We start from the raw sequence: 288358 nt of genomic DNA, 5'->3' as shown, positions 1-288358 counted from the left end.
CAAGGCCCAAAAGGATTTTCTGGACAAGATGCGGTAAAAAATAATTAGAAACACACGGTGTAGCTCCTTGACAGGTGTACTACACCGCTTCCTACCACACACAGCTACTATGCCATGAAACAGTCTATTAACATTGAAAACCATTATTAATGTGAAAATGAAGTTACGCTTTTGGTGAACGAACTGTTCTTGAACGGAACCTCGAACAGCCGAATTTTAAGCAAAGTGTTCGAGTTCGACGAACGGCTCGAACACCGCCCAAAACAGCTGGAATTTTAACTTGGCGAACAGGTCGACTCGAACACCGCTCATCTCTAATCAGGAGGAAGACGTTCTCAGGCCCAGTATGGATTCGACAAGATTGTAGAAAGTTGAGAAAGGGTACAGTATAACCAGATAACAGGTATATACGAGAGTTTAAACATTAAAAACCTATGTCCATATATCAGGAGGCAGACTCAGAGGGTCTCAGGCCCAGTATGGATTTGACGTGATTGTACAAAGTTGAGAAAGGGTACAGTATCACTGGATAGCAGGCATATATAGCATAGTTTAAACATTAAAAATCTGCGTGTATATTTCCGGAGTCCGACAAAGACACTCATAGCCTCAGTATGGATTAGACAAGAATCTAAAAAGTAGAAAAAGGGTAATGTATTCGAAGCGTACACCAGTATACACTGTTGGGGTATTTTTCAATCTTCATATATATTTCTGTCTCAGTAAGACAGTAAGGACTCTCCGCAAGAGGAAATGAGTACAGACGGAAAGTCAAGTGATTGCAGAAATTTTGGAATTATTAATCACGGTAAAAACTCCCGGTAGAAATCTCAGAGGTGATGCTGACCCTCAATTACTTTGTCTGTGGAGACAGCGAAAACAGTTCTTGTGAAGAAATGTTTGCTGTATCGCAGTACCATGGATCCCATCACCGTTACTCATCTCCATCAAATTGTGATCACAGGGACCGATGTAGACATTGTCCTCACTGCCTATCATGATCTGTCAGGTAACTTTGGAGTGCAAAAGACACAAGCCACAGGCCGTAGGTGATTCTATTGGATTGGCATGAGAGGACACATTTAAAAATGTGGGAAGTAATGTCACACGTCTGTGAGTCGGAAAACCGTGAAAGCTGATGATAAACCACCACTGCATCTCATTGTGAGTCGACGTCCATAACAAATGGAAGCCATTGATCATCTAAAGATAGAGCCCAGCAGGACAGGGCATAGCTACGTCTTAACCATCATCTATCATTTCACTAAAGTTGTACTGGCAGTCCCAGTGAAGTATTTAACAGGCCAGACTACACAGTGGTGGAGCAGGGAGAGGTAAGTATTGCAAGTGCTGGTGCCCTGAGCAAGCAGGGGGGGCCCACTCGTGGGCGGCGGTACTGGCACAGAGTCTCTCATAGTACGCCTGTGTGTCTGACGGCGGGTGTGCACCCCCACCGTCAGAGACACTTGATTCTACTATGAGGGACCTTGTGCCAGTGCCGTTGCCAAAGAGTGTGCCCACCCACCTGTCCAGGGCAATGGCACTCGCACGGGTGCATGCGCCAGGTGGTGACCCCGGTCCTGTGGGGGGAGGCAGCCTAGTTAGGGAGGTGGAGAAATTGGCATATGTTGATGTTGGACATTCAGCAGCTGCAAATGGAGTAATTGGAGAAGTCCGCGGAAGAGGAGGACAAAAGCAAGCCATTTTTCTGGCAACCTACGTGTCAGCAAGGGAGGGTGGGACAAAATCCTTTGAAACCCATGCATGGTTCATTTTAATGAAGGTTAGATCATCAACATTTTGGGTCAACAGACGGGTCCTTTTTTCTGTCAGGATTGATCCAGCAGCACTGAAGACTCGTTCAGATAACACACTAGCAGCAGGGCAAGCGAGCTCCTGTAAGGCATATTGTGCCAATTCAGGCCAGGTGTCAAATTTACAGGCCCAATAGTCGAAGGGGAATGACGGGTGAGGGAGAACATCGATATGGGATGAGAAGTAGCTTGTTACCATAGTTGACAACTGCTGTCTCCTGTCACTTTCGATCGATGCAGTATTACCGTATGAGCAGTACTTGAAAAATCAGTCCACAACATGGTCATGAAACCCCTGTATCCAACGCCACTTCGGCTGTGTGCACCACGAACACCTCTTCCATGTTGCCCCCAACGGCTCGTTGGAAAAACATCACCGCCGCTGTGTGCTGGGAATGCCTCAAACAAACAATTTACCAGAGATGCTTGTTTGTTAGCCAATATTAGCTCTAGGTTCTCCTGTGGCATGATGTTTTGGAATTTGCCTTTATAGCGTGGATCCAGGATGCTGGCCAACCAGTAGTCGTCATCGTTCATCATTTTGGAAATGCGGGGGTCCCTTTTTAGGATCTGCAAGGCATAATCTGACATGTGGGCCAATGTTCCCGGTGTCAATGATGCACTGCGAGTGCTGGGTGGAGGAGCACTTTCTGGCAAATCAACATTCCTCCAGTCACGCACAAACCCTGTACCTGACCTTGCCATGCCATGCCAACATTTTTTCTTGCCCCCTGAGAAGCATCCTCCTCCCCAAAATAATCATCCCCATCATCCTCCTCCTCCTCCTCTTCCTCGTCTTCCTCCACCTCGTCCACGAGACTTCCTTGAGCAGACAATGGCTGACTGTCATCAAGGCTTCCCTCCTCCTCTTCCTCCTCGGCTGCAGACGCCTGCTCCTTAATGTGCGTCAAAGTTTGCATGAGCAGACGCATAAGTGGGATGCTCATGCTTATGATGGCGTTGTCTGCGCTTACCATCCGTGTGCATTCCTCAAAACACTGAAGGACTTTACAGAGGTCTTTCAGCTTCGACCACTGCACACCAGACAACTCCATGTCTGCCTGCAAACTGCCTGCCCGTGTATCCTCCCACAAATGAATTACAGCCTGCCTCTGTTCGCATAGCCTCTGAACCATGTGCAGGGTGGAGTTCCACCTTGCTGCAACGTCGATAATTAGGCGGTGCTTGGGAAGGTGGAGCAATCACTGCAGCTTCTGCATACGACTGGAGTGTACGAGCGACCGGCGGATGTGCGAGCACAGTCTTCGCACCTTATGGAGCAGGGGTGTTAACTCTGGATAATTATTGAGGAAGCACTACACCACCAGGTTCAAGATGTGAGCCAGGCAAGGTATGTGTCTGAGTTTTGAAAGGGCTGTGGCTGCCACAAAATTCCAGCCGTTATCACTAACTACCTTGCCTGCCTCAAGATGTAGACTGCCCAGCCATGACTCAGTTTGTCGCTGCAAGTAGTTGGCCAGTACCTCTGCGGTGTTTCTGTTGTCGCCCAAACACATCATCTTCAACACAGCCTGCTGACACTTACCACTAGCTGTTCGATAGTGGGACACCTCGTGTGCAACACTGGCAGCTGCGGATGGAGTGCTCGTGCGACTGCGCTGTGTGGACGAGCTTTCGCTTCTGGAGGAGGAGGGTCGAAAGCCTACAGCCAACTGTTTCCTATACCGTGGGCTAGGCAGCACTGTCCCACCGCCGCTGTGCCCTGTGGACCCTGCATCCACCACATTAACCCAGTGCGCAGTGATGGACACGTAACAGCCCTGGCCATGCCTACTGGACCATGCATCTGTTGTGAGGTGCACCTTTCCACTCACTGATTGCTTGAGTGCATGGACAATGCGGTCTTTCACATGCACGTGGAGGGCTGGGATGGCTTTTCGCGAAAAGAAGTGCTGACTGGATAGGTCATAGCGTGGTACTCCGTAGGCCATGAGCTCGCGGAAAGCTTTGCTTTCAACCAACCGGTGAGGCATCATCTCTAACGAGATTAGTTTGGCAATGTGGGCGTTCAAAGCCAGTGTACGCGGATGAGAGGATGAGTACTTTCTTGTCCTACTCAGTGTCTCTGGTAGGGTGAGCTGGACTTGAGAGCTGCATATGGTGGAACTAGCGGTGGACATGGCGGACTGAGAGAGGGTTGGTGATGGTGATGGTGGTGTTGCTGATGGCCTAGATACAGTCTTTCATAGCAATAACATTGTGATTCCATGACTGCTTTGCCCTTGCGACGACACCTCGACATTTGCTGCTGGTGGTGTGCTAACCGGTGGGCTTACAGTGGGGGAAGCGATGTAGCGTTGCTGACTACCTTCATTCGGAGCAGGTGCACATGTGGTACGTGAGGTTTGGTAGTCCGTCGACGCTTGCAAGTGCATGATGGTTAAATGTCTAAGCATGCAACTGGTATTTCTCAGATTTTTCCCTTGGCTAAAGGTCTTTGCTTGATGGATGTCAAGTGGATCTTGATGGATGTCAAGTGGATCAGCCACGACCAGAACAGCAGGTTATGCTGGATGGAAGACAGTCAATTGGAACAGGAAACACCAGATAAAACAGAGCCAGGTGTGCAGATGGACACAAGAGCTGTAGACAAATATTTACACAATCTGGAATTTGCAGCAAAGTTATGGTTAATAGCAGAGATGTATGCAATCAGGGACCTGTAGCAGGAAAATGGTTAACTGCAGGTTAGCATTGAACTATTGACAAACTTGTTTGTGGGGATAGGGTGACAGAGTTTACACATAAGAAGCATAAATGTATTTGCTACTTGTATATTGCTTGCAGGGATGCATTACCTTGATAGGAGAAGTATAAAGTGTGGACAGCACAAGAACTGTTGCAAGAAGTTGGTAATTTGGAATTTTGATTGCAGAAGGATAGATGTGGACTACGCATAGGATGGACCAAGCAAAAATTGGTAACAGAATAAGGCCAGGGTCATACTTGCGAGAAACTCGCATGAGTGCCGGTTATTGAGATGTGAGACTCGTGTGAGTTTCTCGCAAGCCTAAAGGTCCCGTTACACATAACGATGTCCCAGTGATCCCACCAATGATCTGACATGATGGGATCGCTGGGACATCGTTAGGCTGATCGCTGGTAAGCTGTCACAAGACAGCCCCTCCAGCGATCAGGACCAGCGACGCTGGACGCTGGTTTCTAATGTAAACATCGGGTATCCAGGAGCCACGGCTCCCGGATACCCGCTGTTTACCTTGGAAACCGGCATACACGCTGATTTCCAAAGTAAACATCGGGTATCTAAGAGCCTCGCGACTCCTGGATACCCGCTGTTTACCTTGGAAACCAGCGTGTATTGTTATGAATGAGTCACCGAAGGAGGAAAAAACAAAAATACAAGCTAAGTCCAGAAAACCGCAGAGGTTGGTAGCTATCGGATTGCAGACCCCTGATCCTATTCACCACAACTAACAGTAGCCGTGGGGGGTTCCTAGGGTGCCCTAGACCCCTCGTTCACAGACGGAGAACTAAATAAGCCTAAAGAAAGAAAGGGGAAATCTAAACTGCCCCAGAGCAGACCCCAAAGCAATAGACAGCCCCCAACATGTATTGTTGGTGAAAAGCAGATGAAAACACAAACACAGACAGAAAGACAGTTTGAGCAAACGATGGGGCCCAACTAACTAGATAGGACAGGACAGAAAAGATGCTGGCTGCAATCCGCAAAAAACCCTACCAAAAATGTCCCAACCGTCTGATAGGGAAAAAGGCCCTGAAGTCGCTAGACTTCAAAATCACTATATCAGCACTCAGGTATATTCTGAAAACAGAGCAAAGAGATAAACTGATCAGAGACAAAAATGGAGCTCAGCCCATCCCAACAAAGGCAGGCTGAGCACAAAACACGAAGCAAACAGACAAAATCTCATGGAAAAATAAGAGAGCAAAAACTTAGCTTTCAGTAGACAGGACTAACTGGTTGCAAGAGCTCAGAGCAGAAAGCATCACCAGCACCCCTGTAGGGCGTCGGCTGCCTTATATCCACTCAGTGATTCCAGGTGTCCAATCGGGCTCCACCTGTTCAGATGACAGGTTCTTCTCAACCCAATCAATTTCACTACCTCTCTTCACCAGCAGAGGGAGTTCATCAGACATCAACGGTGAAGGGGAAAATGAACTCACAACAGTGAATGCCAGTTTCCAGCTGGTATCCAGGAGCATTAGAAACCAGCGTCCAGCGTCGCTGATTGCTGGTCTCTCGCTGCCACAAGCAGCGATTCGTGCTGGCCAGCGGGAGACCAGCGATCGAAAAACGGGCCAGGCCGATCGAGCACAATCAGCGATAACCGTCATGGGGGCTGGTCGCTGATCCCCGTCACACACACCGATCTCGCTGGCAAGATCGCTGTGGTGTCACAAAATCAGTGATCTCGCAACTACTACTCGCAACTACTCTGCAACTACTGTTACATTCTGTGGCCAGTTCAACTTGAAAATCTTCATGAAAGGTCCTCTAACCCCTTACAGCCATTGGACGCAATAGTACGTCCAATGGCAGTACCCCCGCTTTGATGAGGGCTCCGGCGGTAAGCCCGCATCAAAGCCAGGACATGTCAGCTGTTTTCAACAGCTGACATGTGCCCACAATAGGCGCAGGTGGAATTGCGATCCACCCGTGCATATTAACTAGTTAAATCCCACTGTCAAATGCTGACAGCAGGATTTAACCAGAGCTTCCGGCCACCGGGCCGGAAATACGCGCATCGCCGACCCCTGTCACGTGATTAGGGGTCAGCGATGTATTGCCATTACAACCTGAGGTCTCATAGAGACCTCTATGGTTGTTGATGATGCATTGCTATGAGCGCCACCCGGAGGTCGGCACTCATAGCAATGCTGTAATACTACTACATATAGGCGATCTGCTCATCGCCTGTATGTAGCAGAGCCGATTGAGTTGTGGATGCTTCTAGCCTCCCATGGAGGCTATTGAAGCATGCCAAAATTTAAAAAAAGTTTTAAAAATATGAAAAAAATATAAAAGTTTAAATCACCCCCCTTTCGCCCCATTCAAAATAAAACAAAAAAAGAAAATCACACATATAAAGTTGAGCGAAACGGGTCGAAAAATTTCAAAAGTCGCCGACTTTTGGCAAAGTCGGGTTTCATGAAACGAAACCCGACACTAGGATGAGGTCGGCCACGAGGTCGGCGACTTACGCGCCAAAGTCGCGTTTCAAAAGTTTGTTTTGCGCTCTTTTTCAGCCAATCAGGATCCACGGACACTGTGGGAAACGTGATGACATAGGCACGGGTCACCACCATCTTTCAGAAGGGCATGCAAGTGATTGGCTTGCTTTGGTGGGCGTCACAGGGGGTATAAAAGGGCGTGCACGCCGACCGCCATCTTACTTCTGCCGATCTCAGTATAGGGAGAGGTTGCTGCTGATTCTGTAGGGAGAGCGTTAGGCAGGAAAGAAGACAAAAAAACTGCTTCTGCTGCTAGCGATTTGGCCTGCACAACACACCAGTCACTGTGTGTGCAGTGCAAGGGGAGGCTATATTGTGGTGTATCAGTGGTGTTGGTTGTTGGGCTGCCTTTTAAGGCTTCCTGACAGGCTGGCATTGCTGTTTACCCACTGCTCTGCAAACTGCTTTTTTAAAAGCAATCCAATCTCCCTTATCCTCTAGTCACTTTTGTCACACCTGTGCCATCGAGCCTGTGACATAGCGCTCAGATATCAGTGGGCCTCACACAATCCAAAAGTGTCCAGTGTCCACAAGTGTCTGCAGAAATTCAAAATCTCCCTTATCCTCTAGTCACTTTGGTCACAGCTGTGCCATCGAGCCTTTCACATAGCGCTCAGATATTCATTGGGCCTCACACAATCCAAAAGTGTCCAGTGTCCACTAGTGTGAGAAGAAATTCAAAATCTCACTTATCCTCTAGTCACTTTGGTCACAGCAGTGCCATCGAGCCTGTCACATAGCGCTCAGATATTCATTGGGCCTCACACAATCCAAAAGTGTCCAGTGTCCACTAGTGTGAGAAGAAATTCAAAATCTCACTTATCCTCTAGTCACTTTGGTCACAGCAGTGCCATCGAGCCTGTCACATAGCGCTCAGATATTCATTGGGCCTCACACAATCCAAAAGTGTCCAGTGTCCACTAGTGTGAGAAGAAATTCAAAATCTCACTTATCCTCTAGTCACTTTGCTCACAGCAGTGCCATCGAGCCTGTCACATAGCGCTCAGATATTCATTGGGCCTCACACAATCCAAAAGTGTCCAGTGTCCACAAGTGTGAGAAGAAATTCAAAATCTCACTTATCCTCTAGTCACTTTGGTCACAGCAGTGCCATCGAGCCTGTCACATAGCGCTCAGCTATTCATTGGGCCTCACACAATCCAAAAGTGTCCAGTGTCCACTAGTGTGAGAAGAAATTCAAAATCTCACTTATCCTCTAGTCACTTTGGTCACAGCAGTGCCATCGAGCCTGTCACATAGCGCTCAGATATTCATTGGGCCTCACACAATCCAAAAGTGTCCAGTGTCCACTAGTGTGAGAAGAAATTCAAAATCTCACTTATCCTCTAGTCACTTTGGTCACAGCAGTGCCATCGAGCCTGTCACATAGCGCTCAGATATTCATTGGGCCTCACACAATCCAAAAGTGTCCAGTGTCCACTAGTGTGAGAAGAAATTCAAAATCTCACTTATCCTCTAGTCACTTTGCTCACAGCAGTGCCATCGAGCCTGTCACATAGCGCTCAGATATTCATTGGGCCTCACACAATCCAAAAGTGTCCAGTGTCCACTAGTGTGAGAAGAAATTCAAAATCTCACTTATCCTCTAGTCACTTTGGTCACAGCAGTGCCATCGAGCCTGTCACATAGCGCTCAAATATTCATTGGGCCTCACACAATCCAAAAGTGTCCAGTGTCCACAAGTGTGAGAAGAAATTCAAAATCTCACTTATCCTCTAGTCACTTTGCTCACAGCAGTGTCATCGAGCCTGTCACATAGCGCTCAGATATTCATTGGGCCTCACACAATCCAAAAGTGTCCAGTGTCCACTAGTGTGAGAAGAAATTCAAAATCTCACTTATCCTCTAGTCACTTTGGTCACAGCAGTGCCATCGAGCCTGTCACATAGCGCTCAAATATTCATTGGGCCTCACACAATCCAAAAGTGTCCAGTGTCCACAAGTGTGAGAAGAAATTCAAAATCTCACTTATCCTCTAGTCACTTTGCTCACAGCAGTGTCATCGAGCCTGTCACATAGCGCTCAGATATTCATTGGGCCTCACACAATCCAAAAGTGTCCAGTGTCCACTAGTGTGAGAAGAAATTCAAAATCTCACTTATCCTCTAGTCACTTTGGTCACAGCAGTGCCATCGAGCCTGTCACATAGCGCTCAGATATTCATTGGGCCTCACACAATCCAAAAGTGTCCAGTGTCCACTAGTGTGAGAAGAAATTCAAAATCTCACTTATCCTCTAGTCACTTTGCTCACAGCAGTGCCATCGAGCCTGTCACATAGCGCTCAGATATTCATTGGGCCTCACACAATCCAAAAGTGTCCAGTGTCCACTAGTGTGAGAAGAAATTCAAAATCTCCCCTGTCCTATAGGCAGCTTGTACCTTGTTTTACATTACTATATAGTTTGTTGGATTTTGTCTACATTTTTGCCAAAAATGAGGAAGGCTGGTGGAAGAGGCCGTGGAATTGGGCGGGGGTTGCCAGCTGGTAATGATGGTGTTGGTGGTGGATCTGATGGTAGTGGCAAGAGCAAAATAGGACTGAATGCAGGAGGTGTTGAGCCTGCGTCATCGTCTGGCTCCATAAGGCTTCGAAGGCTTAGTTTTCTAGGAGTTGGCAAACCGCTTTTAAAGCCAGAGCATCAGGAAAAAGTTTTGTCTTACATTGCTGACTCAGCCTCCAGCTCTATCGCCTCCTCTTCTTCAGTTGTAAAAAGTAAAAGCACTGAGTCGTCATTGGAGGCTCATGTTCATGAACCACACCTTTCCTTGTGTCCTTCACCCCAACCAAGATTGAAGGATGACGCAGGCCATACTACTGATTACTCCATGGAGCTGTTTTCACATACCATGCCTGGATTATCAAGTGAAATGGTGAATTACCCAGGCCAAGATGAATCTGACATGGAGTGCACTGATGCTCAGCCGCTGATGGATGATTCTGCTGGTACATTCACTCAGAGCACTACATTGTCCTCGTAGTGTACAGAGCCATATTCTGACCCTGATGAGACTCAGGTGCCCCTTCCCGCACACTATACCACCATACACGGTGACACAGAGGAAGGTGCACATGACATTGAAGAGGAGGTGATGGATGACCCAGTTGTTGACCCAGATTGGCATCCTTTGGGGCAAGAGGGTGCTGCTTCCAATAGCTCAGATGAGGAGCATCCACAGCAGACATCGACATCGCAACAGCTGTTATCCGGCAGGCCCGGAGCACTCCAAAGACAGGTTCCAAAAATCAAAAGAGTTGCTGGACAGCTTGTCCAGAGGGTCAAAACATCACAGCGTGCTAGGCCACAAAATGTCTGCCAAAGTAGGAAGAGTGCAGTGTGGCACTTTTTTGAACAAAATCCTCATGATCAGGCCAAGGTTATCTGTAAGAAGTGTGCAAAGACCTTTAGCCGAGGGAAAAATCTGAAAAATTTGAATACCAGTTGCATGCTTAGACATTTAACCAGCATGCACTTGCAAGCGTGGACACAACACCAAACCTCAAGTGCCACATGTGCAACTGATCACAACGAAGGTAGTCAGCAACGCTACATTGTTTCCCCCACTGTAAGCCCACCGGTTAGCACAGCAGCAAATGTTGAGGTGTCGTTGCAAGGCCACAGCAGTCAGGGAATCCCACTGTTATATCAACGAAAGACTGATTCTAGGCCATCAGAAAGAACACCAACTCCATCACCATCATCAACCCTCTCTCAGTCCGCCCTGTCCACCGCTACTTGCACCATATGCAGCTCTCAAGTCCAGCTCACCCTCCCAGACACTATGAGTAGGTCAAGAAAGTACTCAGTCTCTCATCCGCGTACACTGGGTTTGAACGCCCACATTGCCAAACTAATCTCGTTTGAGATGATGCCCTTTCGGTTGGTGGAAAGCGCAGCTTTCCGCGAACTCATGGCCTATGCAGTACCACGCTATGACCTACCCAGTCGCCACTTCTTCTCTCGCAAAGCCATCCCAGCCCTCCACCATCATGTGAAAGACCGCATTGTCCATGCACTCAAGCAGTGAGTGAGCGGAAAGGTGCACCTCACAACTGATGCATGGTCCAGTCGCCATGGCCAGGGCCGTTACATGTCCATCACTGCGCACTGGGTTAATGTGGTGGATGCAGGGTCCACAGGGGACAGCGGTGGTGGGACAGTGCTGCCTAGCCCACGGTATAGTAAACAGTTGGCTGTAGGCGTTCGACCCTCCTCCTCCTCCTCCAGAAGCGAAAGCTCGTCCACAGAGCGCAGTCGTACGAGCACTCCATCTGCAGCTGCCACTGTTGCACATGAGGTGTCCCCCTATCGAGCAGCTAGTGGAAAGCGTCAGCAGGCTGTGTTGCAGATGATGTGACACACCGCCGAGGTGCTGGCCGAGTACTTTCAGCGACAAACTGAGTCATGGCTGGGCAGTGTACATCTTGAGGCAGGCAAGGTAGTTAGTGATAACGGCCGTAATTTTGTGGCAGCCATAGCCCTTTCAAAACTCAGACACATACCTTGCTTGGCTCATACCTTGAACCTGGTGGTGCAGTGCTTCCTCAAAAATTATCCGGAGTTAACAGCCCTGCTCCAGAAGGTGCGAAGACTGTGCGCGCACATCCGCCGGTCGCCTGTACACTCCGTTCGTATGCAGAAGCTGCAGCGATTGCTCCACTTTCCCAACCACCGCCTCATTATCGACATTGCAACAAGGTGGAACTCCACCCTGCACATGGTGGAGCGGCTGTGCGAGCAGAGGCAGGCCATAATGCATTTGTGGGAGGATACACGGCCAGGCACTTTGAGAGCAGACATGGAGTTGACCGGTGTGCAGTGGTCGAAGCTGAAAGACCTCTGTAAAGTCCTTCAGTGTTTTGAGGAATGCACACGGCTGGTAAGTGCAGACGACGCCATCCTAAGCATGAGCATCCCACTTATGCGTCTGCTCATGCAAACTTTGACGTACCTTAAGGAGCAGGCTTCTGCAGCCAATGTTGATGAGGAGGAAGAGGAGGAGGGAATCCTTGATGACATTCAGCCATTATCTGCTCAGGGACCTCTCCTGGACGAGCTGGAGGAAGAAGAGGAGGAGGAGGAGGAGGATGATGGGGATGATTACTTAGGGGAGGAGGATGCATCTCGTGGGGCAAGTGAAAATGTTGGCATGGCAAGGTCTGGTACAGGGTTTGTGCGTGACTGGAGGGATGTGGATTTGCCAGAAAGTGCTCCTCCAACCAGCACTCGCAGTGCATCATTGACATGGGGAACATTGGCCCACATGTCAGATTATGCCTTGCAGATCCTAAAAAGGGACCCCCGCATTGCCAAAATGATGAACGATGACGACTACTGGTTGGCCAGCATCCTGGATCCACGCTATAAAGGCAAATTACAAAACATCATGCCACAGGAGAACCATGACCTAATATTGGCTAATAAACAAGCAACTCTGGTAAATCGGTTGCTTGAGGCATTCCCAGCACACAGCAGCGGTGATGGTTCTCACACGAGCCGTACGGGCCGGGGTCAGCTTGGCAGAGGTGTTCGTGGTGCACACAGCAGAAGTGGCGTTGGAGACAGGGGTTTCATGACAATGTTGTGGACTGATTTTTCAAGTACCGCTCACACAACTGGTAATACTGCATCGATGGAAAGTGACAGGAGACAGCAGTTGTCAACTATGGTTACAAACTACTTTTCCTCCCATATCGATGTTCTCCCACACAGGTCATTCCCCTTTGACTATTGGGCCGCTAAACTGGACACCTGGCCTGAATTGGCACAATATGCCTTACAGGATCTCGCTTGCCCAGCTGCAAGTGTGCTATCGGAAAGAGTCTTCAGTGCAGCTGGATCAATCCTGACAGAAAAAAGGACCCATCTGTCAACCCAAAATGTGGATGATCTAACCTTCATTAAAATGAACCACGCATGGGTTTCCAAGGATTTTGTCCCACCTTCCCCTGATGACACATAGGGTGACAGAAAAATGGCTTGCTTTGGTCCACCTCTTCCTGGGACTTGACCTATTTCACCTTTTGCATCAGCTGAATGTCCAACATCAACATATGCCACTTTCTAAAACTCCCTAACTGTGCTGCCTCCCCCCCCATGGCTGGGGTCACCACCTAGCGCACGACACCGTGCGAGTGCCGTTGCCCTGGACAGGTGGGTAGGCCGACTCTTGGGCGCGGGCACTGGCACAGGGTCCCTCATAGTGCAATCAAGTGTCTCTGACGGTGGTGGTGCACACCCGCCGTCAGACACACCGCCGTACTATGAGGGGCCCAGTGCCAGTACCGACACCCACGAGTGGGCCCCCCTTGCTTGGACAGGGCCCCAGCATTTGCAATCTTTACCTCTCCCTGCTCCTCCGCTGTGTAGTCTGGGCCGTCAAATCCATACTGGGCATGACACCGTTTGAGCCTGCCTCCTGATGTATAGACATATATTTTGAATGTGTACGCTATCCATACATGTTATCTGGGGATACGGAACCCTTTCTCACCTTTGTGCAATCACGTGCAATCCATACTGGGCCTGACACCGTCTGAGCCTGCCTCCTGATGTATAGACATATATTTTGAATGTGTACGTTATCCATACATGTTATCTGGGGATACGGAACCCTTTCTCACCTTTGTGCAATCACGTGCAATCCATACTGGGCCTGACACCGTCTGAGCCTGCCTACTGATGTATAGACATATATTTTGAATGTGTACGCTATCCATACATGTTATCTGGGGATACGGAACCCTTTCTCACCTTTGTGCAATCACGTGCAATCCATACTGGGCCTGACACCGTCTGAGCCTGCCTCCTGATGTATAGACATATATTTTGAATGTGTACGCTATCCATACATGTTATCTGGGGATACGGAACCCTTTCTCACCTTTGTGCAATCACGTGCAATCCATACTGGGCCTGACACCGTCTGAGCCTGCCTCCTGATGTATAGACATATATTTTGAATGTGTACGCTATCCATACATGTTATCTGGGGATACTGAACCCTTTCTCACCTTTGTGCAATCACGTGCAATCCATACTGGGCCTGACACCGTCTGAGCCTGCCTCCTGATGTATAGACATATATTTTGAATGTGTACGCTATCCATACATGTTATCTGGGGATACGGAACCCTTTCTCACCTTTGTGCAATCACGTGCAATCCATACTGGGCCTGACACCGTCTGAGCCTGCCTCCTGATGTATAGACATATATTTTGAATGTGTACACTATGCTATCCATACATGTTATCCGGGGATACGGTACCCTTTCTCACCTTTGTGCAATCACGTGTAATCCATACTGGGCCTGAGAACACATGGCGAGCTGTTAAGCAAGCTACAGCACCTGTGGTTTGCACACGTAAGTTTTTCATTTTTTCAGGAATGACGGTTAGGCCTAATTCCGGAACTGCGGTTGACCTGCACTTACTGGGAAATCATCGTTCGCGGGTAATAATTGTAATCACAGATCCCCATCACTAACGTTGTTCAGCGGGTTATCTGCACCTGTAAGCGACAAACGCTGGCCTTTTCAGTGTAGCGCACATGCAGCCACGGACATGTAAGGGCATGACACACCAGTTATTGGCCAATCTCATGTGCCAGAGCCTCACGTGTCCCTCTAGTAAGCCAGACTCGGACCGCGGGGCATGACGGAGTCTCGTTCGTTAACGGAATTAAGCTTGCAATGTGTGCATCTGTTCTGTAGCTTGCATGGTTGAGGTTTTCCAGGTGGAATCGAATTAAACCGTAGGCTCCACTCCTGGTGGTGCCCTTCTGGACATTCCTTTAAAGTTCAGCTTTGCAACCATACTGCCCACATAAAACAAACACTTTGCATTCATGAATGCTGTTTGGAGGGTCATGACTCATGGGAATAACGCCGCCCAATCAGTTAACCTGCTAGAGAGATCCTTCGTTGCTCCCAAGCATGACATCACACTCCCTAGGAGGAAGGTAATGCCACTGTGGCGACCGTACTCCTGGGGGCGACACAAGTGCACTGATGCCCAGCCACTGCTCGATGAATCTGCTGGTACATTGACCCAGACCACTACATTCCCCTCGCACGCTACACGGCCTGAATCTGACCCTGATGAAACTCAGGTTACCCTTCCCATATACAGTTCCATCTTACACGGTGACAAAAAGGAAGCTGCAGATGAAAGTGCAGGTTCGGCCCACCCGCCATCAGACACACCACCGTACTATCAGGGGCCCTGTGCCAGTGCCGTCGCCAACGAGTGGGCCCCCCCTGCTTGCCCAGGATCACAGCACTTGCAAGGTTGAAATACTGTGCAGTGAGATGGAAGATGGGAACGACGAGGAGTCCAGACTAGTACAGGGATTCCCTAGCAAGGAGACTTATTTGATTGTTTTCAATGTTGGGACAGCAATTTTTGGGGAGCACTATACTCTGGAGAATGATAGATGGGGCCCACCATACACTGGAACATTCCAAAGGTGGACATCAGACACTGGAGCAGCATTTACAGGGCCCATTATACACTAGAGCATTAGAAATGGGGCCCATTATGTTTGGAGCATTATTTGGGCCCATAAGACAGTGGAGCTTCATCCATGGGGACCAACATATACTGTAGCATTATGTGGAGCTCATCATATACTGTTTCAAACATTATATGGGACCAATGATTCTGTATGGAGAAATAGATGGGCCTTGTCATGAGATGTAAAAAGTGAAGTATTTTTCATTGTACTATACCGCTATTTCTCTGCCGTATCGGAGCATGATGAGTTGTGGTATGTGTTAAAGGGGCGCTCTTTCGCCCAGGGCACATGAAAACCTGGAGCCAGCCCTCCCCCCCCACAACTTTAGACAAATAACCCCCATTTTTCAGTGCGTAACTTGTATTATGAAGTTAATTAAGGTTGACAAGCTTAAGTAAGAAGAATTGATGCTTTTGGCATTCAAATGGGCACTGTTGGTGTGTTTCCTGTCCTCTCACTGCCGACTTTTATTCCCCATTGACTTACATTGGGTTTCGTGTTTCGGGACGACCCCGACTTTTCCCTATAATCGGACGATCTTGCTCGACCCGACTTTTGGAAAAGTCGGGTTTCATGAAACGAAACGCGACCCTAAAAAACCAAAAGTCGCTCAACTCTACACACATACACATATTAGGTATCGCCATGTTCAGAATCGTCCGATCTATCAATAAAAAAAAGGATTAACCTGATGGTTAAATGGCGTAGCAGGAAAAAAATCGAAACGCCAGAATTATGTTTTTTTGGTCACTGCGATATTTTATCAAAATGCACAAGATCGTATCTGCACATAAATGGTATCCTTAAAAACATCAGCTCAGCATGCAAAAAATAAGCCCTCACCCAACCCCAGATCACGAAAAATGGAGACTCTACGGATATCAGGAAATGGTGCAATTTTTTTTTTTTTAGCAAATTTTGGAATTTTTTTCACCACATATATAAAAAAACAACCTAGACATGTTTGGTGTCTATGAGCTCATAATGACCTGGAGAATCATAATGGCAGGTCAATTTTAGCATTTAATGAACCTAGCAAACAAGACAAACAAAAAAACAAGTGAGGGATTGCACTTTTTTTGCAATTTCACCGCACTTGGAATTTTTTTCCTGTTTTCGAGTACACGACATGCTAAAACCAATGATGTTGTTCAAAAGTACAACTCGTCCTGCAAAAAACAAGCCCTCACATGGTCATATTGACAGAAAAATAAAAAAGTTATGGCTCTGAGAAGATGTGGAGCAAAAAACGAAAACGCAAAACCGAAAAAAAGCTTCGGTCATTAAGGGGTTAAGGGAAGAATTTTTTAGCGTATATCAAAGAGTATTTCTATGTTAGTTTTTTTTAATCTTTTGGTGTTTTTCTACCAATGATTGATAGACACTCATATATAAGTACAGAGTGGAGCGGGGCGATAGCCGCGGACAAGGCACTCATCTCCCTTTATGCACTGGTGCTCTACATGAAAGTGTCAGTCCTCGCTGGGTGTTTGTACTTGTGCTGATAACGGTGTTAAGCTCGTGCGGAGATGGTGTTATGCCCGTGCGCTAACGTTAACTTGGTAAGGGTTATGTACAAGGGATAGTAAGTGCAAAGTCTTATGGATATTTCCTTTACAGTACAAAGCATTTTCTTTCACGCAGTATCCTTCCTCTGTTGTCTACTCCAGAGCTAGTGAGGCCCACTGTTTCTCCCTACTTCATCACAATCCAGCTTTTATGCCACAGTCCTGATTAGCTAGTCTCTCTACTCGCTCAGTGGTTCAAAGTTCTATTTATTCCATTACTGGCACTCTGGGCCCCACACTAGTCTCACGAACTCAGTCCTGTTTAGGCACATTACGCTTGTAAGCTCACTGTTTTTGTGACTCTGCATCCTATCCCAAGGACCCTTTTCCAGTAGGCCACTCTGTCTCATTGGATACTTAAGTATATCACTATCCCTAGCCTTAAGTCTCCTCTTCCTTTGTGGATCACACTAACAGTAGCACTGTTCTCTTCACTTTCCAAACCCTATATCACTAACTACAGGATGCAGTCACTTTACCTAACACTAAGCCCCATCTTACTATGGGCTAGTCCCAAACATTTAATTCATCTTATCCTAATGTCACTGCCTAAATTACAGTGAACTGTCTATCCCTATACAGTACACTATAAATTACATTATCACATCCTACATGGTATATTACTAGCATTACTTATCACACTACACATTATATACAAAAGACACATGACACAGCACACATTACAACACAACATGATTGGTGTCTTCAGAGGTAGGCATGTGACAGCACAGACCACCATCCTTATGTAACAAGGGGGCACAGGGTGGTAGTCAGTGAGCACCCTGGCCCCTTGCACACAAACAGACAAGTGAAGTCCCAGTTCTGCGGTACAGTCAGTTACCTCCATCATACGTGTACTTCAGCTGCTGGGGATGAGCACTCAGGAAAACACCACAGTCCACAGTTCGGTTCCAACGGGAAAACTTTACTGTAACAATACAATGCTTCCTACTCTGTCCATGCAACCTCTTGAGACTGTACAGATTCAACAGCCTCCATCCAGGTTTGGGAGCTATCAAAATCCTTATGGGAATGGTCCCACAACACCAGGAGCCATCCACACTGCCTGACAGTCTATGACAGCTTGTATTCCCCCGACCAGGGTACTGGTTCCGGGCTGTGAAAAGCGTCCTACCTTGGGCAAGCTTGCCCGGGCTCTGCTGCAGGAACAGGAAATCCCTTCACTGTCAGCCCTTTTTTAACTCCATCTATCCCTGAACTCATAGAATCATAGAATCGTAGAGTTGGAAGGGACCTCCTGGGCCATCTGGTCCAACCCCCTGCTCAAAGCAGGATTCGCTAAATCATCCCAGTTAGATGTCTGTCCAGCCTCTGTTTGAAGACTTCCATTGAAGGAGAACTCACCACTTCTCGTGGCAGCCTGTTCCACTCATTGATCACTCTAACTGTCAAAAAGTTTTTTCTAATATCTAATCTGTGTCTCCTCCCATTCAGCTTCATCCCATTGCTTCTAGTCTTTCCTTGTGCAAATGAGAATAAAGTTGATCCTTCTACAATGTGACAGCCCTTTAGATATTTGTAGACAGCTATTAAGTCTCCTCTCAGTCTTCTCTTTTGCAAACTAAACATTCCCAAATCCTGCAACCTTTCCTCATAAGACAGGGTTTGCAGACCGGTCACCATTCTGGTCGCTCTTTTCTGAACTTGCTCCAGTTTGTTGATGTCTTTTTTAAAATGTGGTGCCCAAAATTGGACACAATATTCCAGATGAGGTCTGACCAAAGAGGAGTAGAGGGAAATAATGACTTCACGTGATCTAGACTGTATGCTTCTGTTAATACATCCTAGAATTGCATTTGCCTTTTTTGCTGCTGCATCACACTGTTGACTCATATTCAGTCTGTGATCTATTAGTATACCCAAGTCTTTTTCACATGTGCTGTCACTTAGCCCTATTCCTCCCATTCTATATATGCTTTTTTCATTTTTATTGCCCAGATGTAGTACTTTGCATTTCTCCCTGTTAAAAACCATTCTGTTAGTTGCTGCCCACTTCTCCAGTTTATTTAAATCTTTTTGAATCCTCTCTCTCTCTTCTCTAGTATTAGCTATCCCTCCTAGCTTTGTGTCATCAGCAAATTTAATCAGTTTACCCTCAATTCCTTCATCTAAATCGTTGATAAAGATGTTGAACAATACAGGGCCCAGGACAGAGCCCTGTGGTACCCCACTTGAGACATTCTTCCAACTGGATGTGCAGCCATTTACGACCACTCTTTGGGTCCGATCACTAAGCCAGTTATGAATCCACCTAACAACCTAACTAATTATGTATAGCACATTACACATAAAACATTACACATAAAACTTGAGGGAACCATTAGGGTGCTGCATGGGCTCAGTGTGTAGGAGAGAGGCGGCAACTGAGGTTACCCACCACCCTCCTTTCACTTATATAAAGGCAAATACACAAATGGTTATTGGTAATTGGTAAGTGGAACATAAGGAAACAGCATGAGCACCAAGATAATTAATACAGAAGAATTATACCAAGTAATCTGTATACTATTTTCTATGCTAAAAGCATAGTATTTTTGCTTTAATAACTCATTGAACTTGATATTTGTCACAACATTATGTGAAACCTAAATAGGACATCATATCTGTGTGACAGATCCCTTTAAAAGTATTTGTGAATTTCCATTTTCTTTTGTTATGGTAGTTCTGAAAATTCTATAACTCATTTGAGAAACTAAGAAAAGTTTGCTAGTAAATGACACGGCATAAACATTTAATTTAGGCAATTGTTAGTTTAGAAAGAACACAGCTTAAGTCGTAATGGGTTTGTCGTTAACTACTTATTAGTATTATCCTTCTCATGCCCCATTAAGAAGTTGGATTCAGTACATTCCTCACTGAAAATAGATTGTAAATCCAGTAGTCCTTGTATTAAGGAGAATGTCTGCTATACAGTAGTTTATTTTAAATGTCAATTGTGGCTTCATTTCAAAGTACTCTGCTCGCAGGAAGAACATAAGTATTATGCAACTTCTTAAAACTGAATGGACATATGGTGAAATTAAGTGCAGAAAACTCAGTGAGCACTGCATTAATTCTAATGAAGGCTTTATAATTTTATTTAAAAGCTTAACTACCTCTTTGGTGAGATACATTTAGCTGGCTGCTTTTTTGAAGCATCAGCAAAAAAGCATTTTTAATCTCTTTTCTTTGGAATTAAATTAAAAAATACAACAAAATAAAAATGCTCATGTGCATAACTTTAGCAGAGAAAAGATAGGACCTGGACGCACTGTAAGAAAAGCCAAACCAGCGGAGATAGCGTGACAGTCTGGTCAACGTCCTGTTGAAAACATTGGGCTCTGGCTTTCATTTGAACATTAATTTGACACGTAACACACACATTGCTGATGCAAGAGCACCCCTTCACATCAACATTATTCCCTAATGGGAAAATTGGTCGAGAATTGTTTAACCCCTTCACTCCTGAACAATTCTTCATTTTTGCCCCTTATTTTTTTCCCCCCATCTTGCAAGAGCTATATCTTTTTTTACGTTTCCACTAAACTAAAAAGAGCATGATTTTTAAAGGACAAGCTGCAGTTTTCAATGACACCATTCACTTTACTATGTAAAGTACAGAAAAGCATGAAGAAAAATTCCAAGTGGAATGAAATAGTGAACAAAAATGCAATTTCACAATAGTTATTGGGGTTTAATTCACTGTGATATAAAAATGACCTGACAATATGATTCTTCAGGTCAGTACCAATATGATGATACCAAAGTTAATTGGTTTTTATTTTTAATTTTAGTGGTTAAAAAATTCGGAATTTTGTTAAAAAAATGTTTATGTTGCCATTTTCCGAGAGACAGACTTGGCAAAAACAGGTATTTTTTTATTTTTAAACTGGAAAAAGGGATGATCTGAATGTTTGTATTTTTTTAGATTTTTAGAAACTTTTTTTAGTTCAGTTAGGGGATTTGAACTTGCAATCCTTTGATCACTTGTTCGAAATTCCTGCAATAGTGCAGTGTAGCATTATATAGTGTAATTTATGGTTTTCTAGGTAGCCCAACATGTGATTCGGCTTCACAGGAGTGCCAAGATAGCAGCCATGGGACCTACAGTAGGCCCTTGTTTGCCGTGTTAACCCATCGGCATCCTGCCATCATGTCTCAGTGGACTGATGGAAGTCAGTGATTAGTCAATCAACCATTGACAGCAGCATGTAAATGGTTAAGATGCAGCAATCAGAGGTAGCGCTGGTCGGTGCTGTGACTATCAGATGCCAACTGTGTAACACTGCTGGCATCTGCCGTGTGTGGCGTCTGCTAAGCTCCTAAGCCTGATTCACACATATGGACCCTGGCGCAAATGTACAGTTAGGTCTAAATGCGCCAAAAGGTTAAGAAAAATAACAAAGAGGTCAAAGTGTTGACTTGACCTCCAAATTCTCCAGGTCTGAATATTTTGGAACATCTGATCAATGTCCCAGAAGAACTACTCTAACCCATAGAGACCGCAACTCACAACTTACAGGACTTAATGACGTTTTTACCCCACGTCACAATTTTTTTTATTTTAAATGCTTTTCTAGAGCAGTTTTTCCAATAACCTTTTTAATTTAAAGGAGAAAAATAAGGGGTATCTTGGTGGGAGATAAATTGCCACTTTATTAAATACACCCACCTAGAATCATGTTAGACCACTTTTGATCTTCAGTACTGCAGCAATTTGTCCTGACATAGATTCAATTAAATGTTGAAAGTGTTGCTACTGTGGACAATATAACTTACCATAATTGCAGCTAATTAGATGATGTACTGATACTGAGCAATACCTTGTTCTAGAGAGGTTCTACAGGATTAAGATCTGAGGATTGTGAATAGGTGCTTAGTTTTCTGGAACCAATCTCTGACAATATACTTGTAGCACACTGCATTATCCTGCTGAAAGTATCCTTCTGCCATAGAATTAATAGCTGCCATGAAAAGATTAACTTTGTTGGCCACCATGCTTAGTAAATTCCGCTGTCCACATGTTCTTCCTTAGATTTGAAGAGGACCCTAGAGAGTGTTAAAAGATATTTTCCATACCATTACGCTGCCAGCCTGAACTCTTGACACCTTATAGGATGGGTTAATTGATTCATGCTGCTTGCTCCAAATTTTGACCCTTCCATCAGCATGGCGCTACAAAAATCTGAACTTATTTTAAGAGGCAATGTTTTTCTCACTGCTCAGCAATACAAATATACAATTATGCTCTGTAGAGTTGCGTATCAGATTCCTTTAGACAGTTAAGGCACTCAAACTGTTCGTCCGCAGGGATGATGAGATGAATGTTTGGCTATGCTATTTTAAAGGAATAAAAAAGGTTTTGGTACCTAGTTAGCTAGTTGAAAAAAGATTGATCTCAGTGGGATAAACAAAATAATAGTCATGTAGTTATGATACTTTTTAATTGTTAACAAAAATAAAATAAGTGATGTTACAAAGCAAGCTTTCGAGACTACTTAGGTCCCCCATCAGGCATGACATAACAAAGTATCTGAAGGAACACAAATATATGGAGAAAAAGAGGAGAACATTGCCATGAACCCCAAAAATTAGTAGATTAAAACATCACATTTATTATAGTATGTAAAAATCTAAAGGGGAGATTAAAAATACTTACAAAAGATGAAAAAACGGGTCTACATGTTTTTAGATGACTATCGCTTAGTCTTGTTTTTTCATGTGCACAAAAAGAGCAGAGACATGACATTATAAATGTACATTTAAAAAAACAAACGAACTGAACTCAGAGAGTGAATCCCTTCATTAGCTTAGATAAGTGGTGTGAACCTTTTATTTTCCCAATATCCATGTAAGATCAGAGACATGATGTCCTCACTGTCTCTGGAACAGATTCCTCAGATTTTGGACAGGAACGAAGTATATCTTTGTACCGTGTTAGCCAGTAGACAGAAGAATATTTAGAATGGAGAGTCCTCAGCAGGGCCAGACTGGCCATCTGGCAATTCTGTCAAATGCCAGAAGGGCCTGCCTGGTCATGGGCAGCCTTGTCTGCTACGTTGTTAACAGAATCGGTATTCTCAAGATACCCATACTGTTAAGAGTTGTGATGGAGCACAAAGTCGCTGACTCCATAGCTTACCCCAGCAGACCACGGGTATCATTAGAAATATTGGTCTTGTAGAAAATCTTCCTTTCCTCCATCCAGGGTAATATTAGTAATATATCCCGAGTTGGTGCATGGGAACATGGACAACATGGGCCTGTGTGATTTCAAATGCCGGGACTGAATTTCAGCCCCAGTCCATACCTGGTCCTCAGTGTTTACCATCTTTTCAGTTAGCCATTAAAAGGTATCAACCACTGAGGACTCTCAATTCTAAATATTCTTCAGATTTTGTAGTAAGTTTTAAATCCTCGAGACAGATTTAGTCCTGTGTAGAGGGTATCAAAGACTCATGAAATGTTGTTTGCAGACCCTTCAGTGTCATTTGGAATGTTATTTGAAGCACTAGCATTGTATTCCCATGCCATTTGCTTCACTCTGTGCCTACTTTTTAACAAAATGATCTTTGATAGCATCCTCTGAGTCTTTTCATCAACAAATTGGTTATATCCAGAGGATACCTTTTTGCTGGATTTTTTTTTCAATCATATCATTGTCCATAAGCTCTTGATGAAGTTACATGAGAAAACACTGGCAGGTTGGCAGTTTTTGATTTTCTTGTGCAATGAGACTAGCATCAAAGATCATGCATCCATCGAAGTCGCTGAAATAGAGCAGTTTTGCCATCCAAATTAAGCAGCGAACTGAAAGTGATCCACTAAAAATTTGCCGACTTTATATTAATTCTCGGGTAACATGTCTAATTTCTATACAACAAAACAACCAACCAACTGTGAAACGACAGGTATATTTAGTTTGTCTAATATAACCCAAAATGTATAAATTAAAAGATGTTTGATTGTTATAATTACTATAATAATACATCAAAGTATAATCCATTTACATTGATATTTTTAGTGTATGTGAATTGCTTTAAAACAGACAGCCAAAACTAATTTCTAAGTTCAGCAGGTGCCTCAAATTTTTATTTGTAATTGCTTTAGCCCCTTAGGCCATGTGCACACATTGAATATTTGTTGAGTTTTTTTTACTTCAGTATTTGTAAGGCTGTGTGCCCACGTTGCGTTTTTTATGCATTTCCGCCACGTTTTTGCCGCAGCGGAGACGCTTAAAAACGCTAACAAAACGCAACCTATGCAATCATATTGGATTCCGCAGTTGCTGTGCCCATGCTGCGGATTTTACCGCTGTGGAATCGCATAGCCGTAAAATCCGCAGCATGTTCATTATTTCTGTGGAATCACGGTGATTCTGCCATCATAGGATTGCATTGAAACGCTCACTTTACGCATGTGGATATGCCCGCCATGCGTGAAGTGAGCACTTCATGTGCGGATGGTACCCAGGGTCTGGAGGAGATGAGACTCTCCTCCAGGCCCTGGGTACCATACTCCTGAGAAAAATAGAATAAAAATAAAAAATAGGGATATACTCACCTTCTGATGGTTCCCGGAGTCCTCCCGCCTCTCAGCCATGCTGCCAGCATCTTCCGTTCGCAGGGATGCTTTGCACGAATGACCTCTGCTGACGTATCGGTCTCGCATGATGCTACATCATCAGAGGTAATTGTCGTAATGCATCCCTGGGAACGGAAGTTGCTGGCAGCGCCAATGAGGGGCGGGACGACTCTGGGGGCCATCAGTGGGTAAGTATATCTCTGTTTTTTATTTTTTTATTATTTTTAACATTCTATCTTTTACTACTGATGCCGCATAGGCAGCATCAATAGTAAAAAGTTGGTCACACTTGTCAAGCATTATGCTTGACAAGTGTGATCAACCTGTCAATCACTTTTCCAAGCGATGCTTCAAATTGTTTGGAAAAGCACAAGCATTCTGCAAGCTAAAAACACTTGCAAAATGCTTGCTTTTTGTGGGAAAAAGCATGCGAATTGCGCATGTGTTTTACCCGCAGCAGGGAGTTGCGGAAATGCTGCGGACATTTCCGCAGTATTTCTGCAACGTGGTGTGATGCAGTGACCCCTGTGACAGCCAGGGGGCACTGTATGGGCTTCCCAGGACATGCATGCAGGCGTTTCCATTATTGTGATAGGGAAATGGTGAGCGGCAGGATTGTGAATGGCCGATATGTATCACAAGGGTGGGTGCCTTGTGATGGAAGCTGGAACATGTGTTGATCAGCAGAGGTACTTCTGAGGGTTTGCTGCAGTGTAATAGGGAGAGCTTCCAGGTGGCTGGTTAGTGGGTGGGACCAGTCATCTACAAACCCACCCAGGGGCATGTGTCTGAATGCCCAATGTAAAGCCTGTATGTGTAATGTCACGTGTGACTGGATACACCGCCTCCAGCAGGGTGAATTTAAACAGAGTTAAGGGAAACACCGGGGAAATCGTTACAATGGCAGGCACTGCAATAGGGAACGGGGACATGGAGACCTTCTGCACTCCCCTGAGTCAGGGTCCCTACACTCCTGATGATCCCTAGGCAGGTTCCGCACCTGGTGACGAGCTGGATACCTCAAATCCCTAGCTCGCCCTGCACCTATCCCTTTCTAGTGAATTGGACGGTGCAGAAACTAATCCCACCACTGCACTAATATACACACAAGGAAAGTCACAAACAGGGAAAAACACCACTTAGCTTTGCTCTGTTGCTATTGCTCCCAGCAACAGAGTACAACACCAAAGTTCAGCTTCAACCCTGAAGCTCGACACCTGAATTCAGCTTCCGCCTGAAGCTTTTACACCAGCGCTCCCCTGAGCTGCAAGGAACTCCTCTCTGTAGTTCCTTCCTTCACCAGACTTTACACCAGAGCTCCCCTGAGCTTCAAGGAACTCCTCTCTGAAGTTCCTTCCTTCACTAGACTTTATTGGAAATGAGCAATATCACCAACAGTGAGTGAGACCACCTGCTACTCCTATATAGGTAGCAGCCAGAGAATCGCACCTGCTTCTTTATCACGTGCAATAAAACTAGCGGCCACCGGGGGCAACTAAACTAAAGTAACCAGAGTGTAATGACCCTAACGGCCACCGAGGGCAAAACTAGAACTAAAACAATCACAGTGTAATGACCCTAATGGCCACCGGGGGCAAAACTAACTTTAAGCAAACAGCTTAAAGGAAAAAAAGGTTACTTGTGCAAAATCTGTCATAATCCAACCTGGATCATGACAGTGTGTGTGTGGCTGTGTGTGGAATAGGACCTGTAGTGAGGTCATGACCATGTGATCCTTACTTCACATGTGGGTGTGGTTATGTACCATATAATGTGCCTGAGGTCTGGTCACATGGGGAGAGAGTGTGTACCTGAATGGTTCAGGGTGGAAGGTCCTGGAGGGTCTAGTTGTTGGAAGGTGTACTGCCTTTCTGAATAACACCTGCTGCGACCTTGGACCTGGTGAGGCCGATGTGTTGGGAGTCCCTGGGAGTAGGGACGGATCCCTGAATAGCACCCGGTGAAGCGTGAGTGCTGGACGGTCTCAGGAGCGGATGGATGTCCTGAATAGCACCCGCTGAGGCACTGGACCTGGTGAGGCCGGTGTGTTGGTAGACCCAAGGAGTAGGGTCGGATCCCTGAATAGCACCCGGTGAGGCATGTGTGTTTGCAGAGTCAGTGACGGTACTGCATTGGGGAAGCTACTGTCCATCTGTGGATCTGGACTGTCAGGTGGCCTGGTGAGCAAGACGTTATCAGGGACGGTGATCCCAGTTCGGCAGCTTCCGTGGGAAAGAGAGGACTGACAAAGAGTCGGCATCTGGAGCCGGAGCTCCTGCGAGGTAACCCCGGACATGGGTACATGACTGTTGGTGCCTGTTGTGTTCTATGAACATTAATGAACTGTACGGCGTGCGGTCGCCCATGGTAATTGGACAGTGAGGAGGTCCAGCGTGTTTGGGGACTGCAAGGAAAAGCCATATGTTGAAATATTATGATTATGAACTATGTGTAAGCCTGTGACATGTAACATGGCTTACGGTGCAGTTTATGATGGCACAATAAACTGCATTGGAATGTTTTAAGTGAAAGTGTTCCTGTGTGCATCAATATCGCAGCCAAGTGAGTGTCCCCCAACACTAACAATAAGCGCTCCCTTACAGTGGGCACATAGCCTTAGTTAAAACCAGGAGTGGGTGAAAAATACAGAAGTGGTGATGTGTTTCTGTTATACTTTTCCTCTGATTGTTCCACTCCTAGTTTTGACTTGCAAATACTGAAGTAAAAAAATCACAGAAATATTCAATGTTTACACCATGACTCTTTTTTCTGTTCTGATTTGTCTCATTTTATGTGGTAATAACAATGAAACAATGAAATAAGTCTACATATCCAAGTGATTGTGAAATTGTATTTTAAATATTTAGCTTTTATTTATGAAAATACTGAAATCTTATTACAATATAGAACAATTAATATTTTTCACACTTAAATTTGATATGTCCTTAAAAAGATAGTCATAGCACACAAAAAACTTAATAAATAACACTTACCATATTTTCTTTACAATCAGTATCATTTTTCAAATGTCCTTTTTTTTAGGATAGTAGGATTAAAAATGTAGCAGAAGATTTTCATATTTTTTTTTGGGGGGGGGGGGAGTTGATTAGGCATATATTAGAAAAAACCTGTACCCCTCATAGTATTCCAAACTGTTCTTAGGAGGTTAGTTAACCCTGGTGACAAACCTCCACATCCTCGATGGTCCCATCTGCCCAAGCCTAGGTGAGCATATTCGGGAGGGTCTCCGCTTCTCCCTCCTCTGGCAGGTTGCATATAAGGAGGGCACAGGCATCCCGCTCATGATGTGCCTTCATCATGTTCACATGGAAGGCATTCCACTTTCACCAGGCGTAGTCCATGGTGACCGAGTACGTTATGGCATTGAGGTGCTGGTGCACGAGGTACAAGCCTTCCCAGGCCGCGTCACATTATTGTGCACCAGCGGCAACAAGGCCTGCATCTTATCACGGAAGCACATAACATACTCGATGACCGACACTTCAGGGGTGACTAAGTCTCCTTCCCAGACCTTTCACCAGAGCCAGCGGCCCCTGCATACATCGCCTGTACAGGAGCTAGAAGGGGGAGATTACTGTTGAGGCCAGTGGAACCTCCCAATAGACAAATAGCAGGTGTGGAAGGTACCGCTCCCAGTCGCGCCTGTTGTGAGTTCATTTTCCCCTTCACCGTTGAAGTCTGATGAACTCCCTCTGCTAGTGAAGAGAGGTAGTGAAATTGATTGGGATGGGAAAAATCTGTCATCTGAACAGGCGGAGCGTGATTGGACACCCGGAATCACTGAGTGGATATAAGGCAGCTGATGCCCTGCAGGGGTGCTGGTGATCCTTTCTGCTCTGAGCTCTTGCAAACCAGTTCAGTACCTGTCTTCTGAAAGCTAAGTTTTTGCTCTCTTATTTTTCCATGAGATTGTGTGTTTACTTAGTGTTTGTGTTCTGCCTGCCCTTGGTGGTTCAGGCTGAGCTCCTTTTTTGTCTCTGGTCAAGTTGATCTTTTGCTCAGTCTTCAGAATATACCTGAGTGCTGATATAGTGTTTTTGAAGTCTAGCGACTTCAGGGCCTTTTTTCCTATCAGACGGTTGGGACATTTTTGTAGGGTTTTTTGCGGATTGCAGCCAGCATCTTTTCTATCCTGTCCTGTCTAGTTAGTTGGGCCCCATCGTTTACTCAACCTGTCTTTCTGTCTGTGTTTGTGTTTTCATCTGCTTTTCAACGACAATACATGTTGGGGGCTGTCTATTGCTTTGGGGTCTGCTCTGGGGCAGTTTAGATTTACCTTTTCTTTCTTTCGGCTTATTTAGTTCTCCGGCTGTGAACGAGGGGTCTAGGGCACCGTAGGAACCCCCCACGGCTACTGTTAGTTGTGTGAATAGGATCAGGGGTCTGCAATCCGATAGCTACCAACCTCTCCGGTTTTCTGGACTTAGCTTGTATTTTTGTTTTTTCTTCCTTCGGTGACTCATTCATGACAGAATCACCAGCCATACCGCAGATTCTAGGGTACTCAATAGCAGGAAAGAATTGTAAAAAAAAAAAAAAAAAAGAAGTGTCAGAATTTTTTTTTTTGTGTGTATATTTTTTCCTCTATGTCTTTGAGGCCGTAGGGGGAATTTTTTTTTCTTCTCAATGGAGATGAAGCAATTGTCTGATCGTGTGGAGGAATTTCAGCCTATCTTGCTCATTGACATGTTGCTGAACCAAAGATCCCTACTCCTGATGTGTTTTTTGGGGATCGGTCTAAATTTTTGAACTTTAAGAATAATTGTAAATTATTTTTTGCCTTGAAGCCTAACTCATCAGGGAGCTCCGCGCAGCAGGTTAAAATTGTCATCTCTTTGCTGTGCGGCGATCCTCAGGATGGGCGTTTTCTTTGAAACCTGATGATCCTATTCTAGCTAATGTGAACTCATTTTTTCAAGCCTTAGGGCTGTTGTATGATGAACCTAATGCTATTGATCAGGCTGAAAAGGCCCTGTTGGCATTGAGCCAGGGTCAGGATTCTGCAGAGTTGTACTGTCAAAAATTTCTCTTTGCTGCGCGGCGATCCTCATGATTGGGTGTTTTCTTTGAAACCTGATGATCCTATTCTAGCTAATGTGAATGCATTTTTTCAAGCCTTAGGGCTGTTGTATGATGAACCTAATGCTATTGATCAGGCTGAAAAGGCCCTGTTGGCATTGAGCCAGGGTCAGGATTCTGCAGAGTTGTACTGTCAAAAATTCCGAAAGTGGGCGGTCCTTACTACTTGGAATGATGGTGCCTTGGCAGCTCTCTTTCGGAAGGGTTTGTCAGAAACCGTAAAAGATACTATGGTGGGATTTCCTGTTTCCTCTGGTCTTGATGATTCTATGTCATTAGCCATTCAGGTTGATCGGCGTTTGCGCGAACGCAAAACTGCACGAGAGGTGTTGCCACCTGTTGAACAAATGTCTGAACCTATGCAATGTGATAGAGTTTTGTCTAGGGTGCAACGTCAGGAGTTCAGAAGGCGTAATAAGCTGTGTTTTTTCTGTGGAGATGCCTCGCATATTATTTCTGTCTGCCCTAAACGAGAGAAACGTTTTGCACACACATTTGCTGTGGGTGGTGTTCAACCTAAGTTTCTTCTGGCAATTACTCTGATCTGCTCCCTGTCCACATTTTCCGCTAAGGCTTTCGTGGATTCGGGAGCAGCTCTGAACCTGATGGACTTGGATTTTGCTAAACGTTGTGGATTTCCTATGATACCTCTGCGGACACCTAACCCTTTGAGGGGTATTGATGCTACTCCTTTGGCGAAGAATAAACCTCAGTTTTGGACCCAGGTGGTAATGCGGGTCGCCCCAGATCATCAAGAAAATTGCAGATTTTTGGTGTTGCATAATTTGCATGATACCATTGTTCTGGGGTTTCCCTGGTTGCAAATCCATAATCCAGTTTTGGATTGGAAATCTGTGTCTGTGGTGAGTTGGGGTTGTCGGTGTGCCCTTAGTGACACCCCTGTTTTCTCCACCTCTCCCCAGTCGCATGATGTTCATGACTATTTGGCTGATTTTTATGATGTATTTAGTGAGAATGAGTCTGCATCTTTGCCTCCTCATAGGAGTTATGACTGTGCAATTGAGCTGAGCCCTGGGTGTAAGTTTTCCAAGGGTCGACTTTTCAATTTACCTGTACCCGAGCACGAGGCTATGCGATCCTATATTAAGGAGTCATTGGAGAAGGGTCATATTAGACCATCTTCTTCACCCTTAGGTGCTGGGTTTTTTTTCGTGGCAGAGAAGGATGGTTCATTAAGGCCTTGTATTGACTATCGTTCCCTCAACAAAATAACTGTTAAATATCAGTATCCGTTACCCCTGATTTCTGATCTATTCTCTAGTGTTAAGGGTGCTTGCTGGTTTATCAAGCTTGACCTCAGGGGGGCGTATAATCTTATTCGCATTAAGCATGGGGATGAATGGAAGACGGCGTTTAATACTCCGGAGGGACATTTTGAGTACCTGGTGATGCCTTTTGGGCTCACTAATGCCCCTTCTGTCTTCCAGTGCTTCATGAATGATATTTTCCGAGACTTTGTGGATAAATTTTTGATCATCTATCTGGATGATATTTTGATCTTTTCCAAGGATTGGGACTCTCATGTGGAACATGTTCTGACTGTGTTCCGGATTTTGAGGGAGAATTCCCTGTATGTCAAGGGATCGAAATGCCTTTTTGGGGTACAGAGGATTTCATTTTTGGTATTTATTTTGTCTCCGTCAACTATTGAAATGGACCCGGCCAAGGTACAGACCATTTATGATTGGGTTCAGCCCACTTCTTTGAAGGCCCTCCAGAAGTTTTTGGGTTTTGCTAATTTTTATCGTAAATTTATAGCTAATTTCTCTGGTATTGCCAAACCATTGACTGATTTGACTAAGAAAGGTGCTGATGTGCTGAATTGGTCTCCGGAGGCTGTTTCTTCCTTTCAGGAGCTGAAGCGAAGTTTCACTTCTGCTCCGGTTTTGCGGCAACCTGATGTCTCACTCCCGTTTCAGGTAGAGGTGGACGCTTCTGAGATTGGTGCAGGAGCTGTTTTGTCCCAAAAAGATCCGGTAACATCTAAAATGAATCCCTGTGCTTTCTTTTCCCGAAAGTTCTCCCCATCTGAACGTAACTATGATGTGGGGAATTGGGAACTGTTAGCCATGAAATGGGCATTTGAGGAGTGGAGACATTGGTTGGAGGGAGCTAAACATCAAGACGTGGTCCTTACTGACCACAAGAATTTGATTTACCTGGAGTCGGCCAAACGCTTGAATCTTAGACAGGCTAAGTGGGCCTTGTTTTTCACACGTTTTGATTTTGTGGTCTCTTTTCTTCCGGGCACTAAGAATGTCAAGGCAGACGCCCTCTCTAGGAGTTTCTTTGCTGATTCTCCTGTTGTAACAAAGCCTGCTACCATCTTAAGTGAGGGGGTAGTTCTTTCTGCCATCTCGCCCGATTTGAGACGTGCTCTGGAAGAGTTTCAGGAGGACAAACCTGAGCGTTGTCCCATTGGAAAATTGTATGTTCCTGACCAGTGGAGGAAGAGAGTGATGTCTGAAGTTCATTGCTCTGCATTGGCTCGTCATCCAGGTATTTTTGGTACTAGAGATTTGGTGAGTCGGTCTTTTTGGTGGCCCGCCTTGTCTCGTGATGTCAGGAGTTTTGTGCAGTCCTGTGGGACTTGCTCCCGGTCTAAACCTTGTTCTCGCTCTAGTGGGTTGTTGATGCCTTTGCCGGTGCCCAGGAGGCCATGGACCCATATTTCAATGGATTTTATCTCTGATATGCCTGTCTCTCAGAGAATGACTGTTATTTGGGTGATTTGTGATAGATTCTCTAAGATGGTCCATCTTGTACCACTCCCTAAGTTGCCATCTTCCTCAGAGTTGGTGCCCTTGTTTTTGCAACAAGTGGTTCGCTTGCACGGGATTCCTGAAAACATTGTATCTGACAGAGGAGTTCAGTTTATTTCTAGATTTTGGAGGACTTTCTGTTCCAAGCTGGGAATTCAGTTGTCCTTCTCCTCTGCGTTTCACCCTCAGACCAATGGGCAAACGGAGAGAACAAACCAGACTTTGGAGTCGTATTTGAGATGTTTTATTTCTGATGATCAGGATGATTGGGTTTCATTTTTGCCCTTGGCCGAATTTGCTTTAAATAATAGAGCTAGTTCTGCCACTTTGATGTCACCTTTTTTTTGTAACTTTGGGTTTCATCCTCGATTCTCTTCAGGGCAGGTGGAGTCTTCTGCCTGCCCAGGTGTTGACACTGTGGTGGAGAGAATGCACCAGATCTGGGACCAAGTGGTGGATAGGTTGTCTCTCTCCCAGGAAAAGGCCCAGCGGTTTTCCAACCGTCATAGGACCATTGGTCCCCAGTTTAAGGTGGGTGATATGGTTTGGTTGTCATCAAAGAATATCTCTATGAAGGTGGCTTCTCCAAAGTTTAAACCTAGATTTATTGGACCTTACAAAATTTTGGAGATTCTTAATCCTGTTTCTTTTCGATTGGCTGTTCCTGTTACATTTAAGATCCATAACGTGTTTCATAAGTCTCTCTTAAAGAGGTTTGTTGAGCCAGTAGTTCCTGTGGTGGCACCTCCTGACCCTGTATTGGTGGAAGGTAATGTGGAATATGAGGTTGAGAAGATACTGTATTCTCGCCTGGCTAGACGTAGACTCCAGTATTTGGTTAAATGGAAGGGTTATGGCCAGGAGGATAATTCTTGGGTCCCTGCATCCGATATTCATGCCGAAAGATTGGTTCGTGCTTTTCATCGGGCCCATCCTGATCGCCCTAGTGGCGTGGATGAGGGTTCGGTGACCCCTCCTCAAGGGGGAGGTACTGTTGTGAGTTCATTTTCCCCTTCACCGTTGATGTCTGATGAACTCCCTCTGCTGGTGAACAGAGGTAGTGAAATTGATTGGGATGGGAAAAACCTGTCATCTGAACAGGCGGAGCGTGATTGGACACCCGGAATCACTGAGTCGATATAATGCAGCTGATGCCCTGCAGGGGTGCTGGTGATCCTTTCTGCTCTGAGCTCTTGCAAACCAGTTCAGTACCTGTCTTCTGAAAGCTAAGTTTTTGCTCTCTTATTTTTCCATGAGATTGTGTGTTTACTTAGTGTTTGTGTTCTGCCTGCCCTTGTTGGTTCAGGCTGAGCTCCTTTTTTGTCTCTGGTCAAGTTGATCTTTTGCTCAGTCTTCAGAATATACCTGAGTGCTGATATAGCGTTTTTGAAGTCTAGTGACTTCAGGGCCTTTTTTCCTATCAGACGGTTGGGACATTTTTGTAGGGTTTTTTGCGGATTGCAGCCAGCATCTTTTCTGTCCTGTCCTGTCTAGTTAGTTGGGCCCCATCATTTGCTCAACCTGTCTTTCTGTCTGTGTTTGTGTTTTCATCTGCTTTTCACCGACAATACATGTTGGGGGCTGTCTATTGCTTTGGGGTCTGCTCTGTGGCAGTTTAGATTTCCCCTTTCTTTCTTTAGGCTTATTTAGTTCTCCGGCTGTGAAAGAGGGGTCTAGGGCACTGTAGGAACCCCCCACGGCTACTGTTAGTTGTGTGAATAGGATCAGGGGTCTGCAATCCGATAGCTACCAGCCTCTCCGGTTTTCTGGACTTAGCTTGTATTTTTGTTTTTTCCTCCTTCGGTGACTCATTCATAACACGCGCCCGTGGGAGTCAACTAACATCTTAAGCATCTCCTTCAGGGTGCCATTGAAGCGTTCGCACAGGCCGTTGGTCTACGGGTGATACGGGCTGGTTACCAGATGTTGCATCTGTATCTGCATACAGAGAGACTCCATCAACTGCGATATAAACTGGATCCCCCAGTCGGTGAGCATTTTCCTGAGGAAAACCCACCTTGTCAGCCCGAATGGACAAGAACACTGTCATGATCCTGTGTTGGATCTGGCGGTATTAAATGCATTAAGTGAACTTTTTTTCCTTTGGTTCCAAAGTGTGTCATGATAGCCCCCGGTGGCCATTAGAATTATCACACGTGGTGTCGTTCATTCTAAGTTGCCCGGTGGTGGGGAATGGTATCGCACCTTAGGTTTAGGTTAATGTTCACTTAATTATGGATTGGGTGTGACACCCTATAAAGGTGTGCTCAGGGTGTTCACTCACTGCCTGTGATATTGTGAGATTGCTTTCACTTTGAAGTGGAGAGCCTGGAGGAAGGATGGAGCTGGTGAGGAGTCCTGCGCAGCTTAGCCAGGGGGGACGTGTTGCAGCTATGGTGTCTGGACGAAGGGCTGGCATGGCGTGGTGGGGTCACAGTGATGGAGTCAGCGGGAAGTGTCTGCATGGTCTGGTGGAGTGGCTACTATGGAGAGTGGCACTCACCATGTGGGACTTGGCCGCTGAGCTGGACTCAAGCATGCTTGACTTCGTGGCAGAAGCTGAACACTTCCTTGGGACTCTGGTACTAAGCAGCTGCAACTGGTGTTGGACTCTGCTCCAAGGCTGCACTAAGGTGAAGGATCCTGTTATGGTGATGGATCCGGGTGGAGGAGAAGACGCACGCAGGTGGTGGGCTCTGTTGCTGGGAGCGCACGCAACAGAGCAAAGCTAAGTGGTGTTTCCACTGTATTGTCTCTTTCCTCATGTGTGTTATTAGTGCAGTGGTGGGATTAGTCTCCGCACCGACCCATTCCCTAGTGAGGGTTTAGGGTCAGGGTGAGCAAGGGCGTTAAGGTACGCGTGCGGCGACAGGTGCGGAGCCTGTTTAGGGAATGTAAGGAGTGCAGGGACACTGGCTCAGGGGAGCTTAGGAGGTCTCCATGTCCCCATTCCCTATCGCAGGGCCCACCATTGTTAAAGTTTCCCAGGTTCCCCCTTTATTATTTGATTATTGTATGTATAACGTGTAATACCTAAATTCGCCAGGTGGAGGCGGCGTATCCACCTGCACGTGTTATTATTTAAATTCGCCCCACTGGAGGCGACCATGACAAACGCTACTGTTTCTGGGTGGCATAGTCTACTATCATCAGTACAAAGCATTTCCTGGAGCTGCTGGGAGTGGCCATCGGGCCAACCAAATCCACAGCCACCCTCCTGAAAGGTGCTTCAATAACTACTAGTGGGGCTTTGTGCCACCACCCCGCCTTCCCCACCCTCTGACAGGTGTCGAATGAACGTGAGTAGGCAACCACATCGTCCCCATCCTGGGAAGTAAATGCTGGGCTAGCTTGGCCTTCGTCTTAGTGATCCCTAGATATCTGGCCATCGGAATTTCATGTGCAATTAGAAACAACTCCGCCCTGAACGGATAGGGCATCACCAATTGTCGGTCACTAGGCCACACCTCTGGTGAACCTTGCTGGACCGTTACCCGGTACAGCCATCCTTGGTCCCTGACCAGCTAGTGACTGCTTACTACTTGACTTCTTTCAGGCTGTTGTCAGTTTCCAACACTGTTATGAATGGGTCACCGAGGAGGAAAACTAAACAAGCTAAGTCACAGAAAACCAGAGAGGTTGGTAACTATGCAGATTGCAGACCCCTGATCCTAACCACACAACTAGCAGCAGCTGTGGAGCATTCCTACAATGAATCTAGACGCCTCATCACAGCCGGAGATCTAAATAAGCCTAAAGCAAGAAAAGGGGAAAACTAACTGCCCCAGAGCAGACCCCAAAGGAATAGACAGCCCCCACACATGTATTGATGGTGAGACAAGATGAAAACACAAACACAGGCAGGAAAATAGGCTGAGCAAATGATGGGGCCCAAACTAACTAGAAAGGACAGGAAAGGAAAGACACTGTCTGCAATCTGCTCAAAAAACTCTACAAAAATAATGTCCAACACTTCTGATAACAAAATTAACCCTGAAATCACTAGACTTCTCCCACTATATCAGCACTCTGAAATATTCTGAGACAGAGCAAAAAAGAGGCCAATCTAATAAGGGACAAAAAGCAAATTGGCAAATACAGATAAATAAGAGTGGAAATTCAGCACAGCCCCAGCCAGGGCTGGCTGACCACACAAAAAACTGAATAGACCAACAAAATCAAGTGTGAACATTAGCAGAAACACTTAGCTTGAGATGACTGGAACAGGGCTGAAAACCAAGACCTGTAAAGCCAGAAGGAATCACCAGCACCAGATTAGGACGTCGGCTGTCTTAAATCCAGTCTGAGATTCCAGAGATCCAATCGTTATCCTCATCATCAGGTGGCAGATCTCTACTAATTAAATCAACCTCACTACCTCCTGTTACCACCAGAGGGAGCCCGGAAGGAGAACTCACAACTGGTAGACCAGAAAATGAGCTCACAACACAACACCACCTAAAACCCCTGACTGGGCGTGGCCAGAATAGATGAGACTGCCACGTCTTCTGTTAGTTCCCCTGTCTCCTAACTTCCCTTGGACCCGGCAGCCACTTGGTAGGAAGGGAGAAAGCCATCGGACCCCTTAGAGGCCCAAGCACTACCACTGCGTGTGATGACAGCGACCACAGCCGCTGCAACTGTGGGTAGTGCGTGCTTCTCCTCTGCTTCTGCCTAAGTCGCTGGTCCAGACTCAGTAGGGCCCACATGTGATCCGCCCAGCTGTCTGCAGGAGCCCGTCGAAATAACCCGGAATTTATTCCGGTACTTCTCAGGGGTCAAGTTGTACTGCCAGACCAGAGCCTGCTTGATGCCCTCATAGCTCAGGGTGGTCTCGCAGTGCAGGTACCCAAAGAATACCAGTGCCTTACCCCTCATAAGAGGGGTTAAGAACCAGACCCACTGGTCCTCAGGCAGATGGTACTGATGGCAAATTTTTTCAAATGCCAACAAGAAAGTGTCCAAGCCCCCTCGTTTGTCCAGCAGGGGGTAGTCCTCTACCCATAGCTTCAGAACGCGAATCTCAGGGGATTCGCAGCTGGCTGGGTTCTGCTGCTGAAGCTTGAGTTGGAACTGAAGCATTTGCTGCTGGCGCTCGTGCGCTTGCTGACGTTCTGCAGCTTCCTCCTGACGTTCTAACGCTGCTGCCTTGTGATATTTTGCTGCTGTCATGAGGTTCTAGTAGGAGGCTTTGTCTCCTTCCTTGAGTCTGGCCAGGGCAGCTTGCAGGAATCTGAAGGTGTCTTGCTAGGGGTACGGGCAGGTGGTGAGTGGCCCACTGCGGGACTAACCGCCAGTGACTGGCTCCCCCTCTGCTTGAGCAACATCGTCTTCTACCTCCTCTGTAGCATTGGCCATCTCCCTGACTCTTCCCCTGGTGTCAGTGGCCATCCTTGAAATCTTTTGGTCACTGATACAGAGCTGCAACCTGATGCACCACACACCTTACAATATTTGCACTCGGATGTTGTAACGAATGGAAGCGGAGGCAGAGATGGTGAAGTTCACATTCGTTTTTTATTTTTAAAGTGGAACCTCGGGACCACGGTCCGGGGGGCTCCGAAGGGGGCGTAACTAGTGAGCCCCGGGTACCCGTAGTAAAGCCCCTCAGACAGGACCAGAATGGAATACCCGGAGGACACAGGTGCTACCTCTAGTTAGACCCCGGACACGTGGCAGCTGTCCCAGCAGGACCAAAAGGGATAACAGAAATGACAGCAGAGTTTGTAATGAGACGGGTCCTGGATCCGGGTAGATGGTGTGTAGCTGGCTCCTGTAACCTTGACTCAGTTCTCGGACTCGGATGGCTGTTGGCGGAACGGGATGTCTTTCGCCCAGATGATTGCAGGTATAACCAGGGTTATCAGGATTCAGATATTTCTGTGGAGACAGACAGCATAAGAAACTGCACAGAGACTGCTACGCAGCGCAGACAGGTTAGCAACAGAACCGGATGTAGCAATGATTGATACTCGTTGCTCCGGCGCTCTCCCTATGGAGGAGAGGCCAGAAATAGCAGCCAGTGCGCTGCCATTGGATAATTGCTTATTTTGAAAAATGCATGCTGTCCCTTTAAGAAGCCAGGGGGGCATGCACGCGTGCCCTAATAGCTCTGGCTGAAGACCTGCCGACAGGACGCCAGGAGGTGGGGGAAGGGGAGAGAACTGAAGGCTGAGAAGCAGGATGGGACACACAGGGAGCCGGCTGCTGCATAGGCACAGAGTGCAAGGCACAATGTGAGTGCCCTAAATGGGGAGCAGTGGCAGACCGAGGCACAGAGCGAGGACAGGGACTGGGTGTAACAGATGTCTAGTGCTGAGCCGATATTAAGACCTCAGTGGCAAAAGTTAATGCTGGTAGCTTTTAGCTTCTGGGAATATGGTTCCCACACTCACACACAATATTATCTCGATCCCACCACACTGCCAACACATGTGATGAACCCACACCTCACCACCCCACCTGACGTCACTATTACATCAGAAAGATCACATAGTGCAGTCTCCCCACTTGCACCAACATTACGTTCTGCACCCCCTGGGGACACGTAAGGTCAGCTTGGTACCAGTGGCGTAACTACAAAGTTATGGGCCCCGGTGCGAACTTTCAAACGGGGCCCCTTCCATGCCAAAATAGACGCACATCTCCGCTCCGTACACCTCGTGCACGCGCGGCTCCGCACACCTCGTACACACGTGACTCCATACACCTTGTACACGCGCAGCTCTGCTCCGTACACCTCGTACACACGCGTCTCCAAAGTGCTCAACACCACATTCAAGATGTTTTTAACCCTTCTGGTGCTTCACAGGAATTAAAGCAACATCAAAAGAAAAATTAACATTTTACTTTTTTTTCACAAAAATGTTACTTTAACCCAAAAAGCGTAACATAAGAAAATGGATTCCAAAATTTGTTGTGAAATTTCTCCTGAGTACGCCAATACGCCATATGTGGGGGAATTCTATTCTTGCACACGGCAGGTCTCAGAAGGGAGGGAGCACCATTTGACTTTTTGAATGTAAAAATGGCTGGAATCAAGAGTGGACGCCATGTCATGTTTTGCTGATGTGCCTAGATAGTAGAAACCCCCCACAAATGACCCCATTTTGGAAACTACACCACTCAAGGAATTTATCTAGAGGCATAGTGTCAGGCTGGGTGACGGAGAAGCAAGGTGCACAACAATGGGGAGAGGCAGGGCAAGTCCAAACACCAGGGAAGGGGAGAGTGGAGACCATTAGGCAGATCTAACAACACCCTGTCTTGCCTGATGTCCTTAAATAGGTTCCGCACCTATCACCGAGTAGGAACCTAATCCCTGCCTGACCCTAGCGATAGCCCTTGGATAAGAAGGGGACGGGGTAAGCATTAGTCAGCCCCCACTACAGACAGAGAGGGTGGACAAACAAAGGGATACACTTAGCTTGAGAAGACCATCGAGATATCTTGCCAGCAATTCTCCAAGAGTACTCCAAGAGGACACTAGCCGACTGCTAGTACTTCCAACCATATGTAGAGTCGGTGGGCCGGGCTGGGGGGGGTGGTCCCTCTACTTACCGCGCAGAGACGAAACAGAGACAAAATGAAGGCAGGTTCTGGATGCAACAAGTCCAAGTTTATTTCTCACTTGCCGTCCGCCTGACGGCCTCAGAAGCACACCGCACTTCCTTCACCTCACGGCCCTCCGTTTCCAGGGCCGCTTTCCACACACCGTACGTACACTGGGGACGTGTATGCGTACACCGTCCCCTCCTCACTCATCGACGCTCCTGACAGGTCAGTCACTGTGGCAGCCTTAGGCCCGTAAACCAACAACGCTTCCACTGATCAGTCGTCATGTCAAATACGGTGTCTCACACCCAATGCCTCGTCTCTTCTGCGGTTCTTCCTGTCAGGACCACCCCCCTGACATTCTCTCTCCTCAGTCCCCCTGGTTTAGATTCTCCTCACAGCGCACAGACTGTCGCAGTCCTCATGTCACTGGAGCTCCCCCTTGGGACTGGAACCTTCTGGAACCCTCCCTCAGTATTTATAGCTCTCCCGGTCCCCTGTCACTGTAACCCCGCCCCCCATGACCAACGGTTTCTAAAACCCTAAGCTGATGTCAAGTCCTTTGCTCACACTCCTCCCTGCCATCTAATGGTCAACCCAAGGTACTACACGTCCACTACACTTTCCTAGCTGTTTCCCCACTGTAATAACTGACACCTACCTACACTGTGCAAACCTTTCCTTCTTCACTCTGACTAGTCCGTCCGTCCGTCAGGTCACCTTCCCTACACATACAGAGGGAAATTGAGCTAACACCAGCACCATGCTATGGACACTGAATGTATTTAAACCTTCAGCAAAGATGTGTTAATTAGCAGCAGAAGGTGGAGGTAACTGTTGGGTCCTAGAGGGAGAAGGATATCACTCCATAACAGTGATTCAAAAATCCAAAAAGTGTTTGTAAAGCTACCTTCTACAGTCGGATCCAAGATGGCTGTCTGTCACACCTGACACACCCGTGACACATAGTTATAGTAATGATAAGAATACATTTGGTTTAACTGGTGTATGAATTTATAATGTGGTGCTGTGTGTAAGTTGAGCGGAGTACAACAGCTTATAAAACTGTGTTGTATCAACAGGGTAAAAATACAATTTATTAATTTATGAATGTGTGGTATTGCTTAAAAGCAGTCCTTAATTCTAAGGCCAGGTTTTTCAGGGCAGGTTTCAAAATGGTAAATTGTGTCCTTTCATATTCCCCTCTTAGAGCATACTCTGCACTTTTTTGTGTTCTTCCCTTCTTCGTTGTTTGGGGAATCTCACTGGCAATATGTTGACTTGGGACAACACGGGAACCATCAGTTTCAGAAGTGCTGGGACCCTCACCTTCTTGAGTGCCAAACATTAGGGTCTTGATGACTTCCTCCTGAAACTGAAGGAAGATCTCCATATTGCCTGCATGTCGAAACAGCACAAAAGCATTGTACAGTGCCATCTGTATAATGTGCATGGCCAATTTTTTGTACCATACTTTAGCTTTTCGCATGGCATTGTATGGTTTGAGGACCTGATCTGGGAGATCTACACCCCCATGATCCCATGAACTTAAGGAGGTTTTACACACAGCGATATCACTAGCAATATCGCTATAACGTCACCGATTTGGTGACATTATAGCGATATCGCTAGTGATATCGATATGTGTGATACTTACCTCCGACTGGCTCCCCCGCTGTCCATCGCTGATCGCGCGAGATCGTGTAGGTCCATTTCTCGTCCGGCGCTTCCTGCTGGGCTTCCTGTGGCGCCGACGAGCGACGCGTGGATGCGGACGGAGGACGTCAGGATTGCCGCGTCTGAAAGGTAAGTATCATCCGCTGTATCGCTGCTGCATCGCTGTGAGATCTGCCTGTGTGGCAGCTCACTAGCGATCATTTAGCGATGCACCAGCGATCCTGACCGCATCATATCGCTGGTCGGGATCGCTGGTGCATCGCTAAATGTAAAAGGGCCTTTACTATATTCCAGCTTTGGGACTGCTGTTGTGGTACCTTGGACAGTGACAAGGGAGCTAATGTCACGGTGTATGGTGGTCTAGATAAGGACATCCTTCTTGTCCTTATACTAGACCACCTAATTAGCAGTTTATGGAGGTGACTCTGATATCTTCCCATGGTGCCACATGCAGCTGTACCTCTGGCAGAGAAAGTCTTGAAGAGTAGGATGCTGTGGTATAACCTTTATCCAGCAGTGGGTGCTGCAATTCCCATACAATTTTCCCACTCACCCCCAGGGCAGGGGGGGCATTCAGGGTGGTTATTCTGGGTGTCCTTTCATTCCTAGACCTTAAATATGTGAGTGTACCTTGAGGTATTCTCACGGAGCTTGTACAGTTTATTTCCATGTCTATCCCTCTTACTGGGCAAGTGTTGTTGGAATTTTAGCCTCCCTTTGAAATAAACCAGAAATTCATCTATACAGATTCCCTTTTGGGGCCTGTAAGCCTCAGCAAATTTTTGGGTTGTAATTTTCTGCTGTAGTAGTCAGCTACCGGCCCAGTATTATATAGACAATCGTCTTGGGGAAGACACTGCGCACTATCACTATAATGCAAACATTTTTGGATTGCTTTAAATCATGTCCTTGTCATGGCCATATGGAATATCATTGTGCTGTATAGTATATCAGTACTCTAGTATTGCCGAAGCTCTATTTTTTTGATTATGCCCACATGCATCTCAATGCCCTGAAATGTCATAATTTCTGCTGCATTTACAGGGGTCCATATGGTGTATGATGACGTGGGATTTGGGGTGAAAAATTGATGGTCATATAAATGTGTCTGAGCCACCATAAGAGTTATTATATCTTTGTTGAAAAAGAATTTTAAAAAGTCAATTTCGATGAAGCCTGAAGCGTCAAATTGGATACCTGAACTGCCCATGAAATCCAGACTAACAGGCTGTTAATTTTGAGGGGCTGGAGTCCATATGGGATCGATTGCTGTTGGGGTTGTCTTGGTCCTAGGGCACCTTGCTGGGGGTCCCTCCTCACTAGATGAGGAAGAGGAAGAAAAATGGAAGCATGTGGATTCTTCTTTACTGGCTGAACCCTTATCAGAGGCAAGGGAATCGTATGCGTCCTCTGGTGATCAGCTTATTGACGAACGGGCAATTTTTATTATATTCTTCAAAACACTGAGGAAGTGTGTGTAAGTGGTGCTTTTACACGTGTATTATGTGGAGCTTGTGTAAAGGGTGCTATTTATTTATCATAAAATTATCGAGAAAAAAAAGTAGAGAAAAACGAAGTGGAGAAAAAAGTTAAAGATAAAAATTTAGAACACAGTAGAAAAAAATTAAAAGAAAAATCAGTAGAAGCAAAAAAAGTTTACAGTGACATTCACTACACTAATGCCCCACCTTTTTTGCAAAAGAAAAACAGACATCACTAACACTGCAAAGTTCGCTCCCCTAATGCACCAGCTAAGAAGTTACCCGATGCTAACTATTCTTTTTTTGGGAAAATAAAACAAGGCGTCCCTAATACTGCGATGGGTTATAAAATTACATAGTTACATAATTTATAGCTATAAACTTACTTGGTGCTAACAATTTTTTTTTTATACAAAAGATAAATGGACGTCACTAAAGCCCCCGTTACACACTGCGATATCGCTAGCAATATCACTGTAAAGTCACCGATTTTGTGACGTAGCAGCGATATTGCTAGCGATATCGCTACATGTGATATTTACCTCTGACCGGCTCCCCCGCTGATTATCGCTGGTCGCGCGAGCAGGTCCTGGATCATTTCTCATCGTCAGCTTCCTGCTGGGCTTCCTGTGGCGCCGACGAGCGACTCGTGGACGCGGGCGGGAGGACGCAGGATCGCCGCGTCTGACAGGTAAGTAGCGACCGCCGACCCCTGCTATGTCGCTGGTGAGATCTGCCTGTGTGGCAGCTCACTAGCGACCACTTAGCGATGCACCAGCGATCCATATCGTTGTCGGGATCGCTGGTGCATCGCTAAGTGTAACGGTACCCTAACACTGTGACGTTTGCTCTCCTAATGTGCTACCTCCCTACCTATAAAGCTACTCGGTGCTAACTACTATTATTTTTTTATTTTTTTTAAATGAAAATCAGACATCACTTACACTGTGACAAAGAATGAAATAGTCCCTTGGCTGGAAATAGCAGCGCCATACATGTACTGCAGTTTGTGGGAACGTACTTCCCGTAGCGGTGCATGTCGTGAAGGGGTTTAAAGCGCAACCGTAATGTTAATTTTCATTTCATAAATCAAAAGTACACATGAAATTAGGCAACTTTGTAATATTATCAGAGGGATTTGTTTCTTTCTTTGCCAAAATTGATCATTCATTATAAATATTCTGAATTTTGAGGTGAAATCTGGATTCAGTGAAGACACATTCCCATTACTGAGATATGAGATGGCAGCTGCTACTAATGAGATTCTATACTATCAAATAATTCATATGGCAACAATTATATAACCAGATTGTTAACATAACCAAAATTTTAAGGTGTTCCCTTTAAGTAAAATAGAAGAAGAATAAAGGGGTGCTGTACTCCCATATATTACAGAAACTTGTGCAAGCACCAAAGAATGGAGCAACCATAAACCACCAAATGCCAATTAAAACATAAATATTTATTAATACAATTAAAAATACCAAACAAACAAAATATTGTGATCGAGTAAGGCCTGTTTCACACTTCAGTTGTTTGACATCAGTTGCAAACCGCCAAAGTGTGAAAAAACGGATCCGTTTCCGTTTTGCAGCAAAGGGATGCAACCGGATCCGTTTCTTGGACGGATCCTCTGCAGCCGCTAAGTGCCTGAAATTTAAAGGAACCGATCTCTGGTAAAAGAGAGAGAGAGAGAGACTTTTTTCAGGTGCTTCCAGAATGCCGTTTAGGATTAAATTGCATGACAGGGAAAATCTTCCGGGCGTGCGCAGTTTAAAATAGCGGTCCGCCGCTGGAAAAAAACGTTACATTGTCCGTCTACTCCAGCCGGCGGACGCTAACATTCTAACGGATTCATCAAAAAACGGATGCAACGGACGAGCATCAGTCAAAATCCACCGCTAATGCAAGTCTATGGGGAAAAAAAAGGATCCGCCCAAAAAAATGGCTGATCCATTTTTTTCTACAAACGGCGGATTTTGACTGACGTCAAATAACTGAAGTGTGAAACATGCATAAGGAAGAGAACGGAAAAATAGGAGTCAGCATAATCCAGCATATATTATGGAGAAAGTGCTTATTGTATCTACAAGCTGTATCTCATAGCTCCATAGCTGTATCTCGTATATATGTTTGCAACAGAAACTGGATGGCCATATGCATAGAATGAAAAAAATAGTTTGCAAGGAGCCCCAACATACACAAAAAGATTTTCAATTAAGATAGAAGCCACGTGCAAACGATCTACAGTAATCATATAGTGCTTGTAGAGACCCCCTAAGCATCCATGTTGCCTGAGTAAGTACACCTATAAGTATAAGTAAATATACTTCCAGGCTTGGACTGGCCCACAGGAGAACAGGAGAATCCTCCGGTGGGCCACTGTACAAGAGTGGGCCACCATCCTCTTATATGAGCAGTACTGCACAATATACTTGAATCACTTTTTAAGCTTTGAAATATTGGATAATATTATTCAGTATTATATATTTGATAAATATGTACACTTTCTATGTATACTATTTTTTATAGAATTTTATAGTAGACCAAAATTATTCATCATATTGTGTATACCTTGATCTAATTTAACGGATATATAGTTTTTACACATAATTCTTATACATTGCTTTTTTTCTACTTACCTGTACTTACGTATGGGCCTAATCTATTTTTACATTATTTTTGTCACTTTGCAGTTTATGCACATCAGCACCTTCCATATCTTCTTTTTATATCATATTTTTTATCTAGTCTCCCTTAGCTTCTATATTGAGGATACAACTTACATATCATCTACATTCTCTATATTTGGGTTTATAGACATTTTCCTTCACTGATGATAATTTAGCAAAACTGTCATCTGCATAGAATGGTAAAGTTGGAAGGGACCTCCTGGGTCATCCATCAAGTTATATGGTGGTGCAGCTGCCCATGGCAACAGATTTCATATGGACTGTTATGGACCAACCGGCTGCGAACTGGAGGATAAAGTTTGAGTTATTTTTGTAAGTTGCCAAAATAAAGATGTTTTAAGTTTGATTATCCTGGGTCCCTGCCTCATTACTGCACTGTCATGAAAGCCGCTGCATTACATCAGTGCAAACCACGGCAAACTGTTCTTTCAGGAAAAAAATAAATACAATGCCAGAAATTTGATTTTTCTGAAATCCATGGCATCACGTGAGAGAGAGAGAGATCTCCCCTATTACTGGACAGGGAGCCAATGTAAAAAAAAAATAAAAAGGCAACTCCCACTTCTTTCAATGTCATTTCCAGTGCAGAAACCGGCAAATCCTGGTGCATGTGCTGGGAGGATTCACACGTCTGCAGTTATACAGAGTGACTACAGACTTGTAGATTGGACAACCCCTTTCAGCTCATTCTTCGCTCAGAGGAGATAAAGACCTAAAACGTCAACCACCACAAGCCAGAAGGAAGGAATAAATAGAAGTTCTGTCATTGGTTTTGGGAAAATCAAGTAAGAAGTTATTATTTTTCCCATTACCCATGACAGCGCCTGAGAGTCAACAACAAAAGTAGTCCCCGGATGGGGAGGGAGCGCCCCTTGTAAGATCTTACACATGAAAGAAAGAGCTCAAGAATATCCTTATTCAACAGATAGTGTGTAAGAAGAATAGATATTATTCAATGAAGCCAATAACTTTTTCAGTTTGGAGTGCCAGCAAAAAATGTACCCACAAACTCACTGAAGACACCTTACCTGACAAGGAAGAGTTTGAACAGGTTACAACCAGAACATATTTTTATAGTGGGTCTATATGTAAAGGATATCTTCATAAAGGCTTCTATATGTAAAACCAAGAGAGAGCACCCAAAGGGGTGCAAACTATTTACAGGCAAAGTTTTGGACCAATCAGCGTCTATGGTCTCCACAGTTCAATTTCAAAAATAATGCTGCCAATCAAAAACTAGGCAACATGATGCAAAAATAGAAAAAGGCGCAACTGGTGCAAATGACCCTCCTGGGTAACAAGATTTGGAAATTTTCTTTTTAATGCTGGTGATCCCCTCCTGGGTTTCTGGAACTGGTACTGGAACCAGATTCAGCATCTTCACCCTGAATGTATGGTAGCGGGAACCCGTGATGCATGTCTATTCTCAGCGACGGTTCCTCCGGAATGAACGGTTCTACTGTTGTGGTGCGCGGCCTAGCACCGAGGGCTGCTGTATCTTGTTGGCGTTGATAAGCAACTACTGGAGGACTCGGCAGCACAAGGATCCCATAAGCACCGTCCCAAAACGACCCAGGACCCTCTCTCCCCCATAGGTGTCGGGGCCGGCGCGCCTGCTCCAGCCGCACTCTGAGCAACAAAAACCTCTTCCACCTCCCCATCTCAGAATCGGAGGGTAACCCATTCGGGGGCCCAGGGTAGATACCTGGAATTTCCTGGCGATGTGGACCCTGCTCCGGTGCTGGCGCAGTGGTAGTAGGCGCCGTCCGGTTGGACACCGGGGACGAAGGTGGAGCTACCAGGGACTCCAGTTCCGCAGGGGTCTCTGGAGGAACCTGCACAGTCGCGTCAGGTCCCAGCGGGGGTTCTCCCTCCTCCACTTCATCTTCTCTCACCACGTACAACTCCTCCGATAGTGGTGGTAAGGATGGGGCTAGGTACGCTGCCCATGCTCCGGCAGCGGCGGTACGTCTTTTTAGGTCTGCCCAGAAAAGGTCTGGTACCACAGCGGCGGGTACCGGTGAGGAGGGTACCGCAGGTGTAGGCCCTGCCAGGGCGCGTTGCAGTCTCAGCTTCTCCAAAACTTCCTCCTTCAGCTGCAGACAGGTGGTCAGTTCTGTGATCTCATCTTCTAATTGTTGGCATATTGTTCCGGAATCAGGGTTGGAGCCTTCAGCCATGGCGCCGGGGGTTTGCACTTCCCCACGCTCCGCAGGCCTCCTTCCCTTGCTCTCCAAGATGGCGTTCTTCTTCTTGCTTCGCCCTTCTGCTCGCCTCTGGCTTCCTCTGCCCCTCCTTACGGGGGCGGCATCTCCTTCCAGCGCCTCCATACCAAGCCAGTATACGAACCCCTCGGTGGGTGGGCCATGCATCTGTCACGTAGTAATTCAGGCGGGGAAGGCCCAATACTCTTCACGGTCTTTTCTCAGGACCTCCCATCTCTTCACGCCCTTCTTCTCCGCGCCAGCGGCCATTTTTAGGATTCATGTCACAGTCTATTAAATTTGGTCTTCTACACATTTTCAAAAAGTCAAAATTCAGCAAATCATAGGCGCACAGAACCCGATAGTGTCGGGTCTCGTCATCCTGTTCGTGACACCAAAAATTGGGTCGCCCTCGCGTCCCAGGGCTGTGGGGTACTCGGTACCGGGCCGGTGTCAGGGGGATGAGTCACAGCGGCAGTGACCCGGCCCGTGGCCCTGGGCTCCCAATTATCAATGGTGGTTTAGTTAATAGGGAAAGTTCGTGACGCCACCTGTTGTGCTCGGCAAGTGTGGAGTTAGGCCGACGCTGCGGGCAGATCCACTGGGACTGATGGTGTGTGCAGCATAGATGGTGAAGCTCCCCACAGGCGGAGCTGTGGTCCCAGGGCAGTGTAGATGGAATAATGGCGGGGAGGTGTAGATGGTGTAGGTACAGGTACTCAGGTGTAGCGGTGCGGAATAACTGGAGGACACCAGGGTGTGCGGTTCCAAGGCTTTACTCACTGTTTGCAGTTCACACACACGCCTGCCTCCGCACTGTGTTCTCCAGGTCCGGACTCCAGCCAACCTCTATGCAAGATAGGCTCTCCTCTCCAACACTCCGCCAACATGTACCTGACTGAACGACTCCTCCAATGCGCCTTTAAGTGCGAAGCACTCCAGTACTTAGTTACCCTGGAATGCCTCTCTCTAGGTGTTCCTAGTCTCTACTTGAATGACAGACAGCTGTAGCCTGCTTCGGGGAACTCCAGCTCCAGAGTCCCGGCTCACTAATACGGTGCTGTTGTGTCCCAAGTCTGTGATGGGAGCAAGGCGTTAGCGGCTCACTACTCCACCGGTGTCTGTTGCTGGACATAAAGATGTGATCAACCCCGGGGATCGGGCCCCGGCCTTTGCGCTCTGGACTGGAAGGGTTCTGTTAGGAATCTGGGTTCAATGCTGCCTATGCGGGAATCCATGTTCTCACATTTGTCTCCAGAGGCTAAGTCCTTCTTTCCAACTTCTGAGCATGCCCATGGGACGAGCTCCCATTGGAGTTCAGGAGTCAGGTGCTCAGGTCCTGCTCCTGATTCCATTGGCTTAGCTCAGGGCTCTGGAGATTTCTGGCAGGTCCCGTACGCTATAAAAAGTGCGCATGGCCGCTATGCCATGCGCTAGTATTTTCATACTGTTGCTGTATGTATGGTGACGGATGCTTGGACTGGTGACTGACTTATTATGAAACCCCTTCCCTCTGATAATACGATTGTGTGAGTGATTGGGCAGCCGCCAGTAGCAGCGCCAGCGCGCTCCAGCTATTCCTGTCTCAGCAGCTAGCGTCTTGCATCGCGCCAGCGATATCGCGATGTCTCCGCTGAGGCTCCGTTCACACCGCGCTGTGATTGCAGTTCCTCGAGCGTTCGCAGTTGCAACGTCTCGCACCTCTTTTTCACGGTAGGTCTTGTCTCAGTAGTTCTGACATTTAAGGCTGCTCCTGTGACCCTTTATTACCGTGTCGCTGTTGTTCTGTGGCTTAAACAGACACAGCGTTCTTGTGTACTTTAAGGTTGCGGCTCTGTGTCTTTAACAGAGCTTACTTCAGTGCACTCCGGGTGCAGTTAACCTCGTGCACATTAATACCTTAGTGCTCTGCCTCTCTAGCAGCGGTCATATCACCTGCCGCACGGTGGACCCCGAGTGGCGAAGGCACTTTAATTATTTATTTTTTTTAGTGCCTTCCGCCACTCCTAACATAATACTAGTGCCAGGGTCTGGCTGGAGATGGCAGATCAGCAGCAACTGTTGCAGTGCGTGCGACAGCTCGAGACTCGCTTGGCTACCCTTGAGCGAGCTCTCGCAGCTTCACAGGCCACAGATGCCGCTGTCCAAGCACTCACGGACGCGGTAGGGCGTATGTCCATGTCCGCCTTTACGCCGACAGTTACCCGCCTCCCGTTACCCGAAAAATATTCTGGGGATGGCGCCTCCTGTAGAGGTTTTATCAGCCAGTGCTCGATCCACCTGGAGCTGCTGGCTGCGCAATTCCCTACAGAGCGGGCCAAGGTGGCCTTTATTATATCCCTACTGTCGGGTAAGGCGCTGGAATGGGCCATGCCACTATGGGAGCGTGGTGACCCGGATATCCGGACTGCAGCTAATCTGCTAACTGCTATCAAGGAGGTGTTTCTTGGTCCGCGGGTTACACACGATACCTCTCTCCAACTGTTCTCCTTGTCTCAAGGATCACTCTCGGTCAGTCAATACGCCGTCCATTTTCGGACACTGGTGTCCAAGTTGGAGTGGTCCGACAAGGCTCTGATTCCTGTCTTCTGGAAGGGATTAGTGGAGCATGTAAAGGATGCTCTCTCCACGAGAGAAATTCCTACCAGTCTCGAGGAGTTAATATCAATCTCCTCGCGGATTGACCTCCAATTTTCGGAGCGTGGTTTGGAGCGAGTTCACTCCAAACGATTGTGTGAGTGATTGGGCAGCCACCAGTAGCAACGCCAGCGCGCTCCAGCTATTCCTGTCTCAGCAGCTAGCGTCCTGCATTGCGCCAGTGATATCGCGGTGTCTCCGCTGAGGCTCCGTTCACACCGCGCTGCGATTGCAGGTCCTCGAGCGTTCGCAGTTGCGACGTCTCGCATCTCTTTTTCACGGTAGGTCTTGTCTGAGTAGTTCTGACATTTAAGGCTGCTCCTGTGACCCTTTATTACCGTGTCGCTGTTGTTCTGTGGCTTAAACAGACACACCGTTTTTGTGTACTTTAAGGTTGCGGCTCTGTGTCTTTAACAGAGCTTGCTTCAGTGCACTCCGGGTGCAGTTAACCCCGTGCACATTAATACCTTAGTGCTCTGCCTCTCTAGCAGCGGTCATATCACCTGCCGCACGGTGGACCTCGAGTGGCGAAGGCACTTTAATTATTTATTTTTTTTTACTGCCTTCCGCCACTCCAAACAGGTTCTTTCTCTTTCTCAACCTGCTTCCCACAGTCCTTCTATTCTCCTTCGTTCCGAACTGTTCTTTCTCTCTTCTGGAAGGTTAGGCTATCAATCTTATCAATCTCATTCTCTGTCTTTCTCGTGCCAGCAGCCCAGATCACTGGGACCTGCTGCAGCACGTCCTTCAGACGTCCATCTTCTCTCCTCTCACCAACTCCCTTCTCCCTCTGACCTCACTCTTCCCACTCTTTTGTATCATCTTACTCCACCCGCCTCCCAGCAAATCTCGTGTTACGAAGCAGGGTTCCACGAGGGGTGCTCTGCTAACCCCCAGCCTAAAGCTGTTAAGTGGCCCCTCTGAACTATCCTGTGTGTGGGGTGCAGGTGTGGAGCATGGAAAGGAGTTCCCACCTTACCTGGAAGGTGGGGCATTACACCTTAGGAGAAGGTGCAGTACCTCTGTGGCGACTGAAGCCTCAGGGGCGCCACAATAGACTCTATATTTATAGACTTTCCTTATATGTATGCTTCATTATCTTCTTGGATTTAATTACACATTCTGTACTTGTTAAACCAGTTAACCAACAATTTAAGTATTTAGGAACCAGTAATAACCGGTGATAATGGAATCAGAACTTAAGTGATCCAAGGAACCTAATAAGCCAAACAAGGCCCAGAGTAGGGTTCCAAGTGTAGTAAGAAGCCCAACAACGACACCTGGTAAAATTATTTAATATTAATGCAAATAATGTTGACATTTACACATTAAAATGAGGTTTCCTAAACCCAACAAATTGAACCTTAAAGAAATCCTTCTAGTGTTTATGACAGAACAACCTAATTCAAATTGTTAGCAATCTGCAAATTAATTTTTAGAAGAACTCATATGGGTTCAAAATATTGCAGTACTATGCTATCAAGTGTAGATTGAGCACTTAAAAAGGTTGTGCCACAATGTAACATGTAAAAACACCCTAAAACACCAAAACATACTGACATACTTGATAGCCAAACGCGGGTTGGGTCGAGATGAGGTCAAGGCTCCACTACGGGTATAATTTATACTGTATATTATTGCATTATTAGTTTTAATTTGCTTCTTTGCACGTTATATTATTATTATCATTATCCTCTTCCTCTGATTGGATGCCTCAGGCATGATCAGCTCTATTAGTACTGGGTGTGTCTTACAATATTCCATGTTTGTCTATACTGTAGAAGCATTAGGGTTAGTTATACTATTATGATATAGGGAAGATGTATATCTTTGTACCGTGTTAGCCAGTAGATAGAAAAATATTCAGGATTGAGAGTCCTCAGTAGTTGATACCTTTTAATGGCTAACTGAAAAGATGGTAACACATTGCAAGCTTTCGAGACTACTCAGGTCTCTTCATCAGGCTAGACTAATACAAAATCTGAAGAGTCACATATTTATGCACAATACAGCCTAGAAAAAATGCAATAGATAAGACAAGTGACGTGAAGCAGAACTATCAATATGGGAGAGGGAGAAACATAAATATAAACATTGGACCAGTTCATAGATAAGGAGTCCGGATGTTTTATGGTCCTCTGATTGGGGTCTAGTTCTGTGTTGTGATGCCCCCACACGGTTTTAAAAGGAAATTCCTTAATTGTACATCAATTAAGGAATTTCCTTTTAAAACCGTGTGGGGGCATCACAACACAGAACTAGACCCCAATCAGAGGACCATAAAACATCCGGACTCCTTATCTATGAACTGGTCCAATGTTTATATTTATGTTTCTCCCTCTCCCATATTGATAGTTCTGCTTCACGTCACTTGTCTTATCTATTGCATTTTTTCTAGGCTGTATTGTGCATAAATATGTGACTCTTCAGATTTTGTATTAGTCTAGCCTGATGAAGAGCCCTGAGTAGTCTCGAAAGCTTGCAATGTGTTACCATCTTTTCAGTTAGCCATTAAAAGGTATCAACTACTGAGGACTCTCAATCCTGAATATTTTTTTATACTATTATGAACATTGTATTTTGGTTTAGACACTTTTCAAGTCTTTTGCAGTAATACAGTATATAACATATATCGACAATCCATTAGAGAAAAAAAAAAGCTTTTTGTTCATATTAACTCTCTTTGCATATTATATTTAGTCCTGTGTATTCAGAACTTACGTGCTTTTTCCTTACATTTTTCCTTCCATTATTTACTATAATATTTACTTACCCATCACATATTGTAGTCGTATAATAAATTTGTAAAATAATTATTTTTTTTTGTACTGCATATTTATTGAGTTGTCTAGATTTTGGGACTATTCTGTCCTTCTTTGTCTGTTATTATATGTTGTTTTTTTGTGTGTGTTTTTAATTGTTTTTAACCTGTCTTGGCACTCAGTCATTCATGTGTGGGTGTGCACCATGGTTCTATATAGCTTTTTCTTTGTATAAATACTAACTCTTCTTGCGCAGCTAGATGTAGCACCCCGACCTGTTTCATATCTTAAGGCCCCATCACACATAGCGATCTTGCTAGCGAGATCGCTGCTGAGTCACAAGTTTTGTGACACAACAGCGAACTCACCAGCGAGATCGCTGTGTGTGACAGTGATCAGCGACCGGCCCCCCTGCCGGTATCGCTGATTGCTCTTGGAAACCTCTGGACATTTCTTCCATCGTTGGTCTCCCGCTGGCCAGCACGCATCGCTGCAAGTGACAGGCGGGAGACCAGCGATCAGCTAGTAACTAACGTACACATCGGGTATCCAAGGGACGTGCGTCCCTTAGATACCCGATGTGTACGTTAGTTACCAGCTCCCTGCGTCAGCACGCTGGTAACTAACGTACACAGCGACGCCGCTCGCTCGGCATCGCTGTGCTGATCGCTGGTGAAGCTGTCTGTTTGACAGCTCACCAGCGATCATGTAGCGACTCACCAGCGATCCTGACACGTTGATATCATTGTCGGGATCGCTGGTGAGTCGCTATGTGTGACTCCAGCTTTAGTGGTGTCCACTAGTTCTAATTTTTTACCATGTAACATGTATTTAAAGCTACAGATATCTTAGAAGTAAAACCTTTTTCAATTTAAATGTATTAACAATTATGCTCTACTCAAAAGCTATGTCCCCTTGATGTTTGCCTTAGCCCCTCTAGTGCTAATATTGCTGGCTGTTATGTCCGTCCTGCCTCCTTCGAGCCGAGCATGCGCAGTTCTCTCTCACTATGAACCAAGCTGCTGCTTCAGCTGTCCTGTAAAGTAGGATCCATCTGCCTCAGCCGGACAGATCTTTTCTGCCTGGCTGTCAGCTAGTCTGTGCAGGAAGCTCGAGCTTCTGAGGTGACTACGCACAGACCGTTCCGGACTGGAGCCAACCAGAGAAATAATTCTTGGGGCCCACTAGCTACATAGAAATAAATACAAGACCACCAATTCTGCGGTAAAACACGCTAATATCAGGGTATAATATAAAGTAGTACACATCTTAATGATATAGCAGGGGCTGGGGTAGCCCCCCTCATAGACTATAATGTAGCCCCCTGATAGAATATAATGCAGCCCGCATATAGTATAATACAGCCCCTACATAGAATATAATGCAGCTTTCATACTGTATAGTATAATGCAGCATCCCTCATTGAATATAATGCAGTCCTACAGTATTATGGCCACCACATACTGACTTGCTCACTGATATATGCCGTATTTTTCGGACCATAAGATGCACCTAGGCTTTAGAAGAGGGAAATAGAATAAAAAATGAAGTAAAAAAATGTGGTCAAGCCTGTACTAATATTCCCAATCCTGGTATATTTATATATACAGTATATATATATATCCCCAATCCAGGTGTACATAGCCCTCTCATCACCATCCTGGCATGCATGGCCCTCATCCCCTTCCTGGTATGCATGGCCCTCATCCCCATCCTGTTATGCATGGCACCCTCATCCCCTGGGCCGGCTCCAGGTTTTCATTGGCCCCGGGCGAAAGAGTCTCAGTAGGCCCCCTTAACACATACCACAATTCATGATGCACACATACAGCAGAGAAATATAGGTATAGTACAATGCCAAAGATTTCACTTCTTACATCACATGAGTGATAACTATTGTACTATATATACAGTATATATATATATATCAGACACACTCTCAGGACAGACGTCAGACGATGGCAAGAGTCATCACGGGTTGATGCAGTCCAGGGTCATTTGGCATGGGCATACTAGGACGGACTCTCCCTCAGGCGTAGCACAGGCTCAGCAGGAGAACATCAGACACTGATCCCAGAAGGACGTCGTCACTGGGTGGACCTCAGGGAATTGGCGGATCATTGGGACACAGGCAGGACATCAGGAGCACAGACTGGACATCAGGGACACAGACTGGACATCAGGGCACCAGGCGGACATCAGGACACCAGGCAGGACATCAGGACATCGGGTCTCGGGCAGGACATCAGGACTCGGATCTCAGATAGAGCATCAGCACCCTGGCATCAGACTCCGGACATCTGACCACGATCGACAGGCTCCGGACATCAGGCTCCGGACATCAGCTCCGGACATCAGGCAGCAGTCATCAGGCTCCGGACCTCTGGCAGCGATCGGCAGGCTCTGGACATCGGGCAGGAAAGCATTGGATCCGGACATCTGGCTGAGGACATCAGGCACAGCACATCTGGAAGAGGTCGTCAGACACAGTACTACAGGCCACGGTCATCAGGCTCCGGACGAGAGGCCACGGTCATGAGGCTCCGGGTATCTGGCAGCGACTTAAAAAGGAAAATGTTATGAATGAGTCACCGGAGGAGGAAAAAACAAAAATGTAAGCTAAGTCCAGAAAACCGGAGAGGTTGGTAGCTAGCGGATTGCAGACCCCTGATCCTATTCACAACAACTAACAGTAGCCGTGGAGCGTGCCTACGGTGGTCCTAGACGCTTCGTCACGGCCGGAGAACTAAATAAGCCTAAAGAAAGAAAAGGGAAATCTAAACTGCCCCAGAGCAGACCCCAAAGCAATAGACAGCCCCCAACATGTATTGTGGGTGAAAACAGATGAAAACACATACACAGACAGAAAGACAGGCAGAGCAAACGATGGGGCCCAACTAACTAGATAGGAAAGGACAGAAAAGATGCTGGCTGCAATCCGCAAAAACCCTACCAAAAATGTCCCAACACGTCTGATAGGAAAAACGGCCCTGAAGTCATTAGACTTCAAAATCCCTATATCAGCACTCCGATATATTCTGAAGACAGAGCAAAAGAGATTTAACTGATCAGGGACAAAAATGGAAATTCAGCAAAGCCCCAGCCGGGGCTGGCTGAACACAAAACTAAGCAAATCAGACAAAATCTCATGGAACAATAACAGAGCAAAACTTAGCTTTAGAAGACAGGAACTGAACTGGAGGCCAGAGCTCAGAGCAGAGAAGTCACCAGCAACCCTACAGGGCGTCGGCTGCCTTATATCCACTCAGAGATTCCGGATGTCCAATCGCAATCCACCTGTTCAGGTGACAGGTCTCTCCCATCCAAATCAGTTTCACGACCTCCCTTCACCAGCAGAGGGAGTTCATCGGACATCAAAGGTGAACAAGAAAATGAGCTCACAACAGGAACCCAAGCGGTCTGGTGCAAACCCCGCCGGGTTGGACTGGAACCAGCAGGGAATTGCACCGAATAACCAGCTGAGCACAGAGTAGCAGAAACTCAGTGGATACCCCGAACTCCTATTTCCAAGACGAACCCAGGTTAAATCACAGCAAGTCAGGTAGCAAAGAGTCACAGTCACTGAGCACAGGGTTCAAGACACAGAAGGACCTCAGGAACAACACACAGAGGACAAAGTTCAGACAGGGTCAGGTAAAGGAGCAGATCCAGGATCCAGGAAACAAGACACAACATGGATGGGCCTGGATATGCAGCCTCCAGGAAGGGCGATCTGGGTATTCTGCCCCCAGAGTAGGTGGAGAAACAAGACACAATTCAGACAGGGTCAGGTGCAGGAATAGATCCAGGATCAAGGATTCAGGAAACAAGGCACAACATGGACAGGCCTGGATATGCAGCCTCCAGGAAAGGCGATCTGGGTATTCTGCACCCAGAGCAGGCAGAGATACAAGACACAGATCACACAAGGACAAAGAGCATCAGCTCCGCCAGAACTAATCAGAATTAGAGCAGGAGCTGAACACACAGCTAGGTTCAGAAACTCAATGCAAAGCTCTGGCAATGCCCCTCAGGGCAGGGAACTTTTATATAGGAGCTGCCTCACAGCGGTAGGCTGGAGCAGCAATTGTAGCACACACCCATTCCTCATAAAAGCAGGAGAGGTGTGGCCACGCGCACCCTAAGCACAGTCAAAACACAAATCAGCATTTCAAAGGCCAATGGTGAGCTTCAAGCCTGAACACACGTGGTAAGCCATACACAGTGCAGAGGACCTTTAAATCCACGGATAGCTTTCCACAGCAGCAGCCAGGGACCGCACCAGCGGGTGGTCATGCAGAGCAGCGGAGCCACACATGCATGTACGGCAACGCAGCGGAGCAGGAAAGTGAGCAGCATTTATAAAGGTAACAGACAACAGTATCCCTGCTAGTTAGGGGGAAATGTTATGAATGGGTCACTGAGGAGGATAGCAGGACCAGGCTAAGCCACCAGAAAACCAGAGAGGTTGGTAACTAAGCGGATTGCAGACCCCTGATCCTATCTACACAACTAGCAGTAGCCATGGAGCGTACCTACGATGCCCTAGATGCCTCGGCACAGCCGGAGAGCTAACTCAGCCTAAAGCAAGAAAGGTGAAATCTAAACTGCCCCGGAGCAGACCCCAAAGGAATAGATAGCCCCCAAACATATACATATGAGACAAGATGAAAACACAAATGCAGGCAAAAAATAGACTGAGCAAATGATGGGGCCCAAACTGACTAGACAGGACAGGAAAGGAAAGACACTGTCTGCAATCTCGCAAAAAACCTGAAAAATCCAACACGTCTGATTCACAAAAAAAACGCTGAAGTCACATGACTTCGCCCCCACTATATCAGCACTCTAGTATATACTGAAAGCAAAGCAAAAAGAGACCAATATAACAGGGGACAGAACAAACTGACACAAGCAGTAACATATGGGTGGTGATCCAGCACAGCCCCAGCAGGAGCAAGCTGACCCACACAAAGCAGAGATAGACAAAACCAGATCAAATGCAAAAAGATTAGCAAATGAACCACTTACAGTTGTGGCCAAAAGTATTGACACCCCTGCAATTCTGTCAGATAATACTCAGTTTCGTCCTGAAAATGATTGCAAACACAAATTCTTTGGTATTATTATCTTCATTTAATTTGTCTTAAATGAAAAAACACAAAAAGAATTGTCCTAAAGCCAAATTGGATATAATTCCACACCAAACATAAAAAAGAGGGTGGACAAAAGTATTGGCACTGTTCGAAAAATCATGTGATGCTTCTCTAATTTGTGTAATTAACAGCACCTGTAACTTACCTGTGGCACCTAACAGGTGTTGGCAATAACTAAATCACACTTGCAGCAAGGCTGACATGGATTAAAGTTGACTCAACCTCTGTCCTGTGTCCTTGTGTGTACCACATTGAGCATGGAGAAAAGAAAGAAGACCAAAGAACTGTCTGAGGACTTGAGAAACCAAATTGTGAGGAAGCATGAGCAATCTCAAGGCTACAAGTCCATCTCCAAAGACCTGAATGTTCCTGTGTCTACCATGCGCAGTGTCATCAAGAAGTTTAAAGCCCATGGCACTGTGGCTAACCTCCCTAGATGTGGACGGAAAAGAAAAATTGACAAGAGATTTCAACTCAAGATTGTGCGGATGTTGGATAAAGAACCTCGACTAACATCCAAACAAGTTCAAGCTGCCCTGCAGTCCGAGGGTACAACAGTGTCAACCCGTACTATCCGTCGGTGTCTGAATGAAAAGGGACTGTATGGTAGGAGACCCAGGAAGACCCCACTTCTTACCCCGAGACATAAAAAAGCCAGGCTGGAGTTTGCCAAAACTTACCTGAAAAAGCCTAAAACGCATTGGAAGAATGTTCTCTGGTCAGATGAGACAAAAGTAAAGCTTTTTGGGTAAAGGCATCAACATAGAGTTTACAGGAGTAAAAAAGAGGCATTCAAAGAAAAGAACACGGTCCCTACAGTCAAACATTGCGGAGGTTCCCTGATGTTTTGGGGTTGCTTTGCTGCCTCTAGCACTGGACTGCTTGACCGTGTGCATGGCATTATGAAGTCTGAAGACTACCAACAAATTTTGCAGCATAATGTAGGGCCCAGTGTGAGAAAGCTGGGTCTCCCTCAGAGTTCATGGGTCTTCCAGCAGGACAATGACCCAAAACACACTTCAAAAAGCACTAGAAAATGGTTTGAGAGAAAGCACTGGAGACTTCTAAGGTGGCCAGCAATGAGTCCAGACCTGAATCCCATAGAACACTTGTGGAGAAATCTAAAAATGGCAGTTTGGAGAAGGCACCCTTCAAATATCAGGGACCTGGAGCAGTTTGCCAAAGAAGAATGGTCTAAAATTCCAGCAGAGCATTGTAAGAAACTCATTGATGGTTACCGGAAGCGGTTGGTCGCAGTTATATTGGCTAAAGGTTGTGCAACCAAGTATTAGGCTGAGGGTGCCAATACTTTTGTCTGCCCAATTTTTGGAGTTTTGTGTGAAATGATCAATGTTTTACTTTTTGCTTCATTCTCTTTTGTGTTTTTTCCTTTAAGACAAATTAAATGAAGATAATAATACCAAAGAATTTGTGTTTGCAATCATTTTCAGGAAGAAACTGAGTATTATCTGACAGAATTGCAGGGGTGTCAATACTTTTGGCCACAACTTTAGCAGGACCATGCAGGAACAGAGCAGGAGACCTCAGACCTCAGAAGGCACAGGAAGAAAATCTCAAGCAGGGATTGAAGGAAGTCAGTTGTCTTAAATACACCAGTCAGAAACCCCAGATCTCCAATCGTCATCATGATTATCAGGTGGCAAGCCTCTGTCAATCTGACCAGCTCCACTACCTCCAGTAACCACCAGAGGGAGCCCAGAAAGAGAATTCACAACAGGGAAAGGAGCAAAGGGTTAATGCAGAGACATGCAGAGTAACGCAGGGGAAGCAAAGTACAACCACACCGACGCTACACCAGTGTCTTGCCCAGGCTAATGCTAGGCGTCTGGTTGCTACTCCAGGCTCAGCTATTGTACCGTGCATGAGTCAGCGTCGAGCAGACGCTCCTGGGACTAAGTCCTGCTTTTCTCCTACTGAGCATGCCCGTGGGACGACCTCTCATTGGAGGTTGGAGGTCACATGCTCAGGTCCTATTGCAGCTCGAATTAGGCCATCAGGAGGGTCCCGAAAGACTGCCTCTATAAAAGGATCGCACAACAGCACGGCCGTGTGCTAATATAGAAAAAGATATAGACCATGTGGAGTGAGTGTTGCATGCATGTATGAATGTCTCTGGTGAATGACTCATTAAGAAACCCTACCCTTTGTACGCATGTGTTGTGCAGCCTAGCCTGTTAAGCGCCCAGGCCTAGGTGTAGGTAGATGCAGAGTCAGAGACTGGCATCAGTGTCCACCGGAGGCTCTACACGCCACGGTGCACTTGCTCGACACTCCACCATAGTCAGCGTCTATAGTGGCGTCCGCAGGTGTGATGCCGCGTGCTCAGAAGGTCTAGAGGGACTCTGACCCCGTGTCCTTGGGGCAGAGTTCTGTGACCGCATTCTGTGTGCTTTCTTGCCGAGCTCTGTGAGTTCTAGCAGACTCCGGCATTTATGATCCGCGGTAGTGTGGCTCTGTGACGTAACAGAGTCCGCTCCAGTACACATCGGGTGACTATTAACCTGCGTGTGGTCTTTTTTACCACCATATAGCACCCGCCATTACCAAGCAGCAGTTTACCACCTCTGCATGGTGGACCCCGGGCTGCAAACTATCATCTTTATTATTTGGTGCATTCCGCCAGCCCTAACAATGTGTACCATATAATGCTCCATACAGAATAATGAGCCCCATATATTGCTCCATACACTATATAATAGGCGCCATATATTGCTCCATACAGAATAATGAGCCTCATGTAATGCTGCATTCAGATTATATTAGTCATCATATATTGCTCCATACTGTATAATGGGTCCCATATAATGCTTCATAAAGAATAATAAGCCCCATATATTGCTCCATACAGTGTAATGAGCCCCATATAATGCTCAAAACAGTATAATGAGCCCCATATAATGCTTCATACAGTATAAAAAGCCCCATACATAACAGGTCCCATATAATGTTCCATACAGTATATGATGGGCCCCATATGTTACTCCATACAGAATAGGCCCCATATAATGCTCTATATATAATGGGCCCCATATAATGCTCCATAAATAATGGGCCCCATATGATGTTCCATATATAATGGACCCGATATAATGCCCCATATATAATGGGCCTCATATAATGCTCCATACATAATGGGTCCCATATATGATGCTTCAGTGTATGATGAGCCCCATATATGACCCTCCAGTGTATGATGATTCCCTTATAAAATGCTCCAAACATCAACTGGCCGCTGCTCTGCTCTGGACTCCACAGCATCACGGTCTTTTGGCTCTCTGCACTGTGACTGCTAAGGCAGAGAGCGCAACAGATGTGACATCATTGTGCCCTCTGACCTGAGCGTCACATTCTGAAGACGCAGAGGACGCTGCAGTGGTGGAGCGCAGGAGAGGTAAGTATTGCAAGTTCACCAGGCCCCCCCCATAGCATGCTGGTGTCCCCAACGGATAGTGGGCCTCCTGCCTGCTCAGGGCTCCGGCACTGGGCCGAGTGCTGACACCGGCCCTGCTGCTCGCTATTAAAGTGAAATGAATATTCACTGTATTCCACACCCATGGGTGTGGAATGCAGTGAATATTCATATCTCTTTATCAGCGGGCACAGGCTTTAGATGCATCAGCCGGCTTCTGCCTCCTGTCACCCGCTGCTGCTCCGCTGGTGTCGGCTGCTCACAAGCCCCATAGCAGCTGCATGGTGTCCCGCTATTAGCGATACGCCACTGGCTGGGGGCCCCTGTATGCTAGCAGATGTTCGTGCCTGGGCCCACCGGAGAATCCTCCAGTTCTCTGGTGGGCCAGTCCGACCTTGGCTGTGGTTGAATTTTTGTTAATTAGAATTTTGGGGTATTTCACCCGGTCTGGGGCTTCATTCCTCCTTGGTAAGAACCTGCCCAATATGGGCTTTATAACTACTTCCCCACTGTTGGGCATTATTCTCTTTGGTGGTTTTCTTGCCTGGTATTACTAATCAGCACGGCAGCACTTTATTTGCATCATATGACATGGATGCGTGGGGCTCGTGCAGTTATGTTACAGTTATGAGTGTTAACCCTGGTGCCTTTGTTTATATAATTTTTATTAAATTTTCATAATAATATTACAGGGAAAGAAGGAAGGAAGGGTAAACATGGGAAAAAAATAAAAAGTAGAGAACTCTACTCTACAGAGTTACATCACACATAAAATAAATTAAAATTAGATAAGACAAATAGTGAGTTAGGACAAATGGTGAAGACTTTGTTACCTTTCTGCAATACTTTTAAGGTAAACAGACAATCAGAGAAGCAGTAAATACCATAACTCAAATAGTAAGTAACTTTAGACTAGGAAAATTTTTGGTTCCATAGGTCCCACTTAGAGAGATAATCGGGTAAAGCATTGTTAATAAAAGCAAACCTTTTCTCCATAGAACTATGGATCCGAACCTTATCTAAAATATCTGAAAAAGAAGGCGAAGCGGTTTTTAGCCACCAAAACGCTATTGTGTTTTTGGTTACCAGGAAAATATGTAGCATAACAAATCTAATAGAAGGGTTGATATTCTCAGTACCCAGAGAAAGCAGGGCCATTTGCGGAGTGACCTTAACCTTTTGGTCCGAAAAGGTTCCTACATGGTCCAAGACCTCTTTCCACAATTTTTTTAGTTTGGGACAGCTCCAGAATATGTGTTATAAGTTGCCCGGCAGGCCACAATTTCTCCAGCATAAAGGAGAGTATTTGGAATCTATATGGGAAAGTCTAATCGGGGTGTAGTGCCACCTAGTCAATGTTTTAAAGAAGGACTCCCGCAGAGTCATAGAGATTGTTGAGAAGTTTGAAAATTTTATAGCCTTTTCCCATTCCTCTATTTCAAATGTAGTATTAAAATCTTTTTCCCATTTCTGGATATATGTGTTTTTTGTAAACTCCATATCTTCATTAAAATGGGAATAGATAGTCTTTAGGCACCAAGTCGATTTACTATTAGGCTTAGTAAACATAGAGGCAATAATATTAAAGTTTAGAGCTCTACTACTTAAAAATTTCTGCAGAATATCTTTCAAAATAAGATAGAATGAGAATTGTGCAAAGGGGGCTGGTGCCTTTGTCTACTCCTGAAAGTCTCTATGTCACAGTTATATTTTACATTTTATATTGTATCCCAATAAAGCTTGAATCTTTTATTCACCGGTGTACTCCTTAGGCTGGAGTCACACACAACGAATAAAAAATTGGTCCCAATTTAACGGTCCGAAATCGCACAAAAGTATCTTAACCAGTGATGCGTTTTTGATGCGATTTATCTTCATTGATGCGATTTTAATCGCATGTAAGGATCCTTTTGACATCCTTCTGGCGAGATTTTCTCGCAGGAAAGCAAAATGGACATATAATGGAGCCCAATGACAGGTTTCCGCACACAAACGAATTAATAGATATAGACACATTAAATAAATATATATATATATTTTTATATATATATATATATTTTATACATGTCATAGAGACACATTAATATATATATTTCTAGTTCATACATTTCTTAATTGCAGAATAGCCACTGACACATTAGCCGGCTTTTGTATAACATTCTCCTGCCCGACATGAAATGACACATGGTTTACATATAGTCAACCATTTCATTTCATGTTTTTTTTTTTATGTCTATCACTATTAATTATATGAGGGCTTGTGGGTTAAATTTTGGGCTTGTAGGGGTTCATTTAAGGGGTTAATTCGTTGTATTAATTTGCGGAGACTCCCGCTGACGTCACTGAGGCTGCAGGGAGTCCCCGTAATTTAATACAACGAATTAACCCCTTAAATGAACCCCTACAACCCCCCAAAAAAAACATGAAATGAAATGGTTAACTATATGTAAACCATGTGTCATTTCATGTTGGGCAGGAGAATGTTATACAAAAGCCGGCTAATGTGTCAGCGGCTATTCTGCAATTAAGAAATGTATGAACTAGAAATATATATATTAATGTGACTTTATAACATGTATAAAATATATATATATATATAAAAATATATATATATATTTATTTAATGTGTCTATATCTATTAATTCGTTGCTTTATTTAACCGGTCACTGTGATTTTACTGTCTTTAGGAAAAAAAATTACGGGCTTTTGGTGCGATTTTTATCGCAACTCACACATCGGGTCCGTTTTTACTCCCATTTTTTCTCGCCCCCATAGACATGCATTGTCGAATCCGATCCGAAAATCGGTGACAATCGCAGCATGCTGCGATTGTCTCGGTCAGAGGATCAGATGCGATAAAAAATCGCATGATGGGAGCTGCCCCATAGAATAACATGGGTTCGAATGCAATGCGATTTTTTATCGCATTGCATTCGTCCGTTTTATTCGCCAGTGTGACCCCGGCCTTACTGTCCTAAACTCTCTAGTTTCTTGGAATTGGTGTTTAGTCTGAACTTTGGTGGGCCACCGCTGTGTGGTGCCCCTGCATATAATCTGCACCTGAGGTTTTTGTTTGCATTAATTAGAATTTGTTCTTGTAAACCTTAGTTTTGCTCCTAAGACTTTCATTGAGGTGTACTCATTTTTGCAACATGGTTTTGACTGTTGGGAAAATTATTTTTTGGGCGTGAAAAATAAACAATGTTTGCAAGTAATGGATCACACTTGTGGGAGCGTTTTGATATGGTATCTCACAGATGCTGAGTGCTGTGTGTGTACATGTATGTACAGTGGCTGAAATAAGTATTGAACACGTCACTAATTTTGAACAATGTCAATAGCAAATTTAGAACTATATTTACTTAGAAAACTGATGACATGTTCAGTCCTTACTTCACCTGCTATATATTCAGGATGTCTCAGTGGGCGTGGTCTCCATTAAGGGCGTGGTCTCTAATAAGGGGCGTGGTCTCCATTAAGGGCGTTGTCTATAATAAGGGGCGTGGTCTCAATTGAGGGCGTGGTCTCCAATAAGGGCGTGTATTCTCCTTTAAGGCTGGTGGCTGATGGACCAGTCCTGCATTTTGCTCGTTGCTCAGGAAAATTGAATAGTAATTTCTCATCCTCGGTCTGCTGTGTCACGCCGGTGCTCTAAACTAATGTGACTTTTTTTACCATCCTTCCATGCCCATTTTGTGCAAGTTTTAAAGTTTAAGTGTATTCACTCAGGGTTCCTATCTGCATTGGAATGTATTATTGTGATCATTTCTGTTATTAACCATATAAAATAAAAAAAACAACATTTTGAGAAAAAGAATCCAACAGTGTCCCTAGGAGAGAAAAGCAAGGAGAGCTCTGCGTGTCCTGGTGCCCACAGAAAACATGGCTCCACCTCTACTGTCATGTGACTGGACATCGTCCTAATGCGCATGCGTGTTGCTGCTCAGTTCGGTTGGCCTCTAGCTCTCGCCTATACTCGCGTTCTCCTGCCGGGCTCTCTGATTGGTCAGCTCACGGTTGCTAGGCGGAAGTGGCTGGTAGTCAGGAGGAGGGGACTCGCTATGTTTGTATGTTGGGAGAAGCGGTAAAGAGAGCCATAGCGGCGGGTGATACGGTGTCATTACCGGGCAGTGACCCCTGGACCGCGGCGTGTGCTACTGTGCGTGCACTGATACTCGCACAGACATGGGGTACAAGACGGAGCAGCTGCTCATCGTTGTGTCCATCCTAGAAGGTAAAGAGAGGTTTCTGCATGAGACTGTGTGCAGTGCATACCGGCATAGTGCGGTACCGCAAGCCCAGCATGTCACTGCGGACTCCTGCGGTGATGTGTGGCACAGGCCGGCGGTGCACTGTACAGCAATGTCTGCTGTGGTGGATGGATGCAACCAAGTATCTGATCTGTCCTGCTGGTGTCACCTGTGTCTGATCATATCATACCATACCATAGTGCCCTATGTTATACCAGGTATCTGTCCTGCTGGTGTCACCTGTGTCTGATCATACCATAGTGCCCTATGTTATACCAGGTATCTGTCCTGCTGGTGTCACCTGTGTCTGATCATACCATAGTGCCCTATGTTATACCAGGTATCTGTCCTGCTGATGTCACCTGTGTCTGATCATCATCATACCATACCATAGTGCCCTATGTTATACCAGGTATCTGTCCTGCTGGTGTCACCTGTGTCTGATCATACCATAGTGCCCTATGTTATACCAGGTATCTGTCCTGCTGATGTCACCTGTGTCTGATCATCATCATACCATACCATAGTGCCCTATGTTATACCAGGTATCTGTCCTGCTGGTGTCACCTGTGTCTGATCATACCATAGTGCCCTATGTTATACCAGGTATCTGTCCTGCTGATGTCACCTGTGTCTGATCATCATCATACCATACCATAGTGCCCTATGTTATACCAGGTATCTGTCCTGCTGGTGTCACCTGTGTCTGATCATACCATAGTGCCCTATGTTATACCAGGTATCTGTCCTGCTGATGTCACCTGTGTCTGATCATACCATAGAGCCTTATGTTATACCAGGTATTTGTCCTGCTGATGTCACCTGTGTCTGATCATACCATAGAGCCCTATGTTATACTGGGTATCTGTCCTGCTGGTGTCACCTGTGTCTGATCATACCATAGAGCCTTATGTTATACCAGGTATTTGTCCTGCTGGTGTCACCTGTGTCTGATCATACCATAGAGCCCTATGTTATACTGGGTATCTGTCCTGCTGGTGTCACCTGTGTCTGATCATACCATAGAGCCTTATGTTATACCAGGTATTTGTCCTGCTGATGTCACCTGTGTCTGATCATACCATAGAGCCCTATGTTATACCATGTATCTGTCCTGCTGGTGTCACCTTTGTCTGATCATCATCATACCATACCATAGTGCCCTATGTTATACCAGGTATCTGTCCTGCTGATGTCACCTGTGTCTGATCATACCATAGAGCCCTATGTTATACTATGTATCTGTCCTGCTGGTGTCACCTGTGTCTGATCATACCATAGTGCCCTATATTATACCAGGTATCTGTCCTGCTGATGTCACCTGTGTCTGATCATACCATAGAGCCCTATGTTATACTATGTATCTGTCCTGCTGGTGTCACCTGTGTCTGATCATACCATAGTGCCCTATGTTATACTGGGTATCTGTCCTGCTGATGTCACCTGTGTCTGATCATACCATAGTGCCCTATATTATACCAGGTATCTGTCCTGCTAGTGTCACCTGTGTCTGATCATACCATGGTGCCCTATATTATACCAGCTATCTCTCCTGCTGGTGTCACCTGTGTCTGATCATACCATAGATCCCTATGTTATACTATGTATCTGTCCTGCTGGTGTCACCTGTGTCTGATCATCATCATACCATACCATAGTGCCCTATGTTATACCAGGTATCTGTCCTGCTGGTGTCACCTGTGTCTGATCATACCATAGTGCCCTATGTTATACCAGCTATCTGTCCTGCTGATGTCACCTGTGTCTGATCATACCATAGTGCCCTATATTATACCAGGTATCTGTCCTGCTGATGTCACCTGTGTCTGATCATACCATAGTGCCCTATGTTATACCAGCTATCTGTCCTGCTGATGTCACCTGTGTCTGATCATACCATAGTGCCCTATATTATACCAGCTATCTCTCCTGCTGGTGTCACCTGTGTCTGATCATACCATAGATCCCTATGTTATACTATGTATCTGTCCTGCTGGTGTCACCTGTGTCTGATCATCATCATACCATACCATAGTGCCCTATGTTATACCAGGTATCTGTCCTGCTGGTGTCACCTGTGTCTGATCATACCATAGTGCCCTATGTTATACCAGCTATCTGTCCTGCTGATGTCACCTGTGTCTGATCATACCATAGTGCCCTATATTATACCAGGTATCTGTCCTGCTGATGTCACCTGTGTCTGATCATACCATAGTGCCCTATGTTATACCAGCTATCTGTCCTGCTGATGTCACCTGTGTCTGATCATACCATAGTGCCCTATATTATACCAGCTATCTGTCCTGCTGATGTCACCTGTGTCTGATCATACCATAGAGCCCTATGTTATACTATGTATCTGTCCTGCTGGTGTCACCTGTGTCTCATCATCATACCATACCGCCCTATGTTCAAGATTCAAAGAAGCTTTATTGGCAGGACTAAATATACATTAGTTTTGCCAAAGCAGGTGTACAGAAGGGAATTGGGATAGGGACTGTAGGGATGTTGGGAAGGGGCTGTAGGAAAGGTGGATGGGGCAGATCCAGGATGGGGCTATAAAAGTCCATGGCATAGGGAAGGTGGATGGGGGCATGGGGGCAGATCCAGGATGAGGCTATAGAAGTCCATGGCATATCATAGTTCTCTTTCTTGCAGTCTATGGCATTCGCTCACATATTGCGCTGCTATCTCCACTGCTCTCTCTTCTTCCCCCAGCAGGATGTATGTTTTCTCTTCCTCCTTCATGGTGGTGAAATCCGGGAAGAGATGTGAGAGTCTCCTGAAGTGAGTGTCCCTCACTGCTGAGTACTTGGAGCAGTGTAGCAGGAAGTGGGTCTCATCCTCCAGGGCCTCCTGGTCACAGTGTTGGCACAGTCTTTCCTCCCTGGGCTTGTAGCTCTGCCTGTGTCGTCCGGATTCGATGGCCAGACTGTTATACCAGGTATCTGTCCTCAGGGCTGTGGAGTCGGTAAGCCAAACCTGCGACTCCGACTCCGACTCAATTTCCCTTACACCGACTCCGACTCCACGACTCCGACTCCCACACATATTGCTTATATTTAAGTGAAAAATTTATTGTAGTACAATGTGAACCTCAGACATTTAATCATTTTTATGATCCAATAATCAAGATATTTAGATAGAACAGAATATATATTGGTGTACTACCCGGTTTTCATTCTTTTTGGTACAGATACGATATGGATAGGCAGATATGGATAAATGGATAGATAGAGCAGATTTCTAATCTGCTTTTGCTATTGAAAACATTATCTATGAGCTCAAAAACCTTTCAGGTGATGCAGTTTTTTAAAAAGATGATCAGCTTTTGCAGCTGAAAAACGTATCCTCAAAAAACACAGGAAAAACGCTGTGTGTGAATGTAGCCTTAGATCAGGAATAGAACAGCCATTTATAGGACATTTCATAACTTTCCCAAACTCCTATGAAAAAATATTCAGCATATTCTGCATTGAATTACTGTACCCAATTTATTTTATATTTTAGGAGTCGGTCCATTTTATACCGACTCCAACTCCGACTCCACCAAAATGAGCACCGACTCCGACTCCACAGCCCTGTCTGTCCTGCTGGTGTCACCTGTGTCTGATCATACCATAGTGCCCTATGATATACCGGGTATCTGTCCTGCTGATGTCACCTGTGTCTGATCATACCATAGTGCCCTATGTTATACTGGGTATCTGTCCTGCTGATGTCACCTGTGTCTGATCATCATCATACCATAGAGCCCTATGTTATACCGGGTGTCTGTCCTGCTGATGTCACCTGTGTCTGATCATAGCATAGTGCCCTATATTATACCAGGTATCTGTCCTGCTGATGTCACCTGTGTCTGATCATACCATAGAGCCCTATGTTATACTGGGTATCTGTCCTGCTGATGTCACCTGTGTCTGATCATACCATAGAGCCCTATGATATACCGGGTATCTGTCCTGCTGATGTCACCTGTGTCTGATCATACCATAGAGCCCTATGTTATACCAGGTATCTGTCCTGCTGATGTCACCTGTGTGTGATCATACCATAGTGCCCTATGATATACCGGGTATCTGTCCTGCTGATGTCACCTGTGTCTGATCATAGCATAGTGCCCTATATTATACCAGGTATCTGTCCTGCTGATGTCACCTGTGTCTGATCATAGCATAGTGCCCTATGATATACCGGGTATCTGTCCTGCTGATGTCACCTGTGTCTGATCATAGCATAGTGCCCTATATTATACCAGGTATCTGTCCTGCTGATGTCACCTGTGTGTGATCATACCATAGTGCCCTATGATATACCGGGTATCTGTCCTGCTGATGTCACCTGTGTCTGATCATAGCATAGTGCCCTATATTATACCAGGTATCTGTCCTGCTGATGTCACCTGTGTCTGATCATAGCATAGTGCCCTATATTATACCAGGTATCTGTCCTGCTGATGTCACCTGTGTCTGATCATAGCATAGTGCCCTATATTATACCAGGTATCTGTCCTGCTGATGTCACCTGTGTCTGATTAAACCATAGTGCCCTATGTTATACCGGGTTTCTGTCCTGCTGATGTCTGATACTATGGTGCCCTATGTTATACCATGTATCTGTCCTGCTGTTGTCACCTGTGTCTGATCATAGCATAGTGCCCTATGTTATACCGGGTATCTGTCCTGCTGGTGTCACCTGTGTCTCATCATACCATAGAGCCCTATGTTATACCGGGTATCTGTCCTGCTGATGTCTGATACTATGGTGCCCTATGTTATACCATGTATCTGTCCTGCTGGTGTCACCTGTGTCTGATCATCATCATACCATAGAGCCCTATGTTATACCGGGTGTCTGTCCTGCTGATGTCACCTGTGTCTGATCATACCATAGAGCCCTATGTTATACCATGTATCTGTCCTGCTGATGTCACCTGTATCTGATCATCATCATACCATACCATAGTGCCCTATATTATACCAGGTATTTTTCCTGCTGATGTCACCTGTATCTGATCATACCATAGTGCCCTATGTTATACCGGGTATCTGTCCTGCTGGTGTCACCTGTGTCTGATCATCATCATACCATACCATAGTGCCCTATATTATACCAGGTATTTGTCCTGCTGATGTCACCTGTATCTGATCATACCATAGTGCACTATGTTATACCGGGTATCTGTCCTGCTGGTGTCACCTGTGTCTGATCATACCATAGAGCCCTATGTTATACCGGGTATCTGTCCTGCTGATGTCTGATACTATGGTGCCCTATGTTATACCATGTATCTGTCCTGCTGGTGTCACCTGTGTCTGATCATCATCATACCATAGAGCCCTATGTTATACCGGGTGTCTGTCCTGCTGATGTCACCTGTGTCTGATCATACCATAGAGCCCTATGTTATACCATGTATCTGTCCTGCTGATGTCACCTGTATCTGATCATCATCATACCATACCATAGTGCCCTATATTATACCAGGTATTTGTCCTGCTGATGTCACCTGTGTCTGATCATACCATAGTGCCCTATGTTATACCGGGTATCTGTCCTGCTGGTGTCACCTGTGTCTGATCATCATCATACCATAGTGCCCTATGTTATACCATGTATCTGTCCTACTGATGTCACCTGTGTCTGATCATAGCATAGTGCCCTATGTTATACCGGGTATCTGTCCTGCTGGTGTCACCTGTGTCTGATCATACCATAGAGCCCTATGTTATACCGGGTATCTGTCCTGCTGATGTCTGATACTATGGTGCCCTATGTTATACCATGTATCTGTCCTGCTGGTGTCACCTGTGTCTGATCATCATCATACCATAGAGCCCTATGTTATACCGGGTGTCTGTCCTGCTGATGTCACCTGTGTCTGATCATACCATAGAGCCCTATGTTATACCATGTATCTGTCCTGCTGATGTCACCTGTGTCTGATCATTACCATACCATACCATAGTGCCCTATATTATACCAGGTATTTGTCCTGCTGATGTCACCTGTATCTGATCATACCATAGTGCCCTATGTTATACCGGGTATCTGTCCTGCTGGTGTCACCTGTGTCTGATCATCATCATACCATACCATAGTGCCCTATATTATACCAGGTATTTGTCCTGCTGATGTCACCTGTGTCTGATCATACCATAGTGCCCTATGTTATACCGGGTATCTGTCCTGCTGGTGTCACCTGTGTCTCATCATCATCATACCATACCATAGTGCCCTATATTATACCAGGTATTTGTCCTGCTGATGTCACCTGTGTCTGATCATACCATAGTGCCCTATGTTATACCATATATCTGTACTGCTGATGTCACCTGTGTCTGATCACACCATAGTGCCCTATATTATACAAGGTATCTGTCCTGCTGGTGTCTTATTTCTGTCACCTGGTTAGCTTTAAACTGACCATTACTCCCCAGCAACACGCCCTGTGTCTTGGTGTCATATTTGATTGAGATCTTTCCTTCACTCCCCACATCCGATCACTCGCCTCCTCCTGTCACCTACGCCTCAAAAACATCTCTAGAATTCAACCCTTTCTTACCTTTGACTCAACAAAAACTTACTGTCACTCTTATTCATCCTCGTCTGGACTATTGCCACTCTTTACTAATCAGTCTCCCTCTTACCAAACTCTCCCCTATCCATTCTGTCCTGAATGCAGCAGACAGGATCATATGCTTTTCCAACCACTACCTCTACCCTGTACCAGTCATTGCACTGGTTACCTATCCAATACAGAGTTCAGTATAAACTTATGCCTCTCATCCACAAAACACTCCACAGTTCAGCACCACTCCAAATCTCCTCCCTCGTCTCAGTCTACCACCCCTACTCTTGCACTTTGTTCTACTAATCACTTAAAACTAAAATCCTCAATAATCCGAACCTCCCACTTCCGTCTCCAAGACTTCTCACATGCTGCACCAATTCTCTGGAATGCACTATCCAGGACATTGCGATTAATAATTCCCAAGCGTGGCCTAAAACTGCCGGTGCCATCTTTGAGGAGGCAATTTTTTTTTTTTTTTTTTTTACTCTAGCAAGATGGTGCCGCCTGCGCAGTAGCATTTATAGATGTTCGCCCATAGTTGCTACTGCGCAAGCGCCGGCAACGCCATCTTGGAGGATGCTTTTTTTTAATTTCCTTATATCATCAAAACAATTTTTAATACATAATACACATGGTATCTAGTATATTATGGCTGTATTGTACAATATAAGCACATTTTACCATTCGTGTTGCCCCTATTTCTTCATAGACTGTAAGCTTGTGAGCAGGTCCCTCACTCCTTTAGGTATTTGAGTTGTGTTTATTCTGTAATGTCTTTATTGTCTGTGCAAGTCCCCTCTAAAAAAGTGCTGTGTAATATGTTTGCGCTATAAAAATTATTTATTAATGTTTTTATTATATAGCGCCATGGTATTCTGCAGCACTTTACAGATATCGTCACAGTCCCCACTGGGGTCACAATCTGAATCCCCTATCAGGATGTCCTTGGAGTGTGGTGGGAAAGAGGAGAATCGGGAGGAAACCACACAAACATGAGGGGAACAAACAAACTCCTTGCAGATGTTGTTTTTTAGTGGGATTTGAACCCATGACCACAACTATGCAAAGCAAAAGTGCTAACCAATGAGCGACCGTGCTGCCCTTACAGGTATCGGTCAAACCTGCCAACCATCTATTGTGCTTGGGGTTACTAATTTTTTGTTTAAAGAATGGTGCTTGTTAATATTTTTCTATTATTACCATGGGAGGAATATTATATATACAGTTGTGCTCAAAAGTTTACATACCCCTGCAGAATTTTTGTGTTCGTTGCCTTTTTTCAGAGAATATGAATGATAACACCAAAACTTTCTCCCCACTCATGGTTAGTGGTCGGGTGAAGCCATTTATTGTCAGACTACTGTGTTTTCTCTTTTTAAATCAAAATGACAACCCAAAACATCCAAATGACTCTGATCAAAAGTTCACATACCCTGGTGATTTTGGCCTGATAACATGCACAGAAGTTGACACAAATGGGTTTGAATAGCTACTAATGGTAACATCCTCACCTGTGACCTGTTTGCTTGTAATCAGTGTGTGTTCATAAACGCTGAGTGAGATTCTGGGATCCAGATGGACTCTTGTATTTTTCATCCAGCCACTGATGTTTCTGGATTGTGAGTCATGGGGAAATCAAAAGAATTGTCAACAGATCTACGGGAAAAGGTAATTGAACTGTTTAAAACAGAAAAGGGATACAAAAAGAAGGAATTGATAATGCCATTGTGCAGCGTTCAAACTGTGATTAACAAATGGAAAATCAGGGGCACTGTAAAAGAAAACCACACGGTCAGGTAGACCAACAAGAATTTCGTCCACGACTGCCAGTAAAATTGTTCAAGGTGGAAAGAAAAACCCACAAATAACAGCTGAAATACTGGACTCTGAAAAATAGTTGTGTGGCAGTTTCAAGATGCAAAATAATGAGGCACTTCATGAAAAATGGGCTGCACGGTCTAGTCGTCAGAAGAAAGCATTACTACGCAAATGCCACAAAGTATCTCGCCTACAATACAGAGAATAGCACAGAGACAAGACTCAAAACTTCTGGAACAAGGTAATTTGGAGTGATGAGACCAAAAGTTAACTTTTTGGCCACAACCATAAACGTTACATTTGGAGAGTGGTCAACAAGGCCTATGATGAAAGGAACACTATTCCTACTGGAAAGCACGGAGGTGGATCGCTGGTGTTTTGGGGATGTGTGAGCTACAAAGACACAGGAAACTTGGTCAAAGATTAAGGAAACATGAATGCAGCACTTTATCAGCAAATGCTGGAGGCAAATTTGCAATCACCAGCCTGGAAGCTGCACATGGGACGTACTAGGATGTTCCAACATGACAACGATCCAAAACATAAGGCCAAGTTGACCTGTCATTGGCTACAGCAGAACAAAGTGAAGGTTCTGGAGCTGCCATCTCAGTCTCCTGACCTCAATATCATTGAGCCACTCTGGGCAATTCATGCTAGACAGCCCAGAAATTTACAGGAACTGGAGGCTTTTTGCCAAGAAAACTGGGCAGCTTTACCATCAGAGAAAATAAAGAACCTCATCCACAACTACCACAAAAGATTTCAAGCTGTCATTGATGTTAGATGGGGCAATACACGGTATTAAGAAATGGGGTATGTAAACTTTTGATCAGGGTCATTTGGATGTTTTGGGTTGTCATTATGATTTAAAAAGAGAAAACACAGTAGTTTTACAATAAGGCCGGGATCACTCTACCGTGTGTGATGCGAGAAACTCGCACTAGTCTCTTGCATCAACACCCGGCATTCAGGACCCAAGCTGCGGCTGCATGTATTTCTATGCAGCGGCAGCTCCGGACTTGAGTACCGGCGATAGCACCGGGTGTTGATGCGAGAGACTCGTGCGAGTTTCTCGCATCACACACGGAACTGTGATCCCGGCTAGAATGGCTTCACACAACCGCTATCCATGAGTGGAGAAAAAGTTTTGGTGTTATCATTCATATTCTCTGAAAAAAGGCAAAAAAATTCTGCTAGGGTATGTAAACTTTTGAGCACAACTGTATATTTATTTATTGATGTAGCGCATCCTCGACATAAATTTGAGCAGGTGGTAAATCACTTTTGGATTCGGTGGGTTATTGTTTCAGTGCTACTGGATTAATCCTCCTGAGGAATCATTTTGTCATCTGAGAAGCATTTTGGGAAATTGCAGCATCTGTTAAAACAGAAAAGTTCATTGTAAATATTTCTGTTTTCTGCAAAATGGGCAATTTTACTTCTTTGTAAGGGGGAGCAATGATGGTAATTGCTTACCTTAACTAAACTTTAGCTGGTGAATGAAGTTATTTCTGATAGCGGTGCCGTCCTAATGCACTTACTAAATAGATTAAAAATAATGAAAAGAGTTAATGTTGCTTGGTGAAAGGAATGATCTCAGAATTGCCATTGGTGGTGGCAGAACACTAGGAGACGCCAATATCCAGCTGGGAGTGGTCTGATTTCTGTTACCCCATTTATCCCATTTCACCATGACAGCTGATCTCTGCGGGTTAGGGAAGCCTACAAACAGTGATTAACCGGTCATTAGTTGCATACAATATCGTGCTGTCGTCACACGTGAACAAGTTTTATCTGTCCCCAGGGATGTCATAATAAGTATTACAATCAAAGATGTGAGAAAATACGGATGACAAAGCTGTAAAAATAAGGATAGAAAAAGCAGGAGTCAGATCGGCCAGTAAATGCCTGTGGTTGTCGAAAAGTTGCTACATTTTTGTCAAATTTCTGCCAGAAAGGGTGGGAAGAACAATAAAAACAGCATCAGACAACGTGTTGGACTTGTAGTCCCTTGGTCTATTTTAACATTAACCTTCTTGTTTTTTGCATACATGTTGTACGGATCTTACTTTTCTCTTCTCTCTCTGTAGGGCGTCATTTTCCAAAGCGTTCTCGGCATATGCTTGTGGTGGAGGCCAAGTTTGATGGTGAACAGTTGTCCACAGATCCAGTACCACACTTAGAGCAGCCACAATTTGCTACAGAACTAGCCTGGGAACTTGACAAGAAGGCCCTCCACCAACACCGGTAATTATCTTCTGTCTCCTACGTGGTGTCTGGCAGAAATGTTTAACTCCTTCATGACCTTGCGATTTTACGTTTTTGCGCTTTTGTTTTTTTTTCCTCCCCTTTTTCCAAGTGCCATAACTTTTTTTTTGTGTGCAATTTTTCCATCCATATAGCATTATGAGGGCTTGTTTTTGTGGGAAAAGTTGTACTTTTGAGTGCCACCATTGATTTTTACCATATAGTGTACTATAAAGCATACACGGCCCAACTTCGTCAGCGCGCTGCACATGCCAAGTTAGGTATTAGTGTCGCTGATTCCGCTTTTCAGCAAGCCGCAGTGAAGCCGGTTCAGTGTTACTAATGCTCTTCTGGTCGTGAATAGTCTACCGATGAAGCTTGAGGAGCATACACCTGCCTTCTCTTCGCCTGGCCAGTAAGGCAGAACATCACATTCATGTGTGTTGCTGAGTTGTGATGGTGATGTTGCCTCTTAATCACATCCTCCTGGGCGTGATTACAAGATTGTCTCGGGGAATCGGCGACATTAATGGAAAGTCTTGTTGGTAATGTGCATCCCACAATCCAGATTTATAACTTGATTTTTCAGACTTAGAAAACAACGTATGGCATATAAAGGACCTTATTATCCAGGCATAGACTTATATAAAGTTTTCGTGTCTGCTTAGGAGTTGAAAGCTGACCGGTTCCCTTTAAATAAGACAAAAAAAAACTTTTAGTGATGCTTGCAATGTCCAACAGTAACACAGAAAATGTTTTCATCTCAGGATATCAGGAGCCAAGAGAAAGTTTATGAAAGATCACATCTGTAAGGACAGGAGCGAGTACTTATGTCCCACCATCTGCTTAAATTCCCCCCCCCCCCCAAATCTCCTATCTTTGGCATGGTCTGTCATCAGAGGGCCTCTTATCCAAGAGTTTCCCATAAACAACTAACGATTCATGAGTAGGTGGTAGTCTTCACCTGAAGGCCTCCATTGTTCTGGATTGTTTAAGGAGTATTAAAGATGAGCACTTTGATTTAGGGCCCCGTCACATATAGTGATCTCGATAGTGAGATCGCGGCTGAGTCACAAGTTTTGTGACACAACAGCGATCCCACCAGCGAGATTGCTGTGTGTGACAGCGATCAGCGACCGGCCCCCCCTGCCGGTATCGCTGATCGCTGTAGGAAGCCGCTGGACATTTCTTTTGTCGCTGGTCTCCGGCTGGCCTGCACGCATCGCTGCGTGTGACAGGCGGGAGACCAGCGATCTACTGGTAACAAACGTACACATCGTACACATACGTTAGTTACCAGCTCCCTGCATCAGCGCTCTGGTAACTAACGAAAACAGCGCCGCCGCCGCTCGGCGTCGCTGTGCTGATTGCTGGTGAAGCTGTCTGTTTGACAGCTCACCAGCGATCACATAGCGACTCACCAGCGATCCTGACACGTTGATATCGTTGTCGGGATCGCTGGTGAGTCGCTATGTGTGACTCCAGCTTTAGACTGCGCTGGTACTGCATCCAATTCTGTCTATATGACAAGCAATCTTCATTTCTATGCTTGGACACCAGGGCATCTCTGCCGTTTACAAGCCCCCAATATCTTGACATGAGTCGCACTGCAATATAAATATCAAAAGACTGACCGTCCCTTCCAAACAGAAAACTGGTGTGTATAGGTGCATACTATGAGTAGCCATCTCTATACATACCAATAATAACAAAGTTGCGTTCTGCCTGTCATGACATTGCACAGCTCGGTAATCTTCAGTGGTGGCCAGAACATTGGGCTGAGATTACCAGACGCAGAAGTGAAGACTGGATGTCATGGCACTGATCTCATTGTCAGCATCTGCTGTGATTCCAGGTGGGGGAGGGGAGTACGGCAGAGCGGTGTGTCCTTACAAATACCTCTAAAAGCTCTCATGGCATTAAAGGGAACCTGTCACCAGTGTTGCATATATCTACTAAAACTGTCACCTTATTCAGCTCTGTGCTGCATTCCAGGAATGGTTATATAACCCCCTTACTCCCCCATATATACTCCCCAAAACTTTTTGAAGTTCTCCTTCGCTGTATGTTAATCCTGTTGGTCTGGTCCAATAGGCGTCCTTTCTGTGCTCTCCATCCCTCCTTCCGGCTGCTGCTCGCCGTCTTCCTGCATTGATTGACGTTGATGACTCCTTCTGCGTCATCCACATTGCCGGGCGAAATCTTGCTCCTGCGCAGAGAAGTCGTGGCTTGCTCCAATGCATCATGTTTAAAGTAATGCATAAGAGATTGGTGATAATGATCGATCATCTTGTCGATTCGTGTGAAAAGGTGCGCCTAATCTCCCGCAGAGTGGTTCCCAATATTATATTTATGAAATACAATCCATTTTATTTATTTGTGCGTATGTAATATATATAATAATGCAAGTTAGTCACATATACCCATATTAGCTCAGATTACTACTCCTAGGTGCGTAAATCCTTAACAAAGTGTGGCAAACCATGGTTTAATTCCCTAACATCACATTCATAGTGTCTTGTAAGAGAGGTGACTGATACAGCACCTAACACTATTGGGTCATACTAAAAAAACAAAAACTACATGTTCCTGTACGGAATAGTATTAGATAGATGGCTCAGCAGACAGTATCACACAGGATAGGATTAGATACACGGATCAGCAGACAGTATCACACAGTATAGGATTAGATACACGGATCAGCAGACAGTATCACACAGGATAGGATTAGATACACGGCTCAGCAGACGGTATCACACAGGATAGGATTAGATACACTGCTCAGCAGTCAGTATCACACAGGAGAAGGTTAGGTACGCAGCTCAGCAGACATTATCACACAGGATAGGATTAGACACACAGCTCAGAAACAGGATGTGCCAAAGGAGAGGACATTTTCATTCCAAGAATTCCACTCATTCCATCTGATTTGTTTTTTGATTTTAAACGCCTCCAGTTTCCAGTTCAACTGCTATTTGCAATGTCCATTAACAATGCTCAGGGACAGTCCTTGAAAGTAGTAGGGATCGATTTGCAATCTCCATGCTTTTCTCATGGTCAACTTTACGTGGTCTGTTCAAGAGTTGGAACTGCCAAAAATCTGTTCATCTTTGTACCGAAAGGAAAAACCAAAAATGTTGTTTATTAAAAGGCTCTTGAATGAGTTGAAAATAAAATACTATCAATACTTGGGTAATCGTTTAGTTAATTTGTGTTGCAAATCTGTAGTGTTGAGTATATGATGTGAAATATTTTTATGTGCAATATAATCATTATAATTTGTTATAACTAACCACAGTTGGTTACTATGCCCAGGCAACGCCGGGCTCTTCAGCTAGTATTTAAAATAGAAAACAGAAAATCACATTGTATGCTTCTTACATCCTTAAATTGCATATATATTCTATTTACTTATTTTAGCAATGTTGCTGCATGTGGGCTCCTTTTTAATTACGTTGGAGGAGCCCTTTAAGGCATTTGATGCTGAGTTTACTGTCTTGGTATTGTTGAGCTCACCATTCCATTTTTCTGTCTCGCGTTTCTTTAAGAGGAGACCGCCTCATATTTTGCAGCCTTGTCTCTGAGCACAGTGCCATGTGTGTGGGATTATAATGCCGCTTGGATATGTAAAAATGTCCCTGTAACAATATCTCTCTGTTCTTGTTGTAGGCTGCAGCGAACGCCGATCAAGCTCCAGTGTTTCGCCTTGGACACGCTAACATCAGCCAGAGAGGCTGTGGGATATGTTGTGTTAGATTTGAGAGCGGCTCAGGAAAAGAAACAAGTAATTCTATCACCTTTGTATAAAGAAACATTTCAGCAGGGCTCCTGCTGGAGCTCGAGCCTTGTAGTAGTATTATTATTATAGCGCCATTTATTCCATGGCGCTTTACATGCGAGGACGGGTATACATAATAAAAAAACAAGTACTGTAATCTTAACCAATACAAGTCATGACTGAGAGGACTCTCACAATCTACAAGGGACATTGTATAATGTCTTCCTTTATTTCTTACCTAATCATCCACATTGTGGTGTCAGAGAGTGGAAGCCATCTTTCCTCGTGTGATGCAGGAGGCTTATGGGACTTTTGGGAGACTACAACCTGTATGTGAATGGCTGGCCTAAGTAGCCAGTGGTTGTAGAGGTCGCTCTTTTTTGCCTGATCTGATATGGGGTGTGGCGGGTCAGATACCAAGTTAACCATCTGATGGCCAACAAACATCGTGCCTATCTTCTAAACTTATTTCCCATAATGTGTGACCGATCCTTTCTGGGTGGGAGACGGATATATAGTGATCTTCTGTTCCAGTTCAGCTTTACATATTGCATATACATTTATCAGTTATTTTATTCACTTGTACTTTTTTATTTCACAGGCACCAAAATGGTATTCTCTATTGAGTAGTAAGTACACAAAATTTAAACCTGAAGTGCAGCTTAATATTGCTCTGGAAACGGACACCAAACCTGCTGTAGATGCTTTCAAAGCCAAAGATGCGCCTCCACGGGCCAGTAAAGGTGAGTGCAGTATTACACAAGTGTACACCAGCCTAGACACTTTACTTCACTCCAAGACTTAACTCTTTAGGGCACAGGAAAATGCAGATATAGAGAGGTGACGGCAAATGTGGTGGCCAGGTACAGGTCCACCCTTGAAATAGTAACCGTAATTGGGTAATTGTGCTGCATATAGTTATTTCTGTCTGCCTAGACTTCTTAACTATTGAGCTGGCTTTTTTTACTTACTAATAGCTATTAATAACGAGTCCACTCTATTACAGGTATATATGGTATGTCTTGCAGTACCCTGATTTTCTGTGCAGAGACTGAAAGGCGTATGTCTCTGCACAAACCTTATAACTACAGATCCATCTGGTCTATTCTCCTTTTTATTATATATGTATTATTGTAAAATGTCTAAAACCTTTTTATCATCTTTGAATTTCTAATTTTCCATTTTTGCTAAAGATCAATTTGGTTCACTTGTTCCACTACATGTACAAGGAGTGTTATCTAAAGCCCCCGTTACACACTGCGATATCGCTAGCAATATCGCTGTAAAGTCACCGATTTTGTGACGTTGCAGCAATATTGCTAGCGATATCGCTGTGTCTGATACTTACCTCCGACCGGCTCCCCCGCTGCTCATCGCTGATTGCGCGAGAAGCTGCTGGACCATTCCTCGTCGGTCACTTCCTGCGGCACTTCCTGCTGTGACGACAAGCGACGCGTGGAGCCGGGCGGGAGGACGCAGGATCGCCTGGTGTGACAGGTAAGTAGCGATCCCCGTCCCCAGCGATGTCGCTGGTGAGATCTGCCTGTGTGGCAGCTCACTAGCGACCACCTAGCGATGCACCAGCGATCCTGACTGCGTCATATCGCTAGTCGGGATCGCTGGTGCATCGCTAGGTGTAACGGTACCCTAAGAATCCACATGTCTCTATAATCTACTAGTTAATGCTCCTGATAGTGCCTTGGCAGAGTAGGAGGACAAGCCTTAGCTTACAAAGATCAGTTCTGGTAGTCAAGCACTTGTTGGATTTAGTTCCTGACGTTCATGTATTATCTGATAAGTGTTAATGAAAAAGGCATCCTCTAGCCAAGTTTTGCCCCTATAAATTCTTACCATCATTCTTTTTGGCTTATGTCTTCAGAGTGCAGCCATAGAGCTTAGAAAAGCAAATGATAAAGTCGGTAATTAGTGCTGTCCACAAAGCCTATGCCTGAATCCCTAGTGGCCATGGAATTGGTGGTAGCCCAGGTTATCTTTGGTGCCTTAGTGTGGTTGATGTTTTTTGTTTTCCTTTTTCAAGGTCCTCCTGGTGTCAATTCTTTACTAATATCCCCCATCCTGGAATATATATTCGCTCATCACCATCTTGGTATGCAAGATCCCCTCATTATCATCCTGTTATGCATGGTCCCCTCATCCGTATCCTGTCATGTATGATTCCCCCCCCCCCCCATCCCTAGCCTGGCATACATGGCCCCCTCATCCCTATACTGGCATGCATGGACCCCCTCATCTCTATCCTGGTATGCATCAGAAAAATATAAAAAATAAACATAAACCATTCTACTTGCCTTCCCTATGCTCCTTCATAGTGTCCTGTTCTGATGCCAGCAGCTGATTTATGCTTGTATGCAGTGCATGACAGTAATGTCATGTGCTACTTACAAGCAGAGGACAGCTGCCGGAATACTCCCTGCTCTCCACGCCCAGGACTATAGGAATGGAGAGCAGTGAGCATTAATTTCAATTTAATAGCAGGCACAGTAGCAGCTGTCGCCATCTTCCTGCTGCTGGGCGATCATGTGTGCCTGCTACTAAAGGGAATGAATATTCACCGCTCTCAACTCCCATGGGCGTGGGGAGCAGTGAATATTCTTTCTCTTTAATAGTGGGCACACGTGATCGCCCGGCGGCTGCAGCTACTGTGCCCGCTATTATTATTTACTGCTCCCCATGCCCATGATCCCTCCCACCTCTTGACGCCGGCTTCAGTGCATAGAGGTGGGAGAGACTGTGAGCGTGGGGAGCAGTGAATATTTCTCATTAGCAGCGGCAAAAGTGTTAGCAGGAGCTGTCTTCTGTCTCTGTGACCCGCTGCTCCGCCACCTCCCCATCAAAAGCAGGTACATTCTGCTATAAGACGCACAAATTTTGGGAGGAAAAAAGTGCGTCTTATAGTTCGAAAAATACGGTAACCATAGAAAAGTTGCGTTACTGCAAATTTAGCTCAACTCTTGAGTGTTTAATAATTCTAGGTGACACATACTGGTAAAATACAGGAAGTATCAATTCAGAAAAACTCATACCACAAGATATGGCCTTCCCAAAACCCTGTCTGATGACAAATGCACATACAGCAGGATGCAGCAGGCCTCCATTAATAAAGGCAAGGGGCAGCTCAGGTGCAAACTACTGCTAAAAACAGCCACCCCACACCTACCAAACCATGGAGGGGTTGACTCCCTAGTAGAAAAAATGCACATAGATAAGGCTTGCATAGGATGCCAGTCACACATGTAAGTGTGATGCAAAGTGTCTGGGTTGCAACCTATCAGTGACGCCCATAGTAATATGCAACACACAGTGACAGATGCCCCAATAGACCAAGCAAACAAAAAGAGGCCCGGCTGCATCCTGCAAAACATGCCATAAGTGCAAAAAATTAATGCATACAATGAGTACATTAAATGAGGTATTGGTTAATATTTTGGCCAAAATAAAGAGCCTGCAAGCCACATCAAGGCTCCTCGTAATTTGCAGGTCCCTAACACTAATATCAAAACAGCTAACATAGAAAAAATTCAAAAATCTCACACCACAAGATATGGCCTTCCCAAAACCCTGTCTGATGACAAATGCACATACAGCAGGATGCAGCAGGCCTCCATTAATAAAGGCAAGGGGCAGCTCAGGTGCAAACTACTGATAAAAATCACCCCACACCTACCAAACCATGAAGGGGTTGGCTGCCTAGTAGAAAAAATGCACATAGATAAGGCTTGCATAGGACGCCAGTCACACAGGTAAGTGTGATGCAAAGTGTCTGGCTTGCAACCTATTAGTGACGCCCATAGTATTCTCAGGCGAGCTGCTCCAGCACTATAATATGCAACACACAGTGACAGACGCCCCAATAGACCAAGCCAACAAAAAGAGGCCCAGCTGCATCCTGCAAAAAATATAAGTGCAAAAAATTAATGCATACAATGAAGGAGCAGTGAATATTTCTCATTAGCAGCGGCACAAGTGTTAGCAGCAGCAGCAGCTGTCTTCTGTCTGTGACCCGCTGCTCCGCCACCTCCCCATCCACAGCAGGTACATTCTGCTATAAGACGCACAAATTTTAGGAGGAAAAAAGTACGTCTTATAGTTCGAAAAATACGGTAACCATAGAAAAGTTGCGTTACTGCAAATTTAGCTCCACTCTTGAGTGTCGTCTAATAATTCTAAGTGACACATACTTGTAAAATACAGGAAGTATCAATTCAGCTCACCACTCCTGTGTTAGTTATAAGTATTCCAGGAAACTTTCAGGATAGATGTTCTGTGATTTGGGTGTGATGCACAGACTATGCACTTGTCTGGCTTCCAGGTCAGATAGCTCTCAATGATCCAAATATTTATATTTGTACGTGCCCCTTTTCATGCACAACACCATGGAATTAATAGTGCTCTAAAAATCTGTATATATAAAAATGAATATGTGTATCACCAACCAATCACAAAGCATCTTTCATTTCACCAGAGCTGTTCAAAAGAAGCTTAGCTGTGACTGGTTGCTATGAGCAACAGTTGTCCTTGTAAACAATCACTAAGCATCTTTCATTTCACCAGAGCTGGTTAAAAGAAGCTGAGCTGTGATTGGTTGCTGTTTTCCCACTTGACAACACCTCCGCACACACTGACATAGTGGGAGAAATCTAGCATCCCTGGGAACATAAGCTCCAGCCATCGTCTGTCCCCCAGAAAGGAGCAGAGAGCACATGACAGAAATGAATCCCCCCCCCCTCCCGTGCCTATATACACATCACACATCCTCCATCCCATAGGCACATCTTCCCTCTTAAAGGGATCATTTGTATGGAAGTCAGAGCAAATCCATCCAGCGATTTGGTTTTGATCCCAGGCCTCTCTTAAAGAGATCCCCGGTGTGGAAGTTAGTACCGTTCCACTCAGCTCTGTGGTTCTGACCCCAGGGTTTCTTAAAGGGATCGATCATTGGTATGGAATTTAGGGAAAATCCACTCTGCGCTTTGGTACTGACCCCAGGCCTTTCTTAAAGGTGCTCTGATTCTCACCCCAGGCTTCTATTAAAGGGAATCTGTCACCCTTTTTTTCGGCTTGCAGCTGCCGGCATAGACATCGGGGGCTTATCTACAGCATTCTGTAATGCTGTAGATAAGCCTCTGATGTAACCTGAAAGATAAGAAAAACATGTTATATTATACTCACCGGGGTGGGTGGTCCGGTCCGGTGGGCGTTGCGGTCCGGTCTGACGCCTCCCTTCTGGCGATGACGTCCTCTTCTCCCGTCCGGTAATGGCTGCGGCGCAAGCGCACTGCTCTGCCCTGTTGAGGGCAGAGCAGAGTCCTGCAGTGCACAGGCGTCTGGAGGGGTCCGGCGCCTGCGCACTGCAGAATTCTGCTCTGCCCTCAACAGGGCAGAGCAGTGCGCTTGCGCCGCAGCCATTACAGGACGGGAGAAGAGGACGTCATCACATGAAGAAGGGAGGCGTCGGACCGCAACGCCCACCGGACCGCCCACCCCGGTGAGTATAATATAATGTGTTTTTCTTATCTTTCAGGTTATATCGGGGGGCTTATCTACAGCATTACAGAATGCTGTAGATAAGCTCCTGATGTCTATGCCGGCAGCTGCAAGCCAAAAAAAGGGTGACAGATTCCCTTTAAAGGGATCATTGGTATGGAAGTCAGGGCAAATCCACTCAGCGCTCTGGTTCTGATTCCAGGCTGACGGGATGATGTGGGATATTAGTGGTAGATGTCCGGGTGGCTCTGGATGACTGGATGATGTGGGATATTAATGGTAGTTGTCCGGTGGCTCTGGCTGATGGGGTGATGTGGGATATTAGGGGTAGTATTCCAGTAGCTCTGGATGACGGGATGATGTGGGATGATATGGGTAGTAGTCTGGTGGCTCTGGCTGACGGGATGATGTGTGATGATATAGTGAATGTGGCTATGAGGAATGGGCGGGGCACTGTGTTCCAAATTATTAAGCAAATGATATTTTTCTCTGATTTTCCTAAATAGTCGGTACAAATGACAGTCAGTCTAATAAAGGTCATCACCGGTTAGAGTATACATCAAATTTTATTGAAGAAACCTCCCAATGATAACAGCATAATCTCCAAAATGAATAAAAACTCAAAATGCACTGTTCCAAATTATTAAGCACAGTAGAATTTCTAAACATTTGATATGTTTTAAAGAACTGAAAGTGCTCATTTGTGGAATTTGCAGCATTAGGAGGTCACATTCACTGAACAAAATAGCTATTTAACTTTAAAACATTCCTAACAGGCCAAGTTACATATTAACATAGGAACCCTTCTTTGATATCACCTTCATAATTCTTGCATCCATTGAAATTGTGAGTTTTTGGAGAGTTTCTGCTTGTATTTCTTTGCATGAAGTCAGACTAGCCTCCCAGAGCTGCTGTCTTGATGTGAACTGCCTCCCACCCTCATAGATCTTTTGCTTGATGATACTCCAAAGGTTCTCCATAGGGTTGAGGTCAGGGGAAGCTGGTGGCCACACCATGCGTTTATCTTCTTTTATGCCCATAGCAGCCAATGACTCAGAGGTATTCTTTGCAGCATGAGATGGTGCATTGTCATGCATGAAGATGATTTTGTTCCTGAAGGCACGTTTCTGCTTCTTATACCATGGAAGACAGCTGTCAGTCAGAAACTCTTTATACTTTGCAGAGGTCATTTTCACACCTTCAGGAACCTTAAAGAGCCCTACCAGCTGTTTCCCCATGATTCCGGCCCAAAACATGACTCCTCCACCTCCTTGCTGACGTCGCAGCCTTGTTGGGACATAGTGGCCATCCACCAACCATCCACTACTCCATCCATCTGGACCATCCAGGGTTGCTCGACACTCATCAGTAAACAAGACTGTTTGAAAATTAGTCTTCATGTATGTCTGGGCCCACTGCAACCATTTCTGCTTGTGAACACTGTTTAGGGTTGGCCGAATAGTAGATGTATGCACCACAGCAAGCCTTTGAAGGCTCCTACACCTTGAGGTTTGAGGGACTCCAGAGGCACCAGCAGCTTTAAATATCTGTTTGCTGGTTTGTAATGGCTTTTTAGCAGCCACTCTCTTAATCCGATAAACTTGCCTGGCAGAAACCTTCCTCATTCTGCCTTTATCAGCACAACATGTCTGTGCTCAGAATCAACCACAAATATCTTAACAGTACGATGATCACGTTTAAGTTTTTGGGAAATATATAATGTTTTCATCTCTTGACCAAGGCACTGCACTATTTGATGCTTTTCAGCAGCAGAGAGATCCTTTTTCTTTCTTAAATTCCTTGAAACCTGTGCCCTGCATAATAATGTGGAACATCATTCTTAAGTAGTTTTCCTTTAATTGAGCTCATCTTGTAAACTAATTATCACAGGCATTTGAGATTGATTTCAGTGATCCAAAGAGCCCTGATACACAATACCATCTATGAGTTTATTTGAAAAACAAAAAATAACATCTTTATGACACTTAAATCCAATTTGCATAATAATTTGAAACACAGTGTGTGTGTGTGTGTGTGTGTGTGTGTGTGTGTGTGTGTGTGTGTGTGTGTGTGTGTGTGTATATATATATATATATATATATATATATATATATATATATATAACAAATCTGAACTGAGAATGTAAGTTAATGTGTATGCACAATGTAAGTGCATATTAACACATGACCATTGACCAGAGAAAACAAAAGGCAAAAAACACACAAATATTCTGAACTAAAAAGATACTGCAAATAATGCATAACGGTAGTAATAATAATAAGGGTATTTAGTAAACATAATTTTGATCAAAATAATGTACAAGCCATCCCGCCACGTCACGGCAACCCTTGTGGGACAGTCCCTACTCTAGTATTAAAATATATATATATATATATATATATATATATATATATATATATATATATTCAAGAAAAAAGGGCAGCACTACCACTACTACTACTATATATATATATATATATATATATATATATATATATATATATATATATATATATATATATATATATATATACTTTTTTTTATCTGAAGAGCCCGGGCATAGTAACTAACTGTGGTTAGTTATAACAAATTATAATTATCCTCCATCCCATAGTCCCGTGCCCATATACCCATCACACATCCTCCATCCCATAGTCAACCATTATGACATCATAATGAGCGGCGGGGCTTGCAACCTATGATGACATCAGCGTCGCCATGGCAACCATTATGACATCATAATGAGGGGCGGGGCTTGATACACACACACTTTTTCCCCATTATGTAGATAGCGGCAAAATTGTTTGGTGAATTGGAATGCGCTGGGTTAAAATTTTGCCTCACAACATAGCTAAGGACACTCTCGGGGTCCAGACGTGTGACTGTGCCAAATTTTGTGGCTGTAGCTGCGACGGTGCAGATGCCAATCCCGGACGTACGTACATACATACATGCATACATACATACATTCACTTGAGCTTTATATATTAGATATATATTTCATTATAATTTGTTACAACTAACCGTAGTTAGTTACTATGCCCGGGCTCTTCAGCTAGTATATTATAAAAGTAATATCTTTAGAAATATACGGTATTTGCTTAGAAAATTGTTGACATGTTCAGTACGTTATTTCACCCGCTGTAAATGATGCAGTTAGTTCTGCCCTAAGTGAATCTAAAGGGTCTCTGGGTCTGAATCCTGGTACATCAGTATGTGATGTGTTGTCACACAGCAGTAATGCGAGATCATGTATTGTGCCGGTCAGCTGTCAGCATGTTTCCGTTGATAAAGCATGAAGGCTAAATGGATTAAGTATGGTGGAGCGTCTGTCGTGGAGGAAAACATGTTTTCTGTAGCATTTTAAAATCTGTTTTCCACCATAAAAAAGAGCATTCAGGTGACAGATGGATATAGAAAGGGATCTTCATAGTGCTGCCTGCAGTGTATTCTCTTGTAGATATGTACCCATTCAGTTATATGTTATTATACAGGTTATTATATATAGTAGTTTTGCAAACAGCATGTTTATATTGAGACAGCTCGTAGTTAAGGAGAATTGATCTATTGATCGGTCATTTTATATGTCCTTTTTTATCTTTGTCTTTTATTTTCTTTAGTCCCAGGAGAACTTGACCCCAAGAGTCTTGTGCCTATTCTCAATGAAGCGGAGGGCTACCATCAGATTGGGCCTGTGGAGTATTGCAAAGACTACTTTGTCCTCTCTGTAACCATCGCTTTTGCTACTCAGTTAGAGCAGGTAATAAAATTGTGAAAGCTCTATGAACAGAAACCTAGCCATTGTAATTGCTTAGCATATGGTCTCTAGAAACCAATTTTTGAGGTATTGCAATTATTTCCTGATGAAGTGAATTCTTCCTCGGACATCCGAACAATTAATAAATAGATGGTACAGAAGATCCTTCCATGTTTTTTCCAGTACGTACATCATTATATGTGACCATATGTATGTTTTAGTGGAACTTAACCCCTTTACCCCCAAGAGTGGTTTGCACGTTCATGACCGGGCCAATTTTTACAATTCTGACCACTGTCCCTTTATGAGGTCACAACTCTGGAACGCTTCCATAGATCCCAGTGATACTGACATTGTTTTCTTGTGACATATTGTACTTCATGTTAGTGGTAAAATTTCATTGATACAACTTGCTTTTATTTGTGAAAAAAACGGAAATTTGGCGAAAATTTTGAAAATTTTGCAATTTTTCAACTTTGAATTTTTATGCCCTGAAATCACAGAGATACGGCACACAAAAACTTAAGTAACATTTCCCACATGTTTAATTTACATCAACAATTTGGGAAACAACAATTTTTTTTTTTTTTTTTTTTAATCACTATTTTATTTTTAGGGACCACATCACATTTTAAGTCACTTTGAGGGGTCTATATGATAGAAAATACCCAAAAGTGACACCATTCTAAAAACTACACCCCTCAAGCTGCTCAAAACCACGTTCAAGAAGTTTTTTAACCCTTCAGGTGCTTCACAGCAATTTTTTTTGAATGTTTAAAAAAAAAAAAATGAACATTTAACTTTTTTTCACAAGAAAATTTACTTCAGGTCCAATTTTTTTATTTTACCAAGGGTAACAGGAGAAATTGGACTACACTGATACCTGATATATGGGGGGGAACCACTGTTTCGGCGCATGGCAGAGCTCAGAAGGGAAGGAGCGCCGTTTGACTTTTTCACTACAAAATTGGCTGGAATTCAGATTGGACGCCATGTCACGTTTGGAGAGCTCCTGATGTGCCTAAACAGGGGAAACCCCCAACAAGTGACACCATTTTGGAATCTAGACCCCCCAAGGAACTTATCTAGATATGTGGTGAACACTTCGAACCCCCAAGGGCTTCACAGAAGTTTATAATGTACAGCCGTAAAATTAAAAAATCATAGTTTTTCCACAAAAATGATCTTTTCGCCCCCATTTTTTTTTTCCCAAGGGTAACAGGACCCCAAAAATGTATTGTGCAATTTGTCTGGAGTACGCTGATACCCCATGTGGGGGTAAATGACTATTTGGGCGCATGGCAGAGCTCGGAAGGGAAGCAGCACCATTTGACTTTTTTGGCTGGAATTGAGATCGGACGCCATGTCGCGTTTGGAAAGCCCCTGATGTGCCAAAACAGTGGAAACCCCCCACAAATGACACCATTTTGGAAACTAGACCCCCCAAGGAACTTATCTAGATGCGTGGTGAGCACTTTGAACCCCCAAGTGCTTCACAGAAGTTTATAACACCCGGGTGTGAAAATAAAAAAAAAAAAAAAATCATAGGTTTTCCACAAACATGATCGTTTAGTCCCCAATTCTTTTATTTTCCCAAGGGTAAGAGGAGAAATTGAACCCCAAAAGTTGTTGTCCAATTTGTCCTGAGTAAGCTGATATCCTATATGTGGGAGAAAACTACTGTATGGGCACACGTCAGGCCTCGGAATGGAAGTAGTGACGTTTTGGAATGCAGACTGATGGAATGGTCTGCGGGTGTCATGTTGCCTTTGGAGAGCCCCTGATGTGCCTAAACTGTGGAAACCCCCCCCACAAGTGACCCCATTTTGGAAACTAGACACCCTAAGGAACTTATCTAGATGTGTGGTGAGCACTTTGAACCCCCAAGTGCTTCACAGAAGTTTATAACGTAGAGCCATAAAAATAAAAAAAAATCATTTTTTTTTCCAATTTTTTTATTTTCCTAAGGGCAACAGAAGAAATTTGACCCCAAAAGTTGTTCTACAATTTGTCCTGAGTAGGCTGATACCCCACATGTGGGGGTAAACCACTGTTTGGGCACATGGCAGAGCTTGGAAGGGAAGGAGCACCATTTGACTTTTTCAACGCAAAATTGGCTGGAATTGAGACCAGACGCCATGTTGCGTTTGGAGAGCACCTGATGTGCCCAAACAGTGGAAACCCCCCAATTCTAACTCCAACCCTAACCCCAACATACCCCTAATCCTAATCTCAACCCTAGCCCTAACCCTAGCCCTAATGGGAAAATGGAAATAAATACATTTTTTTTTTTTAAATTTTATTATTTTTCCCTCACTAAAGGGGTGATATATGGGGGTTTGATTTACTATATATGGCGGGTTTTTATGTTTGGCAGCTGTCATACCCTAAAAGACGCTTTTTATTGTAAAAATAGTTTTTGCATGACCACATTTTGAGAGCTATAATTTCTCCATATTTTGACCCACCGAGTCATGTGAGGTCTTATTTTTTGCGGGACGAGTTGACATTTTTATTGGTACCATTTTCGGGCACGTGACATTTTTTGTTCGCTTTTTATTACGATTTTTGGGACGCAGAATGAAGAAAAAAATAGTTATAGCTCGCAGAATAAAGTGATGCAAAAATAATTATTTTTTATATAAAATGGTTTTCATTGCATAAAGCGCCAAAACATAAAAAAACTACATAAATGAAGTATCGCTGTAATCGTACTGACTCGAAGAATAAGACCGCTTTATCAATTTTACCACATGCAGAACGGTGTAAATGCACCCCCCCACCCCCCAAAAAAAGAAATTCATGAAATGGTGGTTTTCGCTGATGAAGCTGTGTGGCGGCTCGTTTCGTGCGGGACAAGATGACTTTTTCAGCTTTACCATGGTTATTCATATCCGTCTTTTTGATTGCGTGTTTTTGCACTTTATGTTCGGCGGTATGATGATAAAGCATTATTTTTTGCTTTGTGTTTTATTTTTTTAAGGGGTTCACTAAAGGGGTTAACTAGTGGGATAGTTTTATAGGGCGAGTCGTTACGGACGCGGTGATACTAAATATGTGTACTTTTATTGTTTTGTTATTTTTTTATTTCCAAAAGATGAATTTATAAGGGAATATTTAATTTTCATTTATTTAGCGTTTTTTTTTTTTTTTTTTTTTTTAATAAGTTATTTTTTACACTTTTTCACTTTATTTTATTGTCCCGGGGGGGGGGCGCATCACTGTCATGTGTCAAATCGCTTATCTGACCCTTCACACAGCACTGTGTCAGATTAGCGATCTGACAGACGCTGCAGAAGGCTTCTTCGTGCCTGCTCTTTGCAGGCGCTGAGGAAACCGCCTCCCTGCAGACCCCCACGGCCATCTTGGATTCGGGGGCCTGCAGGGAAGGAGGCTCCCAGAGCAGCGCAGCACATCGCGCTGCTTGGGGGGCTCAGGGAAGCACAGAGGGAGCCCCCTCCCTGCCGATGCTTCCCTAATCCCCAGGTACACTGCGATCATGTTTGATCGCAGTGTGCCAGGGGTTAACGTGCTGGGGGCGGCCCGTGACCGCCCCTGACACAGTGCCGGGTGTCAGCTGTGATAATCAGCTGACACCCGGCCGCCATCAGCAGTGCTCCCCCCACGGGGGTGCCACTGATGGCGATGACATACTATCCTGTCCCCAGTCATAGGGCCCGGGTACCGTGGACGGGATAGTACGTCACATGTCAGAAAGGGGTTAAAATCTGTTTTGATGCTTTTATGTGTGGGGGGGGGTGTTTCATTTTGTGATACATTTCCCTGATATCTCATGTCTGTTTTCTTTCAGTTAATCTCTAGTACTTTAAGACTTCCAGAACCAAAGCCAGAATTTTACTTTTACTACTCTTTATTGGGAAATGATGTGACAAATGAGCCATTTACTGATCTGATCAATCCAGACTTTGAGCCGGAGAGAGCATCTGTGAAGATACGCAGCAGTGCTGAGGTGCTGTGCTTGTATCTCTCTGTGCAGCCTAAACTGCAGGTAATGGTCTCCTCTCTTGTTATAGGTCTGATGAATGGGACTAGCAGGACTATAATTCTGTCCACACTAATCTGCAGATATAGTAGCAAAGACCCTTTAAAAAAAAATTGAAAAAAATGACATTTTTATGAATGTGTTATGCCAGACAATATTTTGGCACAGCTCAAGATGAGTTAAATAAGCTGTAGGCCAGTCACTTATGTATGTAAAATGTATTTTAAAATATTAGAGAAGTTTCACTATACTCCATTGATGGACCCGACCCATTGTGTTACTGAATCCGCGGCCAGTGTTTACAATAAATTCTCCATTGAACCGATCTCTGAGATATGATGAGTCTGGTCTACTGACCATGTTAGAATGTCAATGAATAAGATACTCCAAAAAGACATTTTCAATCCATCACCTGTATATACAAAAATATGCCTCAATAATATATGCAATAGAGACGACTCCTTTACTTAAATGAAACAACAGGAGAAAAATAGAGTCCAAAGCTATTTAGACTAAGGTTAAGCTTTTATTGTAGCAAAAAAAAAGACACGTGAGAAGACAAGACAAGTTGATTTGTCGATAAATAAGGCATCATTAGTTAAATAACCTAGAACCAATAAAAAAAGAGCAAACCAGCACATGCACAGTAATTATAATATCCAAATGGATAGCCTAATGAGGGATGATTAAATCAGAGGTACATAAATGTACCAGAGACATATATCCTGAGAAAATGACAGAATAATCCCATGCTTGTAAACCATTATATATATTATTGCACTTCGCCCACTGTTTAACTTTTGTTATATATAACTTTTGTTATATATAACTTGTTAGATGGTTTTCATAATGGAGGTGGCTAGCATAGATGGTAGAGAACCCCAATATATTTGTATATGAAAAGTTGCCTGCACGGGTTCCAACACATCCAGGACTGCCAAAAAACTCCACCATGACAAAATCAAGTCATGCAACATGTGCACTCGTGAAGGACGGAATGCACGTCATAAAAAATGGTGATGTTCACAAGGAGGGGTAAGTAGCGTTGAAACTGTGCTAAATAAGCATCAAAAACAGCTCAAAGAAATGATAATAACATACCCATCATGGCTTAATGTGCTGGTCAGGATACCCCAACACGCGTTTCGCGGTGTTTGAATACCGCTTCCTCGGGGGGGGCGTGGCTTAAATGTTGAAAATGCCCTTTTATATGTGTAACTAAGTAGGTCATCTGACCAAGAAGAGGCCAATGCGGTAGCGATAACTAAGCACATGCGCAATGCGTGCAGAGTGAACGCCACCTCCCCAGTCATCACAGGACGCGCCCGCAATGTCCGATGACAACCAGAACCCAACCGTTACCAGGGCAACGCCGGGAGGAGTGTCGTGCGATGGATCGGCACCCGGAAGGCGTCGTGTACAGACCGCTATCTAAGCGCCGGCCAAAGACGTGACTCACTGATTACACACGGGGGAGACCGGCGCCTGACCATCACCCCAGCGACGCAAGGCGTGCCCCAGAGACAAGGGAGGGAGAGCCCACACCACCACCGCCTGTGCAAGAATATATATGTGAAACGAATGCTTCTGATAATATCCAAGTAGTACATAGTTATAGTTAAACCATTTTGTACTTAAAATACCTAAAAATAAATATAATGCCATGATCATGACATGTAATATGAGTAGAACATAAAAAATAATGAATAAATCAAAAAATCTAATACGTTGTCAAAATGTCCGCAAACAAAACCCAGGGACGAGAAAAAGAAGGGAAAGAACCCACACCATCACCGCATATACAGAATATACATGAATAAAGTCATTAAATGAATACATAAATTGCACATTGCTGACTAAGTAGACCAAACCTGAAAACAAATATATAATCTTTATTATAACATGTAATGTTAACAAGCATGCAAACATATAGCACAGGTGAGTCAAAAAGTCAGTTACACTCTCAAAATATCCGCAAAATGGATGGCTCCTGATAGATCTTCATTTTTTTTCAAATTTCTCCTTTTTTGAGGACTTGCTTAGTAGTTATCATGATGTAACATCCAAAATTTGCAAAAAAAAGTCAAATGACCTGAATGAAATAACCTAAAGTCAAACATGAAGAAAAAAAGGCAGATTACTTACCGGTAATGCTCTTTTAATGAGTCCATGACAGCACCCACTGCAGGTATCGGATCCGCCCCATTTGGAACAGGAAACCCTACAGAAAGATAAAAGGGTGCGGTCCGCCTTTCCTCAGTTGTATTTCAGAGTACCAGGAAGACAGCCAAGGGTTAGGCAATGTCTTTGTACTTCTAAATTTTTACTTATTCATCTTTAGCAGATACACTTTTACTATTGATATCTTAGTAGGGAGGGAAGTGAGCGGATGCTGTCGTGAACTCATTAAAAGAGCATTACCACTAAGTAATCCGGCTTTTTACCCTTTGCCACGGCAGCACCCACTGGAGAGATTCCAGAGACCATCACCTGGGTGGGATCACCGTGCCAAGGACAGTCCTGCCAAAGCTTAGGTCAGAAGTAGATGAAAGGTCAAGTCTATAGTGATTATAGAAGATAGAAGGGGTTGACCAAATTGCCGTCTTACATATGGCCTCAATTGGAACGTCTCCCCTCTCGGCCCAGGAGGCTGCCACTGCTCTAGTGGAGTGTGCTCTGATGTTCTCCAGAGGATCTTCATTTTTCGCGGAGTAGGCTAAGCGAATGGCATCCCTGATCCATCGGGATATGGTGCTCTTCGTGACTCCGTATCCCTTTTTACAGCCCTGAAAAGAGATGAACAGAGCCCTACACTGCCTCCAGCTCCTGGACCTCTCAATATATTTTAGGACAGTTCTTCTAACGTTCAAGGTGTGGAATTTCTGCTCCTCCGGAGTGGAGGGATCTCCAAAGAAGGTTGGGAGGAGTATTTCTTGAGATCTATGGAATTTTGTTGATACCTTAGGCAGGTATGAGGGTCTGGTTTTAATATTAACCTATCCTGGTATATCTGAAAAAAGGGTGGGTCTATGGATAGAGCCTGGATGTCACTCACTCTCCTAGCAGACGTTAGTGCTACTAAGAGGGCCGTCTTGAGTGACAAGCATTTCAGGGATATCGTGTCTATTGTTTCGAAGGGCTCTTCCATAAGGGCGTCTAAGACCAAATTTAAGTCCCATGCAGGGATTGCAGGTATGCGAACCGGAGTCATTCGTTCGCAAGCTGTAATAAATCGTGATATCCACTTATTTCCCGCTATATTGTGGCCGTACAGTGCCCCTAATGCGGACACTTGGACTTTTAGCGTGTTTACCGCCAGGCCCAAGTCCTTCGCTTTCTGTAGAAATTCCAAGATAGGAACTATCGGAATTTCTGTGGTATGAGGAGCTGTATGAAACTGCAGGAAATTTTTCCTTATTCTTGCATAAATCTGGGTAGTGGACTGCTTCCTGCTCTGTAGGAGCGTAGCAATCAGTGTCTCAGAAAACCCTCTTGATCTTAGTAGCTGCCTTTCAAATTCCACGCCGTCAAGTGTAAATTCTCCACTTGGGGGTGGAAAAACGGGCCTTGGAAGAGTAGGTTGGGAATCGAAGGTAGAACCCAAGGATCTGACACCGACATGGTTCGTAGCCATGAGGACCACGGTCTCTTGGGCCAGAATGGCGCTATCAAAATTACTCTCGCCTTGTCCTCTGATCTTCCGAATGTCCTGTGGTAGGAGGATTATCGGAGGGAAGGCATATGCCAGGTTGAATTTCCATGAGGCCTGGAGGGCATCCAGTATGTCTGGATGATATGACGGGGACAGGGAGGCAAATGCATTTATCTGTCTGTTCTCTTTCGTGGCAAAGAGGTCCACCTGAGGTTGCCCCCATATAGCTACTATGGCCTTGAAGATTCGGCGATTGAGGCACCACTCCCCTTGCCAAAGTGTGTGTCGGCTTAAGAACTTAAGTCTGCCTCTTGGTTGTTCTCTCCCCTGATATGGAGGGCCGAGAGGAACAACAAATAACTTTGGGCTAAGTTTAAGATTCTTCCTGCAGAAGACATCAGAGTCTCTGATCGAATACCTCCCTGTCTGTTTATGTAGGCCACTGTGGTGGTGGTGTCCGATAGGATCCTGACATGCCTCTGTTGGAGCTGTGGAAGAAAATGGTGTAGAGCATATTATACCGCTGTCAGTTCTTTTAAATTAGACGAGTAGCCCAGCTCATCTCTATTCCACCTTCCTTGACAAAAGCTATTCCCCATATGGCCTCCCCAGCCGTGGGGGCTAGCGTCGGTGGTCAGGATACACGATGGTACTATAACCCATGGGACTCCTGCGGACCGATGGTTATCCTCTAGCCACCATTCTAGAGAAGCCAAGACCTCCTGTGATAAGGTTATCTTGCTCTCGAGGTGACCACTATGTCGCCTGTCCTATTGGAGGATCTGATGCTGCAGTGTGCGAATGTGATAATGGGCCCACTGGACTGCCGGGGCACAGGAAGAAAGCGACCCCAATAGCGACATTGCCCCTCTCAGAGACATACGTGGTCTATTTATGGCTGCCTCCACCTTTCCTTTTGTGAGCGTAATCTTTACCTGAGGGAGTAGACATCTCTGGGTTGTAGAGTCTAACTGGAACCCTAAGAACATCTGACGGGAATGCGGAACGAGTCTGGACTTCTGGATGTTGATGATCCAGCCTAGATCATGCAAAGATGAGACCGCGTCAGCCGCACGTCTGGTACACTGGGTGATCGAGTTCCCAATAATTAGGAAGTCATCTAGGTAAGGCACGATTAGAGTGTCTTTCTGACGAAGATAGGCCATCAGCTCTGCCATCACTTTGGTGAAGATTCTTGACGCTGTAGAGAGGCTGAAAGGCATGGCCGCATATTGAAAATGACAGATCTTGCCTTCGAATACTACCGCGACCCTTAGGTACCTTTTGGTATCTATTATGAATAGGAAGATGATAGTAAGCATCTTTTAAGTCAATCCCTGCGATCACACAGTTTGGAAAGAAGTTTTATGGTGGATCTGATTGATAATTTTTTATAAACGTATTAAGCTTCCTCAAATTTATGATCGTCCTAAATGTACCATCTGGTTTGGAAATTAGAAATAAAGGAGAGTAGAAATCTCTACCCTTTTTGTCCCTCTGGGACTTGTACTAAAACCCCCTTGGATAGTAGGCTCCGAATTTCTACTTCGAGGGCCTTTTGTTGTACTATAGAGTTAAGGCGGGTCATGATAAAGGAATCGTAAGGGATTTGAAGGAATTCTATTTTCATTCCCTATTTAATTAAACTTAGAATCCATGGACTTGAAGTTATTCGTTTCCATTTTGAAGAAAAAAACTTTAGTCTACCCACTACTGGGGGGACTGATTTTTCAATATTTTCCTTTCGGAATGTTGCACCTCTAAACATGCTACCCTTTTGCTTCTCTTCCTTTGTGGGCCATCTAGTTGATCTGTCCGCTTGTCTCCTCCCAAACGGCCGCCTTTTAAAGGCTCTCCTGTAGAAAGGGATAGAAGAATCAGGGAAGGCCTTCTTCCTTTCTTTTGCTTTGGCGGGTATGTCATCTAGGGCTTTCCCAAAGAGAAACTCACCCACGCACGGGGTTGCGCAAATCTTAGATTTTGATTGCGCGTCCTCCTTCCAGCTCTTCATCCATAGTGCCCTCCTGGCGTTAACAAGACCAGCCGATCTTGCTGCCAGCCGCAGGGTGTCTGCCGATGCATCAGCCATGAAGGCTGCCGCCCCTCTAATTAACGGAACAGCGGCCTGTAGTTTTTCCCTAGACACCTTCTGCTCGATTTGTTTATCTAATTGGTCCAACCACACGAGCATAGACCTGGCGGTGCATGTGCTGGCTACTGCTGGCTTAAAAATGCCTGTGGTAGACTCCCAAGACCTTTTCAATGATGACTCCGCTTTACGGTCTAGCGGGTCCGCCAATAAGCCTGCGTCCTCTACCGGAATAGTAGATTGCTTTGAGGTAGAGGCTACAACGGCATCAACCTTTGAAACTTTGGTCCATTTTAATAGCTCGTCATCGCTTAATGGGTATTTCCGCTTTGAGGCTGATGGGAGAAAACTTCTTTGATCGTGTTTTTCCCATTCTCTCTTTATTACTGCCGGTATTACTGGAAACGCTCTCCTTTTCTTTTCCGCCAACCTCACAAACATTATTTCTTGTGCGGTTTGGACGCCCTTTGTCTCCTCACACCCCATAGTGTTCCTCAAGGATTTGACTAGGTTATCCACACTTTCTAGGGGAAAACATGAACGTCCCTCAATGTCTGATGATGACGATGATGTGAGTGAGGAATCAGATTATCCCCTGTTCTTCCTCTGACTCTGAGCTGAGGGTCACTTGTTTTTTGCTCCTAGTCTCTGAGAGAGTACTGGCATGGGTGATAGCCTGTATCTCCTCCCTAATTATTGCCTGAATGTCCTTTGATGATACTGCCGACCCTTGTCTAGTTTCTCTGGTGCATTGCTTACAGAGCTTTTTATGGTAGGAGTCAGGGAGAGGCTGAGCGCTTAAAGCGCATTCTTTGTTTGGATTTCTCTTTCTTCTTCGTCTGGAAGAGGGGAGACATGCCCAAAGGAGAGGGGGGGGTCGGAGGAGGAGAGGTCAGCTTAATAGGTAGAGTATATGTATTGCACACTCACCCAGTGAAGCCTTTATTACCGGATCAGATGGCTGAGACCCCGTTCTGGGTCTTGACTCTCCCACCTCGCTCCTGTGAGCGGTGTCTGTCCTGGTAGCGCGGTCCCTGGAGGAGCTGCCCCCCGCAGAGTCCCCTGCTGGAGCGTGTACTTCCCCTGGAGACGACATGGCTTTTTGCCGCTAGCCCTTCTTTAAATAGTTCTTACTGTCCTTTCTTTTTTTTTTTTTTTTCCTCTTTCCCCGGAAGTCGCTCCTCCTCCCCGGGTTTACTCGCGCATGCGCAGTCGCGCTTCTCAGCCATCGTGCCCCTGCCGTTCTCGTGGATACCGCACAGGCGGTGTGCATTTGGCTCAGGTATGTCTTCCTGAAGGATATCCTGAGGTTCCTAGGGAACAGGAAACAAAACTGAGGAAAGGCGGACCGCCCCCTTTTATCTTTCTGTAGGGCTTCCTGTTCCAAATGGGGCGGATCCGATACCTCCAGTGGGTGCTGTCGTGGCGAAGGGTAAAACATATATTAAAAAACTGATTAAACAAACAAATTTAAAAACAAGGAGTGGTGAGACCATATAGGAGGCAGAGAGGTTAAGGCTGCACCTAATCATAAAAAGGATGCAAAGCCAAGAATCTCATTCAAACCATGTGTGTCATGGTCCCAAGGACCATGATCCACCTGCATTCCTTCTGGGCCAGAAGGCGGTTTATATCTCCTCCTCGTATGCCGCTTTTAACATGCTGAATGCCCCTGACTAGAAAGGTCGTAGGGTCACAATTATATGCTATTTTGTAATGTCGGGGTATTGTTTTCAATTCAGTCAAATCCGAGACCGTTTTGGCTGCAAGAATGTCCCGTCCGTGATCCACCTGCATTCCTTCTGGGCCAGGAGGCGTTTTATATCTCCTCCTCGTATGCCGCTTTTTAACGTGCTGTATGCCTCTGACTAGAAAGGGCGTAGGGTCACAATTATGTGCTGTGTTGTAATGTCGGGGTATTGTTTTCAATTGAGTCAAATGCAAGACCGTTTTGGCTGCAAGAATGTCCCGGACATGTTCTCTTGTTAGTACTTTTAGTTGGCAACTAGTCAGTCCCACATATATCTTTGCACACCCATAGGTGGCATAATTAATGACCTGTGTAGTATTGCAGGTTATATGTTACCGTATAGAAAATTTTCTTTTGCCATCTGCTGATTGAAAAGTAGATGTGCGAAGGACGATCTTGCAAGCCACACAGTCTCCACAGGGAAAGCATCCGAGTGGGGGGTCACAAGAATTGAATGGATTTTTAATATCGGGTACATAATGAGTGTACATGAATGTCACCAAGATTCATTAGGGGACGTTCAGATATAAATTTAGTCAATGAAGGTTCAGTTTTTAAAATCTTCCAGTGTTTATTTAGAACATTTCTCATTCTATCCCATTCCCCTTTGAATGTTGAAATAAATCTAACAGTTCCCTGTTGTTGTTTTTGGTTATTCTTAGGGGTAGGATGTAAGAGTTGTACGATTAGCTTTTTTCGCTCTATTGTACCCCCTCTTAATGCAACGATGACTATAACCCCGGGTGGAAAAACAGTCTCGGAGATCTCCCGCTTGTTGCTGAAAACTGGTTTCCAATGAACAGATCCTTTTGATGCGGAGAAATTGACTCACGGGGATAGCCCTGATTGTCGCCCGTGCATGACAGGATTTAGCATGGAGAAGGGAATTTACCGAGGTGGGCATTCTGTAGACATCAGTTTGTACATTAAGCTGCTGATCAACTTGTATTTTGATATCCAAGAAATCCACCTCGGTATTACTATAGTTATAGGTTAATTTAATATTGAATCTATTTTGATTCAAATTCTCCATGATTTCCTGAAGTTGACTTTGTGATCCCTGCCATACCACGAGCAAGTTATCTATGTATCTCAGCCAGCACTGCACATGGTCCACCACCTGCCCACCCTCTCCCGCAAAAACCTCCCTCTCCCAGTACCCTAGGAAAAGGCCAGCAAAAGAGGGCGCACAGGCCGCGCCCATGTCAGTGCCGCACTGCTGCAAATAGAACACGTCCTTAAACACGAAAAAATTGTGCGTATGGACGTACTCCAATAATTCTAATACCAGATCACAAACCGGGCCTTCCCAGTTACTGTTCATGAGAAAAAACCTGCAAGCATCGATACCGTCTTGATGACGTATGCATGTATATAATGACTCCATATCGGCAGTAACTAAAAGCATGTTGGGCTCTAAAGACATACCATCGATCCTCGCCAGGACGTCCATCGTATCTCGGGCATATGAGGGCAGGGCCTCCACCAAGGGTTTAAGATAGTAATCAATAAATTTACAAATAGGCTCACACAATCCCCCAATGCCCGATATGATAGGACGTCCCGGCGGATCAAGGGGGTCTTTGTGAATTTTAGGTATAAAATATGTTGTTGGAATCCTGGGAGATTTTATTAGAAGACCCTCAAGATTTGTTTTGGAATTATGTCTTTCTCAAAGGCCCTGAAAAGGATTTCTTCCAAACTGTCTGAAAAAGGTTTTAGGGGACTCTGGTCCAACCTACGATAGGTCTTTTTATCTCTTAGCTGCCTGCCCGCTTCCCTCTCATACATTTCTTGAGGCCATATAACTATGTTCCCCCCCCCCTTGTCTGCTGGTTTTATTACTACTGTATATCTAAATATGATTTTAATTCATCTATAGCAATCCTTTGTTGTACTGTTAGGTTGTCGAAGTTTCTTTTGTTAGAAATTTTGCGAAAATCCTCGGCAACCAATCTAGTAAAGATCTCGATTGCCGGACATAGAGATAAGGCCCTCCCTTATGTCCTTGGACAGATAGATCTGGGGAATGAGGATTTTGTTCCCTCAGAAGTTCCTCTGAGGCATAAAGGGCCTCCTCCTCCAGCTGAGTATTGGTTAAGTGATCCTGTGTGCTGCAACTGTGAAGCTTTTTTAATATCAATTTGCGAGAAAACAAATATAAATCCTTCACGGCTGTGAATAAATCAAGAGTGGGTGGGAGAAAAAGCTAGTCCCCTTGATAACACATCTACCTGTGAGGGGGTCAAGACATGAGTTGGATAGGTTAATTACCTGCAATGTCTGGCTTTTACTTTTATCCACCTTTTTGGTTGGTGGCAATTTGGACTTATTAATTTGTGTTTCTCGATTGTTGCCAAATCGTATATCCATAGATTTTGAATTAGATTTGACTGATCCCTCACTGGAGACATAAGAAGTGATTGATACAGATCTTCCCCATTTGGGATTTCTTTGTGATCTGGGTTTATTATCTTGGTGACATTCTTGTACACTCATTATGTACCCGCTATTAAAAATCCATCCAATTCTCGTGGCCCCCCACACGGATGCTTTCCCTGTGGAGACTGTGTGGCTTGCAAGAACATCCTTCGCACATCTACTTTTCAAACAGCAGATGGCAAAAGAAAATTTTCTATACGGTAACATATAACCTGCAATACTACACAGGTCATTTATTATGCCACCTGTGGGTGTGCAAAGATATATGTGGGACTGACTAGTCGCCAACTAAAAGTACGGACAAGAGAACATGTCAGGGACATTCTTGCAGCCAAAACGGTCTCAGATTTGGCTCAATTGAAAACAATACCCCGACATTACAAAATAGCACATAACTGTGACCCTACGACCTTTCTAGTCAGGGGCATACAGCATGTTAAAAGCGGCATACGAGGAGGAGATATAAACCGCCTCCTGGCCCAGAAGGAATGCAGGTGGATCATGGTCCTTGGGACCATGACACCACATGGTTTTGAATGAGATTCTTGGCTTTGCATCCTTTTTATGATTAGGTGCAGCCTTAGCCTCTCTGCCTCCTATATGGTCTCACCACTCCTTGTTTTTAATTTTTGTTTTTTAATCAGTTTTTAATATGTTTTTTCTTCATGTTTGACTTTAGGTAATTTCATTCAGGACATCCATTTTGCGGATATTTTGAGAGTGTAACTGACTTTTTGACTCACATGTGCTATATGTTTGCATGCTTGTTTACATTACATGTTATAACAAAGATAATATATTTGTTTTCAGGTTTTGTCTACTTAGTCAGCAATGTGCAATTTTTATGTATTCTTGAAATGTCTTTATTTATGTATATTTTGTATATGCGGTGATGGTGTGGGTTCTTTCCCCTTATTTTTCTTGTCCCTGGGTTTTGTTTGCGGACATTTTGACAATGTATTGGATTTTTTGATTTATTCATTATAATTTTTTATGTTCTGCTCATATTACATGTCATGATCATGGCATTATATTTATTTTTAGGTATTTTAAGTACAAAATGGTTTAACTATGTACTACTTGCATATTATCAGAATCATTCATTTCACATATACTGTATATTCGTGCACATGCGGTGGTGGTGTGGGCTCTCCCTCCCTTGTCTCTGGGGCACGCCTTGCGTCGCTGGGGTGATGGTCAGGCGCTGATCGTCTCCCAGCGGCGCTGGTGTGTCAGCTTGATTCCTGCGTTGCCGGGGTGATGGCCTAGGCGCCGGTCTCCCCCATGTGTTGTCAGTGAGCCACGTGCTTTGGGCGGTGTTTGGATAGCAGTCTGTACAGGACGCCTTCCGGGTGCCGCTCCATCGCACAACACGCCTCCCGGCATTGCCCTGGTTAACGGCTGGGTTCCGGTCGTCATCGGGCATTGCGGGCACGTCCTGTGATGACTGGGGAGGTGGAGTTCACTCTTCACGTATTGCGCATGTACTTGGTTACCGCTACCACATTGGCCTCTTCTTGGTCAGATAACCTACTTAGTTACACATATAAACAGGCATTTTCAACATTTAAGCCACGCCCCCAAGGAAGCGGTATTCAAACACCGCGAAACGCGCGTTGGGGTATCCTGACCAGCATATGTCTATCATTAAGCCATGATGGGTATGTTATGATCGTTTCTTTGAGCTGTTTTTGATGTTTATTTAGCACAGTTTCAACGCTACTTACCCCTCCTTGTGAGCATCACCATTTTTTATGACGTGCATTCCGTCCTTCATGAGTGCACATGTTGCATGACTTGATTTTGTCATGGTGGAGATTTTTGGCTGTCCTGGATGTGTTGGAACCCGTGCAGGCAATTTTGCATATACAAATATATTGGGGTTCTCTACCATCTATGCTAGCCACCTCCATTATGATAATCATCTAACTTTTGTTAAACAGTGGGCGAAGTGCAATAATTTATATAATGGTTTACAAGCATGGGATTATTCTGTCATTTTCTCAGGATATATGTCCAGCTCTGGTACATTTATGTACCTCTGATTTAATCATCCCTCATTAGGCTATTATAATTACTGTGCATGTGCTGGTTTGCTCTTTTTTATTGGTTCTAGGTTATTTAACTAATCATGCCTTATTTATCGACAAATCAACTTGTCTTGTCTTCTCACGTGTCCTTTTTTTTGCTACAATAAAAGCTTAACCTTAGTCTAAATAGCTTTGGACTCTATTTTTCTCCTGTTTCATGTTAGATTGTCTGTAAACTTATTTATGAAAATTCAACGCCATCTCCAGTCATTGTGCATAACTAGAGTTCGTTGGGCCATTTCCAGCTGCTGGTTGGTCAGGTATATTGGCCCTTGTAGCGTTTTAAATCCATCCTAGAAGCAAATAAGTGTCCCCCCCCGCCAGGGCTGTGGAGTCGGTAAGCCAAACCTCCGACTCCGACTCCTCAATTTCCCTTACACCGACTCCAACTCCGACTCCGACTCCACGACTCCGACTCCGACTCCCACACATATTGCTTATATTTAAGTGAAAAATTTATTGTAGTACAATGTGAACCTCAGACATTTAATCATTTTTATGATCCAATAATCAAGATGTTTAGATAGAACAGAATATATATTGGTGTACTACCCGGTTTTCATTCTTTTTGGTACAGATACGATATGGATAGACAGATATGGATAAATGGATAGATAGAGCAGATTTCTAATCTGCTTTTGCTATTGAAAACATTATCTGTGAGCTCAAAAACCTTTCAGGTGATGCAGTTTTTTAAAAAGATGATCAGCTTTTGCAGCTGAAAAACGTATCCTCAAAAAACACAGGAAAAACGTTGTGTGTGAATGTAGCCTTAGATCAGGAATAGAACAGCCATTTATAGGACATTTCATAACTTTCCCAAACTCCTATGAAAAAATATTCAGCACATCCTGCATTGAATTACTGTACCCAATTTATTATATATTTTAGGAGTCGGAGTCGGTCCATTTTATACCGACTCCAACTCCGACTCCACCAAAATGAGCACCGACTCCGACTCCGACTCCGACTCCACAGCCCCCCGCCTCCCCTACCATTATGTGGTAATGTCTCCCATCTTGAGTTCCTTCCTGGTATAAATGCCCCCCCCCATCCTGGGATCCTTCCTGGTATATATACACCCCATCCTAGGTTCCTTCCTGGTGTACATGTCACATGGTCTATCAGTATATACACACCTTTTCTGAAAGGTCACAGTGGCTGCAACACCACTAAGCATCAGGCACCACTAACCAAACAACTCAATGAAGACCAAGGAGATCTCCAAACAAGTCAGGGACAAAGTTGTTAAGAAGTACAAGTCAAGGTTGCATTGTTTAAAAAAAAAAACAAAAAAAAAAAAACAGGAAATCACAATCTCTGATGATCCTCCAAAGCACCATCAAATCTAATATCATCAAATGGAGAGAACTTGTTACTACAACAAACCTGCTAAGGGAGAGCCGCTCACCAAGAATCTATGCCCAGGCAAGGAGGGCATTAATCAGAAAGGCATCACAGAGACTAAAGGTAACCGTGAAGTAGCTGCAGAGTTCCCAAGCAGAGACTGGAGTGTCTATCCATACGACCACAACAAGCCGTACACTCCATAGAGGTGGCCTTGGCAGAAAAAAAGCCTTTACTTACAAGAATTGTAAGGCTTATTTTGAGTTTGCCAAGAGACATGTGAGAGACTCCCTAAATGTATAGAGATAGGTGTTGTGGTCAGATGAGACCAAAATTGAACTTTTTGGCCACCAAGATAAACGCTATGTCTGGTGACAAACCAACACAGATCATCACCCTAAGAACACCTTCCCCACAGTGAAACATACTGGCAGAATCCTACTGTGAGGATGTTTTTGGCAGTAGGGACAGGGTTAATGGTCTGTGTCGAAAGGAAAATGGATAGTGCAAAATACAGGAATATTCTTGAGCAAAACTGTTTGCGTGCCTGTGATTTGAGACTGGAATGGACGTTCACCTTGCAACAAGACAATAACCCAAAGCTTACTGCTAAAGCAACACTAGAGTGGTTTAAGGGGAAACGTGTTAATGTTTTGGCATGGCCTACACAAACCCAGACCTTAATCCAATTGAGAATCTGGTCAAACATGAAGATTGCTGTTCATCAGAGGAAACCATGCAGCTTGAAGTAGCTGGAGCAGTTTTGCCATGAGCAATGGGCAGAAATCCCAGTGGCAAGATGTGGAAAGCTCATGGAGACTTATCCAAAGCAACTTGCAGCTGTAATTGCCGCAAAAGAAGGCCCTACAAAGTACTGAATTTAGTGGGGTGAATAGTTATGCAACTCTAAAAACAACCTGTGAAATTCCAGGTTGTGAGGTAGCAAAACATGAAAATGCCAAAGGGGTGAGTAATTTTGCAAGCCACTGTATGTCTCCCATCCAGGTATATATGCCCCCCATCCTGGGCCCGTCCTGGTACATATGTGTCTGTTCTGCCGCCGATCTCTAACACACACATAAAACACCAAAACATTCTACTTGTCTTCCCCAGCTCCTATGATGCGCATCGTCGTCTTCTCTATCTGGCAGAGGACGACATCTGACATCGGCGTCCCAGCCTGAAAGCTGCAGCTTGTACTGAACAGTGCAAAACCTCAGCAGTACAATGGAGAATGTCCCTTGAACCAATGAGGAGCTGTAGCTGGAGACGGGTGTAATGATCGCAGTCACAGTGGGTGCAACTGCGAAAAAGCTTGTGCAAGAAGGGGGCCCTCAGACACCAACAGCTATTTCAGCTGGATGTGGATCTGAGGACACATATTCAACTGAAATGTAATGCAGCGCAGAGAGCTGCCGGGTCCCTACACTGTGTTATACGCCCCCCAAAGAAACTGGGCAAAACGTGCGCCGGGGGTGTGTGACCGGACTCTGAAACACCATACTTAATTCGCAGACCATACAATAAGGAAAAAACCTTTTAGCAATTGTTTGCTTTTGATGCAAAACCTTTCATCAGATTTAATGGCCACAGTGGACAGGCAGTATGTAACATACACTGGAGAATACATTGCACTATGCACTTTAGTGACTACTCTAAACACTGTTTACAATCTGCAGCCAGCACTTTATCATCTTTTGCCATGATGTCACTTCTGCAATTGCCACTTTATTATGACTATGCAAATTATCATGTTGATGCCTTAAAAGGGTATTCCCATCTCCAAGCTCCTATCCCAAAATGTAGTAGGTGCAATAATAATATTAGCAAATACCTCCAATTGGAAATGTAGTATAGTTTTTCTGATTTGCTATGTCTCTTTCCTCTTGTACATGCATTGCAGGACCTTAGGTATCCATGGGTATGACCAGTCATATAGTGACAGCTCAGTGATCATAACCATGCATACCTAAGGTCCTGCAATGCCTGCACATGAGGAAAGAGACATAGCAAATCAGAAAAACTATACTGCATTTCTAGTTGGAGGTATTTGCTAATATTATTATTATTACACCTAATTCATATTGGGATAGGATCTTGGAGATTGGAATACCCCATTAACTGTCTGAATCATTAGAAAACTGACTGAATGGCCTTGACACTGAAGTGTTTCCATTCCTTTGCATATTGTGACTACAACATTTAACCTAAAGAGGCAATAGTCTACAAGGTTTTTGAGCCTGTTTCTAACTGGTGGTGCCAGATATAGTAATAAGGTTTGAGTCACTCTATATGCTTTGTTAGGAGGCTAGGTTTAATATATATTCTGTATTGATCAGGTACTACAAGAATAGAGACAGGTTTAATTCCAAGATATTAATAAAATATGGTTTGTACAGCACCACTGCAAGCAATTGTGTAAGAAATAGGTTTTTGCAGTACAATTCAGAGTCAATGTCCCTGACAGCACAGATGGCAATGTATACAGCACCTTTTTCTGATTTCTTTTTTTTTAATGATTTTATGTACTAAAATTTAATAAAATTATTATATTTTAAGTGAATTTTGAATATCACTTATTTACTGTGGCATAGAATATTCCTGCTAATATATGTATCAATATATGCCTCCGGCCAATCGGAGGCCAGCAGCTGACCCCGGCGGGCAGCGCATGGTAGAATGGCTGGAGACTGAATACACTTGGACTCGGGAGCTCTTTCATTCTATAGCAGGATTCCTTAAATACTCCTCCTTAATATCAGGATTATACAGCTGGTCTAACATGGATTTTCACAATCAATGCAACAGTCTAAGAGAACTATATAGTAATGTGTGCTGCTTGTATTGTGTAGTCTACTGGCACATCAGTTTTAAAATCCGGTTAGACTACTGTACGTGTCCACCAAACTGTTGCATGAAATCTTGGCATTTCCAGTTGTGTAAATGACTTCATATGTTGCACATTACCAGCTTTTTCTATAGCAATATTAATTTTTTTTTTAATGTCTTCAAAGATCCATCTGTGTTGTGGTGATCAGTCTCTCGGCAGCACCGATATTCCTCTAGCAGGATTGCTGAAAAAGGCAAGTGCAGAAATGGAGCATCATCCAGTGGTGATCGAAGGTGCATTTGTCCTTACTCCTCCTAACAGAGCCAAACAGACTATACCCTCACTGCCGGCAGATCGATCCCCTACAATTGGAGTGTCTGTTTCTCTGTTTAAAGAGGCTAACCTACAGGTAAGATGCCTGCCTTTTCAAATTTACTAACACATCATTAATCTTGGATTGAAAAACGTAACTATTTTATCTTTTTACAGGCTTCACTTCACCTGAAAGAACGCAGTGCAAATGTTGTAACTGAGAGAGGGCCATCTACACCACCTAAAAATCCTATCGAAAATGCAGATGGTGGACTACCTAAACCACCTATGTACAATGGTTCTCCACCAACCAAAGATGATGCCACAGAGAGTGATGTGGAAAGCATAAAATCTGTGCAAGCTGAGGCTGCAAGCTCCCATCCACAGTCTGACCATGCTGCTGGTGGAGCATCTGAACGGCATGTTGCAGGTATTGATGGCTCTGATTTAGATACTTGCACCTGAAGATTGACTACCGTACTTCTGACGGCAAAATATCCACTTATGTCATCCCACATTGTGTAAAGCATAGAAAATATATGAATACGCCTTCTTTCTAGACTCGCCCATTATATTAGAGGATAGTCTTGTGCAAGTTATTAAAAAAAAAAAAAAAAAAAACTTGTCATATTTATCAAGCTGTTAAAGTGATCAACTGATCGTCATGGCTCCTGGTCTGTTGACTTTTTTTCCCCTTTGTAAGCTGGGGTTTGCCATTAATTCAATGCCCATCCATGTAATATCTGAACAACTTGAGTTCCCCTGAACATCTCTCTGTTCTGGTTTAAGGGGCAGGATATTGAATGGGGAAGCCACTTTATGACATGTACAGTGCCTTGGAAAAGTATTCGGCCCCCTGGAAGTTTTCAACCTTTTCCCACATCTCATGCTTCAAACATAAATATACCAAATGTAAATTTTTGGTGAAGAAACACGCAAGTGGGACACAATTGTGAAGTTGAATGAAATTTATTGGTTATTTTAAATTTTTGTGGAAATTCAAAAACTGAAAAGTGGGGTGTGCAATATTATTCGGCCCCTTTACTCTCAGTGCAGCAAACTCCCTCCAGAAGTTCATTGTGGATCTCGGAATGATCCAATGTTATCCTAAATGACTAATGATGATAAATATAACCCACCTGTATGTAATCAAGTCTCCGTATAAATGCATCTGCTCTGTGATAGTCTCAGGGTTCTGTATGACGCACAGAGAGAATCATGAAGACCAAGGAACACAACAGGTAGGTCCGTGATACTGTTGGAAGGAGTATCATACCACTGCAAATCTACCAAGACCCGGCCGTCCATCTAAACTTTCATCTCAAACCAGGAGAAGACTGATCAGAGATGCAGCCAAGAAGCCCATGATCACTCTGGATGAACAGCAGAGATCTACAGCTGAGGTGGAACAGTCTGTCCATAGGACAACAATCAGTCGTACAATGCACAATTCTGGCCTTAATGGAAGAGTGGCAAGAAGAAAGCCATTTCTCAAAGATATCCATAAAAAGTGTTGTTTAAAGTTTGCAACAAGCCACCTGGGAGACACACCAAACATGTGGAAGAAGGTGCTCTGGTCAGATGAAACCAAAATCGAACTTTTTGGCAGCAATGCCAAACGATATGTTTGGCGTAAAGGCAACATAGCTCATCACCCTGAACACACCATCCCCTCTGTCAAACATGCTGGTGGCAGCATGGTTTGGGCCTGCTTTTCTTCAGCAGGGACAGGGAAGATGGTTAAAATTGATGGGAAGATGGATGGAGCCAAATACAGGACCATTCTTGAAGAAAACCTCTTGGAGTCTGCAAAAGACCTGAGACTGGGACAGAGATTTGTCTTCCAACAAGACAATGATCCCAAACATAAAGCAAAATCTACCATGGAATGGTTCACAAATAAAAGTATCCAGGTGTTAGAATGGCCAAGTCAAAGTCCAGACCTGAATCCAATCGAGAATCTGTGGAAAGAGCTGAAAACTGCTGTTCACAATCTCCATCCAACCTCACTGAGCTCGAGCTGTTTGGCAAGGAAGAATGGGCAAGAATTTCAGTCTCTCGATGTACAAAACTGAGACATACCCCAAGTGACTTGCAGCTGTAATCGCAGCAAAAGGTGGCGTAACAAAGTATTACGGCTAGTTTCACACTAGCGTTTTTTTGCGTTGCGTTAGGAGCGCACATGAAACGCATGTGAAAGTGCAAACGCTTGTAAACGCTGCGTTTTTTGTAGCATTATTGTGCGCATAGCAACCAAAAATCGCAGCGTTTTTATGCGTTTGCATTTTTTATGTGCAATAAACTAGAGAAAAAATCTTTGGAAAATTCTTGCATCACACTCAATCAATGGGAAAGCAGTGGGCGTGTCTTATGGAAATTCTTTATATAACCCCTTTTTACAGCTGAATTCTTCACATTTGCTTGCATTTGACTTGAGAAACATGTATCTGCGCTGGAAGAGCTTTTACTTTGACTTGGATCTGGACATGAGGATGGCTCAGGCTTATGCAGTTGCTTGCCATGAACAGAGGGAGAGAGAGAGGCAGCGAAGACGGCAGCAGCGGCGTATGTGGATACATCCTATTATTGAACTCCGGGAGAGCCGTGGAGCGTACCACACCCTCTACAGCGAGCTCCAGGCAAACCCGGAGAAATTTACGGATTATACCCGGATGACCAAAGAAACCTTTCACTATTTGCTTGGTCGGGTAAAAGAAGTCATCCGGAGATAGGACACGCAGCTCCGTCGTGCGATTACTCCTGAGGAACGGCTCCTGGTCACATTAAGGTACGTAGTGGTTTTTTTTTTTTTTTTGTTTATTTAACGTGTGTAAAAAAAAAAAAAAATTACGTATACACAAATATTAATTATGTTTTCTTTGTGTTACAGATTCCTGACTACTGGAGAGACCCTCTCGTCACTGCACTTCCAGTACCGGATTGGAATCTCCACGTTGTCTGGAATTGTAGCGGACACCTGCCGGGCTCTCTGGAACGTGCTTTGTCCCGAATTCATGCCCATGCCCACTGCAGCAAAGTGGTTGGAAACCGCCGAAAGATTCTGGACTGTATGCGATTTCCCAAACTGTTTAGGAGCGGTGGATGGGACACACATCCGGATTATCAAGCCCAAAAGAACTGTCTCTGAGTTCTATCACTACAAAAAGTACTTTTCTACTGTACTGATGGCCATTGTGGATGCAGACTGTAAGTTTATTGCAGTGGACATTGGTGCATTTGGCCGTGGGAATGACTCCCAGGCTTTTAAGACATCGGACATGGGCAGGAGGTTATATGGCAACAACTTCGATTTCCCCATGCCACGTCCTCTTCCCAACACCGAAGGTCCGCCACAGCCATTTGTAATGGTTGGTGATGAAGCGTTCCAGATGTGCCAAAACCTCCTCAAACCCTACTCCAGCCGGGACTTGGACCTACAAAAAAGAATTTTTAATTACAGGCTGACCAGGGCCAGGAGAACAGTAGAGTGTGCTTTTGGTATACTTGTATCGAGATGACGCATTCTTGGCACAGCTATTAATCTTAAACTGGAAATAGTGGATGAGGTGGTCAAGGCCTGTGTTGTTCTACATAATTTTGTAATTTCTCGAGAGCACCTGAACTTTGATCTTGATGATGTTGCTCCTAATCCTTTGCCAGAATTTACACAGCACCCTCTCAGGTTATCCGTTGAATTTGGCTAAATGAGGGAACAATTTGCGGCCTACTTCAACTCAGATGTAGGACGGGTGGACTGGCAAGAGCAAATGTTGTAAAAAAATTTTATTGCATGTTGTTGGTATGTTAATAAAAAAAAAAAAAACAAAACGTTTTGATACCTGTACTGAGTGCATTCTCCGTTTTTACACTCCCAATACCATTAGCAAGTAGCCAGGTGTATCAGTGAATTTATGATGCTGGCTGTGTTTTGTGCATCATGAATTCACTAATACTCCTGAGTAGGTAACTCTCTACATTCGTGTAATATTGCACAGACTGGATACAGCAAGGTCCACCAACAGATCATGTTGTAATGAAATAAAAAGTGGATTCCATAAAACATGATCTGTTGGTGGCCCATGAGGACTGGAGTTGGGGAAACGTGCAATATTACAAGAATGTAGAGATTGCTGTGGAAAAGACAAATCATGTAGATTTGTTGCGTTGACAACACATATCTCCAAGACTGACACAAGAAACATGTCAGTAATGGAGATATCTGGTGGCAAAAACGCTAAGTGTACGGCGCAGTGTGTGTAGTTGGCGATAGACACAGTAACCAATCCAGATTTTGTGAAAGCACAAGTGCACATTTATTTTGTAACAAAAAAAAAAAAAAAAATTTTTTTATTAGGAATGACGTTTGGGATACTTTGGGTGTGTGGAGAGACGAGGAACAACTGGAGGTTGAGGAAGGGGTTCTAGGAGAAGGGGCGACGAAAGTACTGGGGGAAGGGAGCTCTGGAATGGACAAGGAGGCATGTTGAGAGACATTAGGAGGAGAGGGTGGATAGACGAACAAAGTTTTTTCTTTGGCGCAGGAATATCCTGCCCGGACCGACTGGCAGCCTGTGAACGCCTTACTTTTGTTGACCGCCTGGTGACGGTGGACTGTGGCGTTGCCCTGTAAAAAAGGGAATGCGGATCCCCACTTTGCTGCTCTGTGGTGGCGGTGTTGGTGCTGCTGCAAGTGGCAGTGGCGGTGCTCCTAGAAGGGGATAAAGTTGGGTCGGTGCTCCGAGCAGGAGGCTGCTTGTCTGGGATCTCAGCCAAAGTTCTTTGGGGACTCCGAGGAGGAGAATTGGTGGCGGTTATCTTTTGCTGATGAGTGCTGCCGGTGCTCTGTTGCTGATGAGTGCTGCCGGTGCTCTGTTGCTGATGAGTGCTGCCGGTGCTCTGTTGCTGAGGAGTGCTGGCGGTGCTCTGTTGCTGAGGAGTGCTGGCGGTGCTCCTTTGGTGTTGACTGGTGGTGTCAGTGGCCCAAGCAGGTTCTGTGGTGGTTTGGCTCCAAGCTGGTGGTGCTTTGGCGGTGGTGGTGCTCCATACAGGAGCAGCGCTTGACATAGTGGTGGCGGAGGAGTGTCCAGCAGCACTCAGACTTGGGGTGGTGTAGTGGTGTCCGGCTTCGCTGGGAATGCAGATGGCCGTGCAGTGGTATGCAGCAGAAGTTGGTAGTGTGGTAAAGCGAGACAGCGTTGGAACTGTTGGAAGTGACACCACTCACTGCTGAACATACCGATTCTGCTGCGTAGCCTGCAAGTAAGCAGTGTTGCAGGCCTGTAACACACTCAGCTGTTGCTCAGGACTAAGGTGTTTCGCCATGCCCTGTTCAATTTTACTGAAAAAATGGTGCGCCGGTCTGAGGTCGGCCTCCAGACGGTCAAGGCGCTGGTCGACAGAGTGGAAGCGGTGTTCCATGTGGTTAAAACCACGTTCCATCAGGGAAAAACCGCTTTCCGTTCTGGCGGACAGTGCCTTGAAACTGGCCTGAAAGGCCTCGCTCAAGTGCATGAACTCGGGCATGACAGGCCTGTCCGAGGTCCTCTGCCGCTGGCGGGTAGTGCCCGCATAACCAGTGACAGAGACCTGGGACAGGGGAACACCTGATGGACCAGCTTCCTAGTCACCAGCTGTCTGTGTTGCTGACCTGCAAGATGCTTCCTGGCTGTCGGATGGCTGGGACGGGTCCAAGGTCGATCGATGAAGAACCGCTCCCGGGACAGGTTGCAGGGTGCTGCTCCAAGTGCTGTGGAAAGAAAGGGAAAACATTAGTATCATGTATTTACAAGAAGAATCACCTGTTGAATTGAAAAGCACATAGTAATAACAAAACAAAAAAAAAAGAAAACTTACGCTCCGCTGGCAAGGACCGGTCTCAGGAAAGCCAACTCTTGTTTGTAGCGGTACTTTCTTCTGCGCCTTGCCGATGAACCACTCCGAACCTGTCCCTCAGCACGAACATCAGTGTTGAAGCGGTCCTTCATCGAGCGCCAATGTGTGTGGATTTTGTTCACTGTTGGGGAAAAAAAAAAAAAATAAAATAATTAAGTTGCCTTAAGTGCATTTTATAATCAGCACACACAACAGATTGAACTTTTCACTACAATATATCTTGCCAAAAAAAACACCAGGACCAAAAATCAATGCAGCAATTGAAGACCAAAATCAATCACAGTGTGCCACATGGCATTGGTGTTTTTAATGCAAGAATATATCTTGCCAAAAAAACACCAGCACCATCAGGACCAAAAATCAATGCAGCAATTGAAGACCAAAATCAATCACAGTGTGCTACATGGCATTGGTGTTTTTAATGCAAGAATATATCTTGCCAAAAAAACACCAGCACCATCAGGACCAAAAATCAATGCAGCAATTGAAGACCAAAATCAATCACAGTGTGCCACATGGCATTGGTGTTTTTAATGCAAGAATATATCTTGCCAAAAAAACACCAGCACCATCAGGACCAAAAATCAATGCAGCAATTGAAGACCAAAATCAATCACAGTGTGCCACATGGCATTGGTGTTTTTAATGCAAGAATATATCTTGCCAAGAAAACACCAGCACCATCAAGACCAAAAATCAATGCAGCAATTGAAGACCAAAATCAATCACAGTGTGCCACATGGCATTGGTGTTTTTAATGCAAGAATATATCTTGCCAAAAAAACATCAGCACCATCAGGACAAAAAAAATCAATGCAGTATCACAGAGCATCTTTATACTTACTGAACGCCCTTTTGGAAGCTGCAGAGGCACTGTCCCAGCCATCCATCATCGCTGCGGCCACCTCATTCCAGAGCTGCCGGGTCACCACTTTGTCTTTGTACTGCTGGTCACGGCTGTCCCACAACGGGATACGCTCCTCAATGAGGCGGATCAGGTGCTCGTTGTCGATGTAGACTTCTTCGTCATCCCGTTGTGGAACCTAGAAAAAAGAAATATATTAGAATGTTTGTAATTTTGGAGAATGAAAAAGATAGAAAAAGAAACAGAGAAGAAGCAAGATAAAAGATGAAAAAAAAAAAAGGCACATTATATACTCACATTGCGTCTCCTCGCCACGACTTGACTACGCTGCTCCCGCTCAGACTGCTCCCGCACTCCATCTTCACTGCCCGTGTCCAATGTCTGTAAAGAAATCAAAAATTAAAACACATTTCTAGAGGCAGCTAAACTTACCCAAAGGCAGCAAGATTATCACCTCACGATCAGCTTGGGCCAGTTCTTGCCGAGATGGCGAATACAGTGATCCAGAACAAGACTTGCTGAAATGAAAACAAAATAAACATTAGTACATTATAAAATTGTACAGGACACATAGACATTATGTTGAAGAATACTCACATTTTGGCTCTTGAAGCTTGAATCCACACTTGGAAGGCTCTTCTGGGCTTTTGTCTGCTCTCTGCAAGGCTGTCTGTAGAGTAATTGTGTGACCCTGAAGACACCTTCTTTTATCTACACTCCTCCCAAACAATGTTGCTTGTTTAGGGGGAGTTTTAGACAAGTGTCTAGACATTGTTTACTCAAAGCGCGTGCGCGCACAAGGCGCTGACGTGCACGGTGCCAAGCGCTCGTCAGCGATCACATAGACTGTAATGCTAATTTTTGGGTGCACACGTGCGCGCGCGATTTTTTTTTAAGTATGTAGGCGGAACAAAAAATGCAACATGTAGCGTTCAGCGCGTCTGGGCGCACACCTGTAAAATGCGCAGCGCACGCTAAACGCTGATGAGCGCGTACGTTCGCATGACCCTGAGATCACCATGTTAAAGATAGGAGAAGATTGCGTGTGCGCCCGATAGCGCACAATGCGCTGCGCGATCAAACGCTAGTGTGAAACCAGCCTTAGTTAAAGGGGCCGAATAATATTGCATGCCCCACTTTTCAGTTTTTGAATTTCCACAAAAATTTAAAGTAACCAATAAATTTTGTTCAACTTCACAATTGTGTTCCACTTGTTGATTCTTCACCAAAAATTTACATTTGGGATCTTTATGTTTGAAGCATGATATGTGGGAAAAGGCTGAAAAGTTCCAGGGTGCTGAATACTTTAGCAAGGCACTGTATATGATCTAACAGGGCTTATAGAAAGACGTCTCCGAGACAAATCTTTTGATTGTTAGTGTATATACCGTAATCTCCTTTACTTAATTTGCCATTTATATAATGGGGTGTCCCATCTGAATAAAAATGTACCGAAAATTGAACTTGCTTCAAATTGATGATTTTCTCATGTACTCTGCACAAATGTCCCATAAGCAGCTACGTCCCAGCATCTCCACTGACTTTGATCTAGAGGAGAGCCTTCTTTCCACTGTGTGTGTTAGTTGCTGGCTGTCAGGCACTCTCTCTTCCATATCGGCCATGAATTACTCATCTGTGTCAAAGCTGAGCTAGAGATGGAGATGTCATGAGCGAAGCTGCTATTGAGACAGAGATGTGCAAATTTAATTGAGTACAATTGAATTCTCGTCAAATTTTACAAAAATTGAATTCTCCACAATATAATTTTCTTTGCAGTTTGCTCCATGCAAAATGTCAGCCAGCTACGGCCACTATGTCATTGTACTGAACCACGGAAGGGCAAACAAACTGTTAGGAAATAATTTCTTACCTCATCTCTCACCCGTCCCACCACCCCTGCAGTCCTCCGCCCAGTCCTGCGTTTCGTTACTTCTCACCTTTCCCTGATGCACATCCTTATCGGTCTTTTCACTCCAGCCTGTGGCTTGCCAATGGAGTAGGCCACTGACATCACTGCGCAACGTGTCGTCACAGCACAGATCATGACGTCACAACACGCGTCCTCCGAGTGACGTCAAAGGTCTAATTGAGTTGGAAGCCACAGTCCGAACATATCAAAGCATAAATCACAATTCATATCAGATAACATTGCTGCAAATTGAATTTCCCATGAAAATCTGCAATTTGGCAAACTTGAATTTGGGCAGATTTGACCATCTCTAGTTAATAATAATATAACTTGCTATTATTAAATTCAGCTTGACCACACCTATTAACATGCTCATCAAATGACCAGTATTTTCTGCTGTCTACCACAGCTGCCCAGTCACCACCGCCTGCTTCACACAGGTCAGTGGAGGCTGTGAAGAGTCTCTCGGAGTCTGTCTCTGGGCTGAAGATCGCAGTGCCCCCTGCCGCACACCACTTCTGCCTCTCCATCGACTTGAGAAGCATTAGTAATCTAGATGCTGGATTTCCTATAAACTGTATGCTAAGGTTTGGCATTTATTTTTGCTCTTACTGTGTCGGGGTAATGTTGGGTTACCAAGCACTTAATTTAGTGTAATCCCCCTGGGTATTGGATATCCTTCACACTGGTAAATTGCTTTTACTTGCCCCTCTTGTATATAGTTTGAGAACAAACTTTACAGTCACTTGGCAACGTCATGGGATTTTCAGCATTGCACCTGAGTGCCGAGCAGATGCAGCCTCATGGCAGACATGTGGGAACAGGAGAACTCTGGGGAGAACTTTTGGTTACATGACCATTTATCTCTGTCAGTCTTTGCAGTCAGTATGTCCATCACTGGTTCCCAATTTGTGTAGTGTGGAAGTGAAATAAACTGGCTGAGCAATCAGGGATTGAGCTGCACTTCTTTTCTTTCTCTGCTTCAGGTACACTTACTCATTCTTTGGCAGTGCAGCCCCCATTATGACTAACCCTCCGGTGGAGGTACGAAGAAATATGGAAGTGTTGCTCCCACAGTCTTATTGCACCTTTGATTTTGCGGCTTTGCCCCATAAACTTCAGGAGACATTCATAAGGTATGGAGCTGTCCCGCCCGTCAGCGCAGAACCATATTGGTCATTAATAAAGTGTGGTATAATAATACTCGTGTTCCTTAGAGTATCAGTGAGAAATTGATCTATTAGATATGCATTGTGGTTAGTGAGCAGAATGGAAAAGACTTATCCTACCCTAGCCAGGAAACATAAAAAGGGAATCTGTATTATTTCATCCCCCCCCCCCCCCTTCCTAATTACATATATAGGCACACAGGTCAATGACACCTTTTATAGCTGCTATGTGTGGCTTAATCTCTGGCTTTAATTTATTTAGAAACGCAGTGATAAGTGCTCTGGGTGTGACAGAGCACTTCCCAGTCAGGAGCTAGGCAAGGAAATCAAATTAAAGAGACTGGTTCTAGATGGAGAACCAAACTTGAGAGGCAGAGATTTCTGAAATACTCACAAAACGCTTAACTGATTTACATATGAATTTAAATGCTGTTTTTTATGAATGCAGTAACTGCTAAAGATTTAGAATGAGATAATAAAGAAGAGAAAAAGGCGTTGATGGATTTAGCTTTGAAAGACCTACAAGTCCATACATGTGATTTGGGGAGGTTGATCTTAATGACGTCCTATTCCCTTTAACCCTTTCACTTTCCTGATCAGGCCAATTTTGACAATTCTGACCAGTGTCACTTTATGTGGTAATTACTCTGGAACGCATCGACGGAGCCCACTGTTTTCTGGTGACACAGTATACTTCATGATAGTGATAAATTTAAGTCAAACTTTTTTACATTTATTTGTGAAAATTTTGGTGAAAATGTTCTCTGTTTTTAAGCTTTTACTTTTTATGTCCTTAGACCAGAGTTATGTCACACAAAATAGTTAATAAAATATCATTAACCACATGTCTACTTTACATCACCATCTTTTTTTTTTTTTGTTTGTTTGTTTTTTGTTAGGAAGTTAGAAGGGTTAAAAGATAATCAGCTATTTCTCATTTTTCCAACAAAGTTATTTTCTTGGGGACCACATCAGATTTGAAGTGACCTTTTGGGGGACCTAAATGACAGAAAATACCCAAAAATGACACAATTTTTTAAAACTGCACCCCTCAAGATGCTCAAAACCACATTTAATAAGTGTATTAACACTTTAGCTGCTTCACAGGATTTAAAGCAATGTGTAAGGAAAACCAATAACTTTTTACTTTTTCCCCACACCAATATTGTTTTAGCCCCTTTTTTTTTTTTCCACAAGAGTAGCAGGAGAAAATAAGCCCCAAAATTTATTGTGCAATTTTTCCTGAGTAAGCCAATGCCACGCAACTGTTTGGGTGGAAAGGAGCACCATTTGAGTTTTGGAACACAAAATTAGCTGGAATCGATGATAGATGTTTGGAAGAGCCCCTGATGTGCCCAAGCAGTGGAATCCACCCACAGGTGACCTCAACTACACTCATCAAGAAATGTATCTAGATGTGTGATGAGCACCTTGAACCCACCGGTGATTCATGTAATTTTACAATGTGAAAATTAAAAAAAAAAAAAAAAAAAAAAAAAAATTTTCCCACAAAAAAATGTTTTAGCCTCAATTTTTTTTTTTAATTTTCACAAGGGTAACATGAGAAAATAAACCCTAAAATTTGTTGTGCAATTTCTCCTGAGTATGCTGATACCCCATATGTGGTGGAAAACTACTGTTTGGGCCCACGGCAGGGCTCCAAATGGAAGGAGAGATGTTTTGGAGCACAGACTTTGATGTAATTGTTTTTGTGGGTGCCATGACGCATTTGCAGAGTTCTTTGGTTGCCAAAACAGTAGAAACTCCCCACAAGGAGCCTATATTAGAATTGATCTACTGTTTTCCTGGTATGCAAATTTTTCAATGTGGTGGCATATGTGAATTGTGTAGAGTGCTGGAGGTTGGCATACGTGAGTTGTGTAGAGTTTATCAATTTGTGCAATAAATGAGAGAAAATCAGAAATAAATTGAGTAATCCATGGATGAATGGTAGACTTTGCAACTGTCTTCTATACACAGACCACGTGTCACACTCATAAATGGTGTCCTTTTGTATCCCCTTTCTGAAACACACTCTGTACCTTTTTTGTGACCTTCCTTTCTTTCCGGATTGTGGAACCTCACCGGGGAAATAATGCCCTGGTACCATAATGGCACCTTCAGTTTCAGAAGTACTGGGCCCTTACTGACTTCCAAATATTAGGGCCTTGATGACTGCCTCCTGAAATTGAAGGAAGGTCCCGGTCTGGCCTGCACATCGTGATAGAATGTAAGCGTTATACACTTCCATCTGCACGATGTTCACAGCCAGCTTCTTGTACCATACCTTAGCTTTCCGGCATGGCACTGTAGGGTTGGAGGACTTGATCAGAGCTATCAACTTGCCCCATGTTATTATTGTATCTCAGGACAGAGTTTTGTCTGTGGACCTGTGTAGAGGTACCTCGTACAGCGATGGGGGTGCTGCCATCACCACGTATGGTGGTCAAAAAAATGACACTAGCAGTGGTTTGGGACTAAATAAAATGCAAATTTAATTAATTACTCTAAAATCATCCATTAGAACAGGAATATAAAGTGCACCCGTGCAAAAGCCACAACAAACAGTGCAATTATGAGTAAAAAGCGGTGTACCGTCATAAACCTCTGCTTACGGTGTTTAAACCATATACCGTCCCTTATACACAATTTGTCAAAAACTTATTGACCTATATGGGATTGTCCTGGATCTTTGTGTATCCCATCGATGTCCACATTTGCTTCCAGCTCGTGGTTCATAGGCTATTACAACTACCATTCATGTACATCAAAATTCTTTTAATGTCCACTTCATTATAATGTCAATGGACCTCCCATAGTAGCCTGGTAACCATTTATGTGTCACATGGTAAGATGGTTAGTTCGTCTCTCAATATTTCATTTAAACAGCATGATTAATGTATGTTCAGGAATTACACACGCAGTGTAGAGATTATACTCCTCCATGGGTGGATAAAAGAGACCATTTATTCCCCTCTTGAGGTTCTCCACAAAATCTGTCCCCCTGCTGAGTGTAAGTAATGGCAGTAATTGTTCTACTAAACAACTAGAAGTAAAAAACCTGATCCTTAAATCAGTCTTAAGGCCCCGTCTCACATAGCGAGATCGCTTAAGGGCCTGTCACACTAAAGGCCCTTTTACATTTAGCGATCCGACCAGCGATCCGACCAGCAATATGACCCGGTCAGGATCGCTGGTGCATCGCTAAATGATCGCTAGTGAGCTTCCACACAGGAAGATCTCACAGCGATGCAGCAGCGACGCATCGCACGATACTCACCTTTCACACACAACGATCCTGATGTCCTCCCGCCCGCGTCCACGCGTCGCTCGTCTCCCACAGCAGGAAGCGCCCGACGAGAAATGGAGCCGGACATTCTCGCGCGATCAGCGATGGACAGCGGGGGAGCCGGTTTGAGGTAAGTATCACACATAGCGATATCGCTATAACGTCACAAAATCGGTGACGTTATAGCGATATCGCTATGTGTAAAACCCCCTTAAGCGATATCGCTAGCAATATCGCAATAACGTCACAGGGTTTTTGTGACGTAGCAGCGATATTGCTAGCGTTATCGCTATGTGTGATACTTACCTCCGACCGGCTCCTCCGCTGATTATCGCTGATTGCGCGAGAACGTCCTGGACAGTTTCTCGTCGTCAGCTTCCTGCTGGGCTTCCTGTGCCGCCGCCGAGCGACGCGTGGACGCTGGCAGGAGGACGTCAGGAGCGCCTCGTCTGACAGGTAAGTAACGACCCCCGACTGCTGCTATGTCGCTGGTGAGATCTGTCTGTGTGGCAGCTCACTAGCGACCACTTAGCGATGCACCAGCGATCCTGACCGCGTCATATCGCTGGTCGGGAACGCTGGTGCATCGCTAAGTGTGACAGTACCTTAATGCGTCACCAATTTGGTGACGCAATAGCGATCTCGCTCCATGTGACACATAGCAGCGACCGCCCCCCCCGCTGGATATCACTAATCGTGCTGGAATTTCCTAGGCTATTTTTTCATAGTCTGCGTCCCGCTGGCCAGCATGCATTGCTGTGTTTGACACTGACGAGCGACCTCGTTGGCGACGCAGAACTCGGGGTCGAAGGCTGTAATCGTTCAGAATAGCTGCTGTGTGACGACGCACCAGCGATCCTTACCAGGTCGTATCATTTGTCGGGATCGCTGGTGCGTCGTTGAAGAGATCTGCCTGTTTGACAAACAGGCAGATATCACCAGCAATCAGGACCAGCGAGGACGCTGGTATCCAAGGTAAATATCGGGTAACTAAGCTCGCGCGGCGCTTAGTTACCCGCTGTGTACCTTGGATACCAGCTCCCAGCGCCAGCACGCAGATATCCAAGGTACACCGCGGGTAACTAAGCGACCCGCACGCTTAGTTACCCGATATTTACCTTGGATACTAGCTCCCAGCGTCTGCTTACAGCGGTGGGAACTCGCTGATCGTTGGACTCCCGCTGCCACACACAGCGATGCCTGCTGGCCAGCGGGAGACCAACGATCAAAAAATGGCCCAGGACATTAGAGCACGATCAGCGATACCCAGCAGGGGGGGCGGTCGCTGATAGGTGTCACACACAGCGAGATCGCTGTTGCATCACAAAATCAGCGATCTCGCTAGCGATCTCGCTGTGTGACAGGGCCTTTATTCAAATCAATGCAGCAACAGGTGTACTCATATTTGGGAAAATATAATTCATCTCTGCCTCACGGTCTCATTAATGTCTCTCATCGGACCTCTATAGCATACGTTTCAAATATTCCCAAAGTGGGTACATATTCATGTCAACAGTTTTATACTCAGCCAGGAGACCGAAGCCATTCCACCGCTTTCTGCACTTTATATTCCTGTTTTAATGGATGATTTTAGAGTAATTAATTAAAGGTTACGTTTTATTTAGTCCAAAACCGCTACTCGTGAACGTACTTTTTTTGGGTTTCAGTACAGCCCTCACTTTTCTATATGGTCAAGAAAAGGACATCTCTCTTGTCGTTGTACTTGACCCACCAGCAGGTTGTCACTACATTGGGCTCTGCTCTCACCCTTTCTGAGCAGCTGTCACTTCAAATATGATGTGGTCCCTAAGAAAAAATTGCTTTTATAGATATTGTGGGAAAAAAACAAGAAATTTCTGATAAGCTTTTAACATGCACAAAAGATTCTTTAGTACAGTATACACCGGAATATCGGTATATCCACCCAGTATTAGTGTGTTAGATGAATGAAAAACCCTCTAAAAAAAATATCATTATATAATTCCCAAGTATGTCTAATTCTATTGTCAACGTGTTTCTCCTAAATGGGGGTCATCAGGAGAACTTACTTACGTTTTTAATGCAAATACAACAGTACAAATTAGCTTAAAAGTAGTTTCCCTGGAAGATGGGAATAGCATATGTGCAACTTAGCTTTAGAGTAGATCAGCCAGAAGGTCTGTTTGGGTCTGGGGGAGCGATATCCATCCAGATCTGCCCATCACAATGATGCCGTGTGATCGGCAGCCTGTTTACATGGCAAGGTAATCCTGAAATTAGCGTTTTGAGTTGTTGTTGGTTTTAGCAATTTTTGTTGGCGATTATCTGGCAGTGTAAATGCAGTTTGTCTGCCCCATTGTATATAAATAGGACCTATGTCTAAGGGGCTGATGGAGGTGGCTGAATGCCGTACTCTAATCTTTGCCATCAATTCTCAAGAAGAGGTCTCTGGATTCCCTTTAGCATGAACAATGGGGGTCCCAGCACTGAGACTGCCAGGAGATGTATACTTTATCTTATTTTCTAATATAAGATGATTAAATATTGTTTATGGTGCATACCAGAAATCTGTCAGCACGATCCAGCTCCCAAAATGGCTTCCATGGCTTTGATTACACAGCCAGTGAGCAGAAGAAGTTGGCACATGAGGCATAGAGCCCGGGATGCTGAGGTTCGGGAAGTGCTTTGGCATGCCCAAAAGCACTGCAGCCTCATTTGCATACGAAGAAAATATATATATATTTTTTTGCCTATTAATTCTGCAACAAATTGTATTAGTAAATATCCAAATTTGCTTGTGTTTCAGTGGCCTAAATGCCTGTATAAGCAGGTTTGAGGGATGATCACACTGACATTCCCAACTCCTGGAATCTTGAATGTACTTGATGAATGTATGAATTTGCCAAAACTTAATGCACTTTTTTTTTTTCTTCTGCTGTGTACCGCTACTAACAAATTTAGGTTAAACTAAATGATCTATAGAAAGATGTAATGCCCCTTTTAATGTTATTTTTTTTTCTTCCACTGACCACTAGAGGGCAGTGCAGCTCTGTGTCCGTCTTTATTGCTCTCTGTATAGGATTTTGCTATACTCACATAGTCCGTGGCCTCTTCTAGATCTTTACAATCTAACACCATGATCTTTTCTAGGATGCCGCTGCTCGTTGAAGTGTGGCACAAGGATAAATCTGCAAAGGATCTTCTCATCGGAGTAGCGAGAGTTAACTTATCAAATGTGTTAACTACCGAAAAAACACGGTTCTTAGGACCCAATGGAGACAATTGCTGGAGACAGACTTTTAATGAGAAGGCTGCTGTTCTGTCCATTAAGGGGTAAGACTTGGCCATGATAAAATAACTTGGACAATGTCCGAAATGGGGTCTTTTCGTGTGACGTTCAGTGCTGGAATTTCTCATTTTAATTCTTATCAACAATAAATTTGCCAAGCAAAATGCCCTGGAATTTTGGCAGATTGCATCCAAATGTAGCGTACGACACATTTCTCACCTTCTTTTACCGTGTTAAAAAAGTTTGTTAGGGGCGATGACCAGACTAGTTTTAACTGCTTCCTGACTAAGCCAATTTTTGTTCCTGCACCTCCATTTTTTTTCCTAACTTTTTTCTACCCACCATAATTTATTTGTGTGGCGGAGTCATAGTTACATGTAAAACCTATTAATTTTACCATATAATGTGCTGACAAACCTGTTTAATTTTTACATCGTTGTTTTTTTTTGGGGGGGGAGAGTTTGGCAATAATGATTTAAAAGTCTTCAGAACTGTGTAAAAGAAAAATGCTCATAACTTTATTATTGTTCCGTGAGAAAGAGCTTGTTTTTTGCTTATCTAACTGTTCTGTTGATTGGTGCCATTTTTGGGGTATACACTACTTTTTTTATTTTTTATTTTTTTTATTTGAAGTGCCTTTTTCGGGTTCAAGATGCGGTAAGCCAAAAAAGATGTTTATTGTATAGTTTACATTTTAATATTTTGATCATATTTTTGACTAGGACTACACAGCAACATGTCACTGGAAACTTTGCAAAATTAGATGTAATGATTTCTCATGGCGTCACGTTGCAACTTGCAACATCCGGTAACACTGCAGTCACAAATGTTTCCAAAAGTGTTTGATTTTTGTTGTTGCTGGTTGCAACTCCCAACACACTTTCCATAAGATGCCAATTCAAGTTGCAACTTGGCTGTGTTTTTTTATTTTTTAAAATATATAACAAAATCACAGGTTTAAAATAGTCACACAACAGCAAGTCACAAACAAGTTGCACAAATATTTTTGTTGCACGATTTTTTAAAGAATTGCTGTTACACGACACATGTTGCCATATAACCCTATCTGTGCAACAATACCCAATTTTGACTATTAATGGCACACTAGAGCTGCTCCTCACTTCTCCTCGCTCCATTAAGTGACGTTATGCCACAGATCAGGAGGCAAGGACTGCTCCCTGTTTCTAGTAGTAGCAGCCATCCCCCAAAGGAGATATTATCAAGGGGCTGACTGCTACTAGAAGCAGGGAACAGGCCAAGCCTCCTGATCTGTGGCATAACGTCCCATAAGGGAAAAAGAGCAGCTCCACTGTCACACAGAATTACATCTACTTGGAGGGTTAAAAAACAGGCTTCATAGGAGGACTAAGGACTATGATGTCAGAGACTGGGGCGATCAGTGGGCCCCCAGCTGCAATGGCACTCAACAATCATGTTATGGGGCATGATGGCTGCGGGATCGGGATTCCCCAGATCACAATGCTTAAAAGCTTCCAGCAGAAAATTGTTAATAACATTGTGGCATCCGACCCTTCATGTTGGGATCCCACTATCCAGAAGTTCGGGCCCAATTTAAAAGAATTTTCAGGTATCCCTGAAAACTTGCAAGTGTGAACAAAGCACTAAAGTTGGCAGCTCAGTGGTTAACACTGATGCTTTGTAGCCCTGGGGTCTTGGGTTCAAATCTCACCAAGGACAACATCTGCAAGGCGTCTGTATGTTCTCCCCGTGTTTTGCTCCTCTTTCCTACCTTACTCCAAAGACATACTGATAGGGAATCTAGATTGTGAACCCCAATGGTTACAGTACTGATAATGTCTGTAATCAGGTCTGGAATTAATGGCACTATTTAAGTGAGTAAAATAAATTTAAAAGACAATAACTGAAATGATGAACATTTCAAGCCAATAGATGGCACTGTCTGAAAAGGAATCATTACTGACATTGTAGCCAGTTTTTGTTTAGTTCAGACCCTTCTATAAGACGAGAGCACTCCTGAAATGTCAGCATAGAATAGATAACACCATGATCTTGTACTTCTATATGTATTTCTGTTGCACTGAGCATCATTAGTCAGGGTTCACAATATTATTTTACTCTACCAAAAAATTTCTGCAGTACACTGCACAGAGAGCAGCTGCTATGTACTCTGCATACAAGGCACATAGATGAAGCCTAATTGTCACAATCCATGTTTGGATTTGTGGCAGCTCTGGTTCCTCCCGGTTAAATCTTTTTTCCTTTTTGGACCATCGGGAGTTAATGTAATTTTTTCCCCCGCTGGCAATCTGGTGTTATTGCAGTGCTGCTGGGTTTGCTGACCACTCCCACCATCGTTTAAAAGGTCACCTGATGTATCAGCTGACTGTTGGTGTTACAGTTCCTTTCTGGAGACCAGCCTAGCAGGAGCAGCTCTCTGGTGTCAGCCACGTCTGGTGTTTGGAATCCAGTTGCTATTATCTGAGGTGTGGAGCTTAGCAGCCGTGTACATAAGCTAAGTGTGGTGTTTTTGTTACCTTGTCCCTTTGGTGTTTGTCACTTAACCCTGTGTTTATTATTCTGCAGAGGTGAGGCTAGTGCTCCTTGCTGGCCAGTGCACTAGACAGGGCAGAAATAGGTGACTACTAGGGACAAGGTATCATGACGGCGGCAGAGGGAAGGACCCGCATAGGGCGTTAGGTGAGTGCAGGAACAGGCTCAGGTTGGAGTTCAGGTGATGAGCATCCATCATTCCCTATTGGTAGGGCATTCCTCTCCCTGATTCCATCTCCGTTGTATGTGTTGTGCCGTTAGCTGGCCGACCATCAGTTGGGTCGTGTCATACCGTGACACTAATGGACCCTTTTTTAAGTCAGTCTGGTCCCCGGCCGCTGGTGTCATCTATCTTAGGGATCATTTAAACATCATTTTTTTATGTACAAGAAAAACTGACTGAGATTCATCCGAGTTTCATCATAGTTTGGCCTGGACATATGGCTGCCAGCTGTCCCCTGACAGCTGAACCCATGGACGTCGGGTATATTTACTGTGTGTCTATGTATACCCAGTCGGTCTGCACCGCCACTACAGGCACTGCCGGCAGTGAACCCCAACTGTGCAAGGTACTCTTTAATGGATACCAGACAGAGGCTTTCTTGGACTCAGGGAGCTTAGTAGTGACTGTGGTCCGTGGATCTCTTGTTGCCGGGGACAACTCCAATGGACGGAAAGTGGAGGTGGGTGTCTTCATGGTGAGCGCTGAAAGTACCCGACCTCGGAGGTTACGTTTTCCCACCCATGTGAAGAAATTAAGACATGTGGTGGGAGTGGTAAAGACTCTTCCATATGAGATTGTGTTGGGAAGAGACTTGCCCCTGTTCTGGTCCCTATGGGAGACCAGAGTTAACCTCCCAAGGTAAATGTTATTCCGGGCGCGGAACCTGAAGATCCCGAGTCGGGGATACCTGCCGTAGGGGTCGACAACCTAGGAACAGAGTGTAACCCCAGATGGGTTTCGCCTAGAGGTATTTTCAGGAGAGGTCGAGGAGACCCCACCGATACCCGAGCTGGAAGTGTCCGGACAGTTCAGTTCCAGGATTCCCTCCCCCCCCCCCCCCACTGGCCTGGGTATGAGAAAGGGTGATCGAGATTAATGGAGTGGCTCAGCAACCGGGTGCCCAGGCAGTTTTTACCCCCATGGTGATCCACCAGGATTTGTTGTAAATGGTCTATAAAATTCGGGATGAGGTGGTGGAACAGCTGGTGGTGCCCCAGTCCTACCGTTGGGCGGTGCTCGACATGACCCACACCCACATGCTTGGAGGGCACTTGGGGACCAAAAAGACGCAGGAGTGCATACTACAGCGTTTCTTTTGGCCTGGGGTTTACGCGGAGGTCCAGAGGCACTGTGACACGTGTCCCGAGTGCCAACTAACCTCACCCACTGCAAACTACCGGAGTCCATTGGTACCTCTGCCCATCATAGAGATACCATTTGAGCGGATAGCAATGGATCTGGTAGGACCTATAGGGCCATCAACATATTTTGGTCATAGTGGACTGCGCTACCCAGAGGCGATATCTCTCCACCACACCTGGGCAAAACTGATAGCCCGTGAGCTGTTTGCCGTTTTTTGTCACCTTGGACATAAAAGGAGTCCCCTGATCTGTGAGGATCTCCTTTGGCAGCCCAAGGTGACCAAGGAGCAATGTAAGCGGCTCCGGATCAAACAGCTATGCACGTCGGTGTACCACTCACAAACAGACGGCCTAGAAGAAAGATTTAAAGGGAATCTGTCACCTCATTTTTGGCCTATGAGATGCGGCCACTGCCATCATGGTCTTATCTACAGCATTCTGTAATGCTATAGATAAGCTGCGGATGCAACCTGAAAGATAAGAAAAACGGCGTATGGGGTATCGGCGTACTCAGGACAAATTGCACAACAACTGTGGGGGTATGATTTCTCCTGTTACCCTTGTAAAAATAAAAATTTGGGGGCGAAAAGATCATTTTTGTGGAAAAAAATGGATTTCTTGTTTTCACGGCTCTACATTATAAACTTCTGTGAAGCACTTGAAGGTTCAAAGTGCTCACCACACATCTAGATAAGTTCCTTGGGGGGGTCTAGGTTTCCACTGTTTAGGCACATTAAGGGCTCTCCGAACGCATCATGGCATCCGATCTCAATTCCAGCCCATTCTGCGTTGAAAAAGTCAAACGGCGCTCCATCCCTTGCGAGCTCTGCCGTGTGCTGAAAAAGTGGTTTACTCCCACATATGGGGTATCGGCGTATTCAGGAGAAATTGTACAACAAATTTTGTGGTTGATTTTCTCTTTTAACACTTGTGAAAATAAAAAAAATTGGTTCTGAAATAAATTTTTTGCAAAAAAAAGTTAAATGTTAATTTTTTCCCTTCCACATTGCTTTAGTTCCTGTGAAGCACTTAAAGGGTTAATAAACTTCTTGAATGTGGTTTTGAGCACCTTGAGGGGTCTAGTTTTTAGAATGATGCCACTTTTTGGTATTTTCTGCCATGTACACCCCTCAAAATGACTTTAAATATGATGTGGTCCCTAAAAAAATAGTTTTGTAAATTTTGTTGTAAAAATGAGGAATCGCTATTCAACTAACCCTTATAACTTCCTAACAAAAAAAAATTTTGCTTCCAAAATTGTGGTGATGTAAAGTAGACATGTGGGAAATGTTATTTATTAAGAAATGTTTGTGACACATCTCTCTAATTTAAGGGCATAAAAATTTAAAGTTTTAAAATTGCAAAATTTTCGCCATATTTCCGTTTTTTCATAAATAAACACAAGACTTATCGAAGAAATTTTACCACTAACATGAAGTACAATATGTCACGAAAAAACAATCTCAGAATCATGGGGATTCATTAAAGCGTTCCAGAGTTATAACCTCATAAAGGGACAGTGGTCAGAATTGTAAAAATTGGCCTCGTCATTAAGCTGCAAACTGGCTCTGTCGCTAAGGGGTTAAAATAAAATACTCTATTCTGGCTGTGTCTTTATTTACCATAAAACTGTATGATTAGTAATGGAAAGGGTGTCTTATAGACGACTCTCCATTACTAAGCTGTGGGCTTGATATCCCCTGACAATACAAACGTGACATCAAGCCCACAAATACGAATACCACTTACCGCTACAGGGCCCCCAGCTGTGTATTTTGCCTGGCTGGTAATCAAAAATACTAGGGAACCCATACTGGTTTTTTTTTTTTTTAAATTCTTAATTTAGAGCACAGGCGCCGGCTGATGAATACTCCCATCAGCCGCTCCTGCTCTCACTGTTAGCGGTAGTAGGCGTCAGCTGATGGGAGCAGTAGTCCCATCAGCCGACACCAATGACCGGAGGTAAACTTTATATCTCCAATCACAGCTACGCGCTCATGCTGTCTTTTGACAGCGTGGGAACTGCAGCTGTCTGTTTGGCAATGGTGAGTTTACCGCTGATCAGAAGATAGGTTTACCGCGCTGTCGGGCACACGTCAGCGTGATAAACACCCTGTGCTCGGGGGGCCGAACCTGATCAGTAACACGGACTTCCTGATGAAGTCTGTGTTTGGTGTCATTGCCCGAACAGTAGGTGTTTGGTATGGACGCCGAACTTTACTGTTCGAGTTCGCCCATCTCTAATGAATGATATGCACCTTTTTGACTAAATGCAATTTAATTAACTAAAGTAAATCAATCTCTTGATAAGCTAACTGCAGCATAATCCAAGTTTAAGATTAATATAGGCTGTATATGAGCTGTGCGTAGATGACAGCGTTATCTTCACAAGCTCATATATCAATCAGCACAGCTTCTATCCTGGACTAACCGTATCTACCTTAGTGAATAAAACAATGTGTTTTAAAAAGATGTATACAGTAATATTATCCATTGAAAGAAAAATTTGTTTAAAACTGCACCCTTTGTTTTTTCCAATGTGTAATATCTCTGCATAAAGTAAGGTTGCTGCTTTTATTTGTTACATAGTTTTTTTTTTTTCTAGTACCCTCAGTCATTTTTTGTTCTCATGTACTGTATATTTTTTTTTTGTCTTACATTGCTTTGAATATTATAATGAATATTTGAAAATATTCCTTTCAGATCTGAAAACAAAGTAGCTGATCTCTCATACTCTATCATATTGGAGGACTTTGGACTGGTGAAAGAGCGAGAAGTTGTTGTGTCTGAGTCCTTTCAGGTATTTTTTTTTTTTTTTTTTTCATTAATTTTATGATCACATTTTATGATGACATTACATACATAGGATGAAATGAGTATGGAACACATCACCAATTTTCTAAGTAAATGTACAGTGGGGAAAAAAGTATTTAGTCAGCCACCAATTGTGCAAGTTCTCCCACTTAAAAGGATGAGAGAGGCCTCTAATTGACATCATAGGTAGACCACAACTATGAGAATCAAAATGAGAAAGCAAATCCAGAAAATCACCTTGTCTGATTTGGCAACATTTATTTTTCAAATTTATAATGGAAAATAAGTATTTATTTGGTCATTAACAAAAGTTCATCTTAATATTCTGTTATATATCCTTTGTTGGCAATGACAGAGGTCAAGCGTTTTCTGTAAAAAAAAAAAAAAAAAAAAAAAATATGCTGGTTCACGGCACCTCAATAAACAAGTGGATATATAGGTTCATCATACCCATCAAGGAGCGCACGTCCTATCCAACGAGTCCTTGGAAAATCAAAGTCCATAATAATCAAGAAACAGCACTCCACACATTGGTGAAAAAGAACTTCACATTTAATCCGCCTTCTGTGGCAACGTTTCAATCGCAATGATCTTTATTAATCACTGCGATCGAAACGCTGCCACAGAAAACGGACTTAATGTGAAGTTCTTTTTCACCAATGTGTGGAGCGCTTTTTCTTGATTATTATAAACGTTTTCTGTAAGTCTTCAGAAGGTTGGCACACACTGTTGGTGGTATGCTGGCCCATTCCTCCATGCAGATCTCCTCTAGAGTAGTGATGTTTTGCGCCTGTCGCTAGGCAACACGGACTTTCAAATCCCTCCAAAGCTTTTCTGTGTGGTTGAGATCTGGATACTGGCTAGGCCACTCCAGGACCTTCATATGCTTCTTACGAAGCCACTCCTTCGTTGCCCTGGCAGTGTGTTTGGGATCATTATCATGCTGAAGGACCCATCCACGTTTCTTTTTCTATGCCCTTGCTGATGGAAGGAGGTTTGCAGTACCAGAGCAGTACCCAGACTCGAACCCGGACCTCATTCACTTGAATGGGGGACCCAGCGTCCAGTGTTTGCCACGCTGTCATGTGCATGACAGCGCAGCAAACACTGCTTATGATCGGCGATTTAATCATTACCACCGGTCGCAGAGCCGGGGTTCCCACGCTGTCAAATGACAGCTTGAGTCCAAAGCTGTGTTTGGAGGTAAAAGGTTTACGTCCGGTCATTGGTGTCAGCTGATGGGACTACTGCAGCCATCAGCCTACGCTTTCCGCTACTAACAGCGAGAGCAGGCGGTGGCTGATGGGAGTATTCATCAGCCCGCGCTCTAAATATATTTTAAAAAATCACATCTGCGGGCTGCAACCACCAGCTGTCGGCTCTAGCAAGGCTGTTTTTTCAAGAATAAAGTTGTCCTCACTCCCAATTTTTTTTATTATTTTAAATAATTAAAAAAAAAAAAAAACGGCAAGGCCCCCCCCATTTTTGACAACCAACCTAGCTAAAGCAGACAACTGGAGGCTGGTATTCTCAGGCAGATATGGGGCTATGGGTATTTTCCCCCCAGGCTAAAAATAGGCCACAGCTGCCCAGAAAAGGCACATGTATTAGATGCGCCAATTCTGGTGCTTTTCCTGGCTCTTACCACTTGCCCTGTGTCGATGGCAAGTGGAGTTCATATTTGTGGAGTTGATGTCCTCTTTGTATTGTCTGGTGACATCAAGCCCACGGGTTAACAATGGAGAGGCGTCAATAAGATGCACACACACTCACCACCCAGAATAAAGTATTTTAATTGAAAGAATGACACAGACTCCTTTCTAATGATTCTAAATTAAACCATACTCGCACCATCGCCCATTTCACTGAAGCCCCTGTAATAAAACAAAAATAAAAAACTTCCACATTCCTCACCTGTCCGTTGTTCTATCCCATGCAGAAATCCATGTCTGGGGATAAACCGTTTTCAATCTGGACGGTGTCAAAATGCAACCGTCCAGGCTGAGAACCACTGATGAATGATCTTCTGTGATCGCAGCGTCATTGACTAACGGTGATGTCATTGAGGTTACCATAGGTCACGGAGTCTACGTTGCCAGTTGAGCCCCTGAACTGCAGTGATCAGCGCTAGTACAATGAGAAAGAGTCTCACTTTGCAGTGGGTTAAGTTCACCTTGAGAATTTTTTTCCCAGTGAACTCACCGCTTCGCCGTGAGGCTTTTTCTCACTGCGTGCAGTGATCTCACTGAGGTCACCACAGTTCATTGACCCGGCTGGGAACGCAGCCTCAGTGACCTCGATGACATCACCCCTACTCACTGAGGCTGAGCTCGCAGTAGCTCATTCTCCAGTGGTTCTCAGCCTGGACGTTCACATCTTGGCAACGTTCAGGTTGAAAACTGTTTTATCCCCAGTCATGTATTACAGCATGGGACAGAACGATGGACAGTTGAGGAATATGGTTGTTTATTATTTTTGTTTTATTACAGAAGACGAGTGCTTCAATGGAATGGACGTTAGGTGAGTATAACTTACTTTTAAATAAAGTGTGTTTTTTTTTATTTCAAATAAAGGACTTTATTCTGGCTGTGTCTTTATTTACAATATAACGATAGGATTAGTAATGGATAGGTGTCTTATAGACGCTTCTCCATTACTAAGCCGTGGGCTTGTCCTCACCGGACAATTCTAAGGTGACATAAACCCCACAAATATGAACCCCTCTTGCCACCGCCACAGGGCAAGTGGGAAGAGCAGGACAAAGCGCCAGACCCCTTTATTCTTGATAACCTGCCTTGCTAAAGGTTACAGCTGAGGGTTGCATCTCCCAGCTATGAATTTTGCCTGGCTGTGTATCAAAAATGCAGGGGAATCCACGCAGTTTTTTTTTAATGTAGATTGCAGGCGCCAGGTGATAAATACTCCCATCAGCCGCTCCTGCTCTCGTTGTTGTTAGTGGCAGCAGGCATAAGCAGATGGGAGTAGTAGTCCCATCAGCTGACGCCAGTGACCGGGCTTACGCTGTCATTTGACAGTGTGGTAACTACAACTGTGACCGGCGGTAATGATTTTACTGCCGATTTAGATTAGAAGCAGTGTTTGCCGCGCTGTCATGCACATGACAGTGCAAGAAAAACCCGGTGTTCAGTGTGCCGAACCCAAACAGTCACAGGAACTTCCTGGTGTTCCTTGGTTGCCGAACTTTGCTATTCGGTTTCGCTCATCTATCTCTACCTTTGCAACCTTTGTTGTGGCAAAGCATGCTGATGGCATATTGAAGGTTCCAGTGAGCAGGTTCCGACTCCAACACACCCCTCATCAAGACCAGCGTTGTTCTCACCAGTGTGAAAAAGAATTGGGTATACTAATAGATCACAGACTGAATATGAGTCAACAGTGTGATGCAGCAGCAAAAAAGGCAAATGCAATTCTAGGATGTATTAACAGAAGCATACAGTTTAGATCACTTGAAGTCATTATTGCCCTCTAATCCTCTTTGGTTTTGGGCGCCATATTTTAAAAAAGACATCAACAAACTGGAGCAAGTTCAGAAAAGAGCGACCAGAATGGTGACCGGTCTGCAAACCCTGTCTTATGAGGAAAGGTTGCAGGATTTGGGAATGTTTAGCTTGCCAAAGAGAAGACTTAATAACTGTCTACAAATATCTCAAGGGATGTCACATTGCAGAAGGATCATCTTTATTCTCATTTGCACAAGGAAAGACTAGAAGCAATGGGATGAAACTGAATGGGAGGAGGCACAGATTAGATATTAGAAAAAACTTTTTGACAGTGATCAATGAGTGGAACAGGTGGCCACGAGAGGTGGTGAGTTCTCCTTCAATAGAAGTCTTCAAACAGAGGCTGGACAGATATCTGTCTGGTATGATTTAGCGAATCCTGCTTTGAGCAGGAGGTTGGACCAGATGGCCCAGGAGGTCCCTTCCAACTCTACGATTCTATGATTCTATGATTCAGTCTTGATGAATCGGGGCCTATGTTTTTTACATTGGGAGTCAGTGGACATAAGTTTAAGGCATACGTTTTGCCAGACTTTTATGTCTCACAGTAGTCTTAGATATGATGTCAATGAGACCTAACATGTTCTAATTGTTCTAAATGTGCAGCTTTTGTTTTCTGTTCTGAAGTTTCTTGTCCTTCCTATGATGTCAGTCATATTTAATATTCTTTAATTTTCATAAATCTCCAGAATTCGGCACCTCCGAAACCCCAGCTGTCACCTTCTCCAAAACATGCTCCTGAGCCACGTGAAACTCTTGAGTACAAAGCAGCCCTTGAGCTGGAAATGTGGAAGGAAATCCAGGAAGAAGTTTTTACAAGTCAAGTATGCAGTGTCTAGGTCTCACTAGTGAATGATTTTAAAAATAATGTTATGTGGTCACTCATCCATATGTGCCTGTCTTTCTTTCTATATTTAATTTTTCAAACCAAGTTGCTTGAAGTTATCAAGGCCTAAGCCAAAAACACAGTTATTACCTGAAGCAGAGTTGCCCAACCTAGCCTATTTAAAAAGTGTTCTCCGAGAATGTGATAAAAATGGCCACCATCACACATTTCAAACTACAATACGTCCTAGTCACATGTCAGGGAAGGTTGCAGCATGTAGAAACACTGATCGAGACCTGTCTCAACAATCTGATGAACAGCATCACGGACAAACATACTTGATCTGCTCTTTCAGCCACAGAGCAGGGCTATGACTGGAGAGAATGAACACTTCTGCTTTACTGACTGAGCACAACTGCCTTATTTTCTCCAGCTTTTAGTCCTGCTATATACTCATTTGTAAATAGGTTCTGCATGGTCAGTCTGATAGTTTTACTGCAGGGCACAGAAAGTGACTTGAGCATGCAGCAAGACTCAAGCTGGAGTAAAAAGCGCGGGAGATGCTGGTAATTGTGCAAAGAACCCTTGGGGAGCTTATTACCTGTTTGTGTTTTTTTTTTTTTAATTATAACACCACCATGGACCCCTTTTAAAGCCATGTACGAAAACTAGTTACTGTATACGAAAATTAATTTTTCATTTTCCTCTAAGCATGACTTTGTAAGAGAAGCATGCAAGAGGCTGATTAGGGCAGCAGTTATATTGCTTTTGGACTAGACATGACCTCTCATGTTTTGTGTATAAATTATTTCCAGTCTTACCCTTTCAGTCATATATCCGGAGTTCTCATACAGCGACTGTACAATAATGATTATATGCCAACATACTTTTATCATGATTTCTAGCAATAACATATATATATATATATATATATATATATATATATATATATATATATATATATATTGTTGGCAGGAATCTTGTACTGTTCATGAGATTCTTTGTATCAATGTAAACTTGCCTTTTATTAAATACTACTTAGAACATTCCTTTAATCTGGCATGGTTGTAGTTATTAAATATTTTTCCATGCCTGTCTAAACAGCATATTAGGTTGGTAATATGCTGCTAATGAAGGGGAAAAGTATATTTAAAGGAAACCTGTCATATCCCTTAATGCCGTTAAGCTGAAATTTAATAGCGTTATGAAAGTGTCCAGTCGGTGTCCTGAAAGTGCGGCACCTGGCAGAAAATGAATAATTTTTTCCCACGGAGCTGCTGGCTTTCAGTCATGCAAGAGTGCTGGCGTGGCTTCAATCATCGCTTACTATACTACGCTATAATATACTGTGAATGGCGGCTATTAGCACACCCGGCGCTTTCAGGGGTAGCTGGCGTTATACTGATGCACTGCGGAGTTGGCTGTTACTCAAAGTGCCAGGGTGTGCTTACAATGAGCAATAGCTGAAGCAACACCGGCATGACTGAAAGCCGTCGGCTCTAAGTGTAAATAAAGTTCATTTTCTTGCGAGGGGTTCAGCATTTTCAGCATAGCGGCTGGGCACCTTCATAACTGTATTATCCTGCAGAATAACCCTATATCTACATGTCAGTGGCATTGTCGTACATGAAAGGATCCCTTTTGCCTTTTTTTTTTTTTTTTTTTTTTTTTTTTTTTATATAACTTTGTCTTAAATATATGGTTTCCAGCATTACATATTTTTCTGTAATCAATAAATCTGTTATAAAGTTGAAGTGATAATTTTGTAGTAGATGTTTATTTTTTTGAGGTTGGAGGAACAATGGATGCACGATCAGACCAGAATTGACCCCCAACTATGTGAGCTATCTCATTGCGACAGGTTTTATATTCTCATTTTTCACCCAGCCACTAGTGTGATCTGATAGACAGATTTGGTCCCTGCATCAGTCTCCTCCAAATGAAATTGAGAGGCTGGCTGGTTACAGCCTCCATGACTAGTCTCCTCTGTTTCTCCAGTCCTCGCTGTTATTAAATTATTTTTTCTTAGAGTAAAGCATAGATATTTCCAATTAGATTCATTATTCTCATGGTTCTAGCTGCTGAACACAGCTGACCAGTTTCTTTTAGAGTATTTAGGTTCTCAATAAGTCCAAAAGAAAGTCAACCTCTGGCAGCTGGCTCTGTACAATATATGGCAAGAGACTGAGATTAAACCTTTACAAGCAACTTGTCACGTCGCCGTCAGACTCGGGGCCTGCTGTTCCGCCCTCAGCCACTAGGAGGCGACGGACTGTCACGCCACCCTCGGGCTCAGGGCCTGCTGTCCAGGCCTCGGCTACCAGGAGGCGCCGGACTGACATGTCGTCGTCGAATTCAGGGCCTGCTGTCCCGCCCTCAGCCACTAGGAGGCGCCGTGGCTCGCGCCCGAGTGATGGCGGCAACAGTGAAAGGGCTTCTGCGCAGGCGTCTGGTGGACGCAGACTCCGCTCCTCTGTCAGTCATGAAGGGGTTGGTGCATCGTCATCAGGTCTGGTCCTGGGGGCGGTCCTGATGACATCATCAGCCCGGGAGCCTGTGAGGGATGACCTGATCCCTCAAATACCTTGGGACTGGGCTTGCAAGCCGCCGGATATATTCTTGGTTCCCCTGCGTGTTACTGTGTGAATTGCTATAGCTGACTGACTCTGACCTTGGCCTGGACTTCTGACTCTGCTTCTGCCTAACGATTCTGTACCTCTGCTGCCCTCCTGGTTTATAACTCTGACCTTGGCCTGAATCTGACTCTGCTACTGTCTACTGTTTTTGTACCTTGCTGCCTGACTGGTTTAGACCCGGATGCCACTACGTTTTTGTCTTGTTTTTGGAACACCTTTCTGGCGACCGTCCTGCTCTGGCCACTGCTCCTATTCAGACAGCACCTCCTGGGCTCTGCTATAAATCCAGATCCCTGTATAGGGGTAAAGGGTATCAGTGTTTCTCGGGGTGTTGGCTGGCCGCAGCCCAGACCGCAGACGGACGCCACACAACTGTGCTCTCCTTTTAGCAAATTAACTCTATAAACTGCTATTTTGTCCTTTTACAGATTAACTCATTAGAAGCAGATATTTTCTCGTCTTTTAGCTGGGAAGCAGAATAAACAGGGACATCTTATAACATGTCTGATATGTAACAGTATTCATTATGAAGTTTTACGTTCCACTGTAATTGATGCTTGTTCCATGCTGCTCCTCAACCTGACAATAAAAACATACGGTATATCGAGAAACGTTTCATTAGGCTGCAATCCATGTTTTAAAACTGGTTGCTGCCCGAAATAAGTGACAGTGGTCAATTTGAATTGCTTCCTGGAGAATCTGTTTGTTTGGACCCCTAATCATCTTCACTCTACTTGACACCCTTGAGATATGTTACTAGAGCACAATTAATCCTCCTTCAGTACTAAAAGAGGATGCCATTACTGCAGAGACGTAATGTAACTTTGTATGTTTGACATTCGTTGTGATTTTTCATTATTATATTGCTTGGTATTACTTTTTTCTTCTTGATTCATTCAAAAAATATTCAAAACTACGTTTGGTTTTCATATTTGTCATGGACAGTTGAAAAAGAAAGAATTGGCTCACTTGCAAGTCCTTGTAGAGGAATGGAAAAAGAGAGAGCAAGAAAGGGAAGCATTGGTAAAGAAAAAGGTAAGCCTTGCTGACAAACTTTTATGTTAAATATTTAGGCTTCATTGTGTTATATCAGGAGGTAACCTCTTTTTAAATGGCGTGTGTTAAAAGGTTGGCATATGCTTATAAAGCAGTGTTCGGAGCTTACCAGCACTTGGTACCGCATTGACAGCATCTGTTTTGAGCTTAGAAGGTGCGTCTTCCCTGTCCAGTGCCACAATTTTTTCTCCAACTCTTAGTAATTGTGTATGGTATATCTTTTCACAGCATTGCTGATTACCACTAAAGATTATTGGGAATCTGCAGTGCCTGTACTACCCTTTGGGATCTGCAACTTCTTTCTTGTTGATCAGCAACATATATTTTTCTGTAGCACTGATGGTAACTTAACCCCTAAGCGCTAGGTGGCGTACATATCCTTCACGAGCATGTGTCACTTTGAGCTCCATGTCATCGAGCTGATCACACAGTACAATCTCTGGACCAGTGCAGTCCGCTGTAGACGCCTGACTGATATATATACAGCTGGCTCCTGCTGATTGGTGTTTTCACAGATCCTAGCAGGTTACTCCTCCTGCTACATGAAATCTGTCAGCAGGTTTGTACAATGGAATCTGAGAGCAGCATATTATATTGCAAGAAAGCCTGATTCCAGCTATTTTTAGAAAGCTTGAATTCGTGCTTTAACCAGTGTGCGCGTAAAATAGTGCCACAAAAAAGTGCAATTGGATGCTAGTGTCTTAAAACCCTGTTCAAAAGGAGAAGGGTCCCCAAACCGTTCCCCGTCCCTCCGAGATAGAAGGCCACAGCAAGGGTCATGGACATATGGCCTCCCCTAGCGGAAGCCAAAGGTGACCCAATATTAGGAGCAGGACCTGATGACCTCACGCTCTCCCACTAGACCTGCCAAGAGAGGGTCCAGTAAGGGAACTCAAAATCCTAGTGACAAGTGGACACACATGCAAAGGGTGACTCATCATAAAAACAAATATAAAACTAAATAGTGAAAGTTTTGCAGTGTAATACTGAGCGGGCCTGTGGGCAGCACGGTGGCTCAGTGGTTAGCACTGCAGCCTTGCAGCGCTGGAGTCCTGGGTTCAAATCCTACCAAGGATAACATCTGCAAGGACTTTGTAGGTTCTCCCCATATTTGCGTCGGTTTCCTCCAGGTTCTCCGGTTTCCTCCCACACTCCAAAAACATACTGATGAATTTAGACTGTGAGCCCCATCGGGGACAGTGATGATAATGTGTGCATACTGTAAAGCGCTGCAGAATATGTTAGCGCTATATAAAAATAAATATTATTATTATTAATAAAAACTCTCCTTCCAAAGGTCAGAAGCCCCAAGGAAATATGTGAAGTGTTAGTATAAAGTGCCAAAATTAATGTGGGGTTCCCAATCCCAGTGTATTAAGGAAACCCAGGTTAGCACTCCTGGGGCACATTGGGCTTTCCATCTTCATCTGCCTAATGGCGTCTATCCTGGGGGGCCAAGCTTTCCACCAGATGACTATATAAGCCACCCGGCTTACTAGCAGGTGCACCAAACCCAGTCTTCTAGGGCTACCTGCTCTCTTAGCTTTCTCTTCAAAATGTACTCCACTTGATATTAACCAAATGGCCGAGAAGCGATGATTCCAACCATGTATCACTAATTGGGGTAGTTTAGATAGGATCCCTGCTGAGCTGAGTATTTCCCTGCTCGCCCCTGTGCTTACTGTGTGCTCTGTACATTATCAGTAAGATGCTAATCAGTGGTGGGGTTGGGGTTCTTCAGATTAGCCTCACTGTGGTACTTCAGACCTACGGTAGCCAGGCAGAGGTAGTCTGCTGATAAAACACTGATCCTACTGAAACTACGAGACACAGCCTGGGTGTTACCATTCCTCAGATCAGAGGCGTGTTCTTACACGGTGTGATACTGGCAGCACTGATTGGATGATGTAAGCGTGACCAGGTGTGGTAACGATGTATTCCTAGGAAGCTCAGAGAAGAAGCTTCATTAGCAGCGTTACTATTAGTTACTAAGACCAATGCATCAAAATAAGTGATTGATCCTCTTTTAATTATAACAAAGTTTATCAGATGCCAGACCAAAAAATGACTGATCGTGCAGACTTGGACCAGATTTTATATTACAGAAAAACTGATACCTGAAATATTCTAAATTTATCTATCGTCGTTGTATATAGATAGATTTATACTGTATGTATACACACTCACTGTTTCCTCAACATTGAAATTCCGACACCAAGAAGGAAAAGTAATGGGTTTATTAAAATTACAGGTTAGACAGACACATTAATGATATGCAAATGAATGGAAGCTAACTTGTCATAACTAGTGATGAGCACAAGTGTTTTACTCCTTTGCCTAGGGTGCTCAGGTATGCACCAAGTATCTCATGTGTTCGAGTCCCCACTGCTACATGTATCGCCGCTGTTAGACAGATACAAAACATGTTGACATAGAGATAGGTTATACCCTCCCCCCCCCCTTTTTTTTTGTGTCTTGAGCTATCCAGAAAACTGGACTGATTGCTGTATGTGTAGTTGGGAAAGAATTTTTCCCCCTAACATGGAGCAATTGGCATTTGCCTCATTGGTTACAGCAGGGATAGGGAGCCTCACGCCTACGGGCTGTTTATGGCCCTCGATTACCTTTTATCCAACCCATGGCAGACTGGGACCGCCTTGCTTTGTACAGCAGCTATATTTTGACGTCAGCCGGCACAATAGTTCCTTTTTGCTCTTCGAGCATTTCGCACCCAGTGTCCACTACTGATGGATAATAGAAAAAATTGGAGTCCGGCTCAACAGGACTAGATTTTCCTTTTCTTTTTATTCTTCAAAAGAAATTATAGTGCATACAAAAGAAAGTTTTCATGGTCAACATGACCCAGTCGACACGTTTCGACTTCACTAAGCAGTCTTACTCATGACACGGTGTCTGAGCCCCAGGTGGATTAGCATAGAGCAACTGGGTGAGCTGGAATTAAGTTTTTATAATTGTTCACTACTGAAGGCAGAGGTGCATGCCATGAAAGATTATGTACTGACACCAGTGCCAGCGTCAGCACGTACTTTGTGGACGCTGTTAGCACGCAGTTTGTACGGCCACTGAAGATTGGTATTAATATTCAAATGGTAGAAAAAAAGATTCCCCACCCCTGGGTTAGGGTATAGGTTGAACTCGATGGACTATTTTCAACCGTAAAAAAGAGGTCAAATGTGGTGACAGATTTCTATCTAAACTATTAATATGGGCATACAGGGTATAAACTGCTGAGAAAAGTCCTACCTGTGTGTCTCGTATCAGTTGTTTCTGAGAAATCTACTTTTATCACTTAATTTAAACAACCTCTTCCAGGTTATGGGGAGGACACTGCCTGGAAGATACTGTATGTTTCAGATTTTAAGATGCACTTTTTCACCTCAAATTTGGAGGGGAAAATGGGGGTGCGTCTTATAATGCGGATATACCTTACCGGCTGCAGAGGAGCAGGGTCGCTGCTGGAGGAGGCAAGAGTGGCGCATTGCTGCAGGCTGGGATGAGGCGGTGCGCTCAGCCGGCATTTTGTGAAATCCCGGAGCCCCCCGCATATCCATTACTGCGATGCGGTGGTCTCCGGGAAAATGTTAGTTACTTGTCTCACACTGGTAACTCCCCCTTCATGTAAAATAATCTCTGGAGGCAGAGTTATCTTCCAGGCAGTATTCTCTCCAGAGCCTGGAAGAGGTAATTTATATAAAGTGATAAAAGATTATTTCTCAGCAGCAAGGCATCTGATATGAGGCATACAGGTAGGACTTTTCTCAGCAGTCTATACCTTGTGTGCCCATATTTAATAGTTTAGATAGGTCAAATGTGGTGACAGATTACCTTTAAACTATATATAAAACTCACTTGAAAGAACTAACACAAAATCTGCTTTAGAGGAATTTCTTCTGTTCATGTTATTTCTTTTTTCATATTGGTTTGGAATGATTGTAATATTTATTACTGTGGAGTAGATAAGTATAGTTTTTACACATTTTTAGTATTTAAATTTAAAAATTATAATTACTGATTTTTTATTTTAAACTTTTCCAGGTTGCTGACTACATGGCCCAGGAAGAACAACTGCAGAAAGCATTGGCAGATTTAAAAAAGAGAGAACTTGTAATTTCAAGTGACGAACTCGAGGTTTGATCATCTCTTCCTATACTTCTAGTAAAAGGATAAATAGATGTTAACTATCAGAAAACAGTTTGGGTGTAAAATAGGAGCGTCTATGTTAATTGACTTGTTATTAAAGAGGATGTCCACTACTTTATCATTGATGACCTGTCCTTCGGATAAGTCAACAATGTCTGAAAGGTAAGGGTCCGACACACAAGACTCCTGCCGATCAGCTGTTATCGGTGGCGGCAGTAACGCTCAATTGCAGAACTGCTCCATCTTCTGATGGTGGTCGCAGCAGGGTACTGCACATCTGCCACCTATTGATTTGAATAGGAGGCCGATGTGTAGTGCAGACACCAAGAAGAGCTGATTGGTGGAGGTGCCGGGTGTCGAACCCTGACCAGTAAAGTATCAGACCACCTCTGAGGGGGATATGGAAATCACACAATATTTAGAATAAAACTAAAAACAAGTCCTTTTGGATTTTGTAGTAAAGACGTATTATTCACTTCAGTCGCAAATACAGGAAAATAGACCTGTAAATTGTGTCTTGATGTTGACAGTGATAATTTGTTCATGTTCGTTCTCCATTCTCATATATTGTAAAATATGACCATGCTTCCATAGTTTCACCTATGTAATGTAAGGCTTTCCGCCTAGCGAGGATTGAGTAGAGAAGTCATAAATCTTCAGGGTCATGGAGAATATCCTGCATTTTGTTCTTGGCACAATCCTATTGGTAAAATCCGACATTTGCTATGCTACAGACATAAAGCAGAAAGTAACTCTGGTGCCTTAAACATTTCCTTATCTAAGACACATTAATTTATTTTAGACATGTTGACATACTGGATCTGTACAAGAAAAGTTTTATTAAGATTGCCTTCTGTTACAGTGTAAGCTTGTACATATGTGATAATTCGCTTTGTAGTAACGGGATCCTATCCGGTTAATAGCCTGTTACTATTGGATTTGTGTTTGTTTCGTGTTTTTTTTATCTGTGTTCTTTAGAGTATTCATTATTTTAGTTTTTATTTAATAAATAGCACACATGTAAATAAACAACATTTTATAATATATTTTATCAGAGAAATTTGCTCCTTTCTCTAGTCACCTTCCACGACAGCAGTATTGGAGGATGTCTCCCCTCCCTAATAGGGGACAGGAAATGCATAAGAGGTTAAATAACCCTCCCCTTCATATTACCTCCAGTGTTTTTCCTGTCCCCTATAGGGGCATGAGAGGTCCAATAGTGCTGCCGTGGCCGGCGACCGGAGCGCTACATCACTTACCTCAAGCCGGGCGGCCGACGGTCGGGGACTCCGTTCTCTCCTCTGTGAGGTGGCCGCTCCCGTCTCCGCTGCGGCGCGACTCGGGACCCCTCTCTCGCCTTTCCTGCGCCCCCTCCGCAGGGTAAAGCAAGGCGGCGACTTGCGGCCAGGGTCCTCAGTGAGCTCCCCGGCATCCTCTTCCCAATGACTGCGGTGCACGAGCGCACCGGAAGTGACGCAGCGCCGTACTTCTGAGTTTCGGCGTTCCCGGGGGAACGCTCTGGCAGCCAGCATGGCGGGCGGCATCCCATGGGCGTTGAGCGCTGTCGCCCCCCTCCCTCCCCGCCCACCGCAATGAACAGATGCAGAGAGCAGCATTGGGGGTCGGTGGCTGGGAATTCAAGGGGGCGGAGCAGCGTCCCAGGGAGATGACCGCTGACAGCCTGGAAGTAGCTGTAAGGAGGGGTGATTGTGATTGCCCCCGCCTGTGGACCAGAGGAGGAGGAGCACAGAACATGCTGAGGAACTCGACTAATTAGACCCTGGTCAGAGGGTGTCCAGGTAAGGCCATTTCTGCACTGGTGACTGTGACAGACTGGCCATGGACGGTGAGAAGCCCTCGCGTTCTGCTTCTGCAGAGCCCAGCATTCACCCTCCTGCTGTAAGTAGGTGGTTGAGGTGACTTAGTATGCCTTCTCTCTCTGTTCTAGGGAGACAAGGCCCCTGACCCCATAAAGAAACCAAGCCGCAAGTGCGTGTGTGGTACCAAACTTTCCTCGACATACAGGAAAAAACTATGTCAGCCCTGCACGGATTACGTAATCCGTGCAGAACAACCCTCCCTTCTGGACAGTATAAAAACCCTCATCAAGCAAGAAATGCAATCTTCTATGATGACGAGTGCCCAGACCCCAACACCACAACCCCCTCCGACTAGGAAAAGGAAAGCGCCCCCTGCGGAGTCAGACTCGGACTCTGGCGAAATTGATGCCTCTGACTCAGAGGATGCATGGGAAAACAAGAGTTCCACTTCCCCCCCCCCAGGCCCGATAACAAAAAATACTACTTTTCATCGGAAGACATGGGGACTTAGTTAGCATGGTAAGGGGCACCATGGGATTAGAGGAGACGGAGGTGGAATACTCAGTTCAGGATGAAATGTTTGGGGGGGTTGAGACCCAAAGACCAAAAGGGGTTCCCCATCCATGAAAACATCCGAAATCTGGTTATGCAGGAATGGGCCTTCCCCGAGAAAAGGCTCACTACCCCATCAGACCTGAGGAATAGGTTTCCTTTGAAGGGAGATTGCTCCCTATGGGAGGTCCCGAAAGTAGACATGCAGGTATCCAGAGTGACGAAAAGGACGGCTCTTCCCTTCGAAGACTCGTCTCAACCCAAGGATCCCATGCATCGTAAAACGGAGAGCCTGCTTAGGAAATCCTGGGATGCCTCTGCAACCCTGCTCAAGGCTAATATAGCCTCTACGTGTGTAGCTAGGTCCTTATTCCACTGGCTGCGTACACTGGAGGACCACCTCTCTCAAGGAACCTCCAGAGAAGAGATTCTCGATTCTCTTCCTCTACTACAAAAAGCAATGGGGTTCCTAGCCGATGCCTCGGCGGAATCCATTCGAGTAGCAACAAAGTCGGCAGTCCTCTCCAACTCAGCCAGAAGAACGCTGTGGCTGAAATCGTGGGTAGGAGACATCACATCAAAGTCGAAACTCTGTGCGATTCCGTTCCAGGGGAAGTACGTATTTGGCCCAGCCCTGGATGACATCCTGGAGAAGGCCACGGATAAGAAGTCACTACCGGAACTGCGGAAACCTAAAAGACGTTTTTTTTCGTTCCTCCGTGACCAGCCATCCCAGAGAGAGTTCAAAGGGAAGGGTAAAACGGGCAGGTGGAGCTAAGGGAGGTAAAGGCAGAAATATTCTGGCCTCCCAGCAACAACAAAATCCCACAGATAAGCAATGACGGTGTTCCGGTCGGGGGCCAACTCTCGAATTTCATAGAGCAATGGCAGTCCATAACCTCAAACCAGTGGGTTCTTCGCACCATCCGCGACGGACTGAGATTGGAATTCGAGAGTCCTCCCTAATCTCCCTACAGGCACACCTTCAAAGATCCTTGCTGTCGGACATAAAAACACTTCGGCAAGCAAGAGCAATCTCCCCGGTTCCACAACGAGAAATAGGCAAAGGCCACTACTCTCGCCTCTTTGTAGTGGTAAAACCCTCAGGAAAACACAGGGTCATTATAAACTTGAAACCTTTAAACCAAGTGGTAAAATACAGGCGGTTCAAGATGGAGTCGGTCAAGACAGCAATCCCCCTTATAGGACAATATTGGGTGATGGCTACAATAGATCTGAGGGACGCCTATTACCACATCCCGATCCATCCAGACCACAGAAGATTCCTCAGGTTTGCGGTATCTCAGGGGTCCCAGGTCAAACTCTACCAATTCAACGTCCTACCGTTCGGGGTATCATCAGCCCCTCGGGTATTTACCAAGGTTATGGCGGAGGCAATAATCTTCATTCGCCAACAGGGGATATGCATTGTCCCATATCTGGACGACCTTCTAATAGTAGCTCCGTCCATGTCTCGCCTGAACCAGGACGTGGACAAATCTCTAGAGATTCTGAAATCCTTGGGTTGGATCCCCAACCTAGAGATGTCAAACCTTCATCCCTCAACAAGGAAAATATTCCTAGGGATTCTCCTGGACTAGGGAAGGCGAACATCCTTTTTAGCCAGGCAACGGCAACTCGACTTGGTTCAGAGGATCTCCAAGTTCAGGGACCAAAGAGCACCGACCCTGAGAGACTCAATGTCCATGCTGGGATCACTGACGGCATGTATCCAAGCTGTTTCCTGGGCCCAAGCCCATACTCGGACCCTGCAGTCCTACGTTCATCGGTGTTCAAGGACGCACCGGAATCTATTGACCAGGAGAACCCCTCTTCCCGGCCACGTGAAAGCCTCTCTTCTATGGTGGCTGAACCACCAGAACCTTCAGCAGGGGGTCAGATGGGATCAGCTTCCCCTAAGTCATCACCACAGATGCCAGTCAGAGAGGCTGGGGCACGACAGTGGAGAAATCACACTTCCTAGGGTTATGGGGCCCAGACGTCAGTTCCAGCTCCTCAAATGCAAGAGAACTAATAGCGGTAGAGGAGGCACTAAAGGCAGCAGCAACCCTCGTACAAAACCATCACGTACGCGTCTACTCAGACAATATGACTACGGTGTCCTACATCTGTCACCAGGGAGGCACGAAATTCTTCAACCTAAGGCAAGTGGCTGCAAGGATCTTCTCCTGGGCAGAGAAGCATCTACTGTCCATATCAGCAGTGCATCTAAGGGCAGTGGACAATGTGGAAGCGGACTTCCTCAGCAGGAGGGACGTTCATCCCGGGGAATGGAGCCTGGACCAGTCAGTATTTGCGTCGCTGGTCTCAAGATGGGGATATCCTGAGGTGGACCTGTTCGCCAGCGGTCAGAATGCGAAGGTGGAAACATATTTCTCCCTCAGCCCCACCGACGGAGCGTGGGAAGTAGACGCCTTCTCCCACCCGTGGCGCTTCAATCTAGCCTACGCCTTTCCTCCAATCCCCATGATAGCAAAAACACTACAGAAAGTACGGACAGAGCGAGTTACTACAATCTTGATAGCTCCCTTGTGGCCAGGAAGGCGCTGGTACGGAGCCCTGCAAAACATGGCTCAGGATGTTCCAATACTTCTGCCCCAGAGGGAAAATCTCCTTCGCCAGGGCCCTCTACTACACCCAGACCCGCGCAAGCTGAACCTGGCGGCCTGGCTACTGAGGCTGGAATTCTAAAAGCTAAAGGCCTATCTGACAGGGTGATCCAAACCCTACAAAAAAGTAGGAAACCAGTGACTAACGCCATTTACGGGAAAGTCTGGAAGAAGTTTTCATCTTGATGCTCCCCAAATTCTCCAGTTCCCTTCCATCTTAAGATTACACAGATCTTAGAGTTTCTCCAGGGCGGCCTAGATCTGGGTCTCACACCCAGTACCTTAAAGGTACAAGTATCAGCCCTTAGCTCATTCTACGATCAGGACTTGGTGAGCCATCGATGGATTAAACAGTTCATGACATCGGCATCTAGGATCAGCACCAGACTCAATAGCCAGATTCCCCCCTGGGACTTGAACCTGGTTCTCAAAAGCTTGACGGCCGAAACGTTTGAACCTCTGGCTTCCACGACTTTGAAAAACTTGACACTAAAAAACGTGTTCCTGGTAGCAATCACTACCGCAAGGTGCGTAGGGGAACTACAGGCCCTTTCGATACAGGAGCCATATTTAACCATCATGGAGGATAGCATCATCCTGAGATTAAATCCCTACTTCATGCCTAAGGTAGTCTCGAACTTTCATAGGTGCCAGGACATCGTATTACCCTCCTTCTGTCCAAATCCCTCCAACGCGAAAGAAGGTAGAAGATGTCCGCAGAGTCGTCCTCTTCTACCTACAGCAGACAGAAAGTTGGAGGATTGATCAGAACCTATTCATTCAGATTTCAGGCTGAAATAGAGGCAAAAAGGCAGCAAAAAATACAATCGCCAATTGGATCAAGCAAGCGATCAGCCTCGCCTACGCATCACAGAACGTTTCCCCTCCTACATCATTAAGGGCCCACTCTACTCGTTCCATAGCAACATCGTGGGCAGAAAGAGGGGACACATCTACAGAGCAGATTTGCAGAGCCGCCACCTGGTCGTCTGTCCACACATTCACCAGACCCTATAGACTAAATTTCAACAGGGATTTAACGTTTGGCAGATGTGTTCTGCAGGCTGTTATCCCTCCCTAAGAAATTAGTTGTTGGTATTTCTCCGATAGTGCTGTCGTGGAAGGTGACTAGAGAAAATAGAATTAGTCTTACCGGTAATTCGGTTTCTAGGAACCTTCCATGACAGCACTAATTTCCCTCCCTACCTGATGCTCTACCGGATGATTCCTGCACCTTGGTGGTAACGATACATGCTAGTGTGTACAGAAAAAACACTGGAGGTAATAGGAAGGGGAGGGTTATTTAACATCTTATGCATTTCCTGTCCCCTATTAGGGCTGGGAGACATCCTCCGATACTGCTGTCGTGGAAGGTTCCTAGAAACCGAATTACCGGTAAGACTAATTCTATTTTCTCTTCCTAGACTGGATCATATTCCTCGCCAATCGTTACACCGACGCCTCTACCTTGTGCAAGTCATTACACTGACTACCCATCCACTCCAGAATTCAGTATAAACTTATTACACTCACCCAGAAAGCTCTCCATGGCTTAGCACCACCATACATCTCCTTTGTTTCAGTCTACCACCCTACCCGCGCCCTCCATTCTGCTGATGACCTGAGGTTAGCATCCTCCATAATCAGAACCTCCCAGTCCCATCTCCAAGACTATACACGCGCTGCGCCCAATTCTTTGGAATGCACTTCCCAGGTCAATACGATTAGTTCCCAATCCCTACAATTTTAAGCGTTCCCTGAAAACGCATTTATTCAGACTGGCCTACCGCCTCAGCACATTAACCTAATCTATCCCTGTGTGGCACAGCCAAAAGTTTTACCATAACCAGGTTCCCCGCATCATGTTCCCACATGCTTTATGCATCCATTAGCCCTCTGTGTCTGTACTGTTACACACTTAACATTATGGCTGGTCCAAACAATCAGGGCAATTACCACCCACCTTTCATGTCTACCTTTTTCCTCTTAGATTGTAAGCTTGCGAGCAGGGCCCTCATTCCTCTTGGTATCTGTTATGATCTATGTGATTATTGGTATGCTGTAATGTCTATCGTCTGTACAAGGCCCCTCTGAAATGTAAAGTGCTGCGGAATATGTCGGTGCTATAGAAATAAAATGTATTATTATAGACTGATCTTTCACTTCAATTCTTGTGTAATATCTGTATTTAGTGAAGACAGATTTTTCCAGTACTGAATAAAAGATGACAGTTGGTGTTTTTTAAATTCTATGGAGAGTGAGGAGGGAAGAGCTAGAGGTAGACAGACATTCTGCTACACATTCTTATGAAATGACAGTTACATTGCTCCATAGAACCTTAGGAGCACCAATTGTCATCTCCTATATCAATAGTGGGGAAATCTGTATTCACTGAAGACACATTTTAACCATTAATTGAGAATGACTGATCAGACCATGGGGAGAAAAAAAGCTGATTTACCTGATATGAAAATAATTAAGTTTTTAATATATCTTGTGTACTATTAATTAATGAGAAAAGTTTTCAGCAATTGAAGATAAGTAAATACACTTGCCGTATCTTAGTCCAGCAGCGGTCGTGTCGATAGTCTGTGGGAGCTGGGCTGGAACTCTTCTACCTGCTGGAATCCCTGGCATCTCTTCTGATTTGTGGGCCCAGCATGACATCATCGTTGAGTCATGACACATGCTTAATGCTGTGCGAAGCCTGCTAATCAGAAGAGGCGGCAGGTATGAGTCAGATGGGAGCTCAGCGAACTAGCAGCCATAGACTACTTAGGTGGCTACTGGATAAGGATTCTTCAAATTGATTCAATCATCTCTACTATCGATATAATTAATTAAACTGATCACTGAAAGTGTTAACACTTCACTTTCCACGCAGGTCGAAATATATGGAGCAGATCAGTGGAGGCTGCTGGGGATGGGTTTTCCATTAATGCATTAGTGAGACTAACCCCTGCATTCACACGACAGTTTGAGTATATGTTGGCGGCATAAATCAGAAGGATAGACCTACTGTAGCATAAATCGCCCATTGGGTCTCTTGTGCATCATGTAGCAAATTTTGTAGTGGATGCGTCTGCATAGAATAATGTAGATGACTGCACAATTGTCTTTAGAGAACAACACCTATCCGCAATGGGGAAAAGTACAAAACGGTCAAGTGTATGCAAACCCCACTCAGAGAGAGATTTTTTTTATTAGATATGTATTAAAATAAAAATGGCACACGATATCCGTAAAATCAAATGTTTGGGTAGAAATGATGAATCACAGACTAGGGCAGGGTTCACGTGACACTTACCAGTGACGTGGCATCTCCTTTCCTGGTAGAGACTGTTGGAATGAAGTGTGGCTCTGAGTATGTCTTGATGTATTATTTTAACAGCATGGCTCCCCTCTAGAAAAATTCTCATTTGGATGGAAAAGCCCTTTAACCCTTTACTGACATATTATGTACAGTTACGTCATTTGCTACTTCCCTGACTTTGATGCAGGCTTGCAAGCCGAGTCTGCATCTTTCCCGGAAGATGATGGCTGTGATATTCTGCCATGGGTGGAGCAGAGCTGGCATTCACAGGAGGCGTGATTACTGCTATACATAGCAGTTCTGTAGTATTGCTGTGCAAGCAATCGGATCATTGCAGTTTTTAGTTTGCTAAGGGGGCTTTTAAATACAGTAGAATGTGGGAAAAAAATGTTTCTAAAAATATGAAAAAAAGTTTAAATCCCTTTTTCTCCCATTAAAAATGAATGAAGCATAAAATACACACATTTGGCGTCCCCACGTCCGTTAAAGTCGGATCTTTAAAATATAAAATTAACCTGATCAATAAATGGCATAATCAGAAAAAAAATAAAATCTGAATTACGGTTATTACTCCTCAATACTGCAAAAGAAATAAAAGGAAATAAAAGCATTGTATCTACCCCAAAATGGTATCAATGAAAACACAAGCCTAGGGCACAAAAAATGAGTCCTCACTCAGCTCCATTGACCAAAAATTTTAAACGTTAGGGGTCTCAGAAGATGGTGACCCAAGAAAAAAAAAAATTCCTTTAAAAAAAAAAAAATTCCTTTAAAAATTTCCCAGTTGTTGTTTTTCACCACTTGGCAAACATGCAAATCTTTTTTTTTTTTTTTTTTTATACTTTATCTCAGTGATTGGAAAATCATATGGTAAATAAAAAGGAAAAAAAAATCAGTTTCCCCTTCCTTCAAAAATGTTTTCCCGCTTTCTAGTACTTGACGTGATGAAATGAAGAGTGTAATTCAAAAGTACGAGTATGTCTCGTCTTGCAAACACAACAAGCTTTCATATGGCTGTTTGGATGGACAAATAAACAAGTTATGGCTCTTGGAAGATGAAGAGTCAAAAACAAAAATGCTAAAAATGGATAATAGCCATGTCAGGAAGGGGTTAAAAATGCTCCTCTTTTGGTATAACCATATTTGTATCTTGGGAGCCAAACTGAATGCAATTTTGTCATCACTTCCACATTGACAGCAGTGGAGGATTTGCATTGTAGGAGGTGTTTCCGTAGGAAAGATGGCGGCGGTGCAGTGCTTTTTCAGGGGCCTATTACGAACCGGAGAAAGGAATCCCGATAGCCGTGTTTCCGTGTGTGCTGCTTTATTATGCTACTTTTCTGTAAAGCTTTTGCTGTCCTTACTTTCCAGTTAAAAAAGGCTAAGGCAGAACTTCAGTTACAGTGTGAACGAAGTGTCCAGGAGCGGCAGGACTCCGTAAGGAGAGTGCGAGAAGACTGTGTATATCAGATAGAGATGGAGAGGTTGAAGGTTCGGCAGCTGGAGGAGGACAAGCTGCGGCTTCAGCAGCAGGTAATGGACTGATCATCTGGATTGTTATCCCAGGGCAGGAACTGTATGAAAATCTTTTCTATGATGTAGATGCGTAACAAGGATGCACAGTGATCTATCTAGGTATCTACAGTACATGGTCACAAGTATCCAGACACAGCGATGCCATTGTTCATAGGTTACATAATCTAGGTCAAGTATAGGTTAGATTGGCATCGCCTTAGATTCCATGTTTCCAAAAGGTTTGTTGGTCAACTTCCGCCCTGCTGAAGCTATCACAGCAGACTAGATCACAAGCCGAGCTGACAATGCTAATTTGGCCAGATATAATTGGAGATTTTTAGACTCAAAACTAAAATTCGTCTCGCAAAAAAAAAAAAAAAAACAAGCCCTCCTACGGCTATGTGGATGGAGCAATAAAAAATATAACCCTTGCCTTGGAAGAAGGAGAGGAAAAAAAGGAAAGCAGAGAAAAACGAAAAATCGCATTGTCGAGAAAGGGTTAAAAGGAAATTTCTCATATGTAAAAAGAAAATTGTAATTTACTGTAATAAATAATGCATTTTAACATATAAATCGCACTTCCAAGCTGTCGCTGTTAGTAGGATTTAGTGAAGGGCAGTTTCTGTATTTTATCTCTTGTCTGTGAATTTATTTATTTTTTGTGTCACTAGGAAATAAATAACTTTTCACGTTTGTTTCCTAAGCGCTTGTTTTAACATGGTTGGTTTTGTCTTTTCTGCTGTAATTTATGGTGGCAGTGCTGTTTTGATATCTGTTTAATGTCTATAAACATAGGGTTCATGGGCTGAGTACTGACATGTTCTATGTCCTCAGCTTGCTTCTTTAAGTAGCCAGTTTTAATGGGTTTTATATCAATGTCTGTCTGCTTTTTCCTCCTAGCTTCAAGAAGCGGAGCAGAAGTTTAAATTACTAGACAAGGAGTTTCAGCAGTATAAGGAGCAGCAAAGCAGCAAACCAGAAATCCGATTACAGTCCGAGATCAATCTTCTCACCCTAGAAAAGGTAACAAGGACTCGTCCATCCTATTACTTCACTTCTGTTCCTTTTACTTTTTTTGTTGCTTTTTACAATATCTGTTTTGATGAAGAAAATTCCTTTTTTTTTTTTTTTAAACTCTCTGCTTGAAAAAATGAGAAGTACAAAGTCTATTAGTAGGTGATGTGTTCGGTCTTATCTTCCTAAAATTTCATTGAAGGCAAGAGCCGTACTGATGACGACCTTGGATACAGTAGTTGGCAGTTGACAGCCCGTAGGACAGGAACGGGGAACCTGTTTTCTGCAAAATGGGCAATTTGGATATTTATACCATCCTTTGGGGGTCGTATAAATTGTGCGCTAACTCCGCCCACAATGTACGTCCTGACGTTGGCACTGGTGTCAGGACGTAATCTTTCATTGCACGCACCTCCGCATTCAGTAGTGAACTGTTCGTGCATGTGCTTACAGGCCAAGAAGAAATTATTGGGCCATCAAAATACAGCTGCTGGACTAAGCATGTCAGTCCTCTTAAACCGGCCTGTGAGCCTAATAAAATAGATCATTGAGGGATGTAAAATGCCTGCGGGCCTGAGGTTTCCCAATGACTACATTGAGTAGATGTCTTGTTAACACTCACATACTCGGTGTAGAGCGGTCGTTATACCAGTGTCGCGTCAATGATTTTGGGATGATGTTTCCATGGTGACAATATATTCCTGGTAATCAGATCTGCTGATCACTACTGCACAATGTGATTGCATTAGCCACTGTTCACTGACTACGGACAGACCACATCAAAGTGCTTGTGTTGAGAATGGACACTGTCTATATAGAAATACATGGATGTAGGGCAGTTTATGACAAGAAGAAACAACTTATTTCAAAGTCCACGTGCGAGATTTAAAAAAACATTAATCTGTAAAGTATTATGGTCCACAGTAGTTGAGCATGTGCAGCATGTGGGGTAGACACTGTAGTACTCGCATCGGAAGTTGCTCAGATACATTGTTCTTCATTAGTCCATGCAATCTATTAGTATTTTTCTATATAGTCATTGCCAAAAGTTTTGAGACTGAAAAATTTTGGTTTTCACAAAGTTTGATGCTCTCGTGTTTTTATATTTGTTAGATGTTTCTCTGGGCACTGGAGTACAATTTTATCCATTTTATAATTTTTTAAAAAACATTTTTGACAAATACATGAAATTTAACTACTTCAGGACCTTCCATAGGCTATAAACGTCCGTCCGGCCTCCATTCTATTCCGCAGTGACGCTCTATAATGTCACTGCATAATAGCGCTACAGCTGTACTTGCTTTAATTAGGAGGAGGGGCATACATAATAAAAAAAGTACAGTAACCAATACAACAATGTATACAAACAATAAAACAATAAAGTACAATAAACAATACAAGTCACGACTGGTACAGAAGGAGAGAGGACCCTGCCTGCGAGGGCTCACAATCTACAAGATGAAGGCAGACATGATTTGTTATCATATCTACCTACGCGACTGTTGCATGCACAGTGCTGAACAAGCACCATGTATACAGATTGGGAAACACTGACTGTTCTTCCTCCTCCGTGCCCAAAGATCAAGTGATCTCTGGGTGTCGGGAGAGAACGTGAGCTGATGGGTCCTAGGAAACCCAGTCACATTCTGCCATGTATAGATGAGACTGATTTTCTCCTGTAACTGATTTGAATATACCAGCCCAGAAATCGGCAACAAAATAAGTGAATTTATCTGTTCAAATGCCTCCCCAAAGGTCTTACAAGGGCTTATAGGGTGTAAAAGGATATAAAGCGCAATAGGGTCTTATCTAGGTATTATAGTTAGAGATTTGGTTAAAAGTTGCTCACCTCTAAGGGTTGTCTGTAACACAGCCACTATCATAGCCCTAGTTGTCAGTCGCTGAAACATGGACAGAGTTGGCTTTCTATTATAAAGCCTTATTTGAGGCACAGTGTACTAAATAATAGAAAAAAATATTAAGCTAGATAAAAAGCATGATGAAAAAATAAAATAAACTTAAAAAATAAAGGACATCACCAGTCCTGAATTGCTGTGTTTAGGCCCACCCCGATCAAAAAAAAGTGTAAAATATATAAAAGTAATTTTTATGGAAAGGGGAACATAATTTCAAATGTATATAGTGGTCTGTTCTGGTCATAAAAGAATGTTAAATAAGCATTTATTTAGTTTTTTTTTTCTTTATATTTTCCTGATATCTGCAAAAAAATAATAGATTTAATGTCATTTTTATAAGCCCCATGTATCGAGAAAAAAGAGCCAAAAAACTATTTTAATATCTGAATGGGAACACTAAAACAGAAGGCGCAGGTATGATAAAACCAGAAAATGTGCCTGGTCAGGATCAGGGAACAAACGGCCCTGTCATGAACTGGTTTTGCAAATACTCAATATTTACAGCATTCACTTTTGTCAAGACGCCGGCAGTTCTCCTTGGCATGCTGGATATCAGGTTGTGGGCCAAACCTTACTGATGGCAACCCATTCTTGACTAACCAGTGCTATCACAACATCTGTGGTTTTGTTTGTTCCTTCTTTTTGAGGGTTGACCACAAGTTCTCAATGGGATTGAGATCTGGGGAGTTTCCTGGATATGGACCCAAAATTTCAATGTTTAGTTCAATGAGCCACTTGGTAATCACTTTTGCCTTGTGACTTGGTTCTCCATCATGCTGGAAGAAGCATTGTTCATCACCAAATTACTCCTGGATGGTTGGGAGAAGTTGCTCTTGGAGGATGTTTAGATCCCATTCTTTATTTTTAACAGTGTTCTTAGACAAAGTTGTTAGTTTGCCCTCTCCCTTATAGGAAAAGCCCTCAAACATGAGTGGTCTCAGGATGCTTTACTGGTGCCATGACACCGGACTCGTGGCAGTGCTCACCTTTTCTTCTCCGGACAATCAATCTTCTAGATGCCGCAAAAAATCTGAAGGGGGCTTCATCAGAAAAAATAATTTTACCCCTGTCCTCTGCAGTCCAATCCCTGTACTGTGAGTCAGGCATTTACATTCAAAACGCTGAGTCTTTTTCTCATCAGTTGGGAAAAAAAACAAGGCAGACTTACACCTTCCCATGAGTTGTTTGTGGCTTTGCAGCTCAGCCTCTTCCACTTCAGTGACGCTCATCTGCAATACCAGACACAACCCTTGAGTAGGTGTGGCACTGCTTATGAGAGAAAGCTGCCTTGTTTTTCTATTTCTGCCTGATCCCTTTAAGGTTCTATCTTTGGTTGCAGACCCAGACAGGCATGTTCACACTGCTCTTCAGAGAGAGTTTCCTGGTAGTTCCAATGCCCTGTGTACAATGTGCATTTATAATGTAGTGAATAGTGATAACTGCTTTATGCTTTGGGTAAGTGTTCCTCCGTCTCTTCTGTGCTGTATGAATTGTCATTAAGTTAAACCTTTTCTTGGTTTTAAACCCCTTGGAGGCCCAGACAATGGCCGGCCTGACCTGTGCTTTAAAGTCAGTCATTAGAAAAATGTTTCACCCTGATAACCTCACTGGAAATACAGTGATTCAGACATCCATTCCCTATAGAGTCTGCTTCCCAGACTCATTTAATAGATGGATTTCTCCCTTCTTCCCTTAGTCATAATGACTCTGATTGTAATTGGAAAGCAATTGCATGCAATCACATAGGGGCTACTGTATCTTACTAATTGCTGCACTTTAAGCATGCACATTGTGGAAAGTAAAAATTAAAGCCTTCCATTGGGAGGACACATTTTACCTTGACTGTTGATATGGGGCTATTCAGCAAAGGCAAGATCTGAAAGGAATCTCGGTAGTAATAAATTAAAATTTTATATATACACATATACAGTGGGGGGAATTAAGTATTTGATCCCTTACTGATCCCTTACAAAATCAGCAAGGGATCATACACTTATTTCCCCCACTGTGTAAAAGAAAGTGTGTGTGTATATAAAACTCTGGCAACAATTAAGAGACCACTGCAAAAGTTTGTCTGATTTTTCTCTTTATAGGTTTATTTTTTAGTAAAATGTAAATTGCTCTTTTATTCTATAAACTTCTGACAACATGTCTTCGAATTTCCATGCACTAAATTTTGTATTTATTTTCAGAGAAACTGTCAAAATAACAAAAAATGCAGTGCTTGCAGACCTCAAATAATGCTAAGAAAACAACGTCATAATCATTTAGAAACAACAATACTAATGGTTTAACTCAGGAAGAGTTCAGAAATCAATATTTTGTGGAATAACCATGATTTTTAATCACAGTTTTCATGCGTCTTGGCATGCTTACCACCAGTCTTTCACACTGCTTTTGGGTGATATTTATGCCACTCCTGGTACAAAAATGTAAGTTCTTCTTTGTTTGATGGCTTGTGACTATCCATCTTCCTCTTGAATACATTCCAGAGGTTTTCAATGGAATTCAGGTCTGGAGATTGGGCTGGCCATGACAGGGATTTGATGTGGTGGTCCTTCATCCACACATTGATTGACTTAGCTGTGTGGCATGGCGCATTGTCCTGCTGGAAAAAAACCGTCATCGGAGTTGGGGAACATTTGCCTGAGCAGAAGGAATCATCTGTTTTTCCAGGATAACCTTGTATGAGGCTTGATTCATACGTCCTTCGCAAAGATTAGCCTGTCCAATTCCAGCCTTGCTTGAAGCATCCCCAGATCATCACCGATCCTCCACCAAATTTCACAGTGATGCAAGACACTGTGGCTTGTGTGCCTCTCCAGGTCTCCGTCTATCCATTAGACGACCATGTGTTGGGCAAAGCTGAAAATTAGACTAATCAGAGAAGATCACCTTACTCCAGTCCTCTAAGGTTTAATCCTTATTGTCTTTGGCAAACTACAGCCTGGCTCTCCTTTGCTTCTCATTGATAAAATGCTTTTTTCTACCTTTACATTACTTGAGCCCTGCCTCTAGGAGCCTGTTACGAACTGTTCTTGCCGTGCACGTCACCTCAGCTCTCATTTGCCATTCCTTTTGTAGGTTACTTGATGTCATCCTACGGTTGCTGAGTGGCATTCGAATAAGATGACGGTCATCCCGGTCAGTGGAGAGTCATTTTTTGTCCTCTGCAGGTCTGTAGCTTTAAACAAAAAAATAAAGGAAGTATGAATCACAATTCTATAATAGACATTCAATTTGGTTAAAACCAACATTTATTTGGTCATAGATAAAATACATACTCATTGTATACATCACAAAAAATAGAGATACATGGTGCACAATATAACCACCAACAAGGGTATCACAATACACAGAATTCAGGGAAGAATGTAATTTTGTATAATATTACTGTAGTGCACAGGATTATGTCTACACAAATTATATACCAATATTAACATCATGCAGTATATTTATGACATCTGTGCACCTCTCTTAAATGTGTAAATAAATAACATTGTCCCCAGATACTGTGATCAACATCTAGCATACGATTCCAAAAGGACAGATAAAAAAACTGCCAAAAAAGTGATGATCACAGTGAAGAGCCAATACATAGAATACACATGGCAGCTAAAATGTGAATACCTGACCTGTTAGTGGCAGCCGTTCCCCGACGCTCGTTTCGCGTGAGCTTCTTCAATAGGGGGGTACTTACCCCCCTATTGAAGAAGCTCACGCGAAACGCGCCAGGTATTCACATTTTAACTGCCATGTGTATTCTATGTATTGGCTCTTCACTGTGATCATGGGTTTTTCCACATGGAGACATGCTTCATCATGGCTGGAGATGATTGAGTTTCATTAACTCTGAGGCTGTCTATCTGTACACTGCCACTTGGCAAGTTACATATAATTATATAAATTATATTTATATCTCATTGCATTTTGCACATAGCACTTTAAAAAGAGATATATATATATATTTCTTTGATAATTAACTTTCAGCCTGTCCTATTTTTGCTCTTTAGCAGTTGTCTCAGGGAAATTTCCTGTAACCCACATTAAGCACACTTTTTTGGCAGTTTTTTTATCTGTCCTTTTGGAATCATATGCTAGATGTTGATCACAGTATCTGGGGACAATGCTATTTATTTACACATTTAAGAGAGGTGCACAGATGTCATAAATATACTGCATGATGTTAATATTGGTATATAATTTGTGTAGACATCATCCTGTGCACTACAGCAATATTATACAAAATTACATTCTTCCCTGAATTCTGTGTATTGTGATACCCTTGTTGGTGGTTATATTGTGCACCATGTCTTTCTATTTTTTTGTGATGTATACAATGAGTATGTATGTTATAACGAAATTGAATGTCTATTATAGAATTGTGATTCATACTTCCTTTATTTTTTGGTTTGAAGTTCAGTTAATAGGAAGTCTTGCATAGGCCTTGTTGTATGGCATAGCGGTCTGTAGCTTTGTTGTCCCCAATGTCTGCTCCTTGACCTTGTTGTAATGGACTGTCTTAGAAATTTTAAGGATGGAGGCAACATGACGCTCACTGTATCCCTCTGCTAGTAAAGCCAGAATTGAGCCCTTCTTTTCCTCACTCAAGACTTTTCTTTTCAAGTCATTTGGCATGGATAAAAGTTATTTTTTCATTCCTATTTTGTTGTATTACTAGCACTTGTTTTGCCATCCAGCTTGTCCTATTGCAAGAGGATTGTGAACACCACAGCAGGGTTTTTTATACTTTCCTTTGTTAAACAAGATCTGGTTCAGGTGATCACCTAATCAGAAACACATTAAGTGGAATGAGGTGTACTCTGGTTGGAATTCAACTAACACTGGAATGGAATGGCTGTTAGACATGTAGAGAAGCTAATTTTTATAAAACTGTGCAGTGGTCTCTTAATTTTTGCCAGAGCTGTGTGTGTATATATGTGTGTATGTATGTATATATATATATATGTATGTATGTGTGTGTGTGTGTGTGTGTGTGTGTGTGTGTGTGTGTGTGTGTGTGTGTGTATATATTTTTATTTCTCCATTCCTTTTTTTTTTTTTTTATTTTATCTGTTGCATTCTCATTTTTTGTGTGTAGATTAGTCAAAGCAATCAGTAACGTGAAAGGAATTGTCCACCTCAAGGGACATTTACTTTTTCTTTTAAAGAGTAACCATTGGTTTAAGTTCTATTTCATAAATCAATAGTACAAGTGAATTTAAGAACCTTTCTAATATATCTTACCAAAGAAATCTGCTTCTTTTTCCTCAAAATTCTCAATTCACAGGTAAAATGTGTATTCATTGCTGACAGATTTTTACATCACTGACATAGGAGACTGATAAGATTTTTTACAGATGGGAAGGGGGATGCAGGGACAGGAGCTCTGCTTCTAGCTCATCACTCCCTTCCTCATGTACACTTTTTTATCCTGAAAATGTGAATTTTGAAAATGGAATAATTTCTCTGCTTAAATATATTAAGTTTATTATTTTCACATGTATAATTAATGTATGCAATACAAATTAAAACGGTTACTCTTTATATGTGTTTATTTGGGCCTAAAAATGTATCATTTTTGCCTGGTTTGGCTTTCACAGACTCTTTGTGCAGGGAAACGATAATCTTTGATGTGGTTTTCGGTCATAAATAAGCGGAGAGGAGCTTAACCCCTTCGCACCCGAGCCTGTTTTTGCCTTCGTGACCGGGCCAATTTTTTCAATTCTGACCAGTGTCACTTTATGAGGTCATAACTCTAGAACGCTTCAACGGATCCTACTGATTCTGACATTGTTTTCTCATGACATATTGTACTTCATGATGGTGGTAAAATTTTTTAGATATGATCTGCACTTATTTGTTAAAAAAATCAAAATTTGGCAAAAATTTAGAAAATTTTGCAATTTTCAAACTTTTAATTTTTATGCCCTTAAATCAGAGAGTGATATCGCACAAAATAGTTAATAAATAACATTTCCCACATGTCTACTTTACATCTGCACAATTTTGGAAACATAATTTTTTTTTTTTAGGAAGTTATAAGGGTTAAAAGTTGACCAGCGATTTCTCATTTTTACAACAAAATTTGCAACACCATTTTTTTTAGGGACCACCTCACATTTGAAGTGAGTTTGGGGGGTCAATATGACAGAAAATACCCAAAATTGACACCATTCTAAAAACTGCCCCTCTCAATGTACTCAAAACCACATTCAAGAAGTTTATTAACCCTTCAGGTGCTTCACATGAATGAATGGAATATGGAAGGAAAAAATAAACATTTAACTTTTTTTCACAAACATTTTACTTCAAAACCATTTTTTTTTATTTTCACAAGTGTAAAAAGAGAAAATGAACCACTAAATTTTTTGTGCAATTTCTCCCGAATACGCCAATACCCCGTATGTGGGGCTAAACCACTGTTTGAGCACACGGCAGAGCTCAGAACGGAAGGAGTGCCGTTTGACTTTTTCAATGCAGAATTAGCTGGAATTGAGATCGGATGCCATGTCGCATTTGGAGAGCCCCTGATGTACCTAAACATTGGCAACCCCCCACAAGTGACCCCATTTTGGAAACTAGACCCCCCAAGGAACTTATCTAGATGTGTGGTGAGCACTTTGAACCCCCAAGTGTTTCAGTAAAGTTTATAATGTAGAGGCGTGAAAATAAAAAAATCATTTTTTTTTTCCACAAAAATGATCTTTTAGTCCCCAATTTTTATTTTCACAAGGGTAACAGGAGAAATTGGACCCTAAGAGTTGTTGTCCAATTTGTCCTGAGTACGCTGGTACGCCATATGTTGGAGAAAACTACTGTTTGGGCACACGGTGGGGCTCGGAAGGGAAGTAGTGACGTTCTGAAATGCAGACTTTGATGGAATGGTCTGTGGGTGTCATGTCGCGTTTGCAGAGCCCCTGATGTACCTAAACAGTGGAAACCCCCCACAAGTGACCCCATTTTGGAAACTAGACCCCCCCAAGGAACTTATATAGATGTGTGGTGAGCACTTTGAACCCCCAAGTGTTTCAGTAAAGTTTATAATGTAGAGGCGTGAAAATAAAAAAATCATTTTTTTTCCACAAAAATGATCTTTTAGCCCCCAATTTTTATTTTCACAAGGGTAACGGGAGAAATTGGACCCTAAGAGTTGTTGTCCAATTTGTCCTGAGTCCTGAGTACGCTGGTACCCCATATGTGGGAGAAAACTACTGTTTGGGCACACGGTGGGGCTCGGAAGGGAAGTAGTGACGTTCTGAAATGCAGACTTTGATGGAATGGTCTGCGGGCGTCATATTGCATTTACCGAGCCCCTGATGTACCTAAACAGTGGAAACCCCCAATTCTAATTCCACCCCTAACCCCAACACACCCCTAACCCTAATCTCAGCCCTAACCATAACCCTAACCACAAACCTAACACCAACACACCCATAACCTTAATCCCAGCCCTAGCCCTAGCCTTAACCCTAGCCCTAGCCCTAACCCTAGTCCCTGCATTTTTTTTTTTTTTTACTTTTTTTTTTATTTTTGTCACAAGATCGCTGCCCTGCGATCTGACTCATAGTAACGCCACATCACCTCTGATCATCTGTCAGTGTGAGATCAGAGGAGAAGCAGCGTTACTATGTGACAAGATCGCTGCCTGGCACATAATAACGCGACTTCTCCTCTGATCTCACAATGACAGATGATCAGAGGTGAAGCAGCGTTACTGTGTGACAAGATCGCTGCCTGGCACAGCTGTGCCAGGCAGCGATCAGCTGTGCCAGGCAGCGATCTAGTCACACAATAACGCTTCACCTCTGATCAGCTGTCAGTGTTAGATCAGAGGGAGAAGCCGCGTTACAATGAGGGAGATCGCCGGGAAACAAGCAGCTTTCCCAGCGATCGCTCCCATTGGCTGCTGTGACGCTGACGTCATCGGGACCTGAACCAATCAGGTCTCGATGACGTCGGGGGTCCCAGCATGCATTGCGCACCGGGATCCCCGCGTTGTAAGGTATGTGGGGGTCCCGGGGGGCACAAAACCGCCGACAGTAGATAAACGTCGGCGCTGCACAAAGCCCAGCAAGCGCCAACATTTATCTACTGTGGGCGGTCGTGAAGAGGTTAACAAACAAAAAAAAGAGCGAGTTACAAATGTTATCTTTCAGAACCAGTTCACTGACCGATCTTTAGTTAACTCATTATACAACTGCCAATACACCGTGCTACACAAGCTATAGAAGGCAAGCGGTGCAAAAATTTTAATGAAACTCATTTACAAAAATTGTAGCCCAAAATGCAGCATTTAAAGGGGTATTATCATGTTTTGTCTCGAGCAGCTTGACGTATGCAGTCTCCTTATCGTTTCATATATGGATGTTACATAGGTTGAAAAAGGACCTAGACGTTTTAGCACTAAATTTAACTACTTTCTTGTTCCTAAGCGCTGGGCGCTCCTCCTTGACTCTGGAGAACAGCATAGCTGTAGTATTAGAACTATAGCGCTCAGCACAAGATCTGCTGTAACACATCCAGTGATTTGTTCTGGAGTCTGCACAAATAACAGGCCATAAAAATAAACATAAAAATAAACAATCAGCTCAGACAATACCTAGTTTGAAACGGCAGCTACGGACTATAGGGAGAGATGAGACTAGTCCGAGAGCGCCCCTGAATGGCTTCTCCCCACACCGCTATAGTTGATTGATAGTTCTCTACCATGTATGTACATCAGCAAAGACCTATCAATTCACTAGAGCGATGTGGGGATAAATTGGGCAGGGGGGGAAAGTCCTGGACCATTCTCTCCCTTCAAACTATGTGTTCTGTAAAACTAGAGCATTTCAGAAAAAAGCAAACTGGGTTGCAGTCATGCAGCCAGTCTGATTCATGCTGCTCGTGGTTTGGGCAGCATGGATCAGCTGGCCGGTTCCCTTTATATATAGTGGCTGCAACCCCCCTCCATTTTCCAGTCGTCATGTGCTTGCTGGCATATTTTACAATCTGCTTTCTGAGAAATTTGTCCCTGCAGGCTACAATTATCATCTCCATGCTGCCAGTTTGGAGAAGTAATGCAGTAGTTCACTCCTAGCTTGTGGGACTCCTAGCAGTCCTAAATTTCATTATTTTGTGATTTGCTGAGTTTTCACACCATGTAAACAATGAGCCATTTTAGGTTGTTTTGAACTCATATATTGTAAAAGTACTTTATCATTCATGTAGCAGCTTTCAGTATAAACACCGTCCTGTAATCTGTTATAAAGAGTCCAGTGCCGGCACTGTTACTATTGTCCTTATACATACAAACACAGCCATTCATTTTCCCGTCTTTTATTGATATTAACTAGTCAACACAGCGGAGGGTTCATTTCTGAGCAGAGTTAAATATATAATTTATTTTTTTTGGACCAGAGTTCTTTTCTGAAAGTGCACGGTAAAGGGGGCCTGACATTTGTGTTTCTTTAAACTTGCTATCATTTTATTAAAATAAAGAGTAAAACGTTGTCTGCTGAGTGTTTTAGCCAACTTGTTTCTCTGTTTGAGACTGAGAAAGTACATTCCTAAAGCAAGGCCAGATTGGCTTGAATTCAGTTATAACAGATCCGCTATGGCAAGTAAAAATAAGCATTTTGATTCAATCTTTGTACCCGCTATCCACACCCCTTCCAACCAAATGCTTAGCGTGAGTGGCTGAAAATGCCTCACCAGACCCATGAGCTGTCGGAACATACTGTACAGTATTCTAGAGGGTCACCTCTGACCTGTGAGAAGGGAGAATTGGAATGCACAATGGCTACGTGTGCTTATCACATCTTTTTACCGTACATTTGTGTGAGCCATGTAGGATAGTAATATTCGAAGAATAGCCATGTCAGTAGGTTAGGGCTTTCACTGTCTAAATCAAATTTTGAGATAGATTTTGTGAAATGATTTAAAAAAAAAATTGGTACAGGAACGCTGTGCTATAAAATTAAGTAATTGACGGAATTAACTTTCCCCTTTCCTTCTCCGTGTAGTGTATATCGATCATGTGTGCGTGCTGCAATATACTGTAATGCAGGCTCAGGAGCTGAGCCTGCTTGACCCCTAGAAAGTTAGTGACTGTCTTACACTTTTAGCACCTGTCTCTAACGGCAGGGATCAGAAATGACTCAAATCACTGCTGGAGATTGACAGCAGAATGTAAGTCCAGGATCCTGGGGTACCAATCGTTTGCAGCGGTTGTAGGTTGTCATGGCTGCCGGTGGCCTGCTAAAGGCCTCACCAAAACTATCTTATCGTTCCAGTGACGTCTACACATGGGCTTAAAAGGTAAAAGGAGACAGCAATTTTTATTAAATAGTGCAATAATGAAGTTGTACAGTATATAGTAAAAGCAATCATATCCCCTAAGCGGACTAAATAATGTGAACATTAAAAAAAAAAAAAAAAAAAAAATGTTAAAGGTAAGTTTCAATCACCCCCTTCTTTCCAGTTCAAATAAAAACAAAATTGAGTCCTCTATAAAGTCCAGTCTATTAAAGTATGAAATATGAAATTATTTAACTCAAAAGCTAAATGCTGTAAAGAAATAGGAACAAAATAATTTTGTCTTGTTCTGTTGTTTTTATTGACACCTCGCCCCAAAAAATGCAACACAAATGGCTTTTATCCTCAAAAAAAAAGGTATCCATAAAAACTACAGCTCAGCCCACATAAAAATAGTCCCTCACACAGCGCAATTGATGGAAAAAGAAACTAATTATGGGTACCAGATATTAGCAACACACCAAAAAATTTAGAATTGCCATAATTATACTGACTTGATGAATAATACTGCTAGGTAATTTTTACAGTAAAAAACCCTCCAAAAATAATGGTGGAATTGCTTTTTTATTACTATGTTAATGGAAAAATAAAATAAATTTTAATAGCTTTTAGAAAAATAGAAGGCATAAACAAAAGCGTAAGAATGAAAATTGGGGTTGCTTCATTTAAAGGTGTAGGAGTAAAAATCTCATAGCCTCAGATTTGTCACGTGCACATTATTATGATCTTTGGCACAGTTCTGTCCATCATTTTTGTAAATCTACTTTTTAACACTTAACATTTCAAAGAAAATTTTAGTCTTTGTAATTTCCCGTGGATGACTACATTACACTAATTGTTGATTTAAATATCAATTGTGCAATGAAGGTGGTGTCGCAACGTTTTTTTTATTATACACTAAGCAGTTTTGTTGGCCCTTTTTTTCAAGCTAAAGGAAGAAATAGATTTAATAGAAATGGTAAATGAAAAGGAAAGACTTGTATTTCTCCTTTTTCCATGTGCTCAACTTTGACTCAAAAATCTGCATATAAAACTATAATAGTGGCGTTCGAAATGAAAAATTGCGTGACACCACCCTTAAGAATGTTGGTATGTATTTAATTTGGGACTTTTTATCATCTTTTAGGTTGAACTTGAAAGAAAGTTGGAATCTACAACAAAATCTAAGTTACACTATAAGCAGCAATGGGGAAGAGCGTTAAAGGAGCTGGCAAGAATAAAACAGGTACACGTTCTTATGTTAAATTGTTGTAGATGTTTAGGGAGGTAAACACACTTTTTAAAAATCATGAAAAAAAACAACAGATCTTGTTTCTTTATCAAAAGAGGAAAATAAACAAACATACAGGTTTGTTATCAATGTAATTATAACTAGAGATGGGCGGACGCCTGGATGTTCGGGTCCGGCGGGTTTGGCCAAGCAGTTACAAAAACATTTAGGTACCAGAACAGTACCCAGACCCCATTTTCTTGAATGGGGGCTTGAACATCCAGTGTTTTGCCACGCTGTCATGTGCATGGCAGCGCGGCAAACACCGCTACTGATCGGAAGTGAAATCATCCCCGCCGGTAAGAGAGCCATGGTCCCCACATTGTCAAAAGACAGTGTGAGCACTCAGCTGTGATCGGAGGTATAAAGTTTACCTCCAGTTACTGGTGTCAGCTGATGGGATTACAGCTCCCATCATCTGACACCTGCTGCCGCTAATAACAGTGAGAGCAGGAGCTGTGGATGCGAAGTATTCTTCAGCCGCTCCTGCGCTGTAAATAAATAATTAGAAACGGTGTGGGTTCCCCTGTATTTTTGATAACCAGCCAGGCAAAACTCACAGCTGGGGACTGCAACCCTCAGCTGTCGGCATTAGCAAGACTAGTTATCAAGAATACAGGGGTCCCCACTTTTTTAATTATTTAAATAATTAAAAATGCGTGGGGTCCCCCTTATTTTTGACAGCCAGCCTTGCTAAAGCTCACAGTTGGGGGCTGGTGTTCTCAGGCAGGTAAGGAGCCATGGATAGGCCCCAGCCTAAAAATAGCAGCCCCCAGCTGCCCAGAAAAGGCACATCTATTAAATGCGCCAATTCTGGCACTTAGCCTTGTTCTTCCCACTTGCCCTGTAGCGGTGGCAAGTGGGGTTCATATTCACTGACACCGAGTTAGTGCCTGAACAGTAGGTGTTCGGTACTGACTTTACTGTTCGGGTTCGCCCATCTTTAATCATAACGACCTAAATAAACCTCTGACCAGCATATGTATACCAGACAGGCTGTCAGTCAGTGTGCCAAGCAGTGATTATAGCCGTGATCACTGTGTAGTGTGCGAAGACTGGGGACCACTCCCTGCTCTGCCTCTGCAAGCATTTGCAGGAAGATGGCTAAACAGGATTTAAATCGTATTTACCTGCAGATTACGCCTTTATTTTCATGTGTTTAACGTTTCTAGACATGACAACATCCCTTTAAAAGGGTTGTCTTATGGTGGCTTTTCAGGAGCACAATGGCCCCTTGTCTCCCAGCATCCTGATTGCCAGGTTCTGTGTGCTCCTGGTTTGAATGATAGCTTGGTCCAATGCCATCATTACACCTCTCAACCTCTGCAGCATCAGAGGTGTGACGGGGATGGAGCTAGCCAGATTCAGCCAGGTTCAGAGCCGCAGTTGGAAAGAACTTGTAAGTTCTGCACTCCTTGCCCTGGGGACCAGCCACCTCTGATAGATGGCAGAGATGGTTGGTAACCTGGACAATGAGCAGAGTACACTATACGAAGAGAAAAATCGCTCTGTTCTTGAGAACTGATGATTTTTAATAAGAATTAAATTGCTAAGTTGTGTGTTTTTTTTCTAAGCACTTCGCAGTTTTACCCATTAAATAACTTGGGAACAACCCCATCAGCACCCTATGCTGTGTATGGGTGATTAAATATTTGTGGAGTAGCTTTCTAAAGTCCATGTACCTAACATGCTGAACTTTTTAGCAAATGCAGCTTGTATTACTTTGATGCCTTAAAGGGAATGTGTCCACAGTTTTTTGCTATGTAATCTGACAGTAACCAGACGTAGGGACAGAGACACTGATTCCATTGATGTATCCCTTTGTTTACTGAGTGCAGCAGTTGTGTCAGAATCCCAGTTTTCTCCTTCGCCTCATTGGGGGACACAGATACTGTGGGTGTATGCTTCTGCCGCTAGGAGGCTGACACTAAGTGGAAAAAAAAAGGTTAGCTCCTCCTCCGCCATATACACCCTCGCCTCTATTGCGGGCGGAAATCAGTTTTTTTGCGTAGTGTCCTTTGGAGGCACACACGTCTGGATGTATCCAGACTATTTTTTTTTCTTCTTTTCTTCTTTTTCTTCCCATGAAGATGAGACAGGGGCGACGGATCCTAATGAAAGGGTCCGATCTCCCCAAACCATCAACGGGCGAGCACGCGTTGAGTATTGTCTCCGTGTATCCTTTCCCACACCGTGGGACGTATTTGGGTCTTTTTCCCCAGACTTCTATTTTTATTTCTTATTTTATGAAGATAAGACAGGGGTAACGCATCCTATTGAAAGGATCCAATTTCCCCAAACCATCAACGGGCGAGCACGTGCCAGTATCCCTCCACGTATCCTCTCCCGCGACGTGGGACTTAATGCCGGACTTAGCCCTGTCCACCCCTAGGTATTGAAACCATGGGCTTGCACAGAGGCACAAGACTAGTCTGTGCGGCCCCCACTGCTCCACCAACGCTAGACGGCAGTGCTGCATGGCGGCGGACTGTCCCTCTCCTCACCCCCTGAAGGGGTTAGATGGAGCTAGGGTGCCTGCACCGTCCTATTTTTATCGAGGCCCCCCTCACATACCTGCGCTCAGGCTGAAGAGGATCATCGGTTAGCAGAGGGTCTGGGAGGGCTCCTGCAAAGATCTGGTGGAAGCCACCAGCCATGCAAGGCGAGAGTGGCTGGATCCATCAGGCTGCGCCAGTTAGTAGCGCCATGTTTTGGCAGCGCTGTGGAACCGCGACCCCCCCCCCCCCCCCCGGGTAGGGGAAAAATTAAGGCCGCCGCCTAGCTCCGGAAGTCCCGCCTCCGGGCCGCGCATCCCTTCCGGCACTGGGCGGTAGCGAAAAAATTTGGGCCCCGGCTTCGGAGCGCGGCTAGGCCGCAGAACGTAAGTACCTCCCCTAGAGTGGTTTTTACATGCTGGTGACTCATTCCCACAGCTGGTGGCGCGCGATTTGAAGGTGGAAGCGTCCAGGACGGGGGGGGGGGGGGGGCGCAGGACTGGGGTAAGTGCTGCCCGAGAAACCACGCTATAGGGAGACTGAGGTGCTACCTCCTTCCCCCTCCCCAGCGGCGGACAGATACAGCGTGTCCGAAAAAGCAAAAACACACGGCATCTCTTGTTGGGCTGCGTTTTCGCAGGCGCAGAGCAAGCGATTATGCGAACCCTGCGATTCTGAACGTGCCCAGGAGCCCTCCCCTGCGACCGTGACCAATGTGTCGAATCCCCCAGAGTGGGCCCTATATCTGTCACAGTACATGGCGTCGCTTACAAGAGCAATAGAGTCCCTTCAAGCCCCAGATAGGGGCAGGGACAATGGCTCGCTGGCCTCAGAGGGAACCTCCACCTCACAAGAGCCTCCGGCCTGCAGGGGCCGCTCGCACTACAGGCAGACCCGGAGGAATCGAATCCACACGGTGTCGCCCAGTAAGTGCTGCTTCTCGCTTCCCGTCACCAGTGGTTGATAGCGAGCAGACCTCAGATTGCGACCCAGACGAGCCCCGTGACCTGGATACTCCAGGGTCATGTGAAACCGTGGACAGCCTCATAGAAGCCGTCAATCAGACCTTGGGGATTGAGGATGATCCCCCAGCGGCAACGGGGCATAAAGTGGCATTTAAGCGAGTGAAGCGCCCGCACACAATTTTTTCCTCTCACCCGGAGTTTGAGGACATAGTGCAGTGGCACAGAGAACATCCAGTCAGGCGTTTCTTGGGTCAAAAGGCACTCGAAACAAGGTATCCATTTGCTCCGGACCTCCGTAAAAAAATGGATGGAATCCCCGATGGTGGATCCGCTGGTTTTGCGCTTTGCCACTAAGACCCTGCAATCTGTCCCTAGTGTTTCCTCAATTAAGGATCCCATGGATCGCCTTATAGAGAGCTTAGCTTGCCCAGTATATGAGGCGTCAGGGTCAGCACTCGCTCCCTCATTCGCAGCAACTTGGGTAGCCAAGGCTAAGATATCATGGTCAGAAACATTAAACAGGGTCGCGCAGGAGCTGGATCTACAGTTAGGTCCATATATATTTGGACAGAGACAACATTTTTCTAATTTTGGTTCTAGAAATTACCACAATGAATTTTAAACAAAACAATTCAGATGCAGTTGAATTTCAGACTTTCAGCTTTCATTTGAGGGTATCCACATTAAGATTGGATGAAGGGTTTAGGAGTTTCAGCTCCTTAACATGTGCCACCCTGTTTTTAAAGGGAACAAAGGGAACTATACGGGCATGCGAGGAAAATGTCAATATCAATCTAGATACTCTTGCCCGCTTAGGATGGTTGGTCAATGCAAAGAAGTCATCCCTTGTGCCAGCTCAGAGGATCTCCTTCCTACGAATGATCTTTGATACTTGCCGAGGGTTGGTAATTCTCCCTCAGGAAAAGGCGCTAGCTCTCCGGCAGGGAGTCCGGACACTTCGCCAACCAGTCCCTCATACCATCCGATCCGGGATGAGGATTCTAGGGAAAATGGTGGCAGCAATGGAAGCGATACCTTTCGCCTAGTTCTTTCTTCGCCCCCTGCAGCACGCCCTCTTGTGAGCCTGGGACAAGAATCCTGTCAAGCTCGACCGACGGGGCCGACTGTCCTTTCAAGTCAGGCAGTCGCTCGGATGGTGGATATCCAGTTCCTCTCTGGTCCAGGGGAAACCTTCCCCCAGGTCATTGGCTGGTAATGACAACCGACGCCAGTCTCCTCGGTTGGGGAGCGGTGTTTTTGCCACTACACAACCCAGGAACGGTGGTCGCCACAGGAGGCACGCCTCCCGATCAACTTATTGGAGATACGAGCAATTCGGCTGGCTCTGCAGAAGTTTCATCACTTTCTAGCAGGCCGCCCTGTCTGGATTCAATGTGACAACACTACGGTGGTGGCTTACATAAATCATCACGGGGGCACCCGCAGCAGAGCAACCATGCGCGAGGTGGGGCACGTTCTTCAGTGGGCCGAAGCAAACCACTCGGTGATTTCGGATGTCCACATCCCGGGCGTGGAAAATTGGGCGGCAGGCTTTCTCAGCCGGCAGGGTCTTGCATCCGGAGAGTAGTCTGTACATCCAGAAGTTTTTTTATCAGATTTGTCAACTGTGGGGAGCTCCGGATGTGGACCTGATGGCTTCCAGAGTGAATGCCAAGGTGCCCACATATGTCGCTCGGGCCAGGGACCCGCAGGCATTCGCGGTAGACGCGTTGGTTCTGCCATGGAACCAGTTTCGCCTCCCATATCTATTTCCCCCACTGCCACTACTTCCGAGAGTCATCAAAAAGATCAAGACGGAAGGGGTGCCAGCGATTCTGCTGGCCCCAGACTGGCCCCGTCGAGCGTGGTACGCAGATCTAATGCAGCTGCTCGCCGACGTTCCTTGGCGCCTGCCAGAGCGCCCAGATCTAATGTCTCAAGGGCCGATTTGCCACCCGAACTCAGGGACCCTGTGTTTGACGGCATGGCCGTTGAATCTTGGATTCTAACCCAGGCAGGGTTCGGGAGCGAGGTGGTCGCTACAATGATTAGCGCCCGGAAGCCTGCTTCAGCACGAATTTACCATCACACCTGGAAGGTGTTCTTTGCTTGGTGTCGAGGCCGCAGTGTTTCTCCGCTGAGATTCTCGATCCCCAACATCTTGGCTTTTCTCCAGTCGGGCTTAGACTCGGGCTTTGCCCCAAGTTCCCTCAGGAGACAAATATCTGCCTTATCTGTCCTGTTCCAGCGCAGAATTGCTACCAATTTGCAGGTGAAGACTTTTCATTCAGGGAGTCTCCCACTTGGTACCTCCCTATAAGGCGCCTATGGACGCTTGGGACCTTAACATGGTCCTAAGTGTTCTGCAGGAAGCTCCATTTAAACCACTTCAGGATATCTCTGAGGTACCTTTTCTTGAAAGGTGGTGTTCCTAGTAGCCATCACTTCAATCAGGCGGGTTTCAGAGCTGGCGGTTCTATCCTGCCGAGCTCCGTTCCTCACTTTCCATAATGATAAGGTGGTCCTCAGACCAGCCCCTCCTTTTCTGCCGAAAGTCGTGTCCTCTTTTCACATTAATGAAGATGTTGTTTTGCCTTCATTTTTGTCCAGCACCGGTGCACTGTGTGGAAAAGGCTCTTTACACATTAGACCTGGTAAGAGCCCTCCGGAGGTACGTGTCGCGGACGGCAGCCTTTCGTCAGACGGATACGCGGTTCGTGCTCCCCGAAGGGCGCAGGAAGGGACTCGCTGCCTCAGCTGACCATAGCCAGATGGATTCGTTTGACTATTCAGGAGTCCTACCTCATTAGAGGCACGCCGATTCCAGCAGGGATCAGAGCGCACTCTACCCAGGCAGTGGGCGCTTCGGCACCAGGCTTCGATGGAACAGGTTTGCAAGGCAGCAACCTGGTCCAGCCTGCACATATTTGCCAAACATTATAATCTCGATCCTCAGGCCTCGGCGGATGCGAGCATGGGTAGAAGGAATCTCCAAGCAGCGGTGGCGCACCTTTAAACAAGAGGTGCATGTAGCTTGGATCGGTGAATCAATCTCCCACCCAGGGACTGCTTTAAGATGTCCCACAGTATCGGTGTCCCCCAATGAGGCGAAGGAGAAACATGGATTTTTGTGATAACTCACTGGTGGTTATACTCTGGTGGTCTGCGAGTATTTTGGGCGTTGTCGAAGATTTAGTTTGTGTCGCCACAGCTGCATGATTTGCAGCTGCTAGACAGCCTGAATACATAAGGGGATTTCCTAACAAACAGGCAATCCCCACGTGTATTCAGGCTGTCCAGCAGCCACAAATCATGCAGCTGCGGCGACACAAACTAAATCTCCGAGGACGCCAAATTACTGGGAGACCACCCGAGCATGCTTGTAAAACTTGAGTAACGAGCATACTCGCTCATCACTACTGATGACCAATTTCCTTTGAAGACTGGGCTACTTTGCCAGGTTTTTTTTTTTTTTACCCCCCCAGTATGATCATCAGTGCCATATTGGTTTTGCCATAAAGTAAACAAATTGTATGAAATGTAGATACTTAAAGCATTTATCCAAATCTACTTGATAAAATAATGACCCACGAGGATAAGCGGTTACTTTGCATACACTAGAAGGAGTTCAAAAAGCTTAGACAATGGGTTAGTGAACATGGGAGTTAGTTAGGACCTCACATACTGCGGTCATGTGTAATTTGCCTAAAATCCCAACTCGAAACTGTAGCTCCCAACACAGAGTGCAATTTACTGGCCCATGGAAGTAGATCAGAGCATGAGATTCAGAAGGAGCTGGGGCTGCTTGATTTTACATCCTTAGAAATCCCAGCACTTTTCTGTCTGGCACATGTGATTTCACACGTATATTTCTGCCAGTAAGATAATGCTTTCTTCAAACAATATCTCCTGTGAATATTTCTTCCCACTCTTGGAAATCTGCCTGTGCCAGCCGTTTGTTACACCTCGGTATTGTAATATTCATCTTCATGCAGATTAGATGCTGGAATTTATGTCTTCTTTTTATTAAATGTTAATGAGAAAGCCCAACTGGTAAGAGTCCCAGACGGCTGGCTTGTGCGAGTGCCCACTGCCAATAAGCAGTGAGTAATGATTTCCATTACTAACTTGTGCTCGCCCTAAGTCCGTTTAGTGAATTATTATAAGTCTTAGCCTACAGAGTAAACATTTGGAAAAGCTGCCCTTTTTGTGATTTGAGGGATGCCTTTCTGCCTTTTCTTCATTAAAAAAAATAATAAATCTTGCCTTATTACCATTACTTGAGCCGTTTTCTTCTTTTTAGCTATAGCCTGTGTTTTGTATGGATTTAATGCTAATCACACCAGAATGTGTAAAAGGCTGTTAATGAAACTTGGGCGTTTTACATCTAAATCTTCTAAGACTAAAATAAAAGGTGTGTTTTCCAGCACGTAGAGCTATATTGTTAGCATTCATGTATTTGACCTACAGTCATGGTCTGAAGTGTAACGTAACACAATTTGGCACACAGAGTAGATGAAATTAAATAAATAATTGAATATGCAATCCAACAATAAAGGCTCACAAACATTTCGGTATGCATTAGACCTTCCTCAGGGTGCCAATTGTCCAATTGACAATATCAGATTGCAAGGGTCATCTCTATATGGCCTGAAGTGTTGGGATAAAGTGTTTGGGGTAAAAAAAAAAACAAAAACACACCATACTTACAGTCAAATATGTTTGAGTTTCAAAGATGGTTTTTGGGTTGTTTTGCTGCCTCTAGCACTGGATGCCTTGATTTTGTGCAAGGCATCATGAAATCAGAAGATTACCAAAGGATTTTCAGTCGCAATGTAGTGCCCAGTGTTGAAAAGCTAGGTGTGCAACCTAGGTCATGAGTCTTCCAGCCGGACAATGATTCCAAATATATTTTATGAAGCACCAAAAAATAGATGGAAACAAAGTGCTGGAGAGCTCTCAAGTGGCCAGCAATGAGTCTGGATCTAAATCCTATTCAACACCTGTGGAGAGATCTTAAAATTGCTGTTGGGAGAAGGCGCCCTACAAATATGAGAGACCTAGAGCAGTTTGCAGAAGAAGAGTGGTTCAAAATTCCAGTTGAGAGGTGTGAGAAGCTTGTTGATGGTTATAGGAAGCGATTGATTGTAGTTATTTATTCCAAGGGATGTGCAACCAAATATTAACTTGAGGGTGTCTACAATTTTATCTGACCTATTTTTGGAGTTTGGTTTCAAATTGTGTCCAATTTTTGCCTTTTTTTTTGTGGTGCTCTAATACACATAAAGGAAATAAAAGTATATAACAAAACATGTGTAATTGCAAGAATTCCACTCCATTTTCTCGAGCAATTTCAAGGGTGCCAACACTTTAGGCCATGTCTGTATGTAGCCGTTCATGGGATCCACTCACATTAAATATATGGTCAACCCTGCAGGCGCTATGTATTAGAATGAAATGAGCAAAGCAGATTGATGCATATTTTTGTTGAAAAATCTTTAATTGTAATAAAAAAAATGTCATTTGTAAACCTTTGCTTATTCTGGGCTTAAGAATCAAGCAGGCGGTCCTACTCAGTGATGAACAGCAATCCCAGTCATCAAACTCTGTATAAACCTTCATACAGAATGGGACCATACACTGTACTCCTAAATACAGTGTTTACTGAATCTTTCCCCAAAATAGGTGTATTAATCCACGCTATGACATGCTGACGACAGATTGAGCTGTTTTGTTTTTTTTTAAGTTTCGACTCTACCCTGAAAACTTCTGAGACGATAATAAAACTCTGTAGAGTGACCTAACTTCACATAGGCCATTCTCAGGTCGTTCCTTAACATGACAGATTTACTTAAAATGTTACTCATCCTAGAAAAGAAAAGGAAACTTATCTATGGAATTAGCCATTTACTGGTATTTGTCATTAACCAGCTGTTTCCAGATTTCATAATACAAATTGTACGCATTACTAAATGAATCTCTTAAGGGCCTGTCACACTAAGCGATATCGCTAACAGCATCGCTATAACTTGTGACATTATAGCGATATTGCTATGTGTGATACTTACCTATAACCCGCTCCCCCGCTGCTTATCGCTGATCGCGCGAGAACGTCCAGGATGGTTTCTCGTCGTCAGCTTCCTGCGGCGCTTCCTGTGGAGCGACGAGCGTGGAGCCGGGCAGGAGGACGCAGGATCGCCTGGTGTGACAGGTAAGTAGTGACCCCCGTCCCCAGCGATGTCGCTGGGGAGATCTGCCTGTGTGGCAGCTCACTAGTGACCACTTAGCGATATGACGCGGTCAGGATCGCTGGTACATCGCTGGTCGGGATCGCTGGTACATCGCTAAGTGTGACAGTACCTTAAGACCTGATGATAATGATGTTGTATTTGCTTTGTAAATCCAGGCAAGAATGGCTGGATAATCATTTTGTGAACGTTTAACTCAATCTCCACCTATCTAGCCTAATAGTGTTTATTCTGCTGCTGAGATCTCACATTGCTCAGTACAAGCTGCAGCAGTCAGTCAGGCTGGATGGGCGGACACTGAATAAACTGGATGCTATTTCATTCCATAGCAGGACTCCTCTTAATATCAATATATAATGACCATTCTAACATGGATTTTCAAATAAAACCAAGAAAAAAACCCAAAATGAGCATATACCTTGTGGCAAGTAAGTAAATACATATAAATAACATAGAGAACTTGGTTAACACTATTTTGATTAAAAGAAAAAAGCCTAAAAGCCTTCCCACCACGACAAAGTGTACCCAATCCGGGATGGTCCTAACCTCTGGTAGTAAAACCTCACCTTGTCAGCCTACCTCCCTATAGTTGGGGAGAGGAACAACTCATCCCAACTGTTCAGACACCTGCCCATGGGAGGCAATGTAGATGAAATGCCCAGCCCAAATAGGGGGAACCACGCCCTTGGATTTTTAAAAGCAAGTACATCAGTATCATCAGGTGCAAGAAATGTATTTAATGTATATAGCTTAGGCTAGTTTCACACTAGCGTTTAGAGGCGCAGCTCGCGCTCGGCGTGAAGCTCCGCCCCCTGCCGCGCCTCCTCCGGTCAGCTCCGCCTATGGGCGCATGACGCGGCATGTGACCTGCGTACCCTATCTTAAGCATTGGGTACGCAGGCCGTGCGCAGGTATGCTTTTGCCGGCGCATGCGTCCTTTTGACGGTGCGCCGACCTGCGCCAAAGGCAACGTGTTGCATTTTGGTGTGTGCTCAAGATGGGGAACACAGGTCGCATGCAGCGTCATGCGCCCATAGGCGGAGCTGACCGGAGGAGGCGCCGCAGGGGGCGGAGCTTCACACCGAGCATGCGCTGCGCCTCCAAACGCTAGTGTGAAACTAGCCTAACATTGTTAAAGCTGGTGACATATCTGCTTCAAACAAACAGCATGACTCTAGTATAGAAAATATGGAAACATTTCTGTATAATAACGGAGTGCATCAATGTGTATCTTATCACCAAGCGCCTTTTTTTCTCTACTTCCCATCATCTTTGCATAAAGGGAAAAACAAATTTGAGCCTCACATACAGCAAAGGCTATATTCACTCATCCACTGTACACATCTTTGTGCTCTTGTTTTTTTTTCTCTGACACAGACCCATAGAGTTTCATTGATCCATACATACATCTATTTTAACCCCTTTATGACCTTGGTACGTCCAATGTCATCAAAACCCCCCTCTCCCCATCCTGTGAAGCGGGCTTTGGCATTGAGGGCACATCTCTCTTGGCACAATGACCAGGTAAATGACCTGGAGAATCCTAATGGCAGGTCCGTTTTTACTGCTTGAGAGGAAAAAAGGGAGGAGAAAAAACTGTATTTAGCAGGTATGCAAAATGAATGACATGCAAGAAAAATGGTTGTTTTTTTACCATGTGAAAATGGAAACAGATGTGTATGTATAAATGCAGCGTAAGTTGACAAGTAAACGGGATAAAAAAGAGGGCGATTGACCAGGTGCCAGGAGGCAAAAATGAATTTTCATTTAATTTTCTTTAAATAAATATGAGAGCGGCCATCTTGCCTGTGCATGGAACTGCCGCTGCAGAGATTTGCTTTTCCGCAGGTACCCAGACCCACTATATACATCAATGTAATGCAGTAAACTTGAAAAAGACTTGTCAAACATAAACCAGTTTTCCTACAGTGTTGATCCGCAGGAAGGCAAACCGGATGATATTATATATGAGTTATGTGAATGCTTGTTTGCTGCTAAGATTACTGTTTCCCAAGGTATGTGCACACAGCGTCTTTTCATACTGCCAAAAATGTCCATTTTTCTTGCAAAAGACACTTCAGGAATAGCTAGTTTCATCAGCGGGTTTAACACTATTTTTCTTATTTCTTTCTGTTTTCCTTTTTTTTTTTATGGAAAAATGCTAAGAATAACTTCCCTTTTTTAACCTTCTCCAGCATGCAATTATAAAATGTAGAAAATCACTTTATTAAGGCATTATTTTCATTCCTTTAAAAGAGTCAAATTGCATGTACCTGGCTTCCCATCCCTTGCTGTTCCACAGTTCATCTCTCTGCCTCAGCTGCAGTGATATCGTACTCACTTGGAGTACAGATGATGACAGTGGTCAGTCCCTGTCTCCTCCTGTGAGTGTTGCACTGATCAGAACAATCTCCTGCAGCAGGTTATCCCCAAAGTTAGACACAGGTGCTGATCTGACCCTTTCACCGCCATTATCTGTACTCCAGATGTTAAAGGCAGGCAAACAGTGGGGAAAAGCAGGGCTTTAGAAACCACGTGCATTCATTTTTTTTGTAGGAATCAAGAGAAATCTAAAGTGATTTGCAAAGTTTCCAAGGTTCTCATGCTGTACAAAATTATTAAAAAGAACCCCACAAAACTTTAGTTACCCTTTTAAAAAAAACCCTCCAAACACCTGGGAATTTTCCTGACTTTTTTTACTTCTATTATTCAGTATTTAGCATCTTCATAGTGCTCATTTCTTTTAACCTCTTGGTGTTTTTGGTAATTTGGAGAATTTAAGACACTTAAAAGCCTGAACATGTGAACAGCAAAGTCGTTTTACAATGGAAATAGGAAGATTCCTCAAAGTGTTTTCTGAGCGCTTTTTCAGGTGGGTTTCAGGGTGGACCCTCCTGAAAAAGATGCAGCGAGAACATACCAGTATTATACTTTTGTCTTTGTATGAAGATGAATCCTGATTTAATGGTAATGAGCAATAAACATTACAGTTTGGGCCAGTAAGTAGGGAGTAATGATGTGGCCGGGGCTGAAAAGATTTCTGGTAATTACCATGTATTGTACTGCATTAGGAGTCAAGTTTTGTATATTCTAATACTTCTGTCAAAGAGGTTGTCCAGTCCTTACATATTGATGACCTATCCTTAGGAAAGGTCATGAATATCATAACAGTTGAGTCTTGACATCCACACCATTCCCTGTTTGAATGTTTGATTTTGCGAATAACCCTTTAGCGCCAATCCACTGTATAGAGGATAACTTGCTGAGCACTGGAGGTCTCATCATTGGGATCCCTGCAATTCCGAGATTGAGGTTCTTGAACACAATAACCAGGCTTTGCTGTCCAGTCTTGAATGAAGAGGTGATGCATGCTCGACCTCCGCTCCAGTATTGGTCAAGGGGACTGCTGGAAATAGCACGATACATCACTCTGCTTTCTGACGCAGTCCCACAGACAATAAACGGAGCAGAAGTCAAGCATCTACACCCAGTAAACAAAACGTTATCCCCTATCCAGAGGCTAGGGATTACTTGTGATTTTGGAAATTACCCTTTAAGTATTATAGCCTAGTTCCCGTTGGAGTGACTAGAAGCTGAGCTGCAGTACTCAAAGCCTGTTACTACACATTGTATAGAGCTGAGGTGTCCTACCGGAGGAACACGGTTTATTCCGGTTGCTACAGAACCAACAGTTGATCGGTGTGGGCTGCTGGATGTTGGACTTTCACAGATCTGACTTTAATTTAACGAAATCTTGGAAAACCCCTTTAAGTAGTGTAAGCTCCTAAAGAGTCTGCAAACGTTCTCTTCTCGACAGGAGTCTGTGGACTAGTAGGGGGCAATAGGCTCCATATAAAATGTCAACTACATTCCTGTCTCTGAAATCTTGAACAGAATTTTTTTTTTTTTTTTTGCTTATTTTTGTAAGAATTTCCTTTAACTGTACACTTAGTCTTTTCCTTTAGTCTTCTGATCACGCTCATACAATCAAACCTATAAAGTCATTCTTTTCCAAACGGTCTTGATGCTGTGCAGGACAGGACGGTTTTGGATGTCGTACAGGGGCACATAAATGTTAATTATCTAAGGCTGTCTGAATGCCGACTATCTCTCTTCCTTATTTTTGTAAGGGCAAATAAAAGAAGCATGGCCAGGTCATTTGTCCTCTAATCACACAACAAGCTCCTTTTCTGCCTTTGCTCAGCACAAATTTTTCTGTCTGACATCTGGACTGTCCCTCTCCTGTCCCGTGCTTATCCACTCGCCATAATTAATTTGATTCATTATTAAGTCATTTGGCCAAACATGGGAAGCAAGAGTTTGTTTAAAAATATATTAGTCGGGGCTCTTGGGCAGGGTGAAAACTGTGTCTTGAAACCATCCAGGCCCTCCTACTGGCTTGTCAGATCTGGGTTATTTTCAGAAAACTTGACTTGAGTTCCTTAGTGAGAGAGGCATTATTTTCCCACAGACTGGCTTGGTATGTACGAGTGGGAGCGAGAGCAGTGGCCACTATTTAGTGATTGTTTAGTCTACTGTATGTGTGTTTACCGCTCTTCTCAGGATTTATAGGCAGCCATAGCAAAGGAAAGATTGGGATTGCTTGACTGAGAAGCCGTTTGTCCTCCACACTCTCTGGGTTGGCACGTCTCTAATGAAGATTTAACCTCCCTGCTCCCGAAAGGAAGTTAAAACTGTATAGGAAAAGCTTTTTAAGAGGTTAAAAATATATTTTTATATTAATTGGATTATATATTTATTTATTTTACAAGTTATCGTAAATTTTCATAGTGTCTGGATTAAGTAAAATAACAAATGGCAGTAAATGCTTAGTTTCACATTTTCATTCAATCGTACAAAAATTAGCATAGATGTTTGTAATAAAAATGTTGTAGAGGCAAGCTCTAAGGCATGCAATAATGAAAATATAGTCTGATTGTTGTGTTTTTTTTTCTCTCCTGTGAATGAATTTTTTTTTTTGTATTGATCATTTTATAGAAGGCTTTGCTCGATCTTAAGTCCTTCACAACATCCACTGTACATGTATGGCGCTGCAGGAGCTTCATTCCCAGTAAACTGCTGTAAACATACGGTGTGAGGACTGTGCGATTGTGTGTCCCCCAAAAAACAAGCCACCAAACTGTTCTGTCAGCAGAAAAATAAAATAGCTATAGCTCTCGGAGAGCGATGCAAGAACACATTTTTTTTTTCTTTATAAAATAACTTTTGTGTGAAAGCGCCAAAACACACTGACCCGAAGATTAAAACTGCCTTATCAATTTTACCACATGAATGGCATATACCCCTCCTCCCCCCAAAATAAACAATTCCTGAATTTCTGTTTATTTGCCTCTCAAAAATCTGAATGCAAGGCTATCAAAATAAAAAGTTACAGTATGTGCCCAAAACTGGTACAAATAAGTGTCCCGCAATAAAACAAACCCTCACAAGGGCAAGAAAAATTATAGCTTTCAAATATGGAGATGTAGCCAAAGCATTTTTTTAGGGTGTAACAGCAGCCAAACCTAAAAACCGAATATAAATTTGGTATCGCTGTAATCGCACCGAACCAAAGAATAAAGTTGTGTAATCACTTATACCGCACAAGGAACTTTGTAAAATATAAAACCAATTCTTCATCTGCTCTTCATTTGTTCTTTTTCCCAAAGATCGCAGTAAGGCACAGCTCACATTTATCCTGCGTTAAGCACTTACGCTGGGTTTTCCATGTAAATCTCTGAAATTCGTGATTCAAACAGAAACCCCTGGTGGAAGATTCCCTATAATGAGGCAGATGGCGACACTGTGGACACTGTGTGGCCTGTGATCTGGCGGTGTCTGTCTTAAGTGTGCATTAAAGCGCAGTCGGTCAGTTTTGTGCACTTCTGAAAAGAACACCGCTGAACAGAGGCCAGACAGAGTTCAGAGTAACTCTGCTGCTGCTTCAGTGACTGGATCCCTAAGGGGTTTCATCTGAATCACGTCATTCACAGATTTAGTTCGAAACCCTAATGTAAGTGCTCAACGTAGAGTGCCGGATAAATATGATCCCAAATGTTGCCAATAAACCCTTCAACTCAATCCACATGAAAAGCAAGTCTCCACTCAGGTCTGTTGCCAATCAATGGAATTGTACTGGGCTTCCATGTTACTGGCAGCATAAAGAATCTGAAAAAGCGCTGTGGCTCATCGTCCCCAAAAGAAATCCAGCGCTCCTAAATCCAAATGCCCTCCCCCCCCCTTCTGAGCCCAACAGTGTGCCAAAACTGCAGTTAGCGTCCACATGTATTTAGTTTGCAAAATGGGGTCCCTTGTGTATGTTTCTGCTGTTTTGGCATGTCAGGGGCTCTTCAAATGTGACATGGCATCCACAATCTGTTTCAGTCAAAAATGCACTCCAGAATTCAATTGGAAACACGGAAGGGAAAGGGTTCCAAACGGTAGTTTTCCACCACATATGGGGTATCAGTGTACTTAGAATATATGGAACAGCAAATAGTATAGTACATTTTCTCCTGTTACCCTTGGGCACAGGAAAAATGTGGGGCTGAAGCAACATTTTTGCTAGGAAAAATGTATTTTTTCATTTTCATGGCTCAATGTTATAACTTTCCGTGAAGCACGTGTAGGTTCGAGGTGCTCACTACACCTCTAGAAGAGTTCTTTCATTGGTCTAGTTTCCAAAATGGGGTCACTTGTGGGGGGATAAGTGTGGATTTCCACTGTTTAGGCACATCAGGGGCTCTGCAAACGTGACATGGCATCAACTATCCCAGCCAATTTGCACTCCTTCCCTTCCGAGCCCTGCCGTGCACCCAAACAGTAGTTTTCCACCACATATGAGTTATTGTCGTACATTATTAAAATTGCATAACAAATGGTACTGTCCATTTTCTCCTGTTACCATTGTAGAAATTAAATATTTGGGGCTAAAGCAACATTTCTTTCCACATTGCTCTAATTCCTGTGAAGCACCTAAAGAGTTAATAAACTTCTTGAATGTGATTTTGAGCACCTTGAAGGCTGCAGTTTTTAGAATGATGTCACGTTTGAGTATTTTCTGGTTTTGTAAATTTTGTTGGCAAAATGAGAAATTGCTGATCAACTTTTAACCCTTATGTTTAGCCCCTTCCAGACATGCTCCGTTCATATACTGCGGGAGCTGTGTTCCCACAAAGAGATGTATATGTACGGCACTACGATCGCAAGGGCTCACACTGAGCACTGCTTCGATCGGGTGTGGGTGTCAGCTCCGTGTGAGACCTGACACCCTGCAGCAACACCCACGATCAGTAATAGCACCGTTGCGGACGTTTAACCCCTTATATGCAGCTGTCAATTGTGACAGCGACATCGAGTAGCATCGTACAGGAAGGTGAGCTTCCTGTCTGCTCCCATCAGCACCATACAATGCGATTGCATTGTGCTGATGGTCTCCATGGTGGCTGCGGGGTCCTTCAGGGTTCCTGCAGGTGACCTGTGAGCTAACACGTCTCCTTTCTTGCATGTCAGACACTGCTCTGATGCTCTGCAGTGCAGCAGCAGTTTTGCAGAGTATCAGATCAGTGATCTATATAGTAATGTATACAGTAATGTACCAGTAATGTCCCATCCTAGGACAATGTAAAAAAAAAAAAAAAAAGTTATTACAAAGTGTAAACATATAAGTAAAAAAAAACTCCAAATAAAGAAAAATATTATACCAATAAATAAATTTATTTATGTAAAAAAAAATAAACACAAAAAGTGCACATATTTGGTATTGCTCTTCCGGAAGACCTGTACAACTGTCCCACTAGTTAACTCTTTCAGTGAACACTGTAAAACATAAAAAAAAGGCAAAAAGCTATGCTTTTTTTAAATCATACCACCGAACAAAGAGTGCAATAAAACGCGATCAAAAAGACGAATGTAAATAAACATGTTACCACTGATAACGTCATCTTGTCTCGCTATAAACAAGATGCCATAAAGCTGCATCAGCGTAAAAATAAGTTATAGCTCTCAGAACAAAGCGATGTAAAAATGTATTCTATAAAGTAATTTTTATTGTGAAAAAGCGCCAAAACATAAAAAAAATAAAGAATAAAGCTCCCACATCACTTTTGCCACAAGTGGAATGGTATAAAAAAAAAATTCCTGTATTGCTGGTTTTTGTTCTACCTCCCAAAAATCGGAATAGAAAGCAATCAAAAAAGTCATGTGCCTGAAAATCATACCAATAAAAACATCATCTTGTCCTGCAAAAAAGAAGCTGTCATATGACTGTCGGCCGAAATATGGAAAAATTATACTTGTTTAAATATGACAATGCATTTTTGCAATAAAAAGCTTTTAGTGTGTGACAGCAGCCAAACATAGAAACCCGATATAAATCTGGTATCGCTGTAATTGCACCAATCCGAAGAATAAAGTCGTGATCACTTATACAGCATGACGAATGGTGTAAAAAAATGAACCAATTCAAATGTTGATTTGTTCATTCTGCCTCCCAAAGATCGCAGTAAAGCTCAGTGCATATTTATCTTGCGCAGAGGGCTTCCACCGGGGTTTCCGTGTAAATATTTGAAATACGTGATTCAGACAGAACCCCGGGTGGAAGATTCCCTATAATAAGGCTGATGGAGGCACTGTGGACACCATAGGACCTGTGTTCCGGTGGTGTTTGTCTTTTTAGGCAAGCATAAAAGCGCTGCTGACCACAGTTTTGTGCCCTTCTGAAAAGGACAACACTGAACAGAGGCCAGACGGAGTCCAAAGTAACTCTGCTGTCTCATTATAGTGAATGGATCCCTCACTGGTTTCATTTGAAATACATCACTCCAAGATTTAAAGGGAAGCCCCAATGTAAGTGCTTAGCGTAGAGCGCCGGTTAAATGTAATCCTAAATGTTCTGTAAAATGTTCCCAATAAAAGCTTCAACTCAATCCACAAAAAAATGCAAATCCCCACTCAGGTCCATCATTGGTCAATGGAAATATAAGGGGCTTCCTAATTACTGGTAGCACAAAGGCCCTGGAAAGGCGAAATGACCTTTGCTCCCCTCCCCCAAAAGAATTTCAGCAAATTCTGTCCTCCGAAATCCAAATGCCTCCTCTCTTATGAGCTCCAGGATGTCTATAACACTTTTAGTGCCCACATTTTTGGCATTTCTGTAGTGATGAGAACCCACCTAATTTATGAGTGCAAGTCTACAGAAGCATGCACTGGTCATAATGTACTGATCATTATAACGCACTGATCACTACTCTGGAACTTTGCAATTTTCAATCAGCATGGAGTCAAAATCGTCACTACACCTAAAGATAAATTCCCAAAGTGGTATAATTTGTAAAATGGGGTCACTGGAGGGGGAATTCTGCCTTCATAGCACTTAGGGGTTCTGTATATGGAGTCCGCAAACTAATCTAGGAAAATCTGCGCTTCAGGAGGCAAATAGCGCTCCGTCCTCCCAAGCAGTATTGTACAGCCACATATGGGGTATTTACATTCAGCAGAAATTGTAGGACAATTTTGATGCCATTTTACCCATTTCCCAGTATGAAAATGTAAAATTTGGGACTAACACACAATCTTGGTGGTAAAAATGTAAATTATTTTTTCTTCAGTGCCCGATGGTATCAAATTCTGTGACACACCTGTGATGTCACTATGATCACTGCACCCCTAGATGAATTCATTGAGAGGTGCAATTTGTAAAATGGGGTCACTTATGGGGGGTTCTGCTGTTCTGTCACCTCAGGGGCTCTGCTAATGTGACATGGCACCCTCGAACCAGTGCAGCAAAATTTGCACTGTAATATGGCGCTCCTTCCCTTCTGAGCTGTGCCTCAAAAGTAGTTTTTGACCACATATGGGGTATCGGTGAAGTCAGGAGAAATTGCACAACAAATTTTGGGGTCCATGTTCTCCTGTTACCCTTGAGAAATTGCAAAATTTGGAGCTAAAAGACATTTTAGTGTGAAAAATGTGATTTTCCCCCCCACACACCCACACACACACACGTCTCAACATTATAAACTTCTGTGAAGCACCTGGGGGTTCAAGGTGTTCAATACACATCTAGATAACTTCCCTGAGGAGTCTACTTTCCAAAATGATGTCACTTGTGGGGGATTTCCACTGTTTGGGCACATCAGAGGATCTCCAAACGTGACATGGCGTCCGCTAATTATTCCAGCAAATTTTGTATTCAAAAAGTCAATTGGCGCTCCTTAAATTCCAAGCCCTGCCATGCATCCAAACAGCGGTTTTCCCCCACAATATCTGCATAAAGGAAAATATTTGTGAAAAAGTGAAATGTTTTATTTTTTCCTTCCACATTCCATTAATTCCTGGGAAGCACCTGAAAGGTTATTAAACTTCTTGAATGTGGTTTTTGAGTAACTTAAGGGATGCAATTTTTAGAATGGTGGGACTTTTGGGTATTTTCTGTCATATAGGCCCCTCAAAGTCACTTCAAATGTGATGTGATCCCTTTAAAAATGGTTTTGTAAATTTTCTTGTGTAAATGAGAAATTCCTGGCCAACTTTTAACCCTTATAACATCTTAACAAAAAAAAATAAATTTCACAAATTGTGCTGATGTAGATATGTGGGAAATGTTATTAACTATTTTATGTTTTGCCAAATTTCTGATTTTGTTTCTACAAATAAACGTAAGTAAAATCAAATAAATTTTACAACTATCATGAAGTATGATATCTCACGAAAAAACGGTCTGAGAATCAGTCGAATCCGTTGAAGCGTTCCAAAGTTATTGCCACATAAAGTGACTGGTCAGCATTGAAAAAGAAGGTGCAAACGGGCTGGGGGGTGGAGAGGTTTAAAGAACCATTTAAAAAGTATATTAACTCTAGAACTGTATTTGATAAACACAGTATAACGGACATCATGATACTTTTTTTTTTTTTTCCTGGTCTGGAAAACATATCCGACTGCATTAAATGAAGGGGTACATCACACACGACATAGTGAGTTAAATCCACAGCAAAATCCATGTGTTACATGCAGGTGTTCTGGAATTGGAGTCTGTGTCCATTCTGGGACCAAATAATAAACTAAACTCATGGACCTTCTTAAATCCTCAGACGCCCTAAAACGGCTTTTAAAATGTAAATGTACCATTGTAATATAAAGCCTACATGGGAGTATATCCTTTCTTCTGCTACTGCTTTATAATTGTGTGTTTGGGGGGGGGGGGGGAGGATATCAAAAGCTACTTGTCCTATGCATGGTTTGTCTTGTCTGTTTCTGTTTAAAGCACTACTCCACTGTTTTTTTTTGTTTTTTTTTTAAATTTTTACCTCTGGAGTGGTGCTTCTCTTCTCATCTAAGGTTCCTCCCCCATTCTCATACTTGCCCTCCGCCGTCTTCACCTTCTTGGTGGTACTCCGGTCAGCCTCCATCAGTTTATAACCTGCCAAATCTTTCCATTGTATGCAGGAGTGAGCCAGGGGTCACTTTTCAATGCAGGTCTGTGAAAGCTTCCTTCTGGCTCTCATAGACTTACATTTAGAGCTTCTGAGATTTACTGTTCTTCAGAATTGAGGCCAGTCAGAAATTGCGCTCCACAAGATGGTGCCGCCAGACAGGAGCAGCACCGATACAAGGTGAAGACGCGGCTGATAAGTGTAATTAAAACTAGGGTCGGTGATCTCAGATTAGAAACACCATTCCAGCACTGGGGGGGGGAGGCGCCGGAGTGGTGCTTTAACTGAATCTAGCATTGCTTTTTTTTCCTGCGCCTCGCCGTTCCTGATAGATGTCCTCGCCTTCTCTGTATATAAATTTAGTCTTGTTAACCAAGTGGGTGTGATCCTTATGACGATGCCCATAGGGAAGATTTGAGGATACTACCCCCTTCATAACAAGGAAAAAGAGGAAATATGTCAGTAGAGCTCTGTTCACACTTCGGGTTTTTGCTGCCAAAAGTTCAGCACTTCACTATCTCAGCAAAGTGAATCCGATCTCTAAATCTCATGCATAAGCTGCTTATTTTTTCCTTGCAGATGTGAAGGCGTTTCGGATCGACATCATGTCGAATCCTTCCGCATTTTTGCAACGGTTTGAACACATTTACATTAATGAGAAAAAAAAATCACATGAGAAACTTTTTAATGGTGCTGATCTGGAGAAACCTAGTTTTTACCACACCGAAAGGCATAGAAAGCAATGCCACTCCCTGACTCCCCCCCCCCAAAAAAAAAAAAAAAGCTGACTGAATTGCCTTTTTTTTTCCTCGCAATTTTAAAACACTTATAATTGTTTCCTCCTTTCTTGAACTGTAAAATTAATAAGTGTCATCGAAAATTGCAACTCGTCCGGCCAAAAAATACAAGCACACATATGGCTATTGACAGGCGGACAAAAAAGTTATAGAAAAGCAAAAAAACAAAACAGATGAGCTCTATACACAAGAATAATCTCTGCCCTGATGAACTCACAATCTAAAGGGCTTGGTGACGGAGACGCACTGTGTTGGCTGCACTCAGGAGCGCCATTATTTTGTTTTTTATTTTTTGAAGCAGCACAGAATTATGGTAGGTTCACATTGTGAATTACCGGTATTTCTCTGACTGTGGAAGCCCTGTGTCTTCCTAAGACGTTTTAGTATATTTATGGCTGGATTTCTGGACTTTCATCACTTGGGTGGAAAGAAATCTCGCACCCGGCATGTGATGAAAATGTGATGGAAGCAAAGAGTTCTTGGCATCCTACTGTAAGAGGGCTGCTGATAAATTGGTAATAGCGGCATCTTCCTGAAGGTTAGATAAGGCATTTTATCTTCTTTCTAGTCCACATTGCTTGTATTTTTATATTCCTTTTTAGTTTTGCCTACATTACATGAAGGGGAAGTGTCAAAGACATTAAGGGCCGAGGGCTGCGATAACGGAGCAGACACTAGAATTTATTTGTAGTGTCCTCTCTGCAATTTATCAGTGTGGTGAAAGCTGTGTTCTCATCTGCCTGTGACAGCACTAAAATATCCAGAATGATGTTGTGACTGCTGAATCGATATATCCGTTACGTGATTGCAGGATGTGACGTTGGCATTGGCAGCATGTCCCCTTGTGATCCTAAAGCTGCAGGTTACTGATGGAGTGGGACGGAGGTATATTAGAAAAGTGTTTTTAAACCCATCACCACCTTGGGTTTTTCCATTTTTGAGTTAACGTTCTTTGCTCCCCTTATTCCCAGAGCCATGACTTTTTTATTTTTCCGTCAATATGGCCGTGTGAGGGCTTGTGTTTTTCTGGAAGAGTTGTACTTTTGAACAACACCATTGTTTCTGCCGTGTACTGTACTGTAAAATGGGTAAAAAAAAATTAAAAATGCGGTGAAATTGCAAAAAAATGCAATTCCACAATTTTTTTTTTTTTTTTTTTTTTTTTTTTTTTTTTATTACCATGTTCACTAAATGCTGAAACTGACCTGCCCTTATGATTCTCCTGCTAATTACGAGTTTGGAGGTACCAAACATGTCTAGGTACTTTTTCATTTAAGTGGTGAAAAACAAATGTAAAGTTTCTAAAAAAGAAAAGTCACCATTTTCCGAGACCCCTAGCGTTTCCATTTTTTGTGATCTTGGGTTGGGTGAGGGCTTTTTTTTTGCGTGCCAAGCTGGCGTTTTTATTTATACCATTTTGGTGCAGATACGATCTTTTGATCGCCTGTTATTGCATTTTAATGCAATGTTGCGGCAACAAATAAAACATAATTCTGGCGTTTTTTTTTTTAATCTTTTTGTATATTGATAGATTATGCGATTCTGATCCCGGCTATACCAAATATGTGGGGGGGGGGGGTTTGTGTTTTTTTTGTTTTTTTTGTTTTGTTTTAGGTGAATGGGATGTAATTTGAACTTTTTACATTTTTTAAAAACATTTTTTTTTACTTGTTTCAATAGTCATGGGAGACTAGAAGCTGTGATCATCTGATCGCTTGTGCTACACAGAGCAGGGTTTCAACTACTCTCCTAACACACTGAGCTGCTGGGCTGTCAGCACTCACTGTTTACCATAGCCTTAGGCTGTGTGCCCACGTTTCAGAAATGCTGCAGCATTTCCGCAGCTCCCCGCCGTGGGTAAAACGCATGCGGAGTTCGCATGCGTTTTCCCGCAAAGTACAAGTTTTATGCAAGCGTTTTTAGCTTGCGGAATTCAAGCGTTTTTCCAAGCGATCTGAAGCATCCCTTGGAAAAGTGATTAACAGGTTGGTCACACTTGTCAAGCATAGTGCTTGACAAGTGTGACCAAAGTTTCACTATTGATGCTGCCTATGCGGCATCAATAGTAAAAGAATATTAAAAATAATAAAAAAATATGGATATACTCACCTTCTGTCGGCCCCTGATCTCCTCAGCGGAACTCCCGGTCTGTTCCGTTCCCAGGCGTGCTTTGCGAGAATGACCTTTGTGACGTCACTCGATGTGACGTCGCAAAGGTCATTTTGTCGCAAAGCACACCTGGGAAGCACCACTGAGGACCAGGAGGACTCCGGAGGCCGACAGAAGGTGAGTATATCCCTATTCTTTATTTTAATTCTATTTTTAACAGGATTATGGTACCCAGGGTCTGGAGGAGAGTCTCCTCTCCTCCAGACCCTGGGTACCATCCGCACATGAAACGCTCACCTTACGCATGGTGGGCATAGTCACATGTGTAAAGTGAGCGCTTCAATGCAATCCTATGGCGGCGGAATTGCCGCGATTCTGCAAAACTAATGGACATGCTGCGGGTTTTTCCACAATGCGATTCTGCGCAGAAAAATCTGCAGCATTGGCACAACAACTGTGGAATCCCATGGGATTGCAATGGATGCATTTTAACTAGCGTTTTTTTTAAGCATTTCCGCGTCGGCCTTGCCGCTGCGCAAACGCTTAAAAAACGCAACATGGGCACACAGTCTTAATGTCTGCTGTTGTGACTGTCTCTGTAATCCCGGCATCAGTCGTCTCTGCACACATAGGTCCCACTGCAGGTGCTGTTGCATTCATATATAATATATGTCTGAACATTACAGTGAAATGAAACTATCTGGGTTCTAAAAATACATGCTATTTTGCATATTTAAGTCAGTATTTTAATAATTGAAAATTAAGTCTAATGGCTCAAAATTCCATTGATTAAAACTATGAGCAGTCCTTTTATGCCAACCATACACTAGATAGTTGCCAGCCAAACTTTCCTTCATCAACACTTCTCTCCATCAACTTCCCCCATGCATATGAGCGTACATCTCTACACTGCTCCCAGGTGTTTTCTGTGGGAAGAAACTAAAAAATGGGATGTTGAAATTTGAACTGCCAGATTCTTACCTTCCCCCCCCATATCGGTGGTGAGTAAGGAGATCCTCGTACGCATCAGATGTTCGTCCAGTCCCGCCAGAATTGTAAGGCTGTGTTCACACACAGCGTTTTTTTTTAGCGGTTTTTACTGCGGTTTTCACTATAAAACCGCTATAAAACCGCTAAAAATAAGGTGCACAGTCATTTCTATGCATTTTGCACTTTTTGTGCACATTGATGCGTTTTTACCGCGAAAAAAACGCATTGCGGTAAAAACCGCAGCATGCTCATTAATTTTGCGTTTTTTCCCGCGGTTTAGGCTTCTCCCATGCTTTTAGAAACCGCTGCGGTAAAAAACGCATCAAAAACGCGCAAAAACCGTCGCGGAAAAATAGGTGCGGTTTCTGGGAAGGGATTCAGGTTTTTGTGCAGAAATTTTCTGCAACGTGTGCACTTAGCCTCAAGGTTTCGCGGTCTTTCATCTTTCATGTATATGTGGACTGTTGATCTAAAAGGTAGGGTCCCTCAGTGCGTTGACCACACAGAACCCCCCAAAAAATATACCCACCCACCTGCTGTTTGTGCCAAACCACCAAACTCCCTTATTTGCCACCATACTTGTTGGTTTTCGGCCTCACCATAGGCCACTGGCCTTCTATTAATATTTTTTACAGATTTTTCCTACTGACCGCTGGTTAGTCCTTCATTTGTTATACTGCTTTCTTTTCTCTTTCTTACATCTGTGATCCACCCTATGATTTGTCTTCAACCATAACAATCAGACTTTACATGTCTAACTGGTGAGTTCATGTATTAATGACTTGGTCACGTTGCCAAAACATTGAGAATATTTAAAGCGATAATTAATTTTCAGATGCAGCAAGTAAAACATGGCTTATATGAGTGAAAGATTGATGTTCTAGTGTGGAGCCAGACATGGTTCAAGGAGTCACTAGGCAGGATCCCATAACACGGCAAATGCAAACTATCGCTGCACCCCTGCTACTTTCCAGAATGTCTTCAATGTTCGTACTGAATTGTTTGAGGCGGAGTTGGGGTATTTGAGAACAGACTGATTTGTGGAATTTAACTGTATACTGTAAATTATACGTTCCACAACTACCCATTATCTCTGTATTAATTGCTCCAGTTTTACGATGTTTAAAAATTGGGATATTCCTAAGACATGAAATATTGTTATATAAGTTTATTACATGGTCAAGGACATTTTTTGCTTTTGGACTAAATAGATATCAAATTCTCTGGCAAAACACATCTACGTCACATTTCTCAACATTTTGCCATTGCACTATTGTGTTGACTCCAAAACTAAAAAGTTTTGGAGATGTGAGGTTATACAAAGTATGCAACAGGCCTTATGTATGTAGCAGGGCGTTGCAAGCTTTTTGTTTTTGAGCTTCACCGTTGGTGGTGCAAGATTATGCCAAAATCATAAATACTTTTTTTGTTTCTTGAATTCTGTATACCATTAAATGAAGTACAAAATGAGTCACTTATAGATTTCTACAACTAGCTAAAAAGCAATGAGCAGTTTATAATCGCTTCTGACAATTCTGCAACGAGAGGCACCTCACAGTTTAAAAAGCACTGTACTATAGCATTTAACCCCTTTCACGGATGCTAACCTAAAAAAATATATGCTTGGTATCTGTTTACTCATACTGACCTGGAGAATCATCATGACAGGTCAGTTTTACCATACTGAACATGGGACATAAAAAATCAATAGTGGAATGGCACATGGAATGGTGTCATTCAAAAGTGCACCTCTTCTAGCAATAAACAAGCCCTCATATGGCTGTATTGATTGAAAAATGAAAAAGTTATGGCTCCTAGAAGATGGGGAGGAAAAAACGAAAGCAAAAAAAAAGAGGAAATTCCTGGCATTAAAGGAGTAAAATTGTTTTATAATACTTTCATGTACAGACCTTGGAGTTGATTCACCAAACCATTTGCATCGGAAATCTGGAGTAAACTGAAATGTTGCAAAAAAGAAACAAAAAAACAAAACAATTAACATAGTAATTTTTTTGTGCCCGCTCTAGCATCTTTATAAAAAAACCGGCTGAGTTAAGAGGGAGTGGCATGGCTGAGCGCTATCTGGCAAATGCATCATAATTAGTGGTGAGCGAGTATACTCGTTGCTCGGGTGATCTCCGAGTATTTGGGCGTGCTTGGAGATTTAGTTTTCGTCTCCACAGCTGCATGACTTGCGACTGCTAGAGAGCCTGATCTGCTAGACTGCCTGAACGCAAGTCATACAGCTCAGGCAACGAAAACTAAATCTCCGAGCACGCCAAAATACTCAGACCACCCGAGCATGCTCAGGAAAACCCAAGCAACGAGTATATTCGCTCATAACTTATGCCATGACAGTGATGTAAGTGATGACAGAAATTTACTCCAGTTCATGATTGGAGTGTATTTCTGACATTAAGAAGCATACCTCTCTGACGTTCTTTACTCCAGTGCACACTTGATCAAGAGTGGTGTACAAATTACACATGTTGATTAATCGGATTCACGTCATATTTTGAAGCAATGAGTCGGTGGCTGTATGCCCTGTATGGAAGAAGATGTTCTTCATTTGTATCATTGTCAAAGAAAACAACTAGCTTACAATCTAAACCACTTTTTGAAGTAGAACCACAAGTTTAACATGGGGAAAGAGGGGAAATTATGTGTAGTGAAGAGGTGAGAGAAACTCATTAAAACACCCAAGTGAAGATAGGACCCAGTGGAGTGGACAGATAGTTAAGACTAGCTTGCTTGCTGGGAATAGACATGAAGTCTGGGGCTTGTTTAATTAAAGGCGGTGAAATAACCTTTCACAAGAACCAGCTTGTTCGGAACAGACTGCTTCCAACATTTGAGCATCAGAGGAAAGTTATGAATATTGGGGTTTGTATAGATCCGATATTGATGGAATATACATTTTCAACTTAAGGACTAATAGGGGAAAAATATGCATGTTTTTCATAACTGTGATGCATGTCAATAATCCCCAAATTAATAGTGGCCGATTAGCGGACAACAGCCATGCCATGTTTCCTGTCGAAAAGGTATAATCACGATAAAAAATATGACGGCAATATTGAATGCCTGTGAGCATCAAAAGCAAAACTGTTGTAAATGTTGTGGATTTCATAAAAGCATGGAGGGCTGAGAACATCCAAAAAACATTCCCCATGTGAGGTCATCAAGGGGAAGTGTGTGGGTGTAACTTAGGTGATGATAAAAATACAAGGCAAATTTATGATTCGTGTTCAATGCTAAGGAAGATACATACTAGTGAATGCTTTATCCACACTAACCAAACGTTTTTCTGAGCAATCTCTGTGACCGGTGTTTAGTAAGTTTCATTAGTTAATCCTTTTCTTTTTATGTAATTGTATATGCTGTATTGTTTTGTTGCCTTTCTAAAATCTTTTGTATATATTTTTTTTTTATAAACACTGCCTGTCTTTTTGGATTAAATATATTTAATAGTTCTATTCCTTTTGTTCTGAAAACCGCACACTGAAGCCATAAGCTACCTGTTAGGTGTCCAATTGATCTGTAAAAATGATTGGTGGTAGCGTGTAGTTACTTTTGATATTATGGAGCGAACAGTGACCGTACTGGGTCTATATACATATATTCCATGCATTAGAATTGGAGGTGTATATACCATGCGCTCACTGTTCTCAAATTACCTGTCTGTTAGTCGAAACAACCGCAGCCTCCTACTTGAATCATTGGTCAATTGCGTAATTCTCCTGATGATAGGGGACAGCAGAGGGCTGCTCGTGATAAAAAGATAAGTGTGGTGGGTTCAGTGTGACTCGCCTGACTGTAATGTTTGAAAACTATAATTTAAGAGCAGCATTTTTTTTTTTTGGTAGTTGACACATTTTTAATATGGATACAAATAACCACCCAGTGTATACAAGTGTCAGTCAGATGTGTCCGTATAGTTTAAAGTCTAGGAAGAAAATGTTTTTCACTACCTCTTTAATACAGGGAGGAAATGCTACATTGTCAAAGTATTTAAAGGGAACTTGTCACCAGGTTTTTGCTGCTTCTTTTGAGAGCAGCATGATGTAGGAGCAGATACTCTGATTCCAGCGGTATGTCACTTACTAGGCTGATTGCTTTAGTTTTCATAAAATTCCTGTTTTATCAAAAGAAGATCACTAGAGGATTAGTAAACATGCTGCTATGTAGTCCTCCATATTCATGAACTCTGTTTAAACCCACCCAAACCACTGAGTGGTAGCTTTTTGTGTACACTATGCATAGGCAGAAATCTTTGGGGTGGGTGGGGTTAAATTCAGAGAACTGGTAGATTTTCAGCAGGTAAAAGTGAATTTATCAAAATAACGGCAAGCAACCCAATAAGTGATCGCTGGAATCAGGGTCTCTGCCCTTACATTATTCTCCTTTCAGGGTAGCAAAAACGTGGTGACAGTGTTACTTTAAGAAAGCCACAACAACCTCATGTGGAGATATGACATTAAATAAACATCCATGCCCAGTTTTTATTGAACCTTCTATTTTTTTTTTTATTCACTATATTACATATTTTTAATGCACATTTTAATATACATATTTTTTATATCGTTTTATAAAGCGAGAACAAGAGAATGCTATGGCAAGACTTAAAAAGCAACAAGAAGAACTTGAACAAATGAGATTGCGCTATCTGGCAGCAGAAGAGAAAGACACGGTGAAGAACGAACGTCTAGAGTTGGAGGAAATCCGAAATGAACTAAATAGGTACTAAAGTGAACTCCAGTATTGTGTGTGCCTGCGTTCTGCTGCTCAACTGCGGCATTGTGCATGGCTGAGGGGGTTCTTGACAATGGACTAATAGAGCCCCCTCCATCTGTCAAATACCTGAGATGCCACGGTCCCTATTCACTTCAGCAGCTAAGGAATTGGACGTAGCTTCAGCTACACAGTGGGCAGCATAAATGAGTACATCCCCCTGAAAAGGAAGCTCTTAGGCTAGTTTCACACTAGCGCTTTTGAGCGCAGCGACGGCCTGCGCACGGCCGCCGCTAAGCCCCGCCCCTGCCACGCCTCCGCCGGTAGCTCCGCCTACCGGCGCATGACGCTGCATGCGTCCTGCGTCCCCTATCTTTATCACTGGGGGCGCAGGCCGTGCGCAGTATGCATTTGGCGGCGCATGCGTCCTTTTGACGGTGCGCCAACCTGTGCCAAACGCAACCTGCTGCAGTTTGGTTGTGCTCGGTGCACCGTCAAAAAGGCGCATGCGCCGCCAAACGCATACTGCGCACAGCCTGCGCCCCCAGTGACAAAGATAGGGGACGCAGGACGCATGCAGCGTCATGCGCCGGTAGGCGGAGCTACCGGCGGAGGCTCGGCAGGGGGCGGGGCTTAGCGGCGGCCGTCGCTGCGCTCCAAAGCGCTAGTGTGAAACTAGCCTTACTCAATATGTCACTAAACACAAGAACAATTTCCAAATTTCACAGAACACTTTTTTAACCCATAACATGAATGTAAGGTTAATTACATTAAATACATTAATATATTAAAAAAAATCTTCAGTTTTACTCAAATTAGTTGATGCAAAATAAATACACCCCACATCAAAACTATTACATCTAGTATTTTGTATGACCTTGATTATTTTTAAGGATGGCATGGAATGAACAAGTTGGTGACATATTACAACATTTGTCGCTAATCCTTTGGAATGCACTGCCCAGGACAATTCGATTAATTCCCAATACCGACATTCTTAAGCGTGGCCCCTAAACGCATTTCTTTAGACTGGCCTATCGCCCCACCTCACTTATCTAACTATCCCCTCTCTTCCAAATCATGACCCCCGTTAGCATCAGTTCACACTCTCTGGGAACTTAATAGCCCTCTGTACTGTACACATACTGACTGGTGACCGGTTCATGCAGTGTTATGTCTGCTATATTATGGCTGTATTGTACAATATAAGCCTTTTTACCATTTACCTATCGTGTCCCCCCTATTTCCTCATAGATTGTAACTTGTGAGCAGGGTCCGCACTCCTTTTGGTATCTGAGTTGTGTTATTCTGTAATGTCCTTATTGTCTGTACAAGTCCCATCTAAAGTTGTAAAGTGCTACGGAATATGTTGGCGCTATAGAAAGAAAAACTATCTATCGTTCTCCATTCTTCAAGAACGATGTCTTTTAGAGCCTGGACGGTGGATGGAGAATGATGCCCAACTAGTCTCTTCAGAATTCCCCATAGGTGTTTCTGTTGGGTTCAGATCAGGAGACGTATTTGGCCACTGAATCCCTTTCGCCCTGTTATTCTTCAGAAATGTAGCAGTTGTGTGTTTTGGATCATTATCATGTAGGGAAAGTGCATGTTTACCAAGGGCACGGAGTAATGTAGCATCTTCTCTTTCAGTTTAGAGCGATACATCTGTGAATTCATGATACCATCAATGAAATGTAGCTCCGTATACAGAGCTCAGCATTCAAGAACTGCTAGGTCTGCAGCAAATAAAACAGTGATTTGATCAAAACTGCAGAAAGCAGCCCAGTAAGTGACACCGCTGCAATCTGGGTCTCTGCGTCTCTGCTTTCTCATCATGCTGCTCTCAGTTGGGGTAGCAAAAACTTGGTGACAGATTCTCTTTAAAGTCACCTGACTTCTTACCAGATTTGACTTAGATTTTTTGTGTGTAAAAGACAGTAATTACTAAGTGTGCCATGAGCTCCTCTGGTAGCAGGGTCTGATGTGAGCATGATGCTCAGTGCTATGGATCTGATATGCAAACTTGGCCGATAGCGCCACCTATTGGATGTAGCAATCCTAAAAGTCAATATCGACCTTCTAACACTTTGCATAAGTAAATGCTGAAATACATGAATAAACTCATGCATTTCTTTATGTTCGCTGCTCTGTTAATTAGTAATATGAGCTTCTCTTATATCTCTATAGACTCCGGCTTCAAGAAGACCAAAAACAACAGCAGCCTGAAACTTCTAGAAGCCAGGAACGAAGAGTGACAACCTCGGGGTCCCGACCACAAGATGATGGCTTGGATGACTTTCTGTCTCGCCTGATTGAAGAGCGGGACACCTTGTTAAGAACAGGCGTTTATACTCATGAAGATCGGATCATTAGTGAGCTGGATCGCCAAATTCGAGAGGCAATGGCAAAAAGGAGTATAAGATGACACTTGAACCGTGTTTGGCCAATATCTACCCGCTGTGCTGCAATGAATGATGATTACTATCCATGGTTCAATTTCACCTGCATGTTAAAAAAGCTACAAAGCACTAGGGCTCTGTATTGTTTTTCAGCATCATTTTTTTTACATTTCATAAACAGATCAATTAATATTTTTGTAATATTGTAATTTAAGAGTGTACTAAAAACCCATTCATTTTTATTTATGACCTTTTTATGTGTGATGCTTTTTTTCTGTTTTTTTTTTTTTTTCTTCTGAATGTGCCAGTGCAGTGAATAAAGTATGCACTATATAATTGGGTTGGAAAATGGTAAAGTCTGGCTGAGATTGGAAATGTCTAAAAGTATCCACAGTTTTCTAATAAAATTGTTATAACAGTTCATATTTATCTGCCTTTGACATGTTCTTTTAGAAAACCTAGTAGCAAATAATTAGAGACCATCCTATTGTGTTTAATTTTCAGTCAAGAAGTATTGAACGTATATCTGTTCTTTCACAGACAAGCATCACCCACCTGAACAAGTTAGTGCTCGTACGCTTAGAGACGTGTACTTGTACGCTTTTAGTGTATTGGACAGTCTAACAAGCCCAGACCTGTCCTGATTCCTTTACTTTCTAACTTGCTGTCCACTTCTTTTTAAGTGATTGGTTCCATTCAGGCATTCTGCTAGCATTATAGGTGCAGGAACTTGCCTTTCCTCACTTTGCAACGTGCAGTGCTCCTGCCATTATACAATGGCTTGCCTGCCCTGAACTGATGGCCAGCCTCTCTATCTGCTGATCTCCTGACTGTCAAACCACATTCAGGCATAACAAAGCCAACTTCAAGTAATACGTCTGTGTCTCATCGCTGGTTTTAGAGTCTTGTTATACTAGACAGCATATTCTGGACAGAAAACTAGGTGACTTTTTATTGGTAAGTCAGCATCATGTTTAACCCCTTCACCTCCCCAGCCTGTTTTCACCTTCATGACCAGGCCAAATTTTACAATGCTGACCACTGCCATTTTGAGGTTATAACGCTTCAACGGATCCCACGAATTCTGAGAGTTTTTTGTGACATATTGTGCTTCATGATGGTGGTAAAACTTGTTGCACATGACGTTCGTTTATTTCTGTAAAAAAAAAAGTGGAAATTTGGTGAAAATTTTGCAATTTTCAAACTTTTTTATGCTCATAAGTCAGAGTTATGTCACACAAAATAGTTATTACATTACATTTCCCACATGTCTACTTTACATCAGCACCAATTTTTGAAACATATTTTTTTTTTTTGTTCGGAAGTTAGGCTGGTTTCACACTTGCGTTTTTTTGCGCTGTTTTTTAGCGCAAAAAAAGCATGCGTTTTTCCCCCCTATCTTTTACATGGGTGCGCATACAAATGCGTTTGTACGCGTTTGTATGCACATGCGTTTTTTTGTAGTGTGCGCTCGGGCGCACAAAATGCATCCTGTTGCATTTTTTTGTGCGTCCGACTTGCCCCAAAAAAACGCATGCGCACGTAATGCGGTTTTTTACAGCAAAACACCCATTATAGTCTATGGGTGCACATACGTGCACTTGGTATTGCATACGTATACGCAAAAAAAGCATGCTTTTTTTAAAAAAAAAACGCACCAAAACCTGCAAAAAAAACCACACACAAATGCATGATGCGTTTTTTCATGCGTTTGTGTGCGCAAAAAACGCGCAGCAAAAAAACGCAAGTGTGAAAGTAGCCTTATAAAGTTTAAAAGTTGACCAGCGATTTTTCTCATTTTTCCAACAAAATGTGCAAAACCGTTTTTTTTAGGGACCACATTACATTTCAAGTGACTTTGAGGGGTCTATATGACAGAATAGTGTCACTCACGGGTATATTCTAAAAACTGCACCCCTCAAGATGCTCAAAACCACATTCAAGAAGCTTATTAACCCTTCAGAGGAATTAATGAAATGTTGAAGGAAAAAATTAACATTTAACTTTTTTTCACAGAAAGTTTACTTTTGACCCCAATTTTGTTTTCTTTTTCGCCATGGTAAAAGGAAAAAATGAACCCCAAAATTTGTGTAGTTTCTCATGAGCAATACTCATACTCTATATTGTGGTGGAAAACCACTATTTGGTCGTACGGCAGGGCTTGGAAGGGAAGGAGCTCCATTTGACTTTTTGAATGTAAAATTTGCTGGAATAATTAGCAGACGCCATGTTGCATTTGAAGACTCCCTGATGTGCCCAAATAGTGGAAACTGCGCACCAGTGACCCTATTTTGGAAATTAGATCCCACAGGGAACTTATCTAGTTGTATGGTGAGAACCTTGAACCCCATGTGCTTCACAGAAGTTTATAAAGTTGAGCCATGAACAAAAAAACCATCAATTTTTCCCACAAAAAATGTTTAGTCCCAAATTTTTATTTGAACAAGGTAACCAGAGAAAATGGACTCCAAAATTTGTTGTGCAATTTCTCATGAGTACACCGATACCCTATACGTGGTCAAAAACTACTTTAGAAGCAAAGTGCAAAGATGAGCAGGCAAGAAGTGCCATATTGGAGTTCAAATTTTGCTGGACTGGTTTGAGGGTGCCATGTCACATTGGCATAGCATCCAAGGTGCTAGAACAGCTAAATCCTCCATATGAGACCCTATTTTACAAACAACACCTCTCAATTATTTCATCTAGGGGTGCAGTGATCATATTGACACCACAGGTAGGTCACAGAATTTTATACCATTGGGCTGTAAAGAAAAAATTACAATTTTAAAACCCAAATTTAGTTTTAGCCCCAGATTTTACATTTTCACTGTTAAATGGGTAAAAATGGCACCAGAATTTGTCCCACAATTTCTGCTGAAAGTAGAAATACCCCATATGCGGTTGTACAGTACTACGTAGCCGCACGGCGATACTTGGAAGGGACCGAGCGCCATTTGCCTCCTGGAGCGCAGGTTTTACTAGAATAGTTTGCGAACTCCATATACAGAGCCCCTAAGTGTTAGAAGAGCAGAATCCCCCCACAAGTGACCTCATTTGGGAATTCATCTACAGGTGTAGTGACGATTTACTCAATGGTTGTTTTCCAGAAATAAGCCGCAGTAGATGCTGCTGAGTGAAAATTGTGAACTGCCGTTGTAGTGACCAGTATGTGATATTGTCCAGCTCCTGCTTCTAGAAACACGCACCCGTTAATTATATGGGCTCTCATCGCTACAGAAATGGCAAACGTGGACCTGAAATGTGGTTTGACACACTGGGGCTCTGAAGGGAGGGGGGTATTTGGATTTGGGAGCACAGAATTTGCTGAATAACTTTTGGGAGGCAAGGGCCATTTCGCTTTTCCAGAGCCTTTGTATTACCAGTAACATGGAATCCCCCTGTATTTCCATTAATAGATAAGAGTCCTGAATGGTGACTTGCTTTTTTTGAGAATTGAATTGAAGCTTTTATTGGGAACATTTTACATAATGTTTGGGATCACATTTGTCCAGCGCTCTATGCTGAGCACTTATATCGGGGGTTTTTCTGTGACCCATGACAGCACCAACAAGAGAGAGGATCCACCCTTCAAGGACAGGAAACTTTCAAGATATAAAGGGTGACGCCTCTCTCCGCATCAGTTTCCTGTCCTTGACACGGGAACCTTCTTGCACGGTGGCCTTTCCACAGACATTGGCCAGTCAATTAGGGCAGAGCACTGTCTGCAGCGACCGGGGCTGAGAGCTGGAAGCGCCACAAGGGGCCTGATAGTCTTATCCCTCAGACCAGTGGAGGTCTGCAGCTCCATCACCGCATGGTGGCCCGCAGCCACGTGTCCCAGCACAGTCACAGGGCGTGTACCGGAAATTATGCCCTGATGACATGGCCGGGACCTTTCACTGGGGTTAATACTGCCGGTGCAGGTACTGAAGCTTAAAGAGCGCGCCAGCTAGCAGATCCTCTAGAGTTACCATACTTAATAGTTGATCATCGGCCAGGCAGAGGCACCTGTGCTTTTTTTACCATGGAGGCATAACAGCCTTCTCCACAGCGGCAGATGCATACAATGCTGCAACACGTGCCGGACGCTCGAGCGGAGTACGCAGGACCAAGAATTCCAGATCAAGTCTGCACAGCTACAGCAGAATAGAAGATTTTGCTGTCTCTAAAGGAGAGATCTTGGATGACACTCTGCCTCCCATTCCGCTCAGCCTCCCATAACCCTTTTGAGTGATCTATGAGGAAGTCAGCATATTAAGTTTCTTTCACTCTTATTCCTCTAACCTCTGTGGCTAGGAGGCCCCTAAGAAGTGTTTAAATTTTACATGTGCTATCATCTATGAGTGTAATTGACTTTGTTTTCACAGTGCAGGTATATACTTTATTTATTTAAAAAAAATTTTTTATTTCATTCTAAGTTTTACACTTTGTCCCACTATGGGACACTCATTTTGTGCAGGCTGATAACTTCTATAACATGCAGATCTGCAACTTCTATTACACTGACCTGAGAGACTTCCTGGTCATCACTGGACGTTTGGAAAGGAGATAAGGAGGGATTCGGCAATTTTGTAAGGGGACTGAACAAGAATGACCTAGGTCTTCAATTCACCTTTGAGGTAGATAGGCATAAGCTAGTATTCCTGGACATCAGCATTGAACGAGGGGAGAATGGCCGGCTAACAACTAAGACTTTTAGGAAACCCACCTCCTCTAACTCTCTGCTGAGGTGGGAATCTAGCCATCCAGCTCCACTCAGAAAAGGTATTCCAAAGGGGCAGTACCTACGAATGAAAAGGAACTGCTCCAATCATAGAGATTTCAGGGAACAAGCCAATGATTTGAGATCTCGGTTTCTGGAGCGTGGATATCCGGATGACATTCTCAAGGGGGCATATAAGACCACCGTAGCCAGGGATAGAAAAGAGTTGTTTATTCCAAGGCAGAAAAATACAGACGAAGGGACGATCAGATTTATCACGAAATACTCCAATGGAGCGAATGACCTGAGGGAAATCATGAAACGTCATTGGCCAATTCTCCTCATGGATCAAGACCTACTAGGGATTTTACCTGGAACTCCACAAATTACGTATAGAAAAGGGCGTTCCATTAAGGACAGATTAGTCCGTAGCCATTTCTCCTCAAACACTAACACTAGGCCTACTTGGCTGGGTACTCAACCTAAAGGGTGTTATAAGTGCGGCAACTGCAAATATTGCGCATCAATTACACAGGACAAAATATTCTGCAGTAATGTCACAGGAAAGACTTTTCCTATACATCAGTTTATCAATTGCAGATCGGTTGGAGTCGTGTACAAGATTACCTGTAGATGCAATCTAGAATATGTTGGTAAAACAAAGAGAGAGCTCAGAGTAAGAGTAGGAGAGCACCACAGGGATATCATAAACAAACGAGACACACCGGTGGCGAATCACATCCATCAGGCCCACAATGGGGATGTTAAGGCCGTCAGTTTCATAGGCATCGAAAAAGTCCCAAAAAATCAAAGGGGAGGAGACTGGGATAAGCGAATCCTTCAAAGAGAAACTTTCTGGATCTTCTCCCTACAAACAGTACATCCTAAGGGACTTAATGAACTCCTTACCTATTCTTCCTTCTTGTAGGGAGGATTTTAATAGGGCCATATAAGTATAGGGAGAGCCGCCGTTGAGTGGGGGCGCCACTTGCGCAGGAACTAGGGTGCCAACCTCCGCGTTAGGTAGGTGATATATAGAGAGGGTGAATTAGGGTAAGATCTAGCGAGCACCCTTCTCTATTTTTCTAAAAAAAAAAAAAAAAAGGTCCGTGGTACCCATTGTATTCCATGCAACATCTATTGATTAATATGGTATTTTGATAAATTTATAATGATGATGTTCTTGCCTCTGAGAAGCGTAAGCATACGTTCTGCACCTTGATTATGGTGTAAAAAAATTTTTTGGGGGATTTTGGAATGTACTGAAAATGTCCCTCATATGGGTTTATCAGCAAAAGATAGAATTTCATTTGGCTGATTTCTCTTAATTATACACCCCTCCTAGTTATTAATATTGAGGATACTATGATGAGAGTGGATGTATGATTTTTCCAGCCCGGGCCCCTGTCTATGTCTAGCCAGACTTGCATAATAGCGGCTGGTTGCCATGGGCACGGGCGAGTCACATGGACGCGATGTGTTTACATCGCTGTCTTAACCGGATGTGACGTTGCCGTTGCTAGGACGAACCCAGGAAGTGGGGCATAGGATCTGGCTATGACGCGTCACCGGATGTGACGTCTCTGGCCCACTGACATGCCCAGGAAGTGGGGCATGAGAGGCGGCTGAGAGTCTAAGCACGGTGAAAACCGGAAGTGCCAGTCCCGGCGTCCGGAAATAGGGACAGACCGCGGGACTTTTGAACACATATAAAAGATAATTAGAACGCGACACGGCGCGCAATGCCACCTGACTGGATGCCACTGCTCCCCTGATGAATTTGTGGTAGATGAAACGCGTTGGGAGATGTATAGAGGGAAACGAGCTACCCAGCGGCTCATGATATGCTGACGTGTGGAGCCCCCTCGTAGTGAGCAGAATTCGGGTATCGCTATGAAATACAACGATATCTGAGATAAGTACAATGTTTATTTCATACACCAGGAAGGAGTTATGTGGGCAGTGATATAAAAGGGTAATCCTATACACTGTGCTCCGAGGGTGTTTAATATTTGTACAGTGACTCACTCAATGATATATTTAATGTGCTTTTTGGACATATATAGAGCATAGGGAACAGTCTTACCCTAAAAGGACGGTGTCTATGTACAGCTATAGGATGTCTCTGTGATATATGGGTATAGGGACTGAGGCCCAACACGCATGCTACATTTTGAGGTGTGGATGCTGGAATCAAATATGATATTACAATTGCTATAGTGTCCTGAATGGGCTATTTTCAGGCGGCATTGAATAGTTTTATATTTTATTTGCACGTATGCACGAGCACCATGTATGGCACTTTTCTAGATATTATTTGTTTTATTAAAGGATGATTAAAAGCTAAGTTTTAACAAACCAGTTCGTACCAATTCGCTACAAATAAATCATCACTGGACGTGACAGGAAGTCTCTCAGGTCTGGAACCCCCACGACATCGGGTCTTCATGGCAGCGATCGGGACCCCGCGTCATGCAGCGATGTCTCTGATCCAAAGGCAGAGGGGCGCTCCGGAATGCTGTGGTCATGTTTGATTGCAGTGTTGTGGGGGTTAAAGTGCTGTGAGTGGTCCGTGATGGCTCCTGGCACTTAGTGCCGGGTGTCAGCTGTGAGAGCTGTGAGCGTGGCTGATCACACATGATGTACTATCCCTTCCATGGGCATACGGGCCCAGGGCACATGGACAGGATAGTACGTCTAATGTCAGAAAGGGGTTAAAAGACCCTATAGACAGAAAAATGTATATCTTTCTCAATGGTTCCTGGGAGTCATTGGCTGGTGCTCTGAAACCAGCCATAGTGACAACCAGATCACTTAACTGAGGGATGACTCACCCAGAGACTCCATCTTGGCCACATTCCCAGTAATTAAAGGAGCACGGCCTTCCTGTCAGATACCTCGACAGATTCAGCTAGGTTGGCAGCGCTATCTAATACAGGCCGTAGAGCTGTCTGGCTAGAGTGTTGGCCATGTGACATACAGTCAAAAGGGAAGACTTCTCTCTCTTGTGAAGGAGAGTACTTATTTGGCACAGCCCTGGATGATATCCTCAAAAAGGCAGCAGATAACAAGAAAAGGTTTCCAAGATCTCCCTTTTCGTCCTTTAAATAGTCCTTTCGGATGAAAAAGTTCAACTGAAGGAGGCTGGTAAGAGAAAAAAATAGGTGGGATGATTGCCCCAGGAAAAGAAAAGTATTCCTTTTCGGCAGTCCCTCCCAGGATAACAGAAAGACCTCCAAATGATTTTTTTCCACAGGTGGGGGAAAGACTCTCTTCCTTCCAGCTTGGGAGAGACTTTCCTCCAGCACCTGGATCCTCAATCTGGTAAAATCAGGATTAAGGGTGGAGTTTCTAAAACATCACCAGAGAGATTTGTCATGACTGCCCCACAAGCATCTGTGCCAGAACAATGCACATTAGAAAGAAAAGACCCTTTTACTTGAAGTTCCACCAAAGGAAAAGGGGAGAGGATTTTATTCTCCCGTTTCTCAAAAAAACAGACTGCTCATACAGGATGATAATCAACCTGAAAAGCTTGAACAAGTTCTTAATACTTCCCACATTCAAGATGGAGTTGATAAAGTCAGCAGTATAGCAGCTCTTTCCTGGATTCATATATGGCCATCCTAGAGGATGAGTATTACCATGTGCAATACATGCAGAATTCCAGAAATTTCTCAGGGTGGTGGTAACAATAGGAGGAATGAAGAGGCACTTTCAATGCAATGCCCTCCCCTTTAGACTAGCAGTAGCACCCTGTGAGTTTACGAAGCTAATAGCAAAACTTACCACCCACCTCAGAGAAGAAAACAGGCAGATTATTCCCTACTTAGATTTCCTAATAGTGGAAAGCTTGTATGGTTATTGTGAGAGTCGAGTGGAGGAGATATGCCCCATCTTAAAGAGCTTAGGATAGTGTTTGAACCTAGAAAAATCAAGGTTAGACCCACAAATAACTCAAATCATTTTGGGTCTCATATTGGACTCAGACTGACAAGAATGTCGTCTACCGGATCAGAAGAGAGAAAAATTAGTCAATCTGATCTCTATGGCAATACAAAATCCAGTAATGACCCTCCGGAAAGTGATGTCCCTACTAGGCTGCCTCACCTCCTGAATAAAATAGGCCCAGATCCACACAAGGGAGGTACAATGAAACATCCTCGAAAACGAGGCGAGAGTTCCTTACAGGATTATCTAGAAGGCAATCTGACCCTTTCTCAAGAAGTGATACCTTTGCTCCATTGGTGTTTGAGGATAGAATCAGTCTGGGTGTATGTGACTTGGGTTCCCTGCATCATCAGGGTAGTCTCCACAGATGCTAGTCCCATGAGATGGAGAGCTCACCTAGACAGCTATCTTGTCCAGGGGACATGGTAAGCGGTAGAAAGATGAGACGCCTCAAACATGTGGGAGTTTCTTTCAGTGTAAAATGCACTAAACAATCTACTCCCCTTCGAGGCCACCATATAAAAATTTCCTCGGACAACCAGGTCACGGTCACTTACTTAAACTATCAGGGGGCATTCGCTCCAGAATCGTAATGCTAATATTTATGCTGGCATAAGCGAACATACCGTCATTGTCCACTCTACATATCAAAAGAAGGGACAACATCAGGGCAGATTTCCTGAGCCACAAACCGCTGCTACAGGGAGAGTGGTCCCTAAAAAGTTTGGTGTTCAAACACATCATGGCCATGTGGGGTTGCCCGGAGATCAACCTTTACACAATCCGGCAGAACAACAAGCTAAAGAAGTTGAACCCAAGAGAAAACCCTCAAGCAGTGGACTCCTTTCAGATAAGATGTGATGTCGACCCTGCTTATGCCTTTCCCCCGATATGTCTGATTCCAGCGGTGTTAAAGAAGATAGGGAGGATAGGGCAAGGTTAGTTCTCATAGCCCTCTTCTGGCCCAGGAGACTTTGGTTCTTTTGGCTGAAGAACATGTGAGTCACAAGTCCCTAGGTTCTTCCAGAGATCCCATACTTTCTTGCTCAGGGGCCTAAATTCCATCCTCAGGTGACTGATCTGCACTTAACAGCCTGGAAGTTAAGAGGTCATTACTAGAGGTCAAAGGGTTCTCTTCTAACCTGGTCTCTACTTTACTCAGTAGTAGGAAGTAAGTCACTATGAAAATTTATGGTAGAACCTGGAAGAAGTTCCTGTAATCCACAGGGTCCATGTTGGGGGGAAGCATACCCATGAAAGAAATCCTAGAGTTCCTTCAGTAAGGGCTAGAACAACTGTAACCTCTAGGGAAACAAATAAAAATAACACTGCTGGTAGCCTTAATATCACCCCATAGGCTGAGTGATATACAGACTCTAGCTGCAGACCCTCCTTCACCATGTTATTGGAAGATAGAGTAATCTCGAGACCCAGTTTTTACCAATGGTTGTATCCAAATTTCTTAGATCGCAGGAGATAGCGCTGCCGTCTTTCTGTCCTGACCCTAAAAATAAAGAGGGAAAAGTTTCACACCTTAAATTTTAGGAGGTGTCTTCTTCCATATTTAATAGCTACGAGGTCTTGGAGGAAGGATAGGGCTCTATTCATCTCCTTTCAGGCACCTAGGAAAGAAACAAGCACTTCAAAAGGTACCCTATCAAGGTAGATGGGAGAGACCACTAAGATGACCTATGCGGAGGCAGGCAGAGAGGCTCCTGATGACCTGAAAGCTCACTCTGAGAGTGATGCCAGCTTCCTGGGCGGAAAGAGCAGAGGTGTCCATCAAACAAATCTGTAAGGCAGCAACTTGGTCATCGCCTTCTACCTTTTAGAACCACTATAGACTAGATCTATCTGCCTCCTCTGATCTCACGTTTGGGAAAAATGTTCTACAGGCTGTGGTCCCTACCTAATATATGAATAATTCTCTGCAATTCTCTCGTTGGTGCTGTCATGGGTGACAGAAAAACGCGTGTATTATAGTATATATATTGCATATACCAGTAATGTGGTTTTTTGGATCCCATGACAGCACCTTTATATTCCATCTCATTACTAAAATGACCACATTCTGTTTGGTGGATCTTTATGTTGTGAACCCTTTTGGTGGAAGTTAGAAATGGTTCTATATAAATATATAATGTGTGTGTATGTACCCTAACTTGGAGCTTCTCTCATGCTTTGTAAACCAACTGAGAGAGGCACCACCCTCTTTATCTTGAAGGTTTCCTTCCTTGAAGGACGGATCCCCTCCCTCATTGGTGCTGTCATTGGTTTCGAAAAAACACATTACCGTTAAGTAATATACGTGTTTCAATTTAAATCTCCGAGTGACGTGATTCAGACGAAACCCCTGAGGGGTCCATTCACTATAATGAGGCAGCAGAGTTACTCTGGACTCCATGTGGCCTTTGTTCAGTTGTGTCTTTCTTTTCAGAAGTGCACAAAACTCTGGCCGATGACACTTCTATGCACTCCTAAAAAGACGGACAGCGCCGGATCACAGGAAAGACTGCATCCACAGTCGATCTACCTCACTATAGTGAATCTTCTGCCGGATTTCAGTCTGAATCACAAATTTGAGAGATTTGCACAGAATCCCCAATGTAAGTGCTCAGTGAAGAGTGGAAGATAAATGTCAATCCTTACTGCGATTTTTGGGAGGAAGAATGAACAAATCAACAGCAATTGAAGAATTGGTTTTAAATTTTTACGCCGTTCATCGTGCGTTATAAGTCATTAGATAACTTTATTCTTCAGGTTGCAGCAATACCAGATTTATATTGGTTTTTATATGTTTGACTGCTGTAACACTAAAAAAGTTTTTTTGTTTTTTTTTGCAAAAGCTATTTTTTGCTTTGCCATATTTTAAGATATATAATTTTTCCATATTTCGTACGACAGAGTAATGTGAGGGCTTATTTTTTGCATGATCAGATGATGTTTTTATTGGTACCACTTTTGGGCACATAACAGTTTGCTTGGTTTTTTTATGCCGCTTCGCCTGTGGTAAAGTTGTCAAGCCAACTTTATTCTAGTTAGTACCGTTACATCGATACCACATTTATATAGTTTTTTTTTATGTTTTTGCGCTTTTACACAAAACTATTTTATAGGAAAAATAATTATTTTTGCATCGCTTTATTGTAACAACTGTAACGTTTTTATTTTTCCCCTGATAGAGCTGTATGGAGGCTTATTTTTTGCGGAACAAGATGACGCTTTCAGCAATACCATTTTCATTTACATTAGTCTTTTTGATCGCGTTTCATTCCACTTTTTGCTCGGTGGTATGATGAAAAAGCATCGTTCGTTTTTTACCTTTTTTTATATGGTGTTCACTGAAGGGGTTAACCGGTGGGACAATTTTATAGATCGGGTCGTTCCAGATGTGACAATATCAAATGTGTTCTTTTATTTTTTTTTCTTCATAAAAAATAATTATGCATGCAACATAAATTATTTTTTATTTTACTTTTTTGTGATTTTTAAAAAAAATATATATATTTTTACAATTTTTTTTTTTTTTTTTACTTAGTCCCACTATGGAACTGTCACTTTCTGCAGTCTGATCGCACTTCTAATGCATTACAATGAACAAGCATTGCAGTGCATTAGAAGTGATACTCTTCTCTCACTCAGACTTGTTAGTTCATGCAGTAAGCATGATCTATGATTTAACAAGCTTGCTAAAGCCTGGTGACCCGGCTGTTGTCATGATGACATCAAGTCACCATCGCAAGGATCTGGCGTTCGGAGGCAGACGGGGCTCCCTCCCTTTGCCTGCCTTCTTAATACTAGCGATCACAGCATTTAGGGGGTTAAAGTCACGGGTGTCAGCTGTCGTAATCAGATGAGTCACGACGTAGATCGCGCATGTATAGTCTCCGTACAGATGATTTTGTGCGCACCTACTCAGTACGTAGAAAGGTCAAGAAGCACTTCCTAGCCAGGACGTACTGAGTATGTCCAAGGTCGGGAAGGATTAAAAGTGATTTTAATTTACATTATTTTCTGTAATTTTAGATATATGAATGTGCTGTGGATCCATTGCGGGTCCTCACCGATTGCTCAAATCAAAACTATGATGCGCTCACTTCTACAAGCAGCAGGTCTGAACAGTGCGGTGAGTAGGCTCAAGAGAACATGTGAGGCTGTACGCACAGTGGAGTACAGGCTCTCAGACTTTGTCTTGAGCCTGTATACTGCTTTGTGCATGTGCTAATGTGTAACATATACAGGTGCATCTCATAAAATTAGAATATCATCGAAAAGTTACTTTATTTCAGTTCTTCAATACAAAAAGTGAAACTCATATTACGGTAGATAGATTCATTACAAAGTGATATATTTCAAGTGTTATTTCTGTTATTGTTGATGATTATGGCTTACAGCCAATTAAATCTCAAATGACATTATCTCAGTAATGATCGCCTCCATGCCACGCTGCATTGATGTAGTAATTGTTGCCAAGGGAGCCCTGACCAAGTATTGAGTGCATTTACTGAATATACACTTCAGTAGGCCAACATTTCGGATTTTAAAATCATTTTTCAACCGATGTTATAAAGTATTCTAATTAACTGAGATAATGACTTTTGGGTTTTCATTGGCTTAGGGCCAGCGTTAGTGGCAGGCAGACTAGGCAGCTGCCTAAGGCTCCCGCTCCCCCAGAGGCCCTCAGCTAGTGGCACATCATGCAGCCACTATGGGACCGTGAGACAGGGGGTACAGTTCAAAGCCTCTGACACTTGCAGGTGCGTGTTTACATCATATCATCGCGCACCCACTGTGTGCCGGGCCTGGGCAGTGCAGCCACTGAGACCGGACCCGGGAGCAGCGTGGGGCACGAGGAGAGGTGAGGATTGTGTGTGTATTATTTTTAAAAATATATCCTTGAGTACTGGTCTGTTGCACTATTGGGAGGGGCGCTACATTATATTCTATGGAGGAGGCTGTGTTATATACTATGAGGGTGGTACATTATATTCTATGGAGGAGGCTGTGTTATACACTATAGGGGGCACATTACATTCTATGGAGGAGGCTGTGTTATATACTATGGGGGGTCCATTATATTCTGTGGGGAGGCTGTGTTATATTCTATGGGGAGGCTGTGTTATATTCTATGGGTGGGCTGTATTATATTCTATGGGGGGTACATTATATTCTATGGGGGCTGTATTATATTCTATGGGTGGGCTGTATTATATTATATGGGGGTACATTATATTCTATGGGGGGCTGTATTATTATTATTTGTTTATATAGCCCTATTAATTCCATGGTGCTGTACATGAGATGGGGGTTACATACAAAATTATAGATATTGTTAACAGTAAACAAATTTACAGTGACAGACTGGTGCAGAGGGGAGAGGACCCTGTCCTTGCGGACTTACATTCTACGGGATAGTGGGGAAGAGACAGAAGGTCGGGGGTGCAGCAGCTCTGGTGGTGATGAGGTGACAGCTCGGGCGGTGGTGAGGCGGTAGAATGGTTATGCAGCAGCTCTGGTGGTGATGAGGCAGCAGCTCGGGCAGTGGATTCTATGGGTGGGCTGTATTATATTCTAGGGGGTATGTTATATTTTATGGGGGCTGTATTATATTCTATCGGGGGGCTGCATTATATTCTATGGGGGGGCTAGATTATATTGTATGGGGGCTTCATTATATTCCATAGGGCTGCATTATACTCTGAGGAGGGCTACATTGTATTCTATGGAGAGGCTACATTATACTATATAAGGGGGCTCCATTATATTCTATGGAGTGGCTGCATTATATTCTATGGGGGGCTGCATTATACTCTATGAGGGGGCTATCATATATTCTATGGAGGGGCTGCATTATGCTCTATGGGGTGGCTGCATTATACTATATGAGGGCTGCATTATACTGTATTGAGGACTATGGGGAATACATTATACTGTATGAAGAACTATGGTGGTGCATTATACTTTATGGAGCACTATGAAGAGTGTATTATACTATATGGAGGACTGAGTAGTGTATTATACTATATGGAGGACTGAGTGTATTTTAGTATATGGAGGGCTATGAGTAGTGTATTATACTATATGGAGGACTGAGGAGTATGTTATACTATATGGAGGACGGAGGAGTGTATTACACTACTCAGTCCTCCATATAGTATATTATACTATATGGAGGACTGAGTGTATTTCAATATATGGATGGCTATGAGTAGTGTATTATACTACATGGAGGACTGAGGAGTGTATTCTACTATATGGAGAACAGAGGAGTGTATTATACTATATGAAGGACTATGGGAAGTGTATAATACTATATGGAGGACTGAGGAGTGTATTTTAATATATGGAGGACTATAGGGAGTATATTATACTATATGAAGGACTATAGGGAGTGTATTATACTTTATGGAGGACCATGGGGAGTGTATTATACTATATTGAGGACCATGGGGAGTGTATTATACTATATGGAGGACTATGGGAAGTGTATTATACTATATGGAGGACTATGGGGCACATTATAATATATGGAGGACTATGGGGTGTATTATACTAAGCAAGCAAAATGCTGCATATTCATCGAGTAATTGGATTGGTTATGCCAGAACAGAAATCATTGTTCTCAGCAGCACATCGCCGGTGTAAACTGTAGCTATGCTGCTGATAACATTATACTGTATGGGGACAGATTGATCTAATAGTGATTGTGGTGTTCTTATCATTCTTTCTTAGTTGGTGTAAAGAGGCCGGGAAACAAGCGAACGACTTCATTATTTTTGCGATCACACTCATTTAGCAGCCTGAACTCAGCGCACGTAAAGACAACAGAAATGGTTCTGTGTGATGTGCAATATGTTAGCATTTGGGGCCCCATTTTAAACTTTTGCCTAGGGCCCCACTTTGCCTAAAACCGGCCCTGCATTGGCTGTAAGCCATAATAATCAATATTATCAGAAATAAACACTTGAAATAGATCACTCTGTTTGTAATGACTCTATATAATATGAGTTTCACTTTTTATATTGAAGAACTGAAATAAATGAACTTTTTGATGATATTCTAATTTTGTGAGAAGCACCTGTGTGTATATACTGTGTGTGTGTTTGTTATGTACTACTGACCACATGTTTGGACACACCTGAGTCATGCAGTGTCTTCCTTGTTCTTATTAGAATGTACACAATACATTCAGACTGAAGGAAGAAAAACATGTACAGTAAGCTCAGAGTCAGCAGAGATTTCATTGAACCCATCTCACAGATTTTACCTTTATTTATCAGTCTGACCACATCTCCTGTATCACAAATGCTGCAGATAGGACATGTTCAATGTGACTGATCTGTTTTGGCCTTAATTTTTTTTTTTTACTGTTAATAAGGATTTTATTGGGGGATGAATTTCTTCTCTCTCTATTGGACTTTCTTAATATAAAATGTCTACCATTTGACAGTCACATGTTTTTTTTTAATGCAGGTTGTAACATTTTATTTTACTGTTAATTTTATAATGTCATAGAATATACACAAAGTAACCCTGAAATATGACAGTGATTTACTTAGCTTTCAGTTAGCGTTTGTTAATATTTGGCTTACCTGTGAAGTTTCTACAAGTCATAAAGCATGATTTTAGAATGAACAATTGAACCCCTCCCAACACATTCCATCTCCACAGCATTTATTCCATCATGGAAGCAGGACTCTATCTGATGGGAATGGATTGGAAAATGCATGTAGTCTGCTTTTTTTTTGTCTGCTGAGATAATAAGCATTTCATTGTTAAGGTTTTTGGTTTCATCATTGCAAAATTATTGTTTTTTTTCTCAAGGGTAGTCTCACATACCAGATCAAAATATACAAATATGTGAAATGATAGGCGTTACTTAGGAGGAAAGGTCTTGGGCATACAGTGTATATCTAAGAAAAAAATAATTAACACAATACTATACTAATTCTATATCTATATTTTTTTCTGTCCTTTATTCAAATCTATATAGCACCCTTAACTGCTTGTGATCCGCCTTGCGACTTGAAAGGTCTGGCTACTCTGGATATGGCTCTGCAATGACTTTTTAGAATGTCATTGCAGTTAGCAGTTGCATAGGGATCATGCAGCTACAGGAAAGAGAAGCTAGCTAGCAGAGACAAAAAGACCCCCCCAAGGGAAGGCAGAAATGGTTTACTACCATCTTTGCCTTCCTGATCACTGCTGAATGAGCTCTGTGTATACAGTTCAATAATAGCTCAAGGCCCTTAATCCTTCCATCCTAGCTATATCATGTGATCGCCCAGAGGGAGCAGGAGCCTGCTAGGTCTTAGCAGAGCCAGATCAGCTCTGAAGTATATTCAGGATGTTAAATTTGCTCTGGGGCTAATATAGTTGGAACTAAAAGTTTTGAGACTGACACAAATTTTGGTTTTCATAAAGTGCTCACCTTTTCTTCTCCAGACGATCATTTTTCCAGATGTCCCAAATGTATGAATGGAGCTACATTGGAGAAAATAGCTTTGCAGAATTTACAGGGATTGGACTGCAAGAGATCTGTGGTAAAGTTATTTTCTCTGATAAGGCCCCTTCAGATTGTTTGGGACATCTGGAATAATGATTATTCTGAAAAGGTGAGTGCTACCATGAGTCCTGTGTCATGCCAAGTGATGTATCATGAGACCATTTATATGTGGGGTTGCTTTTTGTCCAAGGGAGTGGGCTCTCTCACAATTTTACCTAAGAACAGTGCCATGAATACAGAATTATATCTTAACATCCCTCCAAGAACATCTTCTCCCATCTATCTCGGAACACTGGTGATGAATAGAGATGGGCAAACCCAAACAGTCCATACCAAACACCTACTGTAAAGCATGGACACCGAACACAGACTTCACCAGGAATTCCGTGTTACTGTTCGGGTTACGCCCCCCGAATACCGGGTGTTTGTCTTGCTGTCATGTGCATGACAGTGCAGCAAACACTGCTTCTGATCGGCAGTAAAATCATTACCGCTGGTGAGACAGCCGCGGTTCCTATGCTGTCAGATGACAGCATGAGCCTGTAGCTGTGATCGAAGGTAAAAAATGTACCTCCAGTCAATGGCGCAGGCTGATGGGACAACTGCTCAGTCTACGCCTGCTGCCGCTAATAACAGCAAGAACAGGTGGTGGCTGATGGGAGTATTAAATAAATAGTTTAAAAAAAACTCTGGAGTGTGTTCCCCTGTATTTTTAATAATCAGCCAGGCAAAACTCACAGCTGGGGGCTGCAACTCTCAGCTGTCAGCGTTAGCAAGGCTAGTTATCAAGAATAGAGGGGTCTCAACGCAGTTTTTTTTATTATTTAAATAAATAATTTTAAAAACGGCATGGGGTCCCCCCATTTTTGACATCCAGCCTTGTTGAAGCAAACTGCTTAGGGCTAGTATTCCATGAAAATAGGGGGGGAAGCCAGCACTGCTTAAGGTTAGAACGCATAAATTGAAGTGCATATGCACATGATATCCAGCTGTATTCAAAAATGAGATATTTGGCAAAAAAATTGATCAATTCAATTGAGCCACCCCGCCGCGCCAAGGCAATCTCATGTGGGGGGTCCTACTCTACATTTATAATAAATACTGTGCTATTACGGCCTCCTAAGAGCATGACCACATCAAGTGCAATCTGTACCTGAACATTGCTGAATCGCTCCCATGAAGCCAGATGAAACAAGTGCAGATGAAGGCCAACCAGGTCTGAACACAGACATCAGGATTGACCTCCACACATTGCCCCACCAGCAAACATAGATGAAGGGCGATATTGGCCCGGACACAGGTGCACAATTAAATAAAGCTTGGGGCAGGGCGGGGCTGCCGTGCGCATGCACAGCAGCCTAGATCCATCATAATGAACACAGAAAAATTATAGCGGACATAGCCAAGCGTGCACGGCAGCAGTGGTGGTGAGCCACAAACCAACAACAAGAAAATAGGGGGGGAAGCCAGCACTGCTTAAGGTTAGAACGCATAAATTGAAGTGCATATGCACATGATATCCAGCTGTATTCAAAAATGAGATATTTGGCAAAAAAATTGATCAATTCAATTGAGCCACCCCGCCGCGCCAAGGCAATCTCATGTGGGGGGTCCTACTCTACATTTATAATAAATACTGTGCCATTACGGCCTCCTAAGAGCATGACCACATCAAGTGCAATCTGTACCTGAACATTGCTGAATCGCTCCCATGAAGCCAGATGAAACAAGTGCAGATGAAGGCCAACCAGGTCTGAACACAGACATCAGGATTGACCTCCACACATTGCCCCACCAGCAAACATAGATGAAGGGCGATATTGGCCCGGACACAGGTGCACAAATAAAGCTTGGGGCAGGGCGGGGCTGTCGTGTGTATGCACAGCAGCCTAGATCCATCATAATGAACACAGAAAAATTATAGCGGACATAGCCAAGCGTGCACGGCAGCAGTGGTGGTGAGCCACAAACCAACAACAAGAAAATAGGGGGGGAAGCCAGCACTGCTTAAGGTTAGAACGCATAAATTGAAGTGCATATGCACATGATATCCAGCTGTATTCAAAAATGAGATATTTGGCAAAAAAATTGATCAATTCAATTGAGCCACCCCGCCGCGCCAAGGCAATCTCATGTGGGGGGTCCTACTCTACATTTATAATAAATACTGTGCCATTACAGCCTCCTAAGAGCATGACCACATCAAGTGCAATCTGTACCTGAACATTGCTGAATCGCTCCCATGAAGCCAGATGAAACAAGTGCAGATGAAGGCCAACCAGGTCTTAACACAGACATCAGGATTGACCTCCACACATTGCCCCACCAGCAAACAAAGATGAAGGGCGATATTGGCCCGGACACAGGTGCACAATTAAATAAAGCTTGGGGCAGGGCGGGGCTGCCGTGTGTATGCTATGATCGACTCAGTGGCAAGTGGCAATTTTATGGATATTTCCTTTGCTCTGAAACATAGGATACGTTCAGTGAAAAAGGCTACTCCAGTACAGATGGAGTCTGTGGATGGCTCCCTGCTGACCTCTGGACCAGTGGATCAGGAAACGGAGCCTTTGAAGGTCCTTATGGGTAAAGATCATCAGGAGAAACTGTCTTTTATGCTTACCTCTTCTGCCCGCTTTCCCATTATTCTAGGGCTACCATGGCTGCAGGCTCAGAACCCTACAATTAACTGGGAGACCAAGGAACTACACTTTCCAGAGAAACAGATGAGTCCAGAAGTTTCAGCTTGCTCTGTTCCTAAAGGAACCATGTCAGTCCTGGAACTACCAGCTGTATACCAGGACTATGCGGATGTGTGTGACAAGAAGAACGCTGACCAGCTTCCCCCTCACTATCCATATGATTGTCCAATTGAATTATTGCCTGGAGCAGATATACCTTTTGGTAAGATCTACCCCCTGGCGGGGCCCGAGCTAAAGGCTTTGAAGGACTATATAGACCAAAATCTAGCCAAGGGCTTCATACGCCACTCTTCATCTCTGAGACCCTGCATAGACTATAGGGAACTCAATAAGGTTACTGTTAGAAACCGTTATCCATTGCCTTTGATCCCGGAGTTATTGGAGAGAGTGCGGCATGCCAAAATTTTCTCTAAACTGGATCTCCGTGGGGCCTATAACTTGGACCGTATTAGATCTGGGGATGAATGGAAGACTGCATTCAGGTCACGCTACGGACACTTTGAATATTTAGTCATGCCTTTTGGTCTGTGAAACGCCCCAGCCAATTTTCCAACACTTGGTGAATGACATCTTCAGGGATCTCCTAGATACATTCGTGGTGATTTATCTGGATGATATTTTAATTTTTTCTAACTCCACAGAGGAACATCTTGGACATGTGAGAATGCTCTTAGAACACCTAAGACAGAACCATCTTTACATCAAACTTGAAAAGTGTGAATTCCATAGGACCGAAATTCAATTTCTGGGGTATGTAATGTCTACACAAGGAATTAGTATGGATGGAAGCAAAACCCAAGCCATCAAAGATTGGCCAGTTCCTAGGAATGTGAAGGAGGTGCAGTGCTTCATTGGGTTTGCCAATTTCTATAGACGTTTTATTAGGTGACACTACCTCATAGAAATTCCTATCACACAACTTTTCCGAAAGGAGTCTAGGTTCTCCTGGACCCCTCAAGCCCAAGAAGCATTTTCTCGTCTAAAGGATAAATTTACCATGGCACCTATCCTAGTGCATCCTAACCCCGAACTTGCCTTCATAATAGAGGTGGATGCTTCAGACTGTGCCATTGGAGCTATACTCTCTCAGAGAATAGGTGAGAAGAATGTCTTGCATCCTTGTGCTTTCTTTTCCCAGCGGTTGTCTTCGGCTGAGAGGAACTACGATGTGGGCAATAGAGAATTGTTGGCCATTATTGCCGCCTTCAAGGAATGGAGACACCTTCTTCCGGGAGCTACACAGCAAATAGTAGTCCTGACAGACCATCGCAACCTTGAATTTATCAGGTCGACTAAGTGCCTGACTCCTCGCCAGGCTCGTTGGAATCTCTTCCTAAACCAATTTAATTTTGTAATTTCTTATAGCCCAGGATCGCGCAATGGAAAGGCTGATGCACGCTCTAGGATTCATTCAACAGAGACCCGTCCACTTACTCCTCCTAAGACTATTCTTCCTGACTAGATTCCTAATCAAGACCTATTTAAGGACATGAAGGAAGCATACCATTCGGATTCTTTTTTGGCACAACCTCCAAGGGACGTAAGTCTTGTCTTTAAGAATGGTGTGTGATTACAGGGACAACGCTTGTATATACCCGAAACTGTCAGATTGAGAGTATTGCAACTTATCGATGATTCTAAGATAGCTGGGCATAGAGGAGTTCTAAAGACACAAGAATTTCTTTCTCGTTTCTTTTGCTGGCCCACTTACAGAAAGGACGTTTTAAACTATATCACTTCATGTGAAGTCTGTGCAAGATGCAAGACACCACGCTCCTCACCAACGGGTCTATTGCAACCCCTTCCCAACCCGTCCCACCCGTGGGGATCCATTTCTATGGACTTCATTGTGGAGTTACCAACCTCTCAAGGGAAGAGCACCATTCTAGTGGTGGTGGATCGGTTAACAAAGGCAGCTCATTTTATTCCCTGTGTCGTCTTACCCACTGCAAAACAGACATCAGATTTGATGATTCAGAATGTGTTTTGCTTGCATGGAGTACCGGATAAGGTCATTTCAGATCGAGGGGTGCAATTCACTTCAAAGTTTTGGCAGAATTTCTGTGCCGTATTGGACATTAAAGTAAACCTTTCTTCTGCTTTTCATCCCCAGACTAATGGACAGACAGAACGGACCAATCAGACCCTGGAGCAGTATCTCCGTTGCTTTATCTGCCACCTACAGGATGATTGGGTGGATCTACTTCCACTGGCTGAGTTCACTTATAACAACTCTCAGAGTGCCTCCACTAAGCAGTCTCCTTTTTATGCCAATTTAGGTTATCATCCTAACATTCTGCCTCGATTTCCCATAGATACGCCCTTGCCAGCAGTGGCTGAAAGACTCACATCTTTACAAAAAAATATTGATCTTCTAAAGGAAAATCTGGAATTGGCTCAGCAAAGGTACAAGAAAGCAGCAGATAAATTTCTTAAACCTGCACCTGCTTTCAAGGTAGGAGACTTGGTCTGGCTGTCAACCAGAAATCTTAAGTTAAAAATTCCATCATCTAAATTGGGACATAAGTACATTGGACCCTATAAAATCAATAAAATTATAAGTGCCGTTGCTTGTCGTCTTCAGCTGCCCAGATCTATGAGAATCCACCCTGTCTTTCATGTTTCCCTACTAAAGGCTGCAACACCTAATACGCTTCCTGGACGTTTTTCTCCTCGCCCTGACCCACTGCTTGTCGATGGTCAGGAAGAATTTGTGGTGGAAAGGATTCTAGATTCCAGGTTATACAGAAATCAGTTACAATGCTTGATTAAATGGCAGGGCTACCCAGTGGAGGACAACTCATGGGAACCAGTCATTAACATTAATGCTCCTCTTTTACTCCGCCAGTTTCATCAGAGGTACCCAGACAAGCCTGGTCTGAGGTCATCCGGAGGCTGTCCCTAAGGGGGGAGTAATGTAAGGTTCTCAGTCTTTTTTGACATGTTTTTTGAAATTCAGTTTTTTCCGTTGGCCATTTGCTTTCTGTCCTGCTGCAGCTATCTTGCCCTCAGCTAATATGGAGTTTCCAGCTTTCATGTTCCTGCCCTGATTCTCTCCCTCTTGCCTCTTAAGCAGCCTCAGCTGAGCAATCAGTGCTTCAGAATCAAGTCTGCAGTTAGCCTGTGACCTGGCTCCTGGAAGTCTTGGACATGGTACTCCAGCCATCTCCTGCTGATAAAGTTTTGAACACTTGTGGACACTGGAAACCTGCTGCCTGCTAAATCCACAGTTGCAAGGGAAGTAACAGAGAGAAACCATGAACCTGTTGTGGAAGTTCTGCTGTGCTTAAAGTTTACTCTGGCCTACTGTTTCTCCTGCCTCTGTATCTGCAAACTATGTGAACCCTTTTGCGTACTTGTATGAAGTAATACAAGTCCTTCCTAATCACACCTGTGTCTCCTATGTTTTTCCTCGCACCCAAGCACAAGACACTATATGAATCGTACACAGTACATCACATAGACAGTGTAGGACCGCCCCAATCACAGAGTCACCTTGTCGATGGTGGGACAGCTTTTATGCTATATTTGATCAAATACAGTATTACTAAGAACTCTGAACTACTTAAATGCACTTTGCATTTTATTTATTTAATTACAGCAGGGTTTTTCTCATTTTGTCTTTTGTAGGTTTTGTTGGTTGGATAGTGGATAATACTTCCAATCACTTTGTCGCCACCACCACCAGTCTGTCTTTCACACGGTGAAGTCTGAGTAGCCGTGAGTCTGGACTGCATATTCCTCACCCTGATCCTCCTTCCTACCACCATGCAACTGATCCAACACTTTGACACACCAAAGAGTTGTTCAGTTTTCCATTTAGAGATTCGGGCCTCTCTCCCGGTGCACTTGAAGCAGGGCAGGAAGAGATCGCATGTAGTGATGCCCAAATATTTGAGCAGCCATGTTCACATGAAGGCGACGGTGAGAACATGTCACAAGAGGTGGATGATGATGTGACACAATTGCCAGAAAGTCAGGAGGAGGATCAGGGTGCAGAAGTGGAAGAGGAGGTGGTGGATGACCCAACCTAGCAGGAGGTCATTCAGAGTGAGGACAGCAGCACACAGGGGGAGGGAGGTGTAGAACCCCAACAGACAGAAGCAGTGTGGTTGCCACAGACAGAAGATGGGAAACCGTTCCCCGTAACACCAACACGACGGAAGTTTCCAGTACAAGTGTTAGGTCTTCCCGAGTCTGTTTTTTAAAGACTCTGCCGATAACCCCAAACAGGTCATTTGCAGCACTTGCCATGCCTGCATCAGCAGTGGTAGCAAAACTACCAGCCTGACCACCACCAGCATGATCAGGCACATAGCAGCAAAGCACCAGGCTTTGAGGGCCGAACCCCAGGATCCAGGAACACTGCGGGTGACAGCACTGCTTCTTCTGCTGCTGTGCATGGAAGCCAATCCCATGTCCATGGTGCCTGCGAAGATGCCTCCTGCCCTGCCCCTGTCGTTGCACACACTCAACTAGAACCATCATCAAGCACATCCATGTCCTTGTCCAAGCGCAGAGTTCAGTCCTTGGAACGCAAGCAGAAATATGCAGCCAACGCCCCACAGGCCTCACTACTAAATTCACATATTTCTCATCTGCTTACACTTGAAATGTTACCTTTTTAGCTCGTGGAGATGGAAGCTTTCCACAACCTGATGGAGGCGGCCATCCCAAGGTACTCAGTCCCCAGCCGCTACTATTTCTCCCTGTGTGCCGTCCCCACATTACACAAGCACGTGTCCCACAACATTAGCTGTGCCCTCAACATTGCTGTTACTGGGAAAGTCCAGCTATGAACACGTGGACAAAAGCTTGTGGGCAGGGACGGCACACTGGGTTAACATAGTGGAAGCCGGTACCCAGTCGGACTTTGGGATGGAACACGTTCTCCCAGCGCAGAGGATTGCGTGACCTACATCAATCAGGGTTACCCCCACAGTCTACATCTCCTGCACCTCGTCCTCCTCTTCAGGCTCCATCTCTGAAATGTCCACATCAGTCACTGCAGCACTGCCTCAGCCAAGCGTCAACAGGCTGTTCTGAAGCTAATATGCTTAGGTGACAAACCACATAATGCTGAAGAGTTGTGGAAAGCTCGGAAACAGCAGCCAGATGTGTGGCTGACACCGCTGAACCTACAGCCAGGTATGGTCATGTGTGATAATGGCGGGAACCTGGTGGTGGCTCTGAGGTGAGATGAGCTCAAACACATACCATGCCTGGCCAATGTGCTTAACCTCATTGTTCAACGGTTTCTCAAAAGCTACCCGGAGCTGCCGGATCTGCTTGTCAAAGTACGCTGCCTGTGTGCCCATTTTAGAAAGTCAGTTAAAGTTTTCGCTGCCCTTGCCGGGCTTCAGCAGCGTTTGCAGCTTCCGGCTCACCATTTGTTGTGTGATGTCCCCAAGTGTTGGAATTCTACACTGCATATGTTGGAAAGGATTTGTGAGAAGAGGCAGTTGTTGACTACCAGCATTAACAAGGCCGTCGGTATTCAGTTCAGACTCCATACATAAGACCTCAGGAGTGGACATGGATGTCAGACATGTACCATCCTCCAAAATCCAAAACTTTGAGGAGTCCACCAAGATGGTGAGCGGCGATGATGCCATAATTAGCATCACCATCTCGCTTCTCTGTGTTCTGAAACGCTCTCTGCTCACAATCAAAGAGGATGCATTGCAGGCGGAGCATGATAAGATTTATCAAGGAACCATACAGGGTGATTACACACAGCCCTACCTCATGTCATCCTAACGTGGATTGGTTGACAATGAGGAAGAGGAGGAGGAGGAAGAACAGGAACTACTTTCATGCACTATAGACGGTACTACAAGCACAACTGTCATACCGTCTGTTCAGCGTGGATGGCCTGAGGACAGGGTGGAGGAGGACAGCATGGTCATTCGTCCTCTTTGTGAGGACATGGAAGTCTTACTTGTTAGCAGTCTGACATGCATGGCTGACTTTATGTTGCACTGCCTTTCCCGTGACCCCCGTATTCTCCAAATTTTGGGTGACAGCCATTACTGATTGGTGACACTTCTAGACCCATGCTACAAGGAGAACTTTCAATCTCTTCTTCCAGAGGCAGACAGGTGTACTAAAATGGTGCAGTACCAGAAGGCCATTGTTGGGGAATTATTAAAAATATTCCCATCTGAAAACATCCTTAACATATTTCCCCAAAAAAATCAATTTTGGTTTCAGTTTTTGTATGTTTTATTGTGCGCCCAGAAAAGTGGCGTATGACTCTGACAGCATTGTTCACAGCAGTGACCTGGGAGTCAGAAATGCTTTCAGGGGTCTTCCCCATGATTTTCCCATGTAATTTCAGCACTGTTCCCATCGTTATTGATTTCAGACATTTTTAGGCCCGGGGGGGGGGCATAAAAAATGCTCGGGTTTCCCATAGACTTACATTTTGCTCATTACTCGGGTCAAGCATTCCAATTTGCTCGACCCGAGCAATGAGCACCCAAGCATTTTAGTGCTCGCCCATCACTAGTAGTGACAAAAAACTGGCCAGCTCTTCCCAGTGCTGCTGCAAGTGATGGACAGCTAAAGCAGCACTAGTAGAAACTGATTAGGGGCGTAGTTGGATTCGTTTATAGGAGAGACCTGTTAGTATTCGGCAGTGGCGCTGGGAAGAGTCTGCTGGGGATGAAGCCAGACTGATTTCATCTCCGTCTTTGGTTTTGGGCTGGATCTTTCAAATATATATTTTCTGAAACACTTGAGCATTTCAGAGAAGAAACATACCTGACTTCAATTGTACAACCAGACTCTGATTCATGCTGCCCAAACCACCTTTCGCTTTAATGCTAATGCTATGTGCATTTGAATACTGTGGGTTGAAGAAATGCACTTTTTCTTAATTACCATGTTTTGAGCAAAACAGTTGTTGTGATGTTTTTATGAATGATTATGCTGTTATCAACAAAACAGAAAAATAAAAAATTCCACCTGGTGCTTAATCTATGGTCACTGGTGATCTGCAATGGAAGATGTCAATGCACAAGGAAGTATAATTTCTCATAACAGTAGTTGCTGCCCAGATCGGAGATGAATGTTCAAGTTCTTTATTAAGGGTAGGGCAATGCATTTCAAGTTTTCCAATCTCTTTTTCAGGTCCATACACTGCAATTTAGGAAGAGATCAAAGATGAAAGGCTGGGTTTCATCATTGGTAGTAGTAGTTCTGAGACCAATCTGGGGCAACAACTGATGCGCCGGATGCCTGGGATCAGTTCTGGCATTGATTTCTTTCCAGCATTTTTGTGCCATGTCAGAGGTAAAAAAAATTGGATAGCCTGAAAAATGGAAACCAGGCCAAAGATTACACAAAATGTTTCCACATAGCAAGCATGATTTTGGAAGAAAATGAGTAGCAAAACTTTAAATTATAAGATCACACTGACACACAGATGTCAGTGATTTTTCTCGTACGTAATTTTTTTTTTAGATTTTTAATAGTGATTTGGATTAGGTTGTCATCAGTGTTTGGTCAGTGAGTCACTTTACCATTGTCTTTCATCAGTGGTTTTTTCATATGTAAAAAAATTAAAAAATAAAATGCAAAGGGGACAGCACACAAATTACACATGGTATCTGTGTACGGTCTGTGATTTTCACAGACCCATAGACTTGTATGGGTGAATTTGATCCATGACTCAGATCAAAATGAGATATGTCCCTGTGATTTTTTTTTATGAACACACAGTCTACATGAACATACGGACATGCGAACCCCTGTTATGGACTGGGTGGTGGTACCACAGTGCCGTGATTTGAGGAGAGCTTTGTAGGGGTGTGACTAGGTGCCTCACCAAGTCGGCCCTCAGATGCACAGCAGCTGGCAATACCGCGATCCAAGGACGGACGAGGGCGAAGGAACCAGGTGCTACATTAGGACTGACCTCGGTTAGATAGCAGCTGGCCCCAAGGGACAGGAGGCAGAGATGGACAAGAAGGGAGTAACGGGTAGGACAGCAGATTCAGGCAGGCACTGAAGGAACACAGGAGCCTCGGATACTTATGGGTCTGGCTGGTGGACAGATAGGCACTGGCAGGTGTGGACTGGAATGCAAAAAGACAAGCAGGTACGAGCAGATGGGTACTGAACAAGAATACTGGCTGGTGGTACTAGGTAACTGACAACTATCAAGCATGCTATGGGCTAACTAATCACATTGCTAAGGCACCTCCATGCTAAAGAAGGTGCCTTAAATATTAGGCTCCCCCCAGCTTTAAGAGAGAGTGAGTGCTCGCCCTAAGCACAGTTCTCGGGGATATGCATGCCATGCGCACCCCGGGCATCAGCTGAGACGTTGAGTAAGCCGGCGTCTCTGCCGAGGAAAAGGCAGCATGCAGAGACGCTGGCACTACAACCCCTAGACTATAATGGGTGTGTGCTCTGTTTGTGAATAACATTGATAGAACATGTACACACATGGTCAAAATTGTTGGTACCCCTCGTTTAATGACAGAAAAACCCACAATGGTCACAGAGATAACTTGAATCTGACAAAATTAATAATAAATAAAAAATCTATGAAAATGAACAAATGAAAGTCAGACATTGCTTTTCAACCATGCTTCCACAGAATTTAAAAAAAAATAAAACTCATGAAACAGGCCTGGACAGAAATGATGGTACCCTTAACTTTATATTTTGTTGCACAACCTCTTGAGGCAATCACTGCAATCAAACGATTCCTGTAACTGTCAATGAGACTTCTGCACCTCTGGACAGATATTTTGGCCCACTCCTCAAGAGCAAACTGCTCCAGTTGTCACGTGTTTGAAGACTGCCTTTTCCAGACGGCATGTTTCAGCTCTTTCCAAAGATGCTCAAAAGGATTTAGGTCAGGGCTCACAGAAGGTCACTTCAGAATAGTCCAATTATCTTCCAAAAGGTAGGGGAGAAAACAAGGGGAACTGCTACCTTGGATCTAATCCTAATAAACAGGGAGGAAATGGTTGAGGAGGTAAAAGTGGCTGGGACCCTAGGAGGTAGCGACCATGCTATTTTAGAATTTTGGATAACTAGAGGCGGAAGACCTGTGAAGACTCAGACGTCAAGGTTAGATTTCAGAAAGGCAGATTTTAAGGGTTTCAGAAAGAGAATTGGAGGGATCCAATGGCTGGATATCCTTAAAGACAAAAATGTCCAGGAAGGATGGGAAATCTTGAAAAATGAAATTCTCAAAGCACAGTTGTTAACAATTCCAAAAAGAGGGAAGAATAGGAAGCATTTAAGGAAACCAGGATGGATGAACACAGAACTTAAGCACATGCTAAAAAGGAAGAAAAACATGTTTATAAAATGGAAAGAGGGAGGCATATCTAAAGAAGAATATAATGCTGTTTGCAGAACTTGCAGGGCACAAATCAGATTAGCTAAAGCTGAAAATGAATTGAGGCTTGCAAGAGATGTCAAAAGCAATAATAAAGGATTTTGGGGATATGTCAAAAGTAAAAGAAAAGTCAAAGATGCTATAGGATTTTTACAGGATGAAAATGATGAAATGGTAAGACAGGATGTTGAGAAGGCTGAACTTTTAAATTCCTATTTTGCATCTGTTTTCTCTGAGAAAGGAAATGTAACATCAACTGTTATTCACTGTCCTATTAAGGGAATAGAAGAATCCAGGATATCTATAAACAGAAAGATAGTAAGGAAACACTTAGCTAACCTAAATGAATTCAAGTCTCCAGGACCAGATGAATTACACCCCAGAGTACTGAAGGAGATAGCAGAAGAAATTTTTGAACCCCTCTCCATAATCTTTGAAAATTCTTGGAGAACAGGAGAAGTGCCAGAAGACTGGAGAAGAGCAAATGTTGTTCCTATCTTCAAAAAGGGGAAGAAGGTGGACCCAGGCAACTATAGGCCGGTGAGTCTGACTTCTATACCAGGAAAGATCTTTGAACAAATTATTAAACAACATGTATGTCAATACCTGGATAAGAATGAAGTGATTAAACAGAGTCAGCATGGGTTTGTAACTAATAAGTCATGTCAGACTAACTTAATTTCCTTCTATGACGGTATCACTGATTGGGTGGATCAAGGAAATGCTGTAGATATAGTATATCTTGACTTCAGCAAAGCATTTGACAAAGTCTCTCATAAAATCCTTATTGAAAAAATGACTAAGTATGGAATGGACAAGGCAACTGTTAGGTGGATTCATAACTGGCTTAGTGATCGGACCCAAAGAGTGGTCGTAAATGGCTGCACATCCAGTTGGAAGAATGTCTCAAGTGGGGTACCACAGGGCTCTGTCCTGGGCCCTGTATTGTTCAACATCTTTATCAATGATTTAGATGAAGGAATTGAGGGTAATCTGATTAAATTTGCTGATGACACAAAGCTAGGACGGATAGCTAATACAAGAGAAGAGAGAGAGAGGATTCCAAAAGATTTAAATAAACTGGAGAAGTGGGCAGCAACTAACAGAATGATTTTTAACAGGGAGAAATGCAAAGTACTACATCTGGGCAATAAAAATGAAAAAAGCATATACAGAATGGGAGGAATAGGGCTAAGTGACAGCACATGTGAAAAAGACTTGGGTATACTAATAGATCACAGACTGAATATGAGTCAACAGTGTGATGCAGCAGCAAAAAAGGCAAATGCAATTCTAGGATGTATTAACAGAAGCATACAGTCTAGATCACGTGAAGTCATTATTTCCCTCTACTCCTCTTTGGTCAGACCTCATCTGGAATATTGTGTCCAGTTTTGGGTTACCACATTTTAAAAAAGACATCAACAAACTGGAGCAAGTTCAGAAAAGAGCGACCAGAATGGTGACCGGTCTGCAAACCCTGTCTTATGAGGAAAGGTTGCAGGATTTGGGAATGTTTAGTTTGCAAAAGAGAAGACTGAGAGGAGACTTAATAGCTGTCTACAAATATCTAAAGGGCTGTCACATTGTAGAAGGATCAACTTTATTCTCATTTGCACAAGGAAAGACTAGAAGCAATGGGATGAAACTGAAGAGGAGGAGACACAGATTAGATATTAGAAAAAACTTTTTGACAGTTAGAGTGATCAATGAGTGGAACAGGCTGCCACGAGAAGTGGTGAGTTCTCCTTCAATGGAAGTCTTCAAACAGAGGCTGGACAGACATCTGACTGGGATGATTTAGCGAATCCTGCTTTGAGCAGGGGGTTGGACCAGATGGCCCAAGAGGTCCCTTCCAACTCTACGATTCTATGATTCTATGATTCTATGTTTTCTTCTTAGCCATTCTTGGGTGTTTTTAGCTGTTTGTTTTGAGTCATTATCCTGTTGCAAGACCCATGGCCTGTGACTGAGACCAATCTTTCTGACACTGGGCAGCACATTTCTCTCTATAATCCCTTGATAGTCTTGAGATTTCACCCTGCACAGATTCTAGACATTCTGCCAGATGCAGCAAAGCAGCCCCAGAACATAACAGAGCCTCCTCCATGTTTCACAGTAGGGACAGTGTTCTTTTCTTGATATGCTCCACTTTTATGTCTGTGAACATAGAGCTAATATGCCTTGCCAAAAAGTTCCTTTTCTGTCTCATCTGTCCATAGGACATTCTCCCAGAAGCTTTGTAGCTTGTGATCATGTAGTTTGGAAAATTCCAGTCTGGCTTTTTATGATTTTTTTTCAACAATGGTGTCCTCCTTGGTCGTCTTCCAAGAAGTCCACTTTGGCTCATACAACGACGGATGGTGCAATCTGTCACTGATGTTCCTTGAGATTAAAGTTCACCTTTAATCTGTTTAGAAGTTTTTCTGTGCTCTTTTGTTACCATTTGTATTATCCATCTCTTTGATTTGTCATCAATTTTCACCCTGCAGCCACATCCAGGGATGTTGGCTGCAGTCCAATGGAGCTTAAATTTCTGAATAATATGTGCAACTGTAGTCACAGGAACATCAAGCTACTCTGCTTGGAGATGGTCTTATAACTTTTACCTTTAACAAGTTTGTCTATAATTTTCTTTCTAATATCCTGAGCCCTTCTTCTGGTCCATGTTGAGTGTGATACACACCATGTCACCAAACAGCACAGTGAGTATCTGTAGCCCTCTATACAGGCCCACTCATTGATTCCAAGATTGTAGACACCTGTGACGCTAATTAGTGGACACACCTTGATTTAACATATCCCTTTTGTCACATTATTTCAGTGGTATCATCAATTCTGTCCAGGACTATTTCATAAGTTATATTTTTTTAAAAATTCTGTGGAAGCATGGTTGAAAAGCAATGTCTGACTTTCATTTGTTCATTTTCATAAATTTTTGATTTATTATTACTTTTGTCAGATTTAAGCTATTTTTGTGACCATTGTGGGTTTTTCTGTCATTAAATAACAACAATTTTGACCACATGTGTATGTGTGAAAATAGACGTCTGAATGAGGCATTAAGTTTGGAAACTGTGCTTGACTTCTGGACATAATTCCAGGAACACAGTTGAAAGAGTATCTTGGACTACATAAGCAATGTTTATCCATATAGTCAGGGTTATTTCCCACAGACATTATAATATGGCTGCTAAATTGTGAAGAAACTTGTAAAAGAGAGGGTTTGGGAACTTAAGTATTTGGGTGGTAGAAAAAAATGTAGCAGTCAACACTAAGTTGTAGACATTAATTCAGATGCGAGTGTCTAGAGACGGCCTCAACTTTCAACTACACTGTCTGGGAAAAAAGTGTTTGTTGTCACAAATGTCTGTATCCATTCAAAAGCTGGGAACTGTCCAATGGTTGGAAAATTCTGTATGCATCAGTCTATCTAGAGGCTAATTTAATGTGTCCCAGGGAACTTGTGCCGAAATATAAAGCCAAATTGAATCTGGACGCTGCAAACTCCATTCGAATTATGTCCACTTTATTGCTCTGTAACCACTGTGTAACTGTCTGAGTGCAGTACCTAAAAAGCAAAAGGGTTATTAAATGACCCCTGTCTCATCAAATTTGTTTTGGAGCCAAAATTAGTTTAAGTGGGCTTTATGTTTAAAATATAATATGTAATCTTTATTGCCGTAGTTCAGAAAAGAATGTAGAAGGGATTATTTTCTAAAAAAAAAAAAAAAAGATTAATAGGATTGAGATCTATTTAAATATGTTAAACATTAACTTTCATATCATATATGCTCTAATTTCAGTTTAAACGTAATGAAAAAATGTCAGCTTTATCTTATTCCAATGTAAATCGTGAAAAGGTTTTGTGTAGCATTTTGTTTTGCTGTAAAAATTGTATATATTTTTTTAAAATAGAATTTGAGCAAACAAATTGCCATGCCATCATTTTTTTGTTCAAATTATGCTTACTAACCATTCATATTCTCCATTTAATCTACATAATCCCATCAGTCACATCTATAAATTTGCTCTACTTTATTATAGGGAGTTGGGACATGTGATCCTTAGTTTGACTGCCAGTTCAGTACATCCACTAATGTGTAGACAGGAAGCCATCTTCTGATTTCCTGTTAAGTCGAGTATGACATCAGCTATCAAATTCCCTTAGTAGCTTGTTCACTCATCCCTTTCCCACCCAGCTCTGCTCTGTGCCTCTGTATGGTCTACCATGAAACTAAACATGACATGTTGAAGACTTATGAAATTGTCAAGATAAACCGTTGCTGCTGCCTGTATCGCATCATAGCAAATAATGTAGCAGCTGTTATTTTGTATTCTGCTCTTGAAAGCTGAAAGATGCTCTATGATTGGCAGCAAAGTTCTTATTTTAGAGAGCTTTCATAAATCTGATATATTTTCTATTTTATATAACAGAGCAGTGATACAGTAGGTGAGACAGGATGAAACTATGACTCTGCAACATAAAACACATATAATACAATAAGACTGCGGTATACATCACATAAGATACAATGAGACTGCTGTATATACATCACATTGAATACACTGTTACTCTGCTGTATACATCACATATAATACCCTGAGACTGCTTTATACATTGTATACATTACATAGTATATACTGAGATTCTGCTGTATAGATCACATAACAAATCCTAAGTGTCATGATCAAGACCGGGTTTTGAGTCCTGTCTTTCCATGTTCCTGGTCTGGTCATTTCAGGGGTTAATCTTTCTCAGCCTCTGTCTGGGTTCAAGTTTGCTATTTATCGCCGCTGCTTCCTGCAGGTGATGTCAGTTATAGTTCTGCCTATGGCGTGATTAGCTGACTCTGTTACTGTCATGTCGGACACTGTTCACACCAGGGTGTCCGGCAGACAGCGGTAATACCCTATTCCACTACAGTATTGTCATGTCGGACACTGTTCACACCAGGGTGTCCGGCAGACAGCGGTAATACCCTATTCCACTACAGTATGCTCAGGGACTTTGTTGGGTATTCTGTTCCAGTCGCGATAGGGTTATCCAGGTTGTCATGCTGGCTGAGGGCTGGGCCACGCCCTTGGTCTTTAAATAGTCCGTCCTGACTATGGGCGTCGCCGACTATAGCTTTTGCCTAGTGCTAGCAATACCGGTCAGCAGTGGTGGTTTTGGAGCGTCTGATATCTGGTGCAGTATATCTCTCAGTTGTTCTTTCTCCTATCTGTTATATATATATATTTGGTTGCCCTTGCACATTATTGTATTCCCTTGTGTATTAACTGTGTGGTGTTTCTTTTACCCCTGTCCATACGTATTTGTGGGGTCTGGTGTCTGGTCCCCTCACTGGGTGGAGGGTGGTGGGTTCAGCTTAGGGCTGGACAGGAGACAGGGACAGGGTGGAGGCCCAGGCAGGCACACCTTCAGTGTAAACCCTGGGTTGAGGGACAGACAGGGTTTTCCCTAGTCTGAGGGACACCGCAGGGGTCCCGGGGTTTTAGCCTAAAGTAACCTAGGCATACCATGACATTATAGTCGGCCCAAATACTAAAGTGAAAAAAAAAAAAAAAAGAGAAAAAAAAAAAGGTATAGATAGGGAATATAGGGGTTACTTACTATGGATCCTATACTTTCCCTAACCAAGCAGCTGGAGGCTCTTTCCATACAGGTCACTGAACTTAGGGGGGCGGTCCAGCAACAAGGCCTGTCAGCTCCTGCAGTACCTGCTGAGGCTGCAGCCAGGGCAGCTGAACCCAAGTTTCCCCTTCCTGAACGATTTGCTGGTGATCGTGGTAAGTTCACGGTTTTTCGTGAATCATGCAAATTGTATTTCCGTATGCGTCCACATTCCTCAGGTAATGAGGCTCAACGCGTGGGCTTGGTGATTTCTTTGCTGAGTGGTGATCCACAGGCTTGGGCCTTTTCACTCCCTTCTGACTCACCGGCATTTGAGTCTGTAGATTTTTTTTTCTCTGCTCTGGGTTTGATCTATGACGATCCGGATAGATTAAACTTGGCAGAGTCTAAGATACGCTCACTACTACAGGGTGAGCGACCAGCTGAGGATTACTGCACGGAATTCCGGCGCTGGGCGGTGGACACGAAGTGGAATGACCCTGTGCTTAGAAGTCAATTTTTGCGTGGGGTTTCTGGAAGGGTTAAACAGACTCTCCTAATGTACGAGACTCCCGCCTCTCTGGAGGCTGCGATGGCACTTGTAGTACGCATAGACCGCCGTCTCCGTCAGGGGGCGCTGGTTTCGTTGCCTCCGGGAGGTGGGGGAGTTGTAGGTGAGGTTGCCTCGGGTGAATCCGTGGAACCCATGCAGATCGCTGGTATAGCACAGTCACCGAGTAACAAGCCTAAACGTCCTTGGCACAGAAGGCAGGGGGTTTGTTTTTTTTGCGGCAAAGGAGGACATTTTATTAACGCTTGCCCCCTGGTACCTAAGAAGGGCGCGCCGGCGGAAAACTGATGGGCTCAGAGGGTTTGGAGGAGTCTAGTCTGAGCCTTTGTGTATCCTCCGTCATGGTTTCCCAGTGTATGCTCCCTGCTAGGGTAGCACTTGGGGGGCAAATGCTCTCTATTACAGTGTTTGTTGATAGTGGCTCAGCTGCCAATCTCATTGATGAGAAGTTCGCGCATACAGCGGGATTTCCGGTGGAGAAATTGCCGAACCCCATCCGGGTGGTTACCATCAATGCTTCCCCGTTGTCTCAAGGGGAGATCACAGAGTGTGTGTTGGATATACAACTCCACATTGGAGTATTACACTCAGAGCGGGTAACTTGTAAGGTGCTTAGTAACTTACCGGCTCAGATGGTTCTGGGCTTTCCATGGTTGTCAATGCATAATCCTGTTATTGATTGGAAGACCCAGGACATAATTCAGTGGAGCAGGGAGTGTCAGGAGAGGTGCCTGGCTACATGTATTTCCGCTTTGACTCCCAGTATCCCGGAGCCGTTGCTGGACTATGCGGATGTATTTTCTGAGAAAAGTTGTTCAGAACTACCACCGCATCGCCCCTATGACTGTGCTATTAGGTTGAAACCAGGGGCCAAGTTACCTAAAGCTAGAATTTTTAATATCTCAGGTCCCGAGAGGCTAGCTCTCAAGGAGTACATTGCGGATAGTCTGAGCAAGGGTCATATTAGACCTTCCTCTTCTCCTCTGGCTGCTGGCTTCTTCTTTGTTAAAAAGAAGGATGGCGGTTTACGCCCGTGTCTGGATTTCAGAGAACTCAACCAGATTACGGTTCATGATCCTTACCCTATGCCACTTATACCCGATTTGTTCAACCAAGTGGTTGGTGCCAAGTGGTTCTCCAAACTGGACCTCAGGGGGGCGTACAATCTTATAAGAGTCCGTCAGGGGGATGAGTGGAAGACGGCATTCAATACCCCTGAGGGTCACTTTGAGAGTTTGGTAATGCCATTTGGGTTGACTATGGCACCGGCGGTCTTTCAACATTTCATAAATGATGTCTTCTCTCATTTGTTGGGGAGATTTGTTATAATTTATCTAGACGACATCCTCATTTTCTCTCGCGACCATGATACACATATAGAGCATGTTAGACAGGTCCTGCAGTTGCTCAGAGAAAACAGGCTCTATGTCAAGCTTGAAAAATGTGTGTTTGTCGTACAGGAGCTACCGTTCTTGGGTTATATAATCTCCGCCTCAGGGTTTAAGATGGACACCGCAAAGGTGCAGGCGGTACTACATTGGGATCGGCCTGATAATCTTAAGGCGCTTCAGCGGTTTCTTGGCTTCTCCAATTACTATAGGAAATTTATTAAGAATTTCTCTATGATTGCCAAACCACTTACTGACATGACTAAGAAGGGTACCGACTTTTCTGACTGGTCTGAGCCTGCGGTACAGGCGTTTGAATTCCTCAAGAATAGTTTTGCCTCAGCGCCCATTCTGGTGCAGCCCGATGTCTCCTTACCTTTTGTCGTGGAGGTGGATGCGTCGGAGGTTGGAGTGGGGGCTGTATTGTCTCAGGGCCCATCTTGGGCCAAGTTGCATCCGTGTGCCTACTTCTCCAAGAAGCTGTCGCCTGCGGAGTGTAATTATGATATTGGCAACAGGGAATTGTTGGCCATCAAATTGGCATTTGAGGAGTGGCGACACTTCTTGGAGGGGGCTGTTCATCAGATTACTGTGATAACCGACCATAAGAATTTGCTGTATTTAGAATCTGCTAAGCGCCTGTCCTCCAGACAGGCTCGCTGGGCATTATTCTTCACCCGGTTCAACTTCATTGTTACCTATCGACCTGGTTCGAAGAATATTAAGGCAGACGCTTTATCCAGGTGTTTTCCTGGTGGAGAGTTATGTGAAGAGCAGGTGCCTATTCTCCAAAAGGGTGTGGTGGTATCTGCCATCACGACAGAAATTGAGGCAGAGATTGCGGAGGCTCAGGAGGAGGTACCGCCGGGGTTGCCTGCTAATAAATCTTTTGTGCCACTACATCTACGCTCTAGAGTGTTAGGCGAGCATCACGACACGGTACTGGCAGGTCATCCAGGGGTTAAGAGCACTCTGGAACTGTTATCGCGTCGTTTTTGGTGGCCTAAAATCCGGCAGGATGTGGCCTCATATGTGTCTGCCTGTACCACGTGCGCACGGGCCAAGACTCCTCGTTCCCGTCCCGCTGGTAGGTTGCAGCCTCTCGGGGTGCCCAGTAAGCCATGGACTGAGATTTCCATGGATTTTATTACAGACTTGCCCGCCTCGGCGGGAAACTCGGTCATTTTGGTAATTGTTGATAGGTTCTCCAAAATGTCACATTTCGTTGCTTTACCATCTTTGCCCAATGCTAAGACTCTTGCTCAGATATTTATTCGCGAGGTGGTCAGACTTCATGGTGTCCCGTCTGACATTGTGTCTGATCGAGGTACGCAGTTTGTGGCAAAGTTTTGGAGAGCTTTTTGTTCTCGCCTTGGGATCAAATTATCTCATTCATCGGCTTTCCACCCTCAGTCGAATGGGCAGACTGAGTGGATGAACCAAAACCTGGAGCAATACTTGCACTGCTTTGTTTCCGACAATCAGGAAGAGTGGTCAGCGTTTCTTCCTCTGGCACAATTCGCAATAAACAACCATTGCCAGGAATCGTCTGGGGAATCTCCTTTTTTTTGTGTGTATGGTCAACATCCTCAATTTTGCACCTTGCGTCAGGGGTGCTTGGTTGGCGTCCCTGAGGAGGACCAGTTGGGAGCTCAATTGTCGTCTGTTTGGAGGAGAGTCAAGCAGCGCTTGTTGAAGGTGGGTTCCAGGTACAAACGGGTGGCTGACTGCAGACGTGTGCCAGGTCCGGACCTGTGTGTGGGTGATTGGGTGTGGTTATCTACAAGGAACATCAAGCTCAAGATACCGTCACTTAAGTTGGGTCCCAGGTTCATTGGCCCATTTAGGATCTCCGCAGTGATCAAGTCCGTGGCATTTCGTTTGGAGTTGCCGGCTGTGTATAAGATTCATAATGTGTTTCACAAAGCATTGCTAAAAAAGGTCGTGGGTTTGGTGGATGGTTCTCCCGGGCCACCACCTCCCGTCTTGGTGGATGGCGCATTGGAATTTGAGGTGTCCAAAGTGGTGGACTCTAGGGTTGTGCGTCGCACTCTACAGTACCTGGTCCACTGGCGTGGCTATGGTCCTGAGGAGAGGACATGGGTGCCGGCCTCAGACATTCATGCTGATCGACTGGTTACTATGTTCCATCGTCGCCATCCGGACAAGCCAGGTCCTCGACATGGTGAGGTTCCGGAGGTCCCTCGTAGAAGGCGGGGTACTGTCATGTCGGACACTGTTCACACCAGGGTGTCCGGCAGACAGCGGTAATACCCTATTCCACTACAGTATTGTCATGTCGGACACTGTTCACACCAGGGTGTCCGGCAGACAGCGGTAATACCCTATTCCACTACAGTATGCTCAGGGACTTTGTTGGGTATTCTGTTCCAGTCGGGATAGGGTTAACCAGGTTGTCATGCTGGCTGAGGGCTGGGCCACGCCCTTGGTCTTTAAATAGTCCGTCCTGACTATGGGCGTCGCCGACTATAGCTTTTGCCTAGTGCTAGCAATACCGGTCAGCAGTGGTGGTTTTGGAGCGTCTGATATCTGGTGCAGTATATCTCTCAGTTGTTCTTTCTCCTATCTGTTATATATATATATTTGGTTGCCCTTGCACATTATTGTATTCCCTTGTGTATTAACTGTGTGGTGTTTCTTTTACCCCTGTCCATACGTATTTGTGGGGTCTGGTGTCTGGTCCCCTCACTGGGTGGAGGGTGGTGGGTTCAGCTTAGGGCTGGACAGGAGACAGGGACAGGGTGGAGGCCCAGGCAGGCACACCTTCAGAGTAAACCCTGGGTTGAGGGACAGACAGGGTTTTCCCTAGTCTGAGGGACTCCGCAGGGGTCCCGGAGTTTTAGCCTAAAGTAACCTAGGCATACCATGACACTTACATCCTGATTTGTCCTTTGTCCTGCTGTTGTAGGAAGATGGACCAGGCCGGTAGTACCTCTCTCGCGTCGGTTCTGAAAGTATTGGGGCTGTCATCATTGTTGCCGGGGGAAAAGCTTTCTGACCCGGACAGACCTTTGCACTTGACTGTAGGGGCGTGACATAGATAAAAGAGACGGTGCGAGGGAAAGCAAGACATTTGGCAGGAGGACACAGAGGGCAGCAGGAGAAAGTTGATTCCCTCTCCGTGGAGCTGCATGATAATTCAGGCCCGCGCTGCAGCTCCCCAGCCCATACACACACTGATTGTGAGCAACTTATTCCCCGCCTCCGCCACTGAACTGTCACACCACGTTCATCACTCTGGGAATGCAGGACCTCACCTAGGAGAGCCAGGATACACCACTTCTGTCAGGAGACAGTGCCTCAACTTTCTTCAGGATCAGGCTAGAGACTTGACCCGTCACTTGCGGCACCGCCATGGGATTTCAAGCTTCCCCTGCCCATAAACTATCAGACTAATAAGTTTACCTGTTTCATAAACATTCGTTCTTACCCTTATACATTACTCAGTTTACTCCCCCTCATAATTCTTTCTCTCTCTGCGTGGAGTAACCCCTGTAATAAACCCTTTAACTCTTGCTCTGCCTCCTGCTCGTCACTGCATCCCACGTACCTGTGATTTCTACACTTGGCGTAGTCAGCAGGATGCAGTCAAACAGCAAGGAGGCGGCAGACCAAGCAGTTGGGGTGGGCTCTAGGTCCAGTATCTCTCTGGGGGCAATGTTGAACAATCTATCTAAGTTTACAGGGAATAATACCATGTTTTGGAGCTGTACTGAAAGCCTTAACACTAGAAGTCCCAGAAATTTCGAGTTCCCCCCTGAAGTCCCGAAAGAGGGTCAAATGACCCTTAGTCCGAACTGACGACTCTGATGGCTCCAATTAGCATCCTTTCATTTTTAAATGTGGCCATTGTCTGAGGAATCTGCAGGGGGGAGTAGAGCTGAATTCATCCTCAAAACACTGTGTGAAACACAGGTCAAGAGACTTTGCATTTTGAGGGAACTGACAATTTGTATAAACCACACTGTTATGAATGGGTCACCGAGGAGAAAAACAACACACGCTAAGTCTCAGAAAACCAGAGAGGTTGGTAACTATGCAGATTGCAGATCCCCTGATCTTAACACACAACTAGTAGCAGTCGTGGAGCATGCCTACGCTGGTCCTGGATGCCTCGTCACAACTGGAGAACTAAATAAGCCTAAAGTAAGAAAAGGCAAAACTAACTCCCCCAGAGCAGACCCCAAAGGAAAGACAGCCCCCCACATGTATTGGTGGTGAAGCAAGATGAAAACACAAAGGCAGAAAAGTAGGCTGAGCAAACGATGGGGCCAAACGAACTTGAAAGGATAGGAAAGGAAAGATACTGTCTGCAATCTGCCAAAAAACCCTACCCAAAATAATGTCCAACACTTCTGATAACAAAATTAACCCTGAAGTCACTAGACTTCTCCCACTATATCAGCACTCTGAAATATTCTGAGACAGAGCAAAAGAGGCCAATCTAAAAAAAGGCAAATTGGCAAATACAGATAAATAAGAGTGGAGATTCAGCACAGCCCAGCCAGGCTGGCTGACCACACAAAAACTGAGCTGACCAACAAGAGCAAGTGTGAACATTAGCAAAAAACAAACAACTTGAGAAGGATGGAGCAGAGCTGAAGTCCAAGACCTGAGAAGCAGACTGAATCACCAGCAACAGGATAGGGCGTCGGCTGTCTTATATCCAGTCTGATACTCCAGAGATCCAATCATTATCCTCCTCGTCAGGTGGCAGACCATTACCAATTAAACTAACCTCACCACCTCCTGTCACCACCAGAGGGAGAACGGAAGGAGAACTCCCAGCTGGTGGAGCAGAAAATGAGCTCATAACACCACACATTTTGTTTTGAAGCACACATGAAGTGTTTTGGGAAAGATGTGACCTTTTGCTGCTGATCCGTGATGTTGTGATGCATTATCCAGGTCATTTTGCCAAATGTACATATAGTTTGCAAAACATACAATCTGTTTCAATTTTTCAAGTTTTTCTAAAAGAATTTAGTTATGTTTTTCTTTTAAAAAAGATGTGAAAGAAGTGGGTTAAAAATGACAGACAAAAAAACAAAACAAATTAATTGTGTTGATCCACCTCAACAAAGGTCCTGTAAAAGAGCAAAAGAATGTAAGCTGCTCCTGAGTGTGTCCGCCCACCCCCCAGCTGCATTGTTGTGCGGGGGATATGCATAATGTTGCTAACACCTTAGCAAATTTGCATGCAGCCTTTTGTGCTGTGGGGGATAAATAGGTGACTGCTTCACATATTTTGTTCACAAGAAACAAAATGCAGAGAAGGCTCACCACTCAACCACTCACAAATACACGTGTGGCAAATGTACAAGGGACATACCCAGGCAGTGCCAGGTATGTTCCGACAGTGCAGACAGACTGCTCGGTGAGTGCTGAAATGCTAGTCACACAAGAAGGACATGCCACTCACACACACACATGCAGCCCCCACTGCAGCCTATTGTAAATATGTGTGGAATTGTTTTATTCCTTGTATTTTTTTTATTATTTTTATATAAAAAATAAAAAGCATGGAGACAAATAACAGTTGTTCTTTTGTATATTTTTCACACTGACATTTCAGTCCTCTTGACTTAGACACAAATGCTTCTGGTCATTACTCACAGCTGTACCTTGCTCTAAAATGTCTAATTCTCTATTTAAAATATATACAAAATGATTCATTGTTTCAGTGCTTTTTTGCTCAAATAAAACTAAACTAAATACAATATGTATAGTCTTTATATTATCAAATACAATAAACTGAATAGAACTAACTAGAAACTAAAAGGCTAAACTTAATGTAAAACAACAACCTCCTGTGGTGCGACAGTAGTGGCCTTAATTACAGAACAAAAGACGGTGATTATAGGATGTTAGATAAAATCCTTCTGGTCATTCGACCCGTCTCTGGGTTCCAAAGTTAGAAATGTTAAATGACCCCTCTCTGGGACTTCTAGTGTTAAGGGAATGATGAAAATGCACCCCATGACCCCTGCATTAGAAGCCAAGGTGGCCGTGATGGAGAGGCCAGAGATTCAGCTATGTTATGACCCCCCAGAAAGCGAGACACCTTTAACAAGATGCTACAGATTTTGGAGGAGACCAATGGGGACCCCACAGATGTAGGGGAGATATGGATGCGTCTATTTAGCCGTATGCAAAGGGAGGGGGAGCTGGTGACTCAGTACATGAACGCTCTTCAGGAGATCCATACTGCTATCAGTAGAAAGGACAGCATAGGTGTCAGCAATGAATGCAGTGTGCCGAAACGCGCGTTGGGGAGGGCACCCATCCAGGAGACGAGGAGCATTTTACACTGTAAGTTATCACATAATTTTGGATTTATATATTCCTTACTCTCATTACATGGCTTTTGCTTTTGCCTTGAGTTGTATGATGTATACACACTGACACCTACTGGTGTCCTCGGCACTTTACTTTTTATCTTATCAGTGATTACATTGCACATTTGTTCATATATGCACATTTTATATACTTGTTGGTTACAAAATTTTTGTGCACATGATGTTGTATGCATATTGTTGTGATTTTATGATTTTTAGCACATCTCAATATTGTATTTTTAACTTTTTCTGGATAGTAGTACCCCTATTAGCATATAAAGATTTTATCTGCACATTGATTTTTCTTCATTATTAATTTCCTGCTGTACTAATAAATTTTATGTCACCTATTTAATATTGGACTTATGGTTGGTTTTGTCCTTTTGTTGCTTTGTTATATCAAGAGGTGAAAGGAAAGGTATGTTAACTCAGATGCTGCAGAAAGGCGTCATAAGGGAGAGTCAAAGTCCGTGGGCCACCCCCATTGTGTAAGTGCGGAAGAAGGATGGCTCACTCCATTTTTGTGTAGACTACTGTAAACTCATTGCCTGCACTGTGTTAGATTCCTACCCATTACCCAGGATTGAAGAATCCTTGCCTGCACTAGGTAATGCCAAATTCTTTTCATCATTGGATTTAGCCAGCAGCTACTGGCAAGTACTGATGTCGGAGCAGGACCGGGCCAAGACGGCTTTTATACTTTCTATGGGACTGTATGATTTCAACCAGATGCCGTTCGGTTTGGCCAATGCCCTGGTGCGTTTCAACGGTTGATGGAGAGGTGTTTAGGTAATTTAAACTTTGAAGCCATGCTCATCTATTTGGACGACATCATAGTTTATGCCGCTTCGTTTGAGGACCATCTACAAAGACAGGAACAGGTGTTGAGTCGCCTTCAGAGACACAGTCTAAAAGTGAAGCCTCAGAAATGCCATCTGTTTCATACACAAATCGAGTATCTGGGTCACATCGTTTCTGCTGAAGTGGTGAAGCCGTCCCGGGAGAAAATTGCTGCAGTGCAGGATTGGCCTACCCCGACGACGGTGAAGGATGTTCAAGCGTTCTTGGGGCTAACCGGGTATTATCAGCGTTTTGTGAAGAATTTTACTTGCATAGTGAGCTTTCTACTAGAACTATTAAAGGTAGTACCTTCTGGCCCAAGAACCGGACTATACAATGGGAAGAACGGCAGGAAAGGACATTTAAAGATATTAAGAAGGCGTTGGCGGAAGCACCTGTGTTGGCTTATGCAGACTTCTCTCAGCCATTCATTCTCTACACCAACGGAAGCTTGCATGGACTTGGGGCAGTGTTGTTGCAGATACAGGATGGGAGAGAGAAGGTGTTCGCTTATGCGAGTTGGTCCCTTCATGATTCCGAACGAAATCCTGACAATTACAGTTCCTTCAAGCTAGAGCTGCTGTCGTTGGTGTGGGATATGACTGAGAAGTTTGCGGAATACCTATCCTGGTGTGAAGTACTGGTACGGATAACAACCCTTTGGCTCATTTGGAAAATGCAAAGCTAGGAGCTCTGGAGCAAAGATGGGTGGCTAGTAGAGTTGAGCGAAACGGGTCGAAAAATTTCAAAAGTCGCCGACTTTTGGCAAAGTCGGGTTTCATGAAACGAAACCCGACCCTAGGATGAGGTCGGCCACGAGGTCGGCGACTTACGCGCCAAAGTCGCGTTTCAAAAGTTTGTTTTGCGCTCTTTTTCAGCCAATCAGGATCCACGGACACTGTGGGCAATGTGATGACATAGGCAGGGGTCACCACCATCTTTCAGAAGGGCATGCAAGTGATTGGCTTGCTTTGGTGGGCGTCACAGGGGGTATAAAAGGGCGTGCATGCCGACCGCCATCTTACTTCTGCCGATCTCAGTATAGGGAGAGGTTGCTGCTGATTCTGTAGGGAGAGCGTTAGGCAGGGAAGAAGACAAAAAAACTGCTTCTGCTGCTAGCGATTTGGCCTGCACAACACAACAGTCACTGTGTGTGCAGTGCAAGGGGAGGCTATATAGTGGTGTATCAGTGGTGTTGGTTGTTGGGCTGCCTTCTAAGGCTTCCTGACATTCCTGCATTGCTGTTTACCCACTGCTCCGCAAACTGCTTTTTTAAAAGCAATCCCAATTTTTTTTTTTTGTCCTGCTGAGAAGAAAAAAAAATTGCTTCTGCTGCTAGCAATTTGGCCTGCACAACACACCAGTCACTGTGTGTGCAGTGCAAGGGGATGCTATATTGTGGTGTATCAGTGGTGTTGGTTGTTGGGCTGCCTTTTAAGGCTTCCTGACAGGCTGGCATTGCTGTTTACCCACTGCTCTGCAAACTGCTTTTTTAAAAGCAATCCAATCTCCCTTATCCTCTAGTCACTTTTGTCACAGCTGTGCCATCGAGCCTGTGACATAGCGCTCAGATATCAGTGGGCCTCACACAATCCAAAAGTGTCCAGTGGCCAAAAGTGTGTGCAGAGATTCAAAATCTCCCTTATCCTCTAGTCACTTTGGTCACAGCTGTGCCATCGAGCCTGTCACATAGCGCTCAGATATTCATTGGGCCTCACACAATCCAAAAGTGTCCAGTGTCCAAAAGTGTGTGCAGAGATTCAAAATCTCCCTTATCCTCTAGTCACTTTGGTCACAGCTGTGCCATCGAGCCTGTCACATAGCGCTCAGATATTCATTGGGCCTCACACAATCCAAAAGTGTCCAGTGTCCAAAAGTGTGTGCAGAGATTCAAAATCTCCCTTATCCTCTAGTCACTTTGGTCACGGCTGTGCCATCGAGCCTGTCACATAGCGCTCAGATATTCATTGGGCCTCACACAATCCAAAAGTGTCCAGTGTCCAAAAGTGTGTGCAGAGATTCAATATCTCCCTTATCCTCTAGTCACTTTGGTCACAGCTGTGCCATCGAGCCTGTCACATAGCGCTCAGATATTCATTGGGCCTCACACAATCCAAAAGTGTCCAGTGTCCAAAAGTGTGTGCAGAGATTCAAAATCTCCCTTATCCTCTAGTCACTTTGGTCACAGCTGTGCCATCGAGCCTGTCACATAGCGCTCAGATATTCATTGGGCCTCACACAATCCAAAAGTGTCCAGTGTCCAAAAGTGTGTGCAGAGATTCAAAATCTCCCTTATCCTCTAGTCACTTTGGTCACAGCTGTGCCATCGAGCCTGTCACATAGCGCTCAGATATTCATTGGGCCTCACACAATCCAAAAGTGTCCAGTGTCCAAAAGTGTGTGCAGAGATTCAAAATCTCCCTTATCCTCTAGTCACTTTGGTCACAGCTGTGCCATCGAGCCTGTCACATAGCGCTCAGATATTCATTGGGCCTCACACAATCCAAAAGTGTCCAGTGTCCAAATGTGTGTGCAGAGATTCAAAATCTCCCTTATCCTCTAGTCACTTTGGTCACAGCTGTGCCATCGAGCCTGTCACATAGCGCTCAGATATTCATTGGGCCTCACACAATCCAAAAGTGTCCAGTGTCCAAAAGTGTGTGCAGAGATTCAAAATCTCCCTTATCCTCTAGTCACTTTGGTCACAGCTGTGCCATCGAGCCTGTCACATAGCGCTCAGATATTCATTGGGCCTCACACAATGCAAAAGTGTCCAGTGTCCAATAGTGTGTGCAGAGATTCAAAATCTCCCTTATCCTCTAGTCACTTTGGTCACAGCTGTGCCATCGAGCCTGTCACATAGCGCTCAGATATTCATTGGGCCTCACACAATCCAAAAGTGTGTGCAGAGATTCAAAATCTCCCTTATCCTCTAGTCACTTTGGTCACAGCTGTGCCATCGAGCCTGTCACATAGCGCTCAGATATTCATTGGGCCTCACACAATCCAAAAGTGTCCAGTGTCCAAAAGTGTGTGCAGAGATTCAAAATCTCCCTTATCCTCTAGTCACTTTGGTCACAGCTGTGCCATCGAGCCTGTCACATAGCGCTCAGATATTCATTGGGCCTCACACAATCCAAAAGTGTCCAGTGTCCAAAAGTGTGTGCAGAGATTCAAAATCTCCCTTATCCTCTAGTCACTTTGGTCACAGCTGTGCCATCGAGCCTGTCACATAGCGCTCAGATATTCATTGGGCCTCACACAATCCAAAAGTGTCCAGTGTCCAAAAGTGTGTGCAGAGATTCAAAATCTCCCTTATCCTCTAGTCACTTTGGTCACAGCAGTGCCATCGAGCCTGTCACATAGCGCTCAGATATTCATTGGGCCTCACACAATCCAAAAGTGTCCAGTGTCCAAAAGTGTGTGCAGAGATTCAAAATCTCCCTTATCCTCTAGTCACTTTGGTCACAGCTGTGCCATCGAGCCTGTCACATAGCGCTCAGATATTCATTGGGCCTCACACAATCCAAAAGTGTCCAGTGTCCAAAAGTGTGTGCAGAGATTCAAAATCTCCCTTATCCTCTAGTCACTTTGGTCACAGCTGTGCCATCGAGCCTGTCACATAGCGCTCAGATATTCATTGGGCCTCACACAATCCAAAAGTGTCCAGTGTCCAAAAGTGTGTGCAGAGATTCAAAATCTCCCTTATCCTCTAGTCACTTTGGTCACAGCTGTGCCATCGAGCCTGTCACATAGCGCTCAGATATTCATTGGGCCTCACACAATCCAAAAGTGTCCAGTGTCCAAAAGTGTGTGCAGAGATTCAAAATCTCCCTTATCCTCTAGTCACTTTGGTCACAGCTGTGCCATCGAGCCTGTCACATAGCGCTCAGATATTCATTGGGCCTCACACAATCCAAAAGTGTCCAGTGTCCAAAAGTGTGTGCAGAGATTCAAAATCTCCCTTATCCTCTAGTCACTTTGGTCACAGCTGTGCCATCGAGCCTGTCACATAGCGCTCAGATATTCATTAGGCCTCACACAATCCAAAAGTGTCCAGTGTCCAAAAGTGTGTGCAGAGATTCAAAATCTCCCTTATCCTCTAGTCACTTTGGTCACAGCTGTGCCATCGAGCCTGTCACATAGCGCTCAGATATTCATTGGGCCTCACACAATCCAAAAGTGTCCAGTGTCCAAATGTGTGTGCAGAGATTCAAAATCTCCCTTATCCTCTAGTCACTTTGGTCACAGCTGTGCCATCGAGCCTGTCACATAGCGCTCAGATATTCATTGGGCCTCACACAATCCAAAAGTGTCCAGTGTCCAAAAGTGTGTGCAGAGATTCAAAATCTCCCTTATCCTCTAGTCACTTTGGTCACAGCTGTGCCATCGAGCCTGTCACATAGCGCTCAGATATTCATTGGGCCTCACACAATGCAAAAGTGTCCAGTGTCCAAAAGTGTGTGCAGAGATTCAAAATCTCCCTTATCCTCTAGTCACTTTGGTCACAGCTGTGCCATCGAGCCTGTCACATAGCGCTCAGATATTCATTGGGCCTCACACAATCCAAAAGTGTGTGCAGAGATTCAAAATCTCCCTTATCCTCTAGTCACTTTGGTCACAGCTGTGCCATCGAGCCTGTCACATAGCGCTCAGATATTCATTGGGCCTCACACAATCCAAAAGTGTCCAGTGTCCAAAAGTGTGTGCAGAGATTCAAAATCTCCCTTATCCTCTAGTCACTTTGGTCACAGCTGTGCCATCGAGCCTGTCACATAGCGCTCAGATATTCATTGGGCCTCACACAATCCAAAAGTGTCCAGTGTCCAAAAGTGTGTGCAGAGATTCAAAATCTCCCTTATCCTCTAGTCACTTTGGTCACAGCTGTGCCATCGAGCCTGTCACATAGCGCTCAGATATTCATTGGGCCTCACACAATCCAAAAGTGTCCAGTGTCCAAATGTGTGTGCAGAGATTCAAAATCTCCCTTATCCTCTAGTCACTTTGGTCACAGCTGTGCCATCGAGCCTGTCACATAGCGCTCAGATATTCATTGGGCCTCACACAATCCAAAAGTGTCCAGTGTCCAAAAGTGTGTGCAGAGATTCAAAATCTCCCTTATCCTCTAGTCACTTTGGTCACAGCTGTGCCATCGAGCCTGTCACATAGCGCTCAGATATTCATTGGGCCTCACACAATCCAAAAGTGTGTGCAGAGATTCAAAATCTCCCTTATCCTCTAGTCACTTTGGTCACAGCTGTGCCATCGAGCCTGTCACATAGCGCTCAGATATTCATTGGGCCTCACACAATCCAAAAGTGTCCAGTGTCCAAAAGTGTGTGCAGAGATTCAAAATCTCCCTTATCCTCTAGTCACTTTGGTCACAGCTGTGCCATCGAGCCTGTCACATAGCGCTCAGATATTCATTGGGCCTCACACAATCCAAAAGTGTCCAGTGTCCAAAAGTGTGTGCAGAGATTCAAAATCTCCCTTATCCTCTAGTCACTTTGGTCACAGCTGTGCCATCGAGCCTGTCACATAGCGCTCAGATATTCATTGGGCCTCACACAATCCAAAAGTGTCCAGTGTCCAAAAGTGTGTGCAGAGATTCAAAATCTCCCTTATCCTCTAGTCACTTTGGTCACAGCTGTGCCATCGAGCCTGTCACATAGCGCTCAGATATTCATTGGGCCTCACACAATCCAAAAGTGTCCAGTGTCCAAAAGTGTGTGCAGAGATTCAAAATCTCCCTTATCCTCTAGTCACTTTGGTCACAGCTGTGCCATCGAGCCTGTCACATAGCGCTCAGATATTCATTGGGCCTCACACAATCCAAAAGTGTCCAGTGTCCAAAAGTGTGTGCAGAGATTCAAAATCTCCCTTATCCTCTAGTCACTTTGGTCACAGCTGTGCCATCGAGCCTGTCACATAGCGCTCAGATATTCATTGGGCCTCACACAATCCAAAAGTGTCCAGTGTCCAAATGTGTGTGCAGAGATTCAAAATCTCCCTTATCCTCTAGTCACTTTGGTCACAGCTGTGCCATCGAGCCTGTCACATAGCGCTCAGATATTCATTGGGCCTCACACAATCCAAAAGTGTCCAGTGTCCAAAAGTGTGTGCAGAGATTCAAAATCTCCCTTATCCTCTAGTCACTTTGGTCACAGCTGTGCCATCGAGCCTGTCACATAGCGCTCAGATATTCATTGGGCCTCACACAATGCAAAAGTGTCCAGTGTCCAAAAGTGTGTGCAGAGATTCAAAATCTCCCTTATCCTCTAGTCACTTTGGTCACAGCTGTGCCATCGAGCCTGTCACATAGCGCTCAGATATTCATTGGGCCTCACACAATCCAAAAGTGTGTGCAGAGATTCAAAATCTCCCTTATCCTCTAGTCACTTTGGTCACAGCTGTGCCATCGAGCCTGTCACATAGCGCTCAGATATTCATTGGGCCTCACACAATCCAAAAGTGTCCAGTGTCCAAAAGTGTGTGCAGAGATTCAAAATCTCCCTTATCCTCTAGTCACTTTGGTCACAGCTGTGCCATCGAGCCTGTCACATAGCGCTCAGATATTCATTGGGCCTCACACAATCCAAAAGTGTCCAGTGTCCAAAAGTGTGTGCAGAGATTCAAAATCTCCCTTATCCTCTAGTCACTTTGGTCACAGCTGTGCCATCGAGCCTGTCACATAGCGCTCAGATATTCATTGGGCCTCACACAATCCAAAAGTGTCCAGTGTCCAAATGTGTGTGCAGAGATTCAAAATCTCCCTTATCCTCTAGTCACTTTGGTCACAGCTGTGCCATCGAGCCTGTCACATAGCGCTCAGATATTCATTGGGCCTCACACAATCCAAAAGTGTCCAGTGTCCAAAAGTGTGTGCAGAGATTCAAAATCTCCCTTATCCTCTAGTCACTTTGGTCACAGCTGTGCCATCGAGCCTGTCACATAGCGCTCAGATATTCATTGGGCCTCACACAATGCAAAAGTGTCCAGTGTCCAAAAGTGTGTGCAGAGATTCAAAATCTCCCTTATCCTCTAGTCACTTTGGTCACAGCTGTGCCATCGAGCCTGTCACATAGCGCTCAGATATTCATTGGGCCTCACACAATCCAAAAGTGTGTGCAGAGATTCAAAATCTCCCTTATCCTCTAGTCACTTTGGTCACAGCTGTGCCATCGAGCCTGTCACATAGCGCTCAGATATTCATTGGGCCTCACACAATCCAAAAGTGTCCAGTGTCCAAAAGTGTGTGCAGAGATTCAAAATCTCCCTTATCCTCTAGTCACTTTGGTCACAGCTGTGCCATCGAGCCTGTCACATAGCGCTCAGATATTCATTGGGCCTCACACAATCCAAAAGTGTCCAGTGTCCAAAAGTGTGTGCAGAGATTCAAAATCTCCCTTATCCTCTAGTCACTTTGGTCACAGCTGTGCCATCGAGCCTGTCACATAGCGCTCAGATATTCATTGGGCCTCACACAATCCAAAAGTGTCCAGTGTCCAAAAGTGTGTGCAGAGATTCAAAATCTCCCTTATCCTCTAGTCACTTTGGTCACAGCAGTGCCATCGAGCCTGTCACATAGCGCTCAGATATTCATTGGGCCTCACACAATCCAAAAGTGTCCAGTGTCCAAAAGTGTGTGCAGAGATTCAAAATCTCCCTTATCCTCTAGTCACTTTGGTCACAGCTGTGCCATCGAGCCTGTCACATAGCGCTCAGATATTCATTGGGCCTCACACAATCCAAAAGTGTCCAGTGTCCAAAAGTGTGTGCAGAGATTCAAAATCTCCCTTATCCTCTAGTCACTTTGGTCACAGCTGTGCCATCGAGCCTGTCACATAACGCTCAGATATTCATTGGGCCTCACACAATCCAAAAGTGTCCAGTGTCCAAAAGTGTGTGCAGAGATTCAAAATCTCCCTTATCCTCTAGTCACTTTGGTCACAGCTGTGCCATCGAGCCTGTCACATAGCGCTCAGATATTCATTGGGCCTCACACAATCCAAAAGTGTCCAGTGTCCAAAAGTGTGTGCAGAGATTCAAAATCTCCCTTATCCTCTAGTCACTTTGGTCACAGCTGTGCCATCGAGCCTGTCACATAGCGCTCAGATATTCATTGGGCCTCACACAATCCAAAAGTGTCCAGTGTCCAAAAGTGTGTGCAGAGATTCAAAATCTCCCTTATCCTCTAGTCACTTTGGTCACAGCTGTGCCATCGAGCCTGTCACATAGCGCTCAGATATTCATTGGGCCTCACACAATCCAAAAGTGTCCAGTGTCCAAAAGTGTGTGCAGAGATTCAAAATCTCCCTTATCCTCTAGTCACTTTGGTCACAGCTGTGCCATCGAGCCTGTCACATAGCGCTCAGATATTCATTGGGCCTCACACAATCCAAAAGTGTCCAGTGTCCAAAAGTGTGTGCAGAGATTCAAAATCTCCCTTATCCTCTAGTCACTTTGGTCAAGCTGTGCCATCGAGCCTGTCACATAGCGCTCAGATATTCATTGGGCCTCACACAATCCAAAAGTGTCCAGTGTCCAAAAGTGTGTGCAGAGATTCAAAATCTCCCTTATCCTCTAGTCACTTTGGTCACAGCTGTGCCATCGAGCCTGTCACATAGCGCTCAGATATTCATTGGGCCTCACACAATCCAAAAGTGTCCAGTGTCCAAAAGTGTGTGCAGAGATTCAAAATCTCCCTTATCCTCTAGTCACTTTGGTCACAGCTGTGCCATCGAGCCTGTCACATAGCGCTCAGATATTCATTGGGCCTCACACAATCCAAAAGTGTCCAGTGTCCAAAAGTGTGTGCAGAGATTCAAAATCTCCCTTATCCTCTAGTCACTTTGGTCACAGCTGTGCCATCGAGCCTGTCACATAGCGCTCAGATATTCATTGGGCCTCACACAATCCAAAAGTGTCCAGTGTCCAAAAGTGTGTGCAGAGATTCAAAATCTCCCTTATCCTCTAGTCACTTTGGTCACAGCTGTGCCATCGAGCCTGTCACATAGCGCTCAGATATTCATTGGGCCTCACACAATCCAAAAGTGTCCAGTGTCCAAATGTGTGTGCAGAGATTCAAAATCTCCCTTATCCTCTAGTCACTTTGGTCACAGCTGTGCCATCGAGCCTGTCACATAGCGCTCAGATATTCATTGGGCCTCACACAATCCAAAAGTGTCCAGTGTCCAAAAGTGTGTGCAGAGATTCAAAATCTCCCTTATCCTCTAGTCACTTTGGTCACAGCTTTGCCATTGAGCCTGTCACATAGCGCTCAGATATTCATTGGGCCTCACACAATCCAAAAGTGTCCAGTGTCCAAAAGTGTGTGCAGAGATTCAAAATCTCCCTTATCCTCTAGTCACTTTGGTCACAGCTGTGCCATCGAGCCTGTCACATAGCGCTCAGATATCAGTGGGCCTCACACAATCCAAAAGTGTCCAGTGTCCAAAAGTGTGTGCAGAGATTCAAAATCTCCCCTGTCCTATAGACACCTTGTACCTTGTTTCACATTACTATATAGTTTGTTGGATTTTGTCTACATTTCTACCAAAAATGAGGAAGGCTGGTGGAAGAGGCCGTGGAATTGGGCAGGGGTTGGCAGCTGGTAATGATGGTGTTGGTGGTGGATCTGATGGTAGTGGCAAGAGCAAAATAGGACCGAATGCAGGAGGTGTTGAGCCTGCGTCATCGTCTGGCTACATAAGGCCTCGAACGCTTAGTTTTCTAGGAGTTGGCAAACCGCTTTTAAAGCCAGAGCATCAGGAAAAAGTTTTGTCTTACATTGCTGACTCAGCCTCCAGCTCTATCACCTCCTCTTCTTCAGTTGTAAAAAGTAAAAGCACTGAGTCGTCATTGGAGGCTCATGTTCATGAACCACACCTTTCCTTGTATCCTTCACCCCAACCAAGATTGAAGGATGACGCAGGCCATACTACTGATTACTCCATGGAGCTGTTTTCACATACCATGCCTGGATTATCAAGTGAAATGGTGAATTACCCAGGCCAAGATGAATCTGACATGGAGTGCACTGATGCACAGCCGCTGATGGATGATTCTGCTGGTACATTCACTCAGAGCACTACATTGTCCTCGCAGTGTACAGAGCCAGATTCTGACCCTGATGAGACTCAGGTGCCCCTTCCCGCACACTATACCACCATACACGGTGACACAGAGGAAGGTGCACATGACATAGAAGAGGAGGTGATGGATGACCCAGTTGTTGACCCAGATTGGCATCCATTGGGGGAAGAGGGTGCTGCTTCCAATAGCTCAGATGAGGAGCATCCACAGCAGACATCGACATCGCAACAGCTGTTATCTGGCAGGCCCGGAGCACTCCAAAGACAGGTTCCAAACATCAAAAGAGTTGCTGGACAGCTTGTCCAGAGGGTCAAAAGATCACAGCGTGCTAGGCCGCAAAATGTCTGCCAAAGTAGGAAGAGTGCAGTGTGGCACTTTTTTGAACAAAATCCTCATGATCAGGCCAAGGTTATCTGTAAGAAGTGCGCAAAGACCTTTAGCCGAGGGAAAAATCTGAAAAATTTGAATACCAGTTGCATGCTTAGACATTTAACCAGCATGCACTTGCAAGCGTGGACACAACACCAAATCTCAAGTGCCACATGTGCAACTGATCACAAAGAAGGTAGTCAGCAACGCTACATTGTTTCCCCCACTGTAAGCCCACCGGTTAGCACAGCAGCAAATGTTGAGGTGTCGTTGCAAGGCCACAGCAGTCAGGGAATCCCACTGTTATATCAACGAAAGACTGATTCTAGGCCATCAGAAAGAACACCAACTCCATCACCATCATCAACCCTCTCTCAGTCCGCCCTGTCCACCGCTACTTCCACCATATGCAGCTCTCAAGTCCAGCTCACCCTCCCAGACACTATGAGTAGGTCAAGAAAGTACTCAGTCTCTCATCCGCGTACACTGGGTTTGAACGCCCACATTGCCAAACTAATCTCGTTTGAGATTATGCCCTTTCGGTTGGTCGAAAGCACAGCTTTCCGCGAACTCATGGCCTATGCAGTACCACGCTATGACCTACCCAGTCGCCACTTCTTCTCTCGCAAAGCCATCCCAGCCCTCCACCATCATGTGAAAGACCGCATTGTCCATGCACTCAAGCAGTCAGTGAGCGGAAAGGTGCACCTCACAACTGATGCATGGTCCAGTCGGCATGGCCAGGGCCGTTACGTGTCCATCACTGCACACTGGGTTAATGTGGTGGATGCAGGGTCCACAGGGGACAGCGGTGGTGGGACAGTGCTGCCTAGCCCACGGTATAGGAAACAGTTGGCTGTAGGCGTTCGACCCTCCTCCTCCTCCTCCTCCAGAAGCGAAAGCTCGTCCACAGAGCGCAGTTGTACGAGCACTCCATCTGCAGCTGCCACTGTTGCACACGATGTGTCCCCCTATCGAGCAGCTAGTGGAAAGCGTCAGCAGGCTGTGTTGCAGATGATGTGTTTGGGCAACAGACACACCGCGGAGGTGCTGGCCGAGTACTTGAAGCGACAAACTGAATCATGGCTGGGCAGTGTACATCTTGAGGCAGGCAAGGTAGTTAGTGATAACGGCCGTAATTTTATGGCAGCCATAGCCCTTTCAAAACTCAGCCATATACGTTGCTTGGCTCACACCTTGAACCTGGTGGTGCAGTGCTTCCTCAAAAATTATCCAGAGTTAACAGCCCTGCTCCAGAAGGTGCGAAGACTGTGCGCGCACATCCGCCGGTCGCCTGTACACTCCGTTCGTATGCAGAAGCTGCAGCGATTGCTCCACCTTCCCAACCACCACCTCATTATCGACATTGCAACAAGGTGGAACTCCACCCTGCACATGGTGGAGCGGCTGTGCGAGCAGAGGCAGGCCATTATGCATTTGTGGGAGGATACACAGCCAGGCACTTTGAGAGCAGACATGGAGTTGACAGGTGTGCAGTGGTCGAAGCTGAAAGACCTCTGTAAAGTCCTTCAGTGTTTTGAGGAATGCACATGGCTGGTAAGCGCAGACGACGCCATCCTAAGCATGAGCATCCCACTTATGCGTCTGCTCATGCAAACTTTGACGCACCTTAAGGAGCAGGCGTCTGCAGCCAATGTTGATGAGGAGGAAGAGGAGGAGGGAATCCTTGATGACATTCAGCCATTGTCTGCTCAGGGACCTCTCCTGGACGAGGTGGAGGAAGAAGAGGAGGAGGAGGAGGATGATGGGGATGATTACTTAGGGGAGGAGGATGCATCTCGTGGGGCAAGTGAAAATGTTGGCGTGGCAAGGTCTGGTACAGGGTTTGTGCGTGACTGGAGGGATGTGGATTTGCCAGAAAGTGCTCCTCCAACCAGCACTCGCAGTGCATCATTGACACCGGGAACATTGGCCCACATGTCAGATTATGCCTTGCAGATCCTAAAAAGGGACCCACGCATTGCCAAAATGATGAACGATGACGACTACTGGTTGGCCAGCATCCTGGATCCACGCTATAAAGGCAAATTACAAAACATCATGCCACAGGAGAACCTTGACCTAATATTGGCTAATAAACAAGCAACTCTGGTAAATCGGTTGCTTGAGGCATTCCCAGCACACAGCAGCGGTGATGGTTCTCACACGAGCCGTACGGGCCGGGGGCAGCTTGGCAGAGGTGTTCGTGGTGCACACAGCAGAAGTGGCGTTGAAGACAGGGGTTTCATGACAATGTTGTGGACTGATTTTTCAAGTACAGCTCACACAACTGGTAATACTGCATCGATGGAAAGTGACAGGAGACAGCAGTTGTCAACTATGGTTACAAACTACTTTTCCTCCCATATCGATGTTCTCCCACACAGGTCATTCCCCTTTGACTATTGGGCCGCTAAACTGGACACCTGGCCTGAATTGGCACAATATGCCTTACAGGAGCTCGCTTGCCCAGCTGCAAGTGTGCTATCGGAAAGAGTCTTCAGTGCAGCTGGATCAATCCTGACAGAAAAAAGGACCCGTCTGTCAACCCAAAATGTGGATGATCTAACCTTCATTAAAATGAACCACGCATGGGTTTCCAAGGATTTTGTCCCACCTTCCTCTGATGACACATAGGGTGACAGAAAAATGGCTTGCTTTGGTCCACCTCTTCCTGGGACTTGACCTATTTCACCTTTTGCATCAGCTGAATGTCCAACATCAACATATGCCACTTTCTAAAACTCCCTAACTGCGCTGCCTCCCCCCCCCATGGCCGGGGTCACCACCTAGTGCACGACACCGTGCGACTGCCGTTGCCCTGGACAGGTGCGTAGGCCGACTCTTGGGCGCGGGCACTGGTACAGGGTCCTTCATAGTGCAATCAAGTGTCTCTGACGGTGGTGGTGCACACCCGCCGTCAGACACACCGCCGTACTATGAGAGGCCCAGTGCCAGTACCGACGCCCTCGAGTGGGCCCCCCTTGCTTGGGCAGGGCCCTAGCATTTGCAATCTTTACCTCTCCCTGCTCCTCTGCTGTGTAGTCTGGGCCGTCAAATCCATACTGTGCCTGACACCGTCTGAGCCTGCCTCCTGATGTATAGACATATATTTTGAATGTGTACGCTATCCATACATGTTATCCGGGGAAACGGTACCCTTTCTAACCTTTGTGCAATCACGTGCAATCCATACTGGGCCTAACACCGTCTGAGCCTGCCTCCTGAGACATATATTTTGAATGTGTACGCTATCCATACATGTTATCCGGGGAAACGGTACCCTTTCTAACCTTTGTGCAATCACGTGCAATCCATACTGGGCCTAACACCGTCTGAGCCTGCCTCCTGAGACATATATTTTGAATGTGTACGCTATCCATACATGTTATCCAGGGAAACGGTACCCTTTCTAACCTTTGTGCAATCACGTGCAATCCATACTGGGCCTAACACCGTCTGAGCATGCCTCCTGAGACATATATTTTGAATGTGTAAGCTATCCATACATGTTATCCGGGGAAACGGTACCCTTTCTAACCTTTGTGCAATCACGTGCAATCCATACTGGGCCTAACACCGTCTGAACCTGCCTCCTGAGACATATATTTTGAATGTGTACGCTATCCATACATGTTATCCGGGGAAACGGTACCCTTTCTAACCTTTGTGCAATCACGTGCAATCCATACTGGGCCTAACACCGTCTGAGCCTGCCTCCTGAGACATATATTTTGAATGTGTACGCTATCCATACATGTTATCCGGGGAAACGGTACCCTTTCTAACCTTTGTGCAATCACGTGCAATCCATACTGGGCCTAACACCGTCTGAGCCTGCCTCCTGAGACATATACTTTGAATGTGTACGCTATCCATACATGTTATCCGGGGAAACGGTACCCTTTCTATCCTTTGTGCAATCACGTGCAATCCATACTGGGCCTAACACCGTCTGAGCCTGCCTCTTGAGACATATATTTTGAATGTGTACGCTATCCATACATGTTATCCGGGGATACGGTACCCTTTCTAACCTTTGTGCAATCACGTGCAATCCATACTGGGCCTAACACCGTCTGAGCCTGCCTCCTGAGACATATATTTTTAATGTGTACGCTATCCATACATGTTATCCGGGGAAACGGTACCCTTTCTAACCTTTGTGCAATCACGTGCAATCCATACTGGGCCTAACACCGTCTGAGCCTGCCTCCTGAGACATATATTTTGAATGTGTACGCTATCCATACATGTTATCCGGGGAAACGGTACCCTTTCTAACCTTTGTGCAATCACGTGCAATCCATACTGGGCCTAACACCGTCTGAGCCTGCCTCCTGAGACATATATTTTGAATGTGTACGCTATCCATACATGTTATCCGGGGAAACGGTACCCTTTCTAACCTTTGTGCAATCACGTGCAATCCATACTGGGCCTAACACCGTCTGAGCCTGCCTCCTGAGATATATATTTTGAATGTGTACGCTATCCATACATGTTATCCGGGGAAACGGTACCCTTTCTAACCTTTGTGCAATCACGTGCAATCCATACTGGGCCTAACACCGTCTGAGCCTGCCTCCTGAGACATATATTTTGAATGTGTACGCTATCCATACATGTTATCCGGGGAAACGGTACCCTTTCTAACCTTTGTGCAATCACGTGCAATCCATACTGGGCCTAACACCGTCTGAGTCTGCCTCCTGAGACATATATTTTGAATGTGTACACTATCCATACATGTTATCCGGGGAAACGGTACCCTTTCTAACCTTTGTGCAATCACGTGCAATCCATACTGGGCCTAACACCGTCTGAGCCTGCCTCCTGAGACATATATTTTGAATGTGTACGATATCCATACATGTTATCTGGGGATACGGTACCCTTTCTCACTTTTGTGCAATCACGTGTAATCCATACTGGGCGTGAGAACGGCTGGCGAGCTGTTAAGCAAGCTACAGCACCTGTGGTTTGCACACGTAAGTTTTTCATTTTTTTTCAGGAATGACGGTTAGGCCTAATTCCGGAACTGCGGTTGACCTGCACTTACTGGGAAATCATTGTTCGCGGGTAATAATTGTAATCAGTGATCCCCATCACTAACGTTGTTCAGCGGGTTATCTGCACCTGTAAGCGACAAACGCTGGCCTTTTCAGTGTAGCGCACATGCAGCCACGGACATGTAAGGGCATGACACACCAGTTATTGGCCAATCTCATGTGCCAGAGCCTCACGTGTCCCTCTAGTAAGCCGGACTCAGACCGCGGGGCATGACGGAGTCTCGTTCGTTAACGGAATTAAGCTTGCAATGTGTGCATCTGTTCTGTAGCTGGCATGGTTGAGGTTTCCCAGGTGGAGTCGAATTTAACCGTAGGCTCCACTCCTGGTGGTGCCCTTCTGGACATTCCTTTAAAGTTCAGCTTTGCAACCATACTGCCCACGTAAAACAAACACTTTGCCTTCATGAACGCTGTTTGGAGGGTCATGACTCGTGGGAATAACGCCGCCCAATCAGTTAACCTGCTAGAGAGATCCTTCGTTGCTCCCAAGCATGACATCACACTCCCTAGGAAGAAGGTAATGCCACTGTGGCGACCGTACTCCTGGGGGCGACACAAGTGCACTGATGCCCAGCCACTGCTCGATGAATCTGCTGGTACATTGACCCAGACCACTACATTCCCCTCGCACGCTACACGACCTGAATCTGACCCTGATGAAACTCAGGTTACCCTTCCCATATACAGTTCCATCTTACACGGTGACAAAGAGGAAGATGCAGATGAAAGTGCAGGTTCGGCCCACCCGCCATCAGACACACCACCGTACTATCAGGGGCCCTGTGCCAGTGCCGTCGCCAACGAGTGGGCCCCCCCTGCTTGCTCAGGATCACAGCACTTGCAAAGTTGAAATACTATGCAGTGAGATGGAAGATGGGGAATGGGGACGACGAGGAATCCAGACAAGTACAGGGATTCCCTAGCGAGGAGACTTATTTGATTGTTTTCAATGTTGGGACAGCAATTTTTGGGGAGCACTATACTCTGGAGAATGATAGATGGGGCCCACCATACACTGGAACATTCCAAAGGTGGACATCAGACACTGGAGCAGCATTTACAGGGCCCATTATACACTAGAGCATTAGAAATGGGGCCCATTATGTTTGGAGCATTATTTGGGCCCATAAGACAGTGGAGCTTCATCCATGGGGACCAACATATACTGTAGCATTATGTGGAGCTCATCATATACTGTTTCAAACATTATATGGGACCAATGATTCTGTATGGAGAAATAGATGGGCCTCGTCAAGAGATGTAAAAAGTGAGGTATTTTTCATTGTACTATACCGCTATTTCTCTGCCGTATCGGAGCATGATGAGTTGTGGTATGTGTTAAAGGGGCGCTCTTTCGCCCAGGGCACATGAAAACCTGCAGCCAGCCCTCCCCCCCACAACTTTAGCCAAATAACCCCCATTTTTCAGTGCGTAACTTGTATTATGAAGTTAATTAAGGTTGACAAGCTTAAGTAAGAAGAATTGATGCTTTTGGCATTCAAATGGGCACTGTAGGTGTGTTTCCTGTCCTCCTCTCACTGCCGACTTTTATTCCCCATTGACTTACATTGGGTTTCGTGTTTCGGGACGACCCCGACTTTTCCCTATAATCGGACGATCTTGCTCGACCCGACTTTTGGAAAAGTCGGGTTTCACGAAACGAAACGCGACCCTAAAAAACCAAAAGTCGCTCAACTCTAGTGGCTAGAATGGCAAAGTTTCGATACAAAATTGCCTACAAAAGAGGGGCTGAGAATACTCATGCTGACGCCTTATCCAGAGTGAAACATGGGAAACCTGAGTGGAATAGAGATGAGGAATTAGAAGATGAGGAGATTCCCAAGTTCCGAGATTCTGCCAGGATGGTGGTAGCAACACAGGAACAGATGCAGTGTTAGCCCGGGAGGGTGTCTTCGGACGATCCCGTGATGAGTGGGTTTGGCTACAGTAGGAAGATGGGGAATTTGCCCAGCTAAGATAGTGGGTGACTTCTAAACAACTTCCCAGTCAAGGAGAGAGAAGTGCCCTGTCTCCGGAGGCTCTGCGGATTCTTTGACAATAGGAAAGACTCCACATGAGAAATGGACTGCTGTATTGGAAGGTCCAACTACAAGAACTGGGTGTCACCTGGCAGGTGGTAATTCCGGAGTTGCTGTTATCAAAGCTGGCCACAGAGGTGCATGAATGAGGAGCACACTTCTGCCAAGAGAAAACCTTTCAGTGGTTAGAACGATTAGTTTTATCATTTTATCATCCTCGACTGAAGGCTGTGGTGGAAGAAACCTGTAGGCTATGCAGGAGTTGTGAGTTGCCAAAACCACCAGAACAGAGGTGCTAATGATAGACTACCTGACTATTGGGCTGGCTCATCAAGGGTACGAGCATTGTCTTTTAATGAGGGACCACTTCACGAAGTTTGCTGCAGTGACCCCAACATCAGACTGCTGACTCCACCACGCATGCCATCTGTAAGAACTTTATTCAAGTGTATGGCTGCCTGAAGCAAATTCATTCTAACCAGGGGGCCTGTTTTCTGGGGAGAGTGATGGAAGAATTGCACTGGCTGTACCAGATCGAGAAGTCTCGCACAACACTGTATCATCCCCAAGGAAATGAAGCCTGTGAACGGTTCAAATGCACCCTAATTCAAATTATGAGAACACTGGAAGAAGACTGGAAGGCCAGATGGTCCGAGTTAGTAGCAGAATTAGTATGGGTGTACAGCAACCACATGCATCGAGCCACCGGTTACACTCAGTATACTTTGCTATTTGGTCAGTCAGGGAAAGAGATCACCGAGCTGGATCCAGAGGAGGACTACCCACGAATGGGAGTGTCCACCTGTTTTTGAGAACATCGTCATTGTTTAGAGACTTTGCATCGCCTGGTGCGGACCTGATTTCAGAAATTGGAACATGCAGAAAGAAATCCGCTGCGAGAGACAGATCTCGAAGCTGGGGACCATGTACTAGTATGAGAAAAACATCCTCGAGACAAATTAAAGAACCAGTAGGAGAGAAATCCATATCTGGTAAACCGGCGAATCAACTCTGAAGGGCCTGTTTTCGAAATTCAGCCTGAAGGGGAAGAGAACTCCGCCACTCGTATAGTTCACCGGAATATGCTTCGGCCCTGTCTGTCAAAGGATCCTGATCAAGTGGAAGAGGTGCAAGATGCTCCTGAAGTACCTCCACCAGTAGAAGTAGATTGTGAAGAGGAAGAAAGTCCTGAACGACCACCCAAAGATATATGGGAGGGACAAGTACTGTACTTAAAGTTCCTGAGGAGTCTGCTTGCCTATGCAACCTGACTCACTCACTCAAGGGGACTCTACTACTCCTTCTGCTTTATGGCGCTCCAAACGAACAACAGCCAGAATACCCCCCAATCTATACAGTACAATCAGTACCAATTTATTTGACAGCAAACTGTCCAGGGAAAAGAAGACTACCAATGCATTTTACAAGAACACTCGCCTGTGGAATGGCTAGCAAAAGGAGAGGGGGAGTGTAGGAAGATGGACTGGGCCGGTGGTACCTCTCTCGCGTTGCTTACAGAACTATTGGGGCTGTCACCATTGTTGTTGGGGGAAAGCTTTCTGACTCGGACAGAACTTTGCACTCGACTGTAGGGGGCGTGACAGAGATAAGAGATGGTGCGCGAGAAAGCGGGACACTTAGCGGGAAGACAGAGCACGCAACAGGAGATGGTTGATTCCCTCTCTGTGGAGCTATGTGATAATTCAGGCCCGCTGTTATGATTGGGTCACCGAGGAGGAGAGCAATCCCAAGCTAAGCCACAGAAAACCAGAGAGGTTGGTAACTAAGCGGATTGCAGACCCCTGATCCTATCCACACAACTAGCAGTAGCCATGGAGCGTGCCTACGATGATCCTAGATGCCTCGGCACAGCCGGAGAGCTAACTAGGCCTAAAGCAAGAAAGGGGAATTTTAAACTGCCCCAGAGCAGACCCCAAAGGAATAGATAGCCCCTAAACGTATATTGTCGGTGAGACAAGATGAAAACACAAACACAGGTAGGAAAATAGACTGAGCAAACGATGGGGCCCACACTGACTAGACAGGACAGGAAAGGAAAGACACTCTGCAATCACGCAAAAAACCCTGCAAAAAAGTCCAACACGTCTGATGCAAAAAATACTGAAGTTGCACGACTTCGCCCACTATATCAGCACTCTGGTATATTCTGAAAGCAGAGCAAAAAGAGGCCAATCTAATAAGGGACAAAAATCTGGCACAAGCAGTAACATACGGATGGTGATTCAGCACAGCCCCAGCCGGAGCTGGCTGACCCACACAAAACTGAAATAGACAAAACCAGATCAAATGTAAACAGAATAGCAAATTAACACTTAGCTGAACATGCAGGGACTGAGCTGGAAACTAAGACCTCAGGAGGCAGGAAGAAAATCAGCAGCAGAGATAGAGGGAGTCGGCTGTCTTAAATCCCAGTCTGAAACCCCAGATCTCCAATCGTCGTCCTCATTATCAGGTGGCAAGCCTCTGTTAATCAGACCAGCTCCATTACCTCTAGTAACCACCAGAGGGAGCCCAGAAAGAAAACTCGCAGCCCCTCTGACAATTTGACCTGCTCCACTACCTTCAGTAGTAACCAGAGGTAGGCCAGAAAGCGAATTCACAACAGCCCGCGCTGCAGCTCCCCAGCCCATACACACACTGACTGTGAGCAACTTATTCCTGTGTGTCCGTTGACTCCTGTGACTGAGAATCCGTCCCGCACCACTCCGCTGACTGCCGCGGGCACGCGGCCTAATTCTGACTGGGTAAATCATACAGAGCTGGGTTGCTTCACCCTCGCCTCCACCACTGAACTGAGTGACACTCCAGCGGTGCCACAGACTACGTCACGCCACGTTTGTTGCTCTGGGAATGAAGGACCTCGCCTAGGAGAGCCAGGATATGCCGCTTCTGTCAGGAGACAGTGCCTCAACTTTCTTCAGGATCAGGCCAGAGACTTCAGGCGTCATTTGCGGCACCACCGTTGGATTTCAAGCTTCCCCTGCCCATAAACCATCAGACTAATAAGTTTACCTGTTTCATAAACATTCGTTTTTACCCTTATACATTACTCAGTTTACTCCCCCTCATAATTCTTTCTCTCCCTGCGTGGAGTAACCCCTGTAATAAACCCTTTAACTCTTGCTCTGCCTCCTACTCATCACTGCATCCCGCCTACCTGTGATTTCTGCACTGTTATTCCTGACTGGACCCGTGTTTGTTTTATTCCCTGCTCCCTGTCCCGACTCTTTGTGTCCCCTTTGTGTCTGGACTTCTTGTTACTTGAACTACTGATCCCTTGGCTTGTCTCTGACCCCGAGTTTGCTTATTCATTTGGTACTGTGCTACAGTCTAGGATTTGACCCGGTTTGTTTGACTTCTCTGCTGTCACCTGGTGGTAGCTTTGTTGATGCACGGCAGGCCTGCTTCATCTGTGTGCTTGACCTCTCGCCACTCTTTCGCCCCGTAGTGGAGCTAGCTTCTACCTGCATTTGCAGCAATGTGATATTATAACTAACCACTGACTGTTTTTTTTCTTTGCTTCACGCTATATGGATCTGCTGCACACTCTTGCAAGTCAGATGTCAAATCTGTCCCAAATTATGCAAGATTTGTCAGTGGAACATAAGACTCTTGCTTCTTCTCATAACCAACTGCAGAGGGAGCTTTATGAGATGGTTAAATCTTTTCAGAGTTCTTTTTCCCAATCTGTCTGTAAGCACTCTGACACTGTGGATGTTTCCCTACACTCTCCTGAACCTACGGTCAGACTCCCAGATACCTTCTCCAGAGAAAAGCAGAAGTTCCATACATTCATGGAGAGTTGTAAGCTGCTGTTCTCTCTTAGACCCCAATCCTCTGGAGATGAGAGTCAGCGGGTGGGGTTAATTATTTCCTTACTTCGGGAGGGACCTCAATTGTGGGCTTTCTTTTTATGTGCTACTGCCCCTGAACATGTGTCTGTGGATAGGTTCTTTGAGGCCTTAGGACTTATTTTTGACAAACCAGACTGGGTCAGGGTGGCAGAGGACGTGATCATGGGTCTCTCCCAGAGTAAACTCACTGCTGAACGGTATTGTTCTGAGTTTAGACGGTGGTCCACTGAGGTGTCTTGGGATGACTCGGCTTTGAGATGTCAGTTCAAGAGAGGACTTTTGGATCATCTTAAGGATGCTCTGTCCCTCCACCTAGTTCCCTGGAAGAGGCCATGACCCAGGCCGTTCGTATGGACTGGAGACTACGGGAAAGAGGAGTTATCCAGTGGAAGATTCCTGTATTACCTGCTTAGTCAGAGGTGATGCCGTTTACGGAGACCATGGAGGTTGGTGCCAGAGAAGGAGAGGAAGCGATTACGTGATGGGAAATTATGTTTTATTTGTGGAGATTCAGGACTTTGGAAGAAGGACTGCCCCTCTTGTCCATCGATTAGCAAGCTTCCGAGTCTGGGTGGTTGTCGAGGAAGTCACCCAGACTCTCAGGTACCATTTTTATCATTTCAAAAAATTTTGTTAGAGGTGGAACTGTGCTATGGAGATTGTTATGCATCCACTTCAGCATTTGTGGACTGTGGATCTTCCAAGAACTTCATTGACTAGTCTGGTGTCTAAATTAAAGTTAGGGACAGTTAGGCTAGAGACTCTCATCCATATCATTGCCATTGATAAGACACTGTTCGCTCAAAATGTTAAGTTTGTCTCTGATGAGTTCCTGCTCAAGGTGGGTTCCTTGCACCAGGAACAAATTTCATGTTATGTTATGATTCTGAATAATCTTCCTGCGGGACTGTTGTTGGAGTTCCCCCTGGTTACAGAGGCATAATCCTGTTATTGACTGGGGATCTCGTGATATTGTTAAATGGGGTCCTAATTGTTCCAACGGTTGTCTTTCTACTGCTTTTGTGTCTGCCATTAATCTGGAGGGTATTCCGGAGTACTTGAAGGATTTTGGGGACGTGTTCTCTGAAAAAGAGGCTGAGGTCTTGCCATCACATCGTCCTTATGATTGTACAATTAATCTTATTCTAAGTTGCCCAAAGCCCATTTGTACAATCTTTCTGGCCCGGAACAAACCGCTATGAAAAACTATATCTCTGATAGTCTACATAAAGGCCACATCCATTCCTCTGTCTCACCTGTGGCCGCTGGATTCTTTTTCGTTAAGAAAAAAGATGGTGGTTTACGTCGATGCCTCGATTTCTGGGAACTAAATAAAATTATGGTGAGAAATACCTACCCTATCCCACTCATTCCAGATCTTTATAAACAATTGTCTGGGGCTAAATGGTTTTTCAAACTTGATCTCAGGGGAGCTTATAACCTGATCAGCATTCGGGAAGGGGATGAGTGAAAAACGGCATTTCTCCCCTCTGAAGGTCTGTTTGAAAATTTGGTCATGCCCTTCGGGCTCACTAACGTGCCTGCAGTGTTTCAGAACTTCATGAATGATGTTTTTTCTGATTTTATTGGGCGCTTTATGGTTGTATACTTGGACGATATCCTGGTTTTATCTCCTGACAAGGAATCCCACATTGGTCATTTACGTGCTGTTCTTCATAGGTTACAGGGAAATTCTGTTCGCTAAACCTGAGAAATGTTCGTTTTGTGTCCAGGAGCTTTCCTTTCTGGGGTTCATCCTTGCTGCCAACAGATTTTGGATGGAACCCGGAAAGGTACAGGCCATTGTTGATTGGGTCCAGTCCAGAGACCTCAAGGATCTGCAGAGTTTTCTGGGTTTCGCCAATTATTATCAAAAATTCATCAAGGGGTTTTCTCAGGTGGTCAAGCCACTCACCATTCTCACTCGCAAGGGGGCTGATCTCAAAGTCTGGTCACCCTTGACGGTTGAAGCATTTACTATATTAAAGAAGTGTTTTATGTCTGCTCCAGTATTGGTTCAGCCTGATCCATCACAACCATTCATCATAGAGGTGGACGCGTCAGAGGTGGAAGTGGGGGCGGTGTTGTCTCAGGGACCCGTTACTTTGACCAATTTAAGACCATGTGCCTTTTTCTCCAGTAAGTTTTCTTCTGCGGAGAGGAATTATGATGTTGGTAACCGGGAGTTATTGGCCATAATATTGGCTTTTGAAGAATGGAGGCACTTTTTGAAGGGGGCGGTTCATCGGATCACGTTGATTACGGACCACATGATCCTGTCCTATATTGAGTCTGCCAAGCGGTTAACTCCTAGGCAGGTGAGGTGGTCGCTTTTTTTTTCACTTTTTCTATCACCTTTTGGCCTGGTTCCAAGAATATCAAGGCTGATGCCTTATCTCGCAGTTTTGATCCGATATCACACCCCCGAACCGCCTTCCTCCATTCTTCAGCACAGGGTGGTTGTTGCTGGGGTATACTCTGAATTGGAGTGTGAAATTCAGGAGGCTCAATCTCTTGCTCCTCCATCTTTGCCTGATAATAAGCTCTTTGTCCCGGTTCAGTACCGTTGGAGGGTTCTCTGGGAGCTCCACGACTCTGCTCTCAGTGGGCACTCGGTGATCTCGGCCACCCAGAAAGCCATTGCTGGGCTGTTTTGGTGGTCCTCCAAGACCTCTGATGTCGCTAGGTTTGTGTCTACTTGTGATAACTGTGTCCATGCTAAGAGCTCCCATAACCATCCCGAGACCAGCGGTCAGACGGAGAGGACTAATCAGTCACTTGAGCAGATTTTGCGGTGTCTTGCTACATCTCAGCAGGATGATTGATGTTCTTCGTTGCCAGTGGCTGAGTTTGCATTTAATAATCGGGTCAAACAGTCCACTGGCACCTCTCCATTCTTCTGTAACTATGGTTTCCACCCCCATTTTGGCGAATTTTCCAGGCTGGATTCAGGATGTCCAGGGGCTGATTCGCCAGTTCAAAGGTTGGGGGAGGTCTAGAAGAACATTGGGGAGGCTCAGGGCAAGAATAAACATTTTGCTGATAAGTGTCGGTCTGTAGGACCTATATTCCTGGTAGGAGATAAAGTGTGGTTGTCTACCAAGAACATATGTCTGAAAATTCCTTCTGGTAAGCTAGGTACCAGGTTTATTGGTCCTTATGAGATAATTGAGGTTGTTAATCCAGTTGCCTTTTGCTTACGTCTACCTCCATTGCTTCGGATCCCCAATGTGTTCCATAAGTCCCTTCTTAAGTCATTTGTGCCATCCTCTGCTGAGTCTCCATCCCCTCCTCCTTCTGTCTCGGTGGATGGTCAGACTGAGTATGAAGTGGAAAGGATTGTGGATTCTCGTATGGTCCGCAGTTCACTTCAGTATTTGGTCCATTGGAGGGGCTACGGTCCAGAGGATTGATCTTGGGTCCCGGCGCGATCTGTTCATGCTGATTGTTTGGTTCGGGCATTTCATATGTGTTATCCTGGGAAACCTGGAGGACCGGTGGCCCCTCTTGAGAGGAGGGTACAGTTATGATCAAGACCAGGTTTTGATTCCTGTCTTTCCATGTTCCCGGTCTGGTCATTTCAGGGGTTAATCTTTCTCAGCATCTGGGTTCAGGTTTGCCATTTATCATCGCTGCTTCCTGCAGGTGATTTCAGTTATAGTTCTGCCTACGGCGTGAGTAGCTGACTCTGTTACACCCTGATTTGTCCTGCTGTTTTTCCTGACTCAACCCATGTCTGTTTTATTCCCTGCTTCCTGTCCCAAATCTGTGTGTCCCCTTTTTGCCTGGACTTCTTGGTACTTGAACTCGGCTGGAACCCTGACGTGCTTTTGTCTCTTGCCTCTGGCATATCCACTCCTGACCGTTACTGATCCCCTAGCTTGTCTCTGACCCTGAGTTTGCTTATTCCTTTGGTACTGCGCTACAGTCAAGGATTTGACCCGGCTTTTTTTACTTCTCTGCTGTCACCTGGTGGTAGATTTGCTGCTGCACGGCAGGTCTGCGTCATCTGTGTGCTTGACCTCTCTCCACTCTTTCACCCCCTAGTGGAGCTAGCTTCTACCTGCATTTGCAGCAGCGTGATACAGTATATTTGTGCACATCATATATGAGACTAGGAGACTCTGCTGTATACATAACAGAGGAGACACTGAGACTGCAGTATGCATCACATTGGAGACACTGAGACTGCTGTTTATACACCACCTAGGATACACTGAGACTGCTTTATACATCACATAAGATACACTGAGACTGCTTTATACATTACATAGGAGACATCAAGATTGCTATATATATACAGTACACCACCTAGGATACACTGAGACTGCTTTATACATCACATAGAATACACTGGGACTGCTTTATACATCACATAGTAAACACTGAGACTGCTGTTTACATCACAAAGGACACACTAAGACTCTAGTACACACATCATAATGGAGACACTGAGACTGCTGTATATACATCACCTATAAGACACTGAGACTGATGTATATACATCTCATAGGAGACTGCTGTATACGTCACCTAGGATACACTGAGATTTTACTGCATGCATCTCGTGGATGCACTCAGGAGTTGGGTACATCCATTCATGTGGCATTGCAGGTTTCCTGTAAGGCTTCATAGTATGTAATGACACTTTAGGTGTCACTGTCTTTGAGATGTCACTGCTGATAATGTCATCAGGAAGGTTGTCTTGGGCATAGTCTGGTGGGTCACCTGCATGGGAGCATTTTGTTTTGCTACAGGAGTTTATGATGTCATAAAGAGTATAATCAGTGATATTCCTAATGTCTCTTTATTACAGTCCCACAATGGCCGATAATATCTAATCATAAAGACTGTTGGCTCTGAAAACTGAACACTGAGATTGTGGTTGCCAGACTATTGTAGGAGCTGTACTTAGAGTCAGGAGTGGCACATATTAGATAGTTTGTTTGAGATTTGATGGAGAGACAGTTAATGCTCCATAACGCTTATACCTTTGGGGAAAAAAATGTCGGTGGTTAAATCTTTTCAGAGTTCTTTTTCCCAATCTGTCTGTAAGCATCTTAATACCCGGCACTGCCTCTGGCACTCGGATTGGAGCGTGTGGCTGCCTTGATATTCATGCAGCTGTACGCTCCGCTCCCGAGTGCCAGTGGCAGTGTCAGGTATTAAGATGCAAGACTCGTCTGAGTTTCTTGCATGTGTGATCCTGGCCAAAGGACTAATTACGGGGTATATAGATTGCAGTGCTAGGTAGGCAGGGGAGTGTATGTGGCTATGTACATATCAGTGCAAGGCATGCAGGCACTGAATGTGGGTACAGTGGGGAAAAAAAGTATTTAGTCAGTCAGCAATAGTGCAAGTTCCACCGCTTAAAAAGATGAGAGGCTTCTGTAATTTACATCATAGGTTGACCTCAACTATGGGAGACAAACTGAGAAAAAAAAATCCAGAAAATCACATTGTCTGTTTTTTTTTCATTTTATTTGCATATTATGGTGGAAAAAAAGTATTTGGTCAGAAACAAGCAATCAAGATTTCTGGCTCTCACAGACCTGTAACTTCTTCTTTATGAGTCTCCTCTTTCCTCCACTCATTACCTGTAGTAATGGCACCTGTTTAAACTTGTTATCAGTATAAAAAGACACCTGTGCACACCCTCAAACAGTCTGACTCCAAACTCCACTATGGTGAAGACCAAAGAGCTGTCAAAGGACACCAGAAACAAAATTGTAGCCCTGCACCAGGCTGGGAAGACTGAATCTGCAGTAGCCAACCAGCTTGGAGTGAAGAAATCAACTGTGGGAGCAATAATTAGAAAATGGAAGACATACAAGACCACTGATAATCTCCCTCGATCTGGTGCTCCACGCAAAATCCCACCCCGTGGGGTCAGAATGATCACAAGAACGGTGAGCAAAAATCCCAGAACCACGCGGGGGGACCTAGTGAATGAACTGCAGAGAGCTGGGACCAATGTAACAAGGCCTACCATAAGTAACACACTACGCCACCATGGACTCAGATCCTGCAGTGCCAGACGTGTCCCACTGCTTAAGCCTGTACATGTCCGGGCCCATCTGAAGTTTGCTAGAGAGCATTTGGATGATCCAGAGGAGTTTTGGGAGAATGTCCTATGGTCTGATGAAACCAAACTGGAACTGTTTGGTAGAAACACAACTTGTCGTGTTTGGAGGAAAAAGAATACTGAGTTGCATCCATCAAACACCATACCTACTGTAAAGCATGGTGGTGGAAACATCATGCTTTGGGGCTGTTTCTCTGCAAAGGGGCCAGGACGACTGATCCGGGTACATGAAAGAATGAATGGGGCCATGTATCGTGAGATTTTGAGTGCAAACCTCCTTCCATCAGCAAGGGCATTGAAGATGAAACGTGGCTGGGTCTTTCAACATGACAATGATCCAAAGCACACCGCCAGGGCAACGAAGGAGTGGCTTCGTAAGAAGCATTTCAAGGTCCTGGAGTGGCCTAGCCAGTCTCCAGATCTCAACCCTATAGAAAACCTTTGGAGGGAGTTGAAAGTCCGTGTTGCCAAGCGAAAAGCCAAAAACATCACTGCTCTAGAGGAGATCTGCATGGAGGAATGGGCCAACATACCAACAACAGTGTGTGGCAACCTTGTGAAGACTTACAGAAAACGTTTGACCTCTGTCATTGCCAACAAAGGATATATCACAAAGTATTGAGATGAAATTTTGTTTCTGACCAAATACTTATTTTCCACCATAATATGCAAATAAAATGAAAAAAAAACAGACAATGTGATTTTCTGGATTTTTTTTTCTCAGTTTGTCTCCCATAGTTGAGGTCTACCTATGATGTAAATTACAGACGCCTCTCATCTTTTTAAGTGGTGGAACTTGCACTATTGCTGACTGACTAAATACTTTTTTTCCCCACTGTATATAGATATCATTGCATACATCAAGAAGGTCCATTCCATTATTGTCTGCTGCTGCTGCCTATTATATATATTGACCGTATATACCTAGAGGACCACACCACTAAACTACCGACCTCCCATAGCCATATCATTACCCACAATGGGAAGGGACAGTGCCCGAACAAAGTATATAATTACCCGTGGATGTCAGCAGGTAGCGGCTGTATTAATGCCCAGATAGCGCCTTTCGGACCTTCCTTTCTCAAGGGGCTATGGGAGGTCGGTAGTTTAGTGGTGTGATCCTCTTTCCATATACAGTATATGCTAATATGCTTTTATAAAGAAATAACTATGGGAATTTTGGGCATTATGCCCTATTAATAGAGCTGAGGATACATGTGTAAGCCTATTTAAATACTGTTTAAAACTGCTTTATTTATATATACCATATATACTCGTGTATTAGCCGAGATTTTCAGCCCATTTTTTTGGGCTGAAAGTCCCCCTCTCGGCTTATACACGGGTCATATACCTGGGGATCAACGGGGGAGGGGGAGCGGGGGTGTCAGAGATCATACTTACCTGTCCTGCCGCGGTCTCTGCAGCCTCGCTTCTCCACTGTCTCTCCCTTCCTGTCTTCAGCGGTCACGTGGTACCGCTCATTACCACTTATGAATATGCGCATATTCATGAGTGTAATGAGCGGTACCACGTGACCACAGAAGACAGGAAGGGAGACAGTGGAGAAGCGAGGCTGCAGAGACCGCGGCAGGATGGGTGAGTATAGCGATATTCACCCGTCCCCCGGTCCATCGCTGCTCACCGCTGTCACTGCTGCATCCTGTGTCAGTGACGTTTAAGCAGCAGGGGGCGCGGTGACGTGGTTAGTGCACGCCGCCCCTCTGCTGGCTGAACAGTCACTGACACAAGAAGCGGCAGACACCGGCGATGGGGGCATAAACTATGGAGAAGCATATGGGGGCATAATCTATGGAGCAGCATATGGGGGCATAATCTATGGAGCAGCATATGGGGGCATATTCTATGGAGCAGCATATGGGGGCATAGTCTATGGATTCCACCCTCGGCTTATACACGAGTCAATAAGTTTTCCCAGTTTTTTGTGGCAAAATTAGGGGGTCGGCTTATACATGGATCGGCTTATACTCAAGTATATTCGGTACATAGGCTGAGGTGCTCATGTGAGACTTAATATTTCTATGCCTAGATGAGTGCATTCCTTTGTGTGTGTATGTGGAACCGCACTAGCAAGTGTTTTCTATTCTGTCTCTCCTAATGTTGGTGATATGGATTTTTTACTATTGTTATAATTAAATAAAAAAATTTCAAGGGTGTTGTTTATGATGGCCATAAAAAAAATATTTACACAGTAGGTTGATGTGTACCCCCCAGGGAGAAATGTTTGTCAGCCCATACACTTAGGGCCCCGTCACACATAGCGACTCACCAGCGATCCCGACAACGATATCAATGTGTCAGGATTGCTGGTAAGTCACTATGTGATCGCTGGTGAGTTACCAGCTCCCTGCATCAGCACGCTGGTAACTAACATACACATCGGGATCTAAGGGACGCACGTCCCTTGAATACCTGATGTGTACGTTAGTTACCAGCAGATGGCTGGTCTCCCGCCTGTCACATGCAGCGATGCTTGCTGGCCAGCCGGAGACCAGCGACCAAAGAAAAGTCCAGAGGTTTCCCAGAGCGATCAGCAATACCGGCAGGGGGGCCGGTTGCTGATCGCTCTCACACACAGCGATCTCGCTGGTGAGATCGCTGTTGTGTCACAAAACTTGTGACTCAGCAGCGATCTCGCTAGCGAGATCGCTATGTGTGACGGGGCCATTATGGTCCTGTTACATTTAGCGATGCACCAGCGATCCTGACAACGATACGACCCGGTCAGGATCGCTGGTGCATCGCTAAATGGTCGCTAGTGAGCTGCCAAACAGGCAGATCTCACCAGCGACGCAGCAGCAAAAGCGATCCGTCGGCGGTCGCTATTACCTGTCACATCGCAGCGATGATGACGACTTCTGCCTGCGTCCATGCATCGCTAGTCGGCGACAGCGGGATGCCAACGAGGAAATAATGTCCCAGGACATTCGAGCGCGATCAGCGATATCCAGCTGGGGGGGCGGTCACACAAAGCGAGATCGCTAGCGATATCGCTGTTGCGTCACAAAATCGGTGACGGTTTAGCAATATAGCTAGCGATCTCGCTATGTGAAAAAAGGCCATTTAGTGTTTGGACATTACAAGTATAGGAGACCCGCTCCTTTAAACTGGGAAAACATTTTTCGGACGCCATCCTCCATATTCCTTCCTTGGAGGATTGGAGTGTGTGCAAATTTTGGGCAGACCTTGTACTCACTTCATGGGCAAACTTTAGGTGACTAAACAATCAGAATAATAGGAACTTTGGTTTCATGTGGCCATCCAATACGTGTGTTCAAAAGCTTATTAGGGTGCTTGTAACTTTGGTGCAGGGCAGGCCTAGCATTCAATGCATAAGCAAACAGTATGGGCGTACCAAATGAATTATGTGAACTTGGAGTTGTAAGGCTTATTGAAGTGCTTGTAACTTTGGTGCAGGGAAGGCCTTGCATTCAATACATAAGCAAACAGTATGGGAGTACCAAATGAATACTGGGAACTTTAGTTGCATGTGGCCATCCAGTACCTCGGTTCAAAGGCTTATTGGGGTGCATGTAACTTTGGTGCAGGGCAGGCCTAGCATTCATTGCATAAGCAAACAGTATGGGAGTACCAAATTAATAATGTTCACTTGGTTTTCCTGTGGCCATCCAGTACCTCGATTCAAAGGCTTATTGGGGTGCGTGTATTTTTGGTGCAGGGCAGGCCTTGCATTCAATTCATAAGCAAACAGTATGGGAGTACCAAATGAATAATGTGAACTTGGATTTCCGGTGGCCATCCAGTACCTCACTTCACAGACTTATTGGGGTGCGTGTAACTTTGGTGCAGGTCAGGCCTTGCTTTCAATGCATAAGCAAACAGTATGTGCACAACACTTCAGGATTCCCATTGACTTTGCTGGCATAAGGATTCCCTTGCATTTATGGGCCAAATCCGAGTGGAAAAAATGCATAAAAAATGTACCATGTGCTCACAGCCCGAAGCTACAATTAGGATTATGAGCTTAGTTTGGACACTCATTTTGTGATGATAGACTTTAATATGACCCAGTCACTACCAGTGTATATGGTGCAGGAGCAGTTTAGTTATAATAGTTTATCTGACATATCTGTGCATCTGCTGTACACCTAGCTTTTCACTGTAAATCCATGCACTTATTTCAGTCTGCTGTACAATAATGCTCATCAGATTGTGGATCAGATATAATATTTTGGCATAATCTAATTTTTTAAGAATTTAAATGCTGAAATTTGACATTATTTTCTTGATTGGAAGTAGACCCAACTGGTTGCAAACTAAATTTCTGTTCGATGTTTTTGCTCTTATGTTCACAGGACAATTTACTAGTGATGTGTGACTTGCTTTGGAACATGCTACTCTCCATATAATTGTTCTGTCTTCTTTACTATGTCGCAGGAGTTAAATCATGCAATTACCTACCTGCAGTTATACTGTACATCCATCACCTTGTTAAAGCATCACTCCAGCATTTATTTTATTTCAGATCTGGAGTGGTGCTAGTAATCTAAGTTCTCTGCCAATAGTGTTAAACTTGATGCGCCCCAGAGGCCGTGGGATACTCAGTACCGGGCCGGCCGTCTTAAAGGGATATGTCACAGTGGCAGTGACCCGGTCCATGGCCCCAGGCAGTCATGTAGAAGGGGAGTATTGATTAGGGATAAAGTTTATGTAGTGATTTGTGACGCCAGTTGGAGTGTTCGACTGTAGTATGGCTGGCACTGCAGATGATCCCTGGGGGAGTAGATGGTGATGGCAGTGCAGATGTTTAACCCTCTCCAACCAGGGCTGGCCCCCAGAGATTGTGATGGAAGTAGAAGGCACGATGTAATAAGGCAGGAGACAAGAAAAGTCACTTTATCATTTACTGTAGTTCAGGTGCAGTTCAGAGGAGACATTACAACTCTCACCAGGTTACAGTCTGCTCTGCAGAATGGGAGTTATCCTTCTCTCTGCTGTGACTCAGTGTAAGCTTCCTGCTATTCTAATCCCTTCAGGCACCAAGGCTTCCCAGAGTTTGGAACTTCTAGTATAGCCTCTACTCACTGTGTTTTTCTCTTCTGGCAACTTGCAGCTTGGATCCTGCATGAAGCTCAAGTTCTTTCTTGCACAATCCTCACTGATCCTAGTTTGCTGCTGTAATCCCGGGGAAAACACTACGCTGTAGGTTGTATAAACTCACACAGTCTCTCAGCTTACCACCCTGCTCTGAAAGCATGGATGGCCTAGGAGCTGAATCCCTGATGCTTATTAGGTTTACTCCTGAGGGAGCACATGTCATCATGGCTTCCAGGAGCGTTCTTCTCCTTCCTCCTTCCTCTTCCTCACTGAAACAACAACTAGATTCCTCCCCCCTCCCAGTTAGGGTATGTCTGCAAAGCTCTAAGCTTCAGACAAGTAAGGAAGTGAGGTAAATTGTGTGTGTGTGTGTGTGTGTGTGTTGTGGTCTCTAGCAGAGAAAGCATAACTACCATTGCTCACAAAACACATACAAAACAGTACATATTTAACCCTTTTGTGGCGGTAAAGATGTAGGGTGCCACATACTTACCTACTGCTCTTCTGCCTTCTGTCTTCTGCTCTTCCCGGCACCAGTCCAGTACCGCACCGCATCTAGTGAATGCAACCTCTGAGTGACTGGAAGTCAGAGATAACGGTCACAAGCTCTCAATGCAAGTCTATGTAAGCCACATTCTGGCCTCGTTCTGGCTCTCACTGGAGCGATCGGCACCGATAACAAAAGACAGTGTCTGGCGAGTGTAAAACTAAGGTCAGGGGACTTAGATTATAAGTATACCTCCAGTGCTGAAATAAAAAAAGTGGAATGGTGCGTTATTGAACAATCATAAAACCTGCTTAGTGTAGGTTTTCATTAAAAAAATGGTCATCTCCATATAACCTTTCTGTTTCCCCAGACTTTGTGGGCTTTCTTCCAACTCTTCATTATGTAGTCGCTGAGACTCTGTTTTCTTTGCTCACAGGCATGCTGCCTTCAGCTATTTCAGTGCCAAATTTATCAGACAATGAGTTGTGATCAAAAGAATAATTACCAGTTTTCTTAAAGCTGCTAAAATGTTGCTGTCAGACTGTGATGAAAACATACATTAACAATGTTCATTTTCTTAAACATTGTGTCCTTTTGTTTTATAGAAGTAGAAACTTTACTCTAATATGCATGATGAAATATACACTATTCCGATGCTTTTCTCTTGCGTCACTTGTCTCTTCAGTCCTCCACCAGCAAATGCATCCTTGTAATAGTGTGATTCACGTGGAAGGTTATTCATTCAGCATCATTATTGAATATAGTCAGTGATATAAAGAGTTTGTTGGGGGTGGGGAGGGAGGTGTGCTGGCATAGGGACATTCGCCTCCGGTGGCAGATTTTGAGAGGTCCAAAATTTCGGTCTCCCACCCACTTTCAGCTTTGTAAACAGGATGTTAACACATTGTTCTCTTGTATTAAACTCAATGACGTAGAACACACATCCATAACTGATTCAAGTGTCCACTTACCTGTGTCATCTCGCTGGCCAGATAGGTCTGCACTCAGGGTGAACTAGGGACCGAGGCAGCAGAGTGTACGGTAATGACACGTGGCAGTGTGTACATAGCAGGGCAGGTATATGTGGCAGCCATGGGTACTGGGTAGTCACACTGAAAGCATCATTGCATCATATCTCCTCATTAAGGGTCCTATGAGCTGTTCTCTATCTGTAGACACTGACATTAGTGGTCTTAAATGATAGCATAGGTCAGTGGCGTACTGCTATGCGGCCCCGAGGTGTAAGGGGGCCCGCCGGAGTCGGACCGCAACGGCTGTGCTGTGCCATGTGCCTTTAATTAAATGTGCGCACCGCCGTCACTCTGTACCTGGCTTCTCCTAACTCCTCCTTTCCAGTCCTGCACTGCTCCTGGCTGAACTCTCTGGCTGAATTTGCATAAGGACGCCACGCCTCCTGGCTGACGTAGCTTTCCGGCCAGAGAGAGCAGTGTATGTTGGGCCCAGCCGGAAGTAGTTTCACATGTGAGGGCGGCTACCGATTGTTGGAGATGGAGCGTAAGGAGCTGAGGCTGTGTGGAGACGTATGATGGTGAGCTGGTCCCGGCGGTGAATTTTTTTTCTTTGGGGGGCCCCATTCAGACTTTTGCTATGGGGCCCATGATTTCTATGTATGTACGCCCATGGCATAGGTCCTACCAGTTTATTATAAATCTTTACAATGTAGTGCGATTGTATACATCTTAGTGTCTGTGTCAGTAGACAAATTACCTTAATTTATTAAAGTTGATGTCATGAAAATAAAACTCTCAGCATGCACAGACAGCCAAGACAATCAGGGCATGCTGGGAGTTGTGGTTTCACTGCAGCCTAAGAACTGTATATTGCTGACTGATTATCTATTCTTTTATGTACCTCACTTGTAGTAAATGACCACTCTGGTGGTACCTGTTTTGTTCCCCCCCTACTCCTACTTTTCCAACTTCTTCTTCTTATGGTCCTGTCTGTGCACAGTAATGAGTGTCTTTCTTACATGTGGTACTGTTGTGGGGAATTCTAATGGTAAGATATGATGTAGTGCACAAGCTTGTATCCCATTTCATTGAGGAGAAAGTCTCTGTGCTGTGTCGGGCGAGGATGTCACAGGGTCATGTGGATGCCCTGTCTCACGCCCATATGGGATGACAAGTGTTCAACCCCACAGGTATGAACGGGGGGGGATATGTGAGGCAGTCACTCATGTCACAGGTAGGGGTCACTGAGTGTTCTCCCTAGGATACGCACGGAGGAGTATTGAGGCCATGAAGGGGCATTGCAGTCGCAGGCATAGCTATGATTGCAATGGTAAAACAGTGACCGATGTCACAGGTAGGGGTCACTGTGTATTCTCCCCAGGTTGTGCACGCAGGCGTATGAAGGCCATAGGAGTGCATGGCAGTCATGGGAGTAGCTGTGACTGCAATTCAGACTAAAAATAAAATAATTGTTAGCCTTGGACATGCTAGGGTCCAAGGCAGATGTAGGGAAAACCTGCTCTGACTGTTGTGTTTTGAAACAGACTGCAGGGTGATAGTTGTGCAGTCCATTTCATTCCAGGCCGGGTTTTAAGGGTATGGGTGTGTCAGTGTTAGGTCCAGGGTCAGGGCCAGAGTGAGTTGGTGCTTGTTACTGTGCAGAGCAGTTGGTGTTGCAGAGCACGGCCTGTGTGAGTCAACACAGGACAGAGCGGAGCCAATAGGCCTGGCACCCACAGCGTACATAGTGGTGCTGCCATCCATGGTGACTGGTCTTGGAGGTGGATGTTCTGTGCCTGGAGGTGAACCGGAAGTGGATATCCTGTGACCGAAGGAAGGACTAGTGCATTTAACGGCTGCAAACAGGAAGATATGGTTCCCATCTGCAATCCAGAGGATATCAAGGACTGTGTACGGCTGTGTGAGTAAAGAGTCATTAAGACGGTGGTGTAGTCGCCCACAGAAACTGGTCAGAGGAAGATTTGCATGTTTAGGGACTGTGCAAACTGAAGAGGATCGTGTCTTGTGGAAAGCTATGTGTAAAGAGACTTTAATACGGCGCTGCAGTTGCCCACGGTGACTGGACACAGGGCGGTCCAGTGTGTTTAGGGACTGCAATCTAAAGCCGTTTAGTATGTAGTGACATATGAAATGGACACTAACATATACACTTGTGTGTGAAATGAACATTTAGTGTGTGAAGTAACACATTATTATTATTATTATTATTTATTTATAAAGCACCATTGGTTCCATGGTGCTGTACATAAGGGGTTACATGCAAGTTACAGATATCACTTACAGTAAACAAACTAACAATCACAGACTGATATAGAGGAGAGAGAGGACCCTGCCCTTTCGAGTTTACATGCTACAGGATGGTGGGGAAGGAGACAGTAGGTTGGGGGTTGCAGCAGCTCCAGTGATGGTGAGGCAGTAGCTCCAGTAGTGGTGAGGAGGCAGCGGGATCATTGCAGGCTGTAGGCTTTCCTGAAGAGGTGGGTTTTCAGGTTCCGTCTGAAGGATCCGAGTGTGGTTGATAGCCAGACATGTTGGGGCATGGAATTCCACAGGATGGGGGCTATTCGGGAGAAGTCTTGGATGCGGTTGGGTGAGGAGCGAATAAGTGTGGAGGAGAGAAGGAGGTCTTGGGAGGACCAGAGATTCCGTGAGGGAAGGTATCGGGAGATTAGTTCAGAGATGTATGGAGGAGACAGGTTGTAGATGACCTTGTAGGTCAGTATTAGTAATTTGAATTTGATACACTGAGGGAATGGGAGCCAGTGAATAGATTTGCAGAGGGGAGAAGTGGAGGAGTAGCGAGGAGAGAGATGAATTAGTCGGGCGGCAGACTTGAGGATGGACTGGAGAAGTGCAAGGGTGTTAGCAGGGAGGCCACTGAAAAGGATGTTGCAGTAGTCGAGGAGGGAGATGAGGGCATGCACAAGTAGTTTAGTAGATTGAGGGTTGAGGAAGGGACGGATTCTGGAAATATTTTTGAGCTGGAGGCGACAGGAGGTGGAGGGAGCTTGGATGTGCGGTTTGAAGGACAGGGCAGAGTCAAGGGTTACTCCGAGGCAGCGGGCCTCCGGTACGGGGGAAAGCATGATGTCGTCAATTGTTATAGAAAGGTCGGGTAAGGAAGATCTGTGAGATGGGGGAAAGATGATTAGTTCAGATTTGTCCACATTGAGTTTGAGGAAGCGAGAGGAGAAGAAGGAGGATATGGCTGATAGATACTTCGGGATTCTGGAGAGTAGAGAGGTGACATCTGGGCCAGAGAGGTAGATCTGAGTATCATCGGCATAAAGGTGGTACTGGAATCCATGGGACTTTGAGTTGCCCCAGGCCAAGTGTGTAGATTAAGAAGAGTAGGGGTCCTAGAACAGAGCCTTGGGGGACTCCAACAAAAATAGGGTGGGATGAGGAGGTAGTGTGGGAGTGGGAGATGCTGAATGTGCGGTTGGAAAGGTATGAGGAAATCCAGGATAGGGCGAGGTCTTTGATGCCAAAGGAGAAGAGGATCTGTAGTAGGAGGCAGTGGTCAACTGTGTCAAAAGCAGAGGGCAGGTCTAGAAGGAGGAGTATAGAGTATTGTCCGTTAGCTTTGGCTGTAAGAAGGTCGTTGGTAATTTTGGTCAGGTCTGTCTCAGTGGAATGATGGGGGCGGAAGCCAGATTGTAGATTGTCAAAGAGCAAGATAGATGAGAGGTGGGAGGAAAGTTCAGCGTGGACGTGCTGCTCCAGGAGTTTAGAAAAAAGGGAGCAGCGATATTGGGTGATAGCTGGACGTGGCTGTTGGATCAAGGGTTGGCTTTTTAAGGACAGGCGTGATTGTAGCATACATGAAGAGAGAAGGAAGATCCGGCACTGGAGACTTGATAAAATCCACGATAAGTTTTATTCACATAATTTCATGATAAAACCATAAAGGGGAAAACAGACCCCCCACGCCTGACGCGTTTCGAACCTTACACCAGGTTCTTCCTCAGAGACATGAAACAAAACAGTTCACAAAATGATTATAAACATTCCTAATCAGCAGAGGGACTCCACACATGTGTATAATCAAAGAGGCAGACAACTAAGCCCTCAAATCACTGGTGGAGTCACTCCCTTGCAAGAAGAAAGAAGAAAAAAAAAGGAAAAGACCAATACAACAATGGACAAGACATAGAATAAATAAAAACATGTGCAATACACACGTATAAATACATAGCAACTATCAAATGACAAACAACAACAAAAAAAAAAAAAAAAAAAAATAACCCCCCCCCCCCCAAAAAAAAAAAATAAATAAAAAACACCAAAAATCTCAGCACTCAATAGAAATACATAAGATCATTTCTATAATTTAGACCTTGCGGATATCGTGCATCAAGCGCAAGTATCCAGAAGGCTTCCCGACAGTGTAGTAAATGTTCCCAGTCACCCCCTCTGGGGGGTTTCAATACCCGTTCTATTCCCTTAACTTTAAGACTGCATAAATTACCCTTGTGTATTTCAAGGAAATGTTTGGACAAGCCAGACACATTCCTACGACTGGACATAGACTCTGGATTAGAAGCGGTGATGTGCTCACTTAGTCTCCTCTTCAGGCTGCGTGTGGTACAGCCAATGTAATATAAACTGCACAATGTGCACTCTGCCATATACACTAAGTGTGTGGTGTTACAATTCATGTAGGTTTTAATTTTGTAGGTTTGTTGTGTACTAAAATTAACAAATCTATCTGTAATATCCATATAGCGGCACAAACCACACAATTTTTCACCACACTTATAATTGCCCAAGTAATTTAACCACGTAGGTTTAGTGCAATCAGACAAATACAATGAGGGGGACAAAAAATGACTCAAATTTTTAGCTCTCTTTGGAACACACCTGTGTCCACCAGCCAATATCTGCGATAAGACTGGATCTTGATGCAGTAAGGGAAGATGTTTATTTATGATTTTAATAACACCCTTGTAATCTGAACTGAAAGCGGTAGAAAAAGTGGGAATATTTTTATTTTGATTAGTGTGTACCATGTCATTCTGCAATAAACTACTCCTAGTTTTGTTATCCACTTTCTTAATAGCCCTATTTAACATCCAGTTCTTATAACCCCTTTTTGATAGCCTGGTGCAAATTTTACGACGCTCGGATTCATAAAGAGCGTCATTAGAGCATGATCTTTTGGCACGGATTAATTCACCCAACGGTAAATTTCGTATCACATGTGGCGGGTGACAACTATCCGCATGCAATATGGCATTACCACTGGTATCTTTTCTATATAGGGAAGTATATATATTCCCCGTTTTGACATCTCCCATAATTTTAACATCCAGATATGTGGCACAAATGCCATGTATTTCGTGGGTGAATTTAATATTCAAAGAATTAGTCCCAATATACTCAAAAAACTTAAGCATGCCAGGAGAGGGAGATACATCACAACGATCAAACCACAATAGGATCACGTCATCAATGTATCTCCCCCACCACAATACATTGTCTAAATAGGGATTATCCATAGTATATATATATTTGTTCTCCCAAAAGGACATATATAAGTTGGCCAGAGTAGGAGAGAATTTTGACCCCATCGGGCAGCCACACACCTGAAGATAGTACTTAGTGTCAAATTTGAAAAAATTGGTGTTCAAAAGATGTTGTAACGCCATAATGATTAATTTTTTAAGATCAGAACTGAAATTACTTTCTTCAGTCAAAATGGTGGAAACAGCAGATAATGCCAAATCATGAGGTATACATGAATATAGAGCAACAACATCACATGTTATCCATGTGTGGTGAGGCCCCCATGCAACCTCCTGAAGTGCCTGCAGAAGCTGTTTGGTGTCTCTAATGTGACCTGGTGTTTTCAAAACCAAAGGTTGTAATTTTCTGTCTATCCACTCGGAGAGTTTTTCATTAACCCCTCCAATACCGGCCACTATGGGCCTGAAAGGTGGAGGAAACACGCCTTTATGAATTTTGGGTAAGGCGTGAAATACAGGACACACTGGTTTATCCACATATAAAAAATCAGCCATGCGCTTGTCCAATACTCCCAAAGCAAGACCCTCCTGCAAAATCACAGATAAACCCTGCTGAATACAGCTTGTAGGATCATTGTTGAGAGGATGATATGTATTAATATCAGATAACATGGATAAAATTTCATTGCGATATAGTAGTGAGTCTAGAATCACCACTGACCCCCCTTTGTCTGATTGGCTGACTACTATATGTTGGTTCTTACTTAGTAAATGAAGCGCATGCTGCTCAATTGCAGATAAATTCATACAAGACTGCACATCTGAATCCAACAGAGATTTAACATCACGTTCTATTGCCCTCTGGAAAGTATCCATAATGGGCACTCTAGATATCAGGGGATAAAAAGTGGGGTTCGATATCTGTACATTTGTGTCACATTGTACTGCTGTATGTTGATTTGTGTTCTCCAAACTAGACAACATGTCAAACAAAATTTGATCTCTAACAGGAGCAGCAAGTGGCAACAAATCAACATTGTTTGAACTCAAGGATGATATATCAGAAAATTGATTACCAATACCAAAATCAGGAGTAAAGAAATGTCTCTTAACTGTTAATAATCGCACGAATCGATTGACATCACATAATGTTTGAAACAAATCCCCTCTACATGTAGGAACAAAGGAAAGTCCTCTCTTCAAAACGCTCAGCTGAGCTTCACTCAGTATGGTAGCTGAAATGTTTATAACTGTAAACTCATCAGACGCAGCAATGTTACCGTTTATTTCCTCCAATGATTCACATTCCGCAGACCATATTGATGCTTTCTTCTTACGTCGACGTCCACCTCGCCTTGTTTTCTTTGATCGTTTTTTGCATGTGATGTTAAAGGTAACACCCGATTAGAGTCCATTGAACCCTCAGAAGTAGTAGGTGAATTAAAAGACTGTTCACATGAGGAAAAACTGACGTTGTTACTACGGAATGATTGATTCCTCTTGAGAATAGATCTAGGCTTATACGGAGTGAATTGTTTCCAAGCATAAACCATATTAGAGTCATAGTCCCTGTGATTGTAGCATGTTTGAAAGCAGAAGGGAAGGTACCAGAAGTTAGTGATAGGTTGAAGAGGTGGGATAGGGATGGGATAAGAGTGGTGGTGATGTTGGGGAGGAGGTGGGATGGGATAGGGTCAAGTGCACAAGTGGTGAGCTGTGATTTGGAGAGAAGATGAGCAAGCTCCCCTTCAGTGATGTTAGATAAGGAGGTTATTGGGTTTAGGCATTGGTCTGGTATGCAAAGGGGTTATGGTGGTTGAGCAACAAAGACTTGCCGTGTTTGGTCTATCTTGTTTTTGAAGTGTGTGGCAAAGCCCTCGGCAGAGATTAGGGAAGTCAGAGGGGGCAGTGGTGGGCGGAGGAGGGAGTTAAAAGTATTGAACAACTGTTTGGGGTTGTGGGATAAGGAAGATACAAGTGATGTAAAGTAGGCCTGTTTAGCAGATGTGCGGGCAGATTTGAATGCAAGTGTTCAAATGCGTTTTTTTTCCAGCGCCGTTCTGCAATTCTGGATGCTTGCCGAAGCTTTTTAGTGGTGTTATTGTGCCAGGGTTGTCTATTGATTTGTCGCACTCTGTTATGCATGATGGGGCAGCCGAGTCGATGGCTGATGCAAGAGTGGCATTGTAGAAAGTAGTGTCAGTGTCGTGGAGTGAAGATATGGAGGACAGTGGTAGAATAGAGTCAGAGAGTGTGCGAGTGTCTAGATGTGCGAGGTTTCTGCGGGGGTGCGCATGCTGCTGGACATGGGTGACAGGTGAGTAGGACAGGGATGAGAAAGTGA

General features: G+C 44.2%; 1 protein-coding gene across 1 annotated transcript; it reads left to right on the top strand.

Moving 5' to 3' along the window:
* Positions 1 to 66195: 66195 nt before the first annotated feature.
* On the top strand, positions 66196 to 202880 carry CEP120 (centrosomal protein 120). Its single transcript, XM_073556586.1, has 20 exons — positions 66196 to 66448; positions 76950 to 77106; positions 80776 to 80890; positions 81486 to 81627; positions 90010 to 90149; positions 93958 to 94155; positions 110534 to 110758; positions 110839 to 111091; positions 119737 to 119914; positions 120314 to 120463; positions 126915 to 127097; positions 133654 to 133750; positions 137975 to 138109; positions 141693 to 141782; positions 145860 to 145952; positions 155651 to 155812; positions 156695 to 156817; positions 170150 to 170248; positions 199924 to 200069; positions 202248 to 202880. The coding sequence occupies exons 1-20, from the start codon at positions 66400 to 66402 to the stop codon at positions 202483 to 202485; spliced, it is 2973 nt and encodes a 990-aa protein (XP_073412687.1). The 5' UTR covers positions 66196 to 66399; the 3' UTR covers positions 202486 to 202880.
* Positions 202881 to 288358: the final 85478 nt, after the last annotated feature.

The sequence above is a fragment of the Dendrobates tinctorius genome, unplaced genomic scaffold (genome assembly GCF_039654945.1).
Source record: "Dendrobates tinctorius isolate UK_male_01 unplaced genomic scaffold, ASM3965494v1 ptg000003l, whole genome shotgun sequence".
NCBI lineage: Eukaryota > Metazoa > Chordata > Amphibia > Anura > Dendrobatidae > Dendrobates > Dendrobates tinctorius.
This window is presented reverse-complemented; position numbering and strand designations above follow the sequence as displayed.

Coding starts and splice junctions, on each gene's coding strand:
- CEP120 (XM_073556586.1), top strand. CDS start 66,400: ATGGGGTACAAGACGGAGCAGCTGCTCATCGTTGTGTCCATCCTAGAA. Junction 111,092..119,736: donor ATCTGAACGGCATGTTGCAG/GTATTGATGGCT, acceptor TGTCTACCACAG/CTGCCCAGTCACCACCGCCT. Junction 155,813..156,694: donor AGCTGCGGCTTCAGCAGCAG/GTAATGGACTGA, acceptor TTTTCCTCCTAG/CTTCAAGAAGCGGAGCAGAA.